The sequence below is a fragment of the Cnephaeus nilssonii genome (genome assembly GCF_951640355.1).
Source record: "Cnephaeus nilssonii genome assembly, chromosome: 18".
Lineage (NCBI taxonomy): Eukaryota > Metazoa > Chordata > Mammalia > Chiroptera > Vespertilionidae > Cnephaeus > Cnephaeus nilssonii.
In genome coordinates, this window is record NC_137089.1 from 8,657,773 (window position 1) to 8,903,109 (window position 245,337).

Here is a 245,337-nt window from a genome sequence, read left to right on the forward strand (position 1 = left end):
AGGGGCATCTATTGAAATCAAAACTACAATCATTTTGCCATATCTCTAACTCACTGTTCAAATCATGACAAACGTTGGAATCAGAAAACAATTTCAGTGTCTCTAGATTTTGCAAAATAAGAATATGTTTTGTTCCCCGACCTAGCGCCCTTGATGTTGTTTGTATCACTGGAAAACACCAGAATATTGAAAGATGTTGATCCGAACTGTATCAGATTAGGCATATTCCCATTGCAGCAATAAATTACACCAAAAACAGGATGGAATTTTCTTGCTTGTGAGAGGAGAGGAAACTGACTTCTTTTTTCCTCTTTCTATTAAGGTTTTTTTTTTAAATGTAATAAAAACCTATTAATATATAGTGACACATTTCAGTGCGAAAAATGCAGGCTGTGCAAAGCTTAAGGTTCTCACTGTACCAGCAACAGACCCACATTACACAGATGGAGTTCCCGTCCTTATTCGCCTCATAAATGTTAAGAGTAGCACACACAGCTTTTTCCCTGTAGATGAACACTTGGTAAACACTGTAATTGAGACCTTGAACTTGAGTGTTTCCCTAGGCTTGGTGTGACTAAGTTCGTAGCCTCGATGTAACAAGAGGGAAGATTTTTTCATTGAATTCATCTCTCCCCATAATTGTGGCACATTCTCAGTGGTTGTTCTCAGCACATGGTTAGTTGTTAGTTTTCATTTCTTCTTCTTCTTTTTCTTTTTTTGTTTTAATTTCGAGAAAAACTAATGAGTTTCCAGAAGCCCTGTGAGTGCTTTAGGGCTGAATGTGATTTAAAACCAGCAGTAAAAGAAAAGACAGGGAAGGTAGCTGGTTAATTGACCTTTATTGTGCCTTCTGGTTCATTTAGAAATGGAAATTAAATTAACATGATAATTCAGTCCTACTGTGTTAAGGCTGTGATAAACCCATTAAATTTTATGGCCATTGATTTAGCATTTTTTTCTATTAACTGGGTTTAATTTTCAAAATTGTCATGCAGGTTCTGAGAAGTGGTTCATCCATTTCTGGTTCTTCCAAGTTACTAATGTGTAGCCTTTTAGTACTCAATTATTCAAGCGCAGAGGGCCCAACTGCCCTCAAATGCCTGGATTAATTTAGAAACTAAGCCATTTGAAAGTCTTTATAAGAAGCAAGGAGAGTTCAGGGAGGGGAAAAGTCAGTGAAATTTCCTAGGGCATATGTCAACTTTCTTAAAGGTTGTATCCTAAACTAAGCCTGACAAAAGCGAATATTTTGGATTTGTGTGTGTGTGTGTGTGTGTGTGTGTGTGTGTGTGTGTGTGGTCAGGAGAGCCATGAAAACACTTTGCAATGGTGTTTCTCTTTTTACCGCTTCTTGATACAGGTATCAGGGCAAACTGTAGCACATAAATTGTTCATGGATAACTTAGAGCTGATATTCCTTTTTGCACAGTTGATGAGCAGATCCATTTTTAGATCAGCCCACACTTTAAATTCCCAGTAACAATTTCTGTGCAAGTTTTCCTTAGACTTGAGTAAGATAGGTGTTCATCATTGTCTTTTTCTCCCATGGAAAATGTTCACTACGTAAGGGAATGAAGAACATGTTACCACTGGTTCGTGAAATTCAAGAATTGTGGCATCCGCCTGGCCGATGTGGCTCTTGGTTGAACTTTGACCTACGAACGAGGAGGTCACGGTTCAATTCCCAGTCAGGGCACATGCCCAGGTTGCAGGCTCAATCCCTGGTAGGGGGCATGCAGGAGGCAGCCAATCAATGATTCTCTCTCATCTTTGATGTTTCTATTCCTCTCCCTTCCCTTCTGAAATCAGTAAAAATAAAAGAATTGTGGCATCTGAGGACCAATTTCTTTTTAATGTAGATCTGTTTCAACCCAACAAATATCCATTAAGTCTCTACCCTTTGAAAGCCACTATTCTGGAGGCTGTGGGGGTACTACAAGCTGAATTTCCCATGCAAAAGCAAATTTTCTCAATCACGCTATGAAGGGTTCTTTTTATATCAAAGTTGGCAGGAAATAGAGGACTAAAATTGTTTCAAACTGTTGTTGGCAGTAAGCTTCTGTCTGTGTTAATTACACTCTTTATTTGATGCTCATCACTCAGTCAACAGTCAATGCATTGTAGCCTTTCTGTGACTAAATACCAAATTACTGTGTGTAGCTTTTTGGGTTTCTGAGTATATCTAATTTATATCATTCCCAAATTTGATGATCTAATAGTTTGGAGGTTTTCCCAACTCTAACTCCTTTGATAAACAACTAATAAATGAAAATCTTGAGTGCAAGTACAGACACATTCAAGAGGAAGGGCTTAAAAGTTTAGACTCCTTTAGAAATACAGATTTTTATGGTAGCTTTCTGAACTTTACATTTGAAAGCAAAGATGGCTAGTGGGAAAAACATTTGCACCATATTTTACTATTGTCTAGCTATACATGCTTACGTAATGCATAGAGACATCAACAAAAAAAGTTAACATAATTTGGGTATATGTGCATATACATTCTTATGTATGCATACATTTAGGGTGAGGGTAAGAGAGTGAGCTAATAAAAATAATTCAAGGTAGCCAAAACCGGTTTGGCTCAGTGGATAGAGCGTCGGCCTGCGGACTGAAAGGTCCCAGGTTCGATTCCGGTCAAGGGCATGTACATTGGTTGCGGGCACATCCCCAGTAGCGGGTGTGCAGGAGGCAGCTGGTCGATGTTTCTCTCTCATCGATGTTTCTAGCTTTCTATCCCTCTCCCTTCCTCTCTGTAAAAAATCAATAAAAGATATTTTAAAAAAAATAATTCAAGGTAAAGACCATAATAAATAGAATACACATGTTTTGTATTGCTTAGTTTTAGGTTCAGTTTTCAATTCTCAAAATACAGTATATAATAGGTATCTATATATATAAAAGCCTAATATGCAAAGCGTCCCCTCGGAGTTTGATAGCTCACTATGATGTGCGCTGACCACCAGGAAGCAGCGCAGAACGAAGAAAGGCCCCAGCCGGCAGCCAGCAGCCACTAGGGACCCTACCTATGCACAAATTTCGTGCACTGGGCCTCTAGTTTTAACATGAAAGAGAGCATTTACCCTATAGACTGCTTATATTCAGAGGTGTGCTGGAGCCAGCCTGTACCAGCTTGAACAAGCCAATTTTATGCATCTTTTTCTCAGCTTCACGTTCAGCCACTTACCATGGGCAACTTGAAATTGACTATGGTGGAAGCAATTGCACCCCAGAAATTGGCAAATCCTATACATCAGAGCTTTTTTTTATTTTTCTAGTATGGTTGATTGGTAAACATTTACCCGGACACAACAGTGTATATGTGTGTGTGCATGTGAACACGAGCGCACACACACACACACACACACACACACACACACACACACACATCTTAGGGAATAGAAGGCTAGACCTGTGGTCAGCAAACTGCGGCTCGCGAGCCACATGCGGCTCTTTGCCCCCTTGAGTGTGGCTCTTCCACAAAATACCATGGCCTGGGCGAGTCTATTTTGAAGAAGTGGCGTTAGAAGAAGTTTAAGTTTAAAAAATTTGGCTCTCAAAAGAAATTTCAATGGTGTACTGTTGATATTTGGCTCTGTTGACTAATGAGTTTGCCGACCACTGGGCTAGACCAAATGTAATGTAGGGATTGTTTTATTTTTGTGCCCTCACATTGGACATTGGATAGCTTGTCTTGTTATTACTAATGGATTTATAGAAAGATGGTAAATAGATGATAGACAATGAGGGGGTGAATGACTAAATAATAAAATTATTACTATAAATGAAAATAAGAAAGTAAATGACTTAGTGGTTACTAGATGTAGAAAAATTATAGTGGTTTTACTGAAAAGAAAGAAAAATGTTAAAGCACTTCATAAACTTGTTAGAGCTAGGAAGATAATTTCGTTTACATCTAACCTAATCACCCATTTCACCTATAAGCAGACTAAAGCACCAAACATTTAAGAGGCTGAGCCATAATTATAAAACTAGGCAAGTAACAAAGCCAGAATGGGACCCAAGTTTTCTCACTCAGATTTCTATGGGTCCTTTAGACCTACTGTGTTCCCTTTTGTGGTATCATAACAGACTGAACTTTCGAAAACAAACATCAACTTTTCCAGCAAATGTTTTTTATTATTAAAACAACTACTAGTTTTAAGAGAGCAAGTAGAATATATTACAGATGTTTCTTTAAACAGACCTCTCCCAGATCCTTCCATGTCTTGACTAGAGTCACCAGTGTCTTCTAGATCAGCGGTTGCCAACCTTTCGGACCTCATGGACCACCAGTGGTCCGCGGACCACTGGTTGGCGACCGCTGTTCTAGATGGAAAGATTAGATCACAACATTTTAGATGTTAAGATGATTTAAGTATGTTCTTTCATAATATTTCTCTTGATCACATTTGCACTTTCTCTACCATTTAATGCAAAACCAAACAGATATAATTTTTTTTCATCTCTAAATATTAAGCTAATTTTAAACCTTTAGGAGATGAGAAGCTGCCCGATACTGCTGTAAGATATGAATTTGTTAAGCTACTGATACAAATATCTGCCAGGTTTATGACTAACATATGAATCGCCTGATGTTATCTAAAATACCCAGTTCCACGGGAATGCTGACACATGGATAGCTTACACTGTGTAAGCTGCAAGATTGCTAGAAATTCCACTCCTAGGAAAAGAAGAAAGCTGGTTTCCATCTCCCTCCCAGTTGTAGATCCCTTTTATCAAGCATCTCTACTGGCACACGCTCTATCTTCTATGTTAACTAAAGCATCCATTCATTCGCTAAAAATAAGTTGAGGAAATAATGCAAAAATAATAGGTTTTAGATCCAGACACTCAGGTTCAAATCCTAATTCAGCTACTTCCTAACTGTGTAACCTGGTAAAAGTTACTTAACCACTCTGAGCCTCAATATCCTTATGGGTAAATGCCTAAAATGGTCATGTTTAGAATGCATTTGATTTGTTTCGATTAAAGAAATAACATTCCTAAAGTAATCTGATACAATATCTGATCCATAATAGATATTCAACAAAAATGAGTTCCTTCTCCTTTCCCTTCAGACTTCCTCCACTGGAGTTACAAAATTTAATAAACCATAATCCTGTACTCTAAGTAATACAACAGGAGAAAGGATTTCTCAGTGACTAATTCTCACACAGTATAGTTTGGTAAATCAATTAGGATCTCATCGGGAAACAGATGGCACCTCAAACTGGGTAATTTAAGGAGCGTCTCATAAAGGAACTATTTTCAAAGGTATGGGCATGGTGAGACAACCCACAAGAGACAGACAGTGCGGCATCCCAAGGCTAAGAACAAACGTGGCACAGCCCTCCCACTGAAGGCCTAGGGGAAAAGCAGATACAATTACCTGGAAAGAAAGAATGGAACAGTAGGAGCTAGAGCTGGTTTATGCCAGCTTGAGAGGACAGACAGTATCCATCTCCTTCCCAGTCCACACTGAGTGACATCACCTAGCTTGAAATTGGTCACAGTAGGAGTATTTATACTATAGAAATGGGGAAACACTACAAACCAGGGCTTCCCCAAATGCCATTTACCACCACATCACTAGGTATCACATTTGCTATGGGACACAACTAGCCCAGACTAACCTCACAGAAAGGAAACGAGGGAATAAATATCCCAAATGTATTTTCCTTGTGGCCTCCTTGTAGTCTCCAACTTATCCTCCCTGTCCTACTGCTCTCCTCCCTACTCCTTCACCCACCCCACCCTCAATCTCCAGAAGCAGTTAGTGGTGTTTCGATTCCTGACACGGAGCAATCTTGCTTTCAACCTTTCCTTCTCTTCACCTGGCCAACTCCATCTTTTCTTTTTTAAATTGTTGGCCAACTTCACCTTAACCTTCCGATCCAGCCCTGACGTCACTCCCTCCTCGAATGTCCCTGACTTGCCCTGCCTCCTTCCAAAGTTATTTCCTTACCTCCAGGAGTAATTGTAAGAACTAAATATAGGTAAGTTAATATAAATAAGGTGCTTGGTATAATGCTTGTTGCATAATAAGTATTTTCACACACATACACACACACACACACACACATCTACTTGCTGTTATTACATTCTTAATATCCATATGAGAGATGATCATGGCTTATACTAAGGAAATAGGTAGGTTTTAAATATTTATTGTATAAAAGGTGAGAAAAAATGGGGGGATCAAGAATGACTACTATGTTTTGACTCTGAGCTGACAGCTGACTGATAATGGATAAGAAGCGTAGAGGGAGACAGCTCTCCTACCCTCAGATGTGAGCCTGAACATTCCCCAGGGCTTGCTTTCAAAATGCTCTCCTTGGTTATGTAAGTTTTGAGAAGCTGGGAGGTTTTTCAACTGCTCTAAGCTTTATTTCTTTATCTGTGAAAAGGAGATAACAGTAAAGTATACATGTGCACTTAATTTATGTGCATTTAACTCCATGATCTCAGCAAAAGAGGAGGAATAGGAGTAAGCAAGAGCAGAAGAGAAAAAATAATTTGAATTATATATCCATTATTTAAACTATTCGACTCAATGAGCATAGCTCTAAAAGGAATTTAATAAGGAATACAAGAATCTGCTGCTGACTCAGTTGATTGGGTTCCCACACGTCTCCTACACTGCTTAATTTTAAAGGTTAAATGTACTTTTTTTTTTCATATGGTATGGCCCTAAATGAAATCCAGTACAACCGGGACCAGTCATTGGAAAGTTGATCAAAATGCCATTTAAAAAAATAAGTTATTTTTAAATGAAGCAGATATATTTTTATTTGTTTTAACGTAAAACATATGAATACAAATTTATTATCCTGTGTTTTGATATAGAGCCAAGACAAAAAAATAATTTAATTTATTTATGTTCTCTTATATACAGATCCACTGACCAGAGTTCCACACCATATTCCTAGAATAAACTTTAATATTTTCCAGTTTACAGTAACAATACATCTTTGTGAGTCAAAACTAACAAGGTTGTGACCAAAGAAATAAATGAGGTGGTATCATAGCTCAGGTATGTGAGTTTAAAACACATTGTCCTTATGAGTTACAGTCTATGATGTGTCTCTTCAGGATGACATTTCACACTTCTTAAAGTATGTTTTGTGCCTACACACCCCGCTCTCCCCCCCACCTGTCGCTGCTAGTTTCAGTCCTGACTGGCAGAGCCTACCCCTCAGTTCAAACACTCTAGATTAGATGAACTGTTGGACGGATATTGTTCTGCCATGCATGTCTCCTCCTATTTTTGTCCCCTCTGGACTTTAATCATAACAACATCAAAATGAGCAACTGAACTGCCTAAATTGCTTCCCAAAGAAAGCACAAGATTACATGACTTCATTTCAAGGTATCAGCTAAATAGAATACTCAGGAGGCATCACTGAAGACACCAAACGGTCTCTTCTTTCTTCCACAAATTGCCAGAGCAACGTCCCACTGCCAGCCAAAGGGAGAGCCAGACACTAGAGAGGCAAATGTAGGCACTGGAGTCAAAGACCTGTGGGCTGAAATGTTCTGAGTTTGACAAGGGTTCGCGTTGGACCTAGGCAGCAAACGAAGCCATTTAGGCCAGCTGCCGTGGGCCCTCGCCCATCTATTCAGCTGTACATTCGCAGTTAGTTTTCATGCCTTTCATCTTTCCACTAATCGTTCTCCATTGTGCCCATTCTCTTTATTTCTCCCTCACTCTGACAGTTAACTCTCTGTTTGGGCTAAGTACAAGAAGGGATGTTACAGATGATCCAAACTCTCCAGTACAAGCTGTCCTCAGAGTGTACTTGCTGTCCTGGTTTACATGTTGCTTGACGTCAGCTCCTTATGAACCTTCACCTTCATGTTCATTGCCAAGCCCAAGGCATTTCCTAGTTTTCTCCTCTGCATTCCCACAGGCACTTCCTTAGGCCAAGTCCCATTATCTTAAGCAACTGCCTCTTCAATAGGTTCCCAGCTACTCACTCCTTTCTCACATTACCACTCAAGTTGAGTTTCTATTTCATTATGTCAAATTCCTCCCTCCAAAACCTTCGGTGGTTCCATTGCTTGGGATGAAGTACCAGTTTTCCAACAAGACATATCAGCCGGTCCCAAAATACATGTTCTGCCTCATCTGCAGCCAATCTCACTCCCCAATACTCTGCACCTGATTGTCAACATTCCCATTTATCCCATTCCATTATCCAGATTTCTCATCCTATTGCTTTCTTTCTGGAATGACCTTTCCCCCAACTCCATGATGAACTGGATCCATCAAGATCCAGGTTAAGTGGAACCTTCCTGAATTCATTCATTCACTCATCCATTCATTCACTGAGCCCCAGCCATGTGCCAGTCACTGCCCTAGGCCTGGTGGTGTCGTCGTCAGCAGAACTGGCATGCAGAGCTCACAACACAGAGAGAGACACAGACCGGAAATTATTATCACACAGACAAGTGTAATAGTGAAACTGTGACTAATCTAGAAAAAGAATAAAAGTGTGCTGGTACAGCAAGCACCACTTGCAAAGGTGCTGGTTAGGGGTGGGCAGGGAGAGCCCAGCAAATATTAGAAGAGAGAAGCAAAAGTCAAGGTGGAGAGAAGAGGGTGCTATAGTGAGAGGGTGTGGATGAAGCTGACAGAGGCCGGACCAGGGGACACTTTCACCTCTGTAAAGAGAATTTTTATTATTTTGAGACAGTGGGGAGACACTGCACAGTTTTCAATGGAAGGATGACTGGATCAGCCAGTTTGCTTCCTGAAAAGATCCCTTTGGCTGCATCTAGAGAATAGATGCAGAGGAGGCCAGGTGAAAGGTCACTAAAGAGGGAATTAAATGTAATTCCTTTAACACATACCAACTGATACTATTAAAAAGAGACCCAATCTATGCTGCACAGTATCAAAAGACATCTTGGAATGTGTGCTTGCCATGGAGAATCCACAAGTTACATAAACTCAATAGAGTAAGGATCAAGCCCGCCCCATTTATACCTGGTCCTGATCAGCAGACCTGCACCCCGGAATCCCTGTGCACACACCCCAGCTCCAGCATAACTTGGCCTCGCATTAGAGAAAGACTGTCACCTTGCTCCCAGATTCTCTAAAAAAAAGAAATATAATTTAAAAATTACATACACTTAATCATTATATATTTCTGTTTGGATATAGCCATGAATATTTTCTCCTAGGAATATTATGTTGATCCTTTTTTACATAGGTTCTTGAGTTGACATCATAGTTACTATTCCTAAATATTTGCATGTTTGGCATCATTAATATTACAAAAATATTTTTACTTGAGAATTTTGTTCTTTATGTGAATACTTCAGTTATGTTAGTTGCCAGAATACACACAAGTGCACACAGATATAACAGGAAAGTAATTGTGGCAAAGTAATAATTTGAGAAATCAAGCAGCATGCATTACTCATACACCCTGCAATGCTGCATTCAGAACTGGATATATGAGTTATAATATACCATGAGGAAATAGTTTCCCCTATCATCAACCCAACATCAACCCAAGGGAGGGAATGAAGAAATTGATTTTTTAATTCTAAATCTGAAAATATATAGTTAATATATTATAGATAAGGAGCAGCAAAAAGAAATGCCCAAATCTTAAGTTTGAGATAAAAGACCTACTGTAAGGAAAAGGATACTGCTACATATTTTTAACACAGGAGAGCTGCTCTCCATCCTACCTCCTCTCCTTCAACACCACTGCCTACTCCTCACTACCATTCAAAAGGGTTTGAGCATGTGAGAAGAGAGATAACAGAATCCAACTAGAATTGAAAGAGGAAAAGAATGAGCAGTGGGGCATTTTTGACTCTTGTCTACCTCTGGCCAAACGAAGGACTTGAAGGATACCAAGGCATTCTCCTGTGATGTTTGAAACGTCTGCAGAGAAGACTGCTAAGACATTTCCAGGTACAGCTGGAGAGTGACCATCCTTGTAAAACCTGTCCAGCCGCCTAGGACTTGAAGGAAACAAGAGTGAGATGGCATTGTGCACACGGACATGAGAGGCTACCCGCCCCCAACCAGCATCAGCTGCAAAGGGGTCGTGGAGATCTGCAAATATCTCATGGGCCCAAAGTGAAGACAAGCCGATGAGCAATTCTAAGAGCCTACCTGTGGAGGGAACCCCTCCTGGGGGGAGAAGGAGAAGGTAGCTACCTGGTGTGACTCCTCCAGGTGTCAGCCAAAGCAGGATAATAGACTACAGGAACATCAGCAGAACAGAAAATGGGGGTGACTTCTTCCCGCCTTCAACATCATGAGAGTAACGCCCCCCACCCCTCAGTGTAATGTAGATGTTAGATCAGGAAAAAAGGAGAGACAGAAACTTTACAAGGGAAAACAGTATTGATGTAGTTGAACATTGAACTCATTCAACTGTAAACTCCACAATGTCCGTTTTATAGATCTTCACTAAGCACTTAGTGCGCTGGACAGGGTTAATTTGAAAACAAGCTGAAGACTGAGAGGCAGAAATTAAAGTCAGTCTAGAAATAGAAATACTCTTTGGAACAGAAAATGCATGACCACACAATTCATACCAACTACATGTACATATCACACACTACAGAATAATACAGTAGTTTCCTAGACACACAATTTTTGGCCTGACGTTTTGGAGGTGAGTGGATGAGACGTGAGCATGAAAAGGAATGTTCCAAGGGACCATTTGCTGGAGAACATAAGCACAGCTAATGACAGCATTTGGTTTGCCAGGAAACGCCAAAAGGCATGAGATTGAGCCTTGTAATTCGAGAGTTTGAAGTGTCAGTACGTGAAAAAAGAAACTCCTCCTTATGCAACAGCAACCCAATTAAAGGGAATTAAACGTTGATTTTTACTCTAAATCTGAGAATAAATGTAGTTGATTTCTGGGTGTAGGATATCTTCTTCTCAACTGAATCCTGACTCCTCCATGAGACCCACTGTAAGTGTTGGCAAAAAATGCCACTTGAGAAAATTACAGTAATCTAATCTGGCTGCAGACAACTTTGCACCCAATCCTTTGGAGCCAAACAGGATTTCTTTCTCTCTATACTTTGAAGATGATAATATATAAGTTAATTACATTTAAACTATTCTTTTCAACGCTAACCAGAGAAAGCTGCAACTCTCCCACACCAGCCCCTCCTGAGAAAGACGGGGAAAGAAACCAAAATCAAAAACGCTTTTACTGAGATCTGCAAAAGTCGGGTTTTGGTTAGTGGTTTTTCACTGCCAAAAACTAAGTAACTTTCCCCTCCCACCTCTTTACCTCTGTCTGTGTTGGCTTTTGTCCAGTGGAAATCCTGCGGGATTCAGCGTTAACAGGGTGGGAAGGAAAGGGTTTTGCAGTGGGGAGGGAAGAGAGGAAGCATTCCCCTGCCTGTGGTTGAATCAAAACATTCGTAAAGGTGAGCATCGCCTGCAAAGCCAAGTGCTACTTCTCAGGAACGGCTCCTCGGGGCAGTGCAGAACCACAAACAATAAAGGAGTGGAGACCGGCCAGGCAGCAGGTGGAACAGGTGCAGAGAGAGGGCCATCTTCAATGCCAAGGTGAAACTGGCCCCTCCCCGGTTCTCCTTTGTTCTTCATTTTCAGCTTGGTGACAGTTCTCCTGTACTTACATTTCTTCGGGAGGAAACAAAACCAAGGCTTATGCTTCACAATTTACATCACTGACTTCATGGGCTGTCATGGTTCATGATTAATTAGCTTCCAACAATTTCTAAAACGTTCCTCCCCCTGCAATGTGGAGACTCTGGGAGAGGGTGGTCCGCAGTGTAAATAGTAACTTTATGATATGGCAAGCTTTGTATCCCACCGTCTGGCCTTTGCCCACGATGGGTGTCCTGCCTTGTTCTAGCCACGCTTCCTTCCGGGGCCTAAGCCACTTCCATGGGTTGCCACACTTCCCTCCTCTATTGGCGTCCCTCTTTGCCTGTCCAGCTTGAAGAGGGGCCCGCAATCTCGGCTCTCCTTTAGGCATGGTGCCGCTGCAAACTGAGCCTGCAGAGGTTCCACTCTGCCAGGACTACCTGCCAGCCGTGACCTGCCATCGGTAGACTGCTCCGCCAATTCCCAAGCTACCCCACCTCAGCTAATCAATGCCCCAAATCCCCTGCCTCTCTCCATGGACACGTGTCTGATTGAAGGAGGAAGTGTATCCCAGCAAGACATCCACTCTCCTCTTAACTCCTGGATCACACATTACCTCCAACATCCTTCTACTGCCTACTGGCCTCCACAAGGAGGAGAACACTGTTTCAGCAGAAGACAAGCTTCAACTCCATTTTCTCATTGAATGCCACATGTTGATTCCCATGCTGTTAAGAGGCATTGGTGTTGACTAAGGAGTACTTGTATCACGTTCTCAGATTGGTGTTTGCTATTTTTCCCAGGGACTGTGCCACTCCAGCCACTCGGAGTCCCGACATCACAACAGATTCATGCATTCTACCTGCCCTCTTCCTCTTTTCTCATTGGGTGACTTTTCACGTGGCCTTTTCTGCAGATCAGCCCCTCAGAATATGCCGGCTGGAAAAAATGGAAAGTGGGAACACAGCTTTAAATTAAAAAGTAAGAAAAGAGACTTTTCATCACCCTGAATTAGACCCAATTTTCTCACTCTGTCACCACCCTCACAGAAGCTGGCACACTCTTCAGAAGCTGTCCCTATTTTTACTATGACAGAGAGAAGAGCAGGGTGGGGAGGGAGCGAGGGAGAAAGAGAGGAAGGGAGAGAGAGCTTGATTCAATGCATTAGATAGAGTTGGCTAGATTGACGTCATTGCTCATTAAGAAAACAGGCAATCTACTTCTTGTTCCCATTGGAGAAAATAAATCTGCACAGAGCCAGGCCAAATAATGTGTAGCAAATGATCAATGTTAGCTGAGGGAGATGATTGATCCTTTATTTCTTACACCCTCTCATGCATAATGCATAGGATCCGGGATGTTCTCAGCTTGCCTCAGGACCCGGCAGTGCTGTACCGCATCACTATACAGAACACGCATTCTGAATTGCTAGTGGCAGTCGCTATATCCCTGAGCAAGTGGGAGCCAGGAATCCTTCAGGATCCAAGAGTCGCTGAGAGTGCCATGATGGGTTTTTGAATCCTTCCCAGACCTTTTACAAACACACGCATGACTCAGGGAAAGTCTCAAAGAGACTTCGGGCCTCAATGTTCCCTAATGCAAAACAGAACGGACAATATTGGCCTTTTTCAGAATGTCAAGTATAATAGTATAAAAATGGGAATCTGCCCTAGCCAGCTTGGCTCAGTGGATAGAGCATTAGCCTGTGGACTGAAGGGTCTCGGATTCGATTCTGGTCAAGGGCATATGCCTGGGTTGCGTGCGGGCTCGGTTCCCAGTGGGGGGCGTGCAGGAGGCAGCCAATCAATTATTCTCTCTCATCATTGATGTTTCTATCTCTCTCTTCCTCTCCCTTCCTCTCTGAAATCAATAAAAACATATATTTTTTTAAAAATGGGAATCTTTTGAAGAACCAAAAGTGAGGGTGGAAAGTGAACTGTTTACTTTTCAAAATAATTACTAAGTTTCAGAGAACCCAGTTAATGCTTTGTGATTTTAGAAGAAGCTGGCTTCTCAAATGTTGTATCTTAAGTTGAGATTCTTTTGCTGCTATTTCTCTAGACTCAAATGGCAACGATGATGATGAAGATGATGATGTTGATGATAGCAATGATGGCGGCTACTTTTTTAAACACTGATTTGCTGAGCTATACATGCATCATCTTATATAACATAAACTGAGGCTTAGAGAACCTAACTAACTTGCCCAAAGTTCACAGCTAGTAACCACTGGGTTCCAGAGCCAACACTACTTATCTGTACATGTGAATGCTACTGGGGCGGGACTGGGGTCAAAATCAGAGAATCATTGTATCAAAGTATAATGGGCCACCTTCAATAAACAGGATGGGAGAAGATTTTGTAAACTAGCAAAAATTGAAAAGAACTGATGGGTTTTAACCCTTACAAGGGGCCAATCATACTAGATTCTTTACATAAATTTCAATAAAAATAATAATGGTTGAAATGATAACCAATTTATGGGGTAGGTACTATCACCCCTGTGCTAGTTATTAAGCAATTGTTTCTCAATTTCAAACCACCTCTCTCTGCTCTGCTCTGCTCTGCTGTGCTCTGTGATCCGATGGCGGGGCTGGGACTCTGGAGACTACATTTCTGCGTTGTCAGCCACTCCCGGTTAGGTCCTGCCAGTAGGGGGCTTCAGAGAGAGATTGCAAGGCTGCAGGAGGAAGAAGGAGTTTGATTCTTCCGGTTTTATTTTTTTGCTTTTGTCTGCATCATCCCAGCGACACTTCTGAGCCGTGGCAGCCACAGCTCACGCCATCCTGCAGCAGCAGTTTTCCTTCAGGAGCAACGGGGATTCAAGTGTGCAGTTCCTCTAACACTTGTAGAACCAGCCTCATGGTCTTCCCTGCAGGGACACCAGCCCAGCCAGCCAGCACACCCCATTCAGAGATCGATATCCAACCTCCACAGGGCCTTGCCTCCAATCTTCTAAGTTTTGATAATTGCAACTTCGTCCTTTTGTTTCCCCAGCCAAGAGGAGGTAGCTACTTCCTGCATCATCTCCTCCATGGCACCTAGGTGTTTGTTTTTTAATTATTTTTGTTTCTCCAATACCAGGTTAACAATTTTTAACGTTAAATTCCTTCTGTAATTTACCCAGTTGGCATGGCTCAGTGGTTGAGCATCAATCTGTGAACCAGGAGGTCACAGTTCAATTGCAGGTCGGGGCGCATGCCCAGGTTGTGGGCTCCATCTCAGTGTGGGGCGTGCAGGAGGCGGCCGATCAATGATTCTCTCTCATCGTTGATGTTTCTTTCTCCCGCCCCCTCTCCCTTCCTCTCTGAAATCAATAGAAATATATTTTTTTTTAAAAAAGGAAGTTCTGCCCTAACCGGTTTGGCTCAGTGGATAGAGCGTCGGCCTGCGGACTCAAGGGTCCCAGGTTCGATTCCAGTCAAGGGCATGTACCTTGGTTGCGGGCACATCCCCAGTGGGGGGTGTGCAGGAGGCAGCTGATTGATGTTCTCTCTCATCGATGTTTCTAACTCTCTATCCCTCTCCCTTCCTCTCTGTAAAAAATCAATAAAATATATTTTTTTTTAAAAAGAAAGTTCTTACGACACTTGAGATACACGCGCGCGCGCACACACACACACACACACACACACACACACACACACTTTCTCCTTTCTCAGAAAACCTTGCTCTTTTCCAAATCACTGGTGCATGGTACTAGTAAGTCTTGCTTCTTACTGTGTGTTAAAGTGTAAATACAATGGGAGAGACTATTTTTTTCTTATTATATTTGCAAATTCACCCAAAGGCCACATGAAACATATGACAAACAACACACATATATTTAGGAAATCCTAAGAGAGTCCTTGGGACATAATGAGTAATTTGACCAACCCGATGACCCAGCTCACAGAGAAAGGAAGAGCGGTAGACTGCAGAGAAAAAATTGTCACCCTGCTCCCTTGTAATGTTTCATTCCACGTAAGTGCCCTTGGCAGCACCTAGCACAGTAACACACATCCAGCGGGTGCCTAATAAATACCGGTTGCCTCTGATAACACTGACATACACAAAGGCATTATAATGAATAGTGGGTGATAAAAATATATGTAGGTAATGGTTTAGCCGTGGTTGTGTCTTTCAACGGCAGTTTAGCACAATAAAGCCTGCTATTACCTTGTAGACAGATAACACTAAATGTGCAAACTCTAACTCCCTTGTCTTGTGTCACCTAAGGAAAATGAAACTAGATGAAAGCCAAGTTTCCTTTCAGTCGCATAAAAGAAGTCACTGCTCATTTGGGGGCCGTACTCAAGAATACACACCCTCTGAATTTGGAAACAAGGTCAGGAAACCACCACCCATTCAAACCAAAAGTGGTAAGAGTCAGCATGCATGGGGTTACCACATTCAGTGGTCCTACGTGTCGGTGTATAAATGTGTTGCTGCATGGACTTAGGAATACATCAAGTCCAGCAGCCAAGGGCTCAAATGTAAGGAAAGTTATAACCCAATCAACTCTACGTGAGAATAAGTATAAAGAAGAGAGGTGCACGTGCAATCAAGGAAAAGAAAAGCCAAAGAATGTGAATTTGTCCATGTTTATCCAACAAGAAATAGACATTGTATTAAGAAACAACTATTCCTATTACTGAAAGAGTGACTCTATTTTGGGGTGCAGAGATATTTAATCCAGTTATAAGAGACAGAACTACTAGTATGTCAGAAACTATTCCCAGCATATACCCACATAAAGAATGGCTGGGTTAAGAATTAAAAGGAGTCTAAAATCAGTAAACACATTTTTTTTTTTTAAGAGTTGATGCTGATTATCTTTTGCAGGTAATGGATATTGAAAAGGTTGTAGATGATCCCAGATAAGAAAAAGCTAAGGAATTCATCATCATCAAACCAGTACTACAAGAAATGTTAAAGTGATTGATTTAAAAAAAGAAGAAAAAATAAGAAAATATTCCAAAGAAAGAAGTCTCACTGACAAAGGCAGTGGATTAACTAACACTAAAGCTAGTACAACGATTGAAAGGCAAAAGTATGAAGATCATGATTAAATATAACAGTAAATTAAGGGATACACACATGATTAGATTTAGAGTTAGGGCTAGGGTTAGGGCTAGGGCTAGGGCTAGGATTAGGGCTAGGGCTAGGGTTAGGGTAAGGGCTAAAATTAGGGTTACAGTTAGGTTTGGGACTAGGGTTAGGATTAGGTTGGGGTTATAACTAGGGTTAGGGTGCATGGTTAGGTTTAGAGTTAGGGCTAGGGTTAGGGCTAGGGTTAGGTTTAGGGTTAGGGATAAGTTTAGGGCTAGGGTTAGGGTTAGGGCTTGGGCTAGGTTTAGGGTGAGGGTTAGGGTTAGGGCTAGGGCTCAGGTTAGAGCTAGGGTAGGGTTAGGTCTGGGGCTAGTGTTAGGATTAGGTTCAAGGTTAGGGCTAGTGTTAAACACACGGTTAGGGTGTTAGGGCTAGGGCTATGCTTAGGGCTACATTTAAGGTTAGTGTTAAGGTTAGGGCTAGAGTTCGGGTATAAGATTAGGGTTAGGCATAGGGCTAGGGTTATGGTTAGGGCTAGGGTTAGGGTTAGGGTTAGGGCTAGGGTTAGGGTTAGGTTTAGCGTTAGTTAAGGTAAAGATTGACTTTTGTCAAAGAAGATTCTAGCCTAGGATATTACTACCTGTCATAAACTACTTTTAGTTAAAAAGTTTTCATTTCAGACCATCCTCTGTGGTTACTTTAGGTCTCTGTGTTTGCAAGACCCCCACGCAGGCCTTCTTTGAGTTTGTCAGGTTAGCATATGGCCCCTTTTCATCCACAGGGGAAACACAGGACACCTCTATACATTTTACACTGCCTGCGAACCTGTAATTATTTCACAACCAAGCTTTAGAGCGATGAAGGCCTGGGTTAGGGTGGGAGCCTGGCAGAATTGGATAATGGGGGGAAATTGGTGGACATCTATTATACTCTCAACAATAAAGATAAATTTTTAAAATGTATTTTAAAATAATTAAAGATAATTTGTGGATAACATTGCTAGCAAAAAATGTAGATCTGTATGTATTAACATTTAATTATGACATTGTAATATTAAAGTCTGTTGCCAAATAGAATTATAGGATGATCCTCTTATGAGGAAAAAGATTGAAAATATAAAAAGTTAAAAATGGGGGGAAAAAGAATTTAACTTTTTACTTAAAATATTTCCATGATGGTTGAATTTTCTGCTTGCTATTCTTCTATATAGTTTGATTTCTTTACAGTATGAACACATTACTTTTATTTAGTTTATTGATTTTTATGATTTTTATTTTTTGAAATGTCTTTATTGAGTTTTAGAGGAAGAAGAAGGGAGAGGGATAGATCGTTAGAAACATCAATGATGAGAGAGAATCATCGATTGGTTGCCTCCTGCATGCCCCCTACTGGGGATCAAGCCTGCAACCCGGGCATGTGCCCTGACCAGGAATCAAACCAGGAACCAGTGAACTCTTGGTTCCTGGGTCTACTCTCAACCACTGAGCCATACTGGCCCAGCAGTTTATTGATTTTTAGAAAGAGAGGAAGGGGGAGAGAGAGAGAAAAAAAATATATATATATATATATATCAATGTCAGAGAGAAATCAATCAGCTGCCTCATGCATGCCCCCTACCAGGGATCAAGCCCATAACCCAAGTATGTGCCCTGACCTGAAATCCAACCAGCAATTTTTTGGTGCAGGGGATGATGCCCAACCAACTGAGCCACACCAGCCAGGACAAAATAACTTATTTTTTAAACCTGTCAATACTCTCCCCCCCCCAAAAAAAATTATATACTATTATGTATGCAATTTTAGCAATCTCGTGGACCCAAAGGCCACCCATGGATCTCTTCAAGGGTGTGTGACCCCCCCTGACTAGGTGCCCCGCCTTTAAAAATGCACGCCTGCACGAGTGGAGAAAAGTAGGGTTAAAGGACCTATTTAAATACATTCTGTAATCACTCTGGGCTCTGTTTGCTGTGAACCCCAGGCACCCTCAAGTGAGAAATAAAGATTCATTTCTTTGTTTCTTTGGAAGTGACTAGATGTGGAACTCTGAATTGCAACTTTAGGAACCACACTAAGGATGAGCATAGCAAACATGAAGGAATAAATTAGCATATAAATCACTTATTACTACGAGTACTTAGAACAACATGAGGAAATAGAATGGTTCTTTTAGCATTTGTTTACTAGCCACATTCCAGGCAATATGCTAGGCACTGGGAATCAGGCAGTATGAAAAACAGGCTTGCTTCCTACCTAGAAACTACTACGTGCCTACAGGCATGGGGATGGTTTCGGCCTGCTTAATGCAAATCATCTCATCTTGTTGAGTATATGAACAACATGTATGAAGGATATAGAAGAATTATGGGATCAAAGTGAAAATATTTTATATCAGTCCCTAAAAGAAATATAATTAGCAAATACATGAAGAAATATCCAGTATATGCATACAGATTGAGAGAGGGGGGGGGAGGGACATTGGGTATTAAATAGCTATGCTAATCAAGAACCCTCTCAGACAAACAACGGTTTCTATCTTTTGACTCAAACAACTCAAACAGGGCAGAAAAAGCAAAATAATTCTATAATCTAGACAAGCGACATCTTGGTTTTGGGGGAGTTCTTTTACAAAATGAAGGCTTGGTAGAAAAGTGCAATCGTACATTAACAATAATCTTACATAATAAAAAGGTAATATTTAAATTACCATCACGCCGCTACGCCCATGATTGGGCCAGCGGGTGACACAGGGGGCGGGACTCGGGGTGGCTGGGGTGGTGATTGGGCCGGCAGGACGCTGAGCTCGCGTTGCCAGTGGCTGTGCCATGGCTGTGCTGCGGCACAGACAGGCCTCTGGGGCAGCGAGCCGAGCCGGCGTTTTGGAGGTTTGGAGGCGGCGGGCGGTGGGCGGGCGGAGCGGCTCCCCGGGGAGGAGTCTGGCGGCAGTTGGGCCGCAGGAGCACGTGGCGGCCCCAGCCTTCCTGGGCAGGAGGCAAAGGCAAGACCCCGGCCTGGGCTCCGGCCGCAGGAGGACCACGCCCCCGCCCCGCCTCGCCCTAGGGGCCCAGGGACTTCGGAGCTGCCGACCAGCGGACAGACAGCTTACACGTGCATGATTAAATCATGCACTGGGCTTCTAGTAGGACTTATAAAAAGACAGGAGAAATTTTAAAAATTTTTGAAGCTTAGAAGCATCAAGGCATAGAATACGTGTGACTAATAACACAGATCCTGTAGCCAGACCTCCTGGGTTGGAATCCCACAGCTGCCACTTAGTAGCTCTGTGACCAAGGGAGTTAGCTTGCTTTCTGTGCCTCAATGTCCTTACCTGCAGAATGGGTGGATGCATGATCGAGTTGTAATGAAGACTGAATGAATTAGAGTGCTATACACATGTTTGTCAAATAAGCTTTTCAGCAAACATTCACGGAACTAAAACCAAATGTGATGAGTGTTCAGAGACTGGCCTGGAGGGGCAGGTCCGCGTCTCAGCGAGAGAGACACTGCGCCTGCCAGCTCATGGTTAGGGTTTTACGCTTTTGGGAAAGCCAGTGTATGAGGAAAAGCATAATGAAGGCCAAGGCAGGATGGTGACAGGGAAGGTGACTAAGAGACAGACATGAACATACCTGAGTAACGAGACAGAGAGATTAGAAAAAAACGGCTGTACCAGCAAAAGAAATAGAAACTAAAAACAGACCTGTGATATTACTACATGCCAGACATGCTAGGCAATCTCCCATAAGCTTTCACATTTAATACATCACACAACGATGTAAAACTAACTGTGGAGACTGGTAAAAACGATTCCTTTATTTGCCTATAAGAAACTGAGGCTCAGAAAAGTTAAATTATTTGCCTCGGGCACATGGCCAGTGAGAGGCAGAGTCCGGGTTTGAACCCAAAGGTCCCTGACCACAGTTCCTGCTCACCCCACTATTCCAGGCTAGTGTCAGGGGGGAGATGTCAGCTCCATTTTTGGACACGTTGCTTGAGCTCAATGAATATTTTCAACAGGTGTCTGGGGAAGTCTGAGGGTGGGGGAAGGGTTGGAGAAGGGAATTTAGAAGCTTTATGCAAGTTTTGTGATGACCAGTGAGGTCACTGAAGCGGGTAATCGATAACAGATTATTTATCATTATCAACTTGCACGTGTCTGTGCTGGGGCGTCGTCACGTTTGCCTGGAGAGCCCACGCAGCAGTTTTAAAGGGACTCGCACCCGGAAGAAAGCTGCTGTTCTTTCCAGTAAGCAGTATTTTCGCGGCAAAACGCCCTAGGAACGGTTTGTGGGTGCCAAGCAGCAAGCACGGGAATCGCTTGTACCATGTCACATTCTCTCCTTCCACTTGGGGAGGGTGCACAGTGCTGCCGTAAGCAGATACGAACAGCACAGATGCTGGTGCTGATCTGAGCATAAATGCTGTCCCGCGCACACACACACACACACACACAAAAGGAGAAGAAGAAAAATCCCAAAGTGCCATGCCTGCATAAATCTTACGTTTTTATGAATCACTGCCATGATGGCAACCACGCAGTGAAAATGTGTGCCTGAGGATGTGAATGGATCCTTCTAGAGCGTTTCACGCATCTCAGACTCCCCGTCATTTAGATGTGTCCGTGTATCAGATCCAAACAGGACTTTGCTTCCCAGGCTGCCCAGGGAGCAGCCGGGAGCCTGTGTGACGAACGCTGGAAAATACAGTTGAATTGTAACCCAGGGGAGCCCGGTCTTTCCGATGCCTCCGTGGCTGTGCTGTCAACATCCGGCCACAGACTCAACATTAAGTTTCCCATTTCCTATCAACGGCCGTTTTCTAGAGCCAACAAATACATCCCACCGTCGAATCTTATGCTTTGTAAAAGGTCACCTATACTTTCTTTCCGTGTGCAGTTTCTTCAATGAAAATATTGTAATGTCAGTCCATGCAAAGCAAATGCATATTAATATGCGTTTACATCTGTCTCGTATTAATATTCATGCCTGAATCCACATCCCTACACAAAGCCAATTTTCTGACCATCTGTGTGATGGCTGGTGGATGCAATGAATAAATTTTATTTGTGAGGGGAGTGATAAATCATGTATCTTCGGGTTTTTTTTTTTCACCGACAATCTTTCCCTTTTAGGTGCAAACATGTTTTCATCGTGGTTTGGAATATTTAAGGCAATGGAGAGGATTAACCCTTTAATATCCCTACATGCTCTCAATCTCATCAAGGCCGTGAAGATGCAATCTCAACCCCTCTGATCAAACACAAGGAGAAGGAACTACAGGTTTGCCTCGTTAGATTTGGCATCTCTGCTTCCTCTGTGAGTTCCAGTCTTTAGTAATACTCTTTGGTGTTGTTTAAAAATGTACGCTAGCTGCTTTTGAAAAATTTCACAGGGGAAGACAAGGCCTTGAGCAAAGAGTGTACCGTATTTTCCGGCGTATAAGACGACTTTTTAACCCAGGAAAATCTTCTATACGCCCAGTCGTCTTATACGCCGGAAAATGCGGTATTTCTGAAGTCCTTCCAGCCATCAAAAGTATCTTAAAAGTCACGTGAAGTGTAAGCATACGCATTGGAAATATCTCAGAGAAAGTTTAACAATATTTCTATCATGATCTCTGTCCTTTCACTTTTACCCCACTAGAATATCAAGATTTCAGCGATAACAGCGTGTTTGCAAATTTGGGGATCTGTTGGGGACTACTGCATCCAAATCATAGGAATAATGACCTTTTAGGATAGGAGACAATTGCAGTTAACTAACTGGGCAAACAGAACCCAATCGGAAGGGTTAGATTGGAAAGCAATCATATCATGGTAGAGAGAGCCTGAGAAGACCATACACCAAGGAAAGAAGTGTCATCAGCCCTAGCTGGTTTGGCTCAGTGGATAAAGCGTCGGCCTGTGGACTGAAGGGGGGTACCGGGTTCGATTCCGGCCAAGGGCACGTGCCTGGGTTGCGGGCTGGGTCCCCAGTGGGGGGTGTGCAGGAGGCAGCCGGTCAGTGACTCTCTCTCATCACTGATGTTTCTATTTTTCTCTCCCTCTCCCTTCCTCTCTGAAATCAATAAAAATATATATATATTTTTTTTTTAAAAAAAGGAAGTGTCATCAGATGGCCTGAGGAACGAAAGCCGCGTTGGGGTAAAGTGGTTTCCTCGCCTCTTTCCAGGGATGCTTCCTATGAATTCTAATCGGACTACTGGATGGAATCCAAATCCCACGTTTTCATTTGGTTTCATTTACCTCCTCTGAGTTAGACAGGGCTTCTCTAAGGTCCCTAAGAATGCCACATACAGCACAGATCATAGCTTCCAGGTCACAGCAGCAATAAATTGAAACTCAGTGTTCTCGCAGGCTGCCAAACATTTCTATTTCTGCTGTAATGACACAGAGTGGCAAGGTCAAATGGGAACCCACAGAGCTATAAATCTGCTGTAGATACAGCCCCAGTTAGCAAATGGATATGCAAATGGTAAATGGGGCAGTCAGAGAAATCTTGTCTGAAGTTAGCATGTTCCTGAGTAAGCACCTGCTACTTGCAAGATACATCATGCTAAGACTGAGATGAAGATGCCGCGCTGCCCTCATAAAGCTTTCCACCCGTGTAACAAGGAAGGCACATTCTCCCACAAGAAGATTCTCAACAGTGAAGTTGGAGGATGATCAATGCAACTGAGCACTACAGAAGGATGAAAAAGACAGTGAGATTCGATTCCCAGAAGGCCAGGGAATCAAGGAACCTCTCCAAGGAGATTTTAAGATCAATCTTGAAGGCTGAGAAGATTGGGATGGTCAGAGAAAAGACGTCATATAAGATGGGAGAAGCTTTACACAGGCCCAGAGCAGGAAGTATCTAGTGGGAGGAAGGAGGAGGAGTTGGAAAAACTATGGGTAGACCTCTATGGTTACATCTGAGAATTAATACTCAGAATTATGGGACTTGAGGGAAACGATTTTGAGTAGCATACATGTAGGCATTAAATAACACTGAATTATAAAGTCAGAAAAAGAATTCCTTATAACTCTGTTTATTCTCCTGTTGCCTCAAGAAGACAGTCTCTCTCAGTTTGATGCTAATAGATCTTTCACGCCACTCCAGTACTTGTGAAATCCCTCTTTTTAACAAAGAGAGAGCCGGCCTCAGGCTCAGTCTACAAACTAGAACTTACTAACATTGTTTGCTTTCATGGTTTTTTATTGTTAGTGTTACTTTCCTTTATTCCAAGTAGTACTCACTGGTCTTCCGTTTGTGGTAGTAATATAAAACCTCCCTCTAAGAAACACTTAAGATTTTTTCAAATTACTTGTTTTTTGAGATAAGTAATAGAATGAATGAATGTGATGAAAAACTGAAAAAAAACTAATGTGACATAGTAACTGGCAAGATGGAAAGATGGGTTGGACTCAGTCTAGAAATGCCTCCATATAGAAGCTAACTGGGTTAAATTACAGCCTTGGATGTCAATTCCATTTTTTTTATCCTCACTCAAGGTATGTTTATTGATTTTAGAGAGAGAGGAAGGAAGAGAGTGAGAGACAGAGAAAAACATCAATGTGAAAGAGAAACACTGATCTGCAGCCTCCCGGACATGCGCCTACAGGTCAAAGCCACAACCTTCTGGTGTACGGGACGATGCTCCGAACAACTGAGCCACCCAGCAAGGGCTGGTTTCAATTCCACTTGGTAATTCTAAGTTTCCTGGTTTCCCTCCTCTATGGCATTGCTGAGACTGTGCTTATAAAATCTCCTTCAGGCCTAGAATTTTTTAAAATAGACCTAAACTTTTTTCATATAAATACAAAAAAAAAACCATTATCTAAATGAGAGATGGAAAAAACATAATAGTTCACCAAGCTCTATCCCTCAGAGATTTAATATGAGATATAAACATAAACTACTTCACCAGAAGCAAAAGATTATAGCTTTCATTAGATCGCTCGGGATTTCACACCATATACTTAAGTATAATTTAGCATAATATTGATACATGTTTATATTTGCCACCCACCTATGTCAGAGTGATATTGTAGGGATTAATGATACAATATTTCGTAAGTCTTTTCAGCTCTTGAAGAAAATATACACCGTAAAATTAAGGTAATAATAATAATAATAGTCATTGTCATAACAGCAATAACTGCTCATACATTTTGAAACACGGGCCTGTGTTGATGGAAAGAAAAATTAGGCTGAAGCTAAAAATGCAGACTTATCAGCTGGTTAGAACACAAAGACTTAGGACGGAATCATCATAATGCTATCTATAACTTATTGAGGTCTGGAGTAGGGTCTGAGATTCTGCATTTGTAGGAACCCCCCAGGTTGCCGAAGCCAGATCTCATTCAAGAAGCTGGAATTATAATGCACGCATTGTCCATTGATACCCTCCTTGGGGGGGCGGGGGGGGAATGGCACATGAGGGCTATTGCTCTCAGTGGAAACTACCAGGGTATCAAAGACAGTGTCCTAGGCCTCCTTTTCTTCTCTACGGCAGATCCCAATGGTGGAAGGTCTGCTCATCTTCCTGCTCTTCTACGCCACCTTCCTGAGTGTTTTTTCTCCCCATCACGATGGGCTGTGGAGATGGCACATTCTCTACAGGACTCGCCCCTTCCGGTTGCCACAAAGGAAAACACAGGGGTCTTTATAACCCAAATGCCAGCGGCCTGGATGTCCCCATAAAATTTTATGGCAAGGGGGGCAAAGATGGTGGGACAGCATCCATTTAAAAAAATGCTCAAGCATGAATTGGCATCGCTCCACTATCTCAGGCCTCTCAAAAGAATTCTATTTCCCACGTCTCCCCTTGCTTTGGTTGTCTGCTCTCAGTGAGTTCCCTCCCCCCCTTCAGCCCCTCTTCTCCCCAGCCCACATCCACACCAATGTCAGATGTGTCTGCTTTTTCCTCTTCATGTTCCCACAGATGATCGCCACTGGACAGAGGGGTGAGGCAGAGCTTCGCGAGGGACAGAGGAACTTCGCTACAACCAGCACAGGAAACAGCTGAACACTTACCGTCGCAATCCCTTTTACTCACAGTCCACCAGCTCCAATCTCCGGAAATGGATTTTTCTCCCTCAAAACACACTGATAATCACCCTGGAGGGGGGGAAAAAAAGCTTTAAAAAAGTAAAACACAGGAAGCATGGATCTTAGACCTATCATCTGACTCTCTTTCTCAGCTGATCAATTAATCAAAGATTTGCCTGCTTTCTCCAAAGGATTGCCTCCACAATTCCCTGCGTGACATTGGACTGCACCCCTTATTCTTAGAAGGTATCCCCAACCCTAAAACGAAGGTGCAACTCAGAGATATGAACTATCACCTTTGTGCGTGCCTTCCTCCAGTATGTGGTGGGCGTGTCCAAGCAACTCCACGGTGGAGGGTCCCACTTCCAAATACGCCCATGCTCTCACCCTAACTGATTCCTACAGCTTAGCCTTCCTTCCCCTGCTGGATTGGAAATCCTTTGAGGCACATGCCCATGGTTCTTACTTTTGAGTCCCTGTGCCCCCAGTCCTTAGTCCTAATCATAGAAAAAGGCCTCATGCACTGACTGATTCTTTTTCTGTTTTGTTTTGTTACTCCTCACCCGAGGATTATTTTTCCATTGATTTTTAGGGAGAGTGGGAGAGAGAGGCAAAGACAGAGAGAAACATCGATGTGAGAGAAACACATCGATTGGTTGCCTCCTGCACAAGCCCTGACCAGGGCCGGGGCCAGGGAGGATCCTGCAACCAAGGTACGTGCCCTTGACCGGAATCGAACCCAGGACCCTTTGGTCCACAGGCCGACGCTCTATCCATTGAACCAAACCGGCTAGGGCTGATTCTTGAAACCACACCCACTTATCAATCAGCTTTTGCTTTCCTCATAATTGACCTTACCCACATGCACCCATAGCAAAGGCACCATATGTTAGTTCTTATGATGAACTGAATAATGAAAAGAAATTTAGAAAGAGCTGCACACATCATCTGGGTAATTATCCTGTATTTATAATAGAGCAGATTAATGTCCCTGCATTAATAAGTGATTCAAGTGTTGGTACAAGGGCTGGGCATGATTATCTGAACTTATTACTTAACCCACTCAATTAAAATAACAAATGCTGCGATCTGATGGGGCAGAGCAGAACCTGTGTGTTCTCTAACTCCAGCAAGGATCCGCGGTGTTCACCGACATGGACGGGAGTACTATGGAGGTGGTAAGGGGGATTTGAGACTCGACCACACAGCCCCAAGAGTCCTAAAGAGAAGGTGGTCTGCTTTCTTCCTAACGTGCAAACCTAAACCACGCATGCCCTTACTTTAAACCATGCATGCTCTTACTTTAAACCATGCATGCCCTTACTTTAAACCACGCATGCCCTTACTTTAAACCACACATGCCCTTACTTTAAACCACGCATGCCCTTACTTTAAACCACACATGCCCTTACTTTAAACCACGCATGCCCTTACTTTAAACCACACATGCCCTTACTTTAAACCACGCATGCCCTTACTTTAAATCACATATGCCCTTACTTTAAACCACACATGCCCTTACTTTAAACCACGCATGCCCTTACTTTAAACCACGCATGCCCTTACTTTAAACCACGCATGCCCTTACTTTAAATCACACATGCCTTTACTTTAAACCACGCATGCCCTTACTTTAAAAACTGGCCCTGCTCTACACTCAGGCACCAAGCTTGCCCTCCTGCTCTAATCTGGGGACATCCAAGGAGCCCTAAGCCACTAGCCTGGGCAGTTATTAGGACTTCCTTCTGCTTTCTGGGTTCACTGTGGCATTGGCACCAATGTGTCTAGTTCCCAGATAAGTAGTTTTCTGCTTGGTAACCCATTGGCAGTACCTTGCCCTACAAATAAATCTCCGCCCTCAAACCCAATGGCAGGAGTAGGATTTCCTCCTCCAAGCTCCAGGATTCTCATGGCCTGATACCCAGATCCCCACATATGACGTGCACTGCACAGCTCTGCCTTGGCAACTCCATAGAAACTGTGTGGAAAATAATGTGCCTTCCTGGAACCCTGAAATTCACCTATCCTGTCCCTGCTTGGGGGTTAATAACTCTTGAATTCAGTTTGGGATTTTTCATACTTTCCCCCTCATTTCCTACCTCCACAGTGTGGACCTAAAGTGCTCAGTCCTTATATCTAGTGCTCCCCAACTTTTACATGCCATGGCACACATGCACACATAGGAAATAAGATTTGTTCTTTTATTTTTTGAGATATACACTGAGTGGCCAGATTATTATGGTCTCTAAATGCATAATAATCTGGCCACTCAGTGTATATCCTATATAATAAAAGGCTAATATGCAAATTGTCCCCTCAACCAGGAGTTCGACCAGCAGGCAGGCCAACCAACCTCCCATGTCCCCTCCCTCTTGCCAGGCTGGCCGGACCCCACCCATGCACGAATTCATGCACTGGGCCTCATATATATCTTACCTTATAATAGAGAAACATGCAAATTGACCGCACCTCCGCTATGCCCACGATTGGCCGTCAGGAGGCTGGGGGCGGGACGCCGGGTGGCATATCCGCTCTTGAGAAGATCAAGATGGCGGTGCCCAGTGGCCGGGCCCATGCCGCCGCTCCCGGGGGGTGCCTGGGGCGATCGGCACCCCGGGGGGGCGTGGCTGGGCGCATGCCGCTGCTCCCGGGGGTGCCTGGGGCCATAGGCACCCCAGGGGGCGTGGCCGGGCCCATCGGCACCCCGGGGGGCCGTGGCCGGACCCATGCCGCCGCTCCCAGGGGTGCCTGGGGCGATCGGCACCCAGGGGGGGTGTGGCCGGGCCCATCGGCACCCCGGGGGGCGTGGCCGGGCCCATGCCGCCGCTCCCGGGGGTGCCTGGGGCCATCGGCACCCCGGGGGCGTGGCCGGGCCCATGCCGCCGCTCCCCGGGGTGCCTGGGGCGATCGGCACCCCGGGGGGGCGTGGCCGGACCCATGCCGCTGCTCCCGGGGGTGCCTGGGGCGATCGGCACCCCGGGGGGGCGTGGCCGGGCCCATGCTGCCGCTCCCGGGGGTGCCTGGGCCCATCGGTACCCCGGGGGGGCGTGGCCGGACCCATGCCGCCGCTCCCGGGGGTGCCTGGGGCGATCGGCCACCTAGGGGGGCGTGTCTGGGCCCTCCCGCCCCTCCCGCCCCTCCAGGGGTCCCGGAGGCGATGGGCCACCTGGGGGGGCGTGGCCCGGCCCCTCCCGCCATTCCCGGGGGTCCCAGGGGCCGAGGCTTTCCGGGCCTTGGGCACCAGCGGGGAGCCTGCACCAATCGCAGGAAACCACTGGGGCTCGGCTCCTGTGATCGGTGGCAGGGACGCTGGGTGCGGCCGAGCCCAAGGCCAGGAAAGCCTGGGGTGGAGGCTTTCCTGGCCTTGGGCACCAGTGGGCAGCCTGCAGGGATCGCAGGAAACCACTGGGGGTCGGCTCCTGCGATCCTTAGCAAGGATGTTGGGTGCCAGCGAGCCCAAGGCCACCGCCCGGGGCCAAGCCCCGACCCTGAAAAAGGCAGAAGGCGGTGGCCACAGCCAAGGCCTGGGTCCCTGGTGCCAGCAGAAAACTGGTGCAGGCAGCCAGGTGAATGAAGGTCTATTGCACGAATCTTCGTGCAAACGGGCTACTAGTGTATATATATATATATATATACATATATATATATATATATATATGTGTGTGTGTGTGTGTGTGTGTGTGTGTGTGTATACTGAGTGTATACACACACACACACACACACACACACACACACACACACTGAGTGGCCAGATTATTATGCATTCAGAGACCATAATAATCTGGCCACTCAGTGTATATGTCTTCTTGCCTGGCTGACCCCAGCAAAGAGGTCTGGCTAAATGAGCTGAAAGTAAGACCAATTGTGTTTTTAAAAGATTCTTGGCAATCTTTGGGTTTTGCCTTATTTGCAACCAATTAGGTCAACGTTGAGATCCTTTAACCCCTGATTTTATTTAAGTATTTACAATAGCTAACATAACTGCACTGGCAATATTTCCTACAGGTGCCACCTCTCTCTCCTGTTCTCCCAATTTTAAATAAATCCTCCTAGTCTCTGAACAGCCCTGGGTATGTGTTCGCAATTGGCTTTAATGGCACAATCTACATCTACCTCGCTGGCAAGGCACAGACAGTATACACACCCTTGGGGTTAGGCGCTTGTCTCGTTAGGAAGAAATGTGGCCCTCGTTATGTTTTCAGAGATCCCACATAAATAATTCTTGGCTGCGGAAGGAGCAGTTGAATCATCCCTTAGGTTTTATCCCCCCTTGGAATTCCTGGGTTGGAATTTCCATCTTTGCCTATCTTGGTCAGGCTGTATTTCATAAGCCTAGAGCAGTGCTTTGCCCATAAAAAGTGTTCAATCAATATTTGTTGACAAAATGAATGACCATGTGAATAAGCAATAAACTACATTAAGAGCTAGAAGATCAAAATATCCTTGGATTCAAATCCAACATGTTAAATGCTGCTGTTTTGTTTTTCGGTGGAATTGTTGAGCTTTTAGTGAATTGTTCCTTGTTCCTTTGGCACATCAAAGGGGTCAAGAGAAAAGTATTTCCTTCCCTTACCAATAAAAATAAAATGGCTCACCACCTGAGCCCTGTGAAGATTTAGGTGCTTTCTTTCAAGCGTTGAGTTCGGGTTATTATGCAGTGTTTCTCCACGGAGGCGCTACTGGCATTCTATATGATATTGTTCCATGCATTGCAGGACCCTGAGCATCCCTACTGTCCCCCACTAAATGCCAGAGGTACTGCCCAGTCACTGTGACTTCCCAAAACATCCTCACATACTACTCAATCTTCTCCACAAGAACCTGTTCTAAATTTGTATTGGATATGAGTGATATCCAAGACTTCCTCGTTTCCTTAAGGACAAAATTCAAACTTGAACTTAAACCTGGTCAAGTCTTTTGTGACGCGTCCTGTGACCACTGGCAGTTTTCTTTCTTGTGACAGCCCCACATGTCCTTCAGCATCACCCAGCCACCTGCCATTGCACCAAGGTGCCTTGTTCTTGCACGTCCCTGTCTCCTGTCATGCCGTTCCCTCTGACTAGGATGTCCTTCTAGTCCCTGCCTCCCACGTCCACCGGCAAGGACAGCTCAAGCATGTCCTTGTATTGGCTGCACGTCCTGACAATGGCTCCACCTCAGCCACCACTCAGAGATGTTACGCTTGTTTGTTTCATTGTCAATCTCCTCCCATTAACCGCTGGGCTCTCTGAAAATAAGGAGTTTGGCTTCCTCATTTCTGATTCCTTAGTACCTAACACGGCATGCCCTAGAGTACACGACATACCGCGCCATAGTATGTAGTGTGCATTGTGCCACATAAAGGATGTCGATCGAGAGCAATGTGCTGGAGCCTGCCATGTGCTGCCCTGTGCTGGGTTCTGGGGATGCCATGGAGAGGGAATGAGACAGACGTGAGCCCCTCCCTCGTGTCTAGGGGAAAGGACAGACATTAAGTTAATTTCAACTGTGGTGTCAGTGACAAAAGAGGAGGGACAGAAGGGGGGCGACGGGAGCTCTGTCATGCCTGGGCGCCCGCGGGGAAAGGACCGTTGCGGGTAAGTAGGTATTAGCTGGGCAAGGAAGGGTGAGAAGTAGGCTTTAGTAATGTGCTCAGGGTCAAGTTCTGGAGGCCAACTGCCCAGGTCAGCAAGCAGGCGCCACCGTTTCTACTCCGCATGGCTTCAGGCCGGTCACAAACCTGCCTTGTTCTCACTTCTTCTGTAAAACGGGAATCATAATCGGACTCTTCGCTGTATTTGCCGTTAGGACTAAAGAAGATCATCGACTTAAAGTGCCTAGTGTCTAGCACATAGTAAGTGTTCTGTAAATATTACCTCATTATTTTTTGTTATTATTCAACAAACATTTATTATTCAACAAATGCCAAACCTTATTGCCCTTCTTTCCCCTCCCCACTCTGATTTAGTACTTAATGAGAGTGTCTTGTCTTATTACCGCCTTTTCAGAAGTGGGACGAGGAAAAGAGACAGGCATTCTGCAATCTTAAAATAAGGACAATAATGGGCCTGTGAACCCAGTCCAAGTAATCAAAGAAGTATGTCTGTCATGAAAAATCCATATATCAAAACTGGCCAACAAATCAGGTGGCACCTTGGAGTCATTTAATGGTAGTTAATTTATCATAGTATTTGTTAAAAACAGATTTCGCCATCCCTATCCCAACTAAGTGGTGTGAAACAGCACCTTCATTAATGCCATGGACTCTGTGAGTCAGAGATTCGGAGAAGGAAAAGGAAGCCCAGCCTGAGAAGACTCGGGGTGCTGCCATCTGCAGGCTCAATGCGCCTGTCCACCGGAACCCCCACACGTAGGCTCCCCAGCATGGCAGGCTGGGGGCAGTGGGATTTCGTGACGTGGTGCTGGCTTCTCCAGACTGAGCATCGCAAGAGAACAGGGTGAACACTGCAGTCTTTCCTCACCAGGCAGAAGGATCACGTGGCATCACTCACAGCTTTCTGTGGTTCTAAGCAGTCACAGGCCAACAGAGAGTCAAAGGGAAGGATCGTGAGCCTGCCTCTCAGTGGAAGGGGTGTCGTAGAGGTTGAGCATATTTTCCAACTGACGTGTGTCTTGTTTCGATCCTTAATGTGCGCCCACAAACTTTCATTTTCTCTAGCCATTCTTTGCACGTGAGGTTTTGACAAATACCAGAGCAAAGCGATGGGTCACTGGTTTCCTGAAACCCATCCATAGTCCTCAATGATGCCTGTACCTTCTTAGAGAAAATTCTGCTTTTGTAAAGTTGATTGCTAAAGTCTTCAGTTCAGAAGAAACTTGTTAATCCTGTCCTTAAATTCTTCAACTAGGCTCAAAAAACACTAATAATGGTTTACTCATCTTTTTGGTTCACATAAAAATAAGGATTAAAGTCTTCATAATACGCAGATTATAATTATGCCTTTTTTCACCAGATATTTTCTGTAAAGTATTCAGTCTTAAATAAAATATTGGGACACAAAGTGAGAAGAGATTAAGGATGAATTTTCATCCTAATTCATGAGTCACATATACAGTCCTTTTGGCTGTTCTTGCCCTTGTTTAGGCATTAGGACATGTTTTGTCAATGTTCCTGTCCACACCTATGTCACACAACCCATTCAAATGCCTAACCATACATGCACATATAATTTTATCCTACTTGGGATTACATACACATTAGATGTGTCAGATTTTTGTGTATTCTGATGATATGACACTAAAAAAGCTGAGTCCATAATTTCACATTTTAGGCGTAGTAATCACTTTGTTACAGTAAAACGCACAGATGCAGGAAAATCACAGCAGCCTGTGTGATTGCTCTCGCAATGTGTGTATTTTTCCCCCACAGCCATCTTCCTTTTTGCCCTCCCTTCCATGTAAAATTGATTCAGACGAGCGGGGGGTGACTCCATTCATATTGACATATTTAAGAACTCTCACTAATATGAGATATCTTATCACATTAGTAATCATATGAAGAGACAAAGTTTTTTGGGGGCCTGTGAAATGTCAACCCAGCTCAATGGCTATCGAACTCCATCGGTGCACTGTTGCAAACATAACCGCCTAGGCCCAATCACACATTCCATAACCTTTCCATCCTACTCCTCTAATTTGATATTGCTACCTGGTTTAAATTACCATTGAGCTTCAAAGAAGATTGCCTATTTGTTTTGAATACACAGTGTATTTTCTTCTAATTACATTCTGATCACATTTTACAGAGGAAAATACATCTGGTCTATCGGTGGCATCAAATGGGGATTTCCTCAGGGGTGTGTAAAGTGTATATAAATTTCAGCTCCTGCCTGAGGTTTGCAGAGATGCTAATACACAGGTCACTTGTGTGCTGGTTTTTCTTTGTGATTGGGGAGCAATGCTTGCAAGCTCCGTGCGATGTAATGAGATCGTGGGCAGTTGGGCTTACACGCATAAAGATTTAACTCTTCTGCAAGTAGTCCCTCCGCTGCTGAGCATTAGGTTCCTCCACTGCTTTAATATACCAGCCTCCCATCTACATTTATTTGGGGAAGGAAATAAAAGCAGTGTTTCCTTTCATTTATTCAGACTAAAAGGAAAAAGAAGTTCAGATTTACGCATACAGTTGTATGCTACATGGACGATATTAAATAAAATTTATTTATTTATGTATGATATTAAATAAATACATGATAGCAGCTTTCATTTTTAATGGCTTGATTTTTTTCCCCCTTTTGATTGCCTTAACCAATAAAAGTGTAGTCTGTAGAAAAGCACCCTTCTGGATAATCCATTGTCTCATTTTAAGTCATTTTTACCAACCAATTCCCCCTGCAGCAATCTCCACAGCCAGCCATTAGCTGTGCACATCTGCCCGCAGTAATGACCGCTCCTGTGTACATACCTGACTGCCATGCAATTTAGACCTCACCCATAGGACACTAATGCAGCGTCTCCAGAGCCAGCTAAATTTTATACTGTTGACGCATTACAGTTACTTCATTTGGTGTTTGGAAGTGAATTAAGAGTGCCTGAGCCCGGCCGGTGTGGCTCAGTGGTTGAGCGGCCACCTATGAACCAGGAGGTGATAGTTCAATCCCAGTCAGGGCACATGCTTGAGTTGTGGTGGCCATACAGGAGGCGGCCAATCAATGATTCTCTTCATTGATGTTTCTCTCTCTCTCTCCTTCTCCCTTCCTCTCTGAAATCAATAAAAATATATATTTTTTAAAGAGTGCCTGAGGTGGAATATAAGTCAAATGCTTATGCCTGGGGCCTCATCTGACCCATGTCCAGTCTCATGTATGTTCTGACACAATGTATGTCACATCATAGCCCTTAATTCAGTTGTGGCCAAAATGAAAGACTTTTGATCCAGCCCCTTTCTCTACACAAGCACAAAACATGAATATGTTAGTGTGATCACAAAGAAACATGTATTTTGTCTCAATAAATAAACCATTTATTAAAATTTGTTCTATCTGAATTTCATTTCTCTTTGCTCTGTTTTCTTCCGTGAACATGTCCCAATTTAAAGAGATAATTTTGAAAACAAGAGAAATTAAATTAATAATTTCAAAGTTCTTGTAAAATGCATCCACATCACCGTCTCCAGACCCTGACCTTTTGATCTGTCCTCCTAGATTGCAAGGGCCTGGAGGGCAGGGGCCACGGGAAGCCACTGTATTCTGTACTACAGTAGAGGGGTTGTCAGAAAGCATTCGTAAGGACAGTCCTCAGATGACACTGAAGGGTTTATTAAACAAATGCAGTCCTAGAGATGAGAATGGTCAGGTGACTACCACAATGATCCAGACCAGAAATCACAAGGTCGTGACTAAAGCTGAAGATGTTTCAGGAGGTATTTTGGAAATAGCAGTACTAGGACTTGGATGTGGACAATGAGGGACAAGGAGTGAGGCAGGTTTTCTATCTTAGCTCTGAAATGCAAATATCTTGGGAGTCATCATTCCCATCCTTTAGAAGGAGAGAAAACTGGACCAACTGAACACCTATTCCTTTTCTTGGACCCACCATACAACGGAAGTAGCAGGGCAAACCATCTCCCTGAATTTTAGGCACATCCCATGGGCTACTCCAACCAAGGTCTGTTTCCATGGAGCAGAAGTGCAGGAGCCATAAACTGGTAGGAACACTTAACTAGTAATGTTCTCATATTCCTGGACTTGCAGACAAAGCCTGACCATTCTGTGCTAGTCTCCGCATTGCAGTCCCGCATTGCTGGCTAAGCCTTGCTGTCACCTGTCATTTCACTCTTTCATCAGTGTGACTTTGCCTTGCAACTTCCTCTGCCCTCTTCTAGTTTGCTGCTTCTTAGCTGCTCTGGGATGGGGTGTGGGGGGGAGACAACTGAAAATGTTAAGACTAGAAGACTAAAGGGGAATTGAGAATAGAAGTGCTAAGGAGCCCGGCTTTCATGCAGGGACATGAATCTCCTGCCTCACATCTTCAAACGCCTTTTCTACTTCCTCTTTCAGATCAAAGCTGTGCTCCAGACTGACCTCTAGATACATGACCTGCCACCATATACACTGAGCGACCAGGTTATTATGATCTCTGAACGCATAATAATCTGGCCACTCAGCGTATATCCTATATAATAAAAGGCTAATATGCAAATTGTCCCCTCCACCAGGAGTTCGACCAGCAGGCAGGCCGGCCAACCGCCCATATCCCCTCCCCCTGGCCAGGCTGGCTGGACCCCACCCATGCACGAATTCATGCACCGGGCCTCTAATACACACACACACACACACACACACACACACACACACACACACTGAGTGGCCAGATTATTATGGGTTCAAAGATCATAATAATCTGGCCACTCAGTGTATATCTTGAGTTTTCTTAAAGCAAAATAAATAACAGCCTTCCTTTTGACTCCAGCATCATAATCAAGCTAAGCAAAAGAAACATTTCATTGCCCTCTAAGAACTGGGTAAAGGAAAGTTGTTTGAACAGAAAGTATTTTTTTATCACATTTTCGCAACGTGCATTCCTAAAATGAGTATAAATTGTCACAACTTATATACTTAGGTTCTCTTTTTCTTCCATCTGCTTTCACCTTGTACAACATGATCCCGTCCACAGAACTGATGACCACCTTCTGGGCGACCCCAACTTGGGGAAGCAGAGAAGAATTCAGGAAGCAAACACCCATTTAGCTGACGCCTCAGACGCGCCCCAGCTACAAGACAAAGAAGGGCGGCCGGCAACGACTCCCTCTGTACCAGCCATCTCCACTTCCATTAGAAGCCGCAAATGGCAAAATCAATGTCCAGAGATGAAAATGGAATATAAAGAGGCTTAAAACTGCCTCAAATCACTGCTCTGCCCTGGGAAGCCTGAGCAGAAAGTCCTTGGAGATTTTCTCCAAGAAAGGCTCTGCTGTTCAGCCAAAGCACTGAGCTCCTCCTAAAGGCCTCACTCCCCAGGGAACAAGAAGCTCTTGGCACCTCACAAATCATCCGGGGAGCAAATAGCGTCCGTGCACCGCGCGTCTGTAGGTCCCCTCCCAGCGTGACCCCCACTGCAGGGGAAGAGAGAAAGGCACAGCCGTTCCGCTTGGTGATGGAAAATGGGGTGCTCTTCCCTCGGCCTCCAACCAGCAGGATGTGGGGGGGGGGGGCCCATGAGCTCCCTCAGCTCAGGCTCACCTTGTTCCCTCGGTAGTTAAGTGTCCTTTGTCATCAAGGGGAGGGACTCACCCTCAGAGAGACTGTCTTCTGGACCTGGTGATGCTCTCAGCAGAAATCTTTTTTGAAATATCCAACTCTCCCTTCTCCCATATTCATGTTTTAATCATTCAATAGTGCATTCATTAATGAATTCTAAATATTTAGTAAACTCTTAATATGTGCCAGACTAGAGGCCTGAAGCACAAAATTCGTGCAAGAGTAGACCTTCCTTCCCCTGGCTGCTGGCACCGGCTTCCCTCTGGCACCCGGGACCGGACTTCCCTCCGGCTGCCAGTAGGTACCCAGGACCCAGGCTTCCCTCTGGCCACCTGCAGGCACCCAGGACCTGGGCTTCCCTCACAGCCCCAGCTTCATCTGGAAGGTTGTCCAGAAGGACGTCCAGTCTAATTAGCATATTATGCTTTTATTATTATAGATAGTTTTTCCAAGGGCTGAATCCCTGTATATCCTAGAGAGAGAACAGAAAAGCAAATAAATATGTAGGGGGAAAAAAAACACACCAAAAAAAAAAATCAGTATGGAGGTTACCTGAGGGAAAGGGGTGGAGGAAGTAGTAAAGGGTAAATGAGGTCAAAGATACGGTGTCAGAAGATTTGACTTTGGAAGGTAAACACTACGCAATATACAGACCAAGAACCATAGAATTGTACACTTGAAACCTATATAATTTTATTCACCAATGTCACCCCAATCAATTTAATTAAAAGAAAAAAAAAAGTCAGGTGTCATGAAAGAAAATAAACAGGATTAGGAGAAAGGGAGCAATGAGACAGAAAAGACCTCTCTGAGGAGAGAAAGTCTGAACAGAGACATGGAGAATGAGGAGCAGCAGCTCTGGGCAGATCTGGAAAGAGAGTGTCCACACGGGAATGGCAAGTGAGCACAGAGCTAGCTGGAGTGCTCCTGGAGCAGGAGGGGGATGCCAGGGGGCCTGGGAGTAGTAGGCAGCGGAAAGAGATGGTGGAAACAAAGGCAGCGAGACGGCTATGGGCAGGATCGGGAGGGACCTCACAGGCCGTGGGTAGACACTGAACTGTGTTGTGAATGTAACCGAAATCCACAGGAGGTGAGCACAGAGGAGGGATGTGATCAGGCTGGCTGGCTGTGGAGAGCGCATTGGAAGGGGCAAGAGAGGAAGTGAGACCAGGAGGAGGCTCTTGCAGTGATTCAGGCAAGAAGCACAGTGGCCGTGGTTAATCTGGCAATGGTAGAGGAGACGTAGTTAGAGTCCGAGTGGAGACGAGCAGAAATGACAGGATCCACTGAGGGCTGGGAGCAAGACAGGAGTCCAGGAAAACTCCAAGGAAGTAGGCCTGGACGCATGGATATATGGGGGTCCTCCCAACAGAGGCTGGGAAGAGAGGACACAAGGGTAAACAGTGGTCCCGTTTTACAGATGAGGAATGACAATATCTGTATGCCCAGGGCATCCTTCTTATCACCAGATGGTAATGGCAGATCTGCAGGCTCTATGCCAGTGGTTCTCAACCTTTCGAATGCTGCGACCCTTTAATATAGTTGCTCATGTTGTGGTGACCCCCAACCATAAAATTACAGTTATGAAGTAGCAACGAAAATAATTTTATGGTTGGGGATCACAACATGAGGAACTGTATTAAAGGGTCGCGGCATTAGAAAGGTTGAGAACCACTCCTCTATGCCATTGTGCTACCTTACAGCTATTGTGTGGATTACAGAATGCATGCAGAATACTCAGCAAGGTGCCAGGATATAAAGACCACCTGTTATTTTATCATTGAAGTAAAAAAGATGGGCGTTTGATTGGCAACCAATAATCTACTGCTAGTGCATAGCCCTTACTAAGACAATAAAGACAAATATGTTCCTCAAGAATTAATATGCAAGAGAATAAAAATAAATAAAAATATCTTTCAGGTTAAGTTAAGTAATAGGTACTTCACCCATTCTGTACTCTAACCCGATGTTGTGTTTCTGTAGCTTGCAAGACTTGGAGCGATAATTTACCTAAAAGCAAAGGGTTAAGTGGATTTGCAGATTCAGCAGCTAGCAGTTCTGGCAGATGTGTCCTGCTGGTGCACCTTCATCCTGACAGGATTTAGTCGGGGCACGGGTTGCCTAGACCAGCGGTCGCCAACACCACTGATGGCCTATGAGGTCCGAAAGGTTGGCAACCGCTGGCCTAGACTGCTGACACCTGCTGGGTTTTGTAGCACATGCTCAAGTAAGTGTAATGGCAAAGGAGAAGGTCAAGTGTAGGCGGAGGCCTCATACTCTGGGCCCGGGTAAGCCCTGCATTAGCCAGCTGCACTGCACACACGCAAGTGTTCGACGCACCGCTGCCACGGAGCCACAACTCCGGCAGGATTTCAAGACGCTCTGAACTTGTATGCCCCGCAAGAGACCTGTTGAGGAACCAAGAGAAAGTAAAGAGAGATTTAAAATATCAAATGTCTTACTACCTAAGGTGTTACTGTTCAACAAATGTAATTTAAAATGAAAATCCAAGGACTTTTCCCTTCAATGTGACAGGCTCTAAGGAAACTCTTAAAGTAGAAAACATGAAGCAAATCCAAGTAAAGATTCTAAGAGGAAAAAAAATTAAAAATAAAGAACACTGAAGGGAAAGACAATGAAAAAAAAAAGAACTCTAAAGGAACAATAGTGAGATTTTAGAATGGCTGTAAATTAGGAGAACAAAGACTATCAAAAAACCTTGTTTAATCCTTCATACAACAAATATTAATTAAGTACCTACTATGTGTCAAGCACTATGCTAGCAGCCCTTTAAGAATTAACCTACAGGGCCCTTGCCGATTTGGCTCAGTGGATAGAGCATCGGTCTGTGGACTGAAGGGTCCACTGTGCAGTTTGATAGATGATAGCATTGGAGAAGCTTGGGCACTCACAAAGCCAGTGTGCCAGAGAGCCTGGTGGGATGGAAAGAATACTGCATAGGATGCCAGAATCAGGATTCCAGTGTGTGGCTTTTTATCTTCTTTTATGTTTTTAAATTAATTTTTAGAGAGAGAGAAGGAGAGAGAGAAAGAAAGAGAGAGAGAGAGAAACATAGACATGAAACGGAAACATTGGTCAGCTGCCTCCTGCGTGCCCCCTACACCAGGGATCAAGCTTGCAACCCGGGCATATGCCCTGACCAGGAATCAAACCAGCAACCTTTTGGTGCACTGGATGTTGCCCAACCTACTGAGCCACACTGGCCAGGGAGGGGTTCTAGTTTTGATTTTGCCACTATTACATGACCTGGGCCTTAACTGTCTTGTTTATAAAAACGAAAAGTTAGATTAGACCATGGAGTGATAAACCTCTGTCCTCAGTCCAAATCCAGCATACTTTATTTTTCGTAAATAAAGTTTTATTCAAATACAACTCTGCCCATTTATATACAGATCATCTGTGGCTACCTAAGTGCTACAATGGCAGAGGTGAGCGATGATGGCAAACAGTGTTGTCTGCACAACCTAAAGCATTCACCATCTGGCCCTTTACCGAAAAGTTTGCCAACCACTGGGCTAGACCACCAGAATGTAAGAACCAGAATTTCCCCAGCACTCAGAGCTGTGCCGGGCACATGTAGGAATTCAATACGCATTTGGAGGTTTGCAAGCTGCTTTGCTCAGCCGTTAGTAGTAAATAATAGCAGTAGCTGATAGAAAGCACCACAATGCATTTAATTTACATCAAGTTCTTTCTCTAATTCTCACAACCCTATGAGGCAAGTTTTATCCTTATCATCCCTGTTTTATAGATGGAGAAACTGAGGCCCAGAGAGGCTAAGTAATTTGCCCACTTAACTAAATGGGGAACCTTGGGACCTGAACTTAAACAGCCTAACACCACAATTCACATTTTTAACCACTGCACACACAGCCTCTCACCTGGGCAAAGGGACTCAGGCAACTACTCCTTTAACCTGTTCTATCTGTTGGCTTCTGCATGTGTGTGTTTTTTTATTATTTAAAAAGGGGATCTATGGGTTTGAAAGGTTTGAAAACCACTGAAATCAACCTACTTGAGTCACTTTAACATTCTAACATCTAGCTTAGCGAGAGCTGCTCTAAAGAAAAAAGTTAACAGAATTGCACCGAGTCCCCAAAAGGCATCCTTGCAGGACTCGCCCCGGAAAGTGTAGAAGACTCACCACGTCTCAAAGAAAGAATAACTCAAAACTCAATTTTAACTTTTAGCCCATTGCACCTTCCAAAAAAATAGAAGAAGAAGATTGATTCAAAGGGACCCAGAATCTACTGGAACTTTTCATTGTTTCACTTCCTGCAAAAGCTTAGAGGATGGGCTGGCAAAGTGCACAACGCATGCAGAACCTCACAGACGGAATCTGAAGCTGGGGGGACCATGCAGGAGTGCGTAATTTCACTCCAGACTCCAGGGGCTACTGCTCTGGCCCGGAGCCTCTCTTATTTTTATTTTTTTTTTCAGCATGAAGCACATATTTCCCAACACACAGACATCAATAAAGTCTGGTGGCCAAGGATCATCTCTAGGCCATTCATTAAACTCTATGTACAGGCATGCACACGATATCATCGTACGTAGCATACGGAGCCATAAACACTGCATGGAACCAGCAACTATAAATTATAAGCCTAGAATTCCCTTGAGTTCCATAAACCATAAAAATGAAGCTCAAGTGGTTTGTGTAGCCATTTGAATCCCAGAAGGAAATACAGCACCACGAATTCAAAAGTTGCTTAGTGTTTATTTTTATATAATGGATGGATCCTACTTCTCAATTCACACATGCCCTCCTCCCACGGGGGCCATCCATCCTCATGTTGACTCTCTCTGTCAGCCATCCCCTACCAGCCTGGCTCCCTCCCCAAGATCTCCCCTCTTCACAGAAAAGCACCCCTCCCCCCGTGGCAGCAGCCTGATGAGAGTGTAGGGTTGTATCTCATCTCATTAACAAATTTTAATAATTCACAACAATAGCGTAACTCTTGTGAATAATCAATGGCTTCCCCCCCCCCCCCCCCCATGGGATGCAGCATATGTAGCACTGCAGTCCATGTATTATGACATAGTTATAGATGATGGAAATACACAATAGTTATTGAGCCCTAATTTCTTTGTGAAAGTATGGCTTTAAAGGATTTCTTCCCATGCCCCTGTCCTCAAACTTCTCAAGTGTCCACTCAAAACTATTGTGTTCTTGCCTTGAGTCCCATACATTCATCTGCGTATTGACCTAACAAGAAGAAATCAAATATTTATTGACCACAGACGCTGCATGCTTGGAAATATCCAGTAATTAGAAGGATGCTTTCTTCTCTCAAGAATGTGCAATCTGGTTGCAGAGTGTGTGTTTATCTGCGTCCTTTTAGCTTTCAGAGTCCCTCTTTATTCAGAGGCTCCTGTGTCTAAGCTTTCTATTTCCCACGTGCTACATGTTGAGTACTTCGTCAGTTATAATACCCAAGAGTGTAAAGGCACAGTATGGAGAAATATCTAGACTTGAATTCCAATTCTTCTGGGTTTTTATTCTAGAAATTACTGAGTCTTGTTAATCCTCTGTTTCCTTACAGATGCACAAAATGACCTTTGAAGAAGCATTTTTAAATGTTTAAATCATCAGGGCCTGAATTCAGACAGCCTTGGGCGTCAACACAGACGCCACCATTCCGTGGCAAGATGACAGTGAGTCAACTAATGGAACTCTATCGTCATCCATTTCCTCCCACTACAAATTGGGATGGTAAATGTAACTACTACATTACTTTATAAGGTTTTTAAAATAATTAAATAAAATACCACGTGAAAGAATTAGAAATGGTCTCACAAAGATGTATGTTCAATAAATATTCTCTATTATACATTTTTTAAAAAGAATGTGCAATCTGGTTAAAAAATAAATTAAATTAAAGATGAAATGCAATACAATACACCGTGGTGGGAAGAGCGTGGAACTTGGAGTCAGGAAAGCTAGGATTGCATTTGAACTCTGCTGCTTCGAAACTGTGCAGTATTCGGTGTGTCACTTAATTTATGAGAATATTGTTTTCGTCGGAATAAGGGAAGATGATGATATCTGCCTTTCTGAGTTGCCGTGAGAGTTCATACATACCTCTTACTTGCTCTATGCCCTGGGGTAAGTTACATAACTATTCAGTGCCTCGATTGTCCCACCTATAAACTACATACAAGTGCTCTTCTCGTGAGGTTATTCTGAGGATTAAATGTGTGGCTATATGTAAAGCATGCAGAGGAGTGCTTGGGACAGTGCTCAGTAAATATTCATGGCTATGGCTGTTGCTATACATGAAGCACCTATTCTATCCCACTTTAGTGGGTACCCAAATTGTTACAAAATAGTATCAGCAATAAATGAGACAATAAATTATGTCATATCCAATTATGGAACATAGAATAAAGTAATCTTAAAAGAAGCACCATAAAAAAGTGAACACAAGCCCTAACCAGTTTGGTTCGGTGGATAGAGCGTTCGGCCTGATGATTGAAGGGTCCCGGGTTCGATTCCAGTCAAGAGCACATACCCAGGTTTCAGGCTTGATCTCCAGTAGGGGGTGTGCAGGAGGTAGCCAATCAATGATTCTCATCATTGATGTGTCTATCTCTCTCTCCCTCTCGCTTCCTCTCTGAAATCAATGAAAATATTTTTTTTTAAAGTGAACACAGGGACTCAAACAGGTATCTGAGTCCACAAGAGCCAAAAGGTGAAAACAACCCAAGTGTCCATTAATGGATCGATGAATAAGAAAAGCTGGTACATACATACAATGGGATATTAGTCAGCCTTAAAAAGAAAAGAAATTCTGACATATGCTACAGCATGGATGAAACTTGAAGATATTATGCTAAGTGAAAGAAGCCAGTTACAAGGACAAATATTGTATTACTCCCTCCCCTTTTATGAGGTGACTGGAGTAGTCAAATTCATAGAGAAAGTAGGATGGTGGCTACCAGGAGCTGGAGGGGTGGAGATTTAGTGTTAAAGGGGTACAGAGGTTCAGCTGGGGAAGATAAAAGAAAGTTCCGGAGATGGGTGGTGGTGATGTTTGCACAAAAATGTGAAAGTATTTAATACCACAGAATCATACACTTAAAAATGGTTTAAACCTCCACCCCTCCCGTTCCATCAGAGATGGGCTTTTCTCTTTTTCTTATACCCACAGGCCTTAGCACCATGCCTGACGTGCTATGGATGCTCAGTAAATGCATGTGGAGCAGATAAATCTGGAGAAGTTCAAACACTCGAGTTGAGTGCACCGGGGACTGGTTAAGACAGGGAAGAGGAGGCGAATGGGGTTGAGAAAAGGTAAGTCCTAAACCAAGTATACTCAATGGACAGAAAGAGCTAAGGGGCAGTTTGAGGAAGTCAGTTAGGAGGAATGTGTTGGATCCCAGGCAGGAAGTTATAGGGACCTGGATGAAGTAATTATGATGAGAATGGGAAGAATATTTGGGGGGGACCTCCTTCACTTAGCAATGGATTAAATGTGAAAAATCAAAATCATAAGAAAATCAAATGGTGTAACATGTTTACTGTGGAAGGTTGAAATTATATGGTTTCGTTGATTGAGACCAAGAGCATGGCAGGATGAAGATGTGTAAGGGGCCGAGTTCTGCTTTGGAGTGAAAATGAGCCTCGTGTAGGAAGGAGGCAGCAGGATGAGAGTAAAGGCCGGAAGTCCTAACTGAACCAACTCACACACTTTCCAGGCTGCCACCTGTCAGTCTATGACAGCCCGCTTCCTTTGGTTTTTCTATTTTTCCTCTATTTTGTTAAATATTTTTACTCATTGGCTTCCACATAAAAGTGAGATCATATATTTGTCTTTCTCTGACTGGCTTATTTCACTTAGCATAATAATCTCCAGGTCCATCCATGCTGTCCCAAAAGGTAAAAGATCCTACCTCGTATGCATATATGCACGGCCCGTGGCCACAGACAATGGGGCGGTGAGGGTCTGGAGTGGGGGGCGGGGAATGGCTGGAGAAGGTCAATGGGGGGAAAATGTAATATGTAATGCTTTCAATAATAAAGAATTTTTTTTTTAAAAAAAGAGTTCCTTCTTTTCTTTGGCCGTGTAGTACTCCATGGTGTAAATGTACCACAGCTATTTTATCCACTCATCTGATGAGCACTTGGGCTGTTTCCAGATCTTGGCTGTTGTAAACAACACTGCAATGAACATAGAGGTGCATATATTCTTTCGAATTAGTGTTTTGAGTTTCTTCTGATATATTCCTAGAAGTGGAATCACTGGGTCAAAAGGCAGTTCTATTTTTTTATTATTTTTTTTACAGTTTGTAACCTGATTTTTATTATTTGGAATTCATCTTGAACATGTTCTATGCCATTAAATACTTTTCAACAATATAAATATATGTACCTTAAGCCTTCATATGAATAAACAATAATTTATGTATGTAACTACTTTTTTTAATTTCTTTATTGATTAAGGTGTTACAGATGTGTCCTTATTCCCCCATTACCCCCTCAAACCCCCCACTCATGCCCTCACCCCCCTGTTGTCTGTGTCCACTGGTTAGGATTCTATGCATGCATACAAGTCCTTTGGTTGATCTCTATTTTTAATTTTTTGAGGAAACGCCTTACTGTTAACACAATGGCTGGACCAGTCTGCATTCCTACCAACAGTGTACAGGGGTTCCCTTTTCTCCACATCCTTGCCAATAAACTTATTGTTTGTTGATTTTTTGATGATAGCCATTCTGACAGGCATTAGTTTTACTATTTTTAAAGGGCCCTGTTTTCATAAAACTAAGAGACTATTTTTAAAGTTACTTCATTACCAGGACAGGAATTGTCTTTAAAAAAAAAAAAAAAAGACAGTAAGTTTAATTATATACAACATTCAGATGGAAATGAGCAGAATGAAATCACCACTTAATGAACTAAACAGCCCCCTTTGAGGGAAAGAGTGACTTGGTATAAACATTTGAGAAATTTCTTTTAAGATCTCTGTGTGACTTTTAAGAACAGGAGACATATCCCTTACTCGCCCTCTCCCTACTGTGGTGTGCCTTGGGTCAAGACTAGCTTCAGCCCTTTCCCTACCAAAACGGACTGACCAGAAAAAGACTTAGAAGAGGCGCATTTGCCAAGAGAAACAGTCCAAGGTGCTTTCTGGTGTCCTTTGAAGGGGTGTTGATGATTCTACCACTATCCATACTGCAATTATGCAACAAGAAACCATGACTTCAGGTTGAAGGAGCTCACACTCTAAACATGCACTGGTAGTGAGCCCAGTTACATGAAGGAATCGTGATAGGATAGAGGGATGCTCTTATCTCTGCCTCCAGACGATGACTTTCTGGTTGTTATCATCCTCGCAAACACAAAGAGGAAATTGAATCCCCTGAAAGCAGGCATTCCCACTCAAGTGTGGATGCCACGGACAGACCGCACTGCTGGGCTGCTAGGGAGGGTCCCACAACCCGGAGCCGCACATGGCCGAAAGGCTCGGGAAAAACAAGCAGACTTGTTGAACGATTAAGGCAGCGCTAGGTCAATGCTGGACTTCCTTGGGAAAAAATTATTTCTCAGGCGATCAACAAATAATTTGATATTGGTGGACTACCCACCAACTGATCATGGAGATTTTCACAAAATGCAAGACATAAAACTCCAGGAAGTGAAATTAAAAAAAAAAAAGTAAATCACTGTCAGTTTATTTATGTTATTCATACCATTTTAATTGTGGAACTCGATCTAAAGATGATCATCCCAACAGGGTTATGGAGGTTTCATCTCAGTGCTCCCCGCTGCTTCTAAAGGCACATGTGCTCGCGCAAGCATCCCCTCCAGACACACAGAGCCGCTCAGCTGCGGTCCCAAGATGGAGACAAACAGAGTTGTCCCTGCCCCACCGGTCCCTGCACTACCAGCACCCCTACACGTTAGGCTCTTGGGGTTTTAAACAAACCTAGGAGAGCGCTCACCTCATAGTTCTGTCCCAGAAAATACAAACAAGAATCATAGAATAAATTCTGGAAAGGACTCACCGTCTTCTAAATGCCAGTCCTAGACTCACAGACACAGAGTACACTGGTGGTTACCACCAGGAGGGGTTTTGGGGGGCTGGGTGAAAGAGGTAAAAGGATTAAGAAGTACAAATTCAAAGTTACAAAATAGTCACGAGAATGTAAAGTATGGCATAGAGCGCAGAGTCAATAATATTGTAATATCGATGTAAGGTATCAGGTGGGTACTTACAAAATATGGGGAGGGGGGAACACTTGGTAAAGTATATGATTGTCTAACCACTAGGCTGTACACCCGAAACTAAAACAAAATAATACTAATAGTTGAAAAAGCACATAAATAAATTTAAAAGTAAAGAGGTAAGGGCTACAGAAATAAATGAACAAACAAACAAATACCAGTCCTGAAACCTATAACATACAAGATGACTATTGCACCAGTCCAAGGAAAAGTGAGAAAAACTAAGGACAAGGCGAGCAGTTTTTCAAAAGATAAATTTGTTAAATTGAAAGAACCATCTTTTTTTTTCTGATAATATATGCTCCCTATAGTTCACATATTGGAATGTCATTTTATTTATAAAAATAAAGGTAATGCATCCTACCAGACTTTTTATGGTTTTACATTAATGATTTGTCAATTCCCAAACATGGCTTTTGGAATATTATTGCTTGATGCAATTAGATAGATTAGGAACGGCTCAGGTGGTCCAGTTTGAGGGGCCACGGGTGCAGAGCTGAGTTAAGAACACACCTCAGTTCACAGGGCACTACTGTCATCAGTGTATCTTCTGTAAAATCTTCCTCCTCATTCCTGCTCCACATCCCTACACTCCTCCACATGAGTACCCACCGCATAGGGAGGAGTGGAAAAGATAAGCAATGGTCTGTGTGCACTAAAAGCACAGTTACACACAAGCAGCATCACATCTATATATATAAAAGCCTAAGCGACCAGACAACTGACCAACCGGCCGACCGGCCGACCGGCCGACCGGCTGACGGGCCGACCAGCCGGTAGCTATGACGCACACTGACCAACAGGGGCAGACGCTCAATGCACAGGCATGGAAACATGGAACAGACTGATGAATCTCAGAGGGAAGGGGGGAGGGAGGAGGGTGGGAAGAGATTAACCAAAGATCTTATATGCATACTAGAGGCCCAGTGCATGGATTCGTGCACCAGTGGGGTCCCTCGGCCTGGCCTGCAGGGATCAGGCCGAAACTGGCTCTCCAACATCCCCCCCGGGGGGCGGGCCGGATTGCGAGAGGGCACAGGCCAGGCCAAGGGACCCCACCAGTGCACGAATCCATGTACCAGGCCTCTAGTATTTTATAAGGATCCATACAAACCAAAAGTCCTGTCTCAGTTCACTCACTTCACAACTACAGTGACTGAGGACCAGAGAAGGGAAGTGACTTACCCACGGTTACAAGAAGATATGAGTCAGAGCTGAGCTATGAACCAAGCCACCTTGTAGTCGCTGTTTTTCAAGAAGGTTTTTAACCATTTTCCTAAGTGAAAACACACATGGACACGCTATAAAGCAATTGTGAAAGAAATGAAATCCTCACACACATTCACAGAAATATTCATTAGATCTCAAAACAAAAACTCTCTATGAGTCTAGAAATTTCTATAAGTTTACTTTATCACTTGAAAGGTCTTGAAGACTTGATCCATCTAGGATATAACAAGTTGGAAGAAGATGTATTAGGGATTTTTCTTATTGTGATATAGCTGACATATAACATTGTATTCGTTTTAGCTATACAACATAATGATAGATAGATAGACAATAGATAGATAGATAGATAGATAGATAGATAGATGATAGATCACAAAATAATTGCCACAGCAAATTTAGTTAACATCCATTACAACACACTTTTTTGTGATAATAACCTTTAAGGTCTACTCTCCTGACAATTTTCAAATATGTAATATAGTATCAAACTATAGTCACCATGCTGTACATTATACATTTTTAAAAAAAACTGTAATGTACATAAATCCCTTAGGGGTCCTCCAAAGTGCGTTGATAGAAGAGTGGGGAACATATTAACCACAACAATCTAGAAACTCGTCTAGGATGCCCTGAGCTCGCCCCATCCAAGCCCCAGGTTCCATCGTCCCTGGCATCCCCATTCCGGATCGCAAAGAGAAGGCCGTTTCCTCACGTCACCCCACCACTTCGGCCATTATTTGCCCCCAAGGGTGGCACTGAAAAATGTCCCCTTCAGACACATCAGTGTCCCTCAGACCTGCCCGTGGACGTGGCCTGTGGAAGCCACAGGCTGGGGCATTCATTGCACGTGTGTTTTTTTTCACACTCTTGCTAGAATTCATGAAGTGGCTGACTGCAGTATATGCCTCCAAAATATTTAATTTGTTACTTGCAAGTATAAATCAGAGCAAAATGTTATCTAACGGTTTAGAAGATCCCGTACAGGCACACACAGCCTCTGGGCCCAGGCAGCTTCAGTGACTGGCTTCCCGCCCCATCGGTGCTGACAAAGGAGCTGGCTCCATGGAAGACCTGTTCATGGAGAATGAACAGCAGAAACAGACTCCCATTCGGCTTGGAGATCCCAAATTTAAACGGAAATCCCTCCACAAGCCAGGAACCAATGCTATTACCTACCGGAGCCCAGCAATCTATCAGCGGACGTCGGGAAGCCGAAGGCAACCTTGAACATTCCCACTCCCTCAAGCTTCAGGATTCCTTGATGGAGAGATGTCCCAAGACTGAGGCTCTCCAGTCACCACCCTGAGACTGACACCGTGCAGGTTATGTCCGCAGAAGCGATGCTCGCACGGGGAGAAGGACTCGCTGCTGTGTGAAGTCAGGCTTCCTGGCTGTAGCCATTTGCATCCAGCACCAGTGAAAGCCATCCTCCTTCTCGGATCCCAGGGGGACTACCCATCTGTTAAAACGCTTACAGGTTCCATCCCTGCGTCTTTGGCCTCTCTTAGACCTCACTCCAATGAAGTGCGCTTTAGTCCCTGACACACTGCTTCCCTGGATTTGTAAAAGGTAAAATTTTCAAATACGATAACTCTGTTTTAAAAACACAAAACAGTGTTAAAGTGAACATTCTTCACAACTTTCCCATAGAGTTTGATCAGTTTACCACAACCACATAGTCGCTAATGTACTCTATACACCAGTTAGGAAAGATTGTCTATGTCTGCCTGATTAGACTATGTATAGGAAGGGAGGGAGGGAGGGAGGGAGGAAGAGATATAGATACTGAGGGTGAAGAAACTTGCTTCAATAAAGTCATTTCTTAGGAAAAATGCATCACAGAAAAGTCAAACCCAAATAATAGAAAAAAAAAATAACTGTCCTGAGGTAAACGTTATTCTTTGATAGAATTAAATATGTCAATCAAAAATTAACTACCAGTTTCTTTCCCTCAAGTTTATCCTCTGAGAGCTGTACACAAAACATGTGTGTATGTATGTATGCATGCACACACATCTCAGTAGCCTGGCTACAGTGAAGGTACAATCAAAAGCATGGCTTGGAGTCATCCTTCATATTTCATACATACTGAAATGTACTAGCTCTGTGACCTTGAGTAAGTTACTTGCGACCTTAACAATAACAATATCTCTGAGCCTCAGTTTCCTTATCTATTAAAGAGGGATTATAATTATTTCTAACTCAGATGGTTGTTGTCAGGATCATATGAAATGCTTATGTCATTTGGCCCAATGCTGACACACAGAAAGGACTGTGAGTGCTAGCCACCATCATCTCCATTACTATTATCTTTGTCATTGTCATCATCAACATCATAACACCACAGGAACCTGGACTGCGAAAGGGAGTGGTAGGTTTAAGGAAAACCTTCCATGGAAATTCTTCTCCATGACTTCTTGCTCTCTGCTATCCTCTCTTGAGGCAGGTAAATTCTCCAAGGATATGGCCTGGCTCCATTTCCAAGAGAAGAGTTGAATTCTTTAGAGAATGTCTGTAGACATTACTCAATGGTTCTTATAAGGCTCCCTAAGAATATCACTAGGAAAGCTCCTGGATTTAAAAAGTCAACAAATCACTCCAGTTATCAGTAAACAAGTCTCTGGTAAGTGGCTCATGTACAACTCCCCCTACTATTGATTCAATAGCTACACCAAAAAAATACAGGTTATATGCTATATTCTCAAAGACTTGGAAACTACTCGGACTAGTCAAGAACATAAGATATATGCTTAACTAGTAGTATATAGCAACATGAAATAACTATGTACACATTGGGGGCTTCAGTAGTCAGGGAGGGCTTTCCAACGTAGACAGAACTCAAGATTAACTTTGAAGGAGGCGGGAAAGGGCACTGACAGGAACTTCACAATTATCATCTCATTTAATCCTCACGGCAACATCGAGAGGATGATAGGACGATCCACATTTTACACGTGAAGAAACTGAGGAGCAGAGACATATGGTCACCTGCCCACCGAGACACTAACGAGGACTGGAGTTGTGGTTCCAAGCTGAGGTTTTCACCCCAGCCCACTCCTCGGTGGTCAACACCTCGGGTGAATGACACCAAGGTCCAAGGATGGGAATTACAGCTCCCACATGGGCTCTACTTCCTTCCGAAAACGGGTTCTTGTCTTTTGAAAAGTCAGATCACCATTGACCGCAGTGACTGAAGGTATCAAACGCATACATGAAGTAAATGTTAGGAGACCATAGAGAAAATTTGATTTCCTTGTCCAAAAATTACTACATAGTTGGAAAATGGTTTGTTATAATGAATGCCCCCTTTGCCTATTCTCCCTAGGACTAGCCACTTTTCTTCATGGAGTCCTAAGGCGGGGGAAACACTTTCCAGTCTTTGTATCTTCCCCCACACTCTATTTACCATCGGCAAACTTGCCAGCGAAGGGAGCCAGAGGCCCAGTGCCCATCTGGCTTACACAAATTGCCGATCTTTCTTCCATTCCACCTTCCCACCATTCTGAACGACCTTGAACCAGGATGCTGGTGGGACAATAAGCAGAGACGCCCACCTGGTGGTCCAGAGAAGTCCCCGGTGCCATGACTCCTGACTTGATCTCTGCATCCCAGCTTTTCCAGCATTCAACAACCAGGTGGTTAGTTAAAAGCTACATTGCAACCACGTCTCTCTCTTCCAGGCTGTTGCCAGGCTTAAGAATCGGTGAGCAGAAGGAAGGAGCTAAAGGGAGTGAAACAGAACAGGAAGGACCAGGACAAAATAGGACAGGATCGGATGAAACAGGATAGAACAGGACAGGGCAGGATAGAATGGGACAGGACAGGGTAGGACATTTAGGATAGGATAGGATAGGATAGGATAGGATAGGATAGGATAGGACAGGACAGGACAGGGCAGGGCAGGGCAGGGTAGGGTAGGGTAGGGTAGGGTAGGGTAGGATAGGATAGGATAGGATAGGGTAGGGTAGGGTAGGGTAGGATAGGATAGGATAGGATAGGATAGGATAGGGTAGGGTAGGGTAGGGTAGGATAGGATAGGGTAGGGTAGGGTAGGGTAGGGTAGGATAGGGTAGGATAGGGTAGGGTAGGGTAGGGTAGGGTAGGGTAGGATAGGATAGGATAGGATAGGGTAGGGTAGGGTAGGGTAGGGTAGGGTAGGGTAGGGTAGGATAGGATAGGATAGGATAGGATAGGGTAGGGTAGGATAGGGTAGGATAGGGTAGGGTAGGATAGGGTAGGGTAGGGTAGGGTAGGGTAGGATAGGGTAGGGTAGGATAGGATAGGATAGGATAGGATAGGATAGGATAGGGTAGGATAGGATAGGGTAGGATAGGGTAGGGTAGGGTAGGATAGGATAGGATAGGATAGGGTAGGATAGGGTAGGATAGGATAGGATAGGATAGGATAGGGTAGGGTAGGGTAGGGTAGGGTAGGATAGGATAGGGTAGGGTAGGGTAGGGTAGGATAGGATAGGATAGGATAGGATAGGATAGGATAGGATAGGGTAGGGTAGGGTAGGGTAGGATAGGATAGGGTAGGGTAGGGTAGGGTAGGGTAGGATAGGGTAGGGTAGGGTAGGGTAGGGTAGGGTAGGATAGGATAGGATAGGATAGGGTAGGGTAGGATAGGATAGGATAGGATAGGATAGGATAGGATAGGATAGGATAGGGTAGGGTAGGGTAGGGTAGGGTAGGATAGGATAAACTCTTCATTATTCCATGGGATATAAGCCTCTTTGGGTAATAGAAGTAAGAACTATTAAAACAGTGCCTCAGAATCTTACCACATAGACTCATTCTTTTTCTTGTCATTCAGCATGGATACTTTTAGCCTGAAATGACTTGAGACTTGAGAGTAGGTAAAGGGCTTACACAGTTCTCCCTAAGATAAATGATTGTGAAAGTAGGTAGGTGTGGGTGCAAAGAAAATGTAATTTTCATCCTTAGAGAGAGAGAGAGAGAGAGAGAGAGAGAGAGAGTTGCCAGAGTCCTCAGTGACCCACACACATCAGATGACACAGGTCGGGGTCAGAGGGTGGCCCATTCTCAAATCAGCCGGCATTCTGCATGAGCAGCGACTGACAGAGAAGCCCCGCTGGAGGTCCCGCTGAGAGAGAATTACGACCACCAAGCCTGTGCCCATCAGGGCCCGTGTTCACTGCAGCAAAATTAAATACAGAGGCACGACCTGCCTGCGGCCTAAAAGCACACGACCATCGCCTTAGCCTTCCAAGCACAGTTCCCCGGAAGGATGAGTGTAGCTTTCAGACACTGAGACCGCGCACAGCAGCGTGGCGAGGTGGGATGTTTTAATGCTGACCATTCAATCGCTGACTCCGCTCATCCCCACTTGCTTCCTCCCATGGCCTTTTCCCCTGACTATGCTGCCCCCTCGTCTGGACTTCCAATTGTGAGTTTTCAATCAGGAGATTGAAAGTCGGGGATTGAGAAACTACTTCCTCCAAAGAATACCTTAAATAAAACATGTGTGGGAAACGGTTTAAGACCGTGGTCGGCAAACTGCGGCTCGCGAGCCACATGCGGCTCTTTGGCCCCTTGAGTGTGGCTCTTCCACAAAATACCACGGCCTGGGCGAGTCTATTTGGAAGAAGTGGCGTTAGAAGAAGTTTAAGTTTAAAAAATGTGGCTCTCAAAAGAAATTTCAATCGTTGTACTGTTGATATTTGGCTCTGTTGACTAATGAGTTTGCCGACCACTGGTTTAAGAGAACTCAATTAAAGACCTGAATCATCAAAAACTGTCTTGTAACTTTCGAATACAACGAACCAGAATCTTATCTAGATCCAGCCACTAGGTAATCTGGTTGGTTCCGTCAAATAACTATTATGTGTCTGAAAATGTCAGTCAGACTCATTGCCATATTTCTCCCCTGCCTGAGCCCTTTGGGTGGTTTTGCGTTTCCTTTCGAAGAAAATCCAAGCTCCTGGCCCCACCTTCAAAGATTCTGCCAAACCTGGCCGGCGCCCGCCCATCCTGCCCAGTCTGGGCCCTTCTCTCCCCGCTCACAGGCTCCCGCTGGGTAAGGAAGCAGCGGCTTGCTTTTCCTGTTTCTGTTCTGAAAAGAACAAGCTCCTGGGCACCTCAGGGAGAGCCAGGGCCAAGGCCTTTGCATATGCGGTTCCCTCGGCTCAGAATGTCCCCCATACCCCCCCCCCCCCACACACACACACACACACCCACTTCTCTGCCTGGCTGACTCCACCTTACCTTCCCTATGAGCCTCCATGCCCTCTGCTCAAAGTCACTGGCCCCGACCACCATTCTCTCAGTGTTTTTCTCCTCCTCGGCGTTGCTCTCTCTCCTTGTGTCCTCTTCATTCTTTCACAACCACCAACCACCACCACGTTTATTTCTGTCACAACAGCCATCCCGTTCATTTCTCTCTAATCCAATTATTTATTCAATTTACTGTGTCCCCACCCGGGCTGAATTCCATGAGCGGTGGACGCGAACACCCATTTACAGGGTCACTGTGGCCTGCACTCCTGCCTTATCCTACCATCGGCTCCTAGCAAAACTACCATGTAATCAATGTTTGATAGCTAAATGAAGGAAGGAAGACACGAGGAAAGAACCAACGAATCCGCCCACTTGGAATAAATGACAAAAAGGAGAATATATGTAATCGGCAGGTTTAACCAATGCAGTCATAGCATAAGGGCCTGAAATTTAAATTAAAGTGAACTCTGCCTGCTTTGAACTGTTTCCTTACATGCCCTTTCTTCCCATGGCCTAGGGCAGTGGTCGGCAAACTCATTAGTCAACAGAGCCAAATATCAACAGTACAACGATTGACATTTCTTTTGAGAGCCACATTTTTTAAACTTAAACTTCTTCTAACGCCACTTCTTCAAAATAGACTCGCCCAGGCCGTGGTATTTTGTGGAAGAGCCACACTCAAGGGGCCAAAGAGCTGCATGTGGCTCGCGAGCCACAGTTTGCCGACCACGGGCCTAGGGAGAGAGGATGAGGAAAAGAACTAGAAGTTTTGGATCTGGTTCTCCCCACCCAACTGGCCTTGCCTCCTGGAAGGCAAGCATCTGTGTGCTCTTCAGCCTCCTCTCACAGACGCCTTCCCATCGGCCCACGGTCCTCCGTGTGTGCGGCTCAGGCAGCAAAGTCCACACTTGCTACCCAACTCTGAGAGGCATCCCGAGCACACAGGACATCTGGCAGCGTCCGGAGATCACACGTCTGGATGCCGCAAAGGTATCTCCACACATTACCTTCCTGCTCTGCGGGGAGAAACGTTATTTTTGGTTGAGATCCCTTTTCCATTTATCCCAGGTCAAAGGAAGTTCCTTCTCCCCATCGCTCAATTTCCCTCTGAGTCAAATTTTGTCTCATGTTAAAGTAAGCTCTTTTATATAGATATATAGCAAAAAGCAAAGGCATGAGATGGAGTCTAATTTACAAGAATGAGTATAATAATGAAAATTAAGCCTTATTTTAAATTGTAACTCACCATGCAATGTCAATGATTTCTACCCAACCATTAGTCACACAATTTATCAACACACCTACCATTTTTTTTTAATTTCAAAAAGATTGTTATTCAAATCTGCCTTCATACTGGGAAGAAGCTCGCCTACCAGAAAGTTTTAACTCAGTACCAAAAAGAGAAAAGAAACTGATGTACTGTAAAAACCCCAGAAGCCAGTGATTTAACAACTTTCCCAAAGGATGTTCATTTTAAAGCTGAATGTCCAAGTTCAGAGTTTTCAAACAAAATTATAAAGCACTCTTGTCACCTCTAATTACTAACAATATTATAAAGAAAAGCTCATGCCATTTGGAAGAAATCCACGTTTTGCCATTTCTGTGCATGAAGGGAAATTGTATAATAGATTAAAAGATTCATCAAAACCTGGTTAATAGCTTTCCCTCAACAACAGCCACACTATTGAATGATGTTCTAAGACCTTTAATGTTTTAAAACACTGGTGTGTTGAACACCAACCAATAAGGACATGACTGAAAACGGACATAATGTTTCTTTCGGAGGTGATGGAAAATATCCTAAGGTTAGACTGTGGTGGAGGTTACACAACTCTGCAGATATACTAAGATCCACTGGTTCATACGCTTAAAACAGGCGCCTGTTATGATATGTAAATTATGCCTCAATAAAGCTGCCTTTAAAGCCATCAGTAGAGGCTGTGCTTCAAATCACACCAATTCTCCCCCTTCCTCTCCGAAGAAGGGAGGGACCTGCCCATGAACTACCACCTTGGGTGAAGCTGGCTCACTGGAACCCTGAGTGAGGCGGAAAATGCCAGCAACAACAACAGAACATGGTGGGTGGTTTGAAGAAGATCATCAATACCCTCAACCTGGGGAGTCTGAGATATTCTTGGCGATGTAGCCATGGTCACAGTAAGAACACAGGGACAGTCACGGGGTGTGCATGCCACGTCCCAGCAAACACCTCCCAGCAGGCACAGGGCCACGTGGGCGCTCTTCGGGAAACAATGCAGCATCTGGGAGTTGCTCCGTGACTCTGAGTGTGGCATCTGAGTCGGTAAAAGGAGGCCGGGCAGTGACAGTGGGAACAGGGGAAATGGGGGAGGCAGTGACGGCGGGAACAGGGGGTATGGGGGAGGCATTGTCCCAGAAAGGACGCTGTGCTGTGGGGAGAGTAGTAAGGATCACACCGGCTGGGTCAGGTTGTTTAAACATCTAACAGCGGCACAGACACTGGGGGGTGAGGGCATGTGCCGGGGGATAGGGGAGGTCAATGGGGGGAACAGGAGACATATGTATTACTATTTGTAATACTTTAAACAATTAAAAAAAAAACTTGAAAGAATTAAATAGTAATAGACAAGAAAAAAAAAAATCTCTAACAACAGCTCTGGTTTGGCTCAGTGGCTAGAGAGTCAATCAGCAGACTGAAGGGCCCCAGGTTCGATTCTCGTCAGAACACACACCTCGGTTGCTGGCTCAATCCCCAGCCCTGGTCAGGGCACCTGGGGGCGGTGCAGGAGGCAGCCCATCAATCAATGTGTCTCTCTTGCATGGATGTTTCTCTCTCTCTCTCTCTCTCTCTCTCTCTCTCTCTCTGTCTCTCTCTCTCTCTCTCTCTGACTTTCTCCCTGCCTTTTACTCTCTCTCTTAAAAAAAAAATCAATGGAATATATCCTCAAGTGAGAATTAACAAAAAAAAAAAAATCTAACATCAAATTCTATATTTGCTCTTTACCAGCAACAGAGTTCTGGGCAAGATTGGGGGAAGAGGAGAGAGACATTAAAAAAGCAAGGTTGTAAAAAGACCCATTTAAACTTTGACCTATCAAGTCGGATGTGAAGGGGAGAGTAAAAACGTGTATTTTAATAATCCAAAAACAGGAATTGTTTCAGAAAAAGAATCAGTGACCACGAGGGTTTAGGGAAGGGACAAGAGACAGAGGAGATTCCAAAAGCCACTAGTTTTTAACCTGAAGGAAGAAACATAAATAAGGGGATTAAAAATACTGCAGTTCGGAAGAGAGAAAGGTCGGTTTATGCCTGGGGTATTGAACTTGAACACAGAACATCTGAGGGGAACTGTTTTGTCAAATCATGCCCGGTCATGAGAAACATGAGAAACACCAGGGGAAGGGAGAAGGAGGAAAGATCACCTGCCTCCTCGCCTTTTCTTCTCTCATTCTTACACACACAAAAAATGCAGCTGTGGCCCTAACCGGTTTGGCTCAGTGGACAGAGCGTCGACCTACAGACTGAAAGGTTCCAGGTTCGATTCCGGTCAAGGGCATGTATGCTGGTTGTGGGCACATCCCCAGTAGGAGGTGTGCAGGAGGCAGCTGATCGATGTTTCTCTCTCATCGATGTTTCTAACTCTCTGTCCCTCTCCCTTCCTCTCTGTAAAAAAATCAATAAAATACATATATTTTAAAAAATGCAGCTGTGTCCCAGTCTTCAGAACATCAGCTCTGAAAGATATTTGGTTTCCTCAAGTATATTTCGTTATGAAACAGCTAAAGTATGAATTAACAAGAATTCCAATGTCTTGAAAATATAATTCAACAACTCTATACTATTGCCAGTTAAAGCAATTTTCCAAGGCACGTACTGTATGGGTTTTATAAGAACATCTGCTGCGTGTTTTCCTTCTAGAAAATTAATAATTTGGGCAAAGTGTCTGTGACGTGCTTTCTAACGCGCATCGCGGAGGATATTGTTGCAACTGCTGCTTTGTGGACTCTGGCTCTCAAAGATGCTTTCTCACCTACTAAGCTGGAATTTTAAACTGTGGGCTTGGCCATGGTGGTTGCAATATCGCAGAGTTAGGATAAAGTTAAGAAATTTTTCTTGTCATTTTGGATTTCTAGTTTAGTTTAGAAAAGACACACATACACCTACATCATCTCAGAATTGCAGGCATGGGAGGTGTAGACTCATATTTTCTTTGAGATGAACAGTCTGCGCTAGTTCTGAGAGATGTGTGGGGCACATGCCATTGAAACAGCTCATTCCCAAACCAAGCAATCCTATATAATAAAAGGCTAATACGCAAATTGACCAAACAGCGGGATGACCAGTCTCTATGATGAACACTGACCACCAGGGGGCAGATGCTCAACGCAGGAGCTGCCCCCTGGTGGTCAGTGCACTCCCATAGGGGGAGCGCTGCTCAGCCAGAAGCAGGGCTCATGGCTGGTGAGCGCAATGGCGGTGGCAGGAGCTTCTCCCTGAGGCAGCACTAAGGAGCAGCGAGCCCGGCTTCAGGCTGAACGGCGCTCCCACAGGGAGCTCCCATGGGGAGCAGGCCTAAGCTGGCAGGCGGACATCCCCCGAGGGGTCCCGGACTGCGAGAGGGTGCAGTTCGGGCTGAAGGACCCCCCCTCCCCTCAGTGCACGAATGTCATGCACTGGGCCTCTAGTAAATCTAGAATTGACAGCTACACAAATCCATCAAGGCACAGGGGTGGGGTGCTCACTGTGTAGGCATTCAGGTAACTGACAGTGAAATGACAGGACCTGATGTTGGGAGAGAAATCAGATTTTTTTTAGATTATAATCTATTCAAAACCATCAGGTTTGAGAGTATATGGAAGATCTTTATGTTTTTTTAATGATAAGCACACAGCCTATCAAAAATTTAACTTATCTCCTAAAATATGTTTGGGTTACCCTCTCAAACCATAGCGCCAGGAATTGATTTTTTTTTTAATTAAAAAGACATTTTCCAGAAAAGCTAATATACTCAGGGTTTTGTGAAAAACTACGAGGTTTAAAAACTTTTTCAGGAAAGTTAAAACCCTCTTATTTTAATTTGTACATTGAGGTTTTTGGTTTTATGTATCATTGACTTAAATCAGAAGGGGGTGAAAAAGAAGAGAGAACTTTTAAAACACATTCAATGAAATGATGGAATTGTATCCGGGGAACACGGGTCACGGGAGATACAAAAATTATAAGTTTATTAAAGACAAGAAAAATTTCTTCAGATTCTACATAATTTTGTTTTTCATGAAAATTCTTAAAACACTTCCCATGAGCATCTTTGAAATTCTTACAACGAGGGGAGGAAAGGGGGAAGATGGGAGACATCTGTAATACTATCAACAATAAAAAAAATTATTTTTTTACATATATTTTGTTGATTTTTTACAGAGAGGAAGGGAGAGGGATAGAGAGTTAGAAACATCGATCAGCTGCCTCCTGCACACCCGCTACTGGGGATGTGCCCATAACCAAGGGTCATGCCCTTGACCAGAATTGAACCTGGGACCCTTCAGTCCACAAGCCAACGCTCTATCCACTGAGCCAAACTGGTTAGGGCAAAAAAAATTATTTTTTTTAAGAAATTCTTACAAAAGGTAGGCAGACCTTCCCGGTGGCACTGTACTTTGTCTATCGTGGAGATGTGTACCTCTTACTGGATCAGCCTCAGGGAGAAAACGGCACACTGTTTCCAGAACACGGATTCCCAGTGGCATTCTTTAAGACTACGGAATGTCTTGTGGCTTAAAGAGGAAGGGAGATAGACACAGGCATCAAAATCAAATGGGTGGCACGATTTGAAATTCAGACATTTAGCTGGGCAATGTTGTCAATTATACAAGTTGGTTTTTTTTAATCCGTTACCAAAAGGCGCCATCTCCATACCTCATGGGCGTGACATGATGTGGTGAAGTTCTCTAAGGCGGGGAGCCAGTGTTCCTCACCCACCAGCATCACAGTGAGAAAATAATTCTCCTACAGAAATGTCTGCAACGGGGAAGCCCTGTTTGCGTATTTTACAAAAATGTGTGAAATGACTGCCTAGAAGATATGATGGCAAACAAATGAAAATCGGACATTTCTAACTCTAAGGTGGTTCAGCACAGAACTTGCTGTGGGAGACCTGGGAACACAGATGACGACCACAAAGACCTTTTTTAATAGTTGACCAGCGCCATCTACTGTCTGGAAATTGCAACTGAAGCCATTTCATTCCGCCCGTGTGGAGGGCTCTGGGTTTGGGAAAGGCAAGGCTGTTACAGGTGCAGCTAATTCTGGAAACCAGGGTGAGCCCTGGCTGGTAAGGGAATGAGTATTCTGCAAGGGAGGAGGAGGGAGAGGAGGAAGAGAAGGGAGAGGAGGGAGAGGAGGCAGAGGAGGGAGAGGAGGGAGAGGAGGGAGAGGAGGCAGAGGAGGCAGAGGAGGGAGAGGAGGGAGAGGAGGGAGAGAGGAAAATAGGAAGAGGTAGTTGCTTTGGCAAATGTGGTGACTCTGAAGCAACATCTGGCCAGCATGAGCCTCTGTGGGAGGTAAGAAGGAATACAGCATCCTGGGCAAAGTGTCACCAGCATGAATTACAGTTTCCCCAAGCACTTGGATCTTTTCTGATAAAACCTCTCCTGTGCCATTTACTTTTATACCTTTATATATATATATAAAAAATTATATATATAGCCCAAACCAGTCAGGGCTATATATATAATTTGATTTTTTACAGAGAGGAAGGGAGAGGGATAGAGAGTTAGAAACATCGATGAGAGAAACATCGATCAGCACACCCCCACTGAGGATGTGCCTGCAACCAAGGTACATGCCCTTGACCGGAATCGATCCTGGGACCCTTCAGTCCGCAGGCCGACGCTCTATCCACTGAGCCAAACCAGTCAGGGCTATACCTTTCTTTCTTTCTCCTTCTTTCCCTCCCTCCTCCCTAATGGCACCTTCTACAGATCTTTTAGATCTGGAAACCTGTTGACGATCCAAGGTTTTTAAAGTGCTTCCTAAATTAAGGAATTTCTGGCTTTAAGACAATACAATAACCTTTTAAAACTAGACGGATCCTGACAGACCATCTAGTCTGCACTGACTAGATTAGGAGGCTGAAGCTAGGAAAATTTAGGCGATCTTGGGGTCACCCAGCCGGTGAGTGACAGAACTCAAACAAGACACACGTTTTCCTCGTGGACTGAGCCCAGGAAGAATCAATGTTCCTGCAGGGTGGCCACGCCTACAAAATGTCCCTCAAAAGTCTCACCGCCTCCAGCCTGGTTTTATTGGTTTTGCATATCTTTGGGATTTCAGAGGCTTAATAAAAATTATACATTTCTCTCACATATTTTCTGTGAGCTATTTTGAGGAGAATCGGGATTTAATATAAATACATAGCTACAAGAAAAAATAAAGGACTACTCCAGCCATGAAAACAGAAGAGAAGCAGTCCAGAGACGGAAGACGCTGATGTGGCCTTCCCATACTAGCAGTTAGCAGCTGTGCATCACTGCAGATTGCCCAGGACCAAACCAGACAGAGTCGGACCTGCATTGCCACCATTTGTCCACCATCCAGAGCTGAGATGTCAGTGCTGACATGTACACATAAGGAACTGTTGTACATTGAAGTTGGGTCTCAAGGGAACTGTTGGCCCAGAAAGAAACTCACTACACACTGATTCACTTGCCTGTCACCATAACCATTATTGCTTGTCTCATTTTCAGTTCTTATGGGTGTATTTCTGGTGGCACATGGTCTCACTCATCTAGGGGAAATGGTGGACAACATAGACTGATGAACAAGAACAGACCCAGAAACAAGGAGGCATGGATCGGACTGTCGGGCCTCGGGGGGAGGGTAGGGTAGGGTGGGGGTAAATAAAGGGGGAGATCAACCAAGGGACTTGTGTGCAGGCATATGAGCCTAGCCGGTGGTTGGGCACAGCAGGGGGGTGGGGGCATGTGTGGGGAGGGGTGTGGGATGGGAATGGGGGGACGAGGACGAATATGTGATACCTTAATCATTAAATAAATTTTAAAAATAATAATAATAATAAAAAAGAAAAAAGAAAACTGGCAGTTATCTCGAAGTTGATGTACCCAATACATTTCTGAAAAGACTAAACTGATTTAACTCTGAATGTTGTGATTTTATGGTCTTTTCTAACACAAGACAACAAATGAAACACCTAGCTTTTTATTTTTAATTCCTTCTACCTTTATGCAACTTTCTGTCGTAACAATGCCATGTATTATGAAATGAAACTTCCTAGAGTGTCAGGATGTAATCTTTATTTTTTATTGTAAACCAGGTAGCTTCAGGTGACCTGGGTATTTGCCTTGATGATGACGTTTCTAAATATTAAATCTGACGAATCAATCTTTTAAAGAAGATTTATTTTGTCCTATAATTACACATGCAAGGCCTCTGCTAGTCAGTTACCACAAAGGTCACATCTTTTAATATGCACCTTATCTGCCAGAATAAAGCACCAAAGATACCTTTTCCTTCCATGAGTTGTTTTATTTATTCATCTTTTCTTTTCTTTCTTTTTTTTTTTTTTCAGGAACTCCATGGAGAGGAAATTTCCAATGTTAAAAAAAAAATAGCAACTATCAAGATTATTTTCATTGTAATCCTTCTATAAAGAAGAGTATTTTTCAAATTCATTCTAAGTATAGAAGCTGACAATGTTGAATTTTACCTGAGAAAACAGTGAAGGTTAATGGAATTTTCTCACCCTTTTATGTCTGGAAGATGGCTTACTACAAAGAACCGTCCTTCTCCTATGACTTAGGTAAAACTCATCAATGCTTATCTTGCTTACTTATGACAAAGCCAGCATATGATTAGCTGAACCCCGTGTCCCATTGATCAGAACAAAATGCTTGTTAACCAAACTTTGGTTAACCTTATCTCTGTCCGTTAGGCCCCTGAACTTGAGTCTCTTCTCAGCTGAGACAGCATACAGGTCCTATTTGTGGATCCCTCCCAGAAAACAGCCTGATGTCAGGGTAAAACATTCTCTGATCTACTGTTCTGTAAGCCATCCTTTCTCTTTTTGTTGTTGTTTTTGTTAACCCTCACCTGAGGATATTTTTCTCATTGATTTTTTTAGAGAGAATGAAAGAGAGAGGGAAAGACAGAGAGAAACATCGATGTGAGAGAAACACATTGACTGGTTGCTTCCTGCATGGGCCTCAACCAGCGCCCGGGCCAGAGAGGAGCCTGCAACCAAGGTATGTGCCCTTGGCTGGAATCAAACTCGGGACCCTTTGGTCCACAGGCCGACGCTCTATCCACTGAGCCAAACCTGATAGGGCTATACCACCCTTTCTTTCATCCCCCTTTCCCACACCCAGGTCTTGCTAGCCTTGTTCACTTCTCTTGTAAAAGAAAGGCCCTGTTTGCCTAACTCTTGACATATGTGTACATCTTCTTGCCACAGTGTTCTCCCTAATGCAGTAGCCCCTTACAACATCACAATAGTCCCTTTCCCACCTTGCAATAATCCTTTCAAATAAAGTCTCTCCATACCAAGGCTGGATTTGCTTTTTGTTTGACAAAACCAAAATTCTGATTAAAGCAGAAGCAAATCCTATATAATAAAGAGGTGATATGCAAACTGACCATCACACCCTCACAAGATGGCTGCCTACAACCAGGCTGGCAGGGGGGTTAGTGAGGGATGACCAAACGACTGAACAAGCAGGCTGCGTGGGGCGACCAGGCCTGCAGGGGGGTTAGTGAGGGACGACCAAACAACTGAACAAACAGGCTGCGTGGGGCAACCAGGCCGGCAGAAGGGGCAATTCGGGGTGACCAGGCCAGGAGAGGGGGGCAGTTGGGGAGACCAGGCCAGCAGGGAGGACAGTAAGAGGCAACCAGGCTGGCGGGGGGTCAGTTAGGGGCGACCAGGAGGCAGGGGGCAGGGGGGTGCAGTTGGGGAAGACCAGGCCAGCAGGGGGAGCAGTAAGGGGTGACCAGGCCAGCGGGGGGGGTAGTGAGGGACGACCAAATGACTGAACAAGCAGGCTGCATGCAGCAACCAGGCCAGCGGGGGGGGGGGGGGGGGGGGGGGGCAGTTGGGGGTGATTAGGCTGGCAGGGGGGGCAGTGAGGGGCAACTAGACCAACAGGGGGGTAGTTGGGGGTGACCAGGCCAGCAGGGGGGGACAGTTGGGGGTAACCAGGCCAGCAGGGGGAGCAGTAAGGAGTGACCAGGCTGGCGGGGGGGCGGGGGGGAGTTAGGAGCAACCAGGCCAGCAGAGAGGGGGCAGATGGGGGCAACCTGGCTGGCAGCGGGGGGCAGTTAGGGCAATCAGGCTGGCATGCAGAGGCAGTGAGGGGCAATCAGGCCAGCAGAGGGGGCAGTTGGGTGGGGCCAGGCAGGCAGGCAGGTGAGTGATTAGGAGCCAGTGGTCCAGGATTGTGAGAGGGATGTCCGACTGCCAGTTTAGGCCCGATCAGGCCTAAACCGGCAGTCAGACATCCCCTGAGGGGTCCCGGATTGGAGAGGGTGCAGGCTGCAATAAGGGCCCCCCCCCCGTGCACGAATTTCGTGCACCGGGCCTCTAGTGGACTAAATAAAACATCAGGATTATAAGATAAAGTCTTCTTGTTTTAGAAGCAAAATCATACAATGCGTGTATACTCTCCACCCAAGATAACATTTCAAAACGGTTCAAGAGCCATGCTTTCTAGAAAATACTTGCATTCAAATAAATAGTGATTTTTTTTTTATTTTTTTTTTTTACAATTTCTACTAAAAGTCCCAGTATTTTCCAAATTTCATCCTGGAATATCAAGTTCCCCAAATTTTCCCAGATCCAAGCTTTCCTTCAATGAGTGAAAAAACTACTTATTTACTGTTAGCTCACTAAATAATCTTCTTACAACTCACTCTTGTACAGTGGGGTGAGAAATCTGAATACCTTTATTCAAAATGCCTGTCAATATGCTCAGTGCTCACTTGTTTACCAAAATAGAAATGCAATCTAATTTTTCAATGACAAAAACCTCACATCATATGGCCCAGTGCTACCACAAATGTTCAGGACATTTCTATGGCCAGAACTGACCGGCACCATATGCCATATCATGTAAACAAACATGTACCAATGGGCTCAACTGTATAAACCACAGGGGGAAACCAATACGATGAGCCGAACAGATGTCTTAGAAACATAATCATTACTCTGACAATCCAGAAGACAAAGACCTCTGTTTCCCTTTTGTCTGGGTAAATCGGTTGGAAATCTTTATACCACTCTTTATTAAAAGTATGTATATGTACAGCAAACATTAATGAAACAATTAGTTGCCTTTTCATCAACTTAACAGATCCCGGTAAAAGTGCATTAATTTAGCTAGTGCCCTTTTACACCTGTTGGAAAGAACCATTCATTTCCCTTGAATTCGTTCTGGGCTCAGATCCAATGCCTATATGCTCTGAATCATTTCTACTATAGTTATTTAAGGCTGCTATTTATTTCTTCCTTTATTTGTTAAACTAGAGGCCCATAGCATGAAGAGATTCGTGCAATAGGCCTTCTTTCCCTTGGCTTCCAGCACCGGTTTTCCTCCGGCACCCGGGACCCAGGCCTTCACTCAGGCCAGAGTCTGCCTTCTTCGTCTTTGCTGCAGATTCAGGCCAGTTCGTCTTCGCTGCTTCGCTGCAGACTCCAGCCGGAGTCTGCCGTCTTGTCTTTGCTGCAGACTCTGGCCGGAGTCTACCATCTTCACTGCAGACTGCCGTCTTTGTCTTTGCTGCAGACTCCGGCCAGAGTCTGCCATCTTCGTCTTCACTGCAGACTCCAGAGTCTGCAGTCTTGTCTTCGATGCAGCACTCCGCTCCTGTAGATCCCTTCGCCCCCGCCCTCCCTCTCATAGCAGGCGTCCTGACCAGCCTGGCCACTCCGTGCCTGGAGCAGCTGGGCAGCCGCCATCTTTGGCCTTTTAATTTGCATACTCACTCTGATTGGCTGTGGGTGTAGCGGATGTACGGTCAATTTACATGTTTGTCTATTATTAGGTAAGATAGTTACTGGACCGCTACTATGTGCTAAATACTTGAGCTACAGTTCTGAACAAAATAGATAAAAATCTCAAGTTCCTCATGGAACTTGTAATTTAGACCAAAAATGAACCAGATAAATTAATAAAATATATAGAATGCTGTTTCCTTTTCTGTCTCCCCTCAGACAGAAAAGGAAACAGATAGATAACTAAAATATATAGGATGCTAAATGCACTGAGAAGAAAAAAATAAAGCAGGAAAGGAAACTGCAACATGCTGTGGGGCAGAAAGATTTCAGGAATTGACAAGTGATTTTTTTTTAATCTATTTTTTATTGATTTCAGAGAGGAAGGGAGAGAGAGAGAGAAACATCAAGGATGAGAGAGAATCATTGATTGGCTGCCTCCTGTTACCTGGGAATGTGTCCTTGACTGGAATTGAACCTGGGCCCTTTCAGTCTGCAAGCCGACACTCTACCCACTGAGCCAAACCAGCTAGGGCCTGACAAGTGGTTTCTGAGTTAAGACCTTAAAGAAGTAAAGGAGCTAGTCGTGCAGATATCTGGGGGAAGGACACTGTCAAAGGCAACAGCGCGTGCAAAGGAGGAACATTGCTTCATCAGTGCTGAGCACTGCAGAGCCTGTAAAGATAAACAAGCTTAGAGAGCTTGGAATCTGGCCAGAAAGCCTAGAACAGCCCTAGCCGGTTTGGCTCAGTGGATAGAGCGTCGGCCTGCGAACTGAAAGGTCCCAGGTTCGATTCCGGTCAAGGACATGTACCTTGGTTGCAGGCACATCCCCAGTGGGAGGTGTGCAGGAGGCAGCTGATCGATGTTTCTAACTCTCTATCCCTCTCCTTTCCTCTCTGTAAAAAATCAATAAAATATATTTTAAAAAAAAAAAGAAAGAAAGCCTAGAACACAATGAACTAAAACTGATAACAACTAAATTCTTTTAAGAGTTGGATGAGAGATACAAACATGATTCCGTAGCAGTTCAGATTCCATAGCAATAACATAGTTGAAAAATGTCAGCAGGCAGGGCAAGGTGGGGTTGGATTGTGTGTGTGTGTGTGTGTGTGTGTGTGTGTGTGTGTGTGTGTGTCGGGGGGAAGGAGGGGTCCAAGGAGGAGCTCAACTCTGAGAGGGGTCTGTACATACAAAGCATGCAGGTCCATAAAGCACCACCCATGGTGCCAACTAGAGCTAGGACCAAAATATACATATGAAATATTATGTATATGTAGTATGTAAAGTTATAAAAATATTGTATAATATTTCCATTATATGTAAATTCTGTTTGCACATATACTAAATCTATCACATTTCCCTGAGCACAGAACTTTCCTCAAATGTGTATGTGAAAGGGGCCCTCCTCATATTTGTCATTTGAGAAGAGGAAGTGGAAAGTTCTTGGTCAAATAGAAAGTCCTATCAATGGAGATGAGAGGACAGGTAGGAAATGGCATCCAACTGTTGATTCGGAACCCGGAAGAGGCCAGATAATTATTTTCTCTCCCCTTAGCAAAAGACAACCATTTAGCAAATATCATGAAATGTATATTTTTTTCACGGTCCCTAACCCTCCAAATGTAGGTCTTTGACATGACCATACTCACCCCTTCTTACCTCTGGAATTTATGTCTTGGCTCCCTCATCAGGGGTCCTTGCTGTGAACATCTCTCTTCCTCCTTAGCCCCAGCCCCACTTATCCTTGGGTGAGGATTAAAAGTAACCCCAAATTGCCCTCGCTGGTTTGACTCAGTGGATGGAGCGTCAGCCCACGGACTGAAGGATCCCATATGCAATTCAAGTCAAGGGCACCTACCTCGGTTGCAGGCTCAATCCCAGCCCTGATAGGGGTGCATGTGGGAGAAACCAATTGATGTCTCTCTCTCACATCGATGTTTTTCTCTCTGTGTGTCTTTCCCTCTTCCTTACACTCCCTCTAAAAATCAATGGAAAAATATCCTCAGATGAGAATTAACTTTAAAAAAAAATGTAACCCCAAATCTTCATTTACAGTCTCTAACAAGTACTCAGAAAACCTAAATTAATATTTCACAACTCAGAAAACCTAAATTAATATTTAAGTTGGAGTTGGTGGTCATTTTCCACACCACTTCCTTCCTTTTTAAAACTTTAAAAAATACTTTATATACATGAATTTTAAATTTCATTTCTAATTAAGAATATATAATCATAAATACCCATTTTATTCCATTCTCTGCCTTTGAAAACAGCAAATAAAATATTCGTAAAGAATAAACACATTCTGGCATCTTAAAATATAAAATCAAAGTAGAAAAATATTTGTGATGCTGATATTTCAATCAATTCAGATCAAAATGATGATCCTCTTTCTGTAAATTTATGATTTCAAAGTAATATTTTAAAATGTTACTTATAGCATCACTGTCATTAAATTTACTCTAAAAGAATAAAGAAAAGCCCAGGGAAGACTTTCATTTTCTTATTTGAGGGCTTATTAACTACAATGAAACAGTTTAAAAAGCAACAGCTTGCTGCCCCCTGGATGTACAGAGATTTCTTATCTTTCAATAAAACTACCGTTTTTAAAAGAATTATTGTATATTGAAAAAGTGAAGTGGAGAAGTTAGGAAATGCATTGCCTTCTATATATATCAGAGTACTAATTAATACTGATTAAAAACATGAACTTTTAGCCCAGTTGGTGTGGCTCTGTGGTGGAGTGTTGAGCTATGAACCAAGAGGTCACTGGTTTGATTCCCAATCAGGGTACATGCCCAAGTTGCAGGTTCAATTCCCAGTAGGGGGCATGCAGAAGGCAGCCGACTGATGTTTCTACCTCTCCCTCTCCCTTCCTCTTTCTCTAAAAAAATCAATAAAAATATATTTCAAAAAACCAAAACCTGAACTTTTAGATCAGACTGCCTAGGTTCAAATTCCAGCTCTGCTGTGTACTAGCTGTGGGACCTTAGTCAAGTTCCTGAATCTCTGTTTTCATTGCCTAATTCCTATATAATAAAGAGCTAATCAGCAAATCGTCATCATGCCCTCATGCCATCATGCCATAACAGCTTAGACACTCAACTCTGGGGAGAGAGGAATGGGGACCACCCAGGTACAAATGAGCTTGCGAGAGAGGAATGGGACCAGCCAGGCTGCGGCCCGGGAGAGGGACAAGCCGCTAGCCCCGTGGTCCCAGGTGCCTACGGCTGCGACCCGGGCAAAGCCGCCCGAACACGGTCCCCTGATGCTGCGGCCAGCCTGGGCGAAGCCAGCCCAGGTCCTGGGTGCCTACAGCCGGCCTGAGGGAGGGAAGCCCGTGTCCCAGGTTCCTGCGACCGGCCGGAGGAAGGAATTCTGGATCCTGGGTGCGGAGTGAGGCAGAGGCAGTTAGCCAGCAGGGGAACAGTTAGGGGCAATCAGGCCAGTAGGGGAGCAATTAGGGGTGATCAGGCAGGCAGGCAGAGGTGGTTAGGGGCAATCAGGCAGGCAGGCAGAGGGGTTAGGGGCGATCAGGCAGGCAGGCAGGTGAGTGGTTAGGAGCCAGCAGTCCCGGATTGTGAGAGGCAGTCGGACATCCCCCAAGGGGTCCCAGATTGGAGAGGGTGCAGGTCGGGCTGAGGGACCCCCCCCCCATGCAAGAATTTTGTGCACCTGGCCTCTAGTTATATAAATAAAGATAATAGAATAATCCCCTTGGGTTGCCAGGGGGCGTGGCCGGCCTGCAAACCACCACAGGCCCCTCGCTCAGGCCGCCCCACACCCCAAGGGAACCCCCACCCTTATCTGTGACACCCTTCAGGGAAAACCAGCTGGCCCCCACCCGTGCACCAGGCCTCTATCCTATCTAATAAAAGAGTAATATACAGATTGATCATCACTGCAACACACAATATAGCTGCCCCCATGTAGTCAAAGATCCTGCCCCCATGTGGACACAAGATGGCCGCTACAAGATGGCCAGCAGGAGAGGGCAGTTAGGAGGCACCCGGCCTGCAAGGGAGGGCAGTTGTGAGGGACCAGGCCTGCAAGGGAGGGCAGTTGAGAGGGACCAGGCTTGCAAGGGAGGGCAGTTGGAGGTGATCAACCCTGCAGGAGAGGGCAGTTAGGGGTGACCAGGCTGGCAGAGGAGGGAAGTTGGGGGCAAACAGGCTGGCAGGGGAGCAGTTAAGCATCAACCAGGCTGGCAGCGGATTGGTTAGGGGGTGATCAGGCTGGCAGGCAGAAGCGGTTAGGGGCAATCAGGAAGGCAGGCAGGCAAGCAGTTGGGAGCCAGCAGTCCTGGATTGTGAGAGGGATATCCGACTGCCCGTTTAGGCCCGATCCCACCAGGATCAGGCCTAAACAGGCAGTCGGACATCCCTCCAGGAGTCCCAGATTGGAGAGGGTACAGGCTGGGCTGAGGGACAACCCCCCGCTGTGCACGAATTTCGTGTACTGGGCTTCTAGTTATATAAATAAAGATAATAGAATAATAATGTCTACCTTATGTGGGTAGGATGAGAATTAAATGAGTTTACAAAGTGCTGCAGCTGTTTAGCTCAAGTGTTAGTCATCAGTCGATGCCATACTTAAAAACACCAGGGAGGAACTGGAAATTGTCCACCGTGGTACCAGCACAGCTCATCTCTCTGACCTGCTCTACTTTTTGTCTTCGTTGCAGCAGTTATTGCCTTCTAACATACTACAGAATTGGATGATTTGCGCCGTCCAGTATTCTTTGCCTGCATCGCATCACTAAGTAAACTCCAAGGGCACAGGGATCTGTGTTTGCTCTCTGCTGCATGCCAAGCACCAGGGCAGAGGCTAGCACACAGTAGGCACACTAACATAGTTGCTATTCCATGAATTGGCTGCCATTATTTTATCAACATGTATATAATCCTGGACGGTTAAAGTTGCAAAAAATTTCAAGAACAGCACATGCATTCTTCAACCTTTTGTAGGCTTACTCTGTGACAGATGTTAATCAAGGGGCATGGTGTACAAAATGACGACGGCACAATTTGCGATCAAGGAACAAGCAATCACAAAAACAAAGCATGTCAGCATAGTAATGGAATTCAGAACAAAAGCTGAGGATTGAAAACGAGAGAGTGTACACCTCAGCAGCAGAGGTGACTGAGCTCTGGGGGGGGGGCGGGGGGGAGAGTGCTCTCTGGGCAGCACAGAGCATGTTCCAGTACAGGAACATTTTGAAATAGAACCACCAAAGAGGACACTGTATCTGAGGGAGTAAGGAGCATAGGGTGCTGATGGTGGGAAAAGGAAATGTATTATAATTATTGGCTGTGAAGCTCTCAGGCATACAAGGGCCATGTTTGTGAGTATGGGTGTTACCAGTTTTGGGGTTGGGTTTAGTTGGGTTGGGTTGGGTTTGAATAAGGCAAAACTACAAGCTGAGAGGGAAGGTACCAAGGAAAGGCAGGGAACCGGCTAGCAGATAAACCAGGTGGTTACAGGTAGATAATCCAAGAACAGATCAAGGAAGGAACCAGGAAATACAAAGAAACGAGAGGAAGAGGAAGTCATGCAGAACATGGAAAGGAAATAACTATGGCTCTATTCTGTGTGGAGGTCCAACGTATTATAAAAGCGCTTTATTCAATTTTTAAAAATGTTTTATGGATCAGTGTATCAGAACAGCCATCAGGGAGGACCAACCAGAGGTAGGCTGGCAAGAACTGGGACAGCGAATAAGAAAAGTCCTCAGCCTGGGGCCAGACTAGAACCAGCTGGTGGCCTCTCAGGAACAACCTGAATGAGGAGGGTTTAACATTAATCCATTCTTGGCTGAGATGGCCCTATTGTTATGCTTGGAGATCATTACAAATTTGTTTTATTTGATTTAAATATTTAAATTCCCTGGTTGCCTCAGCATAATCCTATCTAAAAAAAGAGGGAATATGCAAATTGACCATCACACCATCACAAAGATGGCGGCACTCATAGCCACAAGGTGGCGGCGCCCAGTCCCCTCAGCCTCCCGGGAGTTCCCCAGTCCTTTCAGCCCTGCCGGGGGGTGGCAGGCACATGATGAGAGCGGATCCAGCCGCTCCTTGTACCTGCTGCCTGAGTCCCACAGTCCTTTCAGCCTAGCTGGGGGGGGGGGGGGGGGGGTGGCAGGCACACGAGGCAGCCGGACCCGCCCTCAGCACCCCCAGCCGCCCAGGGCCAGCCTGAGGCTCAGGTAACCAGAGCCAGCCGAGGCTTGCACTGCCGGCAGTGGCAGCAGCAGAGGTGTGATGGGGGCGTCGCCTTCCCCTGATCGCCGGGTCGCCTCCCGCCCCTGAGGGCTCCCGGACTGTGATAGGGGGCAGGCCGGGCTGAGAGACCCCCCTCCAGTGCATGAATTTTCATGCACCGGGCCTCTAGTCTACTCAAGAAAGCCTTTTGATGTCTCTGAAATCTCACGTTGATCAGTCTCTCCTGGTATTAAGAAGGGGAACCTGAACGAAGTGCCTCTTAACTCCCATTGCAGCCACCACCCTGATGTCCAGCGAAGGCAAGCCAGCCACAGAATGCTGTCCAAACAGACTATCCCTGCCTGGGTGTGCCACCCCTTCGAAGGCCGGGCAACGCACCCAGCGGGCAAGCACGCTGGCATCATATACAAGAAGGCCAGAGCTTACTGAATAAGAGAATGTTAGTCCAGCACCGGGTGTCAACAGTCACCATGACCAGTCTTCCCACTCTGAGACCTTGTGGTGTTAGTTACACTGCCAGCTGGCAACTTACACGACTCAGCCAAGTTGCCCCTAGGCGAGGTAGTTGTTATAGTGAGTTGAGGGAGAGAAAGAAAAAAAAAACCTTCAAGCCAGTTACTCTGCACACAACATGATGACCTGGTTGATGGATGAATTTTTCCACCTTTTCTATTGTTTTTCTTGGCACAGTACAGAGGGCTCCCCTCTCAATGATTTAAGTACTTCCCAAAGGCCCACCTCCTAACACCATTCATTATCTTAGGCGTTAGGATTCTAACATGAACTTGGGGGAGACACAAACATTCAGGTCAGTCAGCAGCGGCTTTGAAAGGTTGGCATGATCTGATCTACACTTTTTTATTCTGCATTGCAGTGTGTAACTGTGGACATGGAGAGGCCCGTAAAAAGGTTTGTAATAAAGGAGAACGATGGTGGTCGCTTGGATTACAGTGATGGAGAAGAAGAGAAGAAGGAATGACTCAGAATATATGTTTCGGAAGAGCAACTAACAGGCATTGCCAGTGTGCCTGGGGAAAAGAAAAAAAAGACTACTAGTTTTTTGACTGGAATAATCAGTAGTACCATTTTCTGATACGTGTAAAGAATGGGGTTGGGGAAGGGCAATTTGCCTACACTGTCCCACTCTTTGAACTGTTTTTCCCTCTTTCTTCAACTAGTCAGCCCCCTCCCAATCTTTGGATCTCAGCTCAAATGTCACTTTCTCAATGAAGTCCTTTTCCCCACAACACAGTTCAAAGCAAACTTTTGTATTAAGTACATGCTCTCTTGGTGTTGTGTACTTTTTCCTAGTTACCTGTGTTATGTTGCAAAAGTGCCCATTAATGTGTAGCCTCTGTTGCCTCTGTGAGGCCATCCTAGCTCATCCAGCCACCAGCAGACCCACCAGCTGACTAAAACGGCCCAGCTGAGCAGACGGATAGAATCCTGAGTTAGCTCAAGGATTGTTGCATGCCACAAGGCTTTGTGTTGGTCTGTGAAGCCGCAAAAGTTGATACAGTCGCACATACCTCATTTGCAATGTTATATATTTGTTTGGTAAGTGCCTATTCCTGCAGGAGATTGTGAGTTCTATAAAAGCAAAGACTCTTTTAATGTTCGACTACTACTCCATGCTCAGGGCCAGGCATGGTATGTGGAATACACCAGACATTCATTCATTCGATAGGTAACTGGATGAAGGAGTAGAAGGGGAGGGAACAGGTATTTATTGTAACGTGAGAGAATAAGAGTTCTAGAAGAGAGGTCACCAAGGACTCAGGACATACATGTGTCCAAAACAAACTTTTATCAGTACATGGTACCCAAAAATACAAGTTTCAAATCGCAAGTCGTCAGGGGAGGTTTCTTGAGAGAGATAAAGGGTGAAAAGGTGTTGCTTGTAAGAGCAGCACAGATGAGGCCGAGAGGGCCAAAAGGACACGGGTGTTTAAAGGTAAAGAAAAGTCTCCTGTTCGTTATTTACCTCCAAGTACTGTTCGGGTTTAAATATCTGTCTCCTGGCGGGGAGCGCCCGCGGGGGGTGGGGGGAGCTGGGGGTTCTTAGGATCTTTGAAGTATTCCCAATGTCCAACACAATTTTTTCCCACAAAATAGGAACTCAATAAATACTTACAAGTGAAAAGTTGAAGATGAGGTGGTAAGCACTGCTCCCTCCAATGGCAGAGGCTCACATTTTCAGAGTGAGAATGGGACAAGTTGAGCAAATGTCTGAAGGCTACATGCCGCCTAAGGAGACGGGACCCCCCAGGCCCTCGGCTCCGCGGTTCCGGTGGGTGGGCCTGGGATTCTCCTCCTCTGCTCCCGCTCTGGCCCTCGCCGCCCGAGACGCGCCGCCGCCCTTCGGGAACCTCACTCCGGGCTCCCGCCGACCCCGGCACGGGCTTCCGGGACGCGCGCCGCGTTGCCGTGGAAACGCGGGCGGGACGCGCGCGGCGCGCGGGGCGGGCTCTCGGGCTCCCGCAGCCGCAGCTCGCGCCCCGCGCATGCCCCGGCCCGGTCGGATCCGGTCGTTGGGCCCCGGTCCAGGGTCTCGGTGGTGTGCGAGGCGAGATGCTGAGGCGCAGCTTGGAACACCGGTAACCGCCCGAGCCCCAGCGGCCCCGGGGGGTCCCGCCCGCCGAGGCTCGGTGCGGGAAACGGATCCTCTCTCCGTGGGGCCTCCGCGCCGAATTCGAGCCTCGGCCGGCGGCGGGGTCCTGCACGCGGCGCCGTGGGGCCTACCTCCCCGATTGCGGGGGCGGGGGGGGGGGGGGGAGCCCCGGTGGGCAGCCGGGTCGTCGGGGCTGAGCTGCCCTCACAGCCGCCACCCGCTGCGCTGCGGCCCCGGGAGCCCGGCCTCTCCGTGCGCCCTCGCCGGCGGGATTTGGAGGCCGGGCCCGGAGGGGGACGGGGGGACGTGGGGGGGACCTAGAGGAGGGGGATCCGCCTCGGAGAAGCTGCAGAATAACCCCGGGAGTGTTTGCCTATTAAATTAACGTGGAGACGAAGCCATCTTGCCCCTATTGAGATGGATGTGCTTTTTTTGTGTCCCCTTTCTCTCTAGGGATGCTCAAACCAGACAGCTGCAAAATGCGGTCACCAACGTGGAGAAGCATTTTGGGGAGCTGTGCCAGATTTTTGCTGCTTACGTGCGGAAAACGGCCAGGCTGCGAGACAAAGCGGACCTCCTGGTGAATGAAGTGAACGTGTACGCCGCCACAGAGACCCCAAATTTAAAGCAGGGCCTGAAAAACTTTGCCGACGAGTTTGCCAAACTTCAGGACTACCGACAAGCAGAGGTATGGGGCGGGGGCACGGCGCCCTTGTTAGGCAGGAGCCCCGGAGCAGGCGGATGGAGGCACCAGGGGGACCCCCTGGTCATCCGCCGTGGGGAACACACGCGCTTCATGATAAACCTGACTTGTCACGTCGGTGACGCTGTGTGAGTCTTATTAAAGGGAAGCTTCCTGTTAATTTCACCATTTTCAAACTAAACTTTAGGGTGCCTCGAAATCTTGACTTTCCCCATTTCCTTTTCAACTCTTGGCCAAGGAGGGGGTCTTGGGGAAGAAAGATGAGGTGCATGGCTTGTGTCTTGTGGTCAGGTAAGTGTGAAGTGTGTCTGGCGATGGAAGATGCTGGGGATGCTCATGTCAGTCAGTAACAAACGGACCAGAGATCCTGGCCGTTTCTTTGCTCTGGGAAGTTGACCAATGTGTCACTGACGGGGAGGGAGGGGCACTGACTTATATCGTGAACGCAAGCCAGTGGTGAGACACTGTGGTGGTGAAATGGTTTTCCTTCCAAAAGCCCATTTTTTCCCTTTAATACCGCACAAGCACTTTCACTTATATTTATTTAGGTTTCAAGACAGGTTAACTTGTCAGAAGTTGTCCATTGCTTCTCTGGCCCTTTTCTCTTTAGTTCTTTTGATCTTTTTTTTTCTTAAGCCTAGAACAGAAATTTCAATTATCAAAAAAAAAAAAAAATGAGTATAATGATTTTTGAACCTATAATTGCTATTCATACAGAAATTTGAGTAGTTATGTTTGGGTGTACTTTTCTGGAAAACTTGAGTTTTGTCATACACTCCTTTTGTAATAAACAAGCAACTCTCACAGTTACACATAACTGGTGGCTTACTATTTCAGAAATAATTTCTACTGACAGATAACCCCCAAATCCCTTGTTAACCAGTCATTTCCATGTCCCTTTCTAGAAAACCTTTATGCTATTTATCAAATAGCAAAGTGAATTGATTCACATGTGTTCTCCTTTTTATTTCCCGTGCTTACCAAATGGTGGAGGTGCTAATGAACAAAAGGTAGGCGACAAAAAGGAGAACAGAAAAAAGCCTTGGCTAACCCTTCCACTGAGTCATCAGTGTATGGATTATTCAAAATGGTATAAACTAAACTATATCCTGCATACTCATGGTTTTGACTTTAGGATTCCTAACATTGCAATGCTCAATGAGAACTTGATTTTCTTTGTTTTCCTAAAATCTTTTCAAATGAAACATTCAGATACATTTTATTTATAAAAGCTGAAGAAAAATCAATATGAAATGTACTCACTGATTATCTATCTAAACATGTATTAGCAATAAAAGCCCTTTTCCTGCTACAAAAGTAACAGTTGCTCTTAAACAGTTAAATACATGTCAGCTTGTATCACCTATCCTGAAAAAGAAAATTTTAATGTCCAGAAGCTATTTTTCTTATGCTATATATACTTGCTTTAAAAAAAAAAAAAATCCATTTCTTTAAAAATCTATTGGAAAAAGAATTGCCCAATATGTGATAAATACTATAATGTTTCAGAAGTGTTTACTTCTAAATAAAAGAGATCAACCGTACACTTGACAGCTCAGGAACACCTGAGACCATTTATCTTATTCCCTAAGCGTTGATGATTTATGGCTTTCCATAAAAAAATCGCAGCTAATACAGTGGTCTCTAAGCTTTCTTGATTTTGAGGTTTGTGTTGCTTTAAATGTTTCCAATATGCTGTATCTTTCAGTTTTGCTTTGCTTTTCTTATCTGGAAGATTGGGCTATTACATTTTGGAGAATATATATTTAAAGTACCCAACACTGTGCTAAACACACTCAAACTGGCAACTGTATTAAAATTTGAGATGTCTTGCCGCTGGTGTGGCTCAGTGGTTGAGCTTTGACCTATGAACCAGGAGGTCACAGTTCAATTCCGAGTCAGGGCACATGCTCAGTCCCCAGTGGTGGGTATGTAGGAGGTAGCAGTCAGTGATTCTCTCTCATCATTGATGTTTCTATCTTTCTCTGCCTCTCCCTTCCTCTCTGAAATCACTAAAATTGTATTTTTTAAAAACGTTTGAGATGCCTTAAAACTTACCCAAAAGCTACTTACTGTAAGGTACGAAAGTCATGCAGAGATGGTATGGCAAGAATGAGCTCCTTGGAAACCTGAGGGATTTCCTTGCCATATAAGTACACCAGGTGATTTTCTGCTTTCATGGTTACTGTACAGCTTAGCAGTTTTTTAATGTGTTTATGGTTAGATTCTGAGTCTTATCAGTTCTGGTGATTACTGAAGATAAGTTGAACTGTGACATTTTAATTTGAAAATGTTTTCAATTTGTGTAGTAATTATTTTTAGGTTAAACAGCACAGCTTTTATTTCAGAATTGAAATTTTGATCTATGTTTCTTTTCAGTTCTATTTTATAATTTTAATAGGTTGAAAGACTTGAAGCCAAAGTAGTTGAACCATTGAAAGCTTATGGAACCATCGTAAAATTGAAACGAGTAAGTAAATTCATTATTTTTCTACTATTATTAGGTATCCTAGCAAAAAGTATAAGATTTCCAATAATTTGTTCTTTTGATAAAAAGTACAGTGTAGTGTTTCATTTTTATATACCCTGAAGAGCTATTTCCTACAACTTTGAGAATAAAAAGATGTTTTTAGTGAGCTTACTAAGTATACCACTGTAGCAACATAAAGCAATATTTTGTTTATTATGGACACTTTTAATATTTATAGTCATGAAGACAATATGAACAGAAATTATTTTACTAAATACATATGAGTTTATACTTTTGTTTTAGAGCAGGTAATAAAATGTAGACTAAAAATGGGTATAGCAAAATTCTATTTTTTAATTGAAGTATAGTTGACATAACATTAGTTTCACGTACACAACATAATGATTTGATAATTGTATATATTGTGAAATAATCTCCACAGAGATTAAGTAAGTCTAGTTAACATCTGTCACCATAATTACAATTTTTGTGTGTGTGAATAGGGTTTTAAGATCTATTCCCTTAGCAACTTTCAAATATGCAATACAGTGCTATTAACTATAGTCACCATGCTGTACATTACATCCTCAGAGTTCTAATTTTTAAATAAACTTTTATTGAGGTATAATTTACATGTAATAAAATTCTCCCGTTTTAAGTCTTCATTGAATTTTGACAAATATGTATATATAACCACTATCAAAATTATATATGTGTAAATATATATATACATATGTATATATACTGTATATGTATATGTATCTGTGTTTACATGGTTATAATTTTGCATTGAAATTATCTGGTCATTGTCATTTTTGAGAGGATATTAAAGAAATACATATGTGTGCATTGTCACATACAGACGTACACACTAATATTGCAGCAGTAATTCCTGTGGTAATGATGCCTGGATCAAACAAGACCATTCTCCCATTCTTAAATCAGAGTGTGTGTATTTTATTTCTAAAATCACAGATTATTATTAACAAAAAAATGCCTATTTGCAGGATGACCTCAAAGCAACATTAACAGCAAGGAATCGAGAAGCCAAACAGTTAACTCAGTTAGAAAGAACACGCCAGCGAAACCCATCTGACCGACATGTTATTGTATCCTTTGAATTTTGATCTTTAAAAAAACACTTTATAAGGTATGCAGTACAAAAGTAAATATATATGGAAATTATGCATTTCTACTTTCAAATGTGCAGAGAATCTATAATAAAAGCATAATATGCAAATCGACCAAACAGCAGAACGACCATCTGGATGACCTTCCGGATGAAGCCGCAGTTGCGGGGGCCGAGGCAGCCACCAGGGCTGCGAAAGCCTACTCTTGCACGAATTTCGTGCACTGGGCCTCTGGTTTGACTATAATGGTCGAAAAGAAATACGCATTCATGAATTTCCACAATAAAAATTAGATAATTTTAAAGAGAAAACACTACTAATTCAGTCCCCTTATATTGTTTTTCACAATAGATATTCCAAAAATAAAACAACATACATGTAAATGTTTATAAAGAGTACAAGATTCTGAGATTTTTTCAAATGATAATGACTATTAATTATAAAATTAAAGATCTATGATTAATTATAATTTAGCAATGCTATCTGCCCTATTTTTAAAAAAGGAAAGGAAAAAATCTTTTTTTTTTGCCAAAATAATTCCCTTTATCTTAAAAAAACAAAACAAAAACACTATATGAAACCACAGTTAATGACTGCCAGTCAAAACCCTGAGGCAATTCAGAGTATAATTGATGTCCACAGCTGGGCACAAAGTGATCTAGATAGGAGTGTCTACTGTAACAAAGTTCTTCTGTTAGAATGACTGTTACTTAAACTGGATTGTGCCTTGTTCATGACTAAACAAAAGAATAGAAAATTGCCAGCATCTGGGATAGGTGCAATTGTATAGAAAGTACTAATTTATCCCACTGCCTCTTTTTCCCATTTCTTATGTCTCCTTCCTACTTCCTTAAGGTTTTTACTGCCCAGCTCAGCCAGAAACCACCTGAGGAGTGGCTCTTTGGGGTCACTTGAGGTTCCAGAACACCTCCATTCCTGAGGGGGATCCCTTGAGCAGTGATTTGGGGCTACGCCAATTGCCTGGTCCTCCTTCCTTTGGACCAAAGGTACATATGCCCAACCTTGTAATAAACAAACATGGGCAGCCACAGGGCTGGGACTACCCATTGGAGGCTAGGACAGGAACATCTAGACAGTACTTGAGGCTTAAGATCTACAAACCAGAGATAATAGAGGTTGGGTTTTAAGTAAGTCAGACAAAGAATGCTAGAAAATGTATGACTGACAAACAGGGACTAAGGCAGAGGCCAGGGAATGTCATTAGTTTTTAAGAATTAAGTCAGAGGTCAAAATTTTGTTTTGTTTGTAGAAGAGTACATAAAGGCAAAAAAAAAAAAATGTCACGTCTGAAATCCTGAGTGGTTGGCAAGATTGAGTGAGAGGCATTAGTATTGACACTCAACACGAGAAAGGAATCTATTCCTAAAACACAGATGTTACTGACTTAGATGCTATTCTTTAAACACTGCTGTGGAGGAAGTAATCTTGTACCATAGATAAAACAGGTCTGCAGATTCACATGGGGAGAAAAATGCAACAACTGGATAGGTTATTGCTATAGGTGAATTGCTATGCTCACTGGGAAAGATCTGTGAATCCAATGGATTTTGACAACCTCAGACAAGAAAACAAGGAACAATCTACATATAAATGTGTTTGATATAAATATATATGTAAATATATTCAACCATAGCATCATAGAATATTAATCAGGATAGGCCCTTAAAATATATCAGACCATTCAAAAGAAGCACATTAAAGTTCAATACCTATATATATAAAAGCCTAAGCAACCTAATGACCGTTTGACCGGTTGCTATGATGCGCACTGACCACCAGGGGGCAGATGCTCAAGGCAGTAGTGGCCCCTCCCTGGATCCCCACAGGGCATGCCAAGGGACCCCACCAGTGCTCATGCACCAGGCCCGTAGTGTAAAATAAAATGGCGTAGCTCTGGTACAAGAGGGTAAGGTAAAGAAGAATCCTAGGGCTCTGCCTCCTCACTCCTTAAGAGCAGGTGGCTTCTGAACAAGCTGCCTGGATCACAATTTAAAAACACCAATCTGACTCACCCCTTTATAAGCGGTTTTGCACTCATGAGATACATTGGTATTCATAAAGTCGTATCGTATTTTAATCAAAACCATTTCCTACTCAAATCAGTATAGGATTTTGAAGAATTTTCCACAAAAAGAAGAAACAAATCTATATTCTCTTTGTTAAAAATAGCTGTGTAACTTTGGGCAAGATGTTAGGCTGGAATAAAAGGCTTTGAGACTTTAAGAAATGAAGAGTCGTTGCTGGGGGTGGTAGATTAAGATACTGATGTCACAATAGCTTCTGCTTCCCCATTAGTTCCTCCTTTAGCCAAATCTATATACCCTTCCAAAATCTAAAATAAAACTATCAGTAAGTGGGAAGGGGAAAGACGTGAATCAAAAGAAAGGACTTACAAGTAAAGAATTGCCTGAATCGCAAATACTAAGAAATTAGTCCGCTTGAAACTCTCATTAGTAAAAGTTTAACATGCATCAAATAACTATAAGAAATTTTTTCATTCTGATGAATCTTCTGGGGAGCTCTATTTTACTTTTGAATTTTCTGTGATGAAGTTACATTTTTAAAATTCCGAGCCCAGAATTGTTTTTGGTTACTAGTTATGATTAAAGTTAAAAGTTTGTGTGGTTTTAAAAAACTTTACACCCTATGGCAAGTGCACACACACACACAGGTATAAATGAATATATTTTTAAATGCTTAGTATCTTGAAATTGTTTAATTAACCTAATTGTAAGAGTATATAATCAATATGTAGTTATAATTCATGTATAATTGTAAGAATATATAATTCTTTAAGAGTACTAGTATATGATTTTAATTTATTGAGAAAAAATAACTGTTCTCTTTGAAATGTATTTTTTCCTTTATGACAAATTTCAGTCACAGGTGGGTAATAAAGTGGTGTATCGAGATGGATCCTTAGAGTAAACCATTTTACTTATTTCAATTTATACATTTTCTTGAAAAAGAAAGCAAGGGCTAAATGTCAATATTATGTGTCAAAAATGGTGGCAGATGCAAATTTTCCTTATGGATTAACTATTAAATGATTATATGCGACACTTTTGAGCAAATATAATACTAGCATAGGAAATTAAACTTTATTAAAAAGAACTGAATCAGAAAATTGGTCTGTCTTTTAAAATATCTGTTACTGTTTAACAAAAAACTCTTAAATATTTTTGGGTAACTGTTGTCCTTGAAAGAGCTGCTTTTTGAAAAGAAACACATGATAAGATTGGAGATGTTCTGCACTTTACAGAATTGCAGCCACAAGCTATTGAGCTCTTGAAATGTGACTAGAGTAACTGAGAAACCAGATTTTAAATTTTCATTTAATTTTAATCAATTTAAGTATAAAGAACCGCATATGGCTAGTGCCACCATTGATTGTACAACAGATCTAGACAGTATAAGTACTTATTATGAGTATATGAAGTAAAGCATTAGACTTGTCATCTAACTTATTTGTTATTTGTATATATAATATTTCATGTAATAAGCATTAACTAATAGTAACAGTGTAATATTGTTAGCTTATATGAATATACAAATAGAAACTCAATGTAATATATATTTTACTCCACCTGATTAGGATATTACAGAACTAGAAATATTTCATGCATTTGGAAAACTAGAAATTTGAAAATACTCAAATCACAAGCCCTTTGTTTTGGGGGGAGACAGGGATAAAGGGGAGAGAAATGATGAGAAAAATAATATTATGGGTGGCACAGACCGTGAAATAGGTGATATAGGAGGGAAAATGATTTAGTAGAAAGAAAGTGACTTTGTTTTCTTCTATTTAAGATCATGAATCATGTAACTTCACAGATTTAACTTTATTTATTCTGCATGTGCTTTTTATATAGATCATTTTATGTAGCAAAAAATATTATCAGACATTTATACTGTTATGCCAAAAAACCAATACTGCAATGGTAGTATTTACAAATTGACTCAAATTAATAGATTCTGACTTGATTTTTTTTTTTTCATATCTTTTGTTGGGCAATACTTTTGTAGGCAGAAACCGAATTACAGAGAGCTACAATGGATGCTACTCGAACAACTCGTCAGCTGGAGGAAACGATTGACAATTTTGAAAAGCAGAAAATAAAGGATATAAAGGTAATAAAGTAACTGTTAAGGTTCAAAATTTGTTTTCTAACCTTTATGTTTTATTTAAATTTATGAAAAATTTAAACTACTGAATTTTCTATTTTTCAATTACAGTTGCCATTCAGTGGTATTTTATATTAGTTTTGGGTATACAGCTTAGTGGTTAGACATTTATATAACTTACAAAGTGATTCCCCCCCCCCCCCAACAGTCTTACACCCATCAGATACCATGTATAGTTATTACAATATTATTAACTACATTCCCTAAGCTGTACTTTAAATCCCCATGACTATTTTGTAACTGCCAATTTGTACTTCTTAAAACCTCCGCCTTTTTTACCCAGTCCTCACCTGTTGGGATTGCAAACTGGTGCAGCCACTATGGAAAACATTCCAGTGGTTCCTCAAAAAATTAAAAATAAAACTACCTTATGACCTAGCAATTCTACTTCTCAGTTTTTGTCTGAAGAGATCCAAAACACTAATTCAAAAAGATATATGCACCCCTATGTTCATTGCAGCATTATTTACAATAACCAAGGTATAGAAGCAGCTTAAGTGTCCATTGATAGATGAATGGATAAAGAAGAAGTGGAAAATATATACAATGCAATAATACAAGCCATAAAAAAGAATGAAGTCTTACTATTTGTGACAACTTGGATAGATCTAGAAGGTATTATGCTAAGTGAAATAAGAGAAAAAAAATCAAATATCATATGATTACACTTACATGTGGAATGTAAAGAATAAAATGAAACAGAAACAGACTTATAGAGAATAACTTACTCTGATTTTTTTAGCCGAGTCTGTGTGAAAAAGACATTTGAAAAATATATCAGATGTTACTTTCTTATGGAAAAAAATGTATAAAGGGGCTACACATCCAACCAGAGACCAGATATTCAGCATTATATCACAAATACTATTTAATCAAAGGGAACATTTATTATGTTTTTATGTATCAGGCACTGTTCCAGGCACTTTATATAAATTATCTTTTAATCCTTACAGCAACCCCATGAGAATGAGGTGGCATTATCCATATTATCTAAAAAAATAAGCAGAACTATAAAGTAACTTATCCAGATATAGACAAAATTTGAACTATAAACCAATTACATATTTTAAAAGTCTGTGCTTCACATTATAATAAAAATACACTATTAATCTTTATAGCATAAAGATTTCTAATAACTACACATTTTAAAATAAATAAATAGGGTAAGGATAACCAACCATATAAATTTGAATCCATCGTGATAAGATGTCACAAGAATTGCCTTAATTTATTGTAACACATCAGTCAGTTTGAAACCTTGAGGATCATGGAGTCCAGAAGGTCTTCGTGACTTTTTCATAGGCATCTTAGAAAGATTTGAGGATGCTTTATGACCAGATTATGTCCTTTAATACAAGTCATTTGATTTACTGCAGATTTTCCTGGAACAAGTATTTTTGTCATTTCACAACTATTAACAAAAGAAACATCCTGCTTTCAAAAAGTTATGTTCTTATCAATAAGCATTTTCTTCCACTTAATTATATCATTCTTCTCTACAATCTGTGAAACAAAATCCATTTGCACCTTTAAATTCTTTAATTCCCTGCCAGTGTCAAAAGATTTCAGAATTTCAGTTTCACTGATGGCCAGGTTCTAAGGTCTCCTGTTTGGTCCTGAGGACCAAAAAAGCTTTTTTAAACCTCAATTCAGTCTTCGTTCTGCTGTGTAATGGTAGTGCTACGCCTGACAAGCATCTCAGGAAGCTGCCCTGAGACAAATGTCTTTACTGAGAGGGGAGAGTAGGAGCAGGATATAATATTTTGGCTTTAACCTAAAAAGTGAGAACGGAGACTCGGAGGTATGCCTGATCCCATACGGGCTTCCTCAGTGATGGGAATCTGATTCCTTGTTCTCACCAGTGTTCCTCAGGCCTGCAGACTTTTCCTTCACACATGGCCATCTGTGTCTCTGATCTTTGGGCTCATGACCTCTACAGGTGTTTTTAATTCCCTGAGCACCAGCAATCATAAACTAGGCAAGAGTGAGTGCAGTATTCCCACTATAGTTTCTAATACCTGGGATTTCCTGAAGAAATAGGACACGGAGCAAGGGCCTGCACAGTGGAGGGTGCAGAGAAGAAAAGGGCTTCCATATTTTTCTTTGTCTGCTGTATCATGCCCCTGGAAGAGGGAAAGCTGGTGACCACACACTCAAAAAAGGAGGACATGAAGAAACCCCTTTTTTAAAAATTCATACACCATGCAATTTACCCATTTACAAAGTGTTTTATCATGTTTTCAGATCTGTGCAACTATCACCACTCAATTTTAGACCATTTTCACATTTCATCATCTTTGAAGTGAAATCTAGTACACTTTAGCTTTTACCAACCTGCTCTCGCCCCCGCCTCCGCCTCCCCCCCCCCCCCCCCGCCACGCACACACACACACACACACACACACACACACACACACACAGAGTCCTATCCCAGGCCTAAACAACCACCTCTACTCTCATGTCTGAATTTGGCTATTCTGGACATTTCATATGAATGGAATCCTAAAATACATGATTTTTGTAGGAGTTTCCTTCACTTAGCATAATGCTTTCAAGATTCATCCATATTTGTAGCATGTGTCGGTACTTCATTCCTTTTTACAGCTGCATCTTCCATTGTATGGGTATTGCCACATTTTACTTATCACTCCTCAGGTGATGGACACTTGGGTTGTTTATACCTTTTGGCTATTATGGTTACAAGTCATCCTAGTGAGTGTGATATAGTATTTCACTGGGGTTTTGATTTACATTTCCGTGATGATGTTTATTAGCCACTTAGTTTATCTTCCTTGAAGAAATGTCTATTCAAATTCCTCACCCATATTTGAATTGGGTTGTCTTTATATTATCCTATATAATAAAAAGGTAATATGCAAATCAACCAAACGGTGGAATGACCAGTCACTATGATGCACACTGACCACCAGGGGGCAGACGCTCAACGCAGGAGCTGCCCCCAGCATGCAGCGGGCCAACCTCTCAATTCCTTCTCCCAGCCGGCAGGCTCCAATTACCCAATGGCAAATGGGGACCCAGGGATGGCAGGGAGCAGGGCCGGCTGCTGGGAAAGATGGCCCTGATCACAGGCCAGGCCTAGGGACCATACCCATGAACGAATTTCATGCGCCAGGCCTCTAGTATTGAGTTGTAAGAGTACTTTGTATAATCTGATACAAGTCCTGTATCAGATGTATGATTTGCATTATTTTCTCCTGTCTTGTGGCTTCTTTTCACTATCTTAATGGTGGTCCTTGAAGCATAATTTATTTTTAATTAGTCTGCTTTATTATACATCATTGCAATAAAATTTATATGCTAATGCTTTAACTTAATGTGAGTTAAGAGAGTAGTATCTCTAAACAGAATTCTGCCAGCAAAAGTTAACTCAGAACAGACTTCTCGGGGCGTTTTTACACTTTTATATACTTTTGACAGTCCAATGTATGTTTTTCTTTTGTTGCTCATGCTTTTAGTGTCGTATCTAAGAATCCATTGCCAGATCTGAGATCATGAAGATTTATCCCTGTTTTTTTTTTCTAACAGATTTTAGTTTTTATTTCATATCTTTGATCCATTTGAGTAAATTTTTGTATGTGGCATGAGCTAAAGATTAAAACTTCATTTTCTTGTATGTAACTATCCAGTTGTCCCGATACCATTTGTTGAAGAGACTATTCTTCCTCCAGTGAATAGTTTGGGCACCCTTGTTGATCTTTTAGATATTTAAATCAGTTGATATAGTTTTGTTACTGGACTCTTGTTCTTTCTTTGATCTATAGGTCTATCCTTATGCCAGTACCATACTATCTTGATTAATTAGCAATATTTGTATTAAGTTTTAAAATCAGAGTGTGTGTATTCTTCCTCTTTGGTATTTTTTTTTTAATGTATTTTATTGACTTTTTACAGAGAGGAAGGGAGAGGGATAGAGAGTTAGAAACATCGATGAAACATCTATCAGCTGCCTCCTGCACACCCCCAACTGGGGATGTGCCCACAACCAAGGTATATGCCCTTGACCAGAATCAAACCTGGGACCCTTCAGTCCGCAGGCCGACACTCTATCCACTGAGCCAAATCAGTTAGGGCCTGCTTTGGTATTTTTAAAGATTGTTTTGCCTACTCTGGACCTGTTGTAATTCAGTATGAATTTTAGAATCAGTTTGTCAGTTTCTATAGGAAGTCAGCTGGGATCTGATAGGGATTGCATCAAATCTGTAGATCATTTGGGGGAATACTACCATTTTAATCCATTAACATGAGTTGTTTTCCAATTATATGAATCTTCCTTAATTTAACAATGTTTGTAGTTTTCCTTGCCTATGGATTATCTCATCTCTGTTTAGATCAACATGTACATCTTCATTCTCTTTGCTCATAATCTTCCTTGTCATAAGTTGTCAACATGTTCATAGAGATTACCTACACAGTTTATTTGTAAAGGAAATATTGTTTCCAGCAAGAACAACATAGTACAATGAGCAAGAGCTATAACTTCTGAAGACTCAGATTCAAGCCTTAACATTCCAGTTGAGCAACACTGGGCAAGTCATATATTTGTAAGCTAAAAAGCTTTATGCAAATGTATGATGCTATTATCAGTAGTAGAAATATTATTACCACGTAATTCCTTTGTTGTTAGAGAATGTAAGTAACATATAATAAAAAATATGGTGGGATATAATTCCTGTCGAAAAAAACATTCTATTGTTTAAACATCAGTTGTAGTTGATAAAATACCAGCTTCAGAACTGAGCTGCTTTACCTAATACTTATAGGCATGTGGCAACAGTACATAATGCATACATTTAACCCAATATTTTTTATTACAAGTGTCAATTACAAGGCATAAGTAGAACTGACTAAAAAAATAAGAGGTAAGTAAATGGTAAGGTAGGAAATATTTTGCATAAATTGAAGGTTTTGCTGCAAAAGGTCTTACAACTATTTTTATTTGCCCTGTAGTAAAAAAAAAAAAAAAAAAAAAAAAGTACCTCTGTATTCCATAAAATGACAAGACTATATAGTAAGGAATAACTTCAGTACATTCACAATACAATTTTTATGATTGTTTAAATTCAAATCTTTGTGTTTTTTTAGACTATATTTTCAGAATTTATCACTATTGAAATGCTGTTTCATGGCAAAGCTTTGGAGGTCTACACTGCTGCCTACCAAAATATACAAAAGATTGATGAAGAAGAAGATTTAGAGGTAGGATTTTGTCTATCTAAGCTTAGTACTTCTATTAGTATGGAAATTTTTAAAAGAGAGCATTAGTTTATTTGGGTAAAAATATCTTAATTTAGAATTCTATAATGGTTAATTTGTTAATTTTGTTATTGTACTGAATACATAGCAGTTCCAAATAGCTGAACTCGTATGATTTTACTCTGTATTTTTAACTTTGCAAATTAACCACAGTAAAGTTCTAAGAGATAACTTAATACCAGTAAAATATAATCTAAATAAAGCCATTACATGAAATAATGCATCATTTTAATATAATGGTAATGTCATTTAAGTGTGCTAAAGCATTCATTGATTTGAACTAACATCTGAGTGTTTACACCATTGCACAGTACCCAAAGCTTTATGTGCATTTTCTTATTCACTCCTTAATCCTGTGAGGTAGGTGCTGTTATTATTCTCATTTTAGAGCTACAGAAACAGGTTTAGAGGCTTTAAATAACTAGTCCATGGACACTTAGATAGTAAATAGCAGAATCAGGATTCTAACCAGTTTTCTAGGACTTCATCAGTAAGCCATGAAATAAACACAGGTGTGTGTATATATATGTATATGTGTGTGTGTATTATACTAGTATATATGGCTTGCTTTGTATCGATAGTTAAATACAAATAAATCTGATTGGCCAACTAACATTAGAGCAATTTAATATCAAAACCTGGCTACAATAAGCATATTTGAAGAATTTATGTATGTCCTACCCTCTTACCTTCCAAAGGGAGGTTAGTATTTTTGCTAAAATAGATAAAATATTCGAGGCATACTTTGTACGTATTATCTCTACAGTAGAAGTGAAAAAGGCCATGCATTCTCAAGATATAACTAGGATTCTGTAGTAAGTGGTGGAATTTGGGAGTGTCTGCCATTTGACAATTTTGAAGATTCCCCCGATTTCTTTTTTACTAACTTAACTTTTACAGGCTTTATACTACTCCACTGGTTCCAGGAAACTTAATAGAGTAAAACCAGACTATATGAAAAAAGGTACATGGTATTTAGTTGGTGTAGTTTTCCAATGCCAAAATCCGTTTTGTTACTCATACATGATCATATTTATATTTACTGTTTGTCAATAGATGGCTTCCTAAATGTCCATTTCTTCCAAATACTAAAGCTGTTTCTTCACTTTCACTTTTTCATGTCCTGTGTTTTTAAAACTAGGTTATCAAGCTTTTATCTGTCATTTGTAGAATAAAATAGCAAGTGTTTACTTTGGCCCAGCTACTGATCTATGCACTTTATTTTAATCCTCCCATCAACTTTGATGAAAGTACTTATTGTCCTTTCTATGGATGAGAAAACTGAGGCACAGTGAGGTTAAGAAACTTCCAGAGGTTCCCATAGCTAGTAACATAGCTAGGATCCAAATCCAGTGCCCTTATAACAGACACTTTTTATCCTCTCTCCATTATACTGCCAAAAGCGTGGTTCTTCGTGAGTGACACGAACCATTTCCTGCAGAAACAATGCTGCATCGAGTAGCAGGTTCAGAATTGATCCCCCACTTTTCCTGTAAGACTGGAGCCCTTTACAAATATTTTCATTCTCCTTTTTCTAATACCCTTGGCATGCCATTTAACTGACACTAAAGTTCCTTCAAGTCCTTTGGACCCCAGGATTTTCCTCATTCCAGAGGTCCTAAGATATATTTTTGTCACACCACTTGCTTTACAACTTCTCTTACCACTGTTTTTAATCAGCTAGATAGGTAGCTTGTGGGAGGAGCAAATCATAAAAAATTAAAGCTCTCAGGGCTGTGTGGTAGATACATCATAGTAGGTGCATATTTTAGTATCTCTCTCCCACTGTTTAATGGGAAAATGTTGAGCAAGTTAATTTTTCCACACTTCAGCATCCTCATCTCTAAAACAGATTCTTATGGCACTTACCTCATAAAATGTTTATTCAACAACTGTTTACTGAGCACCTGTTATAAGCCAGGCACCATTCTAAGTGCTGAGGATTTAGCCTTGTAAGTTGGAAACGGTCCAACTTGTCAAAGCAGAAACTTAAAAATCTACCATGGAGTTAAGACAATTAAAAAAATATACTTTGTAACTAAATTTTGTAATGCAGTCAGTCTCATAGAGAAAATATAGTGTGCTGTGAGTGAAATGTGATGGAGGTTTCTAAATAGTCTGAAGCATCAAAAAAATGATTTAATTAGAAGCTTGAGGATGAGAAGAATGCCTGGCAACAACTTTTAGGCACAGGGTATAGATATACAAAGGCATAATGAATTATAGGTATAAACTATTACTATTATGCCATACAGAAATTGTGGAGAAGAGAGGACAATAGTCTGGGAGAGTTATAGAACCAAAGTAAAATTATATCAAACAAATACTGAGAAGAGGAAGTATCCTTTAAATGCAAGGTTTCTTGGAAACAAGTAGAGAAAATATGCAGAGAGGGACAGAGAAATTGATATTCTTATTAGGTAGTCCATGCTTCACCACGACTTATTCTGGCAGCACCTCATTTTCCAGTTAGGCATCTAGCTATATCAAACCATCTTACCTTATTTGTACTTCACATAAAAAGTACTGTCAGGCCCATTTTCCCTGTGCAGTCACTTCAGAGCATATTCAGATCTTGGGATTCACTCCTAGAAGAGTTCTTGGACCATACTGAAAAATGCATTATTGCCAATAAATCTGTTGTTTTGCAGTAAGAGATTAATATTTAACTGGTTTAAAATTTTATCCCAGGAGTGTATATTGTCTTCTACTTCCTACATTTTACTTCATTTTGTCAGAAAAGTTTTAAAAATAATGTTCTAACAAAACATATATCCCTTCCAAATATTAGTTGATAAGTCATCCAGTTTTTATATCACACCAGGATGCCAGTGTTCCATGTCTGGCACCAAAATATAATTGGGTCCTTGGTAACCTGCTAAATAACCTAATTAGCATGCCTGAATTTCCCTAAAACACAAGTCATGCCTCTTAAGTTTCATTCCCTGATTCCTTTCATGTTCTGTACCTCTCTAAAGGTTAAAGGAATGCATAGATATCCTCTAGTTTGGTTCTTCTTTTCCCCAAAAACTTCAGAATTAAGTTCATGTTAACATCACTAATTTACCAGGTCGTCGCTGTCTTCAGCTAGGAAAATTTGCAGATAAAACAGGGCTCCTTGCAGGGGTGGGAACTCTTTTTTTCTGCCAAGGGCCATTTGGATATTGATAACATCATTCAAAATTATCAACTTAAAAACTAGCCTGCTCTATTTGGTCAGACATTAACTCACCCCTAATGCCTTGGCAGGGCCAGACCAAATGATCTCGTGGTCCTTATATGCCCGTGGACCAGACGGTCCCCACCCCTGCTTTAGAGGAACTTAAAACTAGTTGTGGAGACATATGTAATTACAAAACAGTGTGATGAAAGCTATACTGAGTATATGAACAGCGGGAGCTACTGACTAGAGAATGGGGGAAAGCAGAAGATGGAATCTGACTTGGCTTTTGAAAGATGAGTAAGTTTACTGGAATTTCAGGATGAGAAACCAGCATTCATTGCAAAGTGAGAGTACAGCATGTTCTGCATGTAGGTATATAGGCTAGAGTGAAGAGTGATGGGTAGGTTTGGGTGATCTTAAGCCTTGGATGTCACCTAAGACATTTGGACTCTGGGTAGTCAGGAGCCACAAAATTTTTTGGTATAGGAATCATATTTTGGTCTTTAGTAAGACAATTCTAAGTAAACCATAAAGAAAAATGCATAGTCAAAAATTAAAACAGAAATAGCTCAGGTGAGATATTGAGAATGATGCCCAGCTTCTAGCTCAGTCTACTAAATTTGTGGTAATGTCTTTCATTATAAAGATAAATCTAGAGAGATACTGCCCAGTATATTAGGCATGTGTGGCTATTTAAGATTAAATTAAAATTAAAGGCTCAGAAGCCACATGCAGCCTTTTTGGACATCCTAAAACAGTAAGCATTTCCATCATTGCAGAAAGTTCTAGTTGACTGCTGGTCTAGGAGAACAGAGACATTGGGAATACAGATACAACTGTCAGAAGAGTCCATAGAGAATGGTTGAAGGGTAGCCATTAAACACTGCAAATAAGATCTTTCAGAGAAAGGTGTCAAAAAAGGAAAAGTGACCCTGACCAGTTTGGCTCAGTGGATAGAGCTTCAGACTTAAGGGTCCTGGATTCAATTCCAGTCAAGGGCACATGCCCGGGTTGCAGGCTCCGTCCCCAGTTGGGGACGTGCAGGAGGCAGCCAGGCAATGATTCGTTCTCATCATTGATGTTTCTCTCTCTCCCTCTCTGAAGTCAATAAAAATATATTTTTTTTAAAAAAAGGAAAAGTGGCCTAAGGGAAACCCTTTAAAAATATTTACCGTGTGAGAAGATGTGAAGGAATAGGGTAACTGGCATATGAAGAGTGTAGCAATGGCATGCATGGAAGTTTCAGTACAAGGTCAGTGAAAAGGACAAAAAAAATAGTGAGTTTTTTGGCAAAAACAATTTCAGTAGAAGGTGATCGCTTAATTGTAGTTTATTGACAAAAGAATGGAGAAGTAGACTATTTGAGAAGTTTCTTAAGGAGTAAAGTTGTATCTTGAAGTGACTACAAACAGGAGAGGGAAAAAGATTGATCTTGAACTTGTGTGCTGGGAAGGGAATCTGTGGAGAAATAAAGCCTTTTTGTTGGCTTGGTTTGAAATTTTGGACAAAGGAAAAATACACCTTTGAAAGAATCAGAATATTTACTTTTAAAAAAAGATGGGGTGAAGGAAAAAGGGAGGGAAGTTGAAGAAATTACATCTGGTAATCTTACCCATCGATCTACATGTTAGAGAAATGGGGAAGAGAAAAGATACCGATAAGGAGAAAGGACTGAAAGTAATGGCAGTCCCGATCCTAGTGAGACGAATCCATAAATTACAGTGGTTCCAGTTTGCTCTGATGTGCTGCACTACAGCGAATTTAAACGGTAAGAGTTGAGTAGAGGACCAGCAGCAGAGAATCAGAGGGGGGACTTGCAGCCTTCTGACTGGATTGCATCTTCTTTGAGGGCAGGAACTTGCACGTTTTCCCAGGAAAAGCTCAAGTGATTGTTTCAGGGCTCATCAGCACATGTGGTCCAAATAGATTTTTTTAGCCTTCATCTTTACAACTGAAAATATTTTTGGTATTTTTGTTTTGTTTTAAATGTACAATAAATAATAGAAATTTTGTATCAGGGAATTGGGGTGGGTGCTTTTAAAAAATAACATGTAAGAAGAATTTAACATGGCTTTCTAGATTTCCATTGTTTAATATCTCCTTTCATTGCAACAGGTTTTCCGAAATTCTCTGTATCCACCAGATTATTCATCTCGTTTAGATATTGTAAGAGCAAATTCAAAGTCACCACTTCAGAGATCACTGTCAGCTAAGTGTGTATCTGGAACAGGACAGGTGAGCTAGATACCATAATTTAAAAGAATTTGAGCTGCTGCCTTTGGAATTGTTCAGTACTAAAAATACTTCCCTTAAGTCATCTGATCTCCTATAACTACCCTTTCTTGTCTCTTAGGTAAAATGATGTCAGACTGCACTAAGTGCAGCTCTGTTATTTCTTATTTTACTGTGTATACTATAACACATAATATTCTCTAAAGCAGAACACTTCAGAGCAAAGATGGAAAGCACAGAATGCTAATCTAAATTTGTTCTCTGGTATAGTAAGAAGAGCAAATTCTCAAGTAAAACTGCTTAGGGTTTAAGCCCCACTGTAATGATTAGTAATTATACCTAAAAAGGGCTTTTCCTGAGCATTATCATAGATCCAGAAGCACAGATCTTCAGAGTGCCAATTTCCTCATTTCTTCCATATCCAGAAAGTCTAAATTACCTGGTATGTACTAGTAGAACAGGACGAAGTCAACCTCCTTTTTCTCTAAAGGACCACAGAGAAAAATAGATTTTGTGGGCTATATAGTCTATGTCCCTCTGTCCCAACTAAGAGCAACCATAAACAATACATTTTAAAAAACCAAAATGGTCCTGGCCAGTTTGGCTCAGTGGGTAGAGCATCGGCCTGCAGACTGAAGGGTTCCGGGTTCAGTTCCAGTCAAGGGCACATCATTGATGTTTCTCTCCCTCCCTTCCTCTCTGAAATCAATAAAAATATTTTTTTTAAATAATTTAAAACATAAAAAATGGCTGTGCCATAATAAAACTTTATTTTTTAAAGAAGAGACAAACTGGGCCATAGCTTGCCAACTTCTAATTGAGAGAGCTGTGTTTTCATATCTTGCCTTCAGAATTTAAAATGGAGCAAAATACTTTCTTGGGGCCAGACAACTTGGTGGTGGAGGGGGTAGTATTGGTCTGTGCCTTGTCAAGATGTTGAGCATCACTAGTCATTACTAACAAGAGACTAGTAACACCACACACCCAGTCTGACAATTAACAGTGTCACCAGACATTGCCAAATGTCCCCTAGGAGGTATAATCACTCTCAGAAAGGTTTGAAACAAGATGACCCAAGTGATAATAGTAAGAACTTAACGCTAAGTGATGAATTCAGTTTATCAACTCATTCCATTTAAATCACACTATTTTTAAAGTTTAATCTTTCAGTTGCCTCATTGAAATATCCTTGTTTTTGCTATCCCTTTAATCATTCTCAAATACCTGTTTTGAGACCCAAGAATTGTTTAACCTAAACTTTTTCTGACATTCATAATATACCGAGACTACTTTTTTCTGAAAGTATTTTGTTATTGAAGTACTGGTATCCAACTGGAATGATTAATTTCACATTTTTATTCAAAAAATAACAAGTGAAAAATCTTTTGACTGTTTTTTACCTTAAAAATACAGTAATTCATAGGGAATTTTCATTACTAAAAATTATTACTTATGGACATTTTTCTGAAATATTTGTCCTATGTACCATTCTCTTTTAGGGCATTTTAAGATAGCAAGCATGTAAAAATATTTTTAAGTGAGAATTCTTTAAAATGTGCTTTTTAACAGGTACCCACTTGTCGACTAAGAAAGGATCAACAAGCAGACGATGATGAGGAAGAGGATGAAGACTTAGATGTAACAGAAGAAGAAAATTAATTTTCTTAAACTTCACATTTCCATTTTTATCTTAAATGCCTTGGAATCCAGAACTAAATTGTAAAACTTTATACTGGCTTGATACATCAAACTTCAAAATGAAATCCTTCTAGAAATGTAAAATAAATTTATGTTGACAAAAAATGGAGGCTTTAAAAAACATTACACACCAGTCATTTCAACATCCTGTCTAGCAGTATGTGATCATTTTGTATAGGTTCCTTTTTTTTTTTTCCGAAGACTATGGATTTTAAAAGTATTTCGTATTAATGCACTATATACCTACTTGAGGTTGCAATAGTAAATAGGTGACAAAAGAGAAAAATATTTAACAATTCCACTGGCTTCTTTTAGGTTAAGATACCATGCTTTCATTATCAAAAAAGGGTCCTTACTCATTCTGATTAAATATAAATTCTATTCCATTAAGACTTAATCAAAAAGGCATCTTTTTTTCTTTTTCACTTTTACTAAAACCTGAAATTTCTTCATTTAATACATAAATTTACTTTTCAACAAGAGTATAATCACTCTTGATTAAAAGTAATGGAAGTCTAGGATATCAGTGTTTTACAACTATACATACAGTATGTATTTCAGCTTTAAAAAGAGTGCCATATTCAGCCTGATTCTGGTTTTAAAGCAAAACTATCATACTCAAATTGTCATGGTACTACAACTTCTAGGAACCTGTAATTTGGTGAACTGTTGCCTATGAAAGCATCATGGAAAACCATAAATCATTAAAAATTCTATGAAAAAGGCTACCAAATTACCACCTAATAAAATTGTTTCAAATTTTCACACTTATTCCTGAAAATTTAAAACAATTTAACCAGAGCCTTTCAGTATGCTGCTGCTTTTGTTTCTTTGGATAGGACATTGTACTTTATTTCATGGGTCCCAATCAGGCATATAAAAACTATGAAATTTATAAAATCATTTGGGAAAACTACAGAAAAATAAAGACTTTCTAGAAAGCTTTTTTGACTGTTATTCATGGTTCTGTTCTTAACAAAGTACTGCTTCCTGAGAAAAATCCTATGTGGTAAAATTACTTCAGAACTTTAAAATATTCAACACATTATAAAATCCTAAATTGATATTCTTAAGAAATTGAGGATATTATTGCATTTTTATGTCCCAGTATTTAATTTTGGTGTTGAACTTGAGGAGAAAAAAAATCAGGGTTATAGTATTTATTTTGCTGCTTACAATGGCAAGTCACTTTCTCTTGAGCATCGGTTGCCCTGTCAAGTCAAAACTGTCTGATATAAAAAACAATTAGCAATTGATTCTGATATAAAATGTATGCTTTGCTTACCTCTAAGAAATATTCTAGGACAATATGTGATACTTTAATCAATAAAGAAATTTAAATAAAAAGACAAATATTCTAAGGGCAAAAGGAATACTATAGATGATAATACCTTTCACCAATGTGAAATTAAGTTTCTTTTAGACCAGATAGGGATTGGCAAACTTTTCTTTTAAAGGCTAGATGGGGATCCCGGGTCCGGGTGAGGCTGGGTCTCAGGTCTGGGTGAAGCTGGATCCCGGGTCCGGGTGAGGCCGTGCGCCCCTAGATCCGGGTGAGGCTGGGTCCCAGGTCCGGGTGAGGCCGTGCGCCCCTAGATCCGAGTGAGGCTGGGTCCCAGGTCCGGGTGAGGCCGTGCGCCCCTGGGTCCGGGAGAGGCCACGCGCCCCTGAGTCCGGGTGTAGCTGGATCCCGGGTCCGGGTGAGGCCATGCGCCCCTGGATCCGGGTGAGGCCACGCCCCTGGGTCCGGGAGAGGCCACGCACCCCTGGGTCCGGGTGAGGCCACGCGCCCCTGGATCCGGGTGAGGCTGGGTCCCGGGTCCGGGTGAGGCCACGCGCCCCTGGGTCCGGGTGTAGCTGGATCCCGGGTCCGGGTGAGGCTAGGTCCCGGGTCCAGGTGAGGCCGCGCCCCTGGGTCCAGGAGAGGCTACGCACCCCTGGGTACGGGTGAGGCCATGCGCCCCTGGGTCCGGGTGTAGCTGGATCCCGGGTCCGGGTGATGCTGGGTCCCAGGTCCGGGTGAGGGCGCGCGCCCCTGATTCCGGGTGAAGCTGCGCCCCTGGGCCCGGGCGAGACCAAACCAGAGGGAGTCGGACCTGCATTACCACCATTTGTCCACCACCCAGAGCTGAAAAGTCAGTGCCGATACGTACACATAAGGAACTGGTGGACATTGAAATCAGGTCTCAAAAGAACTGTTGGTCCAGAAAGAAACTTACTACAGACTGATTCATTTGCCTGTCAGCATAACTAGTATTGCTCGTCTCACATTCGGTTCTTATAAGTATATTTCTAGTAACACATGATCTCACTCATCTAGGGGAAATGATGAACAACATAGACTGATGAACAAGAACAGACCCAGAAACAAGGAGGCATCAATCGGACTGTCGGGCCTCAGAGGAAGGGGAGGGGAGGGTGGGGGTAGGGGGGAGAGATCAGCCAAAGGACTTGTGTGCATGCATACAAGCCTAACCAATGGTTGGGGACAACAGGGGGGTGGGGGCGTCCGTGGGGAGGGGTGGGGATGGGAATGGGGGGATGAGGACAAATATGTGACACCTTAATCAATAAAGAAATTAAATAAATAAATAAATAAATAAAATAAAGGCTAGATGGTAAATATTTTTTTATATTAATGGGCCAAGAGACAAAAGTCAACTATTTTAAAATGTAACCACCTTTAAAAATGTGAAAACCTTTTAGCTTTCTTACAAAAAAAAAAAAAAAAACCCACCACCTCAACCAGTTAACATAGCCTACTTCTTATCTCCAAAATAGGTTTTAGGTTCTTAGGTTATTGGGATTAAATGATATAGTTAACTCATAATTACAGATCATACATATATATTATCTAATGCAGCTCAATAAATGATAGCTAACATTTAATACAAGTATGGAGATGACAGAGTCACTCCTTAATAGATGATATATGGACTAAGAACCACTGCTCTTGACCATGTTCTCAGTAATTGATAAAAGTACACTCCTAAAAAGATTCTTACTGTCCTATTGGTTGTGGGATTGGTTACTTCCTATACATGACTGATAGACAAAACTGGCTGAGATGATAATTACTGAAGCTGGATGATAGGGATATGAGGATTTAGCATATTATTCTCTTTTATGTGTTTGAAATTTGGTGGTTTGCTGGTAATCTGGCTCTCTAGAATAGAAAGCACCCTGATTTGTCTCATTTGCCTATTTCCATGGTGTAATACTCCATGGCTAATTTCAGTCATTAACATATCACTGGAGGAAGAGCTGGGAAAAGATGGGGGGAAATGGCTCCTAACCAGAAGCCAGCTTTGTATAATAAACTTGAAAAAAAAAAGTTTTAAAATATATTAAACTGATAGATTATAGAATAAAGTTTTCATATCAATTCATTAATTTTACATTTATAATCGAAATACAAAGCTTACATTTATGTCTCGCCAGGTGACTCAGTTGTTTGGAGCATCCTGTACACCAAAATGGTTATGGGTTCAATCCCAGGTAGGGACACTTATGGGAGGCAACTGATCTCTCACATTGATGTTTCTCTCTCTCTCCCTCTCTCCCCCACCCCCCCAAAAAATAAACATACCCTCCAGTAAGAATTATTTTTAAAGCTTGTTCACTGTTGTTAGCCTCATCTACCACTATCACACCACCCCAGCCTACTCTCAGCAGTTCCACATTGTGATATTTCATTTTTTAAGCTTCATTTTAGCTTTTGATATGTATTTGAGAAGTGTTTTTGTCTTCCATATATTCCTTAAGAATGCTGACCAAATGAACCATCTATATAATCTTTTAGCACTTAAAAATACCTATTTTGTTCATTGTGCTTGGTTTGGATATTAGTTTATCATTTTCCTAGCTACTTAAAAGCTTACTAGCTTAATGAGTCATATTGATGTTTTTTTTTAAAAAAAAAACAAATTTACCAGTTTATTCATTCTACCAGCAAGCAGGATATTCATTATTTAAAAAAAAAAAAATTAAGTTGGCTTCCTTTGACTTTAAATCACTGGAGATTAATCCAAAATACGTATAGTACTAATTGACTAAATATATTCTACTTCTGCAATACCCTATTACTAAGTGATAACTAACTACTGTATGTAAACTCAAATTTTATACTTATTTGCTCAATGTGGATAATCTCTGGATCACAGAATTGAAAAAATTAACTTTATATAACTATAAAGGCCCACAATCAAATTTAGTTTGGTAAAATGAACAATTTTAAATAAGCCAATATATAATGTTAGTATACAAGAGAAACCCTCAATATATAAAAACTTTTAAAGTTACTTTGTCTTTTACTAACAATGTTTGAGAATACTAATTTTATTTTTAACGCTATTTTTAAAACAACAATGGAAGAAAATAAGGCTCACGCTTGAAAATATTTTTGGCATCGTGTTACTAAAATTTAAAGTACCATTTAACAAAGTTAGCAGGCAAAAGTGTTAAGAATATAAACTGAAGTCAGTAGTGAGTCTGTTGTAACTGGCTCCATGATTTACTGGCTATGATTTAAAGTAAGTTATTTAACCTCTCCAAACTTCAGTATCTCATTTGTGAAGCAGGGGTAAATAATACTCATGGTTCTTATCATACCGAGATTGTGCATGTAAAACACTTATATTTCCTAGCACATAGTAAGTGCCCAGTATTTTTTAGCCATTATTATTATGGGTATAGAAAAATCAAATCCAGTATTTGCAAAAATGTCTATACTAAATGTTGAATATCAAAGTCAAAATTCAATCTCACAAGTCTCGTTATATTTAGTTATTAAGACTTTTGATACAAAGTTTCGAATTTTAAAAAATGAGAACCTAAGAGTAAATAGAAGTTATATGGATCATCAGAAAATTCTTCCTAGAAACACAAACTGTATCCATTTATCAGTTGTTCCCAGCATAAGCTGAAAGTCTCCTTGAATCTACACTTTATTTTTTGTCTTTTAAGTGTTTTGAGTTAAATTATCAGTTTGTTTGATGAGATGTTGAAGAAACCATAGAACTATACAGAACACTCTGCACTAACATAAATATTGTTTAATGTAGCTGCTGAAAAACTTCACAGAAGTTTTAATTCTTTTTACCTTTTATACAAATACAAGTTAATTAGTTGGTCTCTCCAGTTGTAATTGTTTTATTTTTATAAAACTTTTCAAGATGTGAACATATAAACTAAGAATCTCCTAACTTTTTTACATAAGTAAATTTCAAGTTCACAGTATGTTCATTTTGAAGTATTGATAGTTAATGGGAAGCTTAACAGTAATATCTCAGACAAGAAAGAGGGCATTAATTCTGCAGGCAGTCGCAATAAAAATGCTAAACCTGAACAATCAGTTACTGACCATTTCCTTATACATTTTTTAGTAAAAGATGCAGACTACAGAATGCAAACAAAAGCGAATATAAAATTTATCTTCTTCAAATACAGCACTACTTCATACAGGTCTTGAGGTTTACCCATGACATCAACAAAAAAATGAATGCACTCAGAGAATTAGTCCTCTTCCTACTGTCAATCAACAACCAAAAAAAACAAACAAAAGAAAACCATTTAATTTTAATTAGAAAAAAAAAAAAAACGACAATTTGCAAGCAAAAGATAACTAGACTTACATTCTACTACTTACATTTGTTCTAGTCACAGGTCAAATTTAAAATGTTTCATTAGGTAATTAAAATAAACACTTTTTAGAAAAACATGAAAGCATTTTACTGCATTAATACTGGGAAAACGTAACTGTGACTTAAAGTGCTCTCTAGAGCAAAAGTAACTGAACTTTGCGCGCGCCAACTGGCCTATCATTTAAATCTTTAATAGCAGCCATGGCTTCGTTATAGTTTATCATAGCAACAACGGCTTCCCCTGTAGGTAATCCTTGCTCCGTATACTGTATCCTAACTGAATCGGGTATAATTCTATAACCATGGAAAAAGTCTAGAATTTCATTAACATTAGCTTTAAATGGAAGATTCATTATCTTAATAGGTGTTATTCTACCTGAACTACAATTTAATTTTGGATCAGGCATAAATCTCCCCTCGGGAAAACTTCCCACATTACGCTTTCCAAAATCAAATTTGCCACCTTCTGGGCGACCAAAATTCACAAAAGGGCGAGGACTTCTAAAATCATCGGATGGGCTCCTGAACTCCTCCCCGGGCAGTTTGGGCGGTCTGAAACCGTCCAGAAGTCTCGAGTCCTCCTCCGGAGCCTCCCTGCGCTCTTCCTGTGGGAGCGGCCTGAAGTCCTCACCAGAAGGGCGTCTGAAGCCTTCCTCCTGGGGGCTCCGGAAGTCGTCCTCCCGAGGGTTCCTGAGGTCTTCATCCGGAAGACGCCTGAAGTCTTCATCCCGTGGGCGCCGGAAGTCTTCCTCCAGGGGGTGCCGGAAATGCTCCTGGGGCGGCCTCCGGAAAGGCTCCTGCGGCCGGCGGAAGTGCTCCTGGGGCGGCCTCCGCAAGTGCTGCAGCCGCCGCCGCAAGGCCTCCTCAGGAGAACACCTGAACTCCTCCTCGAGAGTCCGCCTGAAATCCTCCTCGGGGGGCCGCCTGAGGTCCTCCTTAGGTCGACGCCTCCATTCCCCCTGGGGAAGCCGCCTAAAGTCAGCCTCGGGGGGTCGTCTCCAATCCTCCTCAGGTGGGCCCCTCCAATCCTTCTCCAGTGGCCGTCTGAACTCTCCATGGGGAGGTCGCCTCCGGTCTTCCTCCGAAGGCCACCTCCAGTCCTCCTCAGGGGATCGTCTCAAGTCCTTCCTAGGAGGCTGCCTGAAATCGTCCTCTGGTGGCCGCCTCCAGTCCTCCTCCCTGGGGTGACTTAAGCCCTCTTCCCGATGGTGCCTGAAATCCTCCCGTCGCCTGAAGTCCTCCTCAGGAGGCCTCCGGAAATGTCCCTCTCGCCGGTGCCTGAGGTCCTCTGGGGAATGCCTAAAGTCTGGAGGGCACCGCTCAGGCCGCTGGAAATCCCCCTGGGCATGCTTGAAATGGTCCAGTTGCCTCACATCTTCCTGCTGATGCCTCAAGTTTACAGAAAGGCCCCTTGTGGATCTTGGTGGATCATCTGAGTCAAATGAATGGGCAGGGTCATCTCTATCACATGACTGGGAATGGTCTTGCCTTCTCTTGCTGGAAAAATTTACACCAAACTCCTGCATTTGTGCCTCAGATATAAGTCTTAACAATACCTCTGTCCCCAAGAATCTTCGACGATTTAGACGTTCGGCTTTCATGGCCTGTTCTTCTGATTTGAATTTCACCAATGCTTCTCCCAGACCAACTCCTTTGTCATCATGAAGCAAGTAAATGTCATCTTCAGCAAGAGAGAAGTCTGCGAAGAACTTTTGCACTTCAGCTTTTGTAACATCAAATGGAAAATTTCTTATATATATGCACAGTTTCTGGTCAGAGTAGTCTTCTTGAGAGTGTTTTTGTGAAACATGTCCAAGCCTCTCTTTCTCTATTGATGCTGGTCTTTTCTTTTCATAACATTCAATGAACTTCAGCATTTGTTTTCTAGAAATTGGATCAACAATAACTGGACGATATTGTAAAATAGCCTTATGTAAACCCAGAGCACTGTTATAGTCTTTCAGAGTCTTGAACATCACAAAGGCATATCTTGTTCTTCTTTCATCTTTATATAAAAACCTAATCTGTTCATTAGTCAGATCAATATCTTTAAAGAAATTCCTTAAATCTCTTTTGTTAATACTTAGGGACAGATTTTTTAAGTGAACATAAAACCCGAGAGGGGAACGAGAACGTGTTCTTCTGGGAGATTTTGAATGAGATCGTTTTCGAAAATGTCTATCATTGATTCCTCTTATTGGAGAATGTTCTTCAGTTCTCACAGGAATGTCACCCTCCTTAACTGTACTACCACCAAACTCAATCCACTGTTCTTCTGAGCTTTGCATTACTTCTATAAATCTGGAACCCATAAAACTTCTATGACATTTAAGACCTCCTGAAGCATCAATACATGAAGCAAATTTTACTATGGCATCACCATTATTTCGGCCATCATGATGTTTTAAGAAAATTACTCCATCCACCCACAAACCAGAAAAAAAGACACGTATATCATCTTCATTTACTAAGTAAGGCAAACCTCGTAGAAACAAGTAAGGATTCTCTGCCTTCAATGGCCGTGTCTTTCTTGGCCTTATATCACCATCTTCTGTACCATTAGTATGAAGCCCAGCATCTTGATTAATTGGAGAGCCATATCCAGAATTACTTGCTTCTTCTTTAATACCCTCAACAAAATTAGATAAGCAGCCAACCCTTGATGCCCCAGATCCTGGTCGCTCTCTTCCTATGTGATCAGTTCTTTTCATTTCTAGAATCTTCTGCATTTCTGCCTTACTGCTAAGAAAGAGCTCTACAGATGAATTCTTGATAAACCCTCCTGAACGACTTACGGCACGTCTTGCATCTTCATCTGTTGCAAAAATAATAAAAGCCTCCCCTTTTTCCCCTCCAATTATATGCACTCCTCCATCAGGAATAGTCAATCCCGTGAAAAAACGACGAACATCCACAGGCCCAGCAATAAAAGGAAGCCCCAGTAAACGGATGACTACAGCCATGCTGAGCTCAAATCACAGCAATAATGACCTGCAGACAAAAAGGTACACATAATAGCAAGTCTTATTTTTGAAGTACCTTATCCCACACTAAGCTTAATAATTACTTGGTTCCTACCTTCTTCAGCATATATAAATGAAAACAAAATACAAGTTCACAAAAATATTGATTGCATCCAATTTTTAAAAAAGGAATAAACTTCCTCCTATCTAAACATGTAAATAAACCAACTACTTCGAAGGTACATTTTCATATCGCCTATCCTATATAGTATGAACAACAAAAATATCAAATCTTCTTGTAAGTCTGCCAAGTGCTGCTTCACACCAAGACCAAACTATTTTCAAACTCACTAAGAAGCATATCTTCTGACACATGAGAGAGAACTTTGTGGTTTGAGGAATTTTACATATTTACAAAGCCATCTAAGGTCAGTATATAATTTCTGCTAAGTTGCTTGCTTACTACTAGTGCATCACTGGCCAGACATAAAGTACAGAAGGCATGGATACCTAAGATGTATTATTTTACTTTTACATTTTTTTTGTCAAGCCTCTGTAAAAAGCCTTAAGCTCTGAATAGCTTACCTTTTTATTATTTCTTGGAGACCTGCTAATTCTGTAAAAGCAACTTAACTGTGGAAAGAAAATGAAATATAATTAATCCCAGGACCCTGTAATTGATCTTAAACAACGCCAGATTAGGATAGTCACTTCAGAATGACCTACTTAAACTGTGAAGCAATATAAGGAACCACAACTATGGACATTACAAGATGACCTTTTTTATTCCAAGAGGAAATGAATCATCCGTTAGCAAAAAGGAGGTACAAATTCAGAATAGACATCTGCAAATTATTTAAAAACAAAAAACTTTTATAAACTAAACTTGAGATGGTACAAGTAAAGGCATGATGGAAATGTTATATATTTTAATTGGAGTGTTAGGTTACATGGGTGTATAAATTTATTAAGACTAAATGAATTCTATCTTTAAGGTCTGTGCATTTCACTGTATATAAATTTTACATTCACTTAAAAAAACAAAAACTGCTCCACAAGTAAAATGACAATTTAAAAACACCAGAAAATTCCCAAAAACTTTCAATCTCTTCCAACCATGAAAAGACCCAACACCTAACTTACGTCTGACTCTTTTGCAATTCTCCTCTCTTTCAAAACATAAGACCAAATCAAATTTAAAAAGCAACCATTCAAAATGACAAAATAAATTAATGAAACACTAACATTTCAAATTCAAACACTACTTTTTAAAGCAAAATCCAAACAATGGCTATCATTTGGAAACAGTGTTAAGTTCTACATAGACAGCTCACACTTCCAAACAGGGAACCAAATATAATTAAGGCAAATAGTAAAATATCCCTAAAATCAAAAACCTCAACTACTACCACTCCCTATCTTAAACTCAACTACTACTCCTTAAACTCCTAAAATAATTACTATTAAAATTCATCTCAAGACAAACAGAAAAATGTTCAGATAGAGAATCTTCTTAAGCTATGTCCTGAGTTCTAATGAAGAAACACAAATGACAATGTAGGAAAGTAAAAATATAATAAAAATACATTAATTTGGAATGTTTGGGAACTATCAATATTAACTACTGAAAAATCCCAACTTAGTGTTTAAGGAAATTCACATCTAATACTCTGAGATACCCAAAGTAGTCTTTCCAAATAAGTTTTTATGACGTACTAATAATTATAAATTTGTTCTTAATAGGCAAATAAATGTTTTAATTTGGTACTTACAGTTAAGTACTACTCTTCCACAAAGTAGGATCTTAAGTCATATTCTTTAAGGTCTACAAAGTTTATTTTCTTTTGAAAAGGGTCCATGGGTTAAACTGAAAACTATTAGCTAAACTAAAAAAGTTATCAAGAAATTACTTGGCACAGTCTACATCTTAATTATCAATGTCAAATTGTATTAAAAATATTGTGATTTGCCCTAGCCAGTTTGGCTCAGTAGATAGAGCGTCGGCCTGGGGACTGAAGGGTCCCGGGTTCGATTCCGGTCAAGGGCGTGTACCTTGGTTGCAGGCACATCCCCAGTAGGGGGCATGCAGGAAGCAGCTGATCAATGCTTCTCTCTCATCGATGTTTCTCTCTATCCCTCTCCCTTCCTCTGTAAAAAAATCAATAAAATATATTAAATATATTATATATATATATATATATATATATATATATATATATAGTGATTTACTATTAAACTATTTGCATGGTAGGTATATGGAAAATCTCTGTGCCTTCTACTCAATATTGCTGTGAACCTTAAAAAAATTGCTCTAAAAAAATGTTTATTTAAAAGAAAAATCTGCAGTATCAAAAAATCGAGTACAGCCTAATTTATTCAATATACCAATCCACACCAGCAATTTTACAAAAACTGTAAGTGGCTTCTGGAATAGTTGTCCCCATTCAAGTTCTGAGACTCCTTATGCAAACTGCCTTAGCTCCTTTACTTTTAAAACATTTTAGAAAGCAGTGTAAGTACACATCATTTGTCCTTGCCAAATTTCTATTATTTTATTTTTTTAAGATTTATCCTGGGAACAAAAATAAATCTACAAGAAAAGTTAGGGGTGTTTCAATAAATAATTTTATGTGAAATTCAAAAGATCTCTAATGATACATCCTCCCTAACTTAAAAACAATTATTGTAACTAAGGAGTTAAAATGAGGGCAAATTTTATAAATTCAGTTTAAGCAGACTATATAAAAATTGTTTCAATTTGTCACAGTTAAATATAACAAATGCTTAAACTTTTTTGCCTTGAGATACCAGGGTAATGTACTATTTATCTCTCTATAACAACATACGAGACCACCAACTACCTATAAGAGACCAGTTCTCAAAATAAGCACTTTTCCTGTGGTTGCCATGTAATTTCCTTAAGTAAATTCTGCAGAAATTCTATTCTTAGAACATCACACACACAAAAAAACAAGACACAAAATACTCTAAAAGCACTTAAAATGTTACTACTTCTGAATGCAACACAGGTACTTTTTGTAACTGCTGATTTAAAGACAGAGATAGGTTAGAACTTCTAACCTATGAAAAGAAGGAAATGGGTCCTTAAAAGCTCATTTAAGGGCAAGTTAGTGAAATTAATAAACTTATTTTGCTGCTATTTTTAGCCAACAATTCATCCCCCTTAATACCATTATCACTAAACAACAAGAAATGTGTATATTCTAATCAAGCCTGAGCGGGGGAAGCCGGAGGAGGGCTAAATTTAAATAGGCATTATTTCAGATCCATTTGATTTTAACTAGTGAATAACAAGTCATTTTCCAAACATGGTCAAGGAGAGAAAAATGCGACAACCTCTTAAAGCCCAAAGTTATGATAAAGCACATTCAAACTCTAAATGCACGAGTTTCCCCTGCAGAAAATAATCTACCCCTGGTCCACAATTATTCTTTATGATGACCTGCCCTTTATCCTTTTATCATGTAGATGGTTAAAATGAAAACCAAAGGCATTTAGATACAGAGCCAGGGTCCCCAGTAGGCACTGTAAATGACGACGAATCCACATGGCACAGGTTTTCCCAAAACATCCATCAAATCCTCAAATGGGGAGCAGCCGAAGGCAGAGCTGCTATAGCCCACAGCCTTTGTCCAGACTCCCGGGGGTCAGAGCTTCCTTCTTCCCACGCCAGGCCAAAGTTGCTCTGTCCGATCCGATGCTGTCGCCAGGACCTTCGGACAAAATCAGCTTTCAAATTTAACTTGGACCGCCCAACCTCCGTGCCTCTCCGTTACCGGGTCCCAAGGACAAACATGCCACCGTGACTCGCCACGGGGTGAACTGCTCCCAAAATCTAACACTTTGGCCCCTTCTCCTAAGCCTGACGAGCGGGGCCTTCTTTCCTGCCAACACTGACTACGATGACATAGCAAAGGGGGGGGAGGAAATACCTATGAAATCCGTCGATCTCTTCACTTTTAAGAAACCTGGGAAGCGCACACACAACAGCACATGGAGGCGGGCGGGAGTCGGGGCTGAGCGAGGAAAGCGGGTGCCCTAACGGCCGAGCGGTGCTAGATGCTGGCGCGGCGGCCGGCCCCGCCTTTCGCGGCTCTTCCGTCTCCGAGGCCGACCCCTCCCCGCCCCCGACGCCCCCGCGGTAACGGCTTCGCTCCTGGCAGTGAGCACACGCCACTGCCGCCGGGTCGGACACACAGGCGGGGGGCTGAGGGGGGAGAGGGGGGGGGGGGACACTCCTCGTCGCAGCAGCCTTCCCAGAAGGGGCCTCAGTGAACCTAGAAGAAGATGGCGCCCACTCACCCCTCCACTCCGGACAAACGGACGTACAGTTTGCCCATGCGCTCTCCAGGCGTCACCCACCAGCCCGGCGCCCCGGCCAGCTTTGCGCACGCGCCGTGACGCTCACCCACTTCCTGTTGTCGGGGGGGGGGGGGAGGCACCAGCCCGAGCCCGCCCGGCCTCGCGGAGCTTCTGCGCATGCTCAGATCCCAGCCAACCACGGAAAGGAGAGATTCTGACCCAAAACTGGGAGGTTCGTTTGTAGCTCTTCGGAAGCTGCGATCAAGAGCTGCCTGCGTGCCCTGCACAAACGTTCGCGATTTCGAGGAGTTAAGGGATGTAAAAGCAGAGAAAAGTTGGCGATTTCTGTTTTTTTTTCCTTACAGCGCTGCACAGTTACCTGTGTGGTGTAAACAGCTTCCAAAAGGATCGTTGTAAACTCTTAAAAGGCCACAAAATGTTAGTTTTACTGCCTTTATTTATTCCCCAAGTACAATGCCAACACCCAGGGGGCTTAATAAATGCATACTATATTCAACTTTATAGACATTAATAACTTTATGCCTGCGTTTGTTGATCGTCTTTTATGGTGTTTTGAAACAGGAGAACAGAAAGGCCAATCATGAGAATTGGGAAGTAAAAAGCACAGTTACAGGCATGTTCGGTAATGCCAGTTCTGTAATAGCTGGTGAACCACCTTGCATGTGATGTTATTTTATTATTTACAAATAACAAAGCAACCCACCATGTTCATAATTATATATGCATTTATCTGTTGATGCAAAGCTCACTAAGAAAGCAAAAAATCACATCTTTAAAGTTTACAAATGAGAGTGAAAAACTGAGTTTTCAATCCCTAGCTCACTGCAAAAGACCCATTTTTTAATTTAGTGATATGATTGTGAGAAAGAAGAGGTAGTTTAACAAATGGACAAATAGGTGGTTCCTGCAGTGAGAGCCACCATTTACTGACTTGGGCAAATTACTTATAGAAGTAAATATGTTGTATCTGAGACTACATAAGTTATTAATGACTTGTTTCGAATGTCAAGGTGATCCAGAGACAAGCCCTTGGGAAGCTAGGCTCATTGACTAGGTAGCATTGACCTTGATTATTCCCCACAGTCCAGGGTTGGGTCCTGGCCTGGCAAGCTCAGGAACCTGAACTTAAAAGCTAACATTGCCCTAGCCCAGTGGTTGGCAAACTCATTAGTCAACAGAGCCAAATATCAACAGTACAACGACTGAAATTTCTTTTGAGAGCCGAAAACCGACTTCTGCACATGAGCCACAAAGTTTCAATCGCACATGGTATTTTGTGGAAGAGCCACACTCAAGGGGCCAAAGAGCCACATATGGCTCTCAAGCCGCAGTTTGCCGACCACTGCATTAGAGGAATCACTACCTATGGCAGCTGAATATAGCCTTACAAAATGTATTTCTTAAATAAATAATATCTGCTAAGCACAAAAAGCAAAATGCAATAAAATGAGGTGTGCCTGTCCTCTGTTATAAAGGAAGAGGATTCTGTCCTCCGAGGCAGACTCCCTTTCAAAAGTATACAAAGGAGCTCCCTTGGGTCCTCGCTTGTAAGATAACCAATAAAAGAAGGAACAATGGTTGTGCCAAAAAAAGGCCATGGCCATGTGTAGCCTATTCACTGCACCAGCTGCACCCAGGGACGAGGTCATTAAGAAGTTTGTCATTCCAGCACTGGCAGGTGTGCCTCATTTGGTTGGGCATCATCCTGTGCACGGAAAGGTTGCTGGTTCGATTCCCAGTCAGGGCACATGCCCAGGTGTCAGGCTTGATTTCCACCAATGGAGGGCATGCAGGAGACAGCCTACCAATGTTTCACCCTCACATCAATGTTTCTCTTTCTCCCTCTCCCTTCCTCTCTTTCTAAAGATCAATAAAAAATATATATATTTTTAAAAGAAGTGTGTCATTCGAAACACGGTACAGGCCACAGTCCTTAGGGACATTTCCGAAATAAGTATCTTCAATGCTTATGTGCTTCCCAAGCTGTACTCGAAACTACATTACTGTGTGAGTCATGCCATTCACAGCAAGATACAGTAGTCAGGAATCATTCTCGTGAAGTCTGGAAGGACAAACACCCCCACACTGAGTTAGCACCCTGCAGATGCTGCCCCATGACCTCCACCAATGCCCATGTAAGGAGTTAAGTCCTTAAAGACTGAAAAAAATTTCCCTGGGGAAAAAATAAAATGCAAATTGTACTTAAAAAATAAAATAGAAAGCACACGAAAAAAAAGCTTCAGAATGTTAATATTGTCAATATTAATTCACAAGAAGAAACACTAGTAAAGTGAACCTGAGATGAACTCAAGCTGACCAGAACTTTTGTGGATATACCCACTCTGTATATGAAGTCAAATTATCAGAGAGTTTCCTAAGCATGGAAATAGCACGCAAGTTACTGAATCTCAAAAAGTGTTTCTCTTTTTACTGCAGGACACTAGAGTGAACATAGGTCTTTTCTAATCTTCCTCTGCCTTTCTCAGGTGACCATACCATTACAATAAAAAATATTCCGATCTAAGTAATTGGGTTTAATTACATGGTATTCTGGTTATTGAATAATTTCTTGAGCCTTTAGTGTGTCAACCTTAAAATCTAATCATCTTAGAGAACAGGGAAAAAACTAAGTTTCTGAAACAGCGAAACAAAAGACTATACCCTGAAACATGGTAACTACACCAAGCCATGGCCATTCTGTGGCTCTGTCTGGGCCATTAGTCAGTCCCCCAGGTCCCACCAAGTGTATTGCCACAGTCATCGTACTATCTACCCTTCTGAATGATTTTGGCATCAGACAGTTTCCAGCTGCCTTTCCTAGCTCTTCACCATCCACAAGTACAGTCTTTGTCAACTCCAAGGACCTTTCTCTCTCTTGCACACCTTGACTCCCATTGATTCAACCGGTATTTATGGAATATGGACTGTGGGTCAAGCGCCTCGCTTAAGACTCTCGAAAGACAAATGTGAAGAACTCACAGTTCTCTCTCCTCCGGAAGCTCAGGCTATAGCAGAAGAAATAGCACACACGTGCAATTAGTCATCACACACAAGAAGTCACGTAGAGCATAGGAATTAAGGCCATGAGCTCTTGGATCAGGCAAATCCAAGTGTAAATTCCAGCTCTGCTGCTTATGACTACAGACAATTCAGATCCTTACTAGCGGCCCCATGCATGAAATTCGTGCAAGGGGCTCAGCCCCCACCACCAAGACAGTCGCCTCTGCCTCCGCCCCTGCAGCCATGGCTTCGTCCGGAAGGTCATCTGGAAGGATGTGCAGAGGGATATCCCATCTAATTAGCAAATTACGCTTTTATTATTATAGATACCTCTCCATTTATATAGTAAAGATAACAGTATCCATAATACAGGCCCATTACGAGGATTAGTTGAAATAATGCTTGTAAAGTATTTAGCACCATCCTTAACACACAATAAACTCCCCTTAGAATCCAAGAAGGCTGGCTCAGAAATCAGAATACCACCATAGTTTCAAGCCTAACTCTATCACTTCTCAGCTATATCACTTTAGTTGCTGAACCTCTCTGGGCCTCAGTTTCTTCACCTATCAAATAAAGATAGCAGGGTTGTTGTGTAGATAAAATGAAATCACACAAACACACACACACACACACACACACACACGCACTAAAGGTACATAATAAAACACCAATAAAGGCATATAACATGAAATATTGCATACTGCTCTGGCCTGCATGCTCCTTTCCTATTTCCCCATTGCAGTAGTCCTCAAAGCACATCTACAAAACCCCGAAGAGTCGTTAAGAGTACTGTTTGGGCACTACTGATTAAGTAAGGAGCTCGCTCAACTGTGTGTGATGCAACTCAGATCAGAAAGACTTAACAGCATCAACAAATGAATGATGGAGGTAAATAAGAATGGAATAGGACCCCCAGCGTTTTAACCTGGATAATTTCTTGCCAGAGGTAAATGGGAGTCTTTTCTCCACACTGGAAAGATGGAGACTGAGATCCTGAACCTTCTATGGATGCTATAGGCTAACAAAGGAGGTATGCAGAAAGGGTACTGTATAAATCTTTGTGTTTTATTGATGAGATGAGCCCATTTCTAGTGAATAGCCAAGAGCACACATGAAACAGGATGTCTCCTGCTGTTTAGATTCCCTCTCCCTGGGTTTCACCCAGTCCCAGGAACATAAAATAACAAGCAGCAGCAGTAGAAAGACCTAAGAATCTACAGAGAAATTTCAAAGAGAGAATATAAGAAAAGACGAGAGAGAGAGAGAGAGAGAGAGAGAGAGAGAGAGAGAGAATCCAGAAGACTTTGTATTGGAAAAGGGAGTCTCATGCAGCCCACCCCCCTCAGCTGCATATGAACCTTGGGTCTGGAATACTTCTTACCAAGAGGTAAAGAGCCCACTCAGACTGTATATGGCTTACCACCTTGTATAGAAATAACTTGCCTTGTTTCAGGCTCAATGAATACTCTCATCTCTGCTTAAAGTGTGTGCATCACATGGCACCTGGCCAACCCGCTGTTCCATCTGTCCTCCAAGGAGAGGAGGCAAGGTTTGTTCCATTGCGGCAGGAGTGAGGTGCGGTGTCTAAGCCAATTACCTTGTTATTAGCAGCCAGGAAAGACCTGTTGGCCACTGGAGACTGACACCCACTATTGAAGCTAATCTTGCTCTTTCTCTTCTCTGTGTTAAGCAAAGTCTTGTCCCAGTGCTTGACTGTGTATTATTATTACTATTATAACTAGAGGTCCAGTGCATGAATTCGTGCACGGGTGGAATCCCCTCAGCCTGGCCAGCCTGATGGGGCCGGGGGGGGGGGGGGGGGGGCGGGGGAGGAACCGTGGGAGGTTGGCCAGCCAGCCCCCGATCGGGGTAGGGGGGGACGATCAGGGGCAGGGCTGGCCAGGGGAAGGGGCCACAGAAGGTTGGGGGGGTGATCAGGGCCCTGATTGGGCCAGTTGGCCACTGCAGTGCGCATCATGGTGACTGGTCGTTCCGGTAGCTTGGCTTTTGTATATAGATAGATAGATAATTTGGCAATTCTGATACCAAAATACAATGAAAAGAAGTGTTTGATAAGAATGAAGATAATACGCCCTAACCAGTTTGGCTCAGTGGATAGAGCATTGGCCTGTGGACTCAAGGGTCCCACGTTCGATTCCAGTCAGGGGCATGTACCTTGGTTGAGGGCATATACCCAGTAGGGAGTGTGCAGGAGGCAGCTGATCGATGTTTCTCTCTCATCGATGTTTCTAACTCTCTATCCTATCCCTCTCCCTTCCTCTCTGTAAAAAATCAATAAAATATATTTTTTAAAAAAGAATGAAGATAATAGGTGGGAGGGAACAGCAAAAAGGCTTTGCAAGCAGGAGGCAGATGGGAAGGTGATAATTTCTTTCATGAATCCCAAAAGGTTGGATCCTAAATTGACAGTGGGGAAGCTAAAAAGCAACTTGATATGCACCATACAAGTTGTTCAAGACTTAGGAGTCCTCAACAGCTTCTCTTGGGGAAAGAGATGAAAACAGAGTTCATTGAACATCAATTTATAAAGCACTAAAGACATGCATTTAAGACTTCCTTCCCACCAAGAAACCAGCTAGAGTAGAATATTGAAAGCTTATTCTCCAGAGGAAGTATGACTAGGGGACAACCGATACACATGAGATCAGTGGGTCTATATATAAAAGAAGGACATTGTGTGAATGATGAAACTGTATGATGAAACTCACACCCTCTTTCCCCACTCAACCTGGCAGCAGCCAGGCTTAAATCCTCCAGGGAGAGGATTCTTTCTGGGGAATTTGATGAGCACAACAGTGGGGTGAGAAGGAGGAAAAAATACTGACATGGGAAATGCCCTATGACCAGCCCAGGCAAATCACACCACCCTTTGTAGTCCAGTCAAGAAACCCCAACTGTTGTTCTTATAGAGACCAACATAGTGGTTAAGAACACACATGCCTGAGGCAACAGAAGCAAAAATAAACAAGTGGGACTAAATCCAACTAAAAAAGCTGCACAGCCAAGGAAACCAGCGACAAAAATAAAAAGGCAACCTATGGAATGGGAGAAAAATCTTTTCAAAGAAGACTTTGAATTGGAAAAGGGAGTCTCATGCAGCCCACCCCCCTCATGTATCTGATTAGGAGTTAATATCCAAAGGGTCAATAGCCAAAATATATACACAACTCATATAACTGAATAGCAAAAACACAATCTGATTAAAAAATGGGCAGACGATGTAAATAGTCATTTCTCAGGAACAAAAACATACCCATGGCCATCAGGTACCTGAAAAGGTGCTCGATATCACTAATCATCAGGGAGATGCAAGTCAAAACCAGAGTGAGCTATCATGTCACACCCGATAGAACGGTTATTATGAAAAAGATGAGCAGTGACAAGTGTTAGAGAAGATGTAAAGAGAAGGGAACCTTCGTGCACTGTTGGTGGCGATGTAAATTGGTGCAGCCGCTGTGGAAAATCTTACAGAGATTCCTCAAAAAAATTAAAAATATAACTGATACCACTGTAATCAACCTAATTATGAATACCTGGAAAGGAGCAACGGGAAGGCCAAATAGTATAGGCATGCCATTATATTATCGTGCAGTTTAACACTCCCCAGGGCGGCACAGGTCTGTTTCCCCACTCTTCTCCCAGATCGCCGGGGGAAGGTACTGAACAGGGGAGAACAGACAAATGCCCAGTAAAGTCTGGGTGAAACAGTGAAGGTACTTGTCTGTAAGTCACACCTGGAAACAGGTCATTGGCCAGAGTAGGCGTGGCCACTGCAAGCACAGGAAGATTTGAGATGTTTAATCTCCTATGCAAAGGAGTTCAAGCATTGCTCTATTCTTGCCCTCTTGGCTCCTGGCTTCCTCTGATTGACTCCTGGCTTGTGGGGCTCTCAGGCTCCTACATTCATGGCCGTGAGCCAGGTGGACCCCACACAATGAATAGACTAATGGACTGCAAGCAGCCTGATGGTATACCGGGCCCAACTCCAACATGGAACAGAAACTCTGGACTCTGGTTCTGTTTCTGGCTTTACTGAAGAGATGTAATTCCATGGAAATAATGCTTTCTACCGTATCATAGCTTCCCGTGGGGGCCTCCAGGAATGCTTATTCCAGCAGCACGCCAAGAATCCCACTCCCACTAGCAATGGAGAAAGACCACCCACGCTTTTCTCCAAACACATAACTACCATAGGATCCAGCAATTCCAGTTCTGAGTATTTATCAAAGAAAATGAAACACTAACTTAAAAAGATATATGCACCTCCATGTTCATTGTAGCATTACTTACAATAGACAAGATATGGAAACAACTTAAATGTCCATCAATGAATAAATGGACAAAGATGTGGTATATATATGTGTGTATATCTATACTAATAAAAGGGTAATATGCTAATTAGACCAGACGTCCTTCTGGACAAAGCCACGGTGGTGGGGACCAAGGCAGAGGTGGTTAGGGGCGATCAGGCCGGCAGGGGGGCAGTTAGGGGCATCAGGCCAGCAGGCAGAGGTGGTTAGGGGTGATCAGGCAGGCAGGCAGGCAGGTGAGTGGTTAGGAGCCAGCGGTCCTTGATTGCGTGAGGGATGTCCAACTGCCAGTTTAAACCAGCTGTTGGACATCCCCCGAGGGGTCCTGGATTGGAGAGGGTGCAGGCCGGGCTGAGGGACCCCCCCCCTCCATGCACGAATTTTGTGCACCGAGCCTCTAGAGTGTGTGTGTGTGTGTGTGTACACATACATATATATATGATGGAATATCATATCATACATATATATAAAATGGAATATCATTTAGCCACAAAAAAGTGAAATCTTGCCATTTGCAACAACATGGATGGACCTTGAGGGCATAAACTAAATGAAATAAATCAGCCAGAGAAAGACCAATACCATACAATCTCACTTATATGTAGAATCTTAAAAAAAATCAACCAACCAATCAAACAAAAAACCCAAGCTCATTGATAGAACAGATTGGTGGTTGCAAAAGGCAGGGGGTGGAAGGTAGGCAAAATGGTGAAGGGTATCAAAAGATACAAACTTCCAGTTATAAAATAAATAAGTCCTGGGGATGTAATGTACAGCATGGTGACTATAGTTAATAATACTGTCCTGAATATTTGAAGGTTGCTAAGACAATAGATCTTAAAAGTGCTCTTCACAAGTGTTAATGTAAAAACATTCAAATCTGTAAAGAAATTTTTTATGAGTTTATTTGAGCCAAACTGTTGACAATTGCCGGGAAGCAGAATCTCAGCAGATTGGGGTAATGCTCTGGAGAATGCAGTTTTATCTTGTTTTATACTTTACATTCAAAGGAGGAGATTGGGGATAGACTAAGGAGGTGGAGAAAGCAAAGGGGGCGGGGAGAACCTCTGGGATTGGATAAAAAGTGAAATGATGGACCATACTTCTTTTACTTAGGTGGGTGCAGGATAGTTAACAGTCAACAATTAACATGATAACAATAACAATGAAGAAATTTATGGTCTCTGTCCTGGTGGCCAGACAATAGGCTCAATTAAGGTAAAGATTGACCTTTATCAGGGAAGATACTGGTCTAGGACATGACTATCCACTATAAACTGCTTTTAGTTAGAGTTTAATTTCAGACCATTGTTTGTGTTTACTTTAGGTCTTCGAGATTGCAAAGCAGCCATCCAGGCCTTTCCTGAACTAGTCAGGTTATCATATGGCCCCCCCCAACCCCCACCCCGCCTCCCCTCCCTCCACATAAGAAAAAAAATGTTAAGATAGCCCTGGCCAGTTTGGCTCAGTGGATAGAGCGTCAGCCTGTGGACTGAGGGGAAGGGAGAGGGGCGGGGGAGAGAGAGAGAGAAACATCAGTGATGAGAGAGAATCATTGATCGGCTGCCTCCTGCATGCCCCACACTGGGGATCAAACACTCAACCTGGGCATGTGCCCTTGACCGGAATATCGATCCCGGTCCCGGTCCTGGGACCCTTTCAGTCCCAGGCCAACGCTCTATCCACTGAACCAAACAGGCTAGGGCTGAAAACATACTTTTAATTTGTGAGATGCAATCTGCTATTTTCTGCTATTTTATTTCCCGACCTCCAAATTGATCTCACGTCCCGCCTAAGGATCGCGTCCCAGAGTTTGAAACAAACCTTTTTAAAGAGAGCGTCTCCCCGCCAGGCTTCAGGGTTAGCGCGCCCCCAACCCGTCCTTTTTAGGACCAGCCCGCTTCCCGCGCGCGGCTTTGGTAACCTAGCAACCAAGCAGCACTCGTAGACACTTCCGGAACCTCAGGCGGGAGTTGTCCAATCGGCTCTGCGGAGTCGCCGCAAAGGCTGACGGGGCGCCGGAGACTGGGCGCCGCCGGCGTCGGCTCCATGGTGACCGGCCGCCGCGGGCTCGGGCGGCGATGGCTCTTCGGTCTAGCTGGGCGGTCGCGGCCGTGACAGTATTCCTCCCGTGGGTCCTCCCTCGCGTCTCCCGGGCCCAGACCTTCTCGTTCCCCTTCCGGCAGCCGGAGACCTGCGGCCGCGACCAGTACTTCGACATCTCCGCGCTCTCCTGTGCGCCGTGCGGAGCCCACCAGAGGCAGGACGCCCGCGGTGAGATGATGGAGGGCCCCGGCCCGGCCCACACCCCGGCCTGCTGCTGGGCCCAGCCCCCCGGGTCGCTGAAACACCTTTTCGTCTGCGGGAAGAGTGTTTCTGGAAAGTGAACCGCCAACGCCAGGGCGGATTTCCTTGGAGGATTGCGGTTTAGGGGACCCCCGAGCCCGCTACTTGGCGCCGGTGTCCCCTCCTCTGCAGCCCAAAGGCCTTTAGGGAGCACCTGGGAAGCTGCCCAGCGAAGGTAGAAAACATGGAGAAGTCATCTGAGGTCCAGAGGAGCAGGAGACAGCACAGGTCGGGGAGGGGACGCAGATTAGCCCTTGGGGACTGTGATAACCGTTTATCTTACTTTTCTTTCTTTTTTAAAAAATATATATTTTATTGATTTTTTACAGAGAGGAATGGAGAGAGAGAGAGGAATAGAGAGCTAGAAACATTGATGAGAGAGAAACATCGATTCAGCTGCCTTCTACACACACCCCACTGGGGATGTGCCCGAAATCAAGGTGCATGCCCTTGACTGGAATCGAACCTGGGACCCCCTCAGTCCACAGGCTGACGCTCTATCCACTGAGCCAAACCGGCCAGGGCTATCTTACTTTTCAAAAGCCAGACCCTTAGAGCTGGAAGGGACCTTACACTCAGGCAGGGTCAGCCTTCTCGTTTTACAGATAAGGAAGCTGCAGTCCAGGTAAGGTTGTAATGTCCTCTTTGCCACCTAAATGGGGGACTGGAAGAGCATGTGTCTTTGCCCTGAGCCTGGACCCATGTATTTCCACTGTAGCATGCGTCTATAATGTTATAGATGTCCTTCGGACTTATTACTTTTATTATTGAATATTACTAATTGACCTTAAAGTCTCTTTCAATTAAGCCTAATTTTTATCTATTTATTTATTTTTTGCTTGAAACATCCATCATTTGGTCCTGGTTCTCTTCACCGAAACTGCTTAGAATAAGACTTTTCCTATGCTCTAAAGTCTAAGATTTTTTGTTTGTTTGTTTTTTAATTTATCTTTATGGTTGAAAGTATTACAGATATCTCCCCCTTTTATCACCCTCTCCACCCCACACCAGCCCCTCCCTGGCCTTCACCACACTGTGTGTCCATGGGCTATGGATAGATACATCCTAAGTTCCCCGATTAATCTCTCCCCACCCACCTTCCCTCTGAAATGTCTCAGTCTGTTCCATGCTTCTATGTATCTGGATCTATTTTTGGGCGACCAAATCAAGATGGAAAAGTCTAAAGATAGATGTTTTCAATCTCGATGTGGTCCCCCAGGGTATTAAATTTCTGTCCTCTTCCAAGTTGACAGATCCCCCATTTAAGTCATCATATAGGACACGTCAGGCCCCTGCGGTGAGGAGATATCAATGAGAAAGAATTTCACAGCCTCTAAAGTGTCTGGTGTTGGCCGACACCGGTTTGGCTCAGTGGATAGTGTGTCGGCCTGCGGACTGAAAGGTCCCAGGTTTGATTCCAGTCAAGGGCATGTACCTTGGTTGCGGGCACATCCCCAGTAGGGGGTGTGCAAGAGGCAGCTGATCGATGTTTCTCTCTCATCGATGTTTCTAACTCTCCCTCCCTCTCTCTTCCTCTCTGTAAAAAAATCAATAAAATATATTTTAAAAAAATAAAATAAATAAATAAAGTGTCTGGTGTTAGTTTCATAAGTATGAACCCGGATATATGCAATCTAATACCAAGATTCCTATAGGTGCTATTTCCACTTCAGGCTTTCTTAGAGAATGATGTCCTTACTTCCCAGCAAATTGCATAGTGATTATCTCAAAATCTTTACTATCTGTGCAAACAGAAGAATATGGTAATTTATTGGAATGAATGTAACTTTTCTAGTAAGGTTTTGTTTTGACAAAGTAAGTGTAAATTTATTGAATATGTGTGTATGTTTGGGTGAAATAGAAATGTGACATTTCCGTATCCATTAATATTCTTAGTTTCATAGTTCAATCATTTATTACGCTTGCACTAAAAATGGTCGCGAACACAGTACCTACTGTATGCCCCACACATTCTAAGACCTTTATATATGGTAACTAATTTAATATTCATACTAACCCTATGAGGAAAGTATTGCTTTTTTCCACTTCACCAAAGTGGAAGCCAGAACACAGAAAAGTTCGGTAACTTGCTCAAGATTAGAACCCGAGGAGTATGTTTCTGGATTTGAACCTCGGCAGTACTGCTCTAAACTGCTATACTGCTTTTCTAGGTCTTAAGAATTATTAAACGCTTCCCTGTCTTGGAGCTATGTTTTTATTTGCCAAGGTCAAAATTGGCTCTCTTCTTTTTAGGAACTTCATGTGTGTGTCTACCAGGATTTCAGATGATCTCTAATAACGGAGGAGCAGATATTATTTGTAAAAAGTGCCCAGAAGACAAGGTATGGAGTATTTTATCTTTAAATAATTTTACTGTGAAAGTAGTAAATTAAATGCATTTTTTAAACTACCGTTTAATACTGTACACTACTATTTCCCCACCACCTTTAACATTATAAAGCTAACTTTTTTTCTTTTTTTACTAGAGTACATTTTGGGAGATTGGTAAAATTTTATGCAAACTTGGAGTAAGTGGGAATCCTATTGCTTTGCTTTATAAAATTTGAAATAAAAAACTCCCACAAAAATGGTGTGTTTTTACTTTTCCTCATAGAGTAATTCAGTTATAAAGAAAAATAAATGAATGATACATATATACAGCGATTTGGAATATGTGTATCCTTTGGTACAAATTGAGTTCGGTGTCTTAGACCTATATTTCAATGTTTTATATAATAATTTATGCTTGTAATGATATTACATTGGTAAGTTCATGAAATGCCAATTTGCATCGTTAAATAGGTTAAATAATATCTGTTGCCATTCTCTTAGTCATTTCATTATATCATAACTAGAGGCCCAGTGTGCGAAATTCATGCACTGGTAGGGTCCCTAGTGGTTGGCTGCTGCCTTCCTCCCTTTACCCCTCCCTTCCCCTGGCCACCTGCTGCAGGCTGGCCCTGCCCCCTGGTCGAACTCTCTGAAGAACTCCCGGTCAAGGGGACAATTTGCATATTACCCTTTTATTATGTAGGATTTTTGGAAAATTAGGAAGCTAACAGTTATTATATATGATGATTCTTAACAGAAATATATTTTCAATCATTTAGGATAATTAAGAGTCTCTGTGTGCCAGTTCTGACTTTTCTAGTAATATATCTTCTCATTATCTGTGTTAAAAAAAACCTTGAATTTGGGAATGTAATATACAGTTACCAGTTGTTCTACTTTATGGCTAGTACTTATAGATTTGATTATCATTTCGATACTTACTTTTGGAAATATTGACCTTATGATAAATAGCCACTATTAGGAAATTATGCCAATGGAGATTTGTTTTTCAATGCCATTACTAAGAAGTCATAATTTTTAAGTAGTCTTAAATAAATGTGCTGCCAAATATAGGAACATTTATTGATATATCCAGTTTTTCAACCCAAATTTAAAATAATTTCTGGCATTTTTTTTATTGCCATTGTTCGCTATTAATTTTGGCTACATTCATGTTTGTAATGTAATTACTGTATTTTTGTCTCATATTTTTCCTAAATCATATAATAAGCCCAATTTATATATATATATATATATATATATATATATATATATATATATATATATATATATTTTATTTTTTTTATTGATTTTTTACAGAGAGGAAGGGAGAGAGATAGTTAGAAACATCGATGAGAGAGAAACATCAATCAGCTGCCTCCTGCACGCCCCCTACTGGGGATGTGCCCACAACCAACGTACGTGCCCCTGACCGGAATCGAACCTGGGACCTTTCAGTCCGCAGGCCGACGCTCTATCCACTGAGCCAAACCGGTTTCAGCTTAAACTTTGTGTGTGTGTGTGTGTGTGTGTGTGTGTGTGTGTGTGTGTGTGTGTGTGTTTTTGTGTGTGTGTTTCAGGTAGAAGAAAGCATTTTAACAGCAATTTGGTAAATTACATATTTTTCTCCCGACCTTATCACTCCAGAATTTGGCAATGCTTAATGCGTGAATACGTTTCTTTGCATGAATTCAATAAGACCAGTTAAGCCCAATTTTGAATGATGTCGTATTTTACTAATATAAACTATTAATGGATGGAAGGAAATAGCCTCATAATTTAATTTTAACAACTTTGTTTATGTATCATAACATGTTATATACCATAACATTACCCTATTTTGAATCATAACTTAATTTTTAAAAGCTAATGTATTTGGATTATTAGAGATTAGAATAATTATTTTAAGATAAGTAAAGCTAAACTTAATTGGCTATTTATTAAATTCTGTTGAATGTTGTTTTATCTTTGTAAATGGAAAAACTGAATGACAGTATTAATTATAAAAGCAAGGACTCATTTGAGCTGAAAATCATGAAGAAGAAAGAATTATTTCCCAGAGTTAATAGTAGCCAATACATGGTTATAAATGTATATCTTAATTTTAGAATATAAACACAAATTGGCTACACAGGAAATTTTTACATGGCCCAAATGTATATTATGTATGTGAATAAAAACTACAAATTATACAGTATTGTGGATTTTGGATTTACATGATTAAAAGGAGGAAGAAGTTAAGAAGGAGAAAATAAATTTTTTTTTAATTTAGAAAGGTGTTACCAAAGATGGCTGGAACTGCATTTCTTGCCCTGGTGATTTAACTGCAGAAGGAAAATGCCACTGTCCCAGTGGCCACATTTTAGGTAAGAAGTAGATTTCTTATGAAATAGTAACACATCTTCATTTGTGTTTGTTTCTAACAAGGGCATTAATTGAAATAGCATGGTGATATCTTAAAAAATTCTTTATTACTCTTTTTTCAAAATTTAATGATGTTTGAAATAGCAGCAGGCATTAGGAAGAAGATAAAAAGCCCTACCTGATTTTTAATAATTCTTAATAATGTAAGATTGGATGGAAACTTCCTTAATATAATATGATAAAATATATGTTTCAACTCAAAATCCAACGTGATGCTTAATAAGGAAAAATAATAAGCATTCCTCTTAATGTCAGGATCCAGCAAATGGAAAAGGAAAAATAAAAAAGCTGGGATAGCAATACTCATCTCTGACAAACTAGACTTCAAAATGAAGGCCATTACAAGAGACAACAAAGGTCACTACATAATACCAAAGGGATCAATGATGCAAGAGGATAGAACCCTGGTAAACATATATGCACCCAATATAGGGGCACCTAAACATATAAAAAAAACTTCTGGAGGATTTTAAGGGAGAGATTGACAACAATATAGTCATACTAGGGGACTTTAACACCCACTAATTTCACTGGATAGATATTCTAGACAAAAAAATTAACAAGGAAACAGTGACTCTAAAGGACACACTGGATCAGATGGACTTAATTGGCATTTGTAGGACATTTCACCCCAACGCTGCAGAATATACATTCTTCTCAAGTGCACGTGGGTCTTTCATAAAGATAGACCACATGTTAGGTTGTTTCCTAACAAATACAATGCTTCGATGAAGACCCTTATACACATGTATGTATGTTTCAGTAGGTTAGGTCTCTAAAAATGAAATTGTAGTGTGTAGGGTACGTGAATGTAAAATTTTAATAGATGTTCTCAAGAGCCCTCTAAGTGGCTGAAACTTAGCAGCAGTGTGTAAAAATGCTTGTTTCCCATTCTCAGTGTAGTAGAAACATACAGTAAGAGGTAAGGAAATTTTTCAAGAAAAAATATTAATTAATTTTTGTGAGGATTTGGAGAATTAGTTTTTGGTGGGGTTTTTTTTATGTGAATGGGGAGGATTTCACTTTTCTATATAATTGAGGTGCTTAACATGCCTTTAATGCAGATAATGTTTTGAGAATTATTGGAATTGCCAGTGAGATTTAGTAAGTGTGTACAAGCTTAGATATTGACTATGAGTCACATCTGAATTTTGTTTTTACATTTTAGTGGAAAGAGATGTAAATGGAGCGTTGTTGTCTCAAGCAACTTGTAGGCTCTGTGATGGAAATGAAAACTCCTTTACAGTAGCAAATGCTTTAGGAAACAGGTAAGCAGTGTGCTGCGTGCTGACTTCATTAACGTCATTTTATATTTATGCAGATTCTGTACCTTTTTGAAGTACTTTCCCATATCATTTGCTCCTCACAATAACCCAAAGAAGAATAGAAATCAACATTAACAGCTAAAAAAGCTGAGGCCTAGAGAATGAGACAGAATAGGGTTCATAGACCCTGGATAGCTCAGTAGGTCAGTCTCCTCGCTTTAGAGTGGAACATCCCCTCTCCCCCCCCCTTCATAGGCTATTATCACAGCTTAGAAATAAATATGTTAAATTCTTACCATGGTGCTCCAGAGTAAGTGCACATTAGCTACTTTTGTTTGTTATTATGTAATTTGTATATATCTGTAATACAATATATAATAGTAACTTCTATTTACATCATACTTACTATATACCAGGTACTGTGCTTTATATATTATGTAAGAAAACATATTGATAAATGTAATGATAAATATAATAATTTACTTACACTCTTGTAGCCCTCTTCTCTATCACCTCCTGTTCCCCCTTTGTGTATGCATATGTACACACCAAACACGCATGCACACACACCACTCCCTCTCTCTAATTCAGACACGTTATTCTATTTCAACTTCTTCAGTTTTAGAGGTTATTTTCCTTTAAGTGTAGTTTTCAGTTCAATTGTCAAGTTCAAGATAGAAAATACTTGAGCAGCTTCTTCTGGGGATACTTGGTGTTGGATCATCTTTTCTTCCAGGCTGCCCTGCATTGTAGCACCCAAATACGGGCTACTGGGCGGGTCCTCCGATCTTCCCCTCCAATCCCTCTCTAAGCCACCCCCGAGCCCCTCCTCTTTCCTGCTCTATCTTGCAAGTAATAAATATCCATCTAAAAGCATCAGTGTCCCCAACTAGTTTAATGCTCTCTGTCCCTTTATATTGTTCATTAATGAAAATATATTTTCCTAAATAAAGATGAATAGACTTTAAAATTGATGGTTGTAAGTTTGATAAGTAATAGATACATGTTTCTTTTCAGCATGTTACTTTTTTGCTTTGTGGCAGGTAAAATAGGGAAAGTATATTTGATAAGTACTTATAAAAATGGATTTGGTTTCATTTATATGAGTTTGTTGGGCTCGTTTGTTAATTGAGTGATTTACCCATCTTTGCTATTCAGTATTATTTATTCCTTACATCCCATATAGTTTCAAAAGAATACACTTCTATTACTGGTTAATTTTATTTATTTATACCTGGCCTTGTAATACTAAGTGTGGTATAAAACGATTCAAGTCAGTGTAATATTTTTAATTTGTTTTCTTATCACAAGTAATTGCTTAGCTGAATGAATCTAATCTAGTGTTTAGAAGGCAAGTTTTTGATTAAATTCAGGTTTAGTATAATTCACTGACATTTTAAATATTATTTTTGTTATATTGACAGGTGTGTCCGATGTGAGCCAACATTCATTAATACCAGCAGGTCCTGTGCGTGTTTAGAACCTAATTTAGTAAGGCTAATCAAATTGATAAAGTACATATTTTAAAATTAAATTGCTTATACTGTTCCAAAAATTGTTTCATTTATTTATTCATTTGTTCATTCATTTTTTAGACAGGGGGCTTATGTTTCAACAACACAGAGAATTTTCGTACACCTATGATTTCACCTGCACGTTATGGAGAACTTGTGAGTATATTTAAATTTTTTGTTTCATTGTTAAGAATATTTCTGCATTTCTTTAGTAATTAATTTGGGATTAAAATAAGGAACATTTATGTGTAAATCACTTTATTTTTTTTTAAATACCTTTTATTGATTTCAGAGAGGAAGGGAGAAGGTGAGAGAGATAGAAACATCAAGGATGAGAGAGAATCATTGATTGGCTGCCTCTTGCACGGCCCCCACTGGGGATTGAACCTGCAACCCGAGCATGTGCCCTGGACTGGAATTGAACCTCGGACCCTTCAATCTGCAGGCCAACTCTCTATCCACTGAGCTAAACCAGCTAGGGCTGTAAATCACTTTAAAACAGAAATTATCAGTCTAAGAAACAGACTAACAACTCAGCATTATACTTTATAAGTTTAGTTCCTGTCTTCTCTACTTTGGCTCATTTCTTTTTCAGTGAATCTCAGAATGTTTAGGCTGAAAGGTCCATTATAGGTCACGTAAAGAATGCAGTATAATTTAGTTAGGATCACCAGAGACTAGATTTCAACTCTGGATTTACCAATCTTCTGCTTTGTATCTTTGGATTTAGTTAACATTTCTAAACTTCAGTTTCATTGTCTGGAAATGGGGCTTAATAATAACACCTACCTCACAGTGCCTGTACATGGTAGTCACTGGAGACGGGAGGATTTTTCATATCCAGCCAGGTTCTTTATTTATAGATGACAGTATGGTGGCATAGAGTTAGAGCTTTTGTAACAGATCCTAGTGATGCCAGCATCTGGGATGTAAAATGGGAAGTATAAATAAATTGGAACTGAAGAGGTCACAAATCCAAGAGAATAGGAGTTAGATGACTGACTGGGAGTTAGTTATAAGCATGGAGTATAGTGGGCAGCGCCAGGCCAGCCAAGGCGGGTGCCAGCGGGGACCCCGATCGCCCTCACTACCCTCCCCCCCCCCCCCCCCCGTCACCCCACAGATTGACCCTGATTCCACAGATCGGCCCTGATTGCTGGCCAAGCCTAGGGACCCTATCCATGCATGAATTTCGTGCATCAGGCCTCTAGTATTAAAGGAGTTTAGGAGAAACCAAGATGGCGACATAAGGTATACACCTATACGTGCTACTTCTCATAACCACACCAAAACTACAACTAAAAGACAAAACAGCTATCATCCAGAACCACGGGAAAGCTGGCTGAGTAGAAATTCTGCAACTAGAAGGAAAAAAAAAAAGCACATTGAAACCGGGTAGGAGGTGCGGAAGCACAGAAGAGCGGAGGTACAGAGGCGCGTGAAACAGGCTGGCAACAGAGTGCGCTGTTTTTTTCAGTCAGAAGGGAGATATAAGCTCCCGACTGCTCTGAACTCCAGTTTCCGGTGAGACTCTGGGGACCCAGACTCCTATGGGGAGAAACTGGATTGTCTGGCATTGGGTCGGAAAGTGAGGGTGGCTTTTTCGCAGAGGTGCTCGCAGGGATCATTGTTACTGCGTGGGGGTGCAGGACACGGGGACTCGGAGACGCGGAAACGGCTGACTGGCAGCCATCGCTATTTGCTCTGTCCTGGTGATTTCCTGAGACCCTGCCCCACCCAATTTACAACCCCACCCAAGCTGTGAGCAGTGGCTTTTGCATATGAATGGCCTGTCCTTTCGCAGCCTAACCTAGCAAACTGCAGCTGGGTCAGAGAGCTCCAAAACTTCCAAACCCCAAACAAAGAGGAGAAATCTGCAGATCTCGCTGTAGCTCCTGCTGGGTGGCCTCAGGCAGTGGCTGACTTAGCACCTCCTTGGAGATCCAGGAGCCAGTGTACCTAGTGGTTAGTGTGAGATGATACCAGATTTCAACTCCTCACATCCATAAGTGACACACTCAAGAGGAAGACTCAGTGAGCACCAAAGCTCCACTGAAGCAAGTTCTGCCCCATAACAGTGTCTCCAGCACAGCAGTTCCTCCATTATAGACACAGCGGGTCCTCACAGCCAATTGGCCTGGAAGTCAATTCCTCCCAGTGATACCAACAGCAATCAAGGCTTAACTAAAATAAAGGAGTTTAATTCCAAATGGATACTTCTGAGTTCTTTTTAATCTCTCATTTTGAAGGTAGTGAAACCTTATTTTTTAAAAATATATTTTATTGATATTTAAAGAGAGAGAGAGAAAAATACTGCCTTCAGAAACATCAATCATCTGCCTCTGGTACGCCCCCTGCTGGGGATGGAGTTGGCAACCGAGGCACATTCCCTGACCGGTGCATAGGACAATGCTCTAACCAGCTGAGCCACACTGACCAGGGCTAGAATTAATTCTTATATTCCCATTGGAATCTATGTTTTTAATCACATTGAGAAAGTCATGTTAGTCTTTTTGCATTCAACAATATGCATTATTAACATCTTCCTAACATTGTAGTATTAAGGAATTTTTATTTGAACTTAAAACTAAAATTCATCTTTTTGTTTGTAGGGCATGTCCATCACTTCAGAATGGTTTGCAAGGTATTTGCATTCATCAGCAGCTGCTTGTAGGGTAAGTTTGAATTTTTTAAAAATAATTGTATATAAATTTGAAGAATTGTACTTTTTTCCCCCTCAGATCACAAAAGTTGTCCAAGTAGATATATCTCTTTGACTATTAGAAGAATAAACCCTAGTGGATTGAATGAGAATATATAAAGAAAATGTTATTAATTTTATATTTTGTTATATAAGATTGAACGAATGTCTCTGATTGAATGTCTCTAAGCTTATTCAGCTGAAACTGATTCATACAGTCATTTAGTAAATGTTTATTGATAACCTACTCTGTTCCCAGCCCTGTTCTTAAATCAGCTTATGTGTTTCAGAAAAAGACATTTAAAAATGCCAGGTGATGCTAAGTGCTATGAAGACAAATCAGGATAAAGCACATTGAGAATGGAAGAGGGTGCTGTTTTATATAGGGTGGTCAGGTCAGGCATCTTTGAAAAGGTGATATTTGCCGAAACCGGTTTGGCTCAGTGGATAGAGCGTCGGCCTGCGGACTCAAAGGTCCCAGGTTCGATTCCGGTCAAGGGCATGTACCTTGGTTGCGGGCACATCCCCAGTAGGGGGTGTGCAAGAGGCAGCTGGTCGATGATTCTCTCTCATCGATGTTCCTAACTCTCTATCCCTCTCTCTTCCTCTCTGTAAAAAATCAATAAAATATATTTAAAAAGAAAAAAAGAAAAGGTGATATTTGAGTGGAGATCTGAAGAAAGTGAGTGTGAACCACATAAAGGGAAGAATGTTCTAAGCAAAGATCATGCAGGTACTGAGGTCCCAAAGCAGGAGTTATCTGGCTTGTTCATGCTTAAGAAACAGGAAAGAGTCTGGAGTGGCAGGAGCAGAGAGAGCAGGGGAAGTGGAGAAGTGAGTTCAGGGATGAAAGGAGTGGCTGTGGCAAGGATGGGGTTTACTGTAAGGGAGATAGGTTTTCCTACAAAGGAAGACATGATTGACATCAGGTTTTAAAAGGACCACTGTAGCACAGAGAGCAGATTTTGTTGGGGCAAGGACAGAAGCTGGAGACCAGTTAGGGAGAGTATTAGGGTAATCCGAGTAAGGGACAAGGATGGTACTATGGAAATGAGACAGACTTTTGGATATACTTCTGCTTATATTTTGGAGATTGAGCCAGCATGATTTACTAATTAATTGGATATGGGAAGGGAGAAAAGAAGGTCACTCTAGTGTTTTGACTTGAATAACTGTAAAAATGGAGTTTCCTTTTTCTGATGGGGAAAACTGAGAAAAAAGTTTGAGGGGCTCAACAAATTGTCTTATTTTATTATTTATAAAACAAATTACTTAACTCAATGGATAGATTTACACACATACACACACACACACACACACACACACACACACACACACACTAGAGGCCCGGTGCACAAAATCGTGCACAGGTAGGGTCCCTAGGCCTGGCTGGCGATCAGGGCCGATTGGGGCCTTCTGGCTGTTGGCCAGGGCCTCCCTTACCTGGCTGCTGGCTGCTGGCTGCTGGCTGGGGCTTCCCTTCATTCTGTGCTGCCCCCTGGTGGTCAGTGCACATCATAGCAAGCTATTGAACTCCCGGTTGAACTCCCAAGGGGACACTTTGCATATTAGCCTTTTCTATATATAAATAAGATCTAATATGCAAACAAATTATTCTTTCAAATATAATTACTCTACTTAACAGTTCTTTTAAATGTCATGCTATAAGTTTTTAGTTCTTTCAATTGCTTGTCTTTAATTTCATTCTAACTTTACAATTAAAATGTCCATCCCTTCAGAATGATTTGCAAGGTATTTGCATAAAATGTACATTATTCTTCTGCCATATAGAAAATTCTTTTGTACTTAAACAGAGGAACAGTATCAAAAATAAAGGAATACCCAAAAGAATAATTTGTAGAATAGGTAAAATTAAAACCAAGCATAATCTATTATATCAACTTTTCTTAGGATATTAAATTCCGTGTTACATTTCTTTGTCATTGTTCTCTTGTAGGTATATGCCAATCTAACATCTTGCCAAGCTCTTGGAAATATGTGTGTGATGAACATGAATTCTTATAACTATGCCACTTTTGATGCATGTGGACTATTTCAGATTGTCTCTGAAAATACTCCTGGACTGCGCACTGTTCATTCTGTTACATTTTGGTGAGGATAGTCTGATAGATGAACTGTCATTTTGACCAAATTCAGTGCAGTTACTTTCACAAATATTAATATAAATATTGCTTCCCCATTATTAAAACAATTGTAATTGTTTATAGGAAACAGAATCTTCCATGGCTGTTCTATGGATATCAGCCTGGATTAGCACCTCAAGTCCTCAGTACTACACCTCTTCCTTCAAATTTCAGTTTTAAAGGGCAAAACCAGGTACAAGCATAACTACATTTTTATATTCAATTTGAAAAGGTAATAAGAATGTTACTAGTCATAAGTATTGCTTCTTTAGGTTGTTTTTAAATTTTAATTACTAAACTAAATCTAAGTATCAGCTATTCATAGTAACTAAACAAAATAGAGTTTAGCTGTCTTATTTGAGTACATACATGTATATGTCTGGATTATGTGATTATGGCAGCAAGTACTACTTGTGGGGTTGGGAAAGTTCTCATCACCAAATGCAAAACAATCTCTGTCCCTTTTTATCTCTACATGTTTAAGAAGTACTTCCAAACACAGACGAGGGCTCAATGCCATTTCCCAGCACTTCACGGTTCCCAATTCTCACCTCCAGCTTTTTGACTTTGTGGAATGAAGTAACAGATTATTCCCTCCCCTATCTCTACCCCCTCTTTAAACAGGTTTGAAAGGAGGTTATCTGTCACTAGCACTGCCCCTCAATTCTGAAACAATAGTTTTCATGCCAAAAAAGAACACAAATTCTGGTCCATTTATTTTAGGTGTGTTCAGTCATAGAGACACTTTGATTAATTTTGCTTCAAAATTAAGATAACTGAATTTAATATTTGATCTCTGGAAAAAGAAAAGATCAATCATCAATAACAATTTCTTTATAGAATACTAGTGGCCCAGTGCACGATTTGTGCACATTGAAAGGAAATTAATTAGAAGAAATAACAACATGAGATAACAACAAAAACATGGCATAAAAACAACATTGATAAAAACAATCACTGATAAATTGATTAAACTTATTCTAATATCTCCCTGTATACCACATTAAGAGTAAAAACACTCTGAGTGCTTGACTAATTTCCCTTGTGATGAAGTATTTACAATTTTAACTTAACGCCACATGCTCTTCAAACTCAAGAGAAAGCAACATATAACTGACCATGTCCGAAAACGGGTTCAGGTAGGAATATTCCTACTCTGTCTAGATTGGCACCAGCAAGAGCTTTGTATGTATTGCACATGCGCGAGTCAATATTTATTTTTAAATTGCCAGTGCGCGTCATATGTACTGGCCAGCCAGTCAGTCGGACGGACTTATGGCTGGTCACTTAGCCTTTTATATATATAGATAGAACATTATATTGCTTTTAGAGTATGTGACATTATTTTATTCTTGTTTTTCTTTAATCAGAATACACAAATGAAGTTTGTTGCTGCTTCCTATGATGTAAGAGGAAATTTTCTCAAGTGGCAAACTTTAGAAGGTGGTGTTTTACAGGTCAGCATGATTCTGGCTAAAGAATTACTTATGGGCTTTATTTTTGCCTGAGGAAAAGATTAGTTTATTGCTTGAATAATGGAGTATCAGTTGCATGCTACAGTTGATTTTTGTGTGTGTGTGCTTTAAATTGGAATTTCTTAAAACCACCTTGTTAGGGCTTTCATTTAACTTTTTTCCTTCTTCAGCTTAATACCTTTAATACATTAGATAAATATTATATAAAGTATATATCCATGTTGGGAATTGAGAATTCTTGACAACAATCCAAGAAAACATTTCTGAGAGATATTTATCCGTTGTATTCTTTTGCTGTAGCTTTGTCCAGACACAGAAACAAGATTAAATGCAGCTTATTCTTTTGGAACAACCTATCAACAAGACGTAAGTTTAAGTTTAAACTGCATTAAGCAGTCTGTATTTTATTTTCATTTTTCACATTAGCATAATTGGAATAATCTTTGAATGTTTGAAATTGGAAATGTTTTTAATAGTAATGAAGAACTTCACTGATTGACATTTTTTTATTACCTGGGTACAGAAAATCTTAATTTAATTAGCATGAAGAGAGTACCTTGTCCTCCACAGAGTTTTATACATCATATAATGTTAGATTTTAATAATCAGTTGTTGATTCGCTTCTGGGCATATAGGTCTTCAAAACAAATTGTACTTCTGAGAGTTTTGGAATAAAATAGAAGTGTTACTTTATTTTTAGTGACTAATAAAAATGTTACTCACTCCCCCCTCTTACCCTCCCAGTAACAAATAAAATGCTTTTTAAAATCTTCTCCTCCTTCCTTCCTTCCCTGACCTTTCTTCTTTTCATAACCCATTTTGAAATTACAATATTGTACAAAGGAATATTATGAACCATTGAACACTCAGTAGTTTACAAAAATACTTCTTGATTACATGCATATACACACACCATAGAACAAAACTGTGATTCCAGTTTTGGTAAAGCCACGATGAGAAATCTATCATAGAAAACAATGGAAGAAAATAAACATTTTTAATGTGGTTATGTCTGTGTGATAGGATTACACATGCCTTTCTTTTCTTTTTTATATTTTGCAAATTTTCTATCACGAATATGAATTCACTTTTATTATCAGAAATGTCAGATATTATTTCCCCCCCAAAAAGAAAAATAAATGTTATGTGTCTACCATGGCCAGAAGAATCGATACTTGTTAAATGCCTGCTGCTGTGTGTTGAGCATTTTATCATTGTTATCTGACCCATGAAATACCTATGTGAGATGCATATTATCTGTGCTTTACAGAGAAGGAAATGGTGCTCTGTGAGGTTAGGTAATTTACTCAAGGTCTTGCATCAAGTAAATTGTGTAGCTAATGTTCTGTTAAGTTATACAATTGTGGTTTTTCCATTGAACTTGACTGCCTCTCAAGTACTTCACAGAGTAGTAGAGAAAACAGCTATATAGACAAAAATTTGCAAAGAATTAGGGTAAGTGTTGATCTATAGGTATGTGCAAGGTACAGCATTGGCAGTTCCTGAGGAAGTAGAGAAGGGCTTCATACTTGGGCTCGTAGAATGAATATGAGTTTTCTAGGAGAACATAGTGGGGAAGGGACCGTCAGGCAGAAGCAACATTTGCAACGATAGAGACATAGAGTAGCATAGCATATTTAGGAACAGCAAGTTGATTGGTATGAATGGACTATAAACTGGTAGGGAGCAGTGAGAAATGAGCCTGTCTTTGTTAAGGGGAGCCAAATCACAGACAGCATTGTACATCAGGAAAAAGAATTAGGACCTCATCCCTTTTCACTGCTGTGCCTTTAATGTTGAGAATGAAGGCATACCCTCTATCGCTGGGTTGTAGGACAAGAGCCAGGCAGTTCTTTACTGTTAGTTTTTTTTGGCCCTTATTTTTTAAAAAATCATATTTATAGCTTCATGTTTTGGAAGGTACCAGGAAATGCACATAAACAAGGTAATTTAAAGATACTTTATTTTCTAAAAATTAAAAAAGTCTTTTAAAGATAATAAATATGCTTTGTAATATACAGTTGGGATGCTTTTATTTTTAATTTTATTTTCCAGTGTGTGATTCCTGTCTCTAAGATCTTAACTGACTTTCCCAGTCCTATATTTTATGATTTATACCTTGAATATACCGATGAAAATCAACATCAATATATTTGGGCTCTGCCTGTGTTAAACCTAAATCTTCAATACAATAAAATATTTGTGAACCAAGGTAAGACATCCATACATACCATTCTTTCTCTGAGCTGTACTCAATAAATAGGTCAACCAACCTGATAATTTAATATACCATGTATTATAAGAAAGGTCATAGATTCTCTCTTACTTTATGGTTTCATATAGCATGCTAAAAAGTGAAACAATTACATTGCTGGTATATTTAGAAATTTTTACAAAATGTGTCAGGCTTATTGTTAAGAAATTATATTATTGCTAAAAGTGTGTCCTGAGAAAATTAATAGAACTGGGCTTCTTCAAGGTGTCCTGAAGCTGCTTTTGGGACATAATCATTTCTTTCATTGTTTCCCATATTATAAAATTCTGTTTAGTCAGGTAATTTGCAGGGACAGTTCTTCCAAACTGATGAAAAGTCCAAACAATCAGAAAACATTCAAATGCGGTAGAAAAATCTAGTAAGAATTTCTTACAATAGGTGTGTTTTGTGTGTGTGTGTGTTTTTTGCAACAATTTTATCTAAAACAAAATTATTAACTTTGTCTGTTAAATTTATTCAGTAAGCTTCTCCTTGAGAGCCATCTTGAACAACTTTTTTAAAAACATTTTTATTGATTTCAGAGAGAGGGGAGGGAGAGAGAGAGAAACATCAATGATGAGAGAGAAACATTGATTGGCTGCCTCTTGCACGCCCCCCACTGGGGATTGAGCTCGCAGTCTGGGCATGTGCCCTGACCAGGAATCAAACCAGCAACCTCTTGGTTCCTGGGTCAAAGCTCAACCATTGAGCCACACCAGCTGGGCAGATCTGGAACCATTTGAAGGTACTTTTTTAATGCCATTTTTCTCTCTCTTTATAATAAAAGACAGTAACTCTGGCAAGTGGATTCTAACTCGGCGCATTTTCTTAGTGGATGTACTAAGTGGACGAGAAAATGACTTAGGAAGTCAGCCAAGATTAATTCGAATTGCTACACAAATATCACTGAGGTAAACAAATGTCTAATGCACTAAATTAGGCTTGAAGTATACCAGTAATTATCAAATGAAAACAATAAGGACAACCGAATTGAAAAAACAACAGCATCAGGTGATTTTAGGTATCTGTGCAGTAGATGGGCGAAGGCCAACAGAGGCCAGGAGCCAAGAGGAGAATAACAGGAGCTTGTGGAGCTTTGTCAGAATTCACGTTCTGTGAGGCCTCCCTCTAGACCTGCTGGATGAGAGAGGGTGGAGAGGTGGAGGGTAGGGTGAGTATTAGTGGGCTGACATGGGTATGTTAGAAAGAGCCTGCCAGGGGATTGCAGTAGGCATATCTTCATCCCCTTTAATGGCTACTGTTTTAGGTTGGCCCTGATTAACTATCAGCGCCTCCCCCTTTTTTGGCTACTTTAATGATGACCCAATTACTGTACCATGCAGCCCTCATTTCTCTCTTTTCCAGTGTGAGATTACTACCTCTAAGACCTTAACCAACTTTTCGATTCTAGTATTTTATGATGCAGACCTAAGTACACTGATAAAAATCAGCACTATCATCTTACATTAGTCTGGCACTTCAGTATATATTATTTTTTTTACTGCTATTGATTTTCATAGCAATCTTACGAGGTAGGCAGTACAGAAACTTTGTCTTGTATCTCGCTGAAATCCAAATATACTGGATTTTTAGTATTCCCTCAACCCGCTAATGTATCCTATTAAAAATGAAATCAAACCTAGTCAGGCTTGTCTTGATTTTAATAAAACAATGCTATAAATAAATAAATAAATAAATAAATAAATAAATAAATAAATAAAACCATGCTAGCCCCTGGAGCTTGGCAGTTTCCTTTTTGAGTTTACAAACTGTACATTACTAATGCATTGAATTCAGCAAAATGCGCCCTACTGTGTGCCATAAACAGTACTAGAGCTGATATGTTGTTTTGTTAAGAATTCATTGAAAATCAGGATTTATCCGCCTTTCTCTGGGGCTTATGTACCACTTCTTATTTGAGTATTTCTCAAGAATGGTTCACAATATTTCAGTGATTTAATTTGTAAATTTCACAGGACCTACATCAAGAAGAGTTTCTAATTTTTCTCAGAGGGTTTATTTATTTTCTTAATTTTAGAGAGGGAGAAAGAAGGAGGGAGAGAGAAACATTGATGTGAGAGACATCAATCAGTTCCCTCCCGTAATGCCCTGACCAGGGATAGAACCTGAAGCCTAGGTATGTGCCCTGACCAGGAATCAAATGCGCGACCTTCTAGTATACAGGACAATGCTCCAAACAACTTAGCCACACTGCCCAGGGTTCAGAGGGTTTGTTTTAGTATAAACCCTTTGCACTCGCTTGTTTTTTTCTCGATTCCTTTATTCTAATGCTAACCGTGTCGAGTCACACTCGACATCCGAGTGCAAAAGGTTAAAATTTTAACCACTTAAGATAGCTTGTGTTATTGCCATTAGTTTATGTTTAATTTTCCCTAGTCTTTATTAACTGGTTGGTTCTGAGATTACCCAAATTGTCCATGTTAAGGTCAAAAGAAACGATAAGTTAAATATATGTTTCAGGGCCTAGATGTACTTATAACGAGAAGTGTATTTTCTTTTAAACAGCATCCACCTTGTACCCAACACAAAAAAAGGAAACGTCTACCCTCCCTTAATTACCATTGGCTACAGTGACATTGATGTCAAAGATCCCAACAGCCAGTTTGTGAAGGTGAATTCTTTACTAATCAGTGCCTCTATATGGGATACAGTTTACATTACAGTCAAAGGACAGTTAGTCCTTTTCAAGTTTTACATAAACACTGCTCTTTATATAGCCAATTGTTAATTAGTTTTTACTAATGATGGTCAAAGGTGAGTTCTTATGGATCCTGAGTATTAAAAAGGCAAGACTAAGTTTTTTGTAGGCATTGTCACCACCAGTTGGGCATCCCTATTCAGGATATTGAGGTATGCTGAGATGCAGAGTCCGCTGCTTGCTTTCTTTGGCCACCTTGCTTCTGTTAAGATTTTGTCTTCTCCTCGCCCTGGCCCACAAAAATCAGCCAATGGATGCATAAATAAGTGGAACAACAAATCGATGTTTCTCTCTCTCAAAATCAAAAAATTAATAAAATAAAATAAAAGATTTTGTCTTTTCCAATTAAACCAGGAACTCAAACTTTACAGTGGGTAGTCTTGCCCACTTGAAGACACACTTTAACAGGCAGAAAGATATTTAAATGATCAACTTTAGCCCTAGTGCTAAAATGAACTAGAGAATGCAGTTTGGACCTGCAGCCAAGTTGGCTTTCTACTACTTCCCCAACTCAATTAAATTTCACCACAGAACTTAAGGCCTCTCCTGCCTGGCAGGGTCTGGAGATGGGAGAGAGACCATCCAAGCATGTCAAACCCGCCGGCCGTGAGTTTGACATGCTTGGCGCCTGACGACAGGCTACACCAAAGAGAATGAGCCTGGAAAAGGCTGGGCCATACATGCTCAGTGCCTCCTCTCAACCTCACCAGTAGATAAAGCATTTCTGCTTTGAAGAGGGGTAAGTGAGAGGATAGAGACTCAAACCAGAAGTAATCCTTCTGTGCATTTTCCTCAGAGAGATTAAGTGGTTATCCCCTTCCCTCTCTAAAAACCTGAAAAATGGGGGGATAAGCACCTCACCTCCAAGACTCACTAATAGCTTTTAATTTCCACTATTTTACTTTTCTGAATTTTAATGTTCTAGTTTCTTCAGCCAGTACTTTTGGCCTCCCTGTTGTGCTGGTACTTGTACTCAGGTACTATTGGATTTAGGCTTTCATTAAGCAAAAAGAAGGGACATAACATAGCTTTTCTCTAAAAGATTTACATCCTCACTTGTATTACCTAACCCAATGTTAAAATTCGTTCTCATTGTCTTGGCTTACATACACTGTAATGAGAGAAGAAGAAAATCCAGAAGCATGCCTAGTAACAAAAGACTGCTTGGTTTAACATTTCCTGGAGTGATTATTCTTGGGTAACCAAGAGTATGAGTATATTTATTTTAACATAAAACATTTCTGGATCTTTTCTTGTCCAAAATATTCCAAACTAAGTCTTGACAAATTGGGAAATAAGAGAGTTGAGAAAATCATAAAACTGTACTGACAAAGTCCACCTCAAATTCATTCTAATAGTAGAATATACAGTTCTTTCATCATTTCTTAATTTCTTATGCCAGCTGTTACAAAAATTCTACATTAGTTTTAAGCATTCAGCTACTTCTCTGCTCTCACCAACAGCAAATAACTTTCCCTCATATTTTATGAGGATCGAGACTATTCAGTGTGAATTTCCTCAGATTTCCTCTTTAATACTTCAGAATTTCTGTGTTTCATTATCCTTCTTGTCTCTTATTCCTGTTTCTAAGGGGGGAAAAAGATCCCTCCTCCTTTCTTCAGCTAATGTACTTTTATTTGTTTACAGACTTTCTCCAGTGTTCTGTTTCACCCCAACCCCTTAATTCAGTCAGCTTCTGTTAGTCCCTTTCTTTTAATTACAATATCTTTCAGGTTCCCCATCTTAAAAGCAAACAAAAATACACAAAATAATAAAATGCTTCCTTAATTTTGTTAGCTTTTCAGCTTGCTATTGTATATCTTTCCTTGATTTTCCAGCCATTTACTCTTTCATCATTTGCAAGCCACTATAATAAAAACAACATAAGAACAGGCATGTAGATCAGAGAACCCAGAAATCAACCCAAACCATTATGCTCAATTAATACTTGACAATAGAGGCAAGAGCATACAATAGAGTAAAGACAGTCTCTTCAATAAATTGGACAGGTACATGCAAAAAAATGAAACTAGACCACCAACTTACACCATACACAAGAATAAACTCAAAATGGATTAAAGACTTAAATGTAAGTCGAGCAACCATAAACATCCTAGAAGAAAATACGGGCAGAAAAATATCAGACATCTCACATAGCAGAATTTTCACCCAATACATTGCCTATGGCAAGAGAAAGGAAAAAATAAACAAATGGGCCATTTTGATTCTTTGAAAAAACTCTATCCATGAAGGTCTGCAATGAATTTCACATACAATGGCTTTATTTCTTTAACTTGACACTTACACATTTGACCCTGAACTCTTGACCTTCTTCCTGAAACTCCCTGACCACGGTAAGACTTACGTATCTTGTCTCTCCTACCTCTCACAATACCGTTTCTCTTATCTTTCACTGCTTCTTTCTCTTCCTGTTTCTTAATGCAGTGGTATCCCTAAGATTCTTGTTCAACCCTTTGTTTAATCTGCCTTCTTAGGTTAGGATTGTTTAGCCAGTAGCTAAATTCTTGGTACATAAGTTCTGTCATATTCCTCAGTTACAGAAACCTATAGAAAATGAAATCTGATTAGTTTGGATTGACTGCTGTTAATGAACTAACCTAGCTTCTAATGAAACCCTCTTTCCTGAATGTGTGTTCAAAAGGAATATTTAAGCAGCATGAATAGTTCCCCAAAGCATATCCATTTATGTGTAAGTTAGGGTCAACTCTAGTAGTATTGATAGTGCAAAAATATGGCATTTATGGTAAAATCCAGCTACAAATGTATTTTTATAGTAAAGGTAGATTTGTGTTATATAATTTCAGTATGGCTAATTTGCTTTATTTTAAATATCAGGTTTCCTTCTCAGTCGAATATGAAATGAATCAAGAAGAAGCACGTATCCAGACAGATGTGAGTTTATTTTAACCTGTTGAAATATTTACAGTATATTTTTTAAATAAAAAAAAATTTAGATGGACAGGAAAGTTGTCCAAATAGATTTGAATTATATCCTTCACCCAGCCTCCCCTTAATATTAACATCTTACATAACTCCAGTACAGCGATCATAACCAGGAAATGAATATTGATACAATCCTATTAACTAATCTTTGAATTTCACATGTTTTTTACTATTCTTTTGTTTAGGATGCAGTCCAGGGTTGCATATTGCTTTTAGCCGTCTTCTCCTTTGATCTGTGACAGTTCTTTCGTTGTTCTTTGTCTTTCATGCCTGACCCTACCACTTTTGAATTATTATGGCTCTTAATTGGGCTTATCTGATATGTTCCCATGATTAAATGTAGTTTTAGAACAGATACTACAGTGAATCATGTCAGAAAATATTTGATGTCCATATGTCTTATTATTGATGTTAACTTTGATCCTATGACTAAGATGATTATCTGCAGAGTTCTCTACTGTATTTTACCATTTGTAACTAATAAATACCTTGGGGAGAGATACTTTGAGATTAGGCAGATATCACACTTATTATTTTGACCTCTAATTTTAGCGTCTATTGACAATTTCTGCCTGTAAAAAGTATTACGGTGATATCTGTGTGATGGTGATTTTCTGCCTCCGTCATTTCTCCTATATTTGTCAATTGAAATGCTATAAGGACGAGCTGTTTGCCCACATTTGTTTATTTACTTATTTATTTAAATCAGTAAGGACTAGTGGATACCTATTTATTCTTGTGATTATAGTCCAATCACTATTTTCTTGCTCCAATTGTTCCAGATGTGGCCACTGGGGGGCGGGGGGGCGGTCCTTCAGTTTGGCTCCTCTGTTCTTTGAGCATACCATCCACTACCATTTTTTTAGTACTTTTAGACTTTATAGTGTTCTTTTTGAACACTGATGAGGGAAATTATATAAATTCCTAAATTTTCTTTTCTTTCCTTAGATTGCTTTGGGTGTGTTGGGTGGGCTAGCTGTTTTAACATCTCTTTTGAAGACAGCGGGGTGGAAGAGGCGCATTGGGAGTCCTATGATTGATTTACAGGTATGGTCTCGGGAGATCTGAAGTATATTTTTATCTTTGACTATTGCATGTTCTTCTAATAAGACACAGCTAGTGGATGAGTAAAAAGTTTGCCTGGAGTTTCTCTGGCGTAGCAGCATACCTCCTTCCCCTCCCACATTGCTGCACTCCAGTCTGCATGCCCCTCAGTGCTGCTCTTGCTTCCTCACATGCTCACCAGCACTTGGTATTTTTCCAGCCTTTCCATTTTTTGCCAATCTGGGGGTGTGCCTTACAAGGAGTATGTCATTGTTGATTCAATTTTTATTTCTCTGATTACTCTTCATATGCTTCATGCATCATTTGGGTTTTCCCTTTTGTTTATATCTGTTGCCCGTTTTTCTATTAGACTTCCAATTGTTCTTATTAAAAGGGGTTTGTTTGTTTTTTGTATTTTCTAAATATGAATCTCCTTTTGGTTTTTTATGTTGAAATTTCTTCTCCAAGTGTGACCCATCTGTTATTTATCTATGTGTTCCTGTGTTTAACAGAAACTCTTAATTTTGATTTTGTCACATCTGAAGAGTTTTTCATATTACAATATATTTTGCTTTTAAGATCTTGCTTAAGAAAACCTTTCCCATCTCAAGTTCAAAAATATTTTCTCCCATGTTTTATTCTTTTAACTTTGCAGTTTTACTTCTCTTTTAAAATAGATTTTGTTTTAACTTTTATCTATCATTTATTGAGTATTTACTATGTGCCAGGCACTTTTTTAAACTTTACATGTATAATTCATTTAATCCTCACAATAGCTGTATGAACTTGGGTATGACTATTCCCATTTTCCACAGAGGAAATTTTGGCAGGCATTAAATAAATTTTACACTCATTTAATTTTTATAGCAACTCAGTAATAGGTGGTATTTCCATCTAGCTGATGACGGACATGAAAAAGCAACGTAGTAACTTGTTTGTGCTGGGGTATCTTCGGGACTCCAAAGCAAACAGGCCAACGGACTCAGAGGGGTGGGCTTTGACTCACTATTTGGGATCGTCAGGAAAGGCTTCGCAGAGAAGTGGATTGTAAGCTGGTGTCTTTTTATCTGCGTTCCACACGCAGTCACCGGGCCACTGCGCAGGGCCTGGCCCTCTACCAGGTGCCTCTACCAGGTGCTAGGGCAAGTGGTAGTGAGCAAAGACAGACATGGCCTCTGTCCTCAGAGCTCGCAGGAGTTTACCAGAGAGAATAGGGAAGAAGATTTGATGAAACAGTACCCATTTCATTCCACAAAATGTTTGAGATGAAAGTGTGGGGTGGCAAATCATTAAATGGCCGGCATTGGCAGATGAAGCTAAAAAAGTTAGTTTTGGTCTAGGTTGTGAAGGACCTTATAGGTTAGGAATTTATATTGCAGTGGAGAGTCACTGATGAAGAGGGACAGTCAATCCAATTTACACTCGAGGAAGCTGACTCTGGTGGTAGTGTGGAGGATAGACGGAGGAGAAGGGCTCCAGACTGGGAGAAAATTAGGAAGCGGTTCTGTCGCAGATGGTGAAGGAGGAGGAGGGTTGAATAAAACAGGCTATTGGGAATGTAACCACAGGGTATCTAGGAGTGGCCGCAGTTGGTCTTTCTAACTGATCCATGCATACATGAAACAAGGCTGCAAGCTTGAGAAACGGGTGCAGAATATGTTATTAAAAGTGGTAGCATAACTGCATTGAGTGTATAACAGCTGTCATTCTTTTTAAATTGCAGACAGTTATGAAATTCTTGGTGTACTATGCTGGTGATCTGACCAATGTATTTGTTATCATCACTGTGGCAACAGGTCTTTATTGGCTTATTTTCTTCAAAGTAAGTGAGTTTCTGAATTTAACCTGAATGCCAATACATGAATAACTGGTAAGTGCCCGTTCTAAAGGAGCTACTTTTATTTGGGAGTATTTCTGATGTGAGCATTGAGACAAGTACTAAACTCAGCCTTCCTTGAGTGTGCTGTGTTTATTGAGAGCATTACCGCCTTCCTCTTATGCTTTCTTCGGGTAGAAATTATGCTTAGTAAAAACCTATGCTTATATTTACTGGTGTAATTTTTGTCACAGGCACAGAAGTCTGTCTCTGTTTTTCTACCAACGCCGACTCAGGAAGAACGCTTTGTTACTTTTGTGGGATGTGCTTTTGCTCTGAAGGTACATTTCAAAGGACAGGTTAAAAAATGTAAAAGGCCTGCTAATACACTTGTAAGTCTTTAAAATTCAAGTACAGTGGAGCCGTGGTTCTCAAACTTAATTCATTTCAGAAGGCTGTGCAAGGAGCGATTTGATTGAAAACTGAATATTTTTTCCCATTAGAAATAATGTAAATTAAATTAATTCGTTCCAGTTTCCCAAATAATTCCATGTTTTAACCTTTTTCAGTTGCCTGTGATCTTTGTTTTGTGAGCACTTTCATACCCTTAGAAACATCAGCATTCCTAATGGCCTCTTTCTGTTTTAAAATTGTGCTAATCATGAATTTCACCATGCCATGGTCAGTAGCCAGATCAGACATGCAAACAGTTCTATCGTACTTTGCAATTATTTCTTTTTTAAGCTCTATCATTATTCTCACAGCTTTCCTTTTCACTTTGCTGCTATCACTAACCTTCTTAGGACCCATGATGACTTACTGTATGTGTTTAATAATAATAAGCAGCAACAAAAGCAAAAAAACAACCCACTGAAATATTTACAGCACAATTTCCTGAGATGTTAACAAAGAAAGGTTTAGTGGTAAACAGACTCATACTCGCGCATTCTCGCCTTTGTCACCTGGGAGACGTGTGACTGATCATACAGGTATCAACATGAAAGGGTTGTAGGGTAGAGAACAGAAGTTTTATTCAACAACTGAGAAAGTTTTTTGAAAACAACTTGGTCGAGAACGATTGTTCAAGATGGGAGACACCCGAGAATTGAAGTTTGACTGTACTTTCAAAAATCTTTGGAATTTAGTTGGATTTTGAAAGAAAGCATGAATTACTGTTTTACATAGGAAGTCTACTCTTTTAAAAAATGTATTTTTATTGATTTCAGAGAGGAAGGGAGAGGGAGAGAAAGAGATACAAACATCAATGATGAGAGAGAATCATTGATCGGCTGCCTCCTGCACGCCCTCTATTGGGGATTGAGCTCACAACCCAGGCATGTGGCCTTGACCAGAATTGAACTCAGGACCCTTTAGTCTGCAGGCCGATGCTCTATCCACTGAGTCAAACTGGCTAGGGCTATACTACTTTGATGGATAATAGCTCATTTTGAAAATCCAGTTTAAATAACTTTTTCTAGGGAGCCATAAATACGTTTGAATTCAATGATTTGTAGCTAATTTGATAAAATAATATTTCATTTTATGACTTTCTTCTTTAAAATCTGATGATGTCCTCACAACAGGGACAAAATGCCTTCAGGCATGAATTTTGTTTCTGTAATTGAAAGTAAAAGGTACTGAAATCTTAGAATTTGTTTTCTCTGTCTCCATAGTCCTTTCCTTCTCTTCCCATAGCATCCCTTCTCCTCACAATGTACCTGAAGCTCTTTACATGCCTCTGTGGTAGATCTCATCTCGTTGTATGATGATTAGTAACTGCTTTTCCCACTTATTGTGACCTCCTTGAGGAGAGGAATCACCCCATACTTAGATTTTTATCCTTTGATTAATAATGCATCAACTAGGAAGAATGCCTCATTTTAAACATATTACTTTCTATAAATGAAAAATATGTGTTTCAGTCACACATTTTTTAAATCAGAAGTAGAAAAAAAAAAGGACTATGAAAGTATCTTAAAACTTTAATTAGAACAAGCAAATTACAGTGGGAAAATATCTTTACTTATAAAGAAGTCAGATTATCTAGAAAACAAAGTCTCTTTCTGGAAACCTTGGAAAAGAGAGTCAATTATGCAGGGCCCCTGTATAGGAGAGGCAGTATATCTCCTTTTTTCATATTCTTATTGCAAACAAAGATGGAAGAAGGGACGACGAAATAATATGTGCATAAAATTTCTGTGAATTAGGTGATTCCATATTATTTTATGAACTTCTAGTGATTTCTGATGGTATTATAACTTTGTCACTTGTGAAAATTGTACGTTCTTATGATTGCAGTATATTTGCTTTTAAAGAATTAGTATTGGTGCCCTGGCTGGGGTTGCTAAGTTGTTAAAAGTGTCAACCTGTGTACGGAAGGGTGGTGGGTTTGATTCCCGGACAAGGGCACGTACCTGGGTTGCAGGTTGGATCCCCGGCCCGGTTGCGTGTATGGGAAGCAAACCATTGATGTGTCTCTCTCACATTCATCTCTCTCTCCCTTTCCTTCTCTCTCTCCATCTCCCTCTAAAAACAAATAATCAATGGAAAAAAATAATCCTCAGTGAGGACTAACAAAAACACAAACACACAGAAAAGAATTAGTGTTGGTTTTATAAGTAGGCTTAATGTGGATGTTTTGTTTGTCATTCTCAGGCTCTGCAATTTTTGCATAAGCTCGTATCCCAGGTTACCATTGATATATTCTTTATCGATTGGGAGCGACCTAAAGGAAAGGTTCTTAAAGCTGTTGAAGGTAACAAGTAACCATTCGTGCCAAAATTCTTTGCTCTCCTTGCAGAACAAAGACGAAGTAACCCTTTTACTCATTTTTCTCCCTGACCAGGTGAGGGTGGTGTACGGAGTGCTACCGTTCCCGTAAGCATATGGAGAACATATTTTGTAGCAAATGAATGGAATGAAATTCAGACTGTGAGGAAAATCAATCCACTTTTTCAAGTACTTACTGTCCTCTTCTTTTTGGAGGTATAAACTATTTGACGTAATTGTATGCAACTTATGGGTACCACATAAATGCTAATTTAATTTAATTCCAGCTAAGTTTTCATGTGAGCTGAAGAGTTTTCTAAAGGTTGAAACATTGTTCAAACGATTAAAAAAAGGAGTGGCTTTGCCCTGGCCGGTTTGGCTCAGTGTTTAGAGTGTCAGCCCTCGGACAGAGGGGCTGAGGTTCAGGGCACATGCCGGGGTTGCAGGTTCAAACCCCAGCCCCAGTCGGGCCACCAGGGGAGTCGGGCCATGAGTGGGAGGCAACCAATTGATGTATCTTCCTCACCTTGGTGTTTCTCTCTGTCCCCTTCCACTCCCTAAAAATCAATGGAAAAGGTATCCTCACTCTTTGGGTGAGAATTAAATTAAAAAAACAACCACACAGAAGTGGCTTTTTAAAAATCATGGTAAAATATACATAATGTGAAATTTATCATCTTAACCATTTTTAAGTATACAGTTTAATAATAAGTACATTCACATTGTTGAGCAAACAATTTCTAGAACTCTTTTCATATTGCAAAACTGAAACTTTTAAACAACTCGCCATTCACTCTCTCCAGCCCCTGAAAACAAGCACTCTGTTTTGTCTCTCTGAATTTGATTGCTCTGGGTAAGGAGTGCCTTTTAAACCATTGGCTTATAGCAGAATCCCCTGGGAAAGCTTTTACTAACTCAATACCTGTGCCTCGCCTCGTCCCCTAGAGATATGTTTGATTCAGTAGCTCTGAGGTGTGCTCAGGTATCTGTATTTTGAAAAAGTCCCTTCGCTCCATGATTCATAGCCTTAGTCCTGTGTTAGAACCACTATTATAAGGTTGAAATTTTCCAACAAGTTTTTATTGAACACCTACTATGAACTGTGTTCTATGTTAAGAGCTGAACAAGACACAATGAATGGGTAAATGCCCTTTATAGCTAGTTCATGGATCTGGTTGGAATTATTAAAGGAAGTATTCAATACTGAATATGGGACTGAAATATGGAAACTATTTATATAGGTAACAGATTTTCTCAGGAATCATTTATCTTATATCTGTCTGCCTTCCTTCCCTTTGCCTTCTTTCCCTCCTTTCTTCTTTCTTTCCTTTTTAAAGCTAGGAGAATATGTGTCCCTAGGACATATGAACATTATCTCAATTATTTATAGTAGTGTTTTTTAAAGCTTTAAAGGGCATTACATGAGAAAGAAGTTTATATCCAAGTAAGTTTAGAAAACACTGGATTCAATAGTCATGTAGATTTCTTTAACATAAAAAGAATTTTGAATAGTGTCTGGCATATGTTAAAATCTCATGAAATATTGTTTTTTTGTTGGCAGTTTACTGAAGAAAGTTTTATTCTTCTGAGAAATTTTTGAGCTTTTTCAGTGTAAATGATAATAGGGTTATATTTGGCCTTCGTTCATGTTGAAGAAAATACCAGATGAACTATTTTATGTTAAGTGTTTTGTAATTAAAAATACTGGATAGCCGAAACCGGTTTGGCTCAGTGGATAGAGCGTCGGCCTGCGGACTGAAAGGTCCCAGGTTCGATTCCGGTCAAGGGCATGTACATTGGTTGCGGGCACATCCCCAGTGGGGGATGTACAGGAGGCAGCTGGTCGATGTTTCTCTCTCATCAATGTTTCTAGCTTTCTATCCCTCTCCCTTCCTCTCTGTAAAAAATCAATAAAATATATTTTTAAAAAAATACTGGATAACTGTTTTTATCTTGATTTTCTACTGTTTGTATGTAGGGAGGAATATTTAATTTTTAAACTAGAGAAGTTTTCTTTATTCTTGTCTGTTTAAATTATTATTTTTTTTCCTTTTCACTACAGGTTGTGGGATTTAAGAACTTAGCATTAATGGATTCATCCTCTAGTCTTTCCAGAGACCCATCCAGCTACATAGCTCCTTATAGTCGCATTTTGAGATATGCAGTGTCTTCCACTCTCTGGCTAGTGATTGGAATGATACAGGTAACGAGAGATTATACTTTTAAGCAACACTGCCTCTCTATATTTATAACTGTTTACATACTGATTATCCTCAGATATTGACCACATTCTGATAACTGACAAGAACAATAATAGCTAATAACTAATTCTTATGTAATGTTATAATCCAGGCACTGTGTGAATTGCATTGTGCATGTTAACTTTTTACATTTTTGTAGTAGCCCTCAGAGATAGGTCTGTTAGTAACCTCATGTTACAGATGAGGTCCCTGAGGCACAGAAAGGTTAAATAGTTGCCTGAAGCTATATCAGGCTGGCAGACAGAAGAAGTTAGGGGCAATCAGGCAGGCAGGTGAGTGGTTGGGAGCCAGCAGTCCTGGATTGTGAGAGGGATCCCAGATTGGAAAAGGTGCAGGCTGGGCTGCGGGACACACACACACACACACACACACACACACACACACACACCAGTGCACGAATTTCATGCACCGGGCCTCTAGTATTCTGTGATACTTGAATATCCCTGGTTTTTGCATTGGTACATTACATTTGATGCTACAGTGTGCCTACTTACATTATACAATTAGAGCTTGGCAGAGCTGCAATTGGGACCCAGGCATTCTGATTTCAGAGATACATTCTTATCAATAGTGGGGCTCTGAAGTCTTTCGAAGTCTGAAGCTTTCTAGTCAGCTGATAGACTCCTTGTTTAGTTTATAACTACAGGATGGCTAATTTACCTTTAATATTCTTTTTTCCTCTGAAATATAACTTATTAACAATTACTTAATATCATTTAAACTCACTCAGATTGCCAATACTCCTTGTGAATTTTTCTTTAAAATATTTATTGAAGCTAAAAAGAAATCTTCTCAGCCTCAGGTCCCATCTGACAGAAGAATCAGAAATGATGAGGATTTTATCCCATAAGAACCATTAGGGCCACTGTGTTCTTGGTTGGAACTTCGTTTGTCTTAAGTTACTACATTGTGACTATAAAAGAAAATTAAATCCTAAAAGTTAATAAGCATGAACTTGGCTTAATGTTTCAGATCGTGTTCTTTGCTGTCTTTTATGAGAGATTTATAGAAGATAAAATTCGACAGTTTGTGGATTTATGCTCTATGAGCAATGTAAGTACTTTCTGACTTTATCTTGCAACTGTTATTTTCCCGTTTTTAAAGGTCATGAATACATTAAGAGAGGCTTTAAAAGTGATTTGGTATAATTGGATTTTTAGTCTAATTTCCACTGGTTGTTAATTCCAGAGATAGTTATAATGAGCTACAAGTTAATATTTTCTGTCTTCATTTTTTCATTTTTATTTGCAGTTTCTTAATTATGAATTCCTTATGCCACCAAATAGTTCACCCAGCTGAGAAAAGTTTTCATATATCAACCTATTTCTTCCTTTCTTAGAAAATATCTTCAGTCTCTTTTCCATCTACTTTTTTTAAAATAACCTCACTATCCTTTATTACCTTCTTATCCTCCTCATATATTTTCCAAGAATTCAGCCCTCATTATTTTGAAAGGAAGCAATTTTAAGAAAAGTTAATTTTCACTGCTTTGCAGATGAGTTGCTAATTGCTCCTTATTCTTTTCTTTTTATAGATATCAGTGTTTCTGTTATCCCACAAATGTTTTGGATATTACATTCATGGCAGATCAGTACATGGGCATGCAGATACTAACATGGAAGAAATGAATATGAATCTGAAAAGAGAAGCGGTAGGAATGTACTTTACATCTTTTTAAGTTGAAGGATACGTTCTCTTTTCTTAATCTAGGATTTATAATAATATATTTTTTAATCCTCATTAATTACTTTGAAAGTTGCTAGGATACCAACTCATTACCCTGAACATTGATAAAGGGAAAGAATTAAATTTCATCCTGCAGTTCCTATACGAAGTGTATTTCAGAGTACCCAAATAATTCATGAGGGCAAGTTCTTCCTTATATAAGACAGTAAAAGGAATTCTAAGTTAAGAAAATCATCATTTTGTAGTGATTAATATAGGCTATAATCATCAATGGATGCTAAAACAATTAAATGAAAGTAGAGAGGGAACTTTGTAATCTGGAATCAGGTTCTCATAATCTGAATACACTGGCTCAATCTTACAAGTAAACATTAGGAAAACTGACATTATGTACTTCCTGCTATGGCACAGTGCGAAGTACATAATCTCACCCATGAAATATTCTTGCCTAAGAATATAATAAAGCCTCTAGATCTAACCACTAGTTTATAGGAAATAGAGGGGATAGAGAGGAAAATTAAATAATATCACAGGAAGCTCTTAGTAAAATTCAGAATATAAGATGTTTCACAGGACAAAGACCCAGTGTCGCCAACAAATGAAAGACATGAAAATAAAAGAAGGGGTGATGGTGATGGGAGAAGAACTGCTAGATAATAAGATAAATTTAAGAAACAAAGCAATCAAATACAATGTGTTGACTTTGGATCTTGATTCAAACAAATCAACTATAAAAAATTTGGAAAAAAATCTGGAAGATTTAATGGACTCTATATCCTATCTAATAATAGAGTAACATGTAAATTACCATCACTCCACTACGCCCACGATTGGGTGGCGGGAGGCTGGGGGGCGGGACTCGGGGTGGCCTATCCGGCCATTGAGAGGCATGAATCCGCTGCCACTGAGGGGGCTACCCTGCTGTTGAGAGGCGCAGGGGGCAGGACGAGCGGGACTCCCGCCCCCGTGCCTCTCAACGGCCAAATCCGCGGCCGCTGAGGGGGCCTGCCGCGGACACCCAGCTGCGCCTCTCAACGGCAGGGTAGCCAGGTGTCCGCGGCAGCCCCCCTCAGCGGCTGTTGAGAGGCGCAGGGGGTGGGAGTCCCGCCCCCTGCGCCTCTCAACAGCAGGGTAGCCCCCCTCAGCGGCCGCAGACCATCAAAAGCGTGGGAGCTGGGTGCCTGTCTGCTTCTGAAAGGCCTGGTGCACCAGCGGACAGGCACCCAGGTCCACCGCGAAAAGCGAAAGCGTGTAGGGGACCCTACACGTGCATGATTCAATCATGCACTGGGCCTCTAGTTAAATTATATTAAGGAAGATTAATCTTAGGTCTAAAAATGGCATGACGGTTTTTTTAAAATAACACACCTTATTAGATGCACTTGAAACTAATACCAAATAATATTGAATGTAAACTGTAATTGAAAAATATATATATTTAAAAAAAATATATATATATATATATATTTTTAAAAAGACCTTATTAGGGATACATACAGAAGTATTTACAAATGAAATGACGTATCTGAGGTTTGTTTTTTAAAAAAAGAAAAGTTGGAGGGATAGATTAAACAAACCTGGTAAATAAATACCTAAGAGGAAAATACAAGAGGATTTATTGAAAAAGGGCCTATACCTGGATTTTTTCTAAAGTAGGACAGAGTAAAGGAGATGATAGAGACCTGCAAGGGAGTATGGCAAAATAGAGATCAGTAAAACCTTGAGAGAATGGGAACCTTGGATAATGTTGGAATCTCTTTGTCTCAAATATGGTTTCAGTAAAATTTCAATTGGCATCTGTATTTTGTAATATGTGAAATCAACTAAAAGAAAAGGTTGTCTTTTAAAAAAAAAAAAAAAAAAAACAGGAGAAATTTTCATAATCTTTATCTTGATTTAAATCCATTAACTTTTCAGGAAAACTTGTGTAGCCAGAGAGGTTTGGTACCCAACACAGAGGGTCAGACTTTCCAGATTGCAATTTCTAGCCAGATGAGACAGCACTATGACAGAATTCATGAGACACTAACAAGGGTTTGTATACAATATAATTAAGATATATTTTGCCAGTATTTTATGTTTAAATACCAAGAATGTTAAGACATTTGCATTTATTCTTGTCTCTTTTCACATTAGAAAAATGGCCCTGCTAGACTATTGAGTTCATCAGCAAGTACTTTTGAGCAGAGTATAAAGGCATATAATACTATGAATAAATTTCTGGGCTCTTTCATCGATCATGTATGTATGTCAGCATTTATACTTAAGCTAGAATCAAAATGCAGTTTAAAAAGTTAACCAAGAATATCAGTTATTTCTTTAGCTAAGCAAGGTGGTGGACTTAGGATAGTCCATCTCCCCCCCACCCCCCCCCAAATTTTTTTTTTTTTTTTTTTTTGCTGTTAAAATTAATCATGAGGCTTAAGGATATAGATGTAGGTTATGTAAAAGTAAAATGAGATTTTACATGTCTGTTAGCATATTGTCTATATATCAATACTGGAATTTTGTTAGCCAGCTACCAAAATCTTTTATATTATTCATTATAGAAATATGTTTTGCTATGGTTGTATTCCTGAAAAACTTCTTATAAATTAATTGTCAGTATATCTAGCCCTAATTACTACTAAGGGCATTTAAAAATTAAAATATTCCTAAAAGGAATTTTGTTATAAAGCCCAATGGAGTAAATTAAGTCTTTTTGAAGAACAGATTTTCTTTGTGTACTATTATTTGTTTTCTTTCGATTAAAAAAAAAATTGGGAAACATTTATTTCAATGCTATTTTTTAAATGACTGTGGCTTTTTTGTATTAGGTTCATAAGGACATGGACTACTTTATAAAAGATAAATTGCTTCTTGAAAAAATTCTTGGAATAGAATTCATGGAACCAATGGAAAAAAGCATCTTTTATAATGGTATCGTTCAACTGCCTTTGCAGAATTTGATTACTATTTTCAAAGTTTGGAGAAAAAAAGTTGTCGTAGTTATTAATTTTTCTTTTGATTTTATAAATTTATATGAAAAGGAAGAAACAACGATTTCAGTTAACTTCATGGAATTATAGTAGTTTCTCATTTCTATTTTATCATGTCATGTAGCTAGAAACAAATACATAAAACATAAAAACATAATTATTCTACAAGAAAGTAAAAAAGCTGAATTTCACAAGCAATGGCGCACATAGAAGAGATAGTAAAACAAATAAAATTCAGATCTTATTGGAATGTCCATTCAGTAGCAGACTTATGAAAGACTTGAAGAATAACATTTGTGACTAATTTTTAACATTTAATTTTCATTTTATCCAAATTCTTAAAAATTGCAGATAATCTGTGATGGGAATAGTGACTAAACATGATTTCTTAACATTAAAAAATTAATGTCTGTGCCACTTGTAATGTGACTGATAAGCTCCTGTCTGGCTTGGTAAGAATGGCTGTAATAACCAGTGTCCTGGCCCAGCTGCACTCACCCGTGCCTCACCGAGTGCCACATGTGCCAGTCCTGGACCACACAGACCAGCGGACTCTCCCTGGAGCAGCCTCTTGGTGGACTAGGAAAGGCCGGCCTGTGCGTGGGGAAGTGGAGAGATGCTGGGATAGATGTCTGCGGCACAGCTTACACTGGAGACAGCAGGGAAAGCAGAAAACCCAACCAGACACAGGGTGAAGCCAGAGAAGCTTGAGCTGGGTCTTAAAAATAAGTTGCTATTGTCAGACAGGAGGGTCAAGGGAAGAGAGGCAAAGACGTGTGCAGAGGGAGACGGGCATTATGCACTGAAGAGCTTTAGGATTGAAGCCTCGTGTGAGGTAGACACAGTGAGAGAGTTCTTGGGAGAGAGAGGGCCGAGACCCAACCCCAAGGCTTTGTCTAATACCCTAAGGACTTTTACTCTAGCCTGCAGTTTCTAAAAAAGTTTTTTTTTAAATTTTTGTCCCATAGGAGGCATGCAGGTTGCTCCTTGGAGATTTGAGAAGAAAATATTAAAATGTCTATTTGTATATTTGCAATTCCATCATTTTTAATTTATATTTTAAAAAATGTATAATATATAATAATAAAATATGCCTACTGTGGGGTGCATGCTCAGCACTGTATTCTGATAGAGATACATGTTGAAAACAATTTGGAAACTACGGTTAAGGATATGAACATAGATGTCATCAAAAAGTCCTAAGCAGATCTGATTTGTAAATTGTGTACACACACACACACACACACACACACACACACACACACACGCTCACACACGCTCACACAGTCGCACACACACGCTCACACGCACACACACACGCTCACACACTTTGTAGGGAAATAACATAAAGGTCAGGGAACTTTCACAAGCTGAGTAGAGCCCGGTAACTAGCCCCCTGAACAAAGACCATTACCAGCACGCCCCATGTCCCAGTGTAAGAGCTAACCGGGTGCCGCGGCAGCTCAGAGGTTCTCTGAACCTCCCTGATGCTGGGTGCGGATTCGCATTTGTGCACTTGATGTTTTCTCCTTTTGGTGAAAGGTCTGGAGCTTCCACCAGCATCTTAAAAGGGCGTTTACGTCTCCAAAAGGAAAAGCCTCTCCTTGTGAAGTGAGAAGAGGTTTCAGGGCAGAACCCGAGAGGACTGTTTGAGACACAAATCATAGTCCTTGTTGGTTTTGTTTTGCTTTTTTCACTCCACGATTCTTTAGCCTTTAGTTATATAAACTGAAAGGGATACTCATTACTTGGTCTTTGAAAGGTATTGATGATAAACTTACACCACTCGCAATTACCAACCCTTGATGCAAATGTTAAAACTGAATTTTATGAGCAGAGTTCCTTAACTGATCTTTTTCGGTTTCTAATTTATATCTTACAAATTGTGTTTTTTTTTAAATAGATGACGGTTATTCATTCAGCAGTGTTCTGTATTATGGAAATGAAGCCACTCTTCTTATTTATGATCTGCTGTTCTTCTGTGTTGTGGACTTGGCTTGCCAAAACTTTATTTTAGCAGCCTTCCTTACATATCTACAACAAGAGGTAAAGTTTTACGTTTTTTCTGGGTTTCTTTTTAAAAAGAAAGTGTTGGAAGTAGATGTGTTTATTTTCATAGCAGAAAATAATGATTTCACTAGGAATTTGTAAAGGTTTAGAATATGATTAATCCTACCCCCAAAATGAATAACATTTCAACCACTGTCATTCTATACTCTGTCGAGTCAATGAAATAACTGGGGTCCTATGGAGGCCATAAGTTACTTGAGCACTTAAATTGTCCATATCCTAGGTGCCAGATGTGAGCAGTAATTAGAGCCCCATACACCCTCTGTACCAGATGCTAACATAATAAAAAGGCAAGCACTGGAGATCTAGCCCAGGGCCAGTTTAATTTAGATATTATAATTGATTTGCATATTTAGTTTTCTTTATATGTAGATTTTTATAATTCTGAATTGTTTTATTTTCCCTTCCAGGTTTTTAAATTTATTCGTAATATAGTAGGACAGAAGAATTTGGCATCCAAAACATTGGTGGATCAAAGGTTTTTGATTTAATTTATTGAATAGGTAACTTAAAAACTCACTATAATCATAGCCCAAAAAGGTCATGATTATCAGGTTAGTTTGCCATATTTTTTAATACAAATTATTATATTTTGTATTTGTTTTTAACCTACAGAAAGATTTATTTTTATAATTTGTGGATACATAATTTGCTCTCAGAGCATATAATAAGATATAATGGAAAATACTGTGTTACCATTATATGTAGTATTTAATTCACCAACTCATAGATTAGATAGCACTGACAATGAGGCCAAAAAATCCAAATGTTGCTTTCAACGTAACACTTTTTAATGATTATCAAAACAGTCCCCATCATTTGTTTCTAGATTATTTTTAAGCTTGGATTTGCCTGCATTTTCTCACATTGAAAAAATTATTTGACTTCAAGTTCAAGCCTAGTTTTTAGTTTAGTATTCTCTTGTTTTACATATTTTATGGTTAAATAAATGTTGAAAAACATCTTTAAGTTTACTTAGAAATTTTTTTTTTTTTTACTTAGAAATTTAAAATTGTATATTGCTGACTCAATTTGCCTCCTCTTAATTGCTCACCCTGCTTGGCAGTGGACTAATTGACTATTGGACCAATAAGCATCTCAAGACATGGTACATTACATATTCATTCCATCACGTATCGGTATTATTAGGTCAATATACTCTTTTCATGAAATGTCATTTATCTTTATTAAGATATAATGTGTGATATTTTCCCCAATATAGTTTTTTAATACACTTTAAATTACTTAACATTTTAAAAGCACTATCAGAGTTTTGCTCTTCTATGTTTAATGATTGTAAATAACAAATAAACTATTTATCATGTTATGTTGACAAGGTGGTTTACTGAAAGCAAACATAGTCTTCATAAGACAGTAGGCTTGTGGGGTTATATTTTTAAATAAGGAAACACTATTGGGATCCAAAATATACTTAATGTAAATTCTGAGTTATGTAGCTAATAATATTTTATTATATGATTTTTTTTCATTGAACTTTTTAACAGTCTTTTTCATTTATACTATGTACTTGAAAGGTACTTTATATTTCAAGGATAATGATCATTAATCCCCAAATCAACATTTCTTACTGCCTTCTATGTTAATGCTATGTAAATACTTACATGTAATGCTATGTAAATATTGTTTATATTTTTGAATTAAAAGTATAGAATAAAATATTTGGTGTTTCTATTTCCTGTTTAATTAATGTGTCTTTCATGAAATAGCATTTAGGGATAAATACAGCATATAGGGGCAGAGATCCCCAGCCATTGCCAAAGTTTAATCTTACACATTTCCCTGAATCTTGAGAATTGTTGAAGAGAAAGAGGGAGGGTTAGTAAGTCAAGTATTTGAAACTCCAGTATCTGAAGGGACACATTACAGGAATCCCTTTATAAAAGCTGCAGAGATAAATAAATATACTAGCACAGATTTTTAAAAACCACCTAAACAGAAGCATATGAAAGAAAATTAACTCTTATTCCACATATACAAAGTTAATATTAATGTGAATGTTTTTAAATGGAAATTTCAAAAAAATAGGATTAGTTGATGCATCTGCTGATAAATTAAAACAGAAAAGACACTTAAAAATGATTCTTCACTAGTTTTGAACAGAATTAACTTTTCATTTTGGTTAGAAACAGAAAAATGTGTTCAGATTTTCATTCACTGTTGACTCCTTGGTTCATATTGCCATAATTTAAATTTTATGGTCACATGACTACTTTTCCACTAAATTTATAATCTTTTGTCTATTTCTGTAGTACCAACTCATTGTACTTTGCATCTGTATCCCTAATTTTACTGATTACTAGAACCATTGGTAAGTCTCTTTACCCTATATAATAAAGAGCTAACATGCTAATTAGACCCAACAGCAGAACGACCTTTCGGACAAAGCCAGGGCTGCGAGTGCTGGCTGAGGCTGCGAGGGGCTGTGAGGGCGGCCGAGGCAGCCGGGGCTGCGAGGGCCGAGCCCCTTGCACAAATTTCAGGCATCAGGTCTCTAGTCATCCCGATTCACTAGAGCAGTGGTCGGCAAACTGCAGCTCACGAGCCACGGTTTGCAGCTCTGTTGACTAATGAGTTTGCCAACCACTGATCCTAGAGGTTCTTTACAAGGTGCTGTGCACTTGGTATCACCCCTAGAAATGCATAGGCCCCTAAAATAATTCTGCAGCTCAAGGATAAACAGATGATACTGGAATTGAGTCTAGAAATGATCCATAGGTATATAGTCTGTGACAGGGTGGCATGCAGTGCAGTGAGGAAAGGATGGTTTTTCCATGGACATTTGAATATCACAATGGAAAAATCTCTACCCACTGTCACACACAAAAGTCAACTTCAGGTATATCGTAGATATAAAATGTGAAAGGTTAAATGATAAAGCTTCTAGAAGATAACATAGAATATATTTATGATGTTGTATAGGACAAGATTTCTTAAGACCCCCAAAAGGCCAATCTTTTTTTTTTTTAAATATATCTTTATTGACTTTAGAAAGGAAGGGAGAGGGAGAGAGAGATAGAAACATCAATGATGGGAGAGAATCATTGATTGGCTGCCTCCTGCACGCCCCCTACTGGGAATCGAGCCTGCAACCCAGGCATGTGCCCTTTACCGGAATTGAACCTGGGACCCTTCAGTCCGCAGGCTGATGCTCTATCCACTGAGCCAAACCAGCTAGGGCCAAAAGACCAAATCTTAATGGAAAACATTAGTAAGTTGAAGTTTATATTCTACACTAAATTTACAGTTATGTGTATTTCACATTAAGTATAATTCTTCTATTTACATTGAAATTAGAAACTCTGTTTATCAAAATATATCATTATAAGAATAAAAATATTAACCTCAATATGAGAAAGAAATATTTAAAAACATATCTGACTAAGCTCTTCCATTCAGAATAAATAATTCATATAATCAGGAAAAGATGACAAACTAAGAGAAAAATAGGCAAGAGACTGAAGATACATCTCTCCATACAGAGTTTCCAAGTGACAAATAAGGACATATAAGTGCTTAGTATGAGAATACAGCCTTTATATGAGAACACAAAATAAAATAGATACCACTCACTACAAAACTACCAAAACAGCTAAAATTTTAAAACTTAGAATACCAAGTATTGATAGGACGTAGATGGAGCAAATGAACTTTCCTGGTACATTTCTTATGTAAAGTGAGGTGTTCAGTCTTAGTCTGTAAACTTTCCACAGGGCTATTTTGTTTGTGCTGTTTGATGGAAGCCACGGTGACAGCAGATGGCGGTAGAGGGCGCACTAAGCTCTTCAGAAGGTTTTCCTGAGGGCGGTGAGCTCACAGGACCACAAAGCCCAGAGAACACAGTGCTCCTTCTCTCTCACTTCACTACCTGTCACAGTCCTCACATTGTCCCTCCCCTCATTCACCAGAGCATTGGGCAGCTCAGATGTTGAAGTGTACTGCTCCATATGTAGCGGGGAGGTTTTTCAGTTCAGATTTGGGAACTGAATGCTAAAAATAAAAATATACTTTCATCTATCTCCCAGGGACAGGGTCACAAAATAAGTCACGTCCAGGGAAAAAACAAAAAGAGCTGATTAATGATTATGGAATCCCCATCCCTCATTTAAATGCAATATACATTTACATTAAAACTTTTAATATATTTTTATTGGTTTTTTACAGAGAGGAAGGGAGAGGGATAGAGAGTTAGAAACATCGATGAGAGAGAAACATCGATCAGCTGCCTCCTGCACACCCCCTAGTGGGGATGTGCCCACAACCAAGGTACATGCCCTTGACCGGAATCGAACCTGGGACCTTTCAGTCTGCAGGCCGACGCTCTATCCACTGAGCCAAACCGGTTTTGGCTACATTAAAACTTTTAAAAAAGCGAACCATTCAGAGTACGTAATGCCTCTTTTGCAAATACAATCTCCCCAAATGGGACTCTGTGACAGTTTTCTTATATCAGGTGATACACATTACATCATATATGACCTACTATATCTATATATATAAAACCCTAATATGCAAATAGACCAAACGGTGGAACAACTAAACAACTGAACAACCAGTCGCTATGACGTGTGCTGACCACCAGGGGGCATGCACGGAACATGGTGGACGTTGGCTGCAGCGGGATGGTGAAACAGGTGAGTGGGGGTGCCAGACCAAGGCGGGGTGCCAGTCGCTGTTATTGGGGCAAGCCTCTGATGGTTACTGAAAATTCTTTGCTCCTATGCGCTGCGGTCCCACCCAGCACTTGCACCTGCTGCCAGCGCCGCCCCGCTCGCATCCACAGCCGGCACCAGAGCAACCGCTCACACCTGCTGCCTGTGCTCGGTGCTGGTCCCGATCGCTCAGCACTGTCAGCAGGTGCAAGTGATGGCTGCCGGCCCCGATCGCCCCTGAGGGCTTCTCCACCTCCCGCTGCTCCTGAGGGGCGATTGGGGCAGCAGCCGCCACTTGCACCTGCTGACAGTGCTGGCCCCAATCACTCTGCACCAGCAGCGGATGGGAGCAGGACTGGAGCCATCAGCATGTGGGAATGGCGGTGGAAGGAGCAGGGCAGACGGGATGGGGGGGGCCTCAGCAGGAGGGGCCAGGTGCGAAGGATGGGCCGAGACCCACCTTTGTGCCACCAGGGCTTTGCAGCCCACAGCTTCTTTCAAGGTGCACGAATTTGTGCACTGGGCCCCTAGTGTTATATATTTATTTTTTTGTGGCCACTTTAAACCTTGCCAAAGACAATATGGTTTCAAAGACCATGAAGTTCACTTTCTTCTCTTCGGTTCTCTCAGTTTGTTTTATTCTAAATGAGGTTACCATATTAAGCAAGATTACCAGAGATGTTTTTCACATGTATAAGTTTGTATTATGTGTTTTTACCCCATTTTGTTTATATAATATTTGTATACTTTTAAATGCTATTATGCTATTACTTTTCTAATCTACATCTCTTATATTTATTTTTTACTTGATGGAAGCAGAAAAAGAGAAAAACAATCATGCAAAGTCTTGACCTGAGAGAGAGCTCTGGACAAGCCTGTTACTGGGTCTGGTCTCTGTCAGTTACCCTGAACTTGCACCCGTTTCTTTTCCTTTGGGAGAGAATGGTGGAATGCACATCTAGTTGTCCAAGTTGTTTTGCATCGATGCTTACTAAAACAACTTTCTAGTAACTACTTCAACTTACAGACAACTTTTCTTATACACATCTTCCCATTATAAATCTACTAGAGGCCTGGTGCATGACATTCATGCATGGGGGCGGGGGTGTCCCTCAGCCCAGCCTGCACCCTCTCCAATCTGGGACCCCTTGGGATCAGGCCTAAACGGGCAGTTGGATATCCCTCTCACAGGGCAGTTGGATATCCCTCTCACAATCCAGGACTCCTGGCTCCCAACTGTTTGCCTGCCTGCCTGCCTGATTGCCCCTAATTGCCCTCCACTGCCAGCCTGGTCACCCCTAACTGTCCTCCCCTGCAAGCCTGGTTGCTCCTAACCACCTTCCCCTGCTAGCCTGGTCGCCCCCAACTGCCCTCCCCTGCCGGCCCGGTCACCCCTAACTGCTCTCCCCTGCAGGCCTGGTTCCCCCCAACTGCCCTCCCCTGCCGGCCTGCCCCCCCAAATGCCCTCCCTTGCCAGCCCGGTCACCCCCAACTGCCCTCCCCTGTAGGCCTTGTTGCCCCCAACTGTCCTCCCCTGCAGGCCTGGTGACCCCCAACTGCCCTCCCCTGCCAGCCTGGTCCCCCCCAACTGCCCTCCCCTGCTAACCTAATTGCCTACAACGGCCCTCCCCTAAAGGCCTGGTCCCCCCTAACTGCTCTCCCCTGCCAGCTATCTTGTGGTGGCCATTTTGTGTCCACATGGGGGCAGCCATCTTGTGTATTAGAATGACGGTCAACTTGCATATTACTCTTTTATTAGATAAGATTGTTTTGACCAATGACAGCAAAGATAAACAAGGTTTTTCACCAAAGAATTACTTCATCCCCTTCATCCCCATCCGATTACCTTGGACACTTAGGCACAAGCACGTAACAGAAAAGACAGTTCCTGGTAGATGGTGGTGCCGCTTATAAATTATCATCACTGAGGGGAAAACCAGGTGTGTTTCGCTCACTCCTTTATCCCAATTGTCCGGCATTGCAACAGGAACATAATAGCAAGTGAAGGAATTAATGAACCGGCGTTCTGGTTGGGCTTATTAACTATTATAATGAAGAGCCCCTGGCTGAGATCTCATAATGCCATTACTGCTTACTTCTATGGAGCAGAGTCAATTCACAAACATTTACCTAGTGCTTACAAATGCCGGGTACTGATGCTAGAGCAGTGGTCGGCAAACTCATTAGTCAACAGAGCCAAATATCAACAGTACAATGATTGAAATTTCTTTTGAGAGCCACATTTTTTAAACTTAAACTTCTTCTAACGCCACGTCTTCAAAATAAGACTCGCCCAGGCCGTGGTATTTTGTGGAAGAGCCACACTCAAGGGGCCAAAGAGCCGCATGTGGCTCACGAGCCGCAGTTTGCCGACCACGGGGCTAGGGGATACAGAAGGCTCTAACTTGATGGAGCTTAGGGTTGAACAGAAAAGATGGAACACACATAATAAGGACTGTACTCGTTTCTTATGGCTTTTGTTAAAAATGACCACCACTTCGCGGCTTCAAACAACACACATGCATCAGCTCACAGTTCTGGAGATCGGAAGTCTGGGTCTCCCTGGGCTGAAACAACGTTGTCAGCAGGGCTGTGTCCATCCAGCGGCTCCAAGGGGACCTCCCTGGCCTTTTCTAACTTCTGGAAGCCAGCTGCTTTCCTTGGCGCTGGGCCTCTACCTGTTTTTCAAGGCCAGCAGCACAGCATCTTCAAATTCCTTCCTGACTCTGCCTCTCCTGTCTCCCTCTTTCGCTTATAAAGACTCCTGTGATTGCATTGGGCCCACCAGGCAATCTCCATCTCAAGAGCCTTAACTCGATCACACCTGCAAAGTCTCTTTTAACAGGTTCTGGGGATTAGGATGTAGATATGTGGGGGGGGGGATGGGCATTATTCTAAGCACCAATAAGCAAATAAGCAAATCTGCGAGCACCAGTAAGCAAATCTGCAGGGCACAAGGGCACAACACCTAACAGTTTGGTAGCCTGGAGTGGCCGATGGCAGAGGTGTTTTAGCCCGCTGGGAGGAAAAGGTGGGCATGAGGGTGAAGATGCTCAGATAGCAGGAACAGGTGTGCCACGTCCCTGAGGTGGGAGCGATGTTGTTTACAGAGGCTCTCAATTGGCCATTTGACAGAACCGACCAACTGTAGAGAAAGGCTGTCCTTAAAGTAAAGGATATCGTTTCAAAGCAAGAAAAAACTAAGTGTTTTTCTACTTCATGTTTTTTATCTTCCCCATTGCAGCAATCGAAGAAGATTTTGTTTTGCTTTAGCTAAATGTGCTTCTACCACTGAACATTTCGCATTTTCTGGAGCCTTTCTCAAAGCCCTGGTCACACAGAGTTTCAAAGGATCCTTACCCAGAAAGGGAGAGACCGAGCTCAGAACACAGAGCCGGAGCCGGCGCCCTGGTCCTACTGGGAAAAGCCTGCTGCTTGCTGGGGGTCGGCTGTTATTCTGATCATGGTTCCTGTTGGCGGGTGTCTTTTGCATCCACTCTAGTTGTGAGGAGCCGAGGGGCAGAACCGACGCAGCAGGAAAAGGCAGTTGTTAGTAGATCGGGGTATTTTAAGAAATAGTTTTAAAATGACTGAACTGTTCGCAAGCCAGCTCTGACTGGAAATAATCATCGCCAGAGTTTGTGTGGCACTTTGATTTCCAAAAAAATTTTTAATATATTTTATTGATTTTTTACAGAGAGGAAGGGAAAGGGATAGTTAGAAACATCGATGAGAGAGAAACATTGATCAGCTGCCTCCTGCACACACCCTACTGGGGAGGTGCCTGCAACCAAGGTACATGCCCTTGACCAGAATCGAACCTGGGACCCTTGAGTCCGCAGGCCGACGCTCTTATCCACTGAGCCAAACCGGTTAGGGCCGATTTCCAAATTTTTAATGAATGTTTGAGTGTCACGACAATGGATGCTTTTCAGCTGCCTTGTTTGAGAAGAGCACAGCAATGCCAGCTGCCAGGGAGACACTTTCAATGACACTTACTAGACCACCTAAGCTCTAAACCCAGCGGGTAAAGAGTTCTAAGACAGACTTTAGGCACCAGAGTATCGAACCTGCCAAACCAGAACTCCAGGCCCATCTCATTTATTCTGTCCACTTTCCTTGGTTCTTATCGAGCTGCAAGAAGAGCCCTCATTGAATCCTCTTTGCTTGTTTGTTTTCTGCATGCGTAGGACACAGAGGCAGAGTGGAATTGTAGCTAAGAGCAAAAGCTTTGAGTTCTGAGAGACCTGGATCTGAACTCCCCACGTCTCTGTCCTTTGTGTGTGATCGTCAGCAGACGCTTCCACCTCGAGGGGCCTGCTCTTCGTTCTGTAAAACTGAATAAACATCTGCCTCCAGGGGCCACTGTAAGAGTTGAAGGGGAGAAGAGAGTTGTGAGCACGGTGCCTAAAACAGGAAGCGCGCAGTAAGTATAGCACATCGTTGTAACGGAAATGTTATTTTGACAACCACAAAGCCAGTTAATGGGACACGCTTGCATGTGAAGGCTTCTGTGGTGCCCGAGGTAAGGGTAGATATGGCAAACCCGAGGAGACCTGGCCCCACAGCAGTGCTTCGGGAAAGGGTGAAAGCTTCAGCTGACCGAACAAGCTCGTTTGGAACAACACGGGGTGAGGCGGTTAATGAGGTGTAAGGCCCGTTCACTGAGTGTCCAAAATAAAGGCGGAAGTGGCTCTACTCTGTGCTGCTCACATCCGTGGTACCATGTCCAGTTCTGAATGGACTGATTCGACGGGGCCTTCCGAAATCGGGTTTTATTTGGAGACGAGTGATTAGGATGGGAAGGATCTAAAGATGCCCCAGGAAGAATAATAGAAGGAACTGGGGGAAAAGAAAAAAAAAAACATTAACCAGAACCATGATGGCTTTCTTCACACACTCGTCCCATGAAAGATGGAGTTAACATTCACACAGCTCATGGGGCGAGGGTGGGAGGGTCGGCTTTTCTGGTCGAATCTGGGATGAGTTGCCCGGAGCCTCATCCGCTGAGAGCCGCCAACGTGGAGCCGGAAGAGAAGGGGGAGGGCTAATTGCCACACCCCGGGGACAAGAGAGTAGCTTACACAAAACCAGATTGGCGTTTTCACTGGGGACTTTCTTAAAGCCGTGTGGAATCCCTAATGCTTCCGGAAGCCGCGCCCAGTCCTATGCAGTCCAGCACTAATCTTTCCCCCGCCTGCTCTGACCGGTGCCGGACACGCAGTGCCTGTGCCTGCACACTGGCGGCCACAGGCCCATTCGGTGCGGATGGCTGGCTGAGAGCTGAGGCTGCTCCCTCTTTCCCAGCCCATGCACATGGGTTCCCATCCCCAGGGGGTGGGTGCGTGCACACCTGCTGGACCCCTCGCTCTGCGGTAACTGCATTTGCCACAATCACCATGAGACTCTCCTGTGACCTTGAAACTACAGCTGTGGAATACACATTGCCATTACTGCTTACTGATATGTAACATGTACGCTTTTTTAAAAAATTGAATCAACTGAACTTTTCCTCCTAATTAAATTCATGGAGTCTGCTTATTTCAACACTGTTCAGGCCTTAATCCCAAACCCAATAAAAGCAGTTTGGTCTGGTTTGGTTATTAAATCAGGAAGACCTGCCCGGCCCACGTGGTCCAGTGGTTGAGCATTGACCTATGAACCAGGACGTCCAAGGTTTGATTCCTGGTCAGGGCACATGCCCAGGTTGTGGGCTCAATCCCCACTTGGGGGCGGCGGGGGGGTGGGGTGAGGGGGTGGGCGTGCAGGAGGCAGCCAGTCAATGATTCTCTCTCATCATTGATGTTTCTATCTCTCTCTCCCTCCCTCTCTGAAATCAATAAAAATATTTAAAAAGAGAAAGAAAGACCTACTCACACGATAAAGACAATAGGATCAAGGAAATGAGAGCAGGAGACAAAGGCAGAAGAAAGGACAATTGGTGACATATTAGTGGCTACTGTTAAAACAACCACAAAAATGAAAACCTCAGTGACGTAACACAATGTAAGTTTATTAGAGGCCCAGCGCACGAAATCATGAGTGGGTAGGGTCCCTAGGCCTAGCCTGCGATCAGGGCCACCTTCCACCCACTCACCAGTCCCCAGCCCCGCCCCGCCGCCACCACCCCCGTTCCCTGTGGTTCCCCGTTCGCCATCCTGTGGTCGGAGTCTGCAGGCGGGCGGAGGGGGCGGGGGGACCAAGAGGTGGTCAGTGCACCTCATAGCGACTGACCAAGCAGCCGTTCTGGTTGTTACACCGTTATGGTCGCTGGGCTTTTATTATACAGGATTTCTCACTCAAAGTTCAACGTTGCGGATGTTTATGACTAGTGTGTGGGCATTCCTCACACAACTTGGCCTCAGGGTCCTCTTGATTCTTTTCTTTTTATTTCTTTATTGATTAAGGTATTACATATGTGTCCTTATTCTCCCATTACCCCCCACTTCCCATTTATGCCCCCACCCCCCTGTTGTCTGTGTCCATTTGATTCTTTTTTAGAATATACTTTTATTGATTTTTTTTACAGAGAGGAAGGGAGAGGGATAGAGAGCTAGAAACATCGATGAGAGAGAAACATCGATCAGCTGCCTCCTGCACACCCCCTACTGGGGATGTGCCCGCAACCAAGGTACATGCCCTTGACCGGAATCGAACTTGGAACCCTTCAGTCCACAGGCCGATGCTCTATCCACTGAGCCAAACCGGTCAGGACAGGGTCCTCTTGATTCTTAAGCGGAAGTGAATTACCATATTTTCAAATGCGCCAAAAAAATGTTTATTACTTTTAATCATAAGGCTCAAGTCAAAACATTATCTTTAAAACATCTCATTGCAAATAATGAAATAAAATGTATTTGAGGCAGCTCAGCATTATTATATAAATGTTTCCATTACAGGCTTTTTTTAAAAAAAAATCTTCTTCACATTCTTACCCCAAAAAAGAATTTTAAACCAGCTAGACACATACCCACTAAAGCAGAGAATAATTGGAATTCTGACAGGAAGAGAACCATAAAGCAAATTTTTAAAAAAGAACACCATCCTGCTTTATTTAAACTCCACCAAGTGGGTGAGCATTTTATGGGTCGAGAGTTTCTACAGGGAGTTACGCAATGGCTCAGCTTAGAATAGGTCTCTCCTTTGTTCTGCTTGCACACCATGCACATGTCGTTTGGTGACATCCTGCAAAGGAAAGGTTATTCTACATCGCGTATCAGAGAACGCTTTGATGATTCATAAAGTTAAAGCCTTAGGTCCCTCGCAGGAGAAACTTTGCAGCCGACGTGTTGAAAGGCGAGTGGCTGCATTATAACTTGCCCCTGGTGGAACCTTACACCCCAGCTGGCTCATTGCAGGAAGGACTGAGCACCAAGCCAACTTTGATTAGACAGCTTTTAAACAGCACAAAGACAACAAAGATATTTTCAACCCACAGAAAACAAACTGACGAGTGCCAGTAAGTTCGCATGCTCTAGAAAGTATAAGGATTGTTCCAGCAAACGTTTCCTTGTGAGGAAATCTACATCAGGCTTGTGTCCCTAATGAGTTGTCGTATACCACTGGTCCATGCCACTGAGGTATGTCTGCTAAGATAAATTTGCCTCAGAAAATAAAAATTGCCCGGCCGGCGTAGCTCAGTGGTTGAGCATCGACCTATGAACCAGGGGGTCACGGTTCGATTCCCGGTTAGGGCACATGCCCGGGTTGTGGGCTCGATCCCCGGTGTGCCTTGTGCAGGAGACAGCCAATCAATGGTTCTCTTTCCATTGATGTTTCTCTCTCTCTCTCCCTCTCTCTTCCTCTCTGAAATCAATAAAAAAATATTTTTTAAAAATTGCATTAGAAAATGTGGTCTCTACCTGACTACAGAGCCATGATCATCACAAGTCTCTGACAAGAACATGAGAAGATCCTCCATGATCTTCAGTCGGCTTCCTGAAGGTGTGTACAATGTCCGTCCCAAGCCTGGCAAATAGTAAGTTGCTGTCATCCTCATCGGTGCATTCGACAGGAGGGTAGCACTGGGGGTGTCCAGACACAGGAGCGGTTGCGCAGGGGTGCTCCTTTAAGAAGATCCGTCCAGTTACAGAATGCAGTCTGGGGTGCTGAGGGCAATATTGCCAAGCAGGGGCACAAAAAAGGATGCTTGGGAACAGATGGGCGCTATTTTTGTTCGTTTGATAATTTCTTTCTTTTATTCCTTCCTTATTCAACTTACTGGGGTGACAACAGACCGAGGAGGTGGGCAAAGTCAGGAAAGGCTTTCTGAAACAGAAGAATGGCCTACAATGAGTCTTGACGATGAGCTAGGAGTTAGCCAGGGACGTGGGAAGGGAAAGGAACGCAAGGCTAAAAGTATCCCGGGGAAAGGAGGAGCGCGTGCAGCCTCCGCCAGGGAGCTGGGTGGTGTGGGGGGATGTAGGCTGAGGGAGAGAGGGGCCTGGGGAGACTGGCCAGGAGGCCCCTCCCCAGCAAGGGCCGGTCCCTGCCGGAAAGCTCACCTGGCACCCTGCAGGTACAGGGGACTTCCAGCAGGCGGGGGCAGACCCAGACTGGCTTGAGGGGAGCATCACTCTGGGAAGTGACAAGGTTCTTCCATGCATTGGTGGCATCATCTGGAGTGTCCCTCCCCCTTTCTCTCCTCACTCTGGCAAGGTTGTGGGGAGACCCAAAAATCAGTGACTAGGGCTGTTGGTGGTTAATTTAAATGTGCCAACCTGTCTGCCCAGATATTTGGTTAAACATTATCGTGGGTGTGTGCCTGTGAGCGTGTTTCTGAATGAGATGAGCATTTGAATCAGTAAAGCAGCCTTCAATCCATGGAAGGCCTGGCTGGAATACAAGGCCGCAAGACGTCCCTCTCCGCCCATCGTTGAGCTGGAACATGGGTCTTCTCTCGCCTTTGGACTGGGACTTCCTGGTGCGCATGCCTTTGGACTCGGCCTGGAGCTATACCACCAACTCTCCTGGGAATTGATTTCTCAGTCTATACAGGCACATGAGTCAATGCCTCGTAATGAATCTGTCAATACATACGCACACACCCTGTTGGTTCTGTTTCCTTGGAGAACCCTGACTAATCAACTGGGGTAACCTATAACCCTGTAGTCCTCATTGGTCTGCGTCCAGGCCTCCCTCCTTTCCCACTTACCCGGGATATTTCTAGCCACGTTCTCTTTCTAACATATGTCTACCAGGCCAGGTCCTCCCTTGATATTCTTCTCTAGCTCCCAGTTACCTACAATTCCTAATCCGTAGCCTGGAATAGGACAACTCTTCCCCCTCCCCATGCCCCACTCCTGGGAGGTGAGTGGGGTTGAGACAGAGGCCAACAGCTGTGCTGAGGATAGAGCCGAGCCGAATGGCCAGAGATTTGGCTCTGGGTTATGTGGAGACCATCCTTCAGAATCTGTCCGCTGGTTCAGCTTCCCTGCCTCTTTCCCCATCACCACCCTAAACTCATCACGGTCTTCCATGCATTGGTGGCATCATCTGGAGTGTCCCTCCCCCTTTCTCTCCCGGGCTGGCTAACCGCTAGTTAGCGTTTAAGCTCCAGCTCAAGTGTCACCTCCTTGGTAAATCCATTCCTGACTCCCCAAAGGTTCACAACCGGAGCCTCATTCCATTTGGTACCTGTCTCCATTGTGGCAGGTATGACAGCTCGTCATGGTGATTCATGTAGTGTCTATTTCCACCAATTCACAGAGTGTTTCTCAAGGGTGTAGACCATGAAAGTTGCAGTTTTGAATTCCAAGAGCCTAGAGTTTAGTAGGGACTCCAGTGCCTAAGTGTTGAAATGCTAGGCATGGACAGACATGTGAACACATGATACATGCATGGAAGAGACAGCGTGGGCAAGATTGATGATCTTGACCCCACTTAGGACAGCTCATTCTCCTCTTTAAAAAAAATTTTTTTTTATTGATTTAAAGAGGAAGGGAGCAGGAGAGAGAGAGAAACATGAATGATGAGAGAGACTCATTGATCAACTGCCTCCTGCACACCTGCCACTGGGGATCAAGCCCGCAGCCGAACCGTGACCTCCTGGCTCATAGTCGATGCTCAACCACTGAGCCACACACCAGCCTTTCAATGTCCTGTTAAGTGAACTTGATGATTTTCTTTCCCAGGAACATTATATACTGCATTCCAAAAACAGTCAGTAATCAACCATGAGATTGTTTCTATATTTTTAAAATTCTTGTCAATTTTTACCCATTGGGCTTGAAGAACCTGGGTTGACTTCTGGGATGGCCCTTCTCCCTCCCTTATTATGCTTTTATTTTGTACCGGACTAATTTCAGAAACGTATTCTGATGCTTTTCAGACATTCATTCATAGCATTGTTTAATGTAAAGCTAGCATTTTAGAAAGGACAGAATTTCTGGAAAAATGTTCTTTCATCTTTTTGAGTTATAATTAAATCCATTTCAGAGTTTTAAAACTCAAGCTCTCTCTAGCCCTAGTCGGTTTGGCTCAGTGGATAGAGCGTAGGCCTGCAGACTGAAGGGTCCCAGGTTGGTTCCAGTGAAGGGCACATGCCTGGGTTGTGGGCTTGATTCCCAGTAGGGGATGTGCAGGAGGCAGCCAATCAATGATTCTCTCTCATCAATGATGTTTCTATCTCTCTCTCCCTCTCTCTTCCTCTCTGAAATCAATAAAAGAAATATAGTTTTTTTAAGAAACTGAATTGCCAATTGCTTCTTCAGATGAATGTAAAAAGTCACATTAAAGTTAAAAAAAAAAAAAAAAGACCTCAAGCTCTCTAACTTGTGCCAGAGTGTGGGAAGGCTTTATAGAGGAATTACACTTTTTAAGAAAAGTTGGAAACTTATGGGATCAAGGAGCAGGCAAACTTATTGTGGCAACTGACGACTGTAGGCCTGACGAGCCTCATATCATCAGTCCCATAAAACAAGAGGAGAAAAAGCCCAAGTATAGGATGTTCAGAATGAAACCCCAGCAGGGGCAGCAGAGGTTGGTTTAACTATTCTTAAAGCAACAGTGAGACTGAAAAATGCCCTTTAACCTTCCTAGCGCATAAAGTAGTTGCCTCAGTGTTTTGCTGCTGAGCAATTGGGGAAATGAGTCTATTCACTGTGTCCAAAGGCCTGCCATTTGTCTTCTGACTCACCTTGTGTCTGAGTTCTAGAAGCTTGGTATGTGGGAGAACATGGAAACTCACTCCCTCGTTTCTAGGTAAGCCCTGTCCATACGAAGTCAGGCTGCTTCGGGGTGAGTTTTGTGTGACTGTTCAATTCCAATATTTTCTAGGGCCCTTGATATTTGGGGTAAGAAATCATTTTTCATCTTTAACTTCTTTTTTTTAATTTTTACTTTCTGTTCATCTTCACCTGAGGATATTTTTCCATTGACTTTTAGGGAGAGTGGGAGAGAGAGGGAAAGACAGAGAGGAACATCGATGTGAGAGAGACACATCGACTGGTTGCCTCCTGCACGAGCCCAGACCAGGGCCTGGGCCGAGGAGGAGCCTGCAACTGAGGTACGTGCCCTTGACCGGAATCAAACCCGGGACCCTTTGGTCTGCAGGCCGATGCTCTATCCACTGAGCCAAACTGGCTAGGGCTCATTTTTAACTTTTTAAGAAATGTAGACACAATGTTATACATAAACAACAGCAACAACCACAGACATAGTCCCCTTCTTGCTCTGCACTGTGAGCCGATGTACATACCAGCACCGTGACTCTGGACAAGTAATTACCATTTCTGAGCTTCATTGTCCTCATCTGTAAAATAGGAGCAATATCGGCCACACTGGATTCTGCAGGAGACAAATGAGTGAACATATGAATAAACATATAGCTTAGTGCAATGTCTAATACATACTCATTGTTCCGTGAACAGCAGCTGTTGTGGTGGTGGTCGAAGTTGGCCATATTATTAATGATGTGATGGGAAGAACATTGGCCTGGAAATCAGAAAATCTAATTTTTAAAAAAGTAACGACTTAACCTGTCAGCACACCTATTTTACTTCCTTAATGTATTTTGGGCTATCTTAAAAAGAGGAGTTTGGTGCAGGTAACTTTCCACCTTTAGGATTTACGGCTCTGACTAAACTGGGCAGCAGAGGGAAGTACTCTCAGCCCCAACCCTGAAGTCCCGGCCCCTTTCCTGAAATATTCCTCAAACAAGAGCTAGTCAGTCTCTCTCTCTCTCTCTCTCTCTCTCTCTCTCTCTCTCTCTCTCAGGTGGCCGGCTCTGTGTGGGCCCAGAACAGCTCTGCAGAACTGAAGAGGGAAAGACTTTTGTGGGTAATGATTTTCAAACCCAAGGACATAAAGTCCCGAAACCTATTTTTAGTGCTAGTGGGTACAAAGGTAACATTTAGACTGATCTCCAAGAGATACTGTTCCATTGTGAGTGAGAACTGGAAGATCAACGCCTAGTCCCATCTGGAGGGAAGTTAACCATTTTAACTGGGAAACAAAGACGTTTTTACCTGGGGAAATAAAACTCTCCAGACTAATGCCCGTTAAGGACAGGCAGCCATAACAGCGCCATCATTATCCCTTGCATGGGTATGGCTTGCTGCCTCTACGAAGCCCTTTGTTGTACACTGTGCCATGTCACCCCTATAGCAACGCATAGGCAGGCAGGGCAGCTGTGAACACTCCTATTGCTGAAATAAGGAAGCTCATATCCACAGAGGTGGTGTGACTTGCCTCAGACGACATGGCTCATGAGGGCATGTGCGAGGCCAGAGATAACTGTGGCTGACAGGCATTGTGGGAAACCTAGAAACCTCCTTGCACCTGAGCAGGTAACTGTCTTTCCCCACTGCTTTTTTGGGGGATCTGGCAAAACATCTCAGGATCTCTATCAGGTAATTAAACCAAGAAAAGTTCTCAAAGAAGGATCTACCAGGTCAGCTTCTAAGCACGCCTGCTGGACAAGGGTAAGGGTAAGGGGAGGGAGGCTCTACGCTCATTCTCTATCAAGAGATCCTATTCATTGATCATTCCTGTCAATGAACACCCTGAAAAGGGCTGTAACACTGTATACATCCCAATGTGCACAAAAATTGCCCAGGAGGGTCACACTTAATGCAAAAGTGCAGTCATTTAGGACATTTTTATAGAGACATTTCTCTGCTTCGTATAAAGGAAAACCAAAGCATTTTATTAACGGACTCAATTGCACAAACATACAGCAAGAACAAATCAGGTTCATAAATCAGGAGCAAGCTCATCCGCGGCCTGTTCAGAGTTTTGCTGAGTCAGTTCTTCAGATGGAAGATAACGGCGAAGGACGTGCCTGTCTCTGATGTTCCTTGTTTGGGCTTCAATGAGGAAGGCGCTCCTCCTGGCTTCTCCCGTGCACATTCCTGCACAAATCCTCTTCATCCCGGACCCTGTGGCGGACAACGTGAGCTCAGAGGTCCTGGGGGTGCTGGGGGGGCGGGCTTGCCCATCACACACAAGGGATTTGTCAACCAGTGGTCTTTGGTCCCAGTTCAATGCCAGCAGGAGCGCCCAGTTTGGGGTGGGGTGAAGAAGGAACCTTTATCCAGTGCAAACAGCTCATTTCTGATGCAGCATGGCTGTGGAACAGCTCCAGGGGATTACAGCTCCATTATGAAGCTGCACGGCTTGGCTGTGAGGCAGCCCTGGGGCCAGGGGGCCAGGGGCCAGGTCACTCTGGTTTGACAGCTTTGTTCTGGTGAGATATCTGGTTGAGGCTGGGGGTGAGGGAGGGGAAGGGGGGGGGGGGACTCAAGTCTCTGAGCCAGAAGGGAAGTGACATACTGACAGAAGTCCCCACCCCTGGTCTCTGATTGGTTCATCCTCATGCAAATGAGGACTTCAGATCCTTGAAGTTTGATTGGTCCAAAAAGCAACTGTCCTGATTGGTCACAATGGAGCCTCTCTGATTGGTCAGTGAAGATGCTGATGGGGGAGGGATAGAGCTATGCAGCTCCAATTGAATGGAAAGCCTTAGTCCTATTGATTGAAATACTATTCCAGGAACTCCTTTGTAAGGAAGGAACACAGGGAAGGCAGGCCGTTCAGGGTGGGAGGGAGGCAGGCAGTTCAATGCAGGCTTCTCCCTGAAGTGCAGTTTGCAGGAGAGGCCCCTGTTTAGACATGGCTGCTAGGTTCTGCTTTTACATTTGAGCCCAGTTAGCCCAGCTGGCCTGGCTCAGTGGTTGAGCGTAGACCTATGAACCAGGAGGTCATGGTCAGGGCACACATCTGGGTTGTGGCTCAAACCCCAGTGGGGAACGTGCAGGAGGCAGCCAATCAGTGACTCTCATCATTGATATCTCTCTCTCTCTCTCTCTCTCTCTCTCTCTCTCTCTCTCTCTCTCTTTCTCCCCTCTCTCTCTCTCTCCGCTCTAAAATCAATAAAAATATTGACAAAAATGAAAATAAAATTTGAGCCCCGTTAGCCACTAGGAGCCCTTTTCTGTGGGTATCTTCTTTCTCGAGGTCCAGAGGTTGCAGAGAAGCCAAGCTGATGTGGAGCCTTTGAGAGGCTGGACTAGTGACTGTAAAGGGCCCTTCTGGCTGGAAGGCTGGAGACCACCCTGCCCCTCCTGGAATCAGCCACCCGAGCGTGTCCAGGCCTGTGCTTGGGCTTTCAGCGGGCATTGCACGAGTTCCCCAGACAGAGGAGTAGGAAAAGGAACCTCAGGGACTCTCACCCTATTTCCTCCTCACTCTGCCACGAGCAGGGCCGCAGCCCTGACCGCTGCTGGGAGAGAGAGCTGTGTCGGTTTGAACACCCCTTCCAAGCTTTAGGAGGCACGGCAGGCAGCGAGGCTTGGGGACGGCAGAATCCCGCCAAGCCTGGCCTGCCAAGGTGGCCACATGTGAGGACCCCTCGATGGGCCAGGCGCAGAAGTGCCCCAGAGGTGCCCAGAGATAGGGCTCTATGGCCCCCAACCCGTCTCACCAGCTTCCCAAAGGTTGGGGTCACTTTATGAAAGCCCTCGCACTGGCTTTTTTTTTTTTCTCCCCCAATCTGTCAATTTTTTGCAAAGCCTGGCTCATCAAAATCCAAAAGCATCCGAATAAAAAGCCGACAGACAAGTTGTGACTGCACCACCCTTAACCCCCGGCAGCTTTAAAGAGAAGAATAACGTCCACTTAGCCAAGGAACGGCTTCACACAGAAACAGCCCTTTTCTGTTTAACGTTCTCCTCCGCCTTCGAGGTGGGTGCTATAACTGTTCCCCCTTCACAGGGGAGGAAACAGATTCCGATATCACGGGGTAATTAATTTCACTTAGTAGCAAAAGGTGGTGGCAAATGTCAACCCAGGCTCCTACCTTTCACCACTAAGTGACATTGCTTCTGGACGGACGAACACGGCGATTTTTCAATCCTTTCCATCTCGTGGCGTGCATGCACTAACTACTAACATTCTTGCAGCATGCCAGCTGAAAGTCGCCCGACTAGAAGGACCAGAGCTTCTAGCTAAAGAACTGGCTCCTCCGAGGAACTCCTTTATTCCGTTCCTCTCCACTCTGACCTGCACCCCACAGTCTAGAAATGCAGCTGCTCTCAGAGACCTTAGGAAATACAGAGACAAAGCTTGGAAAGAAAGTTAGAGAGAGTCCTGCATGTGATGGGGCTCAGTATCAGTGTGTGTGTGTGTGTGTGTGTGTGTGCACGCATGTAAACTGGCCCTGTGTCATGGACTGGCCTCTGTGAACACGAAGGAGAGAGAGGGACCTCTGTGTACTCCGGCTGCAGGGAGCGCTGCCCAGAACAGCCTGGGCCTGGCAGGGCCTCATCACATTACATCCAGCATCTCCGGTTCGTCCCGCGGCCACCCGCGGCTCTCTGCCCCCAGCTCTCCTTTCTCTCTCCTGCCCGCTGCCCTCCCTGTGGATTGGCGCCCTGTGGCCAGTTGGGTCTGTACTTCCACAAGCACTTCCTCTCTCCTCCTCTGGTCTTTGTAGCACCTGCCGTGCCTGCTCTCTTCCAGCTTCTTCAGGACAAGTGTGACACGAGGACAGCCCACACCAGGGCTGCCAGCGACCAGCTGGCCCCTCAGCTGGTACCCAAATAGCAGTGCTTAGCCTCTAAGGCACGCTGTGAACCGCAGCGCTGCCAGCTGGCTGGTACTCCACGTCCTCGGACTCAGCTGTGTTATCTGTATGATGGGTACAACAATCCCTTCCTCAAAGAGTTGGGAGAGTTTAATGACATAATGGTCTGAAACCCCTAGTATGTGACAGCTATTGAAAAACGGTAGCTATTATTAATATTGTCATTATTATGGGTCTTGTTCCTCATGTAACAGGGGTCTCCCCTCATATTCACTCCCCAGCCCAGCATTTACATGAAAATAAACGATACATTATCTCACTAACCTTTACAAGCGGGTGTTACTAACCCAATTTACAAGGAAACAAAGTTATAGACAGGTTATATAACTTCCCCAAGGTCACACCGTTTGGACAAAGAACAAGTGGGATTAATTAGTTCCGTCTCTGCCTCTTTCGGGAAACATTTACTGGGTGCTTCGAATGCCATGAACTCAGCTATGGGCTGAAAAGATCAAGGTGATCAGACACAGGACTGGGGGGGAGGGAGGGGTACAGTCAAATGGGGAAAGAGGCAGGTGAATGGATGACTATGGATACTGTGATAAAGGGATGATCATGGAATACTGTGATAAAGGGATGATCATGGAATACTGTGATAAAGGGATGACTATGGAATACTGTGATAAAGGGATGACTATGGATACTGTGATAAAGGGATGACTATGGAATACTGTGATAAAGGGATGACTATGGAATACTGTGATAAAGGGATGACTATGGAATACTGTGATAAAGGGATGATTATGGAATACTGTGATAAAGGGATGATTATGGAATACTGTGATAAAGGGATGATTATGGAATACTGTGATAAAGGGATGACTATGGAATACTGTGATAAAGGGATGATCATGGAATACTGTGATAAAGGGATGATCATGGAATACTGTGATAAAGGGATGACTATGGAATACTGTGATAAAGGGATGACTATGGAATACTGTGATAAAGGGATGATCATGGAATACTGTGATAAAGGGATGACTATGGAATACTGTGATAAAGGGATGATCATGGAATACTGTGATAAAGGGATGACTATGGAATACTGTGATAAAGGGATGACTATGGAATACTGTGATAAAGGGATGATCATGGAATACTGTGATAAAGGGATGACTATGGAATACTGTGATAAAGGGATGACTATGGAATACTGTGATAAAGGGATGATCATGGAATACTGTGATAAAGGGATGACTATGGAATACTGTGATAAAGGGATGACTATGGAATATTGTGATAAAGGGATGATCATGGAATACTGTGATAAAGGGATGACTATGGAATACTGTGATAAAGGGATGATCATGGAATACTGTGATAAAGGGATGATTATGGAATACTGTGATAAAGGGATGATCATGGAATACTGTGATAAAGGGATGACTATGGAATACTCTGATAAAGGGATGATCATGGAATACTGTGATAAAGGGATGATCATGGAATACTGTGATAAAGGGATGATCATGGAATACTGTGATAAAGGGATGACTATGGAATACTGTGATAAAGGGATGATCATGGAATACTGTGATAAAGGGATGATCATGGAATACTGTGATAAAGGGATGACTATGGAATACTGTGATAAAGAGATGATCATGGAATACTGTGATAAAGGGATGACTATGGAATACTGTGATAAAGGGATGATCATGGAATACTGTGATAAAGGGATGATTATGGAATACTGTGATAAAGGAATGATTATGGAATACTGTGATAAAGGGATGATTATGGAATACTGTGATAAAGGGATGACTATGGAATACTGTGATGATAAGGGATGACTATGGAATACTGTGATAAATGGATGACTATGGAATACTGTGATAAAGGGATGACTATGAATACTGTGATAAAGGGATGACTATGGATACTGTGATAAAGGGATGATTATGGATACTGTGATAAAGGGATGACTATGGAATACTGTGATAAAGGGATGACTATGAATACTGTGATAAAGGGATGACTATGGATACTGTGATAAAGGGATGATTATGGATACTGTGATAAAGGGATGATTATGGAATACTGTGATAAGGGATGATTATGGATACTGTGATAAAGGGATGACTATGGAATACTGTGATAAGGGGATGATTATGGAATACTGTGATAAAGGGGTGATTATGGATACTGTGATAAAGGGATGATTATGGATACTGTGATAAAGGGATGACTATGGAATATTGTGATAAAGGGATGACTATGGAATATTGTGATAAAGGGGTGATTATGGATACTGTGATAAAGGAATTCCAATAGGCAGCCAGGTGGCAGGACTCCTGTGTTGTGTGGCGACTCCTTCACCACGAAGCTAAACACAATGGGGCCTAGACTGTGTCCCGCTGTCCGGCACTATCGGGCGCACTGGAGGAGGAAAAGCGTAATTCTGACAGGGGAGCGAGGGGGCAGTATAGACCAGTAGCCGTCTGTATCAGAGACAGGTTTCAGGGGAAGGGACGTAGGGAGAGATGGGAGGTGAGGACTCTAGGTGGTAGGACAAACGTGAGCAGGAGGCTGAAGGCCAGAGGGTTCGGGGTGGGAGGGAGGCTGATGATGAGGGTGCGGCCAGGTCAGGAAGAGCCTGCAGTGCCAGGCTGAGGAGCTTTTATTTTGTTTTTTTAATATATCTTTATTGATTTCCGAGAAGAAGGGAGAGGGAAAGAGAGATAGAAACATCAACGAAGAGAGAGACTCGCTGATCGACTGCCTCCTGCACACGCCACACTGGGGATTGAGCCTACAACCCGGGCATGTGCCCTGACCGGGAAGCGAACCATGACCTCTTGGTTCATAGGTTGACGCTCAACCACTGAGCCACACGGGCCGGGCAGCCACTCCGAAGGCAGCCTTCTAAGGAGCAGGTCAAGACAGGAGCTCTTTGGGGTGGCAGCTTGCATGTGGAGGCTCTGCAGGAGAGAAGAACGTTTTAGGCAGGAAGGTCAAGGTTTCTCATTTTGATCCAGGTTAGTCTCAGTTCCTCTGACAGAGACGGTGGTGGTGGCATAAGACCCCCAGGACTCAGATAAGACCTGAGAAGGGAAGGGAAGACAGAGCGTGGTCGACCAGAGCTCTGCTGCTTTGACTAGTCAAACATGTCTAAAAAGAAAGAAGAAAACACACACACAGAGAGGCAGAAGTTGGCAGTATCCAGAGGAAGGGGTGCCGTGACTCCCTAAATTCAACAGCTTCGTCACAGCAGTGGGTATATTTTACGGTATTGTGTGTCTTGATGCCATTAGCCTTTCAGTTTATGTCACCGTCTCTCCATGCCCTGACTTTATCTCCTAAAACAGCAAGTCTCTCCTTGCTCTTTATAAGTTATCTCCTAGTGGTAATTCTGCTTTGCATGTAGAACCTTCTGAAGGGGAACAGAAACCACTGAGTCACCAACACAAACATCCAGTACATTGGGCGAGAGGCAATGGAGTGTAGTGGTGAAGAGCATGGTGACCGAGTTTGAAACGTTCTAGCTGTGGGTGGGGGGAGGTGGAGGAGGATATAAGGGGGCTAAATGGTGATGGATGGAGACTTGAATTGTGTGCTGTCTGTAAATGTTTACTTCACAGGATTCACATTGTAATCTTGAATAAGAGTTGAGACTTAGGTATGAATTACTTTTTTAAAACAAAAAAAGAATGAAATCACTTGCAAAGACATATACAGCCATAAAAGAACACAGCTGCTATAACACTAAAGGAAATTACCTCCAGGCTTCCATCCAGTACAAGGCAATTTTCAGCAACTAAGATAGAGGCCTTGAAAATAAGATGTATGAATGGAAATGGTGACAAACCCGTAATTCCCAATGCTGGCTGACTGGCAGAGGAAGACCAGAATAATAATGACATCGTGTGAATTTCCAGTGTTTTTATCTAGTGTTGGCGGCAAGTGGCTGAGCAGGCTTTCATAATGACAACATAATTAAATTACCAAGTGTCTGTCTAAATAAGTTCTGAAAGTCAGGGGGGAAAAATAGCATTAATTAATTTTGGAGGAGACCTCATTTCGGTGAGGTTTTTACTTTCTGCCCCATAAGTCCGAGATTTCCCAGATGGACCACCATCCGGTCGTGGTTTACAGACCTGGTGTCCGCCTTGGGTCGCCCGGAGGGAGACGCGGAAGAAGGCAGCTGCAACTTTCTTCTTCTTTTTTTTTTTAAATATATTTTATTGATTTTTTTAAAGAGAGGAAGGGAAACAGATAGAGAGAAACATCTATCAGCTGCCTCCTGCACACTCCCCACTGGGGATGTGCCCGCAACCAAGGTACATGCCCTTGGCCGGAATTGAACCTGGGACCCTTGAGTCCGCAGGCCGATGCTCCATCCACTGAGCCACACCGGTTAGGGCGGCAGCTGCACCTTTGTGTACGTGTCCCACTGAGAACTGGGCCTGGGTGTCTGGGAACAAGTCCTCTTTCAACTCGCTGTTCAGTGCTTTTCCCTCCCACGGCTTTGACACCGTTTTCTCTTTGAAGCTCAGGGACAGCAGGAAAGAATGTGGACGGTTCTCATCTCCATTGATGCTGCCCCCTGCTTGCCAGCCACCCCACCCCCCAAGACCTCAAAGGGTCTCCTCCTGCAGATGGCCAGAGCTGGCCCAGCAGGAGGGGCCGGCTGGTTTGAAGGTGCGGCTGCCCTCATTCATTACAGAACATCCTCTCTTCTTGTCTTGCCTTTCTTTCTTTTTTTAATAAGCCTGAAGGACAAAGAGAGAGGAAAGGGTTTTGCTTCTCCTCATTAATCTGCTCCAGTTGGGGGCCTATCCAAATTATGAAATCATCTGTCATATGACAATTATCTTTTCAATGCATCTTATTTTATGTAAATGACATAAAATCAGAAACTTCTGACCATCAATTATTCAGACCGATAAAAAGGAGGACAAAGAGGATAACGGTGACAAGCGAAACAAAGCAGCCTGTTTTGCCAAGAACGGACACAGGAGTCATGATCCCAGACGAAGTCTGAGGAATCCTGTTTTCCAAAGGCCGCGTTCCTCCCGTTTTGTCATGACCTGGAACTTGCTCCTCGCCAAGTCTCTCCTGAGTTCCTCAGCCGTCCAACGCTGACTCATGTCTGGACTGAAAACGGAGGCCACACAGAGCCTCAGACTCTCGGGGCCGAAGGGACCTCAGACTTCACCTTGCACATCAGCTCCCCATTCTTGTTTGGGGGTTGGAGAAACAAGGATGGGGCATGTGATAGGTTAAACTGTGACCCCCGAAAAGATATGTCAGAGCCTTAACCCCTACTACTTGTAAGTGCAACCTTATTCAAAAGTAGGGTCTTTGCTGATGTACTGGTAAGCAAGCTTGAAATGAGGTGGTTGGGGTACGTCCTAACCCAGTGGTCGGCAAACTCATTAGTCAACAGAGCCAAATATCAACAGTACAACGATTGAAATTCCTTTTGAGAGCCCAATTTTTTAAACTTAAACTTCTTCTAACGCCACTTCTTCAAAATAGACTCGCCCAGGCTGTGGTATTTTGTGGAAGAGCCACACTCAAGGGGCCAAAGAGCCGCATGTGCTCGCGAGCTGCAGTCCTAACCCAATGTAACTGCTGTCTTCCCTAGAGGAGAAGAGATAGGGGGGCAGACAAGGCAGGGAGAACGCTATGTGACGACAGAGGACATTGAGCTGCTGCAGCTGCCAACCAGGATCGCCAAGGAACTGGCAAATCACCGGAAACAAGGAAGCAGCGAGGAAGACTCTCCCCCTATAGGTCTCAGGGGGGGCATGGCCAGCCCATGACACCTTGATTTCGACTTCTGGCATCCAGAACCGTGGGACGGACATGTCTGTTTTTCAAGTCACATCGTTTGTTCCGGGAGCCCTAGGAAATGCATACAGAGAGTTTAGGCAGATTGCCCACAATCACAGGGCCGTCATGACAGAGGACACAACAGAACGAAACACTTGTGAGTCCTCGGAGGTGTGGCAACTCAATTGTGTGCATGTGTGTTTTCTTACATCCTCTGTTTTTGCAAAAAAAAAAAAAAAAAAAATCAGCCCTGGCCGGTGTGGCTCAGTGGATAGAGCGTCGGCCCGCGGACTGAAGGGTCCCAGGTTCGATTCTGGTCAAGGGCATGTACCTTGGTTGCTGGCACATCCCCAGCATGTGAAGGAGGCAGCTGATCGATGTTTCTCTCCCATCGATGTTTCTAACTCTCTATCTCTCTCCCTTCCTCTCTGTAAAAAATCAATAAAAAATATTTTTTAAAAAAAATCAATGGAGCCTCTTAACAATGGAGCTTGGACCTGTGATGCCGGAGGAACTGCCTTTCACATCTGATGCCTCAAATCCTTGGAATGTTTGAAATGAGGCAAGATGACCCAGGCAACACTGTGTCCCAAAGAGGTTCCCAAGAATAGCAAGACAGCAGAGACTATGATTACCATACGGATGTCTACCAGACTGAACATTCTATAGAATGAACATCGCTATGTTATCTGTGCCTTCCTTCTCCGATAGAATTGTCCCCCTTCCCTTTCTCATAAATACCCATTGCCTTTGTCTCCTAATCGGAACATATTTTGGGTTTCTGCCTGAACCACGGCATTTCGAACAGCTATTCTTGGATCTCAAATAAATGTGTGTTGCTTCTCAGGTTGAAAGGCCTTTTATCTTTAGGTTCACATTTTCATTGTAGATTTCTGTAATAACTGCCTTGAAACAGACTTTCCTTGTCTCTGCCCTTTTTATTTGTAAAAAGTTGGAACCTACAGATAATTTGAAAGAATAATACAATCAACACACACATTCCCTTCACCTAGATTCAACAGTTAAGATTCTGCCATGTTTGTTTCTCTCTCTTCACATGTTTACTTTTGTTTGGAACCATTTGAAAGTTGCAGACCTCATGACATTTCGCACCTAAACATTTCAGCACGTGTCTCCTATAAATAAAGACATTCTCCTTCATAACCACCAGATTCAAGGAACTTACTACCAATACAAAAGGATTAACTAATAAAAAGATTATATTCCAATTTCCACCCAAATATCCAGTATAGAGATTTTCTTCCTTCCTCCTCTCCTCTCCTCTTCTTCATTTTTGGATGTAGCACTCTCATCATTCAGCTGCCCATCTCTATAATCCACATATCTTTTTTCTTTTTTTGGTCTTTCACAGCATGAATATTTTTGAAGTGTCCAAGCCAATTGCCTAACAGAATGTCCCACCATCTGGGTCCCTCTGCTGTTTTCCGAAAGACTAGTTCCCAGTGAAACATTCTTTGGTAAGAATATGACAGGTGATGCTGTGCACTTCCCATTGCATCTTATCAGAGAGGACATGTCAGTCACTAATCAACATCATTGATAATGTCATGAAATCAACTTAATTGGAAGTTACCACTAGTATAAGAACATGAAATCACCAACTAGTATAAGAACATGAAATCACCATCATTGGTGACAGTGGTATCTGCAGATATCTCCATTGTAAAGATACAATTTTTCTGGTTGTAATTAATGAATACTCTTTGTGGGATACTTGAGAGAAAATGTGTTCTTAACTACTTAATACAGTGCATCCAGAGTTAAACACAAATGTTGACTTGGTATTAGATATCGCTCCGTAGCTGAAATGCAACACCTCATGTGCCCTGCGTAATGTACTGCATGTTTTTTCAAGGGTGCAGGGGAGGGTGTGTGTGTTAAGCTTCAAGCTAACCCTCCTCCTTTACCAACCACGAGCCTACAGAAGAAATCTGAAGGTCACTCTCATGACTTTCCCAGCACATAAATGTTACCCAGGTTTTGGCCTCGGCCAAGATTTTCTGGCTCATTAAAATTTACATTGAAACATAAGAAGCCATACCAAAACAAGCTAAATATACCGAAGAGTAAAACCCTAGGTAGGTAAAGCCAATGCTTAAAGCACATTACATTAGCTAAATCAAAGGTTTGCTTTTCAGCATGTCACTATCACGGAGAGCTCAAGTATCATGGATAACAGAGCTTGTACTATCGCACCGTGTCAGGGTGCCGTATTCCTTGTTGGCTACCACGAAGGACATCAACTTGAGAAAGCAAGACCAAAATAGATCTCCAAAGCCATGTCAACCGTCTTTGAGAGGTCAAAAACACGCAGAGCTTTAAATGGAAGTTACTGCTTCTAATTAGTATAATGACATGAAAACACAGCCCTATGTCTCTGAATAACAAGCACGGTGATAAAGGGGCATAAGCCGCTAAGCCCACCCTGAGGATGCTCCCCTGGCTCAACTATGAATGCCTGTGGGTGTTTTCTGTATTGTTTTCCCCACTAGTTCATAGTAAATTCCAGAGAACAGGGACTTGGTCCTGTTTGATCTTCAGTATTCAGAACAGCGTCTGATGCACAGAGTGTCAAAAAATTATTGGCTGAATGAATGAATGACTCAAATAGTGTTCTTCAAGGTTAGGTCATTTCAACATTTCTAAAGAAGAGATACAACCTTGTGACCTCTCCACCTCCTTTTAATTACAAAATTGGTTGCTCTGGACTGTGTGAATAAAGGCGCCTTCATAGCGTCTCTATCTCCGTCTCCAACAACTGAGCTATTTCAGGACAGACAGGCGTCAAGGCACACACACCTTTGTGTGCCAGATCATGTCCTGACCCTACCCCTACAGGTCCCATATTAAGGTCTTGTATCTCTCTCTGTTTCTCTTTGTTTTTTGCAAAGCAGGAAGCAGAAAGGATGTGTAGTATTCCACTGTCCCATCAATACTAGTGTGTTATCTCCTTCCAGTAGTTCTACTGCTGAGTTGCTAAAGGTCATGGGGAGAAGAAAGTCTGTGGATTGTTCATAGAATATATAATTTGCTTAAATAACATTTTTCTCTACATGGTTTTTGTCCAGAGATATTTTTATTAATTTGCTTACATATGTGACAGTTAAGCAAAGTAAGTGATCTGCCCATAAACACTAGAGTATTTCTTTTTGTTCGTGTACAGATGCTTTAGTGTCAAGGGAGCTGAATCAACTAGTACGCATTTTCTCTTTCAATCAGGACCCTCCAGACTCAACGATGATAGCACACAGGAGAGGAGAAAAGGGGCAGGAGAGAGGCTCTCCTCCCAGAAGAAACAGCAATAATAAAAATTAAAATATAAGAATAGTGGTGGGCTGTGCTTATTGCATACGGATTGCTTTGTTTACAACAGCCCTACAGAATAAGAACTATTATTCCCATTGTAAAGAGGAGAAAACTGGGGATGAGCAAGGTTGGACTCGACAGCAAGGTGTCAAGCAGGGATTTGAAGGGAGCACAGCGGACCTCAGAGCCCTTTTGCTTTCCTAGATGTAGAGAGAGCTTCCACGTGCACAGTAGATTGAGAACCTGCTATTGACAAGTGTTGTCTGTCAAGTTTTCAAGGAAATCTTCGATCAGTTCTTAAAATACTTATGCTAGGAAACATTCAGGACAGATAAACTATAAGGTCACTGCCCCAGAGTTCAAAGAGGAATCCCTATGCTCCCGTTAAACATCTACTGGGATTATTCAGTTCCTTTATCACCTCTGTCCTTCTCCTTGAATCCCTCTTCAAAGGTGACACATTCCTCAATTTTTGGATATAGCTCAATTGTTGAGGGACATCCCTTTGCAAATAGATAAAAAGCTTTGCTAATGTCGGTGAAATGAAGCCCAGACACTGGGCCCAGCCAGCTTTCAGCCTGGCCGCCTTAGAGATTTTATTCTCGCTGCCCTACTCAGACTCACAGACATGAAGGCTCAGTGTTTCTTCCATCCCCTTGCAAAAAATTAGGGGGAAAGGGCCCATACATACAAAGGTTCTTATGTTTTAACCTAACTCTTAGGAAGAAGTAGAAGCCTAATTACATCTAAACTTCTTAAGATTTTATGGGGGAGTTCCTTCTAAAACAGTATTCATGTTGGCAGCAGCGGCTATCTGAAGCTCCAGTTCAAATTCTGTACCACTGAGGGCACCAGTTTTCTCTCTTAAATCCACCTTCCCAAGTCCACACTCCCCCAAACACATACAAGAAAGATATTCCAAACTGGTGGCAATTTCCTTTAAAGTCAATGTGGTTAAACTGTGGGCAGGCAAATAGGAACTCCTTTACACAGGAGTATTTCTCTCCCAACCCCAGCTCAAATGTAACTATAACAGCGATGTCCAACCTTTGTCATCTCATGGCACACATAAATTAATTACTAATTCTGTGGCATACCAGAGATTATATTTTTTGCAGACCTGACAAAAAAAAAGGCATAATTTTGATTCATTCACACTGGACGGCTATTGTTGTGCTGGCTGTTGTCATTTTTTATTTGACAATCTAAGGGGAAATAGGTCAGTGCCCCTGACTAAATAGTCACATACTACATGTTTTAAAAATGCTGTGGCACTCCGGTTGAAAACTGCTGATCTATAACAAGGGCTTCTAACCTTTTAGATTTGAAGGATCCATAAATGAATAAATACAAGAACATCAGATCACTCTGAGGTTGACAAGTTTTATTTTGCAAATAAAGAAAACAAATACTAATACATATTGTCATTATGACTTCATAAATTTGTGTAACAGAAAAAGACACATCCTATATAAAGAGCTAATATGCAAATGGTGATCATGCCCTCACACCATAAAGGCTCACTCAACACAGGAGAGAGCAATGGGGACCAGCCAGGCACAAATGAGCTCACGAGAGAGGAATGGGGACCAGCCAGGCTGTGGCCCAGGAGAGGGACAAGCCGCACGCCCCGTGGTCCCAGGTGCCAGCGTCTGCACCTGTGGCCCGGGAGAGGGACAAGCTGCCTGCCCCACAGTCCTGGGTGCCTGTGGCTGCAGCCCAGGTGAAGCTGCCTGCCCATGGTCCCCTGAGGCTGTGGCCAGCCCGGGTGAAGCCAGCCCGAGTCCTGGGTGCCTGTGACCAGCCGGAGGAGGGAATCATGGGTCCTGGGTGCGGGGTGAGGCAGAGGCGGTTAGGGGCAATCAGGCCAACAGGGGAGCAGTTAGGGGCGATCAGGCCGGTAGGGGAGTGGTTAGGGGCATTCAGGCAGGCAGGCAGAAGTGGTTAGTGGAGATCAGGCAGGCAGAGGTGGTTAGGGGCGATCAGGCAGACAGGCAGAGGGGTTAGGGGAGATCAGGCAGGCAAGCAGTTAGGGGCCAGTAGTCCCGGATTGCGAGAGGCAGTCAGACATCCCTCGAGGGGTCCCGGATTGGAGAGGGTGCAGGACGGGCTGAGGGACCCCCCCCCCCGTGTACGAATTTCGTGCACCGGGCCTCTAGTCTATATATATAAAAGGCTAATATGCTAAGCGTCCAACCGTCTGACCGGTCACTATGATGCACACTGACCACCAAGGGGCAGACACTCAACACAGGAGCTGCTGAGCTGCAGTGACTTGGCAGCGGCGGTTCTCAGGTGACGTACCCTGAAACCAGAGAGGGAGCCTTATTCCTTGCGGGCCATGCGATTCCACCTTCGGCCGTGGGTTATGTTGTTGCTGGGGCACTGTTGGCCCTGAATCTTGTTTGCTGCACACTTGTGTTTGCACGAAAGCAACTTTGCAGAGTGCCCTCTCACACTCCGGGACCCCTCGGGGGATGCTGGAGAGCCGGTTTCAGCTGAAACCCAATCCCCGCAGGCCAGGCTGATCCCCGCAGGCTAGGCCGAGGGACCGCACTCACACCGCAGATGCCGGGGAGGGACCTTAGGAGGTTGGCTCCAGGGTGTGTCCGGCTTGTCTCGCCCAGTCCCGCCCCGTCGGACACCTTATTTCCTTTTAATGTGCACGCATCCATGCACTGGCTCACTAGTAAGTACATAATTTCAGGCCAGAGAATTGTTTTAAATTATTAAGGTAGCTTATGGAATTTAGTTTATTCACAGAAAACAAAATCAACACCAGCATCTCTCGCCACTGTCCACCACCAGGAAAAACTAAATCCCTTCTCCTTTCTCTTCAAGTATTTTGTGAATATTTCTGTTATATCACATGGCTTCATTATGATTCCTGTTAATGTTTACCTAGCAGCTAGACCACAAGTTCTTAAAGGCACAAAGACGGTCTTACCCTTTTACCCATTGACAGAATGTAGCAAGCCTAGAACACAGTAAGCATTCTAAGAGTATTTATTCATTTGTTCATTAGGAAGTCAAAAGGAAAGAGAAAGTTCTCTCTCTAGACAAAACTGATTAACTTATTTGCAAACTGGCATAACACATTAAATCCTGAGGGGAGATTCCAGAGATGTAAATAAAGTTATAAAAACATTCTAATACCACTGGCACATAGCAATGACTTGCAAATTTAAACTTAAGTTGAAAGAATTAGGCAACAACATTGCTCTGGAAAACAATCTCAGCTAAGAAGTTATTTTTTAGCCGAGTTGTGTTTAAACATTGATAGTGACATTGATTTATGCATAATTTAAATGAAAATGTAATTTTCAGATGCAAAGTAGAGTGAGAATCATCAAAAGGTAGGGTAATAGCTAGTGGCAAATGAGATCCTCTGTGTTCATTTGCCCAGGTGGTTTATTGGTGAGTCATGGATCTGTGATTTGAAGATTGAAAACTGAGCCCGCAGTTCCCTGAATCCAGGAAAACAACATGTCCTAATTTATTACCCTGACAAAACTTGGCTACAGCTCAGCAATGCAGTAAAAATATGTCCCATAAAAATATCTTTATGGATTTTTCTCATTACATTGACAAATGAGGAATGAAATCGTCTTATGAGGGGCAGAATCACAAAAAACTTTTATCCTTTCTAAACATACATCTCCCATGAAGCAAAGAACATAAAAAGTGAAAGGATTAAAATTATAATCGTTTCTTGCACTACCAAATTCAGAGAATATAAGCATATATAGTGTTATGTTAGCTATTATTTTAACTCCTTGGTGGTATCCAAAAGTTATTCGAAAGTTAAATTTATTAAATAATCCAATGATAATTTTTTATCTTAAGGATAAAATTTTATTTACCTTTAGTAGTGCTTAGAGTTATGAAGCTAGACAAAAATTTGTGGATGAAATTGTGACAGCACTGGCAATTATAAAGCAGGATCATCCTGGCCACTATGGCTCAGTGGATTGAGCATCGTCCCATGCATCATGAGGTCACTGGTTCGATTCCTGGCCAGGGCACATGCCCAAGTTTCAGGCTTGATCCCCAGTATGGGGCCTGCAGGAGGCAGCCAATCGATGCTTCTCTCTCATCAATGTTTCTCTCTCTCTCTCTCTCTCTCTCTCTATTATTATTATTATTATTATTATTATTATTTTAAAAAGGCAGAATCGAAGAAGAAACTGGAAACCCAGAACATCACTGCTTGCTGGTGCTCATTTCCCTAGTCTTCAAGATGATAGCAACAGTGTGGGGGCCAAATTTGAGCATGTTTGAATTCAACATTTTATAAATGCATCATCGTGCAGGATCATTTACATTATTTTTTTAAATTATTATTTTTGTTAATCCTCACCCGAGGATATTTTTCCACTGATTTTGAGAGAGGGTGAAAGGGAGGGGGAGATGCACGGAGAGAGAAACATCAATATGAGAAGAGACACATCGCTTGGTTGCTTCCTGCACGCGCCCAACCAGGGCAGGGGATCAAGACTGCAACCAAGGTACGTGCCCTTGACAGGAATTGAACCCGGGACCCTTCAGTCCACTGACTGAAACTCTGGCTCATCTACATTATTTACTCACAGTGGTTAGCAGCCTCCAAGATGCTCCCCAACAGCCCCTACCCCTGGAATTCATACCCTGGTGGAATTCCCTCCCAAATTTCAGGGTTGGTTTGTGTGACCAACAGAATAAGACAGAAGCGATTGTTGTCACGTCTGAGAAAAAGGTATAAAAGGCATTGCAGCTCCTGCCTCAGTGTCTCTCTGTCACTGGCTTTGAGGAAACCAGCTTCTGTGTTGTGAGAAGCCCTACAGAGAGGCTCTACGGACAAGGAACTGAAGGGTTCTGCCACGCTGCTCCCAGGCTCCCGACCCTCAGGAACTGAGTGAGAATGTAAATGTTTGCTGTTTTACGTGCTAATTTGGGGGGAGATTTGTTACCCAGCAATAGACAACTAACACACCCACCGTGCTCCTGGCTAAGGTGAGAAACTGAGCCTCTGCCTCCTCCTCTACAAAGGAGGGACTAATGTATTTATCCCACTCTCCTTGGTTCCAGATAAGTTTATGACTACTTTCAGGGGTGTATTAAATACAGGGCTGCGTACATTAAAAGAGGATAGGAAAACAAGGGTGGGGAATAAAAAAAGAAATGGGGAAAAGGCTAAAAAATAATATATATTATACAATCTTAGAACTGGGTCACAATTCTGGCTCTAAAACTTTTAGTAAGTCCTCTAATCTCTTCCCTCCTGACCCCCACACAGACAGTCAGGTATTTATTCAGTTCAGAGTCCAAAATTAAAAAAAAGAAAATCCAACTACTTAAAAGGCACATCATCCTTAGACTAACATGGATGAGAATTTCCCTGGGCACTGCCCTAAAACAGACACACATGGAGTACAGGTTGAGGCCTTCACATACATAGATACATATACAGTGTCTCCCATCACGCAGGCCTGTAACAGCTCTCACAACAGGGCCTGCTGTTACTACCCCCGTTCAGGGCAAGTTTTACTAGTGCTACAGCTCACCGCTAAAAACTTGCCCTTCACAGGCTACTCTTGACTTTTCATCATAAATATTAAAAACAGCCCATTTTCAGCCACAAATGGAATGGAAACAGTTTTGGAAAATCCTGGATATTCCACTTATTTTCCTATATTCCTTCCATCTCAGTAAGAACCAACGTTGGTGGACATAAATGTCCATTCCCATGGTCACCCATACACAAAGCTTTGAGCCTCTTTTGTTGTTTTTGTTAATCTTCACTGGAAGGTATTTTTTTCCATTGATTTTTAAAGAGAGTGGAAGGGAGGGAGGGAGGAGAGAAACAGGGGAAAACATCAATGTCAGAGAGACACATCGATTGGTTGCTTCTTAATGGGAGGATCAAACCTCTGCCAACAGCCAGAACCCAGCCCACTGAGGCCATGCCAGACTGCTGACCACCGAACAACAGGTATGTGTGCTGTTCGAAGCCACTAAACTTGTGTTATTGTTACAGCATCCGTAGGAGACTCATTTAAGTGCTAACACTTGGTACTGTTTGCCAGCCATCATTTGGCATTTTCACTTAATTATCATTAATCCTTACAACTTTTAAAAAGTTGAAGCCATTGGGTAATTCTGGAAAGATTACCTGAACTCAGGTCTCTCTGACTCCAACTTATACTCATTTCACAAAACCATGCCTTAGGAAGGGATAAAATCACAACCCAGAAATTGTGCCTGAGTAATACTCTAAATATTCTGATTAGACTTCCAGATCCCACTGTTCCTAACAGTAACTGGATACATAATAGCTATTAAATTCCTTTTATCTCCCAGTCTTCTCTCTCCTTGAACTTTTTTCTCTCCTACTGATACAGCTTAAAAATAAGACATTTTAAACAGAATATAACTCATAGCTTTAAACAGATTAAACTGTTTCACATATAATCAACTAGAGTTTATTACTAGATATAAATTGACTACATTAGGTATTCATCTACAGATACTCATAATATCTGGCTTTTAAGGAAAATAACCTTTTGTAGTCACAATTGGTTTTCCTGAAAAAACATTACCAATCAAACCATGCAGTGCTCTGACAAGAGTGGTCATTCAATGGCGATACACTGAGATGTGCAAAATTTATTGCTGGTCACAGACACAATAAACATAGGGAGAAATTCTGTAATTATAAGGGTATAGTTTGCCTTCAAATCCATGATGAAAATGTGAATCTTTCTTTAGTTCTTTATTCCAAAGCATTCCCTTGTTGCAACATGCCCCTTTTTTCATTTGAAGTAAGTTTGTTCGTTCATTCTTGGGCACTAATGTACGACAGGTGGAGTGTTACAGGTGGAGATAGCAGTCACTACAACATAGTACCTTAGAGTGCTGGGATAAACGGTTCTTCTACTTCCTACTTATGTGACCCTGAGGCAAATCACCCTAATGGAGACTCAGTTTCCTCTCCTGTGAAATGGATAGAAGGATAACACCTACCTCGGGAGTATTATGAGAATACTAGAGGTCTGGTGCATGGGAACCGTGCACTGGTGGGGGGCGTGGCCTGCGGGGATCGGCTTGCTGTGGGAGCACCGCTCATCCTGGTCAGCCTAGCGGCTGTGGACCCGCCCTCTGAGCAGCTGCTCCCTGGTCCGGCACCTTCCGTGGAGCCGGAGCACTTGCTTCTCCAGGGGACCCGGTCAGGGCCGGGCCGGGGACAACAGCACTGCGAGGCGGTGGAGTAGGCCTCAGTCCAGCAGCGGCCACCAACCCGCCTCCCAGCCTCTGGGGTCAGTTCTGTGAGCCCAGCGGCGGCAGCCTGCGGGCATCCGGAGGCGGCGGCAGGGAGCGAGGAGGAGCCTGGGGCGAGTGGGTGACGATCGCAGCCCGGGTTCCTGCCTGTTGGCCCGGGGTTCGCAGCGGGAGCAGCCGCTCATCCTGGTCAGCAGAGCGGCGCTCCCACTGTGGGAGCGCACTGACCACCAAGGGGCAGCTCCTGCGTTGAATGCCTGCCCCCTGGTGGTCAGTGCGCATCATAGCGACTGGTCGACCGGTCGTTCTGCTGTTCGGTCGCTGGGCTTTCATTATATAGGCTACTATGGCAATGCACTTAGAACAGGGGTGGTATAAAGTTAGCTCTCACTGTTAGTTTTCATTATATGCCAGGCATTGGGGGAAAGCCCTAAAGGTTTAAATTCAGGATCGAATCTGAAGGACAGACACGCAGCCTTATTCAAATTCACAAGAGCTTTCACAGGAGAAACTTACATGCACAGGCAAAAGCAGCTGCTCGCAGTGGTGGCCGGCCAGGAAGAACCCACACCCCTCCCAGGAAAGGACCCCCTTTTACAGGGGTTAATAGTACCACCGCATGGCAGGGAGTCGCGTAGACCAGCAGAAAGAACAACCCATTCCAAGTTAACAGATAACGCCAGGCTTTCCTCACACTCCATACATTCACTAACCTCCTTCCTGGGAGCATGACCTTGATTTTTGGGTGGCATTCTGGTTTTCTGGGTAGTCAACTAAGCCTGAGGCTACAGAGAATGAACGAGAGTCCAACATTTCCCAGAGGCCTTTGCTGTGGGAGCCATATTGCATCTGAAGTGAGTTCCCCTACACCAGTCCATGGGCTTCGATCAGTGCATAAGAAACGAGGTCCCTGCTCTTGAGAAACCTATGCTCTAGTAGTTAAAGTGTGCAGGTAAGCAAAGCATTTCGGGTTTTAAGGAGTGTTCAAAGCAGCAGCTATTTTTGAATCAGAGCATAGGGGTTCTTGCTGAAGACTGCAGAATGGCATAACCTGATTTAGAGGCACCCGTGACCTGGCACTTATTGTAAAAAGTGCTCTAGGCCCACCCCAACGTCTCAGTTCCTCTGAAGTCCTTCTTGCACCTTTACCCTCTGCATTCTGGGGAATCTACAGAGCAACACTGAAAGAAAAATTAATCTTGCCAGACTGTTCTATGGCTAGACCAGTGGTCGGCAAACTGCGGCTCGTGAGCCACATGTGGCTCTTTGGCCCCTTGAGTGTGGCTCTTCCACAAAATACCACGGGTGGGCGCGCACGTACAGTGCGATTGAAACTTCGTGGCCCATGCGCAGAAGTCGGTTTTCGGCTCTCAAAAGAAATTTCAATCGTTGTACTGTTGATATTTGGCTCTGTTGACTAATGAGTTTGCCGACCACTGGGCTAGACAATACCACCACTGCCACCCTCACCCGCCCCCACCATGCATGTCATTTTTAGCATTCAGGAACCCCCACCAACAGGGATTCCAGAAAGATGTGCCCTTCTCAGGTTGAGATAGGCTAGTAAGCCAGGACAAGTGGAATGGGGAAACTGAGACAGAGACTTAACCCGCCAAGCAGTTTGCAGCCATCTAGTAAATAGCTGAATCCTATCTTCCCTAACCAGGGACACTTCGAGTAAATGGTTTGCACTTCTCCTCCCCAACCAGAGGGTGAAAGCTTAAATCTCCTACCCAGGGAGACAGACACAGAAATCCAACTAGTGCCATTTGCCAACCACACCCAAGGACAGATGAAGCTAAGAGAATAAACCTCATTTTGGTCCATCAGCATAAAGCTGATGAATATTCTACTGAGATCCTCCCCTAAGACCTCTCTGTCCAGCCTTTAAAACCCCTCAAAACAAAGGTCCCAGCAAGCGCTCTCCCTATCAGGTGCACACCTGTGCAAGGCTTGCAGCCAGGACAGCAATGGGCAATGGCAGTTCATCCCAGCCCCCCGCCCTGAGCCTGTCCCCAAGGACCCCTTTTCTCTGACTTCTTAGTGAGCCAGGCAGCCCAGCCTAGGCTCATTTGCCCAGCCCTTCTTTGTTTCACTGTCCCCGGCTTTAACAAACGTCCTCTAAAACCCCGGTCACCAACCTTTCGGACCACTGGCTGGTGACCGCTGCTTGATAACTCTCCTGGATTTGTCTTGTGAAATTTTTCCTGCACAAAGTCAAGAACCCACACACTACCCTAGGCAGACCCACTCAGATCCAGAGACCTGCTGCAGTCCTCAACATACTGTTGTCTTATGAATTCTGATGAGAACAGATTACTTTTAAAATCCTATCTAATAAAAGGATGATATGCAAATTAACCGTCACTCCATCACAAAAATGGTGGTGCCCATAGCCACAAGATGGTGGCGCCCAGTCCTCTCAGCCCCACCGGAGTCCCCCAGTCCTGGGGTGGGGGTTGGGGGGCGGTCACTGAGAGCGGGCAGCGTGAGTGGCCTGGAGGAATGCTTGCTTTGTCGCCGTGGTGACGAGGCAAGCATTCCACCCCGGCTGTGGAGGGCCTCTGGGCAGCAGGCATGGAGCGGCGGCAGGGGGGCACGGGGAAACGCTTGCATCATAGCCCCGGTGATGAGGCAAGCGTTCTGTGCCTGGATGTGGATGGGTCTCTGGCTAGGCTGGGGCGCGGAACACTTGCGTTGTTGCCCCGGTGACGAGGCAAGCGTTCCGTGCCTGGCCGCAGAGAGCCTCTGGGCAGTGGGCGCAGAGCGGCCAGGCCCCACAGAGAGCTACTGGTGCACGGATTCGTGCGCAGGGCTACTAGTGTTAAATAAGATAAATGTGAAAGCAGGTGTAAAAGCAGGTATAACAGCCTCTGGCCCACAAGAGATGAGCCAGAATACCTGCTGTTTCTTTCTTACAGATGAGATGCCATTCTCAGTGCATAGCTCTAAATAACTTAGTTTCAAATAAGCAACTTGCAACACTGGGACGGTAATAAAACAGGTACCTATCGCTGATGTACTTCATAATTACGCGCTGATTTCCTATCCAAGACCTGGAGGGCAGTCGGCGCTAAGAGGAGTGTGGTAGGCCAGCCTCTCTTCCCTTGCTGATTTTGGCAAAGGCCACAGTAAGTCACTAACCAGCAGACCGACAGCACCTCAAACCCTCATGCAGGTCCTTTTCAAGCCTCCTGGCTGGTGCCACTGAGATTCTGCTGGACCATCTCCAGGTTGTCACAGCTAACCTATAGCACCCCCAAGGGTGTTCTCACTCCCCGACAAGAACACCAGGCCAAGCTGGTTGAACACTTGCTCATTTCCAGGTTTATCCTAGGACAAGAAAATGACTGTTAAGGGTCATTCTGGAATCGTCTTTGCATTTTTGTCATCACAGAAAGCATGATGCAGACAAAACAGGTGCTTTTACTATCCTCAGTGCTTTCTTCGGACCGTGCTATTTCTGAAGCCCCTTCCTCTCCCCTTGCCTGCCCTTCTCTACAAGAATCCTGGGTTGTTTCAGGGCTACTTTCCTACACCTTCCAATGCTGAAGTGTCAGCAGGTGTTCCGGTGGCTAAAACAGTCTGGGGTCAGAGCACCAAACCCAAGGACCTGCCACAGCCCTGGCCAGATGGCCATGTGATGATGACAAACAGCACTTTTAAAGCAAGCCTATTGGGTGGCCAAACAGAGCTCCATCCAGAGACAGGAAGAAAGCCAGGCCAGAGAGGAGACGGGGTGGAGACGCCTAAGAATCGTGTCCCCACCCCCAGGTGGTACAAGCAGTTACTGCCTCTGCAGGACTGGGACTTTATTTATAATACACATATTATAAAGTCATACAACTCTGCAGCTAAAGAACAAAACTTACACCTCTAAATGAGTATTTCAAAGCTATTACTTTGGTGAACCTTTCTTCTGATTCCAGAAATAGCTTGGCCTTGCCTTCAATACACATGACAAGTTCTTTTGACTATATTTAGCGGTGGCAAATACCAATTATTTGCAAGTGGGTGTCATTTTTAACAAACAGCCAGGTCATTCAGAACTAAGACTCATAAGATAAGGGAATCAATACTATTTTGGTGTAAAAACCAAGATGCTGGTTATAGTAAAACAAGTTGGAGTTTCCTGGGCAGATCCAAAAGCAATTTGAAAGGTAATTTTAAAAGTGCTCGGAATAATGGCAATGTTGGTGTTGAATAAGGTATATGCTATCAAGGTGACAACTTTGAAGAGATCATTGATGTGGATGCACAGCGGGTCCTCCATATCCATGGGTTTCATATTTGCAATCAACCATTGATTGAAAACAGTATTTTCGATCTGAGGTTGGGAATCTATGGGTGCAGAGGGCCAACCGTATACATCATTCTATGCCATCCTATATAATAAAAGGCCAGCAACCATAATGGCGTAACTGATCAACCAGTCACTATGAGGTGCACTGACCACCTCTCGGTCCCTCCCCCCAGCCTGCAGGCTCTGATCGCTGTATGGCCAATGGAGAACCACGGGGAACGGGGGTGGGTGGAGGGGGGGCAGGACTGGGGACTGGTGAGCAGGCGGAAGGCAGACCTCTTGGTCCCTCCCCCCAGCCCATAGGCTCCTATCGCTGGATGGTGAACGGGGAACCAGGGTAGGTGTTGGCAGCAGGGCGGGACTGGGGACTGGCAAGCGGGCAGAACGGCCGACCTCTTGGTCCCTTCTCCCGGCCCACAGGCTCTGATAGATCGCCAGATGGCCAATGGGGAACCGGGGTGAGTGTCGGCAGCGGGGCGGGACTGGGGACTGGCGAACAGGAGGAAGATGGCCCTGATCACAGGCTAGGCCTAGGGACCCTACCTGCGCATGATTTCGTGTGCTGGGCCTCTAGTTTTATATAAGGGACTTGAGCATCCGTGGGTCTTGGTATCAGTGAGGATGGGGTATCTGGAACCAATCTGACAATGAAGGATGACATTCTAGAGTCTCATTACTCTATTTTCACAATCATTAAGAAAAAGGTTATAGAAAACAGACACACCTACCATAAAACTCATTTTTGAGTCTCAGGCAGAAACTTTTAAAATAAAAATGAATTCTTAACCTCAGTTAACTGGTCTCCATGTCTTCAGAGTAGGGGCTAAGAAGCAGTGACACTCCTAACATAAGACTCTCTAGTCTATTAATAATGTCTACTAATACATAACCTGTTATTAATGTCTACTAATACATAAAGTAACTTTTAAAGCAAGCCTATTGGGTGGCCATATTGCACTTGGGAGTCTGGGTCTCTGAATCTCTAGGAGTCCTTAATCTAACAGATGTACTGACCTGGACACATGTCTATAATATTAATAACTAGAGGCCTGGTGCATGGAATTCGGGCACTGGTGGGGGGTGTGGCCTGCGGGGATCGGCCCACTGTGGGAGCGCCTCTCATCCCGGTCAGCCGAGTGGCGCTCCCACTGTGGGAGCGTACTGACTACCAGGGGGCAGCTCCTGCGTTGAGTGCCTGCCCCCTGGTGGTCAGTGCGCATCATAGCGACTGGTCGACCAGTCGTTCTGCCGTACAGTTGCTGGGCTTTTATTATATAGGATAGCCCTACTTACACAGCTCTTACTACTACCCGCTTTGAACTTTCTTAGCATGATATATTAAGCTTTATGTTAACTCAATATTTTGACTATTTTTACTTTACTTATATTACTTTTTTATTCCTATCTTCCATATGAGAGAACTGAGCTAGAAAGATGTTGCCTAAGACCAAACAGTAAACTACAAAGCCGGAACCTTGGCAGTCTAGCTTCATCTATGCTCTGACAGTAGGCTACACCACCCAATATGCCTCTATGAGACAAGAGAAAACCAGATACAAACCACATAAACAGGATAAAAGACAATGGGGAGCTCATTTAAGAAGTATAAAGGAGGGGTGAAGTGAGGCAGGCAGATGGACCCACGTAAACCAGGATGAAAGCCACATAGAACAGCCACAAGAGTTCTGTGGCACCCTGGGGACTGGCAAAATGGCTTTGCCCTTACGTATTTAGAGAAAAAAGGAGGCAGCTGGAAAGATCCAGGGGTTATGAAGAACCAGTTCCTGGCACTGTTCTCTGTATATAAAGTTTTTCCTTTATTACATAAAAATCAGATAATGCAAGATTCACAAAAATACTAGTAAAACCCCAGCCTGGCGGGTGTGGCTCAGTGGTTGAGCCTAGATCCATGCACCCTGAGGTCACCTGCTGGATTCCTAATCTGGGCACTGCGGGTTAGATCACCCGCCAGGGGGCGTGCAGGAGGCAGCCGATGGGCGTTGAAGTTTCAGGTTTCGCTCTCATCTAGGTTTCTCTCTCTCTCCTTCTCCCTTCTCTCTCTGAAAAAACAACACACAAACAAAAAACATTTAAAATAAACAAATAAAACTCCATGATACTGTTAATAGGACAGTGTATATCCAGCGCACACCACTTTGTGAGCTTTGCTGGCTAGTAACCAGAGGCAGGCTTCTTAAGTCCGTTAACCCGCTAACACCAGGCAGGAGAAGCGCGATGACCTCCCCGCCATCGCCAAGGCGCTTCCAGAACCCACTCCCAATGACTCGGCTCCCTCCGAGAGCGGGGGTGTGTGTGCAAGGAGGCAAGGGCACAGGCCCTGGAGCTGTCTCCCCTTTAACCACAGGATGCCGATGCCACCCCGCGCCTAGCCTCCTCTCCCGGGGCAGAAGCCCAGTCTCACGCAGCGGAAATGACCTGGATGCAGGTCCTCTGACTCCAAGTCGGGTTTCCTCCCGCTGCAGCGCCCGGTTCCGCCCTCCCCCCTCCTTGTCACCACGCAGGACAGGCCACACAACCCTTATTTCAAAGCCCTTCGGCACCCACCAGCCTCCCGGGGGAAAGGGCGCCTTCCCCGCAGCTTCCTCTGGCTCTATTTACACCGGCGCCTCCCCCTGGGACCCGACAAGTGTCCAGAAGACATCATCCCAGTCCACGCTCCTAAGATCTGCCAAGTAACAAATTAAAGGGGCGGCCGATGGGATGCGGCGACAGTTGTTGTTTCCGGTCAGGCAGGGAGCCGCCCCCCGCGGTCCATCTCTCCAAGCCTCGGCCCCCCAGCGAGGCGCGGCGCGGGCGGCCACACCTCCGGCCGGCCCCCCGCCGAGGTGCCAGCGATTCGCGGAAGCGCGCCCGGCGGGGGGCAGCGGCGCCCGGGCCCCGCCCGCGTGGGGGTGCTGGGGCCGGCCCAAGTCCTCCCTCCGGCCCAGGCCCGCCGCCCACCTTGCTCGCCGCCAACCGCCCAGCCGGTCGAGGGTCCCCCGACGGCGCCGCCCGGGGCGCGGTCACGTGAGGCGGCCCGCCGAGCCAATGGGCGGCGGTGCCAAATGGAAGCGATTGTCTGACCCCCGTGACGTCACAAAGCCGGCGGGCGCGCGCCGCTTCCCCGCCGCCCCCGCCGCCGCCCCCCCTTCAGCCGCTCTCCTCCTCCCGCCGCGGCGCAGCCAATCGCGAGGCGGGAGGAGCCCCCGAACGCGCGGGCGGGGCGGGGCGGGTGGCGGCCGGCAGGGCGGGGGCGCGGAGTGGGCGAGGACCCGCGCGCCCGGAGCGGCACTGGGCTTTGTGGAGGGAGCGCCGGACGGTCCGCGCGGCCGCCGCCTCCTCCTCCTCCTCCTCCTCCTCCTCGGGAAGGAGCGGCTCCTGCCTGCCGTGCCCGGTTCGTATCCCCCGCTCCAGCCCCGCGCCACCTCGATGGAGTCCTCCACCCGCGCGGAGTGGCGAAGCGGGAGCTGGCGCGTGGGGCGCGGCGGCCGCGAGCGTGGGAGGACGGGCGGCGGGAGCGGGGGGGGGGGCGGGGGGGACAGGCCCCCAGCGCCAGGTGTGCGCGGCCGTGGGGGCGGCGCGGGGCACGCGCGGGTTCGGAGTGGGGGCGGCCCGCGCGCCCACGGTCGGCGCCGGGGACGCCGTGGGGGACCCGCGGAAGGGTGAGCTGCAAGGAGGTGCGGCGCGGGCGGTGCGGCGTCTGTGCCTGAGGGTCCCCCCCCCCCTCCTCTTACACCCCCAGGGGTCCGGGTGGCTCCCCGAGAAGCCCGCCGCTGGCCGCCCCGGCTCTGAACTGAAGCCGGGGCCCGGTGGGCCCGGCGGGCCGCGGGCGGAGGACACTGCGTGCTGCCGTGCCCGTGGGCTCCGCGCCCGGACTGGATGGAGGGGCTGGTCCCTGGCTCGGGGCGCGCCTCTGCTCGCGTCTGGGCCCCCACCGCCTGGGGCTGGGGCTCTGCCTTTCCCGCGGGCTCGGTTGGTGTGTTTGGTTTCCTCTTCCCCACCCCTTTCTCCTTCCGTCCTCTTCCCCCAGCCCAGCCCAGCCCCATTCACCCCGCCCCGGAGACCTCGCCCCTCCCCCGCTCCCCCTCGGCCCCCCTCCCGCCTCCCCCGCCGCCGCCTCCTCTAATGAGCATCTCTGCCTTGCTTCCGATGGGCCGGTGCTGCTGTCGCTGCTGCTCTCCGCGCGGGTTGTGGATGTTGTCGGCTCCGTGTTGTGATGACAGGAGAATGTGTGTGTGCCCCGGGCCCCGACGAATTGGTAGGTATCCCCTGCAAGACCTGCGCTGGGTAGCCTGGAAGGATGGGGACCGATGCGGTGTGTGTGTGTGTGGATGGATGGATGGATGGCTTTAGGCGGGTCGTTGTGGCATGAAGGGGTGAGAGAGAAGAGAGGACAAAGGCTTCCTGGGACCAGGGTTGCTCTGATGCCTGGGAGAGGGCAGTGTTCAGCAGGGACGGACCGAGGGAAGGAATCGAACAAGTGCTGGCTGGGAGCTTTGCGTCTTCCTCAGGAAGCCGGGAGGTTTCTTCATTCAGGGAGCGAATAGATAACGGGAGCTGCGGAACGGCGAGGCGTTTTTTGAGAAAAGGCTGAAAAGTCGCAGCCTTCATGCAGGGTGTCCGGTCCAGTAGGATTACATAAACGGAGGTTCTGGCATTTAACGTTGACTAACTAGGAGAGCACCTTTCCCTCCTTTGACAGCCAAGCTTTGCGAAGCCTAAAGAGCTCCGGAGCCGGTGCAGTGACAGCATCTTCCAGTGAGTTTGTTCTGTGCGTTTATTGATGAAGTGGAATCATTTCTTTGGCACAGACTCTGCTGAGCGCATCAGTAAGATGGGTCTCTCTGCATCTTTCCTTATTAGTCATTGGCAAAATCCACCCAGGACGAGGATGCTGCATATAATAACAGGGCTCGGACTGGATCCTGGGATAGGAACTTTCCAGTAGAAAACATAGTCAGAAATAATTGGGAAATTTGACACGGCTCCAGTTTACCCACGACTGGATCGTGTTGCTGTTCTTTGCCTATCAAGAGCTTTCTACTTCATGTATTTAGCTAGTTCTTCAACGAACGTTGTTTTCATGGTTTTTTTGTTGTTGTTGTTGAATCGACTCATACAGTCTTTAGAAAGATGCTCAGTGTTTGCTCACTTAAGGTTTCTGAAAACATTCGGAAGTACTTTGACCTCTAAGGGTGTCTGCTCTGATGGAGAGACTATATCGCTTGTACTGGTGATGGCAGGGCACTGATTAATCACAGAGCAGGTTTGCGTGATTAATTTTATCTTTACTAAGAATGTGTCTTTTGAAGGCATGCTGGGAGTTGGGGGATAGAGATGCAATCTCAGTTCATATGCTAAACTGGATAAGTGAAAAATACAGCTGATAAAATTCGCTCTGCTTTTTTGTCTTCAACCTCAAGAACCTTGGATTTGAAGGAAAAATGTAGTACATTATTTAGACATTTCAGTGCTTGCTGTTTGAATGTACTGTATTAGTCCAAGCATTTCCTGCATGACTCATTAGTTCTTGTGCCACAATATTTCATTCATTTTGCAATCAACTACAAAAGCATAAAATTTTTCAAGACAAAGCAATTTAAAGAAAGTGCAGGTTTCCTGGACTTATTTCCTTGATTAGACATACAGGGCGGGAACAAAAGTAGGTTTACAGTTGTGAATATGTGAAAGTTTATTCTTGTATTATTATTTACTAATTATTGTATTTCCCATACAGACTATTATAAACCTACTTTTGCCCCACCCTGTATAATAAAAGCTCTCTTTTTCTAAACACACACACACACACACACACACACACTCACACTCTACTTTGATTCAATCTACATTTCATCACATACTTTTTTCTTCTCTATAGGATTAAGTTTTAAAGTAAGCACAAATACAAACATATAAAGTCATGGAGAAACTTTCTTTTCATTACGATTGGCATCTGTTTACATTTTTAAAAATATGTATATATATTTTGATTTCAGAAAGGAAGGGAGAGAGAGAAACATCAATGATGAGAGATAATCATTGATGGGCTGCCTCCTGCACGCCCCATACCGGGGAGCCCATAACCCAGGCTTGTGCCCTGACTGGGAATTGAACTGTGACCTCCTGGTTCATAGGTCCACGCTCAACCGCTGAGCCATGTTTACATTTTTAATGCTAGAAAATCCTTATACAGAGCATGAAGTTAATGTGCTTTCTGAGTGCAAATAACAAGAGATTTGGTTTATGTTTGGAAACCAGTGTCATGTGGCCCAACATTTGAGCATATCCCCTGGCTCAGTCATGTATACTTTTGGATGACTTTCAGATACTCAGTTTGAAGTACTATTATTTAAGTGGTTAGTCTTGATAGATTGCTTCTCTTCTGGAATTTCTATTTTTTATTACTGCATTTCAGAATGCTTTTTAGTTATTGATCTTATTTTTAAAATTCTAATCATTACCTTTTATTGCTTAATCTTGCCTTCAATTTTGTAAACAAATCCCTTCTTAAATAGTGCAATTAAGGGAGAGATCAACCAAAGGACTTGTATGCATGCATATAAGCCTAACCAATGGACACAGACAACAGGGGGGTGAGGGCATGAGTGGGGAATGGGAGGCAATGGGGCGATAAGAACACATATGTAATACCTTAATCAATAAAGAAAAAAAATAGTGCAGTTAAAATAGTGGTACTTTCTATCACTTGCAAAAGGGGTTCTGTACGACTGGCTGATGCCATGTTTATTACAGAAGCAAACAAAGATCAGTTATTCAGTGTTTGGTTTTCTCTGCTCCCCCACTTACCACTTTTTCTCTAATTACTCTTCAAAAGAAGGTACTCAAAAATAATGTAATATATAGCTAACACTCCAATACCTGTAAATTTTTTGTTCCTTAATCGTTTAACCTTCGGAAGGAGTAGCTGATATAAAGATTCAATTGATTTTATTTTCCTTATTTCTTTTTGTTTACTTATTTCCTTATATAAAGTTTTTGTAAAGCCTTATTTTTTTTATAGGCCAAATGAATACATTGAGGCAATTTAGGGGAAATATTATCGAGGAAGAATACATATTTTTTTCTTGCATAAATTATCTAAGTTACTGGTAAACATTCATTAAATTTTCTAGATAAATGCCCAACAAAATCTTTCCAGTGTCATATACTGAGTGATATGATTTAGATTATAATTATGTACCTTTTTAATCTAAACCTTAGACTATTTGGGTATTATTCCACTATTCTTTATTGTTTCCCAAAGACAAATACATACTTTTGTTTTTTAATATAAGAGAAAATATTTTTCTAGTGGTGAATTCTACTTGGGATCCATAATTGATGAAAATAAAATTTCTATAGCTTTCCCTTATGGCTGATAAACAGAAGAAAGTGCTACCAAGTATATTAAATTCCAGAACTGCGACTATTTATGTTACTAACAGTTTTGGAGCTACTAAAATACTTGAACTTTTTTTTATGAAGGACACAGTAAAATTAATGAATAAATGAAACCTGCATTTGATTTCAAAGCCCCACTTCAACAGTTATAAAGACATAGATTCATAGAAGAGGCCTTAGATAATCTCTGTTCTGATGTGTTCAGAGATGTGTTACATCTTAGGAAAGTGAGGCCCAAAAAGGTGAGCCAGCTTTTGCAGGATTAATTTGGCAAGTTGGTGGAAGACCTGTATCCCTAAACTCACCAAATTGGTGCAGTGGTCTAGAAAGCATAGTTTGCAAGACCACTCACTGGGGTGTAGGAAGGGAATATTGGCATTTCTCTTTATTCGTTATGTAAATTTTTTTGTATATGTTATAATGAACATCATATTAATACAGTAGTAGTATATATGTGTAACTTAAAAGTAGTGTATGAATATACTATGTTGGGAATGCATCCTAACACTTTTTTGGTGATAGCCATGTATAATCAAAAGCTGACTATTAACCACAGCTCTAGAAATAGGATATTCATAAATGGGATAAGTCCCTGAGCAATATGGAAGATCAAAGCCTTTTTAAAGGTAGGGAGGGAGAAGGGCGATTGGCCAGGTAGACTTCCACTGCATAATGTTATATAACACTCATCTCCTCAGCTCTCCCCAGCTAAATCTATTATACATTGTGTACAGTTTGCGTACACAAAGAAATACGATGAAAAGAGAAAAGTAAAGCGGGACGTTCAATCCTGGTTCTATAAATGATAGGGAATTGTGCTCAGCAGAATATACCCTGTAGAAATAGTACATGATGTGGGTATAAAATACAGTGTCTCCTAGCAAAGATAGACTAAGTAACCTGAAGTATAACTTTTTCTTTGTGTGTACCTGTGTAATTTGTGTTGTAGGAATCCCCGTCAGAAGTTCCAGCCTGCCACTGTTCTCTGATGCCATGCCAGCACCAACTCAGCTGTTTTTCCCTCTGATTCGTAACTGTGAGCTGAGCAGAATCTATGGCACTGCGTGTTACTGCCACCACAGACATCTCTGCTGCTCACCTTCTTACATTCCTCCGAGTCACCTGAGGTATACCCCCCATCCGGCGTATGCTACCTTCGGCAGGCCGAAGGAGAACTGGTGGCAGTACACCCACGGAAGGAGGTACGTTTCCACGCCACAGAAGTTTTACCTCACTCCTCCACAAGTCAACAGCATCCTGAAAGCGAATGAGTACAGCTTCAAAGTGCCAGAATTTGATGGCAAAAATGTCAGTTCTGTCCTTGGGTTTGACAGCAATCAGCTACCTGCAAATGCACCCATTGAGGATCGGAGAAGTGCAGCAACCTGCTTGCAGACCAGAGGGATGCTTTTGGGGGTTTTTGATGGCCATGCAGGCTGTGCTTGTTCCCAAGCAGTCAGTGAAAGACTCTTTTATTACATCGCTGTCTCTTTGTTACCCCACGAGACGTTGCTGGAGATTGAAAATGCGGTAGAGAGTGGCCGGGCACTGCTCCCCATTCTCCAGTGGCACAAGCATCCCAACGATTACTTCAGCAAGGAGGCATCCAAGCTGTACTTCAACAGCTTGAGGACTTACTGGCAAGAACTTATAGACCTCAACACTGGGGAGTCAGATGATATTGATGTTAAGGAGGCTTTAATTAATGCCTTCAAGAGACTTGATAACGACATCTCCCTGGAGGCCCAAGTTGGTGATCCCAATTCTTTCCTCAACTACCTGGTGCTTCGAGTGGCGTTTTCTGGGGCCACTGCTTGTGTGGCCCACGTAGATGGCGTCAACCTTCATGTGGCCAATACTGGCGATAGCAGAGCCATGCTGGGTGTGCAGGAAGAGGACGGCTCTTGGTCAGCAGTCACTCTCTCTAATGACCACAATGCTCAGAATGAAAGTGAACTGGAAAGGCTAAAATTGGAACATCCAAAGAATGAGGCCAAGAGTGTGGTGAAACAGGATCGGCTCCTTGGCCTGCTGATGCCTTTTAGGGCTTTTGGCGATGTAAAATTCAAATGGAGCATTGACCTTCAAAAGAGAGTGATAGAATCTGGCCCAGACCAGTTGAATGACAACGAATATACCAAGTTTATTCCTCCTAATTATTATACACCTCCTTATCTCACTGCTGAGCCAGAGGTCATCTACCACCGATTAAGGCCACAGGATAAGTTTCTGGTACTGGCTACTGATGGGTTGTGGGAGACGATGCATAGGCAGGATGTGGTTAGGATTGTGGGCGAGTACCTAACCGGCATGCACCACCAACAGCCAATAGCTGTTGGTGGCTACAAGGTGACTCTGGGACAGATGCATGGCCTGTTAACAGAAAGGAGAGCCAAGATGTCCTCGGTATTTGAGGATCAGAATGCAGCAACCCATCTTATTCGCCATGCTGTGGGCAACAATGAGTTTGGGACTGTTGATCATGAGCGTCTCTCCAAAATGCTGAGTCTTCCTGAAGAGCTTGCTCGAATGTACAGAGATGACATTACAATCATTGTAGTTCAGTTCAACTCTCATGTGGTAGGGGCATATCAAAACCAGGAACAGTGAGATCTTACCCTGGCGATTTTCAAATGAAATAGATTTAAAGGACAAATAGATTGTAAAAAGATACTAAAGTAATAAACATTTCTAGTGGGTCATTCTAAGCATTTACCCATTTGATCCTGTCTAGCTAGTCAAGAACTCCAGTGGACTTGGCGGTAGGGTGGCAGGATAATGAGAGTGTCGTTCTGCCTGGCTCAGACCTCACAGTTCCTGCACTTGAGGCAAGTCAGGTTCTTATTGCAGATTTCTTGTGACATTGGCTTCTTGTACCAGTCAGAAAATTAGGATGACCTGGCAAGTAGGATCTTGAATAGGTCAGAAGCAAGGATCTTGCTGGGTGTATTTTCTTGGTAAAAGAAACAGCACTGTTCACATCTGTGGCTCCATTTGTCACTAAGATTCCGATGTACATGAGAATATTTATTTATTGCATGATTTCCTAGATATACAATCTATGCATTATTCGTATAAACTTATTTTATCCTGAGGTGGTTTTCAAATGCAGTATTTTAAGCCATAAATGACCGAGAACCAAGCAATCTGAAATTGTGTTTGTGATTATGTGGAATGCTTTTGAAATGGGAAAACAAACTAATCACTTCCCTACCTAATTACCTAATGTTACTGAAACATTCTGTTTTGCCACGCACTTGAAGACAATAAAGGTTTTTAGTTTTATCTACTCTTATATTGATGGTAAATAAAGAAAAAAAAATTTTTTTTAGTTTGTATTAATGAAAAGCTTTACTTAGTTTGAAATAAAAGATCCAGGAAAAAAAGAAGAGACTAATATGTTCAACTGCTGTCATGTAGAGCCAGCATGTCACTCTTATCGTGTAATTCCCAAAGGCTTGGCATGCTGGAAGTGTGTGGGTGACAGACTGCTGCTGGTAAATCATACTTCTAATTTCATAGTGATAAGGATTTTCATCACTTGGAATTTTAAGGATGACATAAAATAAGTTTATATATCAATTTGGGGAGTACGTTGAGACAGGAGGAAAGTTTTTGTCTTTCCCCACTTAGGCATAGGTCAATTAAAATATTTGGCTTTAAAATTACTAAATGCTTTAAACATATTTGTAGCTTATAAATAGGAGTTGCGATATATAAATGAGAAATTTTAAAAGGTAATTACTTTGCATGCCTGATGCTTAGTAGAACACTTAGCATCAAGTGTTATTTGCAGCAGTCCTCGTACTTCTGTGCAGTCCCTTCTAACACTGTATCAAAGTAAATGAAAATAAACATTGCAAATTAGCTTTTGGGCAGCTTATTTGATATACAGCAAATGGCATTTTGTTCCTGTGTTTACTGGTGATCTGTGTACAGCTGTACATACATTTTCTTATTCTAGCAACACTGTTAAAGAGTGGCTATGACTATGTTTGGTATTCATATAGACTTCAGTACAAAACATGATCAGCTTTCCCTTGTGTAATTAGTTGAGGGGTGTTTAGGAGTCCTTTCAGATTTCTGTAAAATGTGAACGAGATGTTCAGGGACTCCCCGTGGACTGTGGACACTAAAACAACGCAGAACTGACTGCAAAACTTGTTCCAGTTGAAAAACAGACTCAGGAAGATTGCAGCCCAGACATCATATAGTGTTTGTTTTCTGAAGTCTTTTTCCCCCTTGCTTTTTGTTTGTAGTTTGTTTGTTTTTTCTTTCGTCGGCTTGGAACTTTTTTCCAGGCAGCATTTTCCAAGAGGAAAATATATTTATTTTTAAATGTTTTGACAGACTTATTCTTTCAACGAAATATATGTAGATTGCAGTAGCAATTAAAACCCATTCTCAGTCTACTATTTGAATTTCTCTTGAAGAGTTCCATATTATTATATACTTTAAATAAAGTCGCATTTCTACATAGTATAGTATATATAAATTTAGTTTACTGTGGTCATGATCAACATAATAATTTTTTAAAAAATCCTTACCCAAGGATATGTTTATTGATTTTAGAGAACGAGGAAGGAAGAGAGTAACATCGATCAGTTGCCTCCTGTACGTGCCCCAACCAGGGATCCAACCTGCAACCTAGGTATGTGCCCTGACTGGGAATCTGGCCCACAACCTTTTGGTGCTTGGGACAACGCTCCAACCAACTGAGCCACCTGGCCAGGGCAACGTAATAAATATTATTACACAAGAATCTTGTCTGCAGTCCAAAAGCCGGTCTACTCCAGAATAAAAATGCAGTGTGGGATTCAGATTGTTGAAATGAAAACAATTGGATGTTAGAAATCTGAATGTACTATCTGAAAGCAGTTGTGATTTTACTGTAATTGGTTGTCACTGTGATGTTACGTAGAGTATAGAAGATGTAACCTTACCTTGTATTTAGCCTTTCTTAAGCTTTTTTTTTATTATTTAAACTTTCTAACATGTATCGACTTCTGTATTTATATTTAATCAATGGCTCATAATATTTATAATACACTCATAACTAGTTAAATGGAATAGTGATGTGGTACACAGTATTTGGTAGAAAAACTGTCCTATAAAAGATGTTTCTTGTGAAGACATAAGAAAAGCTTATATATAATATAGAGAATGGCTAAAGAAATACCCACAGTGAATTAAAGTTTCATATCTGCTTTCTGAATTGCCTCTTGTTGTTTTTTAATTTATTGGGATAACCTTGGTTAATAACATTATATAATTTCCAGGTGTACAAGATTATAATTTGACATCTGTGTACTATTGCGTGCTGACCATCGGAAGTCTATAATTTCCTTCTGTTACCATATGTTTGACCTCCTTTAACCACTTTGCCCTCATCCCACCTCTATTCCCCTCTGGTAACCATTTTTTGTCTGTGTTGGTTTTTAATAATAGTAAGATTCATTAGATTCTTTCTAAGGTAGTACATTATACTTAACTTTAGGATCTAGTTAGATAAATAGTACTTTTTAAAAACTGAATTATAATTTTCATTCAATAAAATGCACAGATTTTAGGTGTATCATTTGAGATTTGGTGACCACAATCCCAATAAAGATAGAAAACTTCCATTACTCAAGAAAATTATCTCATGCCCTTTCTAGTTAATCCCTCTCCACATAACTATTGTTCTGATTTGTATCACCACAGATAGTGTTGCTTGTTCTAGAAATTCACATATATGTATGTACTCCTTTGTGACTGACTTATTCAATTTTTTAGTATTTGTTGAGTATATTCATAGTCTCTTATTATCAAGGAGCCTTTCATAGTATGAATATAGAATTTATCCATTGTTGATAGGCATTGTTATTCCTCTCCTCCCCTTTTAAAGTTATCTTTTAGATTAGCAATTCTCAGGAATACTATTTGGTTGAAGTGTAGCTTTAACTTTGCAAATGCAATTACAGTTGAGTTTCATCTTCAATACCTTAAAAGGACTTTTTTTTCTTAATGCCCTTTAAATAAGTGATGAAAATTTTTCATGGTGAAAAGTTTGGAAGGGTTAGAGAGTGGTCCTTTGATAAGGACCTCTACCTTTCCCACTGAGAATTTCGTTGAGTTAATTAAATTCGCATCAAATGATTGAGCTAATGACTTTTTATAAGAACGAGGCAAATTACACCTTGTTTTTTGATGGTCTTGGTTTAGTACTCCATCTGCCATAGCTCTGATTAGGGATGAGGAAGGAAGTAGCTTGATGCTGACTGTTAAATTAGGACTGGAATGGCATGACTGACTCGAGTAATTCTGCTTTTATTAAACAAGATTCACACTACCAAGAATGAGCTTCCCTGTTCTCTAGTCAAACATGCCTAAATATAGGTTATTGTTAGCTTTGTCCTTGGGGATAGCAGGAGGGTTTAGGTAACTGTGTACCCTTAGTCTGTAGGTTAACATACCTTAATTCTGACCATTTTCATAAATAATAAGACAATTGCTGTTTCTTACAGAATGTTTCAGATCTTCAAAAGCTTAGTCCTGGACGAGCTGGGTAAATGAAGATATCTTGATGGTATGTGAATTGACTTGTCACAGTATGAAGGTCATTACCTTTGTTCTTTTCCGAATTTACTTTGAAAGTCAAGCTTAATTCTGTTAAACCCTGTCTGCCCAATCATGAAAAAAATGGATACCTTGGATCAAATCCTAACAGTTTTTTTCTAAATAGCTCTCAAATTATAAGCCTTCAAGGTGAATATATTACAAAGGAGGCAAGAGAATAAAAGGGAGTAAAGATAGTCTCTTGAATAAATGGTGTTGGGAAAATTGGACAGGTACATAAAAAAAATGAAACTAGATCACCAACCTACACCATGCACAAGAATAAACTCCAAATGGAGAAAAGAATTAAATGTAAGTTGCAAGCCATAAAAATCCTAGAAGAAAACTTAGACAGTGAAGTCTCAGACATTTCACAAAGCAGAATTTCCAGCTGTACATCTCCGAGGGCAAAGAGAAACAAAGGAAAACTAAAATGGAACTACATGAAACAAATGCTTCAGCTCAGCAAACGAAACTATCAAAATGTAAAGAGAACCCACAGTATGAGAGAGCATGTATGCCAATGACATTTGAAAGGGGGTTAATATCCAGAATATATAAAGAACTCATACAGTTCAACAAAAGGAAGATAACCCAATTAAAAAATGTACACAGGACCTAAATTGGCACTTCTCCAAAGAGGACATACAGATGGCCATAGACATGAAAAAATGCTCAACATCACTAATCATCAGGTGCAAATTAAAACTGCACAGCGGCCAGAATGGCTACCATCAATAAATCAACAAGTGCTGGTGAGGATGTGGAGAAAAGGGAACAGTAGGACACTCCTGATGGGAATGCACATTGGTACAGCCATTATGGAAAACAGTATGGAACTTAAAGAATGAAAAATGGAACTACTGTTTCACCCAGCGATCTTACTTCTAGGAATATGTCCTAAGAATCCCGAAACACCAATCAGAAATAATTTATGCACCCCTACATTCATAGTATTATTTACAATAGCTAAGATCTGGAAACAGCCCAAGTGCCCACCAGTAGTTGAGTGGATAAAAAAGTTGTGATACATTACACAATGGAATACTATGCAGCTGTGAAAAAGAAGGATGTCTTACCCTTTGCAACAGCATGGGTGGACCTGGAGAATACTATGCTGGGTGAAATAAGCCAGCCAGAGAAAGACAAATATCAGATGATCTCACTTAGAGGTGGAATCTAACGAACATCATAAACTGATGAACAAAATAGATCCAGAGGCATGGAATAGACTGACATATCTCAGAGGGGAGAAGGGTGGGATGGGAAAAGATGAACCAAAGAATTTATATGCATAACGTATGTACACAGAACTTACACACATGTATGCATAACCAATGGTGCAGGCCTGGGGTATGGCAGGGCCTGGGAGGAGGAGGATAAGGGGGAGAGGGGAGTTAGGAGACATCTGTAATACTGTCAACAATAAAGAAACATTTTAAATTTGTTTTTAGAGAGAAAGCAAGGGAGAAGGAGAAAGAGAAACATCTACCAGGGATGGAGCCTGCAACCGAGGCATGTGTCTTGACCAGGAATCGAACCAGGAACCTTTTGGTGCACAGGACCACACCCAACCACACAGGCCATGGCTATCAAGACATTTTTAAAGCCAGCATTAGGTTTTAAATATTACTAAATGCCATTTTCATATATGTTGAACTCTTTTTATTTTTTCCTTTTTGAAAAGTATTACAGCATAGGTTTATTAAAAAAATTAAAATAACTTTTTAAAATATGTGGTTGAGTTTGATTTGCTAGTATTTTATTTGGAATTTTTGTACATTCATGTACAAATTGGCATAAAATATATAAATAATTATTTTTGGTTGTGATCTTGGTCAGACCTTGATACTAGGGTACTGCTGACTTTACAAAATGGTTTGGGAAGTGTTTGCCCTCTTATGTTTTTTGATGTAATTCACATAGAATGGAACTGGTAATACCTATCTGATTGTGAACGCTTCCTTTTTTGAAGATAATTCTTTGAAAAGTACCCAATTTTTAAAGCGACAGCATGTTCAACTTTCAACATCTTGGATAAATATTGATAATTTGCATTTTCCCAAAAAACATTCTATCAAAGTTTTTACATTGATCTGTTCTTCCTTCCTTTTAATGCTTTGTGTTTATTTTACTTTCCTTTCAATAATTATATCTATTAGAGGTTTTTGTTGTAACTGTTGTCTTTGCCATTTTTCTCCACCAAAGAAACAGGCCTTGAACATTTACAGTTTTTCAAGTTTTCTAATTTATTGACTAGAAATTAATTAACCTTTGTTTGGATTTGTCTAGGTCAAATAACTAATTTCTTAAATTGAATAACTTAATTTGAGTTTATTTTGTTGTTTAATAATAAAAGTATTTAAGGCTATTTACTTGCCTCTGAGCATAGCTTTGGTGATATTTTATTTATTTACTATTTTTTTGTTAATCCTCACCAGAGGATATTTTTTTCCATTGCTTTTCAGAGAAAGTGGAAGGGGGGGGGGGGGGGGGGAGAGAAACATCAATGTGAGAGAGACACACCAACTTGTTGCCTCCCACACGCTCCCAAACCTTGACCAGGAATCAAACCCGTGACCCTTTGGTGTGCAGGCCGATGCTCCAACCACTGAAACACACTGGCCAGGGCTTTGGTAATGTTTTACAAATTTTAAATAAGCATGTTGCATTTTCTATAAGGGATGCTTTAACCTCTGTTTTGCTCCAAGAGTTACTTAGGAGAGATTCTTTTAATACTTGTCCTAGGTTCTTTCTCTTACATTTTTATCTTTACCATTAGGATGGTCTCTAAGCTTTTTTTCTCTTTTAGCAGAAAGTCTTACGATCTGTCCTTGGAGAAAAGTAATTCATCCAGAACAAATGGATACTCTCCCTCCACCCTCACCCCTTTTAGGGGAGACACATTTTTGCGTGTGAATCTCTGAAGTTTCACATTTCATCACAGGCAGTCAAGCCCGTGTAAAAGAAAGGAGGTTATGTGATAATCCTTTAATTTCTAGAGGAGACTTTGGGCATGTGTGATGGTGGATTACAAAATAAGGCGCCCAGCCCTGGGTGTGGTCTCCAGGCCTGGGAATAGAGACTGTTTTAAGGCGAGAGGAGACTGAATCCCTTTTACCATACAGCTCTGGAGGGGGCGGACCTTGGAGATGAGTGGGGTCCTGACAGGTCCAGATGCCAAAAGCGGCAACACGGGTCCAAGTACAGAGAGTGAGCTTCACACGGAAGAAGTGAGTTTGTTCACGGTGCTGCTCCCCTTAGGACATGGCTGTTGGTGCAAAACCTTGGGATGCAGGGAGCAGCCGTGCAGGACACAGAGAGGAAGATCCAGGCTTCCAAAAGGGCCCTGAGAAGCTAGAAGCAGCGATGGCAAAGGCGTACACAAAGGGATTCTCCTCCGCTTGAGAAGAAAAGCCTGCCAGGTCCCTTTATTAAACTGCCCAAAACAAACTTCTGAGATGACGGCAAAGGACCCAGGGTGGTCAAAAGGAAGGCCCGCAAATAGAATCCATGTCTTCCCGCCCGTCTGGAATGTGGGGACTCAAACCAGTTCTAATTAATTTTAGAAATAAATGAAATGTGCTAGTCCTTGCATCCCGCCTGGGCAGAGCTGTTGATACACTTGATATTAACTTAAAATCTCATTGTGTGGTGGCCAAAGCATCATTTCCATTTTTGGAACCTACGTTACTGGATAGGGACTGGCCCTGAGCGGGTCTGCCTTCCTCTCTGAAATCAATAAAAGTATATATTTTTTAAAAAGCTGGGGGCAGTGAAGCAAGGGAGGACTTAGGGTAGAAGAAGCAACAGGGGAGAGCCTAGCGGGGCTCTGCTTTGGCTCCCTAGAAACATTGTAGGGAAGAAGGGAGCCTGGGCGGGGCTGCTGTTAGCTCACTGGGAAGTGAAGGTCAGAGTGACAGAAGTGAAGGTCAGAGTGACGGAAGTGAAGGTCAGAGTGACGGAAGTGAGCCTGGGCAGGGCTGCTGTAGCTCACTGGGAAGTGAAGGTCAGAGTGACGGAAGTGAAGGTCAGAGTGACGGAAGTGGAGGTCAGAGTGACGGAAGTGGAGGTCAGAGTGACGGAAGTGGAGGTCAGAGTGACGGAAGTGGCGGTCAGAGTGACGGAAGTGGAGGTCAGAGTGACGGAAGTGAGCCTGGGCGGGGCTGCTGTAGCTCACTGCGAAGTCAGAGGAAGAGGGGCCTTGGATCAGGGGGTAAGCCCGAGATGAGCTACCGCTGCCCACTGCTCCCCTGGATGCAAGTCTCATGGGAACCCTGAAAGTTTAGGAGGAGGTAAAAAGTTCATGCCCGGGAAGGGGCATGGGCATTCTCTAGAGCGAACCCACATTTGGAGCCCACATTTGGTCTTCGTCAGGGATTTTATTAATTTTTTTTCTGTGAGCAAAATTGTAGGGGTTTTAGAATATTCATCAGCTTTCCAGGTGCATTTTTAAATATGCCAGTGCATCAAAATGAGCACAGAGGAGTTTTTGGATTATTTTTTGGCCAACTTTGCTGTTTTACTTTTCTCTTGGGTCTGTCTAGCTCTAATGGGGTTTTTGCTATCATGACTTCAACTATCCTTGGGTTTGGCTGGCACAAATGGCATTAATTGGGTCTCTCTCCTCTATCTCCCCAACCAGGGCGCTTTAAGATATGTATTCTCTGGTTAGGGAGGAGAGGTATAAACCATTTGCACTCAAGTATCCTTAGTTTGGGGAGATAAGGTCTTGAAATTCATTAGCTGGCTATAAGTTGTTCAAATTGTTTGGCCTTTATTTTTAAAAAAATATATATATTTTATTGATTTTTTTACAGAGAGGAAGGGAGAAGGATAAAGAGTTAGAAACATCGATGAGAGAGAAACATCGATCAGCTGCCTCCTGCACACCCCCTACTGGGTATGTGCCCGCAACCAAGGTACATGCCCTTGACCAGAATCGAACCTGGGACCCTTGAGTCCACAGGCCGACGCTCTATCCACTGAGCCAAACCAGTTAGGGCTGGCCTTTAATTTTCCTGTTTCAGTTTCCCCATTCCACTTGCCCAGGAATTCTCCTAGCTTCTTACTGTCCTGCCACACTTACACCTTGTGTTCTTGGTAAATTTTGTAAATGTTTTTATAAGTTCTAAACATGTTTCATTGTTTATATTTACAAAGCAATCCATGTTAATTATAGGAATATTCAAAACGTATAAGGATAAAGAAGAAATTACTCTTTTACAGCACCTACAAATATGTGTGTATGTATATTTGATTGATCCCAATGTTGGACATTTTGGTTGTTTTTAACATGTTCCTCTTGTATTTAATAGTGAGATGAACTGCACAATTATTTAGGATAAATCCTTGAAGTGAAATTACTGAGTCAAAGTTTATATTCATTTTTAAACCCCTGTTACATATTTCCCAATTGCTTTCTAGAAAATTGCATCAATTAACTACCTCAAAAGCAGCATTAGAGAATACTTGTTTCCTGTACCATTATCAACATTAGGTTTTGTGGTTTCTTTTTTTAAAATATGTTTTTATTGATTCTAGAGAGAGAGAGAGAAACATCGATGAAAGAGAAAAATTGATTGCCTCCGGCACACCCCCTACCGGGGATTGAGTCCACAACCTGGGTATGTGCCCTGACCGGGAATTGAATCAGCGACCTCTTGGTGCCTGGGGCGACACTCAGCCAGCTGAGCCACTCCAGCCTGGCGGTATTATGGTTTCTCAAATGCCATTAAAAGAAACAGCAAGTCCTCCTTACCTAAGCAGGTCACCTTCAGCTCTCACCTGGATGACTTGCAACAGCTCCTTGATTGTCCTCAACTGTCACTGTCCCCATTCCAATCAATTCTCTATACTTTACCCAGAGTGGTTCTTCTAAACATGTAAATCTAAGCATATCACTCTCCTGCTTAAAACACACACACAAACCCCTTCATAGCCCAGAGAATGAGCCCTCAACATTCTATGACTCATAAGGTTCTTCATGTACCCGTTTCACCTATCCCTTCCGAGCCTTCTCTCTCATCTCATCATCCACCTCTGTGCCCCAGGCATATTAAACTCATTTCTGGTTTTAGGAGTTATTCACATTCTCTCTCACTCTCATTCTCTGGCTCTTCCCCTCTCTCTGCCTTCTAGTCTCTACAAATGGAGCTTCCTCAGGTTGGGACACTTTTCCTCTTAGTCTAGCTAACTGCCTCCTCTTCCATCAGTGTAGAGCACTCGTGCTTTTTCAGATCTGAGATGATCAGACTGGTGTTTGGCATTAGGCAACACCGCCCCCTAGAGGACCAACTAGGCCAACCAGGAGTGCTTTGGGAACTCTGATAGACTATTCAGGGATCCTGATTCCAGCCATCTATCCCAATTACTTTTTCAAATATTGCCACTGCCCCATTCTTTCCCCTCTTTTCTTCTGGAACTTCAAAAAAACCTGTTAGACCCTTTCACGGAATCCACGGAGTCTCTTATTCTCTTTTGTATTCTCCATCTTTGTTTCTCTGTGCTGTATTCAAATAATTCTCTCCCATCTTCCAATTTGCCAATTGTCTCTTCAGCCATGTATAATTTACTATTAAACCCCTCTACTGAGCTATTAATTTTGCTTATTGCATTTTTAAGTTGCAGAATTTTTATTTGGTTCTCTTCAATTCTGCTGTTACTTGTTAATCCTCATCCTAGGATATTTTTTCCATTGATTTTTAGAAAGAGTGGAAGGGAAGGAGGGGGGAGAGAAAGAGAGACATTGATGTGAGAGAGACACATCAATTGGTTGCCTCCCACATGCACCCCAACTGGGGCCGGAGTTCAAACCTGCAACTTGACTGGGGATCGAACCTGCTATCCTTTGGCACACAGGCTGATGCTCTAACCACTTTGCAACACTGGCCAGGGCTCTGCTTTTTTTTTTTTTTTTTTTTTTTTTTAATGTTATCTGGTTTCTGAGTGTGTCTGGTAATCTTTCACTATGTGCTGATCAGTGTCTTTGAAAAGTTGTTTGCAGCAGTAATATGAGGCCTATGATGAGAACATCTTCATCTATGTAAATAGAGAAAAGTCTGGAGGAAAACACACTAATAGGAAAACATAATTATCTCTGGGCAGGTAGAAGGTAGTGAGTGGGGTCTTGAACTATCCTTGTAATTTATTTTTTTAACTGATCTAGTCAAAAATTAAATTTATAAAATGAGTACTACCAAAGGATTTTCTGGACCATGGTCTCTAGTTGATTAATTTTTCCACTCAAAGATTTGGAATTTGCATTGATGTTTCCTTTGCTTGCTTATCCAAAAAAGAAGAAAAAGGAAAAGAAAACAATAAAAAGACGTTGGCTAAAATAAATTTAAGTTTTTTTTTAATGTTCCCCATTACACTCAGTACTAAAACTAATTGAATGGAGAAGACGGATGGCGGCCAGTGAAGTGCGACAGTGACTAGACTACCTAATTTGTTTGTTTCTTTCCATTTATGACTCTTCTTTCGTCACAGGCAATTTGCCTTGAATGCTTTTTTCTTTTTCTGTGTGTTTATTTCTAGTCATAAAGCATCTGGTCTGCATAATTAAGGGGTGCTGGGAAGATATTAGCCGGACATGCAGGGAGTCGGTGGCACGTCTTTATGACAGAAATGTAGCCCCAGACCATATTGGATGGAGACCTCAGCCATGGACTCATGTGGGATTGCTAATGCGGAGAATCTCTCCATTCCCAGAAGGCATTCCCATAGAGCGCTCCCTGGCGGTTGATCTGTTTAAAACCCACCGGCACAAGCTGCTGCTTTGCCCCCCCCCCCCGGCCCCATTCCTGGTTCTGGGTGCCTGTATCAAACTCTATACTTGGCTTAGGAGTGCCCACAGGGAATGTATATAAACATGGCTTAAGGTCTAGGTCAAAAGTAAATGCCATTTGGACCGAAAAGAAGAATGCCAGAGGAAGAAATCAAAGCAACAAACGCACCATCTTCTGGATAACCACAAAATCCCAACAGGTGTACGCCATACCATCTTTTGACTGGAGCATGAAGCCATCTACATGTAAAGCGATTATCGATAGCTGTGTATTTATTGCCACTTTATGCTTTTAACTGTGTTCCTCTGTTTTTTTTCTTCTTCTTCTTAAAGAAGGCCTTTTAACATTTCAAGACTATCTTTTCTTTTTTTTTAAATATTTTTATTGATTTTTTACAGAGAGGAAGGGAGAGAGATAGAGAGTTAGAAACATCAATGAGACAGAAACATCAATCAGCTGCCTCCTGCACACCCCCTACTGGGGATGTGCCCACAACCAATGTACATGCCCTTGACCGGAATCGAACCTGGGACCTTTCAGTCCACAGGCTGACGCTCTATCCAGTGAGCCAAACCGGTTTCAGCAAGACTATCTTTTCAATCTGCTCAAAAAGAAAAGTTTTATACACACACACTTGTGTGCACACACATAGATATGCATACAAACTTGTATGTATTTAATAAACATTTGAAGCAACTCGAGGTTTATATATATATTATTGATTTTTCACAGAGAGGAAAGGAGAGGGACAGAGAGCCAGAAACATCGATGAGAGAGAAACATCGACCAGCTGCCTCCTGCACACCCCCCACCGGGGACGTGCCCGCAACCGGAATCGAACCCGGGACCCCCCAGTCCGCAGACCGACGCTCCATCCACCGAGCCAAACCGGTTTCGGCAACAACTCGAGTTTTTACTTACTAAGCTGTTTTGTAAAAATCACCATGAATAATTATTTTCAAAAGGCATTCGTTTACTCTTAGAAATGCTTGCAAATACTCTTGGCACCTGAGCATAATTAATATGGGGCAGAGCATAGGAGACACAGTGGAGGGGTGGCTGACAATCCAAGTTCTGCTTGTCATCACCTGGCCCAGCTCAGCTGCTCATGCAGATGAAGGCCAAGGACACGGGCAGTGACCAGCGAGGCTTCAGATTTGGCGTCTGTGCATCCAGTGACTCATAGGTCGAAACGAGATTTTCCAAGCCCTACTCTGCTGAAAAGCCCTCATTTCCCCGTGTGTCACATCGTGTTCTGTTTGTGTGGAAAAGAACATCCAAAGAAATGCACGTTGATTGATTTCCTTGTCTGACTCTTTTTTTTTTTCTTTCTGGTTCTAAGAAGTTTCTCTTTCACTCTCATAAATCTGCAGTTAATTTAGCATTTGAAATAGGAGTTTCTAAAACAAACTCTCGTGAATTCTGCATAGCCATGTTTGGTTTTGCTGTTCTCTTGAAATCTCCTTCTGGTTTTTGTTAATATTCAGAACAAAAAATGAGAGGCGGGGTAGGGGGAAGGGATTTTCCAATGTGTTTCCAAAACAGCCACTTTAGACAGACATCAGCAAGGCAAGATGATATTATTATTATTACTAGAAGCCCGGTGCATGAAATTCATGCATGGGTAGAATCCCTAGGCCTGTCTGGCAATTAGGGCTGATCTGTGGGGCAACCAGAGGGGTGATCGGGGTCCCCACTCGCACCCGCCTTGGCTGGCCTGGTGCCACCCGCTCGCCAGCCCTGCCCCCCCCCCCACACCAGTTGGCGCCTGCAGGCTGGGGGCAGCTCCTGCATTGAGCGTCTGCCCCCTGGTGGTCAGTGCATGTCATAGCAACCAGTCTTTCTGCCATTTGGTTGATTTGCATATTAGGGTTTTATATAGATAGATTACTAGAGGCCCAGTGCACGAAATTCGTGCACGGGGGTGTTTGTCCCTCAGCCCAGCCTGCACCCTCTCCAATCTGGGATCCCAGTAGGATCTGGCCTAAACGGGCAGTCGGACATCCCTCTCACAATCCATGACTGCTGGCTCCCACCTGCTTGCCTGCCTGCCTTCCTGATTGCCCCTAACCACTTCTGCCTGCCAGCCTGATCACCCCCTAACCACTCCCCTGCCAGCCTGATTGATGCCTAACTGCTCCCCTGCAGGCCTGGTCACCCCTAACTGCCCTCCCCTGCAGGCCCGGTCCCCCCCAACTGCCCTCCCCCACAGAGCTGGGTCCCCCCCAACTGCCTTTCCCTGCAGGCCCGGTCGCCCCCAACTTCCCTCCTCTGCTGGCCTGGTCACCCCTAACTGCCCTCCCCTGCAGGCTTGATCGCCCCCAACTGCCCTCCCTTGCAGGCCTGGTTCCTCCCAACTGCCCTCCCCTGCAGGCCATCTTGTGGCGGCCATCTTTGACCACATGAGGGCAGCCATCTTGTGTGTTGGAGTGATGGTTAATTTGAATATTACTCTTTTATTAGATAGGATTATTATTATTATTATTATTATTATTATTATTATTATTATTACTAGAGGCCTGATGCATGGATTCATGCACCAGTGGGGTCCCTCAGCCTGGCCTGCACCCTCTCGCAATCCGGGACCCCTCGGGGGATGTAGTAGTGCTGGCCGGGGAGGAGCCCAAGCCCGGGCTGGGCACCTGCCTCTGTCGCTCTGGTAGCACTGCTGTGGAGGCGGGAGAGGATCGTGCAGCCACAGCAGCGCTCACCAGCTGTGAGCCCGGCGTCTGGCGGCCAATGGTCAGCTGAGTGGCACTCCCGCTGTGGAAATGCACTGACCACCAGGAGGCAGCTCCTGCATTGAGCATCTGCCCCCTGGTGGTCAGTGTGCATCATAGCGACTGATCAACCGGTTGTTCAGTCATTCGGTTGCTTAGGCTTTTATATATATAGATTGTTGTTAATCCTTCCCTGAGGATATTTTTCCATTGATTTTTAAAGAGAGTGGAAAGGAAGGGGGAGAGACAGAGAGAGGAACGTCAATTGGATGCCTCCTGTATGCACCCTAACCAGGGCTGGGGCTTGAACCTGTAACCAAGGTATGTGCCCTTAACTGGAATTGAACCCAGGACCCATCAATCCACAGGCCGACGCTCTGAGCCAAATCAGCTAGGGCATGGCAAGATATTCTAATGCTGCAGCTTTCCAGGCACCAAAAACCAAGTAATGTTACAGTAACTTTAACAAAGGTTGCTGACAACTTAATCATTGCCTTTTTCTCCTCAAGAAGTCACAACTGTCGGCACTCTTAAAGACTGTAAACTTTTCTGTGCTCTCAGAGATTGCCAAATTTCAATCTTCATGAGATGCGTGTCAATATTTCCAGAGCCGACAAAATGCCACACTTCTGGTCATCAAAAAAGGAAAACTATACTTATTACAGGTGTGATAACTGCTTTGTACTGAATGCCTGGACTAGTATGCTCACCTACTCACTCATTCACTCCATATTCATAATTAGCAATGAACATGACAAACAGGTTCCTGTTCTAATAGAGACTACAGGCTGCTGTGGGAGGTGATTGGAGAATGTAGACATTGAATAAGTGCTTCCAAGTGCACTTCATTTTATAGAGAAGGAGGGTGATGCTTTATATAATAGTCAGAACTAACCTACTCTGAAGAGTGTGGAAGATTGATGCAAAGAAGGCCGCTGGCTTTTCCTTCCAGCTCCCTACGCACTTACCAGTGCAAGAGACAGAGTCTATTTTCCCCTTTTCATCTGGGCGGGCCTTCCGATTTGCTTGGATTAGTAGGAGGCAGCAGAAGGGAGTTCCCAGTAGAGTTCTTAAGGTGCCTTGTAGCTTTCGCTTTCACCCTCTCGGAAGCCAACCACCTTGTAAAGAAGTCCAGTGGAGAAATCTCATGGGGGGAGAATGGGACCCTTTCTCGATCCGGGTCAGGGCACATGCCGCTCAGGGAAAGTGGATTCTTTCTTGGGAGAAGTTGCACAATGGGTCAGTATAGTCAGCTTACTAGAGACTGTGCTAAGAAAAGCCAAGTTAGAGTCTTACAGAGATAACCATCATCTTGTTGTCTATTTTTAAATTTACTGATCTATTTAAAGCTTGTCAAATTGCCTCTCCCTTCCTCTCTAAAATCAATTTTAAAAAACACACACACCAAAACACCTATGAGTCAATAGAGATTATGGCTAAGGGCCATTTTAGCTCCAGGTTCTGTTATCACAGAGATTCTGCCAGATCGGATTGCTTTGGAAAGGTAGAAATGTCTTTGAGCAGAGCTCTGATTCCTCTAATCCTGGGTACAGACTCACAGATATCTAAGAATGGAGACTCTCTAAGATGGTCCAGGCTGAATGACTTCTTTCAAGGAAGGAAGGGGGGAAAATTTATTAAATTTTATTTTGTGCCAGGAAATCAGCTAGAAAATTTCCTTTACGTTATCAAGCCTAAATCTGGCAACCCAATTCATCAAGCTTCAATTTGGCCTGAAAGCAGTTAAAGAAATATATCCTCTTTACCACTGGCACCTGTTGGTTGTGGAATAACAGTGGCTGAGGTGGGTAGATATCCATTCATCCATGCATCAAAATACTTGATTAACTTGCGATGTGATATGCACATCAAAAACTGGGAGAATGAAAGAAAAGAGCGTGGTAAGCAGATAGAACATTCCGGCGCTGTGGTAGGGACATCCCAGACAAATTCTAGACAAAGAAGGAATATCCAGCCATCACTGGGGGTTGAGGGTGGTATGACTGGGCTTTGTTGGGAACCCAGAAAAGTGGATCAAGCCTAAAGAAAGGACAACAGACACTACGAGAAGCTTCCAGAAGAGATGACAAAAGCAACAGGCAAGATAATGACAGCAGCTTCCCTACCAGGAGCCTGACCACATAAGCATCTGGCTCCCTCTTTGCTGTGAATAGGAAATGGTGGTACCAGCAGCTTCCTTCCTGCCTACTAAGGACAAATACGAAATTACCCTGCCTCCATGCAAGAGTTAGTCACACGTAATTTAATCCTAAAATTAATCCTGGAGTCAAAAGGCTAAAGGAAAGTGGGATAGAGAGAGCCAGAGCCTCTGGGGCACTAAAGAAAGATCTTGGAGAGGAGATGACAGCTGTCTGACGTAGTAAACAGATGGAGCTGGGGGGGCGGGGGCTGGTCACCCCTTTGATGTCAGCAGGGAGCAGGACATTTGAGCAGAGAATTCGGCTTCCTGCCAGCAGCAGGAATCGATGCGTCAGTTGCATGCTAATCCAATTTACACACACACACATGCCACACACAATCCTGGTAACTTGGTCAGAAAAATATCATCGCAGCCTGAGGAACGCGTGGGCCGCTGACGGTACCGTGACGCGTGTGGGTCCTGCAGAGGCTCTGACGTAGCCCAGGACAGAGCCAACCCTTTTCCCACCTTTAGCCCTTGAGGAGGATCTGTGTCATGGAGAACCAGAGGCTTTGGGAAGCACAGGAAATCTGTCCCTTTAATTTAATTGACTTACTTCTATTAGTCTCCCTTGTAAATGATCTCATCTGTCCAGAACCGGCATTTTCTCTAACGTAGAAAATATTTTTGCCCATAAATGAAAAGAAACATCAGCCAGAAATGTCCCCCTGGTACTGCCTGATGTAACTGACATGGGCAGGGCCTTGGAGAGCCAGCCTAAAATGAGTAGTGGGCATCGCTCCTGGGGAGCTATATTCTTAGTGCCTGAAAAGTAATAGTGCGCAATAAGTATTTTTGTATAAATGAGACTGTATGCCTCAGTTTACTTATCTGCAAAAGAGGTACCATAATATCTACCTAGTACAGTGATGGCGAACCTATGACACGCGTGTCAGCACTGACACGCGTAGCCATTTCTGATGACACGCGGCCGCATGCCGAGGATGAAACATTTGCTGCTCCTGAGGATGAAACATTTGCAACTAGAGTCTTGGAGTTAGTTTTTTCCTCAAAGTGACACACTACCCGAGTTATGCTCAGTTTTTTGGCGAAGTTTGACACACCAAGCTCAAAAGGTTGCCCATCACTGACCTAGTAGGTTTAACTGTTACGAAGATTAAATGAGATGATGTAAAGTTCCTGGAACACAAGATTTGTTGAATAAATAAAGGTAACTATTATTATTATTTTTTTTTTAGAGAGGGAAAGACAGAAACATCGATGTGAAAGGAACACATTGATTGGTTGCCTCCTGCATGAGCCAGGGCTTGGGGCTTGGGCTAAAGAGGAGCCTGCAACCGAGGTACATGCCCTTGACGGGAATCGAACCGGGGACCCTTGGGTCCGCAGGCTAATGCTCTATCCACTGAGCCAAACTGGCAAGGACTGGTAACTGTTATTTTTGTTGGCGAACATTGCCACTGTCCTCTGTCGCTGTACTCCTCCTATGTGAACCCAAGACCTAACTCCATGGACGCCTCCAAGGACTTCATAGTGGCTGTTTGTGCTCTGCCCGCCCTCTCTACTCACCATCTAAGTGTCTCTGTTTGCACTCAGCGCCATTCAAGGGGTGTCCTGATTGGGGAACCCCCAATAGAGATCATTATCACTTTAGCGTCAGGTTGGAGACCTGGCTTCTAGCAGCAGGAGAGATAGCAGCCTCAGTGTTCAGCCGGTAAAAAGGCAACTGGCTGCCCAGCTGGAGTGGCTCAGTGGTTGAGCAGCAACCTATGAACCAGGAGATCACAGTTCGATTCCCAGTCAGGGCATATGCCTGGGTTGTGGGCTTGATCCCCAGTGTGGGGCGTGCAGGAGGCAGCTGATTCTCTCTCATCATTGATGTTTCTCACTCCCTCTTCCTTCCTCTCTGAAACCAATAAAAACATATATGAAAAAAAAAAAAAAAAAGGCAACTGGCTTGCTGGGAGCTAGGCCTATTTCCAACCATCTCTTTCACCCCCTTCACCCCTTTCACCCAGGGTGAAGCACCGTGGGAAACTACGGCCATCTAAGCTCAACCCTCTGAAAGGAGCCACCAACCAAACTCCAAATTTCAGAAGACTTCCTGGTTGGAAAGATACTCCCAAAACTAATCCTGGCACTGGTTTCCTTGAATTTTATTTTGGGGAACATACCAATGGAGGTTTCCAGCTCAGGACTGAGGAAATCCTACACATGAACGTACAGGAGATAAATGAGTCTAGAAGCTTAATGGGGTTCAAAGCCTCAGGAACATCTAGAAGCTCCCAGCAGGCAGACACCTGAAACTTTAGAGCTTGTAAGATGAGTGGAGACAATTTTCCTTCCAGGATGCTTAAGAACAGCCTTGCCTGGGAAATTCTTCAAGAGCCACTCAGTTTCCGTGAGATGATGGCACAGAGAAAACCCAACAGCAACATGACTGCCTGAAGACTGTTCTGTTTGGATGGGGATAGATTAGAAGCATCTTTTAGGAAAGAGGCAATGATGAGACACTGTGCTTGCATAGTGCTTTGACATTTCTTATCAATTTTATATCTACACTAGAGGCCCTGTGCACAAAATTTGTGCGGGGGAGTGGGGGTGGTGTTTCTCAGCCCCACCTGTACCCTCTCCAATCTGGGACCCCTCGGGGGATGTCCAACTGCAGGTTTAGGCCCAGCAGTCGGACATCCCTCTCGCAATCCAGGACCGCTGGCTCCTATCCACTCACCTGCCTTCCTGCCTGATCCCTTAACCACTCTGCCTGCCTGATCGCCCTTAACTGCTCTCTCCTGCTGGCCTGATCACCCCTAACTGCCTCTGCCTCGGCCGCCCGCCACTGTGGCTTTGTCCAGAAGGATGTCTGGTCTAATTAGCATATTACCCTTTTATTAGTATAGATTACCTGTTTTTATCTTTAAAACACCTATATAAATTAGGTACACCCGCCACCTTTAATCCCATATTACAGATGAAAAACTGATCTTTAGATGGTCTAATTGATTATCCAGACTTGCATTTAATTAGAGGTAGATCTGAAATTTGTTTCCATCTACAATGCTTTCTAATGCTCCATCCAGCTTCCCAGCTGAGTCTGGACTAAGTGAAAGGAGTTGAAAGTTCATATGATGCCGGCTCCTGTAATGGAAACAAATACATTGCTGTGGCTCAAACCTTCCTTCTGAGGAAATACCTTTTCCCAATGTTTTCATTAAAAGGAGTCAAAGTTCCTATCCTATAGAAGTTAAATTGGAGTCTCTTTCCTTTCAAATTCTAATAATTAATTTCAACTATGTGACCACTATTTCCTGAATTTGACTTCTGAAATATATATGAAGGAATGTCACCTTAGGAAAAGAATTTTCTCTAAAAGTTATATAAAAAGTCGTTTCATATAATTTGAAACAATTTGGCCCATGATTGATTATTGGGATTCTTCCTTCCTAAAATATGTTTCTTTTTTAAAATATATTTTTATTGATTTTAGAGAGGAAGGGAAAAGGATAAAGAGATAGAAACATCAATGATGAGAGAGAACTGCCTCCTGCATGTCCCATACTGGGGATCGAGCCCGCTACCCGGGCATGTGCCTGGACCAGGGAATCTAATCATGACCAGGGGTTCATAGGTCGACGCTCAACCACTGAGCAACACTGGCCAGGCTGAAATATGTTTCTTAAATGTCATACATACTAGTATTTACTTGCTTGTTAGTTTTGACAAACACATAATCTAGAAAGCGAAACTGCCTTAAGATGAATGTAGCTGTGATTGACTTGATTGTTTGGCTTAACAGCTTGGTAATTTGCAACGTGAAGTGATAATCACATACTTTTAAGCAGAAATAACACTTGTCACAAACAAAGTCCATTTCTTCACTCTTGTATCTGAAGAGAATTTTGAAAAAATTAGCAATAGGACAATCCCTTCTATTAGAATAAATGTGAGAGACAGCAGTGTATATCTGGAAGGCTTATGGGCCTTGGAATTCATTTGAATGCCAAACTTCAGTTGTTCATTCATTCGTTTTAAAAAAAAAATCATCCTATAGGCCAAGCATTGCCATCCAGGCATAGTTGATGGTGAATAAAACTCATGAATCCTGCCCTGTGGCTTTACTCACTGTGTCCTTAGGCCAAGTTACAGTACTTCCCCGAGTTTTGTCTTTAATTGTAAATTATATAATGATGGACACTAAAATACCAAAATGAGGGGAGATATCTTCTTCCCAAGACTGCAGCGAAAAGAATGAAAACAGCACACAGCATCCGATTCCCGGCAGGTGGTCAAATATTGCCGTTGGCCCAATTTAATTAAACGAAGTTCAGCAGCAGAGGGCAGTAGAAGCCCTGATGACCTCGGTAGTCTGAATAAAATTCCCACAATTTGGCTTTTCCTCTCAAAACGCTGCTCACTGGAACTGCCCTCTCAGACCTCCAATACCTGGAGGCTTCAGTTGGCCTTCCCCCGGCCTCACCCTCTCCCACTTCTTGCATCGCTGATCTCGGCCTCCCACTTGAACTCTTCCCTCCTTGGTTTCCCTAATCCCACGAGCTCTCTCTGGAAGCTCTTTCGCTTTCCAGCTCTTTTCCCTCCTCCTCCTCCCTCCCCTCCCCTTACTCGTGAGTGTCTCAGTGCACACAGCACCCACATCTTCTTCGCAGGCCATGACCTTCCTCCTGCACTACAGTCCTGTATGTTCAACCCCGAGTCAGACCTCCAGCTGAACACATCCAGAACTGACTCCATCATCTTATCCTCAAGGGGGCCTCCTCCTCTTACCTTCTTATTTCTATTCATTTAGCCACTTAAGCTCTGACACCCTCCTTGGAAAACCTGGAATCTTCTGGACTTTCCCTGTCCCTCGGGTCCCACATCCAAACAAAGATCACATGTGGATTTGGCCAAGTCTCCTGACTCCGTCTTCTCCTTCCCATTACCCTTGAGCAACCTCTCATACTTCTTACTTAAACTCCAGCAACAGCCTCCTGCAGGGCCCTGTCTGCCTTTCTCCAGCCCACCTTGCTGATTGCCACTAGACTCAACCCCTAAAGTACACCTCTGATCCCCCTGCTTTGTTGCCCAAAAGCCATTAAATGACTCCCCAGAGCACACAGAACCATTCCAACTTCCTCAGCCTGGCGCCTCAGCAGCTCTTCACAATCAGACTTCAGCTGCCATTTTCCTGTCTTATCTCTTTGGGGACCTGTAGCCTCTTCCCCACACTTCTGCAGTTTATAGTTCAGTGGGGGAGAAAAACACGAGTCAGTCATCACAGGAGCACATGCCTAAGAATTATGACAAGGGTTCTGGATGGTAAAAGAGGGTGCTTTCAGAGTACAAAACTGAGAGCCTGGCTTGGCACATTCGAGGAGCAGACAGAAGGTCAGAGAGACGTGAACAGAGGGGATAGTGTATTGATTTCAGAGAGAGGAAGGGAAAGGGAGAGAGAGATAGAAACCTCAATGATGGGAGGTAATCATTGATCGGCTGCCTCCTACGCACCCCCTATTGGGGGTCGAATCTGAATCCTGGGCATGAGCCCTTGACCAGGAATCAAACCGTGACCTCCTGGTTCATGGGTTGACGCTCATCCACTGAGCCACATTGGCAGGGCGAGGCCAGATCCTCTACACCAGCAGTGGCCAATCGGTGGTCCGTGAGGTCTGAAAGGTTGGCGACCGCTGCTCTTTACCTCTCTATCTCTACTACAGGACAATGTTTCGACTAATCAGATCAGGCAGACTCAAAGCCTCCAGACTCTGACTCTGTAGACTGATAGGATTCCAACTTGATTCCCCGCCCCCCCCCCCCCCCCCCCCAGGCAATGGTCCTCAGGTGTGGCAAGAGTTTTTTCAACAGGTTGGGGCAGTTCCTTCTGCCTGGAGCCTAATTGTTATTTTTAATCTCCTCAATGGCCTCAGGGCCAGGTGTTTTCCAATAGGGTGTGTCAACTGTCTCCCCCCCAGGCAAGGCAAATGTCTCTGTGGGAAAGATGTCTATGAGGGACTGACTCAGCCCAGGAAACTTGGGGTGTCTGCCTTCTGAGCTCTATCCCCCGAGTCCTCAGATCTGGCTTCTGCTCTCAGAGCTCCAGTCCACTTCACCCTCCCTCTGCCAGGGCACAGGGAATTTTGTGCGTTGGCCCTTTAAGAGGGTGCCTGAATTTTCAGCTGTCACTCCCTGGCAGACAGCACCCAGCTGCTTTTTACAGCCAGATGTTATGTGGGTACCCTTCTCAGTGTTGGTACTCTCTGCTGGGGAACGCAATTTGGGGATTAGATCTCTCCGAATTCTCAGTGGCAACCCCCCAACAGCTGAGCTACCTCTCCGGGATTTCAGTTGCTGTCTGCAGGCACCTGGCCAAACTTTTCGCGGTTCTGCCCCTCCTACCGGTCTCTAGGCGGTCTCCACTTTTGGTCCTCGGGTATCAGGGTTCTCTCCTGCGAATTTTCAGTTGATTTTTCAGGAAGTTTTTCTGTATTTTAGCTGTAATTCCCGCTTGTTCTGGGGAGAATGTCCATGCAGCAACATCCGGGTCCCAGACCTTAATGCCAGTTCCCAGAAGGCCATTCCGTGGCCCAGATCTCCAACCAAGAATACAGGCCAGTATTGGGGGCCAGACCTACATTCTTAGTTCAGACTACCATTCCATGACCCAGAGGTCCAGCTCCTCACCCAGACCTAAAACCAGGGGCCCAGACAGTCCTCCAGTGCCCAGACCTTCATTCAGGACCCATACCTCCATCCGGGGTTCAAACCTACATCTGGGTCCCAGAACTACATCCGGGTCCCAGACAGTCAAGCCAGGTCACAGAAGGCCATCCCGGGGCCCAGACCTGGAACAAAGCATCCAGTCCAGTAGTGGGGGCCCAGGCCTCCATCCGTAGTTCAGACCAACATTCCTTGACCCAGAGGTCCAGCCCACAAGCCAGACCTCCCCGCAGGGCCAAGACCTCCCTCCGGGCCCGAATCTCCCTCCCAGGACCCATACCTCCATCCGTGGCTCGGATCTACATCCGGGTCCCAGACCTTCAAGCCAGGGCCCAGAATGCCATCCCGGGGCCCAGACCTTGAACCCAGCATCCAGTCCTTTATCGGGGTCCACACTTCCCCAGTACTGCAGACCACCATTCCATGACCCAGAGGACCAGCCCTTGACCCAGACCTAAACCCGGGGCCCAGACCGCCCCCCACTGCCTAGACCTCCATCCCAGTTCCCATAGCTCCATCGGGGGTTCAGACCTACACCCAGGTCCCAGACCTACATCCGGGTCCCAGACCTTGAAGCCAGGGCCCAGAAGGTCATCCCGGGGCCCAGACCTCAAACAAAGCATCCAGTCCAATAGTGGAGGCCTAGCACTCCATCCGTAGTTCAGATCACCATTTCTTGATCAAGAGGTCCAGTCCACAAGCCAGACCCCCGCCACCCCAGGGCCCAGACCTCCCTCCTGGGCCCAAGACTGCCCTCCCGTGCCCAGACCTCTGTCCTAGCCTCAGACCTTCATCCGTGGTACAGACCTACTTACTCTTCTGCCATGTTTAATCTCTCCAGATATGTTAAATAAACTTTAATAGTAAAAGCAGCTGCAATGGAGCTGGATCTCCTACAGGGACTTCTATTTACTGTGAAGATGGAGGAGGCTGGGGTGGGGGGTGGGCGGAGGATGAGAGTTTGAAGAGTTGACAGGAGGACCAGGATCAGGGCAGGGAAATGAGGCTCCTGACTTCCTTCTTTCTCCTTAAATGTGGAAGGATCTCAGAGCAGGCTGGGCTCATGGGGGTCACTAATACTTTTTAGCTGTTTTTGTTGTTATTGTTCATAACCAGGAGGGTGCCTATAGCTGTGCTTCTTGCAACTTTAATATCCTTTGTTCCAAAAGACTCCATATTGCAATGATGATGTTTGATGTACATTTTCATTTTTCCTTCTAGAGACTTTTGTTTTGTTTTGTTTTTATTGATTTCAGAGAGGAAGGGAGAGGGAGAGAGAGATAGAAACATCAATGATGAGAGAGAATCATTGATTGGCTGCCTCCTGCCTGCCCCACACTGGGGATTGAGCCTGCAACCGGAGCATGTGCCCTGCCCGGGTTTGGAACTGTGACCTCCTGGTTCATAGGTCGACGCTCAACCACTGAGTTACCACAAACGGGCCAGACTTTATTTTGATGGTTCACAGAAATGTACTTAGTATTGTGCAAATATTTTACTTAGGACTCCAACATTTAGCACAAAGGACAAAATATAAGAGTCATCACGTGAATGTGAGAGATGACGGGCAATTCCCCCGACAAGTGAGAGATTTTGAGTAAACAGTAATTATGGAGCAAAGACCTAAGTAACAGCTGCAGGGAATAGTGAAATAAACAGAGCCTAGAGGTTTGTTTAAATGCAGGGTGTAACCTGGTGGAATAATGTATTATCTGGAACAAGTGAAATACTACTGACTCTATGTGTATCCGATGGAAATTTTAAAAAATTTCATTGTCTTCTTGGAACATTTTTGTTCCAAGTACTTCCATGTCTTCTTGGAACATTTTTGGCCATAATGTTTACTTTTCAAAAGTAGGGGTGATGTTATAGCCAGCTCTGTGGTTTACTGGTGTGATGTATAGTAATAGTAAAACATACGTATCTTTATTTGATATTGTCAGAATTGTCAGTTATTTCCTAGCCTGAGTGTGGCAGCAATTTTACATTTCCTCATTGTTTTTATTTCATAGTATTTTTTGAAAAATATTTCAACACCTATAGTAAATGATGAGAGAAAAAGAACTCTAGAAAGAGGGAGAGAGAAGAGAAAGTAGGCAAATGGATAAGAGAGAAGAAAACAGTCGAGTTAAAGGCCAATAAGTGTAAAGATTAAGTGAAAAATCTTGCATCGGTCTCTAATATGACTTTTAGGTAGAATCTTTCCTTATTAAAAATTCGCCAAGAAGGTATCAGAATCACCTCTGGCCAGAGACTAAATCATCTTTGATTGACATCAACGTGAAGTATTTGTGCAGGCTCATGGGTAACAGAGTGGAACTTCCATTCCAGATCAAGAGGACTGCCTGCCTGGGAACCTTTGCCATCATGTGCATAAGGATCTGGACATGGAAAGAGAAGACATAACCTTCCTCCCTACAAAGTACTTCCTGATCATTCATCACCCTACAATTGGGAGTTCATCATCTGTTTTAATAATTTCTTTCTAATTGCTGTTTATATAAATACTAGAGGCCCGATGCATGAAATTCGTGCAAGAGTAAGCCTTCCTTCCTCCGGCCGCTGGCACCGGCTTCCCTCTGGCACCCGGAACCTGGACTTCCCTCCAGCCACCAGCAGGCACCCAGGACCCGGGCTTCCCTTGCAGCCCCGGCTTCTTCTGGAAGGTCATCCGGAAGGACATCAGGTCTAATTAGCATATTACTCTTTTATTATTATAGATGCCTTTGGTCACCATTGAGCTACCACTTACTGAGAGCTTAGTATGTGCCCGATCTTTTGCAGATACCATTCTGTAAGGCCTCTCTACTCTATCCACTAGGCAAATATCAGTGGACTCCACTCATTTCTTGTACCTCTCCTTAGCAATACTTGAAGGGCATGTTTACTTGAGGTCATTATAAGCTTAACAAAAGGATTTGCTGAAAATAACCGAACTTGCATTTTAGAATTAATATATGCAGCATAATCATCTTGATATGCCAAAGTTGTGGGTTCGATCCCTGGTCAGAGCACATAAAAGAAGCAACTAGTGAATGCATGAATGGATGGAGCAAGAGACTGATGTTTCTCTCTCACGCTCCCTCTCTAAAATCAATTAATAAAAATGTAAAATATATATATGCAGCATAATAGCATACTTATTTACAAATAGTACATATTGTGATTCTAACAGTAACATCCACTCATTTCACAGCGGAATGTAAGGGAAACCCATATTCCAGTATCACTGGAACCATTTGCCATAATATTTGAATTCAGATCATCTTTTTTTTTTCTTAATTTATCTCTGGTCCTATTTCCCTGATCCATGCTGCTCCACTAGATCTACTTCAGGTTGATAATTTTAACATCAGAGTGTATGTGATTTGCAGAAGGCTTTTAGTTTTTCTCATTGCAATTGCTCAAAATTTAGGTGCTAGAGTATGGTAAATGTCAATTTTCAAACTTAAGATTCCTCTCTGCGATCCTTGCCTTTGTATGTGGAACTCCTCTGCTTGAAATCCCACCTTAACGTTCCTGTTCGACACACTCCTATATGCCTTTCCAGACCCACTTCAAATGTGATGCCCACCCTTCGCTTCCCAGCGAATCCACGCTTCCTCTGTGCTCCCAGAGTACCTTCTGCATAGTAGTGACTGGATCGCAATGGTTTGCACATATGCTCCTTTCTCCCATTAAGTGTGAGCCCCCTTGAAAGAAGGGAGTGTGTTTACCATTTCTATACCGTTAGCCAGCGAGGGTTTCTGGCACAGAACAGGTGATCAAGAAATGACTGGGGAGTCACTGGGGCAGCTTTTTACCTCATCACCTGTATTTCTGTTCTCTGGTTATTTCCACCCTTCTTGCTATTAACCAAGCATGTGTATTGCAGGAAATGCGAAGGATGTGTTTCTGGAGCCGTGTCAATGCTAAGGACTTTTACAAAATGTCCCTGAATGCCTTCTACAAAACTACCTTCTGAAACGATAGTGGAGAGCGTTTTATAGGGTTTATCCATCTGGATGAAAAGCCCAGTTTGGCTGCTTAACAGCCACATGTTCATGACTCACGGGAAGACTCATAAAAACCCACGTGACCCCAGGCAGAGGCAGGAGCAGCAGAAATCCACAACATGCCTTATTCAGAGCCTCCGGGGCTATTCCTGGAAGCATGCGCAGCCGGCTTGTAAATGCCTCATCACTTTGAAAATGTTTACGATTCTATGACCAGCTGTCAAAACAGCAGAATGAGGGCCTGGAACTCTGCCACCCGGGGGTTTGGGTCATGCAGACAGACTCACAGACGTAGATGCGTGGAGGAAAGGCTTGCTTTTGACTTTTGCTTTATAAGTTCAGGAAATGGGGCAAAGCCGCCGAAGTCGGGTTCTATCTGGTTCACTCTCGGCACACCGGGGTCTTGTGGTTCTGCGCGGCCTCCCATGATTCCATTTCTTTTCCAAGCTGATGTCATCCTGGAGACGGGCGCTCATCCTGACTTGGCAGCACACTTCTTGGCTGTAAGGTCGCTCGGGGATCTATGCTTTTCTCACATTTATCTTTTTTTTGGATTACTGAATGCTGAATCCACGCCTTGGCCACTTTATCCCCCCACTCTCCTATCTTTTCTTCATAAGGAGATCATGAAAAGTAGATGGTTATGAGTTATGTTGTTAATAACTTGGTGAGACCTTTCTACATTTCTCTCTCTCTCTCTCTCTCTCTCTCTCTCTCTCTCTCTCTCTCTCTCTCTCTCTCTCTCCACAGTTTGATCATATATTCCCTAGTCATTAGGCAGAATTATTAAACTGGTAGTTTCAAGGGGCTTATCTGGACAGGGGACTAACTATTGAGAAAGGCAACACAGCCTATGAGATGTTGCTGGTTTTGGAGGCAGAAGATCTAGATTTGAGTCTTCGTGCTGTGATTTGCTGTGGCACGTTTTTGTCCTCTCTCAACTTACCTCCTTTGTGGAATGGGGCTAATAAAACATTCAGTACCTGGAGGGCTCAGGGGAGGATCTCAGTAGAACATTCACCAGTTTTCCAGGGGTGTCCTTTCGGGGCCACAGTCTCTACTGATTGGTCGGCATAGGACAGGGGGTCATTAATCATTACATCTGGTCCTGAGGCAGCCATGGCATAGCTTTGTTTGATTTTACTGCTTTTCTGGGCCTGGATCGGAAACACAACTGGGGCCTAGATGTCATCTCTATTTGATCAAAACTCTGTCTCTGTGGTCAACAGCCCGAAGGCTTCATTCCCAAGATTATTGGATGGGGGTCAGAACCTCACTGTCCTGAGGACTTAATGCTTAAGAGAGTGGTCATACAAGGGCTTATATGGGAGTCCCTATGAGGCTATTCTCCGCCCCCTTGTTCCTTCTCTAAGGGGTCTACCACGTGACTAGCGACATGCCAGGGGAGGGAAGGTCATGGGAGGGTCCAAACCACACCACCAATGATATGCGAGGGGAAGGAAGGTCACTCTGGGGATGAGTTCTCACCCTACAATACTTGTCCTCCCCATTTTGCCAATTGCTAGGCCTATTGTTCCTGCTCTGCTCATGTCTGCCTAACTGCTTACTACGTCATATATTAATTATATCTTCTATAATAATAAAAGCGTAATATGCTAAGTAGATCGGACAGCTGAACGGCCTTCTGGATGACCTTCGGGACGAAGCTGGGGCTATGATGGCCGAGCCCCTTGCACAAATTTTGTGCACCGGGCCTCTAGTATATATATATAAAACATTTGGACATTTGGGTTGTTTCCACCTTTCGGCTATAGTGAATAGCGCTGCTATGATCACCCGTGTACAAGTATGTGTTTGAGTCCCTGTGTTCAGATCTTTGGGTATGTACCTAGGAGTGGAATTGCTGCTACCCGTCCATTGTTATGTGTGCACCTTTTACCAAGGCTGCTATTTGAGCCCCGGTGACTCTATCTGCCAATTCGGCTTCCAGAGAAAAATCAATAACCGCTTTAAATGAAAGATCTGTGGAAGGATTTAAGAGGATCGCCTACATCCATCTCGGCCAAAGCTAAAGAAGTTGGCTCCTGGGAAGAGTAAGGAAACTGGCCTGCATGCTTCCCTTGCTCCCTTTTCTTCACAAGAAGGATCTCGGCCAGATTATGAACTTCCTCCGATGGGCTGGGTGAACTTGGCTGTGGCGAGCCCACGGGTGTGTAGAAATGTGAGCACAAGTGCTGGATTTCAGGACATCGATGAACCCATTTCCAAAGGGCGAGCCCGCAGGGTGTCTCTGTCCCCGTATGTTTGTTTTCTCTTGTTGGAAGTCTTCCAGCTGGGTGACTTGTTGTTTGTGTTGGCTGCCATGTAAGCATTATCTAGAACAAATTTTGAAAAGTAGAACAGCAGAGGGGGAAACAGAAAGGATTTGATACTAGCCAAGCTTAAGGCCAGTTCTCTGAATTACAACATGTTACCTGTACTGCGACGACCTGGGTCGCGGTAGAAGGTTTTCTGTCTTCCACCAGGTGGATGCCCTGCCGACTAAATTGGGAAACATGTCACTGTGGCAGTTTTAAGACCCGAAGTCACCCTTGGCTTTGGTTAGGACGAATTCTAGGAAATGGATGCTGTTTCAAACAACACATGTCCCAGAGTTCTCCTTTGGCAAGCTGTTCTATCTTTGAAAGTTAAGCATGTGCTTTATGTTAGTCAAAGGGAGGAGCAGAGGGACATACAAGGTATTAAAAATAGTTGTGGGCCGTCAGGAGTCCTCCCCTTACCCCTTGGCCTTTTAATTCAAGAACGGTTACTTCTGATGCGTGCAAACGGTGGCCAACTGCCTCTGCAAGAGCGAGGTTTCTCACTCTCTGGGCTATGAATCCTCAGAGCTCCCCCCACCCCTCAGACTCGGATTTTCCACTGGGGAGGTCACTGACAGTGGAGCAATTAAAGAGAGATGAGGTTGCTGAGGTAGTTAAGTTTCTGTCCATAAATCTTGGTGAGAACCTTGCACGGGCCCTGCTTAAATCATTTTCTTTCAGAATCCCAAGGTCAACAGGAAAATCCCTTTGGTAGCCAGCCTGCTCTTTTGATTCTTCACTGTCCTCTTCATCAATCTGACCACGTGTTTTACCTGGTGATGATTTTCGTAAGAGAGCTGAATTCGCATCTTGGGATTTCATGCATCGTTTAGTAATGTATGCTGAAGAAAAACTGCCAGGAGGCATCTAGAAGTATGGTATTCAGATCTAGAAAAACAATTAGCAAACAATCCAAGGAAAACGTCAAGTTTTAAACTCTGTGGTTTCGAAGGAAGCTTCCCTTCCCATCTCATCTCCACAAAAAGCGCTCCCGTAGCACCTAATAGTTTGCAAAGCCCCTTCGTTTACTAGGCATCAGGCATCGTGCAGTGTAATCTCCCAAACGTAATCCCCGCTTTACAGATAAAAGAATAGGGGATCTGGAGGAAATAGAGCTAGTGATCAGCAGTCTGGGTTCAGAAGTAAACTGAACTAGGATTAAATCCTGGCTCCACCTCCATCAAGTTAATTGATTTCTCTTTGCCTAGTTTCCACATCTTTAAAATGGACCCAATGAAACCTTAGTAACTAGGTCTTCTGGTTGCCAAGAGGGGTAAATGCAGTTCCTCTGCACTCTTTGTAAAGGGGCTTTCTTCCCCTCCCGCCCTCTCCCCGCCCCATAGAGTGACTCACCGTAATGGAGAGGCGGACGGCTGGAGTACATCTGGCCAAAGCCGGTAGCACATAGTGTTGCGGAGTTCGTTGGCTTTCCTAGGCCGGGCTTTCAGAAGCAATTCAAATAAGAGATGGACCAGGGGCCAGGGCCCGTGGATCTGCGTCTGCCAGAACTGAGGTGGATGGCAGCCATGTCCCCATTTGGCACTTCCCTTCCCCACGTTGCCAGGAAAGCACTGGAGGTTGCCTGCTGCTGGAAACAGCTGCCTGGCTGCATTTACCTCATTTATCTGGGTCTCTGCACGGGGGCATGGCCTCTCTCCACCACAGAGTTGGCACGTTCGGATTGTTTGACTTTGGCATTTTAACTTGTTTTTATTTCTATAAGTAAAAAAGGATGGGTAATAATCAGAGGCCTATTGGTTATTTGAGAACATCCGATAAGAATTACAGGGATCAGCCGAAACCGATTTGGCTCAGTAGAGCGTCGGCCTGCGGATTCAAGGGTCCCAGGTTCGATGCCGGTCAAGGGCATGTACCTTGGTTGCGGGCACATCCCCAGTAGGAGGCGTGCAGGAGGCAGCTGATCGATGCTTCTAATTCTCTATCTCTCTCCCTTCCTCTCTGTAAAGAACCAATAAAATAAAATAAAAATTAAAATAAAAAAGAATTACAGGGATCAGTCAGTCTTTGACCCATGGGAAAAAAGGAAACACATTCAGAGAATGAGAAGACCCAGCTGAGGAGCTGCAGTGAAATGAGGCGAATGTTAGCAGCATTTTGGGGTCCTTCTAAAACTTCCTCCAAACTGGACTGGCTCTCTCTCTCTCTCTCTCTCTCTCTCTCTCTCTCTCTCTCTCTCTCTCTCTCCCCTGGCCCACTCCTCATTTGGAATGTACCTTCAATAAACCCCATTCTGCTCTAGTTAAACAACAACAACACTGGCCTGGCTTTGCAGAGCTCAGGGCTCTTACAGCAGAGTTATTTCTTTACCTGCGTGGGGCCCTAAACACTGAGCAGTGTATAAACCAACACACTAATCACCTAACCCAAGCCCAGCCCTTTCGGGGTCCTGGATCCCAGAGGGGGGGCTCCCAATGGAGTGGGACAAGCATTGATCGTCGACCTCAGCGGGACCTCCAGCTGCCCTAACAGAGGTTTGACCAAGACATGACGTCAGAGCAAAAGCCAGCCACGTTTGCAGGGGGAGGTCAGAGAAAGCCTCGGAAGGCTCTCTGATCCCCACACCCTTTTGGAGCAGGGCCCTGGGTAAGTCTCTCACTTCACAGAGAATTTGTTTACAGTGCGTGACGGCTCAGGGTCCCCTAACTCTGCTTCTCTCGCTGTCATCACGGCTGCTGGAGGGGCTACTGGCTTAGTGGTAATCATTAACATTTATTGAGTTCTTATCAGGAGCCAGCCACTGCCCTAAGTAAACCCCATCTCATTCAATCTTAGAACAATCCCACGAGGCAGCCTGCCTTAAAGATAAGAAATCTAAGCATTGGAGGGGTTCAGCTGATTGTCCAAAGTCCCCAGTTCAAGGCCGAGGCCGTAAGATGGGCAGTCTGATGGGAGGGACTTTGCTCTACATGGGAGCTAGCAAGCTCTGCTTGGTGGGCCGTATCTGACCCACTGCTTGTTTTTGTAAATAAAGCTTTATTGGAACCTAAAACATTTGTTTAGTATTGTCTATGCCTGTTGTCGTGCTGCAAAGGCAGAGCTGAGTAGCTGTGACAGAGACCCTGTGGCCCACAGAGCCTAAAAATAGCTGACGCTTTCCAGAAAAAGTTTGCCAACCCCTGCTCTTGAGCACTACGCTAAAAAACCTCCCTGCGGATTAAACCCAAGTCCCAGACTGCGCATTCATCCCTGCCAGCCCCTCAGCCTCCACCCTGCGAGATTCCATTATTGACCTTACACGTCAGCGGACCTTAAAATGCTGGCTCAGCTACCTGGATCTAACCCGCATTTAAACAATCCCAAACTTCCTTCGAAAACTGTAAACATTTAGGCAAAAATTATATGTGCTGCAACCTTCAGTGGGTGAGACAAATCCTGGAGGTCAAGACCAATGGCTCTGACCGTGTGGCAAGGACAGCCTTAAAGAGCAGGGTGCATCTGTAGCAATTTCTTGTAAAATGTGTTATTCTGTGCGTAGCTCTGCCATAAGCTGACCAGAAAAAAAAAAAAAAGACAATTTATCACTCAGCACTTTGGAAAATAGAATACATAAGCAAAACCTCAAGGAGACAAGCATAAATAAAAGCCTACACGAGTCCCTGCCATCTTGCAGGCATCCCAGGAAGGACAAGCAAAGAATGAGGGATGACGTGGGTGTCTTTTCCCAGCAGTGGGAAGGGGATGTGGCCAGTGGGCACTCAGGCAGGCCTGAAAAGGGGTGTCCATTTTGGGGTGGTGCCTCGGAACCAGGTGAGACCATATACCCAAACCCCACGTAGTCTTTCCCAGGGGGTTTGCCCACATTCAGGGTCACCAGTGCTGCAGTGGTGTGGGAGGAAGATTGGGATGGGAGGCCTGGGGTCAAGTCCCAGCTGTTTTATCGCCTTGTCTTCCGAGGAAGTCAATAAGGTGTGTTGGACAGAGTGAGATGAATACAAGTCCTGGAGCCTAATAGTTCTGTATTGAAATCTCAGCTCCGCCTTTACTTCCAATGTCTTATGCAAATGACCTCTCTGAAGGCAAGGACTATGTCTTATTCATCCCCGTGTTCCAGTGCCCAGGAAACAATACGTACTCAGTGTTGAATGAATGAATCTCTTTAAACCTCAGCGTTGCTGTGAACAGTATATGAGTAAGTAAATGTCAAGCCTAAGCATTTAGCAAGTGCTCAATAAGTATTACAAAGAGGACACTGGGCCCTAACCGGTTTGGCTCAGTGGATAGAGCGTCGGCCTGCGGACTGAAAGGTCCTAGGTTCGATTCTGGTCAAGGGCATGTACCTTGGTTGCGGGCACATCCCCAGTGGAGAGCTTGCAGGAGGCAGCTGATCGATGTTTCTCTCTCATCGATGTTTCTAACTCTCTATCCCTCTCCCTTCCTCTCTGTAAAAAAATCAATAAAATATATTAGCCCTAACTGGTTTGGCTCAGTGGATAGAGCGTCGGCCTGTGGACTCAAGGGTCCCAGGTTCGATTCCGGTCAAGGGCATATACCCTGGTTGCGGGCACATCCCCAGTAGGGGGTGTGCAAGAGGCAGCTGATGGATGTTTCTCTCTCATCGATATTTCTAACTCTCTATCCCTCTCCCTTCCTCTCTGTAAAAAAATCAATAAAATATATAATAAATAAATAAATAAATAAATAAATAAATAAAAATAAAATATATTAAAAAAAAAAAAAAAGAGAACAGTGGGCCCAGCTGGCGTGGGTGAAGAGGAGGACCCTCACCGAGGAGCTATTATGTGATGCTGTTTCCCTTTACCCCCCACTGAGAGGCATGAGCAATGTGTCTTCTGAAGAGCAGGCACCGGAGCCAGACGGCCTTGTGAAAAATAAGCCAATCTGTGCTTTGGAATGTTCTAATGTGGAAACCCATATCCAAGAAAGGGCTATGAAAAATATTATCTTTGCTATTTTTAGAAGCAACCACCATCTTTTCTCTGAGCAATAAGCCTAATGTTCAGACTTATGACTCAAGCGCTGTAAGCGAATGAAATCTTTATCAGATTAATATTTTCAAAATATTATCCCTATGGCATTTTCAGTCTTGCTCAGGATAACTCTGCCAAGAGGGCTTCACTTGCTGGAGAGAGTGACAAATGAAGAGGAGAGAGGGCCTTGGGGTGGCGGTGAAGGCAGAGAGCTCGCCGGCCACGGGGCCAAGCTCTTACAGCTATAGAACCTCTGAGGACTTAAAGCACCTCCGATGGCCAGGCTCTCTGATCCCCAAACACAGCAACCACAATGAGAGGCCCACAGGGCTGCTTTAAGAACACCTGTGACCGCCTGGGTTGAATGTTGACGTATGAACCAGGAGATCACGGTTTGATTCCCGGTCAGGGCACACTGCGGACTCGATCCCCAGTGGGGGGGGGGGGGGGGGGGGGGGCGTGCAGGAGGCAGCCGATCAGTGATTCTCTCTCATCATTGATGTTTCTATCTCTCTCTCCCTCGCTCTCTGAAATCAATACAAAATATATTTAAAAAACAAAACATCTGTGACCAATGTTGTCCGAAGAAGAATTCTGGATAGTTGTGATTTAAATGATTTTTTTGGGGGGATCCCCTCTGCTTAAAAGTCTTGTCCTCATGGTTCTATTTAATACCAGAAACATCTACATTTTTGGAATGTCCCTATGATCACACATCTGGGTCTTTAAGGCAGCTACATCCAGGCCTTGATATGAGAAGGGAAAAAAAAAGAGATAGAGAACAATACTACTAATGAATATAATTTATCATACACTAACTATCTGTGATACCATGATCTAAGAAATATATATTTGGTCTTTGTCCCATTCTGGGCACATATAGTAGTAGCAGTTCCTCTTTATCTACAGGGGACATGTTCCAAGACCCCAGTGGATGCCTGAAAACACAGGTCGTACCCTTAAATATACTATACTACACATACACACATACTTTTTCACTTTAAGGAAGCACTTTCTAGCTTCTCTTTAGCATATCCAAATCGCCAGCATCACTACTCTTGTACTTTGGGGCTTTATTTTTCTTCCATTTTGCTTTTGGAACATATGATGTAGTTTAAAAAGCTGGTAATGTCAGCCCCGAAGTTGCTCATCTGAAAGTAATTCCAGTTGAGTAATTCAATGATTGAAACATTTTAGAGCTTTTACCAGGGCGTCAAAACTCTTCACATGGTTTATAAATTCTGCACCCCCAGCTGTTGGGGAGACTTGACCAAGTCTCTCGGTAGCTCCGAAGGGGTTTTCATACCTTTAGCTTCTTTAAAATATTTTTCAGTTGATCTTATAATCAGGCTCTGATGGCAGCACAATATCAGAGACAGGAACAGCCCAAGGAGGGTAACTGTTATTGTGAACATTCACTGAATCATTTGGTGGGAGAATTTTTGAACCTGGAGTCTGGGAACATCTAAAATTCTTTCTGGCCCTGACCGGTTTGGCTCAGTGGATAGAGCATCGGCCTGTGGACTGAAAGGTCCCAAATTCGATTCCGGTCAAGGGCATGTACCTTGGTTGTGGGCACATCCCCAGTAGGAGGTGTGCAGGAGTCAGCTGATCGATGTTTCTCTCTCATCGATGTTTCTAACTATCCCGCTCCCTTCCTCTCTGTAAAAAATCAATAAAATATATTTTAAAAAATAAATAAATAAAATTTGTTCTGAAGACCTGACAGGATTCTGCTGAGTGAGAAAATTAATGGAAAGAAAACTGCATGAAAAAAGGCTGTAGTGGTTGTTACCACAACTTCCTGTCTGCTTATCTTACCTAATAAAAGACAAACATGCAAATTAACCATCACTCGGCTACACCCACAGCCAATCAGAGTGAGTATGCAAATTAACCCAACAAAGATGGAGGTTACTTTGCATATGCAGGCCCTGAGCGGAGTGAAGCCTGCTATGAGGGGAAGGGGGCGGAGGAGGGAGCTACAGGAGCGGTGCTCCAAACAGAAGCGAGTAGGTGCCGGCTGCTGGGCAGCCGGGGAGCAGGGACTTGCCGGCTCCCAGGCGGCTGGGAGTGAAGCCAGGGGAAGGAAGGCCTATTCTTGCACGAATATCGTGCAACGGGCCTCTAGTTAGAAATAAAAGAAGTAATAGTAATTGTGAATTAAATGCATAATTCATTAATCCAGGAAAGTTGCTCCTTAGCTAAATTGATAGTGTCCTAATTCAGGGAGCAAATATCCTGTCACCCCCCAAGATGACTCTGTGGCTGAGGCTCTCATAGCAGAGCAGGCTCCACTGTGTACCATCAGGGTGAAGGCATGCTTACCCTCAACAAACGCTTTTTCCCCTTAATTTTCTCTCCTTTCCCTCACTCTCAGAATTTGTCTATGCTTCTTTTATATTCTCAACATTCTGGGGTTTTATAAAAGGGCCATGCCCATTACTGATGTTAAGCTCTATTAAAGAGCTGGACATAATGTCAAGAAGAAAACTATTCAGGGCAGGATTCCAGAAAACACAGACCCAAATGACTTCATTCCTAGCTGAATTCTCATATGGCTCTTCAGCCTAGGAATTAGGGTGTTTGGGGGGAAACCATTATGGATGCTGACCTCGCTTTTACTGTGCATCACAAAGCAACTCCCAGTGTTCAGAAAGCACCTCAGACAGCCATATTTTAGATTCCCTTCAAGGGTTTTAGAAGTAGAGATAGATCTCACCAATTATAGTCTCTTTGGTCAACTCTCCCTGCCCTCCCTCCCGCCACCGCCCCCGCCAGGTGTCATAAAGCACATGATTTGATTCACTTACTTTTTTAAGTACTTGTACAACTTTGAATTTTATGGATTTCCAGACCATATATGTTGAAGGTCAAGACTTGTTACTGTTTTACACATGTTCTGCCTGCCATTCAATAGGCATTTATTTATCTTACTTGTCTAGAAGGATGCTTATTATTCTTGTATCTCCATAGAGTATCAAGTCTTGCTTCATTATTTGTTCATGTGTCCGCTGGTTTTGGTTTATATGGTTAACAGGCAAAATGTTCAACTCAATTGAATTGAGGCAACTTGTTCTGCCAAAAAGAGCAAATAACTGAACTTCTAGAAGGTCTTAGAACTCTTCCATTTAATTCTGCATTTGCCAAGAAGCTATTTGATTGAAGGTTCTTTGTCGGCAACAAAGTTACAATGATAATAAGACTTGGTCTCCTGCCCTCAAGGAGTTCAGAGTGTGTACTTCATGAGGGTCATGGGAAATAGAAGTGCTCCTACCAGAAGAGGGAATGAATCCTAGCCTGACCCTTTTCCTCACCACAGTGTGAAAGTTCAGATGAGGTAGTGGGCTGGTCTCCTGTAGGAAATCAGAGAAGCCTGCCTAGAGGGACCAGTTGCTGGGGTTCTTGTCCCAGCATTAGGAAGGGATGCAGCAATCTGGAGAAAGGAGCTGATGCATAGAATAAGAAGGAGTCCAAGGACGAAAGATAATTTTGAAAGGCATTGGGGGTCAGAGGTGCTTCAGCTAAAGGAGCTAAAGACTATCCCTTTGGCTAAGGACCCCATGCTATTTATTAACACAATTTGTCCTAAGGCAAGGTGGAGATAATACATGTCAAAGGATAGGGTTTACAGAAGCATTGTCTGGTTGGGGAATAGCCTACAGCTGTTCAGGTGTTTGGCCAACAGGAGGCAATAACATGCAGATCAAGATGCTCTGAACTGTCTGGCAGCAAGCAATAATCCTATTCAGGTTTGGGGGAAGTGCCGTTTAGCCTCCCAATAGATAATTATATTTTGTGACTCAGCCCTTGTTGAGTCTCCAAACTTCACCAATCTTTTGGTGAAACTCTAGTAATTATGACATGCTGGAATTGGTTCCCGGAAACCAGTATTTAAAATGGTCTTTACAACATTAAAAATGGGTAGGACCCGGTCATGCAAGG

General features: G+C 42.8%; 4 protein-coding genes and 1 long non-coding RNA gene across 11 annotated transcripts; 3 read left to right on the top strand and 2 right to left on the bottom strand.

Annotated features, from left to right (window-relative positions):
* Positions 1-12,123: 12,123 nt before the first annotated feature.
* Positions 12,124-75,076, bottom strand: LOC307114272. Its single transcript, XR_013814967.1, has 3 exons — positions 74,922-75,076; positions 25,648-25,731; positions 12,124-12,541 (listed from the first exon to the last, which is right to left on the bottom strand). It is a non-coding gene; the product is annotated as an uncharacterized lncRNA (long non-coding RNA).
* Positions 75,077-75,255: 179 nt separating this feature from the next.
* Positions 75,256-96,286, top strand: CIBAR1 (CBY1 interacting BAR domain containing 1). The gene is given in 9 exon segments (XM_079796235.1): positions 75,256-75,388; positions 75,856-76,090; positions 78,507-78,575; positions 79,583-79,699; positions 79,702-79,725; positions 83,753-83,857; positions 89,015-89,128; positions 94,464-94,583; positions 96,150-96,286. Coding segments are annotated over 9 exon segments (900 nt in total). The 5' UTR covers positions 75,256-75,362; the 3' UTR covers positions 96,240-96,286.
* Positions 95,332-118,405, bottom strand: RBM12B (RNA binding motif protein 12B). Of its 4 annotated transcripts, none has more exons than XM_079796234.1 (3): positions 118,386-118,405; positions 105,469-105,516; positions 95,332-104,911 (listed from the first exon to the last, which is right to left on the bottom strand). In XM_079796234.1, exon 3 carries the CDS (start codon positions 104,881-104,883, stop codon positions 102,055-102,057), a length of 2,829 nt encoding a protein of 942 aa, XP_079652360.1. In that variant the 5' UTR covers positions 104,884-104,911; positions 105,469-105,516; positions 118,386-118,405; the 3' UTR covers positions 95,332-102,054. The 4 variants fall into 4 exon arrangements, with proteins under 4 accessions (XP_079652360.1, XP_079652359.1, XP_079652358.1 ...); XM_079796233.1 differs by lacking the exon at positions 118,386-118,405 and adding an exon at positions 109,207-109,280; XM_079796232.1 differs by lacking the exon at positions 118,386-118,405 and adding an exon at positions 108,837-108,977.
* A 179-nt stretch (positions 118,406-118,584) lies between these two features.
* TMEM67 (transmembrane protein 67) lies at positions 118,585-157,083 on the top strand. Its single transcript, XM_079795845.1, has 28 exons — positions 118,585-118,835; positions 121,161-121,249; positions 123,511-123,604; positions 124,831-124,930; positions 126,352-126,418; positions 126,523-126,597; positions 129,054-129,116; positions 131,100-131,254; positions 131,371-131,479; positions 132,657-132,743; positions 133,062-133,127; positions 134,817-134,973; positions 135,803-135,926; positions 137,542-137,647; positions 140,591-140,647; positions 141,647-141,745; positions 143,466-143,564; positions 143,813-143,899; positions 146,214-146,313; positions 146,404-146,543; positions 148,390-148,530; positions 149,561-149,641; positions 150,123-150,239; positions 152,192-152,308; positions 152,411-152,515; positions 153,091-153,193; positions 155,156-155,298; positions 155,733-157,083. The coding sequence occupies exons 1-28, from the start codon at positions 118,643-118,645 to the stop codon at positions 155,811-155,813; spliced, it is 2,955 nt and encodes a 984-aa protein (XP_079651971.1). The 5' UTR covers positions 118,585-118,642; the 3' UTR covers positions 155,814-157,083.
* Positions 157,084-199,944: 42,861 nt separating this feature from the next.
* On the top strand, positions 199,945-209,550 carry PDP1 (pyruvate dehydrogenase phosphatase catalytic subunit 1). 4 transcript variants are annotated; one of them, XM_079796082.1, is made up of 3 exons: positions 200,004-200,138; positions 200,968-201,002; positions 205,095-209,549. In XM_079796082.1, exons 2-3 carry the CDS (start codon positions 200,972-200,974, stop codon positions 206,753-206,755), a joined length of 1,692 nt encoding a protein of 563 aa, XP_079652208.1. In that variant the 5' UTR covers positions 200,004-200,138; positions 200,968-200,971; the 3' UTR covers positions 206,756-209,549. The 4 variants fall into 4 exon arrangements, with proteins under 4 accessions (XP_079652207.1, XP_079652208.1, XP_079652206.1 ...); XM_079796081.1 differs by lacking the exon at positions 200,968-201,002 and having other exon boundaries at positions 199,945-200,138; XM_079796080.1 differs by lacking the exon at positions 200,004-200,138 and having other exon boundaries at positions 200,924-201,002; positions 205,095-209,550.
* Positions 209,551-245,337: the final 35,787 nt, after the last annotated feature.

Excerpts from the sequence above, each read along its gene's own strand:
- RBM12B (XM_079796234.1), bottom strand. The coding sequence starts at position 104,883 with ATGGCTGTAGTCATCCGTTTACTGGGGCTTCCTTTTATTGCTGGGCCT.
- TMEM67 (XM_079795845.1), top strand. The coding sequence starts at position 118,643 with ATGGCTCTTCGGTCTAGCTGGGCGGTCGCGGCCGTGACAGTATTCCTC. Across the intron at positions 123,605-124,830 it reads TCCCAGTGGCCACATTTTAG|TGGAAAGAGATGTAAATGGA; the intron begins GTAAGAAGTAGA and ends TTTACATTTTAG. Across the intron at positions 135,927-137,541 it reads GCTACACAAATATCACTGAG|CATCCACCTTGTACCCAACA; the intron begins GTAAACAAATGT and ends TCTTTTAAACAG.
- PDP1 (XM_079796080.1), top strand. The coding sequence starts at position 200,939 with ATGTTGTCGGCTCCGTGTTGTGATGACAGGAGAATGTGTGTGTGCCCC. Across the intron at positions 201,003-205,094 it reads CCCCGGGCCCCGACGAATTG|GAATCCCCGTCAGAAGTTCC; the intron begins GTAGGTATCCCC and ends TTTGTGTTGTAG.